This window comes from Emys orbicularis, chromosome 23 (genome assembly GCF_028017835.1).
Source record: "Emys orbicularis isolate rEmyOrb1 chromosome 23, rEmyOrb1.hap1, whole genome shotgun sequence".
In the NCBI taxonomy this organism is placed as follows: domain Eukaryota; kingdom Metazoa; phylum Chordata; order Testudines; family Emydidae; genus Emys; species Emys orbicularis.
In genome coordinates, this window is record NC_088705.1 from 10,791,473 (window position 1) to 11,061,338 (window position 269,866).

Genomic DNA, 269,866 nt, shown 5'->3' on the forward strand with positions numbered 1-269,866 from the left:
GTCACCTCAGGCTGGGATGCAGAGATAAGAGTTCAAACACCATTCAGGACTGCTTCCTGGAGCAGCTAGTCTTGGAACCCACAAGCGGGGAGGCAATTCTTGATTTAGTCTGAAGTGGCGCACAGAATCTGGTCCAAGAGGTGAATATAATGAACCGCTTGGTAATAGCAAGCGTAATGTAATTAAACTTAACATCCTTGTAGGAGGAAAATGCCAAAGAAACCCTCCACGGTAGCATGTAACTTCAAAAAATGGGAACTAGACAAAAAATAAGGAGGCTGGTTAAACAGAAATGAAAAAGGAACAGTCACAAAAGTGTAATGCCTGCAAACTGCATGGAAACTTTTTAAAAACACCATAACAGAAGGTCAAACTATATGTATGCCCCAAATAATAATAATAACCCCTCCCCCCCCACAACAGTAAGAGGACCAAAAAAATGCCACCATGGCTAAACAGAGTAAAAGAGACAGTGAGGAAACAAAGGTATATTTTAAAAACTAAAATTCAATCCTACTGAGGAAAATAGAAAGGAACATGAAGCTAGCAAGTAAAAGTATAATTAGGAAGGCCAAAAAAGAATTTGAAACGCAGCTAGCAAAAGGCACAAGAGCCAACTGCAATTTTTTTTAAAGTATATCAGAAGCAGGAAGTCTGCCAAACAGCCAGCGTGGCCACTGGACGATTGAGATGCTAATGGAGCACTCAAGGAAGACAAGGCCATTGCAGAGAAGCTAAATGAATTTTTTGCATCAGTCTTCACTGCAGAGGATGTGAGGAAGATTCTTTTTAGGTGATAAATCTGAGGAACTGTCTCCGATTGAGGAGTCAATAGAGGAGGGGTTGGAACAAATTGATAATTTGAACAGTAATAAATCATGAGGACCAGATGGTATTCACCCAAGAGTTCTGAAGAAACTCATATGAAATTGCAGAACTACTAACTGTGTATGTAACCTATTACTTAAAATAAGCTTCTGTACCAGATGACTGGAGGGTAGCTAATGAAACACGGAGTTTAAAAAAAAAAAAAAAAAAGTCTCCAAAGGCAATCCGGGCAATTACTGGCTGGTAAGACAAACTTGAGTACCAGGCAAATTGGTTGAAATTATAGTAAAAAACAGAATTATCAGACACTGAGACAAACGTGATATGTAAATAATGGGGTCCCCCACAGATCTGTATTGTGACCAGTGCTGTTCAACATATTCATAAATGATCTGAAAAAAGGGGTAAACAGTGAGGTGATGAAGTTTGCAGATGATACAAAATTACTCAAGATTGCTAAATCCAAAAGCTGACTGTGAAGAGTTACAAAGGGATCTCACAAAACTGGGTGACTGGGCAACAAAATGGCAGATGAAATTCAGTGTTGCTAAATGTGAAGTAATGCATGTTGGAAAACAATCTCAACTACACATACAAAACGATGGGATCTAAATTAGCTGTTACCACTCAAGAGAGACCTTGGAGTCATTGTGGATAGTTCTCTGAAAATATCTGCTCGGATGTACAGCAGCCGTCAAAAAAGCTAACAATGTCAGGAACCATTAGGAAAGGGATAGACAACAAGACAGAAAATATCATAATGCCACTACATAACTCCATGGTACACCCACCCCTTGAATACTGTGTGCAGTTCTGGTCACCCCATCTTACAAAAAATATTGGAATTGGAAAAAGTACAGAGAATGGCAACCAAAATGATTAGGGGTATAGAACAGCTTCCATATGATGAGAGATTAAAATGACTGGGACTATTCAGCTCAGAAAAGAGATGACTAAGGAGTAGGGTGACCAGATGTCCCGATTTTATAGGGACAGTCCTGATTTTTGGGTCTTTTTTTTAAAATATAGGCTCCTATTACCCCCCACCCCCATCCCGATTTTTCACACTTGCTGTCTGGTCACCCTACTAAGGAGGATTATGATAGAGATCTATTAAATCAAGAACGGTGTGGAGAAAACAAGGAAATGTTATTTACCCCTTCACATAACAAAAGAACCAGTTTCACCTAATGAAGTTAATAGGCAGCAGGTATAAAACAAACACGAAGTACTTCTTCACACAACGCACAATCATCCTGTGGAACTTGTTGCCAGAGGATGCTGTGAAGGCCAAAAGTATAACTGGGTTCAAAAAAGAATTGGATAAGTTCATTGATGGACCTATTCTCCATGGCTATTACTCAAGATGGTCAGCAGATCTTCTGCTCTGGGTGTCCCTAAACCTCTGACTGCCAGCAACTGGGACTGGACGAAAGGGGATGGATCATTTGATATTTGCCCTGTTCTCTTAATTCCTTCTGATGCATCCGGCAGTCGCCACTGTTGGTAGACAGGGTAGTGGGCTATGTAGACCATTGATCTGACCCAGTATGGCTGTTCTTATGTGACACCAAGATTTTAAAAAAATGAAATAAATAAAAAAATCAGGGCTCCCTGTCCATACTGCTTCAGGGTGTGAACTGGTCTCTGGAGGGGGGCCAGGGAGGAATATCCCACGCTGAAGTGTTGCAAAGTCAGATGCTTTGGGTCAGGTTCTGGGAGAGCTGGGGACATGACAGCTCCCTCCGGGACCACACCCCATGACTACTGCATTGGTTCTTTCACAACTGCTAGTCCCAGCCAGATAGAAGCGAGCTGCTGAGTCAGACCGCCCCAAGGACCGTGGGATTAGAAACCATCGAGTTTCTTACAAATCCCTCTGCAGCGTAAGCAGGGAGGATGCAGACATTACGGATTAGATCCAAGAAGGTGATGTGTTGCTGGAGTACCCATCGGGCCTGTGCTCCCAAAATGCAGGAAGGGGGGCCTTTATGACTCCAGGAATTCTTCTAGCTATTAACAAAAACCACACAACCAGCACTGATTCTCTGCCCTTCTGGCCCACGGCTCTCAAAGCCCATGAGCCTCAACACCTCAGAGACGCAGGTCGGGATCAGTGTCCCCATTTTACAGATGGGGAAATGGTGGCCGAGCAACTTGCCCCCAGGCTCTGAGTGAGTCAAAGGGAATTAGAACAGAGGGGATGCCACATGGGATCAGCCTTACCCCAGGGTTCCATCTCAGATAGTGGCCAGCGGCCCACGCTGCAGAGGAAGGCATACGAGTCTCCTTAATGGAATTCCCTGTCTGTGGGGGAAGTTACAGCCCAGCGAAGGTCAGCCAGGCATAAGCTGGGTGCAGACCCGTTTCTTCTGTGTCGAGAGCTCTCCTTATTTTGCCCTCAATAAGGGACCCACAAAGGCCTCTCTTGCTTTTCCTCTCATTCTCTCTCCTCTTCCACTTCCCCATCACTGTCTGCAGGCTTATACAGGTGTCCTCAGGGCCCTACGGTGAGTACAATGTGCCAAACGCCAGCGTCCCTGCTCCGTCACTCTTCCTCTCCTCTTCCCTGTCTCCCCCTTTCTGGTTCCTCACACCCGTCTAACCATTTCAACGCTGACAGCTCTCCTGGCCTGACAAGCGGCGCCACCAGCCAGAGCTGCAGGTCCCTGAGGGCAGCACCAGCATCCCCCGGGGGAAGAGGGTGTAGGTGGGACAGGCCACATGTCAGCCTGTGCCCAACTCAGTGACAGGTTGCCACGTATCAGGAGCCTATTTCTGCCGGTCTATCTGATCCCCACCGCCCCTCCTTCCACTTGTGTTACTGTGCTAAGCTTGGCTTGTGCTAGTTCCTCTTCCCACCTAAGCTCCTTAAGTCACTGATCCGGTTAAACCTTAGAAATCAGTTTGTTTTGTCTGAAAGTTAATGGACCTAATTCCCTGGCCTTTCTGCTCCTGGCATCCGGCCTGGTTTAACCGCTTCAGCACTCAGCGGCAACACTCAGCGGACCAGCCGCGCGACCCCTCCATGGCCCTGCAGGTGGAAGCAGAGCATTGAGCTCATGGGGTAGTTAGGTATATGGATGGTGACCCGGTTTGGGTCACATTAATGGGGCAGGCATGGAAAGTCCCCAGCCCTGTGTAACTCACACCCACTCAGTGCACCGTCCTGGCCTCTCTGTTGGTGGCTGGGCCACATATAGCAGGGTGGGTCTTTTAGCTCAGGCAGCAGAGACTCATGTGTTTAGATCCACATCTGCCAGGTTCTGGCCCTGGTGCCAGCACCCTCTGCAGGGCCATGGGGTGACAAATAGCGGCTCATACGCATGGAGTGGGTATGGTTTACACCAGCAGGGGAAATCAGTGCCAGTACCAAGACTTCAGCTGCCATGGCTCAAGTAGGAAACATCCAGAGAACCAAGGAGCATGTCCCCCAGGTCAGCCCACCTGCTCTACCCACACATCCAGCCCCTTGGCTGAGAAAGCCTTACACCTTGATTATATTAGTGTGACACACAGGCATGCGTCCCACCCAGGACTGGGTGGGTGTGGTCAGGGAATGGCTCCACCCCCCAGGCACCGGCTGGTATCCCAGAATGCATTGTTCGTGCCTCAGCCGTCTGCTATTGGCACAGTGTGCTCCCCCCCCCCCCCCCCCCTTCAGCCTGGCTGTGGCTATCAACCCTGACACAGCGTTTTGGGGAGGGGAGAAACTGGCAGAATCGGGATTTTGGCCTCCCCCATCCTGCATTGTGTTTTGAAAAAAAAAGTTTCCCCATAATTTGAACCAGTTATTTAAGGGAAATGCACTAATCCAGCCCCACATTCCTCCTGCTAAGTGGAGGTTCGAGAACTCAGATTCTTGTGGCCCTGCTTCCAAGAAGCCTGGGAAGGGGATGTTGAACTGTAAAACCCCCCCCCCCCAAAAAACGCAGAATGCAGCAGCCCCAGAGAACGTAGAAGTTGTAGGTTCTGGTCCGAATCTAGAGACTTTTCCGAGGGTTCAAAGAGGACTCACCCTTGTCCCCTGCCCTGGCTAGTTGGCTTAATGCTCCTGAGCGCATCCCTTAGAATAGCAGCTGCACAAGGCAGGCAGGAATGGGAGGCGCATCTCGTTCAATCTGGCTGCCCGAATCTGATCGCACTCCATCACTCATGTTGCGGCCAGGCAGCCCCTTCCAGCAGCTCGGAGTGGTTTACATTACGGGCATTATTAATGCCTTTTGGCAGGAACTGCTGCCTTGTCCAGAGGAAGCGTTTCTGTCAGGAGCCCTGGACAGCCTCAGAGATGGGTCTTGCGCACTACACAGAGGGAGTCCCCTGCCCCCCTCCCCTTTCGCTCCCAGGAACGTGAGGCGTGAAAGCGCTCGGGTGATGGAGAGACTGAATTGTGCAGAACTGCTCAGGCTCATGGCTAGACAGGGACCTGCGAGGGAAAGGCGCAAGAAATCCAGCAACGGCAAATGCTTTTAACTCAGCATTGAGCTTTGCATGCCAGCCTCAGAGTTTTTATTTCTATAGTGGATAATGCGTAGGAGCCCCAGTCATGGAGCAGGACCCCGTGGTGCTAGGTGCTGTATAAACACAGATCAAAGAGATGGCCCTGCCCTGATGAGACAGTTACAATCCAAGTATAAGAGGTGAGAACAGGTAGATACAACAAATAGCTGGGGAAAGAACAACGTAACAAAGAGACAATCCGATCAGCACGGTAAGCAGCTGTCCCAGCCCACTAGCTGCCTAGCCATTGCCAAGTTGGTTGTAGGCATCACAGTGCACGTCTACACTTGGCTCCTTGTGTCGGCGGTGCATGTCCTCACCCGGAGCACGTACACGGCTTGAACGGTCAGTGTGGGATGGCTTCTGAAAGCCAGCACCAGTCGATGTAAGCAACAGTGTCTACACTGACACTGCATCGACCTAAATACATCAATCTTCACTCTGTGCCGCCCGTGGAAGTGAGTTGTTAAGTTGGTGTAGAGGGCGAGTTATGTTGGCGGGAGTGAAATTTTAGTCTAGACACTTACAGAATTAGGGCGACACAGGACAGCGTGTGTTGACTTAACTCTGTAGTGTAGACCAGGGCTTGTTTTCCCACGTGACAAACAATGTCCATACAGTAAAAAAACAAAACAAAACCACCTTGTAGCCAGTCACATGCAGTATTCATAACTTATTACACAGTAGATCCACGGCCTCCACAGGGAATTAGGAAAGAGAGAGAGGGAGAAAAACAACAACCTCATCTCCTGTATTTATTAAGGGAGATCAGTTGAACTACACAAGGAAATTTGAGACCACTGGGGATTTTGGGTTGCCGTTTCTCATGCTACTTGGTGTTTTTCTTAAAGCCCCAGCTCCCAAAGCTGGGTGATTAGGTAACAATCTCAGGATATCATAAAAAAGCAAGTTTCTAGTTCTTATGGTTGTGGAGCAACCCGTGAAAACCTGATGCGAGGGCATGCTAAAGACATAGCAAGCAGAGGGCAGATACTAAAACATCCACAAAGTAATTTAAAAAAAAAAAAAAAAAATCTCATGATTTTGAAGCCGATCTCATGATGTTTTGATGTGGCCCCAACCCATGATTTTTCTGAAGGTGTGGCACAGTCGTCTCACAGCAAGATGTTGACTCTCAAAACAGCCAGCCACTCAAACAAAGATAGAAGCATGACATGGTGAGAACAAACCTCTTTGGCTGAAAATAAGCCCAAGGCACTGTTACCTAACTACCTGACCGCTCAGAGTTAATTAACCCTTTGACAGCTGTCACAAGCAGCCCAACCTCTCCACACCAGGTGGGACCAGGCTAGCCCTTGCTCATGGAAAGGATTAATAATCACCAGCATCCTGGATAAATTCCAGTTTGCGTTATTACATTCACCTCCTTATGTTTCCGTAGCAGTTTTAATCGGATACCTTATGCTTCACTTCCTGCACTAACTTGGTTTGCCATGGGCTGTTAAACTGCTACAGTATTCCACCCCAGAAGCAGCTGCATCGGGGGGTGGACGGGGGAGGAAGAGATTCCTAAACACTGCTCATGAAGCACCCTGGGGTTGGGAATCCTGCGGGTGCCATTTGTAAATGGCGGTAGTTCTCTCTCACCCAGACATGCTTCCAGTTCCCAGTTGAGAATCCCAAAGCCCATGGCATTTGGATTGGATCCTGGTTCCAAATGAGAGGCGCGCCTCATTTGTGGTGGCTGGGCCTGCTGCCTTGAGTGTCTGAGCACTTACTGCAGCTGAATTCCTTCCAGCCTACCTCAGCACCTCTGGCGTGTGTGTGGAGTGATGTTGGTGGCTATATTGGTCCGTGACAGGCAGGAATGGAATGTGCCAAGGGAGCCAAGCAGGGGGCCCCTCTCTCTTTCTCCTCTTATGGAGCACAAGGGAGGGGAGGACGAGGGGCTGCCTGGGCCCCGTCACTGTGGTGGCTCAACCGTTCCTCTTATGGAGAAGCAGGTCGGGGAAGTCCTACCCTCCGTGCGCTGTCAGCCTGTGGTGAGCTTGCCCAGTCGCCTGCCAGGCTCTCAGTCCTGTTTAAATGTGCACTGGGGAGCCGTGTGCATCAGTGGCAGAGAAGGATGTCTGCTCTGCAAATCGGACTGAAAGGCACTTCTCAAGCTAGCTGCCCCCTCCCCCTGAGCCAGGAAGCTCAGATCCAGATCCAGGCCCGTCGAAAAAACCACAACCGTGTTCAGCACCAGAACCTCTCTAGACTCGCCGTGGCTGGGACGTTACACTTACCCACGTGCCCCACGGCTGATGTGCAACTCCCTCTGAGGCGGAACACGCCAGCTGTTTAACAGCACGCACCAATGCGGTATTAAAATTTTTAGAAAGGGGGTGAATGAGATCGCAAGGGTGAATTTAGGAGTCTGACATAATTACCCAAGTTGGAGTGTAATTCAACTCAGCGTCCAAACACCTAACTCCTGCACATAGTGCCTCATAGGGAACCTTAACAACAAGCAAGGAGTGTCTTGGTTTTATGTGTCACCTGAAATACCGGCCCTCTGGCAGCACAGCCCCCCAACGTTAGCGCCCTGAATGATTCATCCAGCACCATGTTCTGCAACACCTAGGTGTTTCTGGACGGTCTCCGAGACAAGCGCTAACCAAGCCAACACTGCTTAGCTCATGAAACCTAATGAGATCACAGCTGGAGGTGCTATGGCTGAGTCCAGGAGAGTGAATGTTTCTGGCCACCAGCTCCGTTTCCATGGAACCGGATTAAATGAACTAATTGCAACAAACTATAAAGTGCACTAAAAAAAAAAAAAAAAAAAAAAGAGGAACATGAATGATACATTTCACCTGGATAAGAGCTGACCGTTCTCATTTGGATGCAGAGGGCATCACTGCTACGCCAGGCACCCTCCAAATTGTGCATTAGTGAGAGACACCCCCACACACACACCCTACCCCATCCCAGCTTGTGAAGGTGGCCCCTGGTTGCCAAAGACAGCAAGTTGCTATGGGCCAGATTTTCAAGAGGTCAGGGTCAGATTTCTGAGGGCTCAGCACCCACAGATGGGGCCAGATTTTCAGAAGAGCTCCACACCCACTGGGCTGAGCTTCTTGGAAGCTCTTCATGCTTAGCTCCATTCCACCCTCTTTCTCCCCCCATCTCAAACCTCTTCTCTCCATGGCTTTCCATTTTTACTCCTCCCTCCTTTTCTCATCCACCCCAGTCTCTTTCCTCCTCACTTCAGCCTCACCCCTCCTCTTTGTTCCCTCTCTCTGCATCTGAGTCACCCGTCGGCATGCCTGGCCTGGAGCACACAGGCGGCCAAAAGAAAAAGAACTCCTGCTGAGTGGAGTTGGCTCAAAGCATAAACTTGACATTTGGGAAGGCTTTACCTAACCAGAAGAGGTCTGCTGGGGACCATCCTGCTGACAGACAACCTGCCTCTATTGATCCACAGGAGGCCGATGACAAGAAGGAAATATCCCTTCCCTGTAAGATGCCAGGCAGCAGAACCACACAATGGCATGTCTGACCGACTTAAATTGTGTCACCATGCTTCACACCAGGGCCATTCAGCATGTCACAATTGGATCGGATCTTTGGTCCTCCTGTTCCAACAGCCTGCTGCCACTCCCATGAAAAAAAACGAGAATCTCCTGTGAGGTGTGGGCAGTATAGGGCCAATGACACACAGTTTGGATTCCAACCAGCAGAGGATAGCAATACACAGACACTGCAGCCAGCTCATGAAAATAAAGTTCCGCTTACAGCATCAAACTCTAGCCATTGTTTAGAGAGAGTCAAAAGGGATTGCTGCTATGGCAACATTATATGTAATAAACAAGCACAGTTATAAACTGTGCTGCACCCTAGCGCCAGGTTGAGGTGGGAGGGGTGGGGGTGTGAGTGCCATATAAATAGGCAGAAATGCTTTGAAATGAGAGAGGCTGGGGTGGAGGTTTTGCTGATTTAAGTTGTGCTTCAGGGCAATGAGAGAATTAACCCGACCTGACCTCATTCCTTTAGGATACCTGATCATCTCTGACCTTTCAGGTCCAAGGTCAAGAACCTCCACCGCTGAGGATCTGCTTCCAACATGAAGCCCTGGTTAGGCCAGCCACAGGAGCTTGGAATGCAAGTGGACAGTTCAGTGGACTGGGACTCCAAAGACTCCTGGCTCTACCACTCACCGGCTGCGTGACTCTGGGCAAGTCACATTGGCCTAGATGCTCAGAAGTATTTAGGTGCCAACCTCCCATTGATTTCATTGGCCCTACATACTGTGAGGATCTGGGTCTTTGTCTCTCAGTTTCCTCATCGGTAAAATGGGGACAACGGTACCCAGCTTTGTAAAGCCATTTGGGAGCTTTGGATGAAATCAACTCATCAAGGGTCACACTTTATATTACAGGGTCCAGGGGTAAATGGTTTCTATGGAGGGTTAAATGATTAACAATTGTTATAAGCATATGACAGACATGAGGAAACGTGTTCTAGTTTGTTATTAGGCACATCAGCAGATGGTACTATGGATGGTTACAAACCACTTGTGGGACTCATCTGATGAAGTGGGTTTTAGCCCACGAAAGCTTATGCCCAAATAAATGTGTTAGTCTCTACGGTGCCACAAGGACTCCTCATTGCTTTTACATTCAGTTTCCATGTATACGTGGTTTTCAAAGGGTTCATAAAATGGGACCAGTTCAATATTATGACAGGTGGTCCTAGCTGCTGGCGCCAGGCAGCACAGAATGGGGCCAGGGTTGGATGTAGGTCCAGTCCCCTCCTACATGGCTCACTCCGCTCCGGAGGGATGGCTGTCTGGTCGCTGAGTGATCTGCTCCTGCATTCCATGGCTGGTAAGGAGCTGGTTTCCTGGTATGCAGGCAAAGTTGTTCTTAGGTTGTGTTGCTGTGTTGATGCTGGGAGATGTTGCTTAACGAGTAAGTGACACGCCTTAGCGACCGAGCACTGGAGCCCAGCCCAAAGGCAGCAGTACGTAATGCAGGGCTGTAGTCAGCTTGAATCTTTGCAGGAGTTTCCATGGTTGGCACTGAACTGGCCCAGGGAAGCCACGCTGAGGCAAAGGGTAGAAGACACAGGCTGGCACGCTGCAGGCAGGTGTTTGGAGTCTCGAGACTGACTCGGCTACAAGACATCCACTCAGCAGACCAACAGGTGATGAACGCAACACACAGGGCCAAACTAAGGGCTTGTCTACACTACCCGCAGGATCGGCGGGCAGCAATCGATCCAGCGGGGATCGATTTATCGCATCTAGTCTAGACGCGATAAATCGACCGCTGAGCGCTCTCCCGTCGATTCCGGTACTCCCCAGAATGAGGAGCGCAAGCGGAGTCGAAGGGAGAGCGTCAGCTGTCGACTTACCGCAGTGAAGACACCGCGGTAAGTCGATCTAAGTACATCGACTTCAGCTACGCTATTCACGTAGGGCACAACTCACTGAGGGCTTCCCATGGCCAGAACCCTAGGTGGTACTCTCCCACCTCGCTCTGCAGACTCCGGTAGAGAATCAGTTATACCCAGGCAACATTTTCAAGATTTTCTTTGCATCCGTAAGCAAGTGTGGTTTGGGGGCAGTTTTTTTTTTTTTTATTTAAGTGAAAGCTGAGATTCTGATCTCATTGTTCGACCCTGGGTCTGGATCCCAAGCACAGGTCTGGTGTGGCTACACTTTAATCCAATCCTGCAACGCAGGCACACGCTTAAAAAAAAAAAAAAAAAAGAAAAAATCAGAGAATCAAGCAGCCACAGTTAATTGTGGAACGTTATTGTGGTTTTTAAAGACACTTATAGAAACTCTCCCTCTCCAAGGATTAAATGTAAAATAAGTTCTCACAAGTTCTGCCAAAAAGACTCAGATCATTCCTAAGGATTTACTCATTAGATACTGTTTACACAGTGCCCTGAAGCTGCAACGAGCTATAAGGAACACTATGGTGCTGCTGATGATTTTAAATTCCTTGTAAAAACTTGCTTTCCAAAACACAGGAGACAAAGGAAATCAAGGGTTACAGGTCGGACCCACGGACAGCCATGATTCACTTTGGCAAGAACAAGACAGTAAATAAATCAGGGAATAAATTGCAATCCGTTGAAGTGTCACTTACCGGCCAGGGCACCCCTTCGTGGCTGGGCATGGCACAGCAGGGTCTTCTCTCGCACCCCATCCCGATAGCCCCTCCAGTCATCCCCCTTTTCTCGTGACTCAGCCCTCCAGCCGGTCACATCTAATCCCACTCCTTGTGGGGTAACAGAGTCCAACAGCCTCACGCCACGTCTTTGAGCCAAGATCATTAGTCTCCAAGGTCCTTCCACCACTTTCCTCAGTGGAACCCAGATCATCCCTTTCCTCTGGGTTCCAGCTCAGGGACCCAGTACTGAGCAGGCAAGGTCTGTCTAGTCAGGACCCCCACATAGCTTCTTCCTACCCCAGCCTGCCGGCTCGCCTTTCTCACAACCTTTTCTTGGGCCCACTGGGTACCTGTATTCACTCTACAGCCTCTCGAAGTTCACCTGTCCTTCAGGGCTGGGGCTCACAGGACTCCCCACCCCAGCAAATCTCATATGAAAATACAAACTATTTCTGCCTTCCTCAGGCTTGAGCTCTCATCCTTCTTAAACTGCCCCCATTTCCCAGTCCTGACTCTTTCCCATGTGCATCTAATTCCTGCAATTAAGCCATCCAAGCAGGATCAGCTGGTGAATAGTTACTGTGTCATAGGCAAAGCTGAGCCCAACTCCAGGCCAGCCAACCTGTGACAACGTCTAACTGCAGTGAAAAGCTACCGGGTCACTGTTACCAATTCTCATGGGTTTATGATGAGTCTCCTGATTTTAGGGGGCTTTTCTTAAAGCCCCAGCTCCTGGAGTCAGGTGATTACATGAGACTATTGGTTTTCCTTTACAAAAAGAAGCAGGTTTCCAGCCCCGGTGGTTGCAGAGAAAAGCTTCAAGATGTAACATCTGATGGCTCAAGAACCAAAAGGCAAATAAAAAGAGCCTTAAATATACTGTTTTGAAAACCTCCTGGTTTTTAAGCCAATCTCATGTTTTTTGGGGAGGGTCCTGACTCATGTTTTGAATGCTTGGGTTTGGCATGGCAATTCATTGACCTACATTTTCAAAAGTGGCTAGTGATTTTCAGTGCCCATCATGAGACACCTTGAAGAGGCCTAGATTTGCAGAAAGGACAGAGCACCCACCTCTGGAAATTAGGCCCTTTGATGGTGTCTCAGGCGGGGCATCCAAACAACGTAGTGGTCCTGATGTGGTCCTGCCTACGGGCCTGATCTCGGGAGGCAGTGAGCATCTGCAACAGCCATTTGCTTCCACGGGGGTCACGGTTGCTCAGAACATCTTAAGGACTTTGAAGAGGGCAGCTGGGAGAAGACAGCTTGGGGGCCTGACCATTTACAGCTGGACATGGCAGCCCCAGAAGCAGATTGAACTTTCACACGTCCTGGCTGCAGGTGATGACCAAGGGAAAAGCCCAGCAAACCCACACCCAGCCACAAGGGGGCACTGGCAGGTGAGCTGTTTCCATATCTATGGGGCTTGCTCTGGGGCAGAACCCAGTAGGGCTGTCCATAAATGACGTAACACATTAGGGCGTGGATGGGTCCTTGGTTCCTTAATTTTGTATGTTTCGGTGTTACAAGAGGTGGGTGGGTCTTGAAAATCATCCAAAAATGTGTTACGTCATTTATTGACAGCCTCTGTAAGAAGGATCATAGGAGACTGAGGGGTTTCAGATTGTGTTGGGTATCACCTGAATATTTGGTGCTTAACCAAACTGGATGCAAAGACTGAACCTTTTGAGATTTGCCCATCACACCCCAAGGCCCAGGAGAAAGGAGGGGAGGATGCTGGAGTCAAGGTGAGCAATCTCTAGTGTGTCCCAGCGACCTCCGATCCATCACTGTCCATCGGAGACAGGCCTGCCAAGGGTCAGAAGCAATTAATAGAGAGGGAATGGAGGGGGCAGGGGGAGGAAGGATCAGGAGTCACCTACTAATGCCATTGAAACCTGTTGGGCTGAGTGTGCTTTGGGGAGGGCCGGAGTGTGGGAGGACTCTCTCTCCTCAGTGCTCCTCTCAGTCCCTTCCCCTCTGCCCACGTGGCTCCTGGCCCCAGCCCGGCTGTAAGCAGGCGTGAAGCCAGTGGAGTGGTAGTTGCTTGCACCCAAGCTAAATTGAGCTCTGGAAGCTGAGTCACTCTGCAGAGAGCCGGGGCTGTGAAGATGAGAGTTTTTGCATCACACCAAATATCTCTTGCAACCCTGAGCTCCCTCCTTCAGCTTATCTTCCCCCCCCCCCCCCGCCCCTTTCTGTGTGATCTGGAGAAGGTGAGGTAAAGTCCTGTGTGGCATCCCGCCAGCCATGCCTAAAGATCCCCGCGGCTTCTGTCATGGGGACTAGAGAATTCCTCCCTGCCACGCTCTCGCTCACACCCTCCACTGGACTGTCACTCCTTCTCACGTTCGCCCTTTGTCAGGGACTAAGCTGGACCGGACAAAAGGTGTGTTTCTGGAAGGACTGGCTGCCCAGGAAACCTGCAGCTAGAGGTTTCTGCCTTGGCACAGCTAGAGGGAATTGTTGTTGGGAATTACGTCCTGCTCTTAATATTACAGCCCTTCCCATCCGTTAGCCGCAGGTGGGTTGGTACCATCACCCCCATTTTACAGATGGGAAAACTAAGGGGAAGTGACTTGCCAAGGTCGTAAAGCGGGCTAGCACCAAGGCCAGAACCCAGGTCCCACGACTGCCCCTTATCCACAGAATCCCAGGCCTGTTCCCTCCCCAAAGCCACTGCCTGGGCCAGAGCCGGTCACGGAACAAAGGCTTCTGCTCCTGGGGCTGGCAAACGAGAACCTTTCGCCAATGCTAGGACTGACTCAAACCCTCCTGCCAAAGCTGCTGTTGTGCGATGCTTGGTGAGGCTGTGTCCCTTCCAGCGCTCTGCACATGGCATTCATTTCAGGGGACACGATCAGGATACGGGTGGGAAAATAAACACAGCGGGCCTGATTCTGCCCTGGCACCGGCTTTTTGCTAGCGATTCCAACAGTCGCTCCTGATCAACCTGGGCGTGCCAGGAGAATTGGGTCTGTCGGGCTGAATTTTCCTGCCCATGCTTGTACCTGCCCACTGGCTTCAAAGGGGTGTAACCCAGAGCAGAATTTGTCCCATTGATTAGGGGAACGCTGGGACCTTCTCCAAGTCTCTCAGAGCTGCTGCCCCTGCCCTAGAGCCCTGTTGATCATTCCTGTGGCTGGGATCTCCAGCCGAGAGAAGGGCTGGTGACTAAGCCACTGGGTGGTATCCCTTCTCCACCTCCACCGCCTCCTCCCCCTGCAGCAGAGTGCAGCTGCTAAGAGCACAAGGCAATCCTGCTGCTCCCTCCTGGGGCTTGGATAAACAAGTCCCAAAGGGACCCCGAGTTCTCCCAGAGGGGGTTGCTTATCCTGGGGGGCGAAACATACCTGGTCAGAGCAGAGCAAAGGGAGAGGATGGTCCTTGTCCACCATCCACAGAGGAGCCAGGAAGGAAGGGGAGACAGAGGAGGAAGAGTGCAGGCCCAGATCCCTTCCTGAGGTCAATGTAGCCAGCAAGCGAAGCTGTTCTAAGACGTACAGCCATGAAGATGGGGGATGGGTTTGTTTTGGCACCGGGAAAATACTGTAGCTGTTCTCAGTGCAAAATAAAGAAAACAAAATACGACAGCAGAGCCACTCGTACAAACAAATGTTTGTGGTTTGGCCGGGCAGTTTGGTTGCTGGGATGGTGTAGCTGGGAAAGCAAGGGGAGCTCACTCAGCAGGCTGTGCAAGCCGATACACCTCGCTCCACACGCTGGGAAAAGCAAGGGAGCGGTTGGCATGCTGTGGGGAGTCAGTGAGGTCCTGCCCTGCCGTCCAGGGGTCTGGGATTGTGCTGGTGAAGGCTGCAGGAAAGAATTCCCCAATTCCGTGTCTTGGTGTTTACTCAGGTTGTAAGTGCTGTGGGGCAGGGACTGTCTTTTCGTTCTGTGTTTGTACAGGGCCTAGCGCCACGGGTCCTGCGCCAAGCTTGGGAGTGCTAGGTGGTACCCCGATATGAATTATAAATCCCTTCAGTGCAATCACTCAGCTGCCAGCTGCCCGCCTCACAATCCTACAACGTATCCCAACACCACACTTACCTGTGACTCAGTCACAGGCACAGCCAGCGAAGCCCCTCCTTCAAACCCTGTCGCAAGCCTGGATCTGACAACACCCTCCTAAGCCCAGGGCTACAGTGAGTGGTCTTATCTGTCATTCATAAAACCCCACCCTAGCCGATCCCTGTTGCTCTAACAAGCTGACATTATTTTACCTTGGATTTACAACAATAGTGTAATGAACTGACTAGCATGTATGTGCATACCCATGCCCTCTTATGGGTGTGACCAGAGCTTCTCAACTGTGTGTCATTAGCCCTATACTGCTGGGCGGTAAGGGAGATTCTCCTTTAAGTCAAGTGACAGAGGCTTGGGCTTTGTGAGCTGGAGGATCTGAGTTCTATCCTTGCTCCTGCCACAAAGTTCTAAGTGGGCAGTGCGGTGGCAATAAAAAAGTTCTAGGTACCCATGCATTTGTCACAATACAATGACGACTTTGAGTCACTTTGCCCTTTCACGGTTTCAGTGTTTCTGATTAAATGTATCTGTGCTCAGGCCCAGCAGGATTTTCCAGGCCCTGTTAAGTTTCCTTCCTGCATTCACCACTCCATGGACCAGGCCAGTTTGACTCATGCATTCTTTGGTGTTCAACTTACAGAAAAAGTTCACAACTCAGTTAAAATGGAACCTTTGAATGCCGTTTGTGCTAACGGGTTTCTTCCAAGGAAAAAGGCCACTGACCCATTTATTGATTTATTTTGGAGGGGTCAAAGGAGGACCTGGCTAGCCATAACACGGCCATTACCCTAGCAAGGGAGAGTGAGATGCAATGGAATCAGCTCACTAGCAGAAAAGTGCCTGGCAAGCTGATCGAACTGAGCCTGGGCAGTCTAGCTAAAGGGCCTGTCTGCAATAGGGCTCTTTGTGCCAGGAAAAACCACCAGAGAGGTACCGAGGTTTGCACCACCGTAGTGTTTCTGCTCTGGGGGAGTGCCTGGGCTTGGCTTCATAGGTACAGAAACCCCCAGTATAGACAGGCCCTGTGAGAACAAGACCTCAGGGAGCCATGGGGAGATTCAGGTCTTGGCTGATGCATGGACTCCATGCTGGACCTCCCTTGGGAACTGGCTTTTGGGTTTTTCACCATCTCCAGCCCCCCCACTCCTGAGAGCTTGTTTGCTAGGAGGCTCGGCCCACGTTGAGCCAAGGGAACCAAAACTCTCCTTCCCATTCTCACACATGTGGTGGCTCTGCTCAGATGTTTGTCTTGGAAAGTGCTTTCTTACCCAGACCCCAATGGAGTCTCCAGCAGGAACGCTGCCTGCGGGCCAGGCACCAAGGATGGATCCCGTTCAAACTCAAAACTTGGTCTCATTTAAGGAAAACAACATATGGCATCGCTGTTCCTCATTAGCGCAGCCGTCCCCACTGCTTCAGACCATTGGAATCGGCTCTGCCCTGGGCTGGGGGGGCTGCCTCACTACCTCTAGACCCCAGGGCTCCCTCCAGCCCACGCAGGGCTGCAGCCAGTCAGCCAGCTCCCAAAGACCCTACAGTCGTGGGCACCTGTGTGGCCTCTTGGTGCCCGATGCCCCTGAGGTCGGCAGTGCTCTCATGGGGGCGCTGCTCTCCGCTGAGCCAGTTTGCCATGGCCAGTTGTCATTCCTGCCCCTCCCCCTGAGAGCCCACCCCCTGCCAGCCAACATACGCCTATAGCTCATCCCCTGGGTCCCCCCACCTGCTTTGCTCCCTCTCCCTGCTGCTCCTTTCACCCCTCAAAGGCCACCCTCCCCTCAGCTCCAGAGCCCGCCCCGGGAGGGGGCGGTTTCCACAGAATCCCTCCATCACACACTGGGGCTGCCCCCTTGCTCTACTCTGCAGCGTCCCCAGCCCCACACTGGGAAGGGGACAGCTTCCAGAAACACAGTCCTCAAACTGCTGGCAATCACCCAACGACCACAGGCAGCATCAGCCCCCCACAGCCCCATGCGTCATTGGACACTCACCCACTTGGGGGGGTTTCAGTTAACTGGGGCTCCCTCCCCGACTTGGCTGTGGGTTTGTGTAGGTCTCAGAAGCAGCTGAGCCAGTGGGAGATGAGAGTAGGGGCAGGGGAAAATCTCCTTCAAGGCCTTTGTCAATCCTATTTCCCCAGCCTGCCAGCCGAGAGCAGCCATTCCTCCTCCCACAGGCAAGGAGCATCACCCCTGGATTTCTTCCCTCTGGCACAAGACAAGAAGCCAGAGTCCCATTCTCCCCCTCGGGCTGTGATGGAGCCCGAGAACACACAGGAATCACTCCTCTGAGCTCTGGCCTGGCCAAGGAAGAGGAGACTGGTTTCCCGGAGGGAGCCGGCAGCGAGTGGTTCATTAATTAACACGCCGAACATCTATAGGAAGCTGTGGGAACACTGCACGGACAACATGGTCTGAAGAGCCAGCAGGGTGCAGACAACAGCCACCTCTGCAGCACCCCCCCATTTACCTCTCCTTTGACCGGCGCGCGCCGGGTCTTCCCAAAAATCAGCCCCTGGGTGGAGAGCAGCCGGTCAGAGACTGAGGCGATGCTGGGAGCAGACCTTTCACGGGAGCTGGCAATAGATTCCCCTCGCTGCTTGGCTCGTCCCCTTGTCTCTCTCACACACAGGGTACGTCTACCCCGCCAGAGAAGGGACTGTGGCCAGGGTAGCTTTCATCTAGCTAGCACGGGGAACAATAGCAGTGTAGACATTAAAAAGAACGAGGAGTCCTTGTGGCACCTTAGAGACTAACACATTTATTTGAGCATAAGCTTTCGTGGGCTACCGCCCACTTCATCGGATGCATGCAGTGGAAAATACAGTAGGAAGATATATATATATATATATATATATATATACAGAGAACATTGTAGTGTAGACATTGTGGCCGGGCTTCGGCATGGGCTAGTGACCAGCGTCCATACCCAGGGTCCCTGGGGGTCTGGCACACTGCAGCGGGGGGCGAGTCTCCCAGCCTGGGCAGACAGACCCGTGCTAGCACCTAGCAGGGCGTGAGCGGATGGGCTAAGAACAGCGGCGTGTACGTCGTGGCTCAGGCTTTCCAGCCGAGGGGGGTCGGGTGAGCTATTTTTAGCATGCTAGGGTGAGTCTGGCGACCTGGCCCGGGAGACTCACTCCCAGCTGCAGCGTGGACATCCCCTGGAGGAGCTGGGCCTGTGCCACCACATCGACGCTGCTGGTGTTTACCGGGTCTAGCTTGATGAAACCTAGAACAGGGATGCTACCCAGGCTGGCTACAATCCTACCTTCATTTGCACTAGGCAGGGTGCTCATCCGGTATGGACCAGGCCAGTCCCGCTTTTCTAGGGTTTAGCCCCTGTCCGGCACTCCGACAAAGCCAGAGGTGGTTTTGTGCAGTATCGGGTGGCCTGGGGGATGCCCTTTTTGAAGAGCGCGCTTCTCCGCCCCCGCTGGCATGACCTCGCACTCATGATGCATGCAAAGTCACGCCGGCAGGGGTGGGGCGGGGCAGCGTGCTCTTAAAAAATGGCGCCCCCCACTGCGGCATGACCTCCCATGCACCGTATGTCCAAGGTCACAGCAACAGGGGTGGGGTCACGCTGTTCCCAGAAGTACCAGCATGCCCAGGAATGCCTGAGTCCCCCCTCCCCCCCCCCCCCAATATGCACTGCAGACATCCCCACAGAATTCAGTTCTACGCACACAAAGACCCTATAAACTATTCCAACCACTTCCCCAGGCTGGGAAAGGAGAGAGACAGAAATTGCCCTTGTTCAAGTCCTGGGAGGGGCTCAGCTATCACCCAAATACCAGGATAAACAGCTGAGAGAGAATGAACGTTGCAGGTGCTGGGAGCATTCAGGTCGGACAACTACTCTCTTGGCCAGCACGGAGGATTGAACAAGGGCCCTCTCGAGCGCTGTAAGCATCAGCAGCTACACTTGAGCTAAAGAGCCAGACTGCCTGGAGCTGAGCGCTCGAACAGACCCACCTGCCCTGCAGATTGGGGCCGCCCCACAGGCTGAGCAGTGGGTTACACAGGCAGTCCTTCCATCCCATGGGCTAGGGGAGGGGGGCTCCTCAAGAAAACATTAGCCTTTTTCCCCCCAAAGGAAAGTGCTATTTCCCCACCTCTCTCTGAGTCCCTGTGGGTATCATTTGCTTCTCCCTGCTGCTGTTAGGCCAGACAGGGCTGGATGGGCCAGCCCTGGGAGTGCTTCCCTGAGGCTCAGCGCTGTTCCTCAGTCACCGGGCAGTACCTCAGCAACACCCCTCCCTGCATTCCCACCAGAGGCCGGAAGGCTGGCCCCTGCAATAGCGTTCTCGCCAGTCCCAGTGCCCTGCCAGGCTTTCCAGAGGGCAGTCCTAACACGGCAGCGCTCCCCAGCAACGACCACAAGCATTAATGCAAAGGCAAGCGCGGTGCCGCCTGGATTTCCCCCCTCAATGACACGGGGTTGCAATTCACAAGTCCCCCTGCCCAGTATGTACCTGGGGCATATTCTACCCTGAGTGACACCTGTGCAATCCCACTCACTTCCTTGGGGTTGCACAGCAGTAAGGGCCCAACTGCCCGGGGGCTGAACGGGATTTCAGCAACCGGCCCAGAGAGCAGAGGAAAGATTTTGCAGAGAGCTGCACTGGGACGCACCCCTAGGAACAAGCAGTGGCAGAGGAGTTGTATGCTAAGGTCTCACAGAGAAATCCCTGCTGGTAACACACAGTGTTTTCCTGTCCTGCCTGCCCCTAGAAACATATCCTTCGCTCCCTGGGGTGCTGGGGTGTAGGCGGGGCGGGGGGCTCCCATTGTAATCAGAGGGGGCTTCAGGGGGAGACCTGTACTGTTAACAGATGGTATTTTCTTCCCATCCCAGTGTGTTCCCCAGTCCTGGCCCCAGGACCCACTGCCAGCTGGGAGCTGGAACAGACTTCAGCGTCTGGGACACTGGGCTTTGTTTCAGAGAATAAAGTTAGAACTGTTACTCAGCCTGATGATATTCCAACAATTCCAGCCTCCACTTTCACTCTGCGATGGGGAAACATTCCTGGCCTGGTGTCCTCAGCCAGGCCAAGTCAAATCTCACTGGAAGAGCCTGGAAAATGCTGGGGCGGGAAGGGTTGGACGATACAGAATGATCTGCCCCCTCAGGATCTGCCTCATGTGCATTGTACCAGTGCTTCCCTCCCTGCACAGCCTCTGCTCATGCCACCATCTGCTGCTACTGAAATGATTTATACTGTCCGTGCAACAATGGCCTTTCATTGCCAGGCAGTTGGTGTGAGAGCCACATCTTCTATTTCAGCACTCAGGACGGCTTTCCAGCACGCCCCTGGGAAGGCAGCAGGCCCCATGCTCGTACACCACTGTAACTCCACTGACTTGAAGGGAGGTATGCCTGATTTACCCCAAAGTGGGAGGAGAAACAGCCTCGGTGTTGTCCTACCAGGAGCCATTCTACGCCAGGGGAGGCCTTTGGCTTCTCACAAGCAAAGAGCTGGGACTCCGGGCTCTACCTCATGCTCCCTGTATGACCTGGGCTAGCCACTTCCCCGTTCTGCGCCTCACTTTCCCCACCTGCGAAATGATCTCCTATGAAGGAGTGAAATTAACATACTCATTGTGACTTGTATTATGGTAGTGCCTAGAGGCTCTCCCAATATGCTGGGTGATGCGCACACACACACACACACACACACACACACAGAGTTCCTGCCCTGAAGAGCTTACCATTTAAATAGATAAGACACATAGCAGGGTGGGAGAAAGGAAGAACGATTGTCCCTATTCTGACAGGTTTCAGAGTAGCAGCCATGTTAGAGTAGCAGCCGCAAAAAGAACAGGAGTACTTGTGGCACCTTAGAGACTAACAAATTTATTTGAGCATAAGCTTTCGTGGGCTACAGCCCACTTCATCGGATGCATAGAATGGAACATATAGTAAGGAGATATATATACACATACAGAACATGAAAAGTAGAAGTAGCCATATCAACTCTAAGAGGCTAATTAATTAAGATGAGCTATTATCAGCAGGAGAAAAAAACACTTTTGTAGTGATAATCAAGATGGCCCATTCTGGGCCCTTGGTCCTAATGCCGCACCATTGTTAAGGTGTTTGTCCTCACAGCACTCCTGGGAGGCAGAACAGCGCTGTTAGCCCCATTGTGAAAATGGGGAAACTAAAGCAAACAAGAGTAAGTGATTTATCTAACATTGCTCAGGGGAGACTGGGAATCAAACCCAGATCTCCTAAGTTCAGGCCTTATCATAACACCCTCCTTCCTGCTAAGCACACTAGCGTGCCTTGGAGAGAGATTGCTGCTCTCCCCAAACACCCGGGCAAGACCCCCCACTGCTACGATCACTACATATAAAACAGGGGGGGTTGGAACGTTCACAAGCAACTAGGTTACTAAGTGGAAATATGGCAATGGAAGTGGAACTTGTAGTGCTCAGCTGTGGGATAGGAACAAAGAGGGATAGCAAGTAGTTGCCAGTCACTGGATCCAGTGTAAAACATGCCTGATTCACTAATAATTACTTCTTTAAAGTGCCCTATAGAAAGAAAAATTAAAGGTGGAAATAATGATAGATCAGGTGGCCAGCTCATGGACTAGCCGACTGGCAGGAACTCAGAGGCTCAGGCGGGCGGCAGGAAAGTCCCATCACTCTTTTTACACAAGTTCTCCATTTGTCTGGCTTAACGAGCCATGAGCCTCTGAGTGCCTGGCTGATCTGAGGGCTAGAAGCTGGGACTGGAGGACAGGGGATGGATCACTTGATAATTGCCCTGTTCTGTTCTCTCCCTCTGAAGCATCTGGCACCAGCTACTGGGCTAGATGGACCATTGGTCTGACCCAGCACGGCCAATCTTATCTCCCTGTCTCAATGTGCCTCACCAGGCAGGGTTTCCTAGTGGAATTATAATTAAAATAGTTGATTTCCCTTGGGCTCCCACAGCGCATGTCAGCGGAGATCTGGCAAAGTTCTCAGGCATTTTAAAATACCTTCTTGGACTTGGACTGAAATTTTCTTTTGTCATCTGGGGCAGTAGGGACAAAAATCCCTTTGTCTTTAAACAACCAAGGCACAGGCTTGGAGCAGCTGGACGGACCGAGGCCACAGAAAGGAGCTTCCTCGCTGCTGAATGTTTTTAACAAGTGTTTGGTGAGTCAGAGATGAACTTTATATGATACTTAAAACATCCAGGGTAAAAGGAGACCAGGCCTCTGCTCCTGCATAAGGATCCTTCACTTTCCTCTCCCCATTGCGTTGGGGGCTTGCAGGGAGGGGAGTTCTGGTTTGGCCGCCCGCCCGGGCTAAGAGCACAACGTGCTGTTCTGCTTAAAGGTTAATCTGCTCTGATCTCAGCCTAAGCAGCGTTGGGCTGAGTCACGATACGGATGGGAGACCAGCCAGGAGCACTCGCATGCTGCAGAAAGGTGGGACTGGGGACTCGCTTCCTTCTGAGTCAGTACCCCAGAGCCCTACTAGGGAGCAGCGTACGGGCCGTGCTTCCCCTCTGGGCTAGAGCCGAATCATTCCCCTCGGGGGTGTTGGCCTTTGGGCCATTAAGCATCCCTGGGCCTTTCCCCCCAGACGCAGATGCATTAGCTTGGCCAAATACCAACTCAGACAACCATGTGCTGTCCACCTACATTACCCCACCTGTCAGCTGGTTCGCTCACTGTTCATTTCCTCCCTCAAGCCATTGTATAGAGCTGCTGTTCAGAAATCTATACCACTGCTTAGCTGGGATCTCAAAGCACTTTCCAGACATTAATCCCCTCCCTCCCCCCATGCCCCTGGAAGGCAGGCGAATAGTATTATCCCCTGTTGTAGAGATGGAGAGGTTGGAGCACAGATTGAAGTGGCTTGCCCAAGGTCACTCAGTGAGTCAACGACAGAGTCAAGAATAAACCCTAGGAGCCCTGACCGCCAAGCTGTAACTACTAGACCACACTGCCTCCCCAGACTTCATTAAGTGTGTGATTCCAAATGCAGGAATAGATGCTGTGAAGCAAATTCCCATCACCTGAGTCAAGGGAGGGGGGAGATATATCACTTGGGTCTCACCTGAGTCCAGAACAGCCCCACCCCAACATGTCAGGGCGAATGGAAGCACCATTCTTCTGCACTGACTCCTCTTGAATGAGAGACTCACCTCAAAGCACAGAGCAGAAGCACTGGCTGATGCACTAATCAATGTCTCTCTTCCCGAGGGAGTGGCGTGCCCAGCTGCTATGGGGTTTCAATAGGACGCAGGCAACTAATTCCCTTTGGCGCCTTTGAAAAATCCCAACCAAGGGATTTGTGGTGATGGTGTGAAATATCCTTTATTACTGACTCTCCCCTCTGCAGTGCAGCCCGTGGCAAACAGTGAGAGACTTGGTCCTCGATGCAAGCAGCTTGCTCAATCCAGGGGCCGTATGACCACAGCCGCCAACACCAGGAGAGGGAGGATGCAGGAGAATGAAAGATGAGGCCAGGAAGGCTGGAAGGACGGGTCTGAAGGAGGGGACAGGGCACTTGGTGGATGAGGACAGAGGTTCATGTGCTAGAAGCTAAAAGAGACGAAGCACCTGCAGTCCCTCGAGAAGCCTGCGGTTGGTGGCTTTGTCGCCTCGTATGCCCGAGAGAGGTGCATTGTGATATCTGCATCAGCACCAGAGATGTAGGGCTGGAAGGGATCCCAAGAGTCCAGCCCCTGGCTCTGATGCAGGACCCAGCACACCTAAACCACGTTACCCTTTTAAGCTATGTCTACACTACGGACCTCTGTACCGCTGCAGCTGTGCCGCTGTAAGCTCTCCCACCGGCAGAATTAAATCACCGCCTAACAGGCGGCGGTAGCTATGTCGGCAGGAGAGCGTCTCCCGCCTACATAGCGCTGTCCACACTGGTGCTTTTGTCGGCGAAAGTTTTGTCAGTTGGGGTGTGTTTTTTTCACCCCCCCCCCACCAACAAAAGTTTTACCCACAAAAGAGCCAGTGCAGACAAAGCCTTAGCCAGCAGCAGCGAAGCGAGAGGTTGCGCTGCTGACGGAGGGTCCCCTTTAACAAAGCTTCCCTCCTCACACATGACGGTACCATTTTGGCCCGGGGTGCTCCCCAGGGGCTGGGTGTCCTGCCTGAGGAGTACAAGGGAAAGCCCCCACCGCTTGGTACGCAGTGGATCCCTATCACCAGAGCAGGGGGAGAGATCGGCAGATATTACAGCTGCTGCCCCCTCCTGCCAGGAACTAACCTGGAACACCTCCCAAGGGTCCTCTTGAAATTTCATTCTCACCAAGGTTAACGGCTCCCCTGCCACAGAACATTACACGGACCTCTAGCTAGAGTGCGACCAGCGTGCTGCTGCGTGAAGCAAGTGCTTCTTACTGTACCCTGGGGTGGATTTGGAGAGGAAAGCACAGGGCTGGGAGTCAGGAGATCTGGGCTCCACACCTGGCTCTGGCCTCATGCTTCCTGTGAGAACTCGGGCAAGTCATGCCACAGCTCTGTGCCTCAGTTTCCCCACATGGACATAGGGCTCTTACTCCTGCCCTACTCCATGCGTGGGCATGGGGCTCCATTCATGCGTGTCTGTAAAATGCTGCAGGATGTTCCCAGGAAGGGTGACACACAAGGGCAAAGCGTATTGCACAGTTACCGATGTCCATGGAAAATTAGCAATGCTAACAGGGCAGGGGAAGCCACTGGATCTCTAGCTTTATTTTTCATCTGCATTTTGCCTTTGTCTCCCAATGAGAAAAGCAAACAGCGTTTTTCCGGAGGGAGGGAACCTTTGTGCCCCCGATCCAGGCACGGCGGTCACTTCGCTGCCCCTGGTATCAGAAAACGGAGGCAGATCAGGGGGCATAGTTGTTTTTCCTGCTGCCTGCACCGATAAACCCTCTCCTGGAATATTAAACAATCCACTCAAACAACAGCTCTCACCCCTTGCGGCTTGCAACTCGCCAGCCCCAAGCGTCGCTCGCGGGCTGCAGCAGAGAACCGGGCCAGTCCTAGGACCCGTGGGACCGTCACTGTGCGAGGCTGCGGTTCTGGTAGGGGGCTCCCCAGGGAGCTGCTGGAAGAAGACGATGCACCTTGGAACAGGGTCACTGGCATAACTCATTATTATCCCAGGGAGGGTTACCGGGGACTGCAGGGCCCTGACTGTTCCAATCTCACCCCTCAAGGCCAACGCTTCCTCCCAGGGCCCCCCATTCCCATCCCTCTCAAGGGGGACTCAGTCTTCCTGCCTGGTTTAATTCACCCCAGTGACAGCCACTGTTGTGGCCAACACGTCGGGAACTGAACCAGGGACGTGAGCTGCTACAACTGGGTGAAAGAGCTACAGCTCCGGTCCCTACCTAGTGGCGTAGCACATTCATCCCCTCGGCGGGTCAGGCACAGACAAGGACCTTTAACACACACAGGGGTTACACCAGCAGCCCGTTTTGCTATGAAAAAAAAATCATGTGCCCCAGAGACACCAGCCTGTGCTAGGGACCGGGACAACGGCATGAAGTGTTGCAGCGTTGGTACAATACACTGACCCTCTGCCGATATCCCTGGGGCCCACCACCGGCAACAAGGCAAGTCTAGGATCCAATGAGGAAGAGTATAATTGCAGCGGTGATGGCTTTGAAGTACATAAAAACCCACAGCCTGTGTTCTGTCTAGACTGGAAGGCATTGATTTATAAGTTGCAGTCTATCTGTATCAGAGGGGTAGCCGTGTTAATCTGTATCCACAAAAACAGATGGAGTCCAGTGGCAGACCTTGGGTCGGCAGGCCAATCCTCGCTTACAGACAGCCCCCAAACCCGAAGCAAATACTCACCAGCAACTACACACCACACCGCAGAAACACGAACCCAGGAACCAATCCCTGTAACAAACCCGTTGCCTACTCTGTCCCCATATCTACTCTAGTGACACCATCAGAGGACCCAACCACATCAGCCACACCATCAGGGGCTCATTCACCTGCACATCTACTAATGTGATATATGCCATCATGTGCCAGCAATGCCCCTCTGACATGTACATTGGCCAAACTGGACAGTCTCTACATAAAAGAATAAATGGACACAAATCAGACATCAGGAATGGTAACATACAAAAGCCAGTAGGAGAACACTTCAATCTCCCTGGACATTCAATAACAGATTTAAAAGTAGCCATCCTGCAACAAAAAAACTTCAAAAACAGACTTCAAAGAGAAACTGCTGAGCTACAATTCATTTGCAAACCTAACACCATTAATTTGGGCTTGAATAGGGACTGGGAGTGGCTGGCTCACTACAAAAGCAATTTTCCTTCTCTTGGTATTGACACCTCCTCATCAATGATTGGGAGTGGACCACATCCACCCTGACTGAATTGGACTTGTCAGCACTGGTTCTCCACTTTTAAGGTAACTCCCTTCTCTTCATGTGTCCGTATATAATGCCTGCATCTGTAATTTTCACTCCATGCCTCTGAAGAAGTGGGTTTTTTACCCACGATAGCTTATGCCCAAATAAATCTGCTAGTCTATTTGTCACAGCTTTTGAGGTCAGAGTGGACTATTGTGATCATCTGGTCTGACCTTCCGCCTACACGGGCCATAGATTTCACCCAGTAATTCCTGCAGAAGCCCAGTATCTCCTGTTGAACTAGAGCATCTCTTTAGGAAGACATCCACTTTTGATTGCAAGACTTCCAGTGATGGAGATTACAATACTTTAGAAAACAAGCATTAGCTACCCCAGCACCAGATGTGGGAGCCTCCGACATCAAAGCACAAGGCACAAGACTTGGCATGAAGTTACGAAGGAAGACAGCTCCACTCCCATTTCCCATATTAGGATCATCTCCAAGATGGCAGAACCAGAGCCAACAATCTTACTAACAGAGACGGGCCCAAATTAACCGTCTTCCATCCGTGATCAAAACACCCCCAGGTCTTTGGAGAGTGTTGGGTCCAAACCTGAACTTCACAGCTGGTCTGCGTCCAGAAAGTGAAGACTGCCTTTTTCAGTGCAATGACAGGGGCCTTTTAAGGAGGCAGAATCTGAGGGTGAAATCCCAGCTCTCTTTAAGTCAATGGCGAACCTCCCATCGGGGCTACGATGTCACCCTACTTGTCCAGATGGCATGTCACCGGGACACCAGGGCTAACACCCCTACTCCTTGCATGGGGTCTTTTATTCATGGCCAAATGAGTCACCCCACACCAAGGCCAGCAGGAGCTTAGATCAGTTCTGACTCAGTGGGAAGAGCGCCCCCTTACTGAACTGCTCAAATCACCTCACAGAATCACCTCACCTCACCTCCACATGCAGGCCGAGACTTAATTCCCTTCATCTCCTTGCCATGTAGGGTTTACATTTACAGCCCGTTCATTACCACTTTGTATCACGGAGCAGCTGTTTGCAATGCATTAACTTCCAGGCCGCTATTGAACAATGAATCCCCTTCAGTGTACATGGCATTAAATAATAAAAGCCCTCCGAGTGTCAATATTTAAAAATCATTTTCTGATTGACCCTCTGGTTCGTATGAAAAAAAAAAACCAACAAAACCCACAGCATAGCGACGGGCTGAGCAGAAGTGCTGGTTTGCTCCTGAAACCACAGATTAGAACAGCAAATATGGAAAATAAGAGAGGCCCGGGAGGTGGATAGCAATGGAACGCCCCTTTCCCAATCAGATTGACATTAAACAAACCCAGAGAGTGCAAAACCCTTAGCCCGCTATCTGCCTGCAGGACCAGTTCCCATAAGGCCTGATCCAAAATGGAAAGATTCCTATTAACTTTAATGGGCTATGGATCAGCTTCTTAAGGAGGGATTTTCTTTTACACTGCTAAATTCTTATCCAGTAGGGGGAAGAAGAGGCAAACTGGAGCTGGCCACACTACATTGCAAATCTCACAATACTTTGTGGTTTTTCTTGAAGCTCCAGCTCCTGGAGTCAGTGGATCACATGAGAATCTCTGTTTTTTTTTTTTTAATTTTATTATTATTTTCCTTTTTAAAGTAAGTTGTATCTAGCTCTCATAGCGGAGAAAAGCCTGAAAATATTACCCTAACTGCTCAAAAGCCAGAAGATAAATACAAAGAAGCCAAACATTATTTTTGATTTTTTTAAAAAGTTTCATGATTTTTAAGTCAATCTCATGACTTTCCATAGCTCAGCTCATGATTTTTGAGCCCTTGTGGGTAATAGTGGGTGGGCGCACAAATTACAGCACAATTTATCTGGTCAGAGTCCCAAGATTTCAAAAAATCATCAATCAGGCCCCCCCAGAATCATGAAATCGGCTTTAACAAAATGAGACTTAAAAAAAAAAAAATTTAGATCCTTTATATTTGTCTTCTGGTTTTGGGGTCACATTTTCAAGCTTCTCAACAAACAGGTGGGCTAGAACCTAGAGCTGGGTAACGAAACTGTTTTCTCATCCTGCTAAAATTTCCAAGATTTTGAAAAATATTCCTATCCTGAATCGGGGCGAAAAGTCAAAAATTTGCAAACTGAGAATCTTAAACAAAAAAATTGGTTCAGGTTGATCAAAACATTTCATTTAGATTTCAAACGTTTTTTAAATAATCTTTTTACTCTAATTAGGTTCTATTTAAGAATGAAAAATGGATTTTTTTTCCTTCAGAAAATGTCGGAATGGGATGTTTTGACAATTTTTTTTCCCCCAAAACTTTTTTGAGTCAAGAAATTTGTTGAAACCTACCCTTTCCCACAGGACTTTCATTTCAGTGACTCAGCATTTTTCAATGACAAACAGTTCTGTTGAAAAATTTCCAACCAGTTCTACTAGAAACATACTTTAAAAAAGAAGATGACGACAGCTGAGGTTTTTGTGTAATCACAGGACTCCAGAAGCTGGAGCTTTTAAGAAAACACCAAATAGCATGAGATTTGTGATAAAATCACAAGTGTTGACACCACTAGTGAGACCAAAAGCAAACTCAGATGCAGAATCTATTTCAGGCTGCATTAGTCTCCTTGGATCTCTGTTTCAGATGAGTTAACAGAGTGAGGGCGATTGTAGTGTTCGTTGCACTAACTGCCTGCTTGCACTCGCCACCAGAGCGCCCTCTCATGCCAGGATGCAGCATTGCAGGGAATCTTCCTCTCTAGCACCCCCTTGTGCCTGGTTCCACAATGGTCTGCTGCCTCCGTGGTCTCACCCTCCCACCAGTTCTCCATCCAGACCCATTCTGGGCTTCACAGAAAACAAATGAAACCTCAACTCAAAACAACCACAGGATATGTGGCCTGCTGGGCTGCGATAGGCCTCTGCCTGCTCCGGGCCCTACTTGGTGCCAGAGGACCAACTCTCGCTGGTGCTGCCTGCAGCTAATTGTGCGTGGGAGGCCTCTCTAGGCAATCCCTGGAGGTCTGAACTATCACCTTCTCAGGGCAGGGTGTGGCCTCCGGCAGGGGGGCAGCAAATGCCAGAGTCACCTCATCTCAGAGGTATTTTGGGCACTTTCTATGGCACAGATGCCCAGATACAGGCATAACCCGCCGCCCCGCTCTGGCATGCGTGGACGCTGAAAAAGCAGCATTAACACACCCGTACAGCTGAGGCCAGCCCTAGCACAGCTCAGTTGGTCATCCACTCCCTGCTGTATGTACTGTGGGCCCGTTGCCCATGTCACACAACCATGCAGACTACACCCCAGAATGCCCTTTGCGCACAAGTGCCAGAGGGTCCCGTGGAGCCGTCTTTGTGCAAATCACAAGATGGAATTGGGTGGCCTGATTCCACCCCCACTGCTTAGCTATGGCTTTTCCAGTGCAGGGATCTGAACAGCTGGCCCCATCTGTTTAATACAGATCATTTCCCAAAACAAGCCTTTGACCCTTTCTCCAGGGACATTATTACCTCCCCCTTTGTGCACATGCACAATCAAGAAAACTTCCCTGAGAGCTCATTCAAGTGGTAGAACAGCCTCCTAAGGGAAGGGGTGGGAGGCTCATTGCTTGGGCAATTTACACCGGGCAGGGCAAAGCACCATAGAAAAATCTTGGCCAATAGGGGATGGATTCGAAGGGACTCACTTGGCCTTTTCCATCTCTAGCGTCCACCCCTTGCCCTGCTGGTCTCCCTTCAGTAAGAAATCCATCGCGGTCCAGCTGGCAGAGAAAACAGCTGGATTATTGCCCTCCCCCACCCCTAGCCAATCAAAACCAAGCAATAATACACCTGCTTTATGCACACTAACAACAATTGACTTAAAATAGGCTGCAGGGCTTTGGACTGCTGCTGGGCTACCCCAGTCAGAGGCTTTCATGGGCACAATGTTTGCACATTTTATGGCTTAAGTGCTTTAAAAACACATTCATCTCACCTTATAATTGCACTGCAGACTAATGCTATTTCCATGCTGCTCTCTCCTACCTTCGGCTTTCCTGATGACCTCTGTGTTATGTACATAAATAATGCTAAGTCGCTGTCATCGCTTAACCTGCACGGGGATACCACCGCCAGCTCAGAAAGGCTGCTGTAACCCGGAACTACTAGACGGCCAGAGCCCGGCGAGGTGAATGTATTAAGTGCTGACCAGCTGCTCCACCAGATGTGGCTGACTGCGCTCCATGTGGGACAGGGCAAAATTCAAATCAGTCATGCGGCGAGTAAATAACGTAATGGGAGGCTGTAGCTTTGCATAACAGGCATAGAAAAACCAGCCACCAGCACCTTGCACTCTTCTCCTGGGTAGAGCAGCCACACCTCACCCAGTAAGACCCAGAACAGTCAAAGGCAGGTTGTGGGTCAGTTAAATTTCAAGTCTTGGTGTTTCCTTGGGATCATTTTTTCCTCCCTCTATCTTTAAGAAGGTTAACCTCTCTTATCTAGCTAAACTACTTATCCAGCCCGCATTACCACAGCATCAGAGCACCCCACAATCTTCAGGGTATTTAGCCTCACAGGCCCGTTAGGCAGGGCAGTGCTACGATCTCCAATGTGAAAAGGGGGAACTGAGGCACACAGAGACTAAGGGGCTTTCCCAGGGTCTCGTTAGCAAAGCAGTGAATGGAACCCAGGTCTCCTAATTCCCCAACTAACTCCCCAGCCACTGGGCCATCCTTCCTCTGCGAAGGCCTTCACCCCCAATTCCCAGACACGGAGTTCAAATGCATGTGCGTCCACCCCAGCTAGACATATTAGCAATCCATCATTGTGTCTTTCCATTTGGAATGCCACTGTGACATTATTAATATGACCTGGGACTGTATAGATCATTGTTGCAACCAAGGTCCTGTAGTGGCACCAAATCTTGTATAAAAGGGGTCAAATAAGGTGTCTAAGACAAGGTTATGGTTTGCTGGTTATGATTATGCCATTTGTATGCATGTATCATTTTTGTATTTAAAGTTATAAGTATTGGCTCTCTACTGTCTGTATTTCAAACTTATGCTATGCTTCTGGGTGACACCCCAGACAAGTTGGTGTCAGCTCTGCCTAGCCTGCTTGATGGCCCATTAAGGACCATCAGCTATACAATTGACCCATTGAAAGAAGGCAGATACACCTTGTAACTCAGCAAAGTATGCAGGGACTTGTCCAAGTGACTCCAAACTCCATTTTGCTGTAATTTTCCACAGTAAGAGCAAAGAGGTGTTCTTACACCTGGAAGAGACTATAAAAGGCTGATGCCTCATCTCCATCTTGTCTTCAATCCTGTTTCATACCTCTGGAGGGACTTTGCTACAAATTGAAGCTTTGAACAAAGGACTGAATGACCCATCCCAGCTGGGGATGTTCCAGAGACTTGATTTGAACCTGCAGTTTATTTCATCACTGCTACAAGCCTGAACCAAGAACTTTGCCATCACTGTATGGAATTGATTCCATTTAACCAATTCTAGCTCTCATCTGTATCTTTTTTCTTTTATACATAAACCTTTACATTTTAGATTCTAAAGGATTGGCAACAGTGTGATTTGTGGGTAAGATCTGATTTGTATATTGACCTGGGTCTGGGGCTTGGTCCTTTGGGATCGAGAGAACCTCTTTTCTTTTACTGGGGTCTTGGTTTTCATAACCATTTGTCCCCATAACAAGTAGCACTGGTGGCGATACTGGGAAACTGGAGTGTCAAAGGGAATTGCTTGTGTGACTTATGATTAGCCAGTGGGGTAAAACCAAAGTCTTCTCTGTCTGGCTGGTTTGGTTTGCTTTGGTGTGCAAAGAAACCCAGCCTAGGGCTGTAACTGCCCTGCTCTAAGCAATTTGTCCTGAATTGGCCCTTTCAGTTGGGTCCCACCAGAACCGCATCGTTACAGCCACCAAACCCAGCAATTACCCAGGCCAGGGCTTACATACATGGCCAAGATTTTCGAAAGCAGCTAGTGAATTTCGGTGCCTGATTTGACATGCCTTAGAGGAGCCTAGAGAGACAAGGTGGATGAGATAATATCTTTTATTGGACCAACGTCTGTTGGTGAGAGAGACCAGCTTTTGAGCTTACACGAAGCTCTACTTGAGGTCTGGGAAACTTACTCGGAGTGTCACAGCTAAATACAAGGTGGAACAGATTGTTTAACCTAAGTAGTTAACACAGATGGTGAAATAGTCCATTAACACCTCTCCAGGCATTGGGAGGAAAGGAAAGGGGGCGGGGGGGAAGGAAGGCTCAGACTTTGTCATGGATCAGGTCACGGGCAATAAACAAAAATTCAGGGACGCCCGTGACCTTTACTAAAAATATCCCTGACAAAATGGGAAGGGAGGAGGGTCAAGCACCCACAGTGGCTGGGGGCTTGGGGTCCCCCCCCCCCATGGCCCGCAGGGGCCGGGAACTGCAGGATCCCCCTGCTACCCGGAAGCTAGGAGCTGCTGGGGGCTCGCCACCAGCAGCAGCTGAGAGCTGCGGGGTGGAAGGCTGCTTGCTGACAGCTCCAGCCGCGGGGCAGAAAATGTCACAGAGGTCTCTGGAAGTCACGGAGTCTGTGACTTCCATGACCTCCGATAATCGTAGCCTTAGTCATAAATTGTTGGCATAAGCCATAAATTCCCTCTCTCTCTGCTCAGTCCATGATTTTTAGTGTCAATCAAAGCGATGGATTTAAGCTCCCAGGCTCGTCCTTTGAAAGCATTATGCCGGTTTCCTTTGAGGAGGAGGACTGATGGGTCAGAAATAGAGTGATCGCTTTGTGAAAAGTGTTCACCCACCAGTGAGGTGGCGGTTTTGTCTTGTGTCATTGTCCTGTGTGAGATCATTCGAGAGCGTAGTGATGGTCTGGTTTCACCCACATAGCGGCTACTGGCATAGGTGCTGGCACTGGGGTCCTGGGGGGGGGGGGGCTGCAGCACCCCCTGGATTGAAGTGGTTGCCGTTATATACAGGGTTTACAGTTTGGTTCAACGGCTCTCAGCACCCCTGGCTACTGGGGCACGTAGTGCACTAGATGAGATGCCCCGCATGGCATGATAGGCATGTGTAGGACCCGTGGATTAGAGGAGACTGTCAGAGGGTGGATGATGGATGCTGTCTGAAAATCAGACCCTTTTAGAATGTCTTCAGCTGGGCACCCAAAATAATAAGTCATGTTGGAAAATCTCAGCCTTTGTACACCACAGCCCACTGAGGGTGGCAGATCTCCACCGGCACCGGCAAAGGTGGGGGTGCACGATGTGGACTGGGGAGGGGGGCGGGCACAGCTGAAGCAGCCATGTAATTGTTTTCCTTTTCTTCGTGTCAATTTAGTGCTGGCGAAAGGTCTCGGGTCGAGCGTCCCGCGGGGGCTGATGGCCTATTTAGCTTCGGAACAGGCAGTAGCCGTGGAACCGTCACTCTCTGTTGTCCACCACCCCTGGCCTGAAGAGCCCTCCTAGTCTGGAAGATAGAAGGGAGCTCTCTCTTCTTGGATCCTTCAGTCCCTGGCTCTGCCAGCACCAGCAAGGGGTCCAACTAGTGCTAATCCTGGGGGCCCAGCACCTTTCGCACACACCCCGTTCGCATCCAAACCGCTTGGTGACACGGATAGAAACGGATCTACCCACTAGTGCAAATCCCTCTGCGATGTTTTATTTTCCAGCTAGGGGGATTTGGCTTCTGACCTTTTACAGTAACAAGTGCTACCAACTCACCCCTTTCTAAGCACGGCAGCTTACAATGGGGGGGACACATGCTCCTCAGGCGGAGACAGCCTGCTGCACGGGCTTTGTGCTAGACAGCTGGGGCCGAGCGCACACGGACCGGCACACACCCAGGCGTGAGCTCTTGCTTACTTAACAAATATTTTATAACAGCAACACGTGGGGATAGGGCACCCTGCCCCACCCTGGGAGGGAGCTGTCTATCAGCCCCAAACTTCAGAATCATTATACTCCCTACCTCCGCCCCACACAGGAAGACGCTTGCCCCACATCCCCTCAATTGCCTCTATCTGAGAGACAAGAACTCGCTTGTCCACCTGCAGGAAGAGCAGGAAGTTGGTATCAGATACACCCATCTGATCCTACCAGCTGATTCCCACGAAGTCCCAGCTAATATTGGGGGAAATCCTTTTTAGCCTTAAATTTGCTGATCAGTTCAGCCCCAGGCATACGAGGAAGAGTCGCCATGGATAAGTATTTTTAGTGAACTGGGTAGTGTTCGTGGGTACCAGCACCTTATGCTAGGAGGAAGCCAAACATCTCAGCAGTGTATCATCAGCCCTATGCTGCTAGTGGCTAATAGAAATTCTCCTATAGCTCTAGTAGTAGCATGTATCCTTTAGGAGCAGGAAGACATGAGTTCTATCCCCGTTGTTGCTATTAAATTTTAAGGTGAGTACAGATTTGTTACAACAGCTTCGTCTCAGTTATTAGAGCCCAAGATGTCCCTGGTATTGAAATCATTGCGTTCTTCACATACCTCCAGAGTTTGGCTTACTAATCACTGCGGTGACACGGGGAGCCTGGAGGGAATTGCTTCGGCCTGGAGAACACACATCGGTTTCTCTGCAAGACGTCCTGCAAATATTGAGGCTGCTCAGTAATGGAGCGCACCAAACCCCCAGGTGCCAGCGGCGTGACAGGTGCACATGACTTGGAGGCATGTGCTCCAGCCGCCAGCCCTGGTGAGTCCCACTAGCCCTCAGACACGTGGCTAAGGGAAAGGGGATTTTACAAGGGCTAGCACAGTGGTTCTCAAACGTTTGTACTGGTGACCCCCCCTTTCACACAGAAGCCTCTGAGTGCGACCCCCCCCAATAAATTAAAAACACTTTTTTATATATTTAACACCATTATAAATGCTGGAGGCAAAGCGCGGTTTGGGGTGGAAGCTGATATCTCGCGACCCCCCCCATGTAATAACCTCACGACTCCCTGAGGGGTCCCGACCCCCAGTTTGAGAACCCCTGGGCTAGCAGGAAAGGGGAAGGTTGCAAATACCCTCAGTACAGAGGCTTAAAGAGTAACCGTTCTGAGTGACCAACAGTGGTGAATGCTCCTGGGGCAGTCCAGTCAGGGCTCTTTGGGGATGTCCTTCTCTCTCCTCCAAGCTCTAAGCAAGCAACTAGGGTTTCCAAGCCAGGCTCAGCGTCTCTCGGGACCCCTCTACACTGGCTCCCTGCCCAGCTGCTCTCCCGGAAACCCCACCCAGACCTGCCCCCAGCTGTAAGGTCTGGCAGTCAGAGCCTGTTCCCAACCCAGCTCTGCGTATGGTTCCTGGGGAGCCTGCTCTGAACTGAGCTTCTCTCCACCTCCAAGCAGAGCCTGTAGCCACTTCCCGGTTGAGGAGCATTCCCTTACCTGGCCAGGAGGAAGGGGATGTGCTATGGAGAGGGAGCTGATGGGAGTTGTCATCATCTGCTTAGCTTTCCATCCCAGTCCGTTCACAGGTCAAAGTGGAACAAGAATTTGCTGAACACAGAGGCTAGGAGATGAGCAGAGTGATTGGGTGAGTGAGGCTCAGGCAACATTTAACATAACAAATAATATATTTAGTATCTGCTGTTTCTTATCACTTTCATGGTTTTGACTTGTGGCTTTGTCATTTCCAGATGTCCAACCCCTACGTCACTGCAGCAGAACTTGTCTTTCCACGCACTGATCTCTGATTAGATTAATGTCTTAATTACACAGGCAAGAGGACTCCCTCATGGGCGATTCCTGCTGTCAAATAATCAGATACTCCCTTTATGGCAGAAACACATGGCAATAGCCATCAACTATCTTTGTGCTGGTTCACCAGGAATGGAATTACCCAGTACAGAACTATGGAAAGTGCTAACTCTGAAGTAGGAATTGGAAACTGAATTGGCGCTTGAGACAATCCATGATCAGAATTTGTCAAACCAGAATCCACAGCCTCAGGCCTTCGCAGCACCTAGCTTGTTTCCTAGGTCCCAGAACGGGAGAGATGCCCATTAACCCCAGCTGCAGAGAGAGCCCCACAATGGGTCGTGGTTAAGAATACGTGCGACCCCCCTGGGGAGTACGCGCTGCAGGTGCCACCTCTGTCGAGGATACGAGTCTGTTACAGCCCCTCAAGCTGTCGCAGCTACCGCTTTTCGGTCTGGAGGTCCCCGGTTCAGTCTCCGGTGTGTCGGCTAAAATGGTGGCCATCAGCATATGCACACACCAAGGCCCACATGCCGGCTCCCAGGTGTGTTCAGGGTTAGAGTCCCTCTCTAAATAAATTCTCTCCCGTGCTCACCCCATGCGGGGACACCAGGGTGCAAATTACACCATTCTGGTGCCTCCATTGAATCGGCGCAGGCCCTGGCCCAGGGGCATAAGTTAGAGCAATTTGGGGGCTGCTGTAATTTACTCCAACAGACAGAGGTCTCTGTGGGACCCTGTTGCCGGTTGTGAACTGACCTAGTGCCGGCTCGCTCAACCTCCCTGTCTACACCATGATGGGGAGGGGCAGGCTAGGAGCTGGCTATACTGCTGTACATCCGTTGAAAGCTTCCTACATCAGGGGATTCTCAATTGGCCAGCTAGGGCCCCCGGGGCACAAAGTGAATACTGTGGCAGCCAAAGTATGCATAGCATACTCCCTTTGGGCAGGTTGTGGGGGTCTGAGACTTTTCCACATTGTCTTCCCATTCCTTAAAACCACATTCCTGCGTCAGTCACCTCCCCTCCCTGCAACGGCCGGAGGGCTTCACTACATGGAATGAGGATGTTGGGACAGTTCAGACAAGGAAGTAAAACCACTTTACCAGGACAGGTCTCCGTCCTCCCATTTCCTCTGTGTGTTGATTAAGACTCAGTCTCCCATTGCTCTAATCTCTCCAGTTCAGGCCCTCTTGTGTGCCAGCTCCCCTCCAACAGTAGGGTCACCAGCAAATGCAGTCGGCAGCACAGAAATACTCAGCAAGAAGGAAGCCGGTGAGCAGATTTTGCTTCTCCTGCAGCGAAGAAGGGAGCTCTGGCAGACACCTTTGCTTGCAACCAATGCACCCAGAATAGAAGGTTTCCAGCAGAGAAGGGCTTATCTGATTACCAGATATAGATTTATAGAATATCAGGGTTGGAAGGGACCTCAGGAGGTCATCTAGTCCAACCCCCTGCTCAAAGCAGGACCAATCCCCAGACAGATTTTTGCCCCAGATCCCTAAATGGCCCCCTCAAGGATTAAACTCACAACCCTGGGTTTAGCAGGCCAATGCTCAAACCACTGAGCTATCCCCCATATGAACCCTCTCAAACGCTGGGGAAGTCCAGGTCTGAGCCCCATGGCTCAGGGTGGTCTCATCAGACCCTCTGGGCACCCACCACACTGACTGCAGCTTACAAGCCTCGGGGAGAGGCCAGGACTGCTGCTGAGCTGGTGTTTGTACCAGTTTGGTGCCAGAGTAGCAGCCTCCCCCTGTCACCCAAGCTGTTAGAGCCCCGCCCTGCCTGCAGAGAGACACAACCATCTCTCATTGAAGTCAGTGGGACCTGCTCACATTTTGCCCACAGGCTCCAGCTGTGAACCATTCACAGGAAAGAGCCATCTTTCCGACCCCCAAAGCTCAAGTGTCCTAAGATCCCCCCACGCAGCCTGCACGAGACAATGCGGAGACCCACACAGGAAACAGCTGAGGTGGTCACATGGCTGTAATGACCCAATGACGTTCACACGGCACCTTGGAAAGGCAGAGTGTGAGCTAAGGGCTTGTGGCGATAGATGAGACGTAGGACGGCTAAGGCCAAAAGGGAGTAACTGGGAACGGTGCCTGGGGTAAAGAGGAGTAAGTGGCTGAGATTGAACAAAGACGAAGGCTGACTATCCAGAGAAGCTTCCTAATGGCAAGATCCTTCCCAGATTTAAAGGGCCAGCCAGCAGTTGGGATGTCCAGGGTAGCCAGGCAGGGAGAGAGATGGGTTTCGTAGGGAAGGGGCCTGCGTTCCCAGTTGTTTGAGGTGAAGGAAACCCTGAGATCTTCAGAGCTGGAGCGTGTTGTGTATAGAGCCAAAGCCGAGCTTGGCTTTGCTAAGAAATCAAATGGATAGAATACAAACCCAGACTCCTTTGGGACACCAGTTTCTTCTGGTGCTTCAAATTTACCATCTCATCCACCGAGGACCCCCTTGTGGAAAATTAGACAGTTTATCAGAGAGAGTCGAAAGAATTAACTTCATTCCCTTCCCCTCCGATTCCCCTGGAGAAGGCCTTGCAATTAAGGTGCTAGCTTGGTGCTCTCGGGGTCAGGGTTATATTCCTGCCTCTGCCACATTCTCACTGGGCAAGTCATTCCATCAATCTGTGCCTCGGTTTCCCCATCTGTAAAATGGGGATAACAATTCTCCCCTAGCTGGAAAGATAAATCCTTGGATATCTGTGAGATGTTCACATACCATGCTGATAGGGACCTACATAACTAAGTAAGTGGATCACTCTCCTCTGATTCTGTGATTAACAATCTCCATACAGAAATGGTTTCCCCATCTTAGTGATAGCCCAGACAAGTACTATCTGAAATCCTCACTGAGGAGATTGAACTATTCCTTGTATAGGTCCAGATGGAGGCACGCTGGCAGAAGGCTGCAGGGGAAGCCTGGGCTGCTGGTCTGGCATTGGCACCTCTCTGCAGCACTAAACTCCCTCCTTCACATATCGGCAAAGTGTGGCTGGCAGGGCAGCAGAAGCCCTGCAGTGATGCTGGCAAAGAGTGACGGAGCTCCCTGCAAAGTTTCAGTTTCCTAATGGGAGGCTAGATTCAATTTCAGAGGAGGCCACGCAATCTGTCCCCCTGCAGCAATCGCAGCGGCATCTGCTGATGTAACAAACATGACAGGAATTCCTGCAATGGGGCGGGAAAAGGGGCCTTGGATTCCAGAAAGAGAAACAAAACTGAAGAAGAAAGGATGAAAGAAAGCAAGACAGCAGACTCTTCTCAGGTTAATTAGAGGGTGGATTTTCTCAATTATAGGATAATGTTTGTAATTCCAGCCTTCGAAGGTTTATGCAAGTGACAGCTAACCTGGGTCAGGCCTGCGTTCCTCTCGCCCACACAAACCTGGAGTGAGCCGTGCTCCTTTGGTATTGTAAGTAGAGACTAGCATGACCCAACTCACCCTATGCTCCCAACACCCCACAACACCAGGAGGTGGAAGGGAGGTTTGCAATTTGAATGCAGCTCCTGCTTTGGCAAATGTTCTCTCTTGTTATAACGGCCTGAAGTAAACTCCCGCTCCAAAGTCCCCCAAACACAGCAGCCAGCCACCACCCGGTTAGGAGGCAGCATGAACAGTTGAATTGGGCATTGGATTGGGAGACAGGACGCCCGGGCTCCATTCTTGGCTTGGTCACGTACCTGCTGTTTGACCCTGGCCCGGTCACTTCACCTCTCCATGCCTGTTTCCCAGCCCCGCCTTTGTCTGTCTTGTTTATTTAGATTGTCAGCTCTTCAGGGTAGGGACTGTCTCGCACTCTGTGCATGGGCAGCACCCAGCACAATGGGCCTCTGATCTCAGTTGGGGCCTCTACTATATCACCTGTACTAAGAGCATGCTAGACATCAGCCCAGCCTCCTGCCCTCACTACAATGGCCTGAAGTTCTTTAACATCCACATGGATCAGGAGGGTCTGCACGTTCTCTCCCCACTGTCGCTGCCCGGGGGGTGCAGGATAGCAACAGCTCTGCAGTTGGTGGCTGATGGCGGATTTGTCACAATACTTGAGCCTATTAGCTTATATGGACCATCTGGGGCTAGAAGTGACCTATTTCTATAGCCAACATTCAACTTCCAAAAGGAAAACAGAACTGCTGCTTGAAGTTTCCCGTCGGGGACAACTTGATGAAGTGGAAGAGAAAAACATTGCTTCGTTTATTTAGCAGGCTCAGGAATTTCTAAACAAAGCCTGAGTCACTCACTACATAACATCTCCCCTTCCTCCGCTGGCCTGCGCTGCACTGAATCCAGCATCCCTCCCTGGTCGTATTCTTGAGCCTGTAGCTGGCCTTGTTAGCCACGCAGAGGTAGCAACAGCCCCCTGTAACTGATAACATTTTCCCCTTACCTAGCGGACCAAGGGAAGCAGAAATCCTTGGCTGAGCGACTAATGCCGGAGCTGAGGGGTTTTGTGCTGCTTGAACTGGCCTTGGCTGCCTTAGCCCGTCAGTACTTGATAAATGGGCAGAACAGCGTGTGCAATTGACGACTGTCCCTGTAAAATACTAAGCCAGGTATGCTGGAGCTTTTCCACAAATGCAAACAAGGAGCTTGGCTAGTGACCCAGGAGGCGAACCAGAGAGGCGGCCTGACGCTAGCTTGGCTCTGCTCGTGAGTGACCCTCGGAGGGGTCAGTGCCCCGCAGTGGGGAATTTCCTTGAATTTCGGCCAGAAAGGCAGACCAGCTAAATGGCACGTTCCGGTGACCGTGACCCGACACGGAGGTGCACATGGCTTCAAGAAGCCGAGCCAGCTCTCTGCCTTCACACTTCTTGGCTTATCCCTAGAGCTGGTTTAGCAGTTGAGGGGCTCCCACCAAAGCAATGTATGAGGGCCTCCTCTCTCCCCGGCTATGCCAGAGCCTCTTCTGCCTTCAAGAACCAATAACAGTACCTGCCCGCGGCAGCAAGCTCCGTGTGCCCACTTTGTTGTAGGGCTCCGGCTCTCCAGGGCATGGAATGGGAAGCCAGGGAGCGGCGCACGGTGCAGCTTTCACCACAGAGCTGTTCTTAGGAAGGTTCGTCTCCGCCATGGCACTCTGGAGCCAGAGTTGGACAGGACTGCAGCGGCTGGGGAGCATGGGATCCGGTGCTGCAGGATTGGTCTGGGGTGGCCATTGCTTCCCCAGCTGCAGTCCGTGTGACAGGCAGCTCTGTGTTCTACAGAAACCAGGCAGAGGAGGAGATGGCTAATGATCGACCTGAACAGTTTGCTGAGGCTACAGTCAACTTAAAAAGTCAGCTCTCCCCACCCAACATGGGCCCCAGAGGTGAACACCAGAAGTTTGGCAAAAAGCCTGTTGAGCTACTTTACAAACACAGCCCCCACATATACCCAGATCCTTAACAGACCAAACTGCCTGTAATTGTTATTGTCCACAATTAGGGCCTGAGAGATACCAGTGTCACTTCCATGTCCGTTAGTGGTATTGCAAATGCCTGAGACTTGGGTATTGTCCATGTCTAATCAGTGCTGATGCTCATGTATTATCAAGGAATAAGCCAGAGTGGTTCTGTACTAGATGGCTAGTTTGTCATCCATGCACACAGATGAAATTCCTGCTTCTTATGCTAGCGCCTGCTGCATGCTCAGCTTACCCATCTGCAGCGTGTCGGGGAATCAGATCAGCAGACCTGAACCATGCATCTTTCCATGGATCCATTGTAAAGTCCTTTATTTCTGCAGCTTCTCCACACCCACAGGGCTGAGGTTCTCTAGCTACATTTGCATCTGTGGGTTACTAGACACTTCAGTGACTGGTGCAGATCAATACCTACAATGGACTAGATGGATAAAAGCTCCGGCCCAAATCAAATCCTCTCAGACCAGCTCAAAGTGCCTTATTTTCACTCGTTTAAACAGAGCCTTGAACTTCACTGGCTCTTTATTCTCCATAGCTCAAGGAGAGATGGAAGTTGGGGTTGTAGCTAAAACACCAGAGTAGGACTCAGAAGACCAGGGGTTAATTGCCTGGTCTGCGGCAGGTTCCCTGAGTGACTTGGACAAGTCAATTCATCTTGCTGTGCCTTGTGGCCCCATTTGCAAAATGGGAGCAATATTAATCCTTCTTTTCTCCCACGGCTTGTGTATTCAGATCGTAAGCTCTTGTGCATGTCTTTTACCATATGTTTGTACAGCCCCTAGCACAGCGGAGCGTTGATCTGGTTGGCTCCTTCTGTGTTACCATAATACAAATAATAAATTAACTAACTAATAGTAACAACAGGCCCGCTCCTGACAGATGTTGACTGTCTCCGTTTCCATTGATGTGAATGGATGAGGTCCCACCCTAGGACTGGGTTCTAAGTGACATTAAGGGACAGATTGAGATGTCCTTACTCATGGTAAATAGTACCTTGCACTACAAGTAGTCTGACTGGGATTACCAGTGGCGTAAGGTGCTACTCAATGTGTGCCAAGGTATCACAGTCTGGCCCCGAGTTTGTATTTCTGATTCAAAGACCAAATTCTGCAAGAAAGACTCATCAGGTACGTTACAAAGCCCTCAAGCAGGGCCGGCTCCAGGCACCAGCCCAGCAAGCAGGTGCTTGGGGCGGCCAAGGGGAAGGGGCGGCACGTCGGGCTGTTCGGCGGCAATTCAGCAGCGGGTCCCTCTCGGAGGGAAGCACCTGCCCCCGAATTCCCGCCGAAGAAGAAAGCGGTGCGGTGGAGCTGCCGCCGGAGTGCCACCGATCGCAATTGCGATCGCAGCTTTTTTTTTTTTTTTTCCGCCGCTTGGGGCAGTAAAAACCCTGGAACCGGTCCTGCCCTCAAGACTACTGCGGCAACATGGGCCCTAAGCCTTCACGGAAGCACAGACTTTCCACAACGACCGCGGACGTTAACGTAGATCCAATGCTGCAAACGACATTGCAGCTCTCTTGCTTTATGGCTGTCCAGCCACGCTGAGAATTAGGGGCTGTTTTGTCCAGGGTTGCAGCCCTGATCTAGGAGTTCAATGACTAAAAATGGACGCAGGCAGACAATTATCCTTTCACGGAGCGGAGGCTGATGCTTTCCGAAGATCTATGCTGCAGCAATGAGAAAACCCCTCTGCTAAATGTAATTATACCCTGGGTGCCCCATGCTTTGCAATTTGCCATTTCCATGCTTGTCTACCGGAGTTGCTACAGTCTGAGCCACTGACTGCTGTTTGCGGGGGGGGGGGACGGACGACTGGCTCAGCTTGTTCCACAACTGATATTTGAAAAGGGGGGGAAGGGAGGGCGGCGGGTTGGTAAGTAGCATGTTAGCCTTATGTCCAGTCTTTAAGGAATTCAGTCAGCATTCATTACGAGAGCAGTAGTTACATGAGTCATTCTGTGGCTATGTGGATTTAACAGGGACTTCAAGCAGAAGCAACCTATAATTGCACATTAGGAGAAGGATGCTTAAAGTAATCAGATGTTCCAGTCACAGTCCACCACCCTGCTAGCTTTATTGGGGGGAGGGGAGTAAGGGAAGGGGTGTAACCCATCCAACTCCTCCTCATGTTCAGAGACAAAATGTAGGCCACACAAACACCATTTGCTCCCTTTGCTACCAAGGCAGGGTGACACTGCTCTCAGTGAAACCACATTTTGACACTGGCAAGATAAGAAATGTAAATATGCAGTGGTGGCAGCACAGGACAAGGATCAACCAGAGCGCTAGGCATTGGGATGGATCCTTTGGGGTCCTGAGGGCTCCCAAACCCCACCTATTGCAATAGAAGTCAGGAGCCCGCGGACCCTCCCAGGATCGGGCCATGAGGACCGCTTGGCTGGAAACAAACACAAGTTGGACAGCGATCGTGCCAGTTCAGTGTTCTTGGATAGTGGTCCCTTTTGGCAGAAATGAGAGTGGAGCTGAAGGACAGGAGTTTCATAGGCAGTTATGATAGGTTGAGGAGGGAGTTCAGCATGCGGGGGTGAAAAATGCATTACTGCAGCAAGGGACAGCTTATCACATCTCATCTTCACCTTCCCATTGGCCCAGCTCCGTCAACATACCTGCTTCCAAAACCACGGCTCCCTCAGAACACCCAGCCCCTGTGGAGCACTTCCCCCACCTCTGTAAGGATCGTTGGCCTCATCTTCCCAACGGGGACGCTGAGGAACGGAACAGCGAATTGACTCACCCAGGGCCAGAAACCAAGACAATGGATGTATAACCCGTCTGCTGGCTAGCACGTATTGTGTAGTCGGATATGTGATACAGGAGCTAAATTGATCTAGGGCTTTTTACTTGGTTGATTTGTTTTAAATAACACTCCCGAGCGGGAGCGCTAGGTTGGCTGCGCTAACCGTTCGTGCAATCCGCTCATCTTCAGGCTCAGCCTAGAGGGAAACATCCCCATTCCCAACCCTAGCCCCCCATGCAACACAAGCCTGTAGGGTGAGTCTGGGTCCTCCTAGAGGAAGGTCTCAGGCATTGTGTCTGATCTTCAAGCACAAGGGCCCAGATAGCATTTAAGGCCAGAAAGGACCATCCAAACTGACCACCTATATCTCATAAGACACTCACAGGGGGTTAGACTAGATGACCCTTGTGATCCCTTCTAACCCTATGGTTCTATGAACACCCCCCACACCAAACCCAACAACGGAAATTAGATCCAAGTATTATAGCCCGCAGGAGACTCAACAATGATGTGCCACAGATGCAATGAGCTAATACCTGAGGCCCCTGAGATGCCAGGGAGTTGACTAAGTGAGGTGTACCCAGATAATCCCAGCAAATGACCTGCACTCCCTGCTGCAGAGGAAGGCAAAAAGCCTGCAAGGTCACCGCAAATGTGACCTGGGGGAACGTTCCTTCACAACCCCACCTATGGCGATCAGTTGGACCCTGAGCATGAGCCAGCCAGCTAAGCACAGGAGAGAGAACATCCTCGGTACCATCTCAGAGCCCTGACCTTCCCTGCGCAGCATCCCATCTCCAGTTGTGCCTATCTCTGTTGCTTCAGAGAAAGGAGATAAAAAAAAAACAACCACCAATGGGAAGTTAGGGGCCTATACACCTTTGAGTAGCAGGTGCAAAGTCCATAAGAAACAACATTCCCAGTAGAGTAAAGAAAGCAGGGCAAATAGTCTACAAGCAGAGGGCACGCGCTAGTGAACACTGCTTCTACAGCTGATCTTAATGGGAAGATACCACGGGGCCAAGCCTTCAGTTTCTCAAGTGTTCCCAAGGGCCCATGCTGGGACAAAATGAAATCCCATTTGTGGGAATTCAGCCTAATCTATAATCTCAAGTGAGCAGCCAATGGCTGGAAGCCAGAATACAAGATGTGCTCGTTCCAGTCAGTGGTAGAGCAAGTTATCGTCTGCATATGTCTTACTCCACTTTGAAACTGAGGTGGTGCTCGGCACCTCGGAGAATCAGGTCTTTGCTTGGACAGCATTCATCAGGCAAGCTGCCTACACTCTCAAGACCACAGTCAAGGGACAGACAACTTCTGTGACGTCCTCTGTCCTATCCCTGCTGCCCCGGGTCCGCTGGGAACAAACTGTCTTCCTCGTATCTGCAGATCAATGAGACATTTGTCTTGTACTTGGCATCGGGCAGGCTGCAAAGCTTCCGTGCGCTGGATCACCTAAACACAGCTATAAATGGAAAGAGAAGTCTCGCAGACAGAGGCCAGCCTCATTCTGTGCTCTCACATTTAACACACCCAGCGCCACACCAGCAAGGAGGGGACACCGTGGTTACAGGGGAAACTGCAGTGTAGTGTAAAAGATCAGCTAATTACCGCCTCTAATTACAGAGATTAGACCTGTCACAACATTCAAAACGCATCTTAATTGCAGGCATTAATATAAGTGGGTGACACCCTTTGAACTCCAAGGCTAGGGACGCAGCTGAGAGTTACAAGATTGTGTGTCTTTAAAACACGGAGCCGGCTTACCTCGCGGCAGTCCGAGACTCCCAGATTTCCCTGTTTGTTCATTTTTTGAGATGCCTGGCCCAGACCATCACCTCCTGGGACCTGTCCCCTCCAGCCGCAGAAATGGCAGCCACAGGCATTTTGATGAACATAGATTGTACAGTCCAACCCATCAGAAATACTGTAACTATTGTGACTGACCCAGACCAGTGGGGTACAGGAGTCTGGTAGAGGGCAAATATACTGGTCACTGGATGAGTAGTTTTTTGTTCCCTGAGTGACCAGAGCAGGGGCTGCACTAGAGTAATCAGGAACCTGCTAGAACCAGTTAAGGCAGGCAGGCTAGTTAGGACACCTGGAGCCAATTAAGAAGAAGCTGCTAGAATCAATTAAGGCAGGCTAATCAGGGCACCTGGGTTTTAAAAGGAGCTCACTTCAGTTTGTGGTGGGAGTGTGAGGAGCTGGGAGCAAGAGGTGCAAGGAGCTGAGAATGAGAGGGTGTGCTGCTGGAGGACTGAGGCGCACAAGCGTTATCAGACACCAGGAGGAAGGTCCTGTGGTGAGAATAAGGAAGGTGTTTGGAGGTGGCCATGGGGAAGTAGCCCAGGGAGTTGTAGCTGTCATGCAGTTGTTACAGGAGGCACTATAGACAGCTGCAGTCCACAGGGCCCTGGGCTGGAACCCGGAGTAGAGGGCGGGCCCGGGTTCCCCCCAAACCTCCCAATTGACCTGGACTGTGGGTTCTTCCAGAGGGGAAGGTCTCTGGGCTGTTCCCCAACCCACATGGTGAATCTCTGAGGCAAGAAAATCTGCCAATAAGCGCAGGACACACCAAGATAGAGGAGGAACTTTGTCACACTATTCTACTGTGGACCTGGAGTGCCAGAACAGGCCTGCCTCATAGGCAATCCTATCCCCATAGACAGATGGGGAAACAGGTTAAATGACTTAGCCAAGGCCACATAAAATCTGTGGCAGAGCTAAGAAGAGAAGCCAGATCTGACTCTCATTCTTGGGCCTCAGCTACAGTTAACCTTCTCCCTTTCATTAAATACAGTGAGTTCCCTTTAAATGGCACTGAGTAGGGGTGACAAATCTGTATTTATATTTGACACCCAGCCAATGTTACTGCAACAGCTTAGGCTGTTATGGTGGCTCATAGTTGGCCCACAACTGCCTCTGCAAAGTGGTGACACCCGAATAAGAGAAGCAACTCAGAACTTCTGGGACCTTCTTTTGAGCTCCCGTGACGCAAGCTTGGCCCATCAGATTTAGAACTTGGTCTAGAAATCTGACAGCTGTGCTGCTCCTAGAGCAATTGACAGGTAGGTGTTCACGAAAAGGGCACACAAACCCTGCACTGAGTCACAGCCACCCCACCTCCTCGAGACCTGAGAGTACACAGCCCACAGGAAACCACTGCCCCAGCCCTGCACCACCAAAAAAGAGGGATGTGAGTGCAGAGGGAACACCTACAGCCCTCTTAGCAAAGGCATTTACCATCAATTGCCCCAAATGGAGAGGTGGAGGGGTGTTTTATGGCAAACTGATGCCCCCTGCAGCATCACACTGCTGTCCTTTTCCTTAGCACCACCTACTGCTGTTGATGGAAAAGCCAGCAGCCAAGTTTGGGAGTCATGCCCTTAACAAGGGTCAGGAAGCGATACATTCTTCAGAACAAGCCTGCCACCAGGACTGCCCATGTCCCCTTGCAAACCACATGGCTCATGATGGCCAGCACCTCCTCAGCTGGCATTATGACAGTAGCATAATATGTGGTCAGCAGGAAATCGGAGTGTCTGCTGCATCCATATCCCTGCAGAACAGAGGCTCTCCCATGGCCCTGGACGCTGAGCTCCATGGTGATGCACGGTTGCATTTGCTTGAGAGTTTAGGTCTATATGCTGCATGAGGAAAGACATCTCTTTATAAATGAGAAATGAAGTCTTAAAACACCTGCTCTGGGCTTATTGGAACTGGGTGTGTCCCTCACCACCCAGCTAGGACTAAGATTTCACTAAGACACCACTGCTGGAGTTTAGGTGTGTGCACACATTGAATACAGCCCACTCAATCATCCTTCACGGGCAGCTGTAATGTGCCTCTCTCTTTGTTCAAAGCAAGAATGAGACCCCAGGTTTGGAGAAAAATATATATTTTTATTTGAGTCAACAAGAGGGACCCAAATCTCAGCTGTAAACATTGATAGCTCCTTTCTGATAACGAGTACTTTCCACCAACATCCTTTTGTAGAGTTTGATCCGCTCCAACAATGAAAGGGCAACTCTGTCAGGAGTTTCACTGCTCTACTCAGGCTCAGACCAATTCAGAGAGGCAGTTTATTCACTAGTTCATGAACAGTCATTGTGGGACCTAGTGGTAGTACAGAGAAGACAACCTAAAAAGGAACGGGAGAGAATCACTTTTAAAGTGACTTTCTATTCTCTCCCAGCCCCCGCAAGGTTAAGGCACACTTGCAGGGGGTCAAAGGAGTTTTGAACTGGATATGAAGTTTTTGTTCATGAGTTACATACCAACAAGATGCATCAGCTGTAAGCAGCAAGCAAGCATCCAAACAGGCAGGGTTAGGTGTAGGTTTCAGTCAAAGCCAACAGCTGCAGTAGAAGGGCAAGCCCCCTTCTGCTTTGGGGAGAGACAGCAATGGGCACATTCTTGCCTGGGTTAGGTTGGTGCCAGCCCCATGACAGCAACCGCATTGGACTGGTGACAAAGGGGGAGTTGGCCTCAAGGCGTTGGTCTAGAAAAGGGTGTCTGTTTCCTGCTGCTGGAGATGCCATCCTGTTCACGGCTACTGTAACGGAACCTCAGGCAGCTCTAGCTCGCTTTCCCAGAATAAGGAAGTATCACCGCTGGCTAGAGATGGCGCTTGTCAGCATTTCCAGACCAGCTCACACACCCCCGAGAGAGTTCAGTATTGAGAGCTAAACTCCTGAGTGACCATCTGGGAGCCAAGCATTTCTTGCACATATCTAAGCTGTGTACGCCCCTGTGAGACATTAAGACCATATTCACACATCTCATTGTAGCAGCTGAGCAATTTTTTTACCCACGTGAGGCTCCATCTTGTTTTACAGTCCATTGCTGCTACTTAGTAAGACTGCCACCAGCAGTGTTTAAATATTCCCCATGCAATTGGTGGGATAAGCTCATAAGCTATTCCCTACCAACTACTGCGAGCCAGTTAAACACCCTCCCACCACCGGTAATTGGACAAGCAGCTAGGGAAGGAACGGTGCACCATACTGAAGTAGAAAAATCTTCTTGGGTGCTGGCATACTTCTCTCTTCCTACCACCATGTACGCAAGCCTCTGTTTTAGGGACTAGACTGCCTGAAGTGCAAACAGGGAGCATTTAGACACCAAGATTGGAATTCAGATTCTTTGAAGGATTGTGTGTACACCTTAAATCTCATGCCAACTCAGCCAATTTGTAGATTGATCAGTCATTTTTAGTGGGGGGCAGGGCCTGAAATATTAAAGCTACCCTACCCTTGTGCCTGAAGTAAACAAGAAACCTGCTGAATTTAATACACTGTATTTATTTGTAACAGATTCTAAAGAATCTAGTGAGTCTATGTCAAGCCCATTGCATGACAAGTGATACAGAAAAAAATAATGCACATTTGAAACAAAATAAAAAGAGTGCCAGACTATAGGAATCTTCAGATTTTCTACAAGTGGTAGCATCTCACACTGCAAGGAATCAACCACTCCCATTCACAAGAGTGCCATACCCCACACACGCCACAAATCAAAAGTGCAACCTTAGTTTAAGTCCCCCTCCGCCCCAATCAAGCCTTCAGTTGTGGGGAAACTTTACATTCTGTTAAAGAGGGAGTTCTGTCACTGCCCTGGAAAGATCATAGTTTAGTGCATCTACCTTCACACATTGTGGTAAAGAGTACGAGAGAAGCCTCCCTGCCCCCCCAAAATAAAGTAAAATTAAATAAAAAGTGCAGCATGCTACAGATCAGCTGTGCTAATAGTAAGTTTAGTAAAAAGTGCAAAGCCAGGTCTCCCCTTAAAGTGAGTGAGGATTGCATGTCTAGAGATCCTAGTTAGTTTTCAAAAAAACAGCCTTTAAACCAGTTTTTCAGCACAAGGAAAAACTAATTTGAAACCCCTCTGTCAGGCGTTGCAATAGGAAGCAGGCTCTGGGCCTCAAGAAGTTAGATGTAGCAGTTTACCCCATAAGCTGTATCACGTAAATAAACATGTACCATCTGAGAGCATGAGGTCATTGTTAAACCTACAAACTATGACAGGTAGTGGCAGGGCCCTGTTCTTCACAGTTCTTACTGGATCAAGATGAAAGAAGCAAAGTTGGAGCAGATTTGTTTAAGCTGGTTAGTATTCAGAGAAATGCATTCACAAGCTCCAACCTTCCCTCCCCTGCACACTCCCCCCGCGCAAGAAGGTAAAATTCTGGTTATACATATTCCAAGTATCTAATCTTTATTAGATTGTTCAGTCTGCCCAGTCGTGGTACAGTTTTATAACAACCAGAAAACAAGTTAGTAAAAATACTCAAGTATATTAGCCTTTGAAGAAGCACCATGAAGTGACTAGTGTTGTGTCCTCCCAGAGCTGCGCACTTCTCTTTTTGAGCAGAAAATGCCTCATGTCTCAGTTGTACCAGCTTCAGAAACCCATGCATAGTTAAGTCTCAGAATGTGATGTTGCAAAAGAATGGGTAAGCAATCCAGACAACTCAGGGCAGGACTGTTTGTACTCTATACACACACACCACAACTTCAAAGGCAGAACATTTGCATAAGATACACCAAAACGCTCTCAGGCATAAAGGTTTGTTTTGATTTTTTTTTTTTTTTTTTTTTTTTTTTTTTTTTTAAAAAGACACCTTTTCCTAAAGCCAAACTTAAGTGGTTTTTTGTGGTTTTTTTTTTTTTTTGGCACAAAAGAAGTCATGTTTCATTTCTAATGAGATTACGAATCTGTTGCTCAGATGTGGAATTGTGTAGCTGAAAAAAACAGGCTGCTTTTGACAAAAGGACCAAGGACGGTTTCTTCTCTAGTCAAGGCAGGCTAGCATCAAGAGAATCTGCTAGAACTCCAAGACTGAATCGAATACTTGAGGGACGGGGCTAGAAGCATTTGCCCTAAAACTGGCCCCAGCCTACATCAAATCAACTGCTATGGTTAATGGTTTGACGAGCCAATAGTTGGTTTGTGCTTCAGGACAAGCCTGGTCTTTCCCAGATAGCCCAGCTGGCCACTGGTTGTTTGTGCATTAAAACCACACTGCATGCCAAAAAGTAGCAGCATTTCCAATTCCCTAGAAGACGTACAGCTTTCTACTAGTAGAACCTGGGGCAGACTCCCAAACACATCCCCTGCCTTACTGTTTATGTACACAAGTTAGCTGAGAATTTTGGCACTGCAGATTTTGGAGCTTTTTAGTGAATACTTGGATGGGTCTCTACTGCTTCCCATTTCCAGAAAGCTCTGCAAAGCATTCTCCACAACCCCAGTGTCCCGTGTTACATTCAATGCCAACCCCCACCTCTGTGTGACTCAGCTTTGACTACTACTATTAGGTACTATTAGCTGGTCCTTCACGAGCAGCAAGCCATGCCAAAAGCCTTAGCGATACGTAACCTGCAATCCAACATCTGTTTATGATGTTACTAGAAATGATCAAATGACCCCCTCCCATCCAAAACAAAACACATTTTCATCTGGAGACATCCCCACACAAGCACTTAGGGACCTTAGCCCCTGACAAAAACAAAAAAATAAAGGTTTACAGTACAATTGTGTTTATATTGTTACAGGCACTTAAGAACAGGATTCTTTGGTCCTTCAAAGGAATCAGCCACTCTGGCTTCTATCTTCAGAAACCATGGGTCTGCACAAACCTTAACACCTCCTGCACCCAAAGGAAATTCAGACTGATTTGCATTTCAGGGCAGTGCAGCTCTACCTTTAGTCTAACCCTACAATCCCCCTAACTCCCCCGTTGCCTACATAATTCATAAGTCTTCCTGTAAACATCTCGGATCATCTACAGTTTCCAATAACACTGCACATCCAATCTCCACAGCGTACAGCAGACACAGCTAGTTCCAAACAAACATGGGAACAAGAAACTCTCGAGAAAGAGTCCAGTATATTGCCTTTTGTCACAGTTCTTCCAGAAGGCTGCCAAGGCCAGGGAGCACCCTGGAATACAGATCCTGGAGAGTGTTGTCCATGCTCAGTTACAAGGAAGCCATGTTGGGTAGGAGTGACTGCAAGGCCGAAGGGGTTGCACATGGGTGACGTAGTAGTTGAAGTTTATTTCGCTGACGTACGGTGCTGGCTGATAGTAGCAGGTCACATTGGTTACCGTCGGGATGATGTTCTGCTCAGCCAGCACCCTCACAGCCAGCATGGCAATGAGGTTCAGAGTTTGCCTCCTTTCGTGTCCCATCAGGCACACTGTACTTTCATTCACCACCCGGTGCAGGGTCATTAGGCAGTCATACCTTTTGCTCTCCATCCCAACAAAGTGACTCTGAAGGTAACACTCGAGCTTCCGCTGCTGTTCTCCAATGTCAGAAAAGTCTATGAAAAACCTGGAGCACATGTATCTCTGTAGCGCCTTCATATCTACTTCCGACTTGGGCTTAAACCCACTCACCAGGAGATTGCAGTACTTCAGAAGCCCACCACCTCTAATTTCTTCTGGGTTCCTGGTGGCAATGATTCGGCTCCTGAGATGGTCCATTGCTTCCCCGAAGTCCCCATACATGCTTTCCCCAGTGACTGTGGGGTGGAAGTTCTCAGACATGGGGTTCTCTGAACACTCTCTGAATAGTAACAGTGAATCCAATATGATCTGGAAGGAGTCCACGCTGAACTCAAACTGCCGTCTGAGAGAGTCCACAAATTTGAGTTCCACATTTTTCCCACTGTTATTAGACAGTGATATAAGGCTCCAGCGGTCTGTTTCATTACATACTTTCACTAGTTTCTGCACATATGCCTCCTTCAGAGTCATGGGGGTGATTTTGTCTTTGTTTACGCCTTCTGGGAGGAAGTCCAGGAGACAGTCCATGACCACATCTTTAACTAGCTGGAAAGAATCCTCACTCTTCAGATCCACACAAAAAATGAGGTCCAAGTCTTTGTACCCTAGGCCACTATCTTGATGTAGGACATGGCTAGCTGCTGAGCCATTCAACCTGACATTATGGACGGCAATTCCCTTCTTTTCCAGACGGCTGCGGACCACCTGAGATACAGAGAAAGAGAGTGTCATTGTTCTATATAGTACTAAGGTAGTGTTCTTAGAATGGGATGTTAGAACTGAAATTGGGCCTGCATGTTGAAGTAGGTCATGCCAGCATAACAAAAAGGAGATGGGTTATCATTCCTATTACAAACAGGGAAGTTTGGAGGTACTCCAGAGAGAAAGGCTAGAGAGACCTATACACTTCAAAAGGCTACATGTTTGAAGCAGTCACTGGATTTAAAAGGGGCCTCAACTGCTTGTTCTTACATTAGTGTGCTCCTGGCAGAAAGTGAACATCTGTACTCCTGCTTCTGTTCTACAGCTGTTAACTGCTCCCACCCAATTATCTCCAGGCAGCAACTGTCTGAGCAGGTTCACTGCAAGATCTGTTTCCTCAAGTCTCTTGATTTTTATCAAATAAGGGTTTTAGGTAACAGTTTTGGCTCATTAATCTGAAACTGCAACTGATCCAGGGAGAAGTGCCCAAATGCAGAAACAGTGAAGTCCCAATTTTTATTTGATTGAAGTAGCTGTATTTGTACATGTTTTAGAAGTTCTCCTAACCTTGCCAAGACTCATTAAAGGCAAACTAAGAAGCTAGAGTTGCTGAAATGCACTTGCCATAAGTATGCAAGTTCATGTCTTAACTAGTAAGTGTATCCTAATAATTTCCAGTACGTCAGTGTTTTGCATTTGACATCTTGCCAGGTTTAAGAGGCAACTTTTAATCTAACAGGTGTTACCTTGAGCAATTTTAATCCTGCCTCCTCAATACTGACACACCCACAAATACACCTCTGAAGCTTTGTTCATTTAATATGAAGCTGAATCACTTTCCTGATGACTTAAACGTGCATTAGGCTGAAAGAACCCTAAGATCATAAAATATGAACTACCTATTCCAGACATCAGCTAGCAATTGAGGATGGTAACTTCTTAGCAAAACATTTGAGCTCTATATATTATTACACACAATCAGGAACTCAAACTGAGTACTTTGGCACAGATTCAATCTTCCTTTAATATCAGGATATTCAGACAAAGTTGAAAATGAAGTCTGTGAAACCAACATCAAGAAAGCCTAAGAATCCTAAAAAAGCTAGTCCTCAACTTGATTTACCTAATGTGCCCCTGAAATTATTGAAGTGTTTGGGCACAACAGGCAAGAGGTACTATTCCAGAACAAATAGTTCAGCCACAACTTTGAATGTAACTGGAACCAGTTCCAGTCTAGAAAAGTTTTCCTAGTTAAGTGGAAACTAACTATAGAGTTTCAACTAATCTTAACAATTTATGCTATGCTGCCCTGCAGTTATAGTACCTAGTTCTGACGGGGACTCTTCCTTTTCCAGCTGGACGGGGTATCCCACTAATCAATACGTGTCAGGCCCATGAACTAGACTTTAAAGAATTCCATTTTGGATCAAGCTTAATGAGAAGTTAGAGAGCCACCAATACTTACTGGAAGGTTAATGGTATCAAAACGACACTAATTTATATCAGCTAGTTTCATGAAGGCTAGTATCGCCTAGCTGCAAGTCTGAAACGGCACTTTCAAGCAAGCAGAGGGTATTCTGGTGAAACATGTGAATGTTGGAAAACATGGAATTTTACACCTTTACACACTTGTGATTTTTACAAGATGTGGTTCTTATGCTGGCACTTCCTAGTTACTCTCTGGCAGGAGCTACTGGAGCTAAGTTGGACATTCGCCTGGACTCACTGCCAAATTGTAAGATTCACATATCAAGCCACAGGGAATGAGTAAGCCATCTACTATTAGAGATGTCAAATACCCACCAGTGCATGCACCCTTACCGACATGTCAGGTAGATTAGTTTTAGGTCCAATTAAGTAGTTAGTAGTAAGCTCACACCAGATTTCGGGACAGTGCATAGTTAGGTTGCTCATTTTCACATATCGAGCAGACATTTCCATCTCCCATTCAATGGGCAAGGAATGCTTTCTATTTAGGAATTGTTTATAATCAAGTCAAATAAGTAAGAAACTTCATACCAATTATGGTCAATCACAGTGAACGCATGTTAGACCAGAGTTACAAAATTGTATCTTTTCCCCCACGTGAATATTATTTTGAATATGATGTAGGGGCTACAGTTTTGTACTGGTCAGTCTAGTATTAGATATAGGTCAAGAAGATTGATGCAGAATCAGGAACAGGGTTTGGATTAAATTAACATTAGAGTCTCAAAGCCTTTGCTGCATACAATAGGAACTCAGACCCCCGTTGGGTTAAGATTCATCCCAAGACCTAGAAGACAGATGTTTGGGATCCAGGATTCAACATCCCTGCTCTCTGAAATCCAGGGGGGGTTATGGTTGCAGTTCTCTGAATGGTTCAAATGCTCATGGCCAGAAGAGTTTAACACACTAACAGCCCATGAAGGTAGTTCACTGCCTATGTGTCCAGCTGCCTAACAATACAATCCTGCTCCAACATAAGTCAAGGAGAGATTCCAATGTATATGAATGACAACAGGATTAGGCACAAACCAAACAAGAACAGTCATATTGGGTCAGACCAAAGGTCCATCTAGCCCAGTATCCTGTCTTCTGACAGTGGCCAATGCCAGGTGCCCCAGAGGGAATGAACAGAACAGGGAATCATCAAGTGATCCATCCCCTGTCGCCCATTCACAGCTTCTGGCAAACAGAGGCTAGGAATACCTTCCCTGCCCATCCTGGCTAATAGCCATTGAGGGACCTATCCTCCATGAATTTATCTAGTTCTTTTTTGAACCAAGCCTTGTAGGATTCAAATGTCTGGAGAGTCAGTGTTCTCTCATGGACCACACCACACTGTTCCAAAGGATACCTGCCCATGCAGAAGGCTGGATACGAGTAGTAGGATCTGTTGTCCCAACTGTAGAGGGACAAGAGCATTTGAAATCTATTACTCACTGCTAACACTAGGATAACGCATACAGGAGGACAGACAAGTGTTCCTAAGAGGATTGTCAGAAGCAGGTCAGTAGTACAGAGTACCTCACTATATATGGTACAGCTGAGCAATTCTGACAATCAGGTGGCAGGCACTAACAAAACCTGCCTGCATTTTGGCCTGGTATTCTCTACCTCATTTGAGTAGCTGGTTATATATAACCAAGCATTACAAAGTGACTGCCTTTTTAGGTTACTTGTTTCAGATTACTCAGACCTAAATTCTGAGACTGCCAACGTGCCTAGTCAGAATTACTGTCCCGAGTATATACAGTAAATTGCTAGTGGCAAGATTGTAAACATCCTTTAATCCACTATTGCACAGCTAAGACTAAAGGAAGAACATTTCACTTTAGTTTAGTTACTGTTCTGGATATTAAGTTTCACAATTGGGGGAACATTTCATGCTAGATATCTGGCTTCTGCCAATGTCAGCTTTCCACTGCTCTAGACAAATCAAGCTTAGCACTCTAATAGCTTCTTATCATTTGCTTCGTTAAATCTTTCATGTCATACATATGCACTTCAACAAAATTTAGCGGTCCAATTGAGTTAGCATAACCGTAAGGGCTCTATATTAGCTGAAGTCACATTGCTTTGTATTAAAAAAGGCATTTTCAAATGCCACTTGATCAATTTCCAAACTTAAGTGAAGTACTCCAAGAGGTAGAGATCTTGAAATCTCAGATTAGTTTCTTGTGAAACTAAGTTTGGTTTGGGAATAGGCTTTTTAATTAGAAGCCAACATGCTTGATTTTACATTTGATGAGTCATTACTAAGGAATGAAGAAGCCTCCCTTCCGTGAATACACAGCAACTTATTTGAACTACCAGCAACCGTATTAGGATGTTACATGGAAGATGTGTGCACCTGATGCACAAATGGAGAATCAAGGATCCACCACAGTGCAAATGCAGAGAGACCACCAAGCCATGGGGCACTTGTTCAATCTTTCATGTCCAGGGGATATAGTACTCTGCATCTCCTGAAGCCCTCAAATGAACGGCAAGCCTTTGTACGAAGCTGTGAATTTCCATATGAAAGAAGTGCAGTATTAAAGCACTGCGGTTATTACTTTATGGTTAACCAATCCCTGTTAATTTGGGAAGATTATGAAAACCACTGCTCTATGCCATAATCTAGTTTTTTTTCTGGTGACCCAGTTGAAGAAAATTGCTGATGCCTGCGACCCAATGGAGCTGGGGATGAGGGGTTTCGGGGTGTAGGAGGGGCGGGATCAGGAATGAGGGGCTCTGGGCTGGGAGTGCAGGCTCTGGAGTGGGGCTAGGGATGAGGGGTTTGAGGTGCAGGAAGGGACCCTGGGTTTGGAGGGGCTCAGGGCTGGGGCAGGGGATTACCTCTGGCGGCTCCCAGTCAGCGGCACAGCAGGGATGCTAAGGCAGGCTTCCTGCCTGTCCTGGCACCGCAGACCACTCTATGCCCTGGAAGCGGCCAGCAGCAGGTCCGGCTCCATGTGGCTCTCGCCCAAAGGCACTGCCCAGCCGGTGCTCAGGGCAGGGGCAGCGCACAGAGCCCCGTGGCCCCTCCCACCTAGGAGCCAGACCTGCTGCTGGCTGCTTCCAGGGCACACAGCATGGTGTTAGAACAAGTAGGGACTAGCCTGCCTTAGCCGGGTAGCACTGCCGATGGGACTTTTAACAGCCCAGCTGGCGGTGTTGACCAGAGCCACCGCGACCCAGTACTGGTTCGTGAGGCACAGTTTGAAGACCACTGGCATAGAGTACGCAGTTTAAAGTCAGTTTGAGAAGAACTGAAGGACACTTAAATTTGATGCAACCTTTAAGGAAGTGTTTCCAAAATACAAGGCTGTGTTTCCAACAGGCATAATGCATTTTATGGAAATAGTTTAAATAGCCACTCCCCTTCAATCTTTGCCACCCAGATTTTGCAGCTCTGGGAAACTTCAGTTAGCACCAACTTGAATCACTGGACCAGCTGATATGCTGTTTACTCTGCCCTAAGTGAGAATAGGGTGACCAGATAGAAAGTGTGAAAAATCTGGACAGGAGGTGGGGGTGATAGGCGCCTATATAAGAAAAAGCCCCAAATATCGGGACTGTCCCTATAAAATCAGGACATCTGGTCACTCTAAGTGAGAAGTAACTTGTATTTACAATTCATTTTTAATCTAATGTTTTGGTAAAGAAGCCACTTTCCAACTTGTTTTGGCGTTAACAGTGATCCTTTCACATTAAGCATTACTTCTGTTATAGTTGCTAATGGAGCAAGTTATAGATTAAGTCCCTAGTGGTCCTAAATCCACCAATAATAAATTGGAATAGAACACATTCTCTTAAATGTCTGACACTTCAATATAAGTAGTGTAACCGTGCAAGCAATACTAACTGCATCCGTTTGTCCCTACATAGCTAAAGTTTAGCTTTCATTATTCAGACCTCAGAAGTCTGAGATGGGGTCATCGGGTCCCAGCATTAATTTACATTGACAAATCCAGACATTTAACATCCCCTTGACATTCAGACAACTGAGGCTGAACTGTACAGCTTTAAGTGTCGCAAAAAAGGCTAAGCTAATTCACAAACTAGTTGAGGTGGCCATTAGTGCATTTGCTGCCATATCTGCTGCATCTATCCTATCGTAAAGCGTCTCACAGCCCTACAGAACCTAGCCTGGGCTGATGGAGTCTGCATTTCGTTATTACAAACATCTGTTTTTAATATGTGCAGTAAAGTAGTCCCATGTTGCCCTCTACCGATGTGGCAGTTCTAAATGAACTTTGCTATTTACACAAATAAGATTAATGCAGGATGTCCTGGATCCAAGACTGAGTTTTTAGGTTAACAGGAAAATGTCAACATGAAGACAAGGGACAAGCCAAGACACAGAATGTTAATAGATACAGGGAATCTAATCCCAAGGCAATTCTGAATGACTTTGCCTGTGATGACCCCTCGGTTTCCTGTATATCATGTGCTTCAGTCTGGGCGAGGGAGCAGCAAGAACCAGAGGCCTTGCATAGTAAGAGATGGATGTAGAGTGAAAAATCTACCATCTTAGCTTCGGCTAGTAGAAGTATTTGCTTCAGCTGGAGAATTCCTGAGCCTGGGTGGCAAGATGCCAAGAGTGAGAGACTGGATATCACAGTCTCAGCAGTTTTATTTTCTGCTAGCAGATTCCAAGCCCCATATAAGCAGAAAGTGAGAGCAAGCGCAGGACCAGCCTGAGTGCAGCCTCATCAGGGAAGAGTCCAACACTTCTGCACAAACTGCGTACGAAAAATCAGTGAGTCAACAGTGGCCTCTAAAGTTTCTGGTGACCTCCTTTTCCTATGCAGTGAGCCTACCAGTTGGTTTGGAAAAACTGGATGAGTTTCAGGTAGCCCCATAGCATGCTCGACTATGGAGGAACTGCCCTTGCCCAAACACGCAGTCTGTCTCCATCAAGCAGGGGGATTTAAACACAAGTTGTTCTGGAGAGGGAGACACCCTTTGGCAGAAAATACTGGGTCTCTGCATATCACAGCTCCCTCCCATCCCCATGGCAGTTTCTCAAACAGGAGCAGGTCAGAACAGCTCCCATTGGAAGCACTGCCTTTGCCAAGTCACAATCCCCATGTATGGGGGGGACCCTTTGAACCCAGCCTTGCTAGCTGATCTGCTGGCTTCCAACAGCCCAGCGCTCAGGACTGCAGCAGATCCGCGTTAGCAGCGCTGGGCAGGAGCCACCGCACACTTCTACGGGATGGGGTGACCTTTAACAGGGAGGTGGGTTGCAGGAGGGCCTACAAGGCCCCCTCCTTTGCCAGCACCGTGCACAAGGGACCCTCCCCCCATGATGTCACACTGGGGAGCCAGTGGTCCCTCCCCACCATACCATGGAGAGTGGGGAGCCAGGCACCCCCCACCCCCTCCTCCATACATAGTGGGGAGCCAGTGGGGGGCATCAGGCACCCCTCCCCCCATGCCATGCATGGGGGGGGACACCAGGCACCCCTCCCCCCAATGTTGTGCACAGTGGGGAGCCAGGCCTCCCCCATACATAGTGGGGAGAACCAGGCACCCCCCTACCCCCTCCTCCATACATAGTAGGGAGCCAGTGGGGGGGCACCAGGCACCCCTCCCCCCAGTGTTGTGCACAGCGGGGAGCCAGGCGCCCCCCCCCACCTCCCCAGGGTCACGCACGGCAAGGGACCCCCCCCCTTGTCAGGGGCTGGCTCTAGCCAGCAGAGGACCCCCTGCCCCGCCGGGGGACTGAGGGACACGCCCCCCCTCACCTGCACGATCCTGCGGGGCCGCACGGACAGGGTAGGGAAGTTGCCCCGGCCGTGGATGGGCACAGCCTCGCCCAGGATCTGGTCCAGCCGCTGCACCTGCTCCCAGCTCAGCACGCTGAACCGGCCGCCGGGCCGCTCCGAGCCGCCAGCCCCGGGCGCCCCCGCTGACAGCATCGCAACCCGCCCCCCGCCGCTCCTGGGAAACGCCACCGGAAGCCGAGCCGAAGTCACCCGGAAGCGGGCAAGAAAACAACCGGAAGTGAGGGGCTTAAAAAACAACAACAAAACAATTCTGAGGGGAAACGTCCTGAGGGGAGGCTGAGGCGAACCCGTGTGAGCCGGCGCCGTGTCCGAACTCCCCCGTGCTGCGCGCCGGCTACGCTGAACACTGCAGTCACCTCGGTCCCCGGAGCCGCTTTATATACCCGACCCGCCGTGCCCCGATTGGTCTGGCCCAGCCACCAATCCCCGCAGCACTCCGGATCCTTCAAGCGCTCTCATTGGCCACAGGGAGTGGTGGGAGGAGGAGCTTCTTTCCAGATTCGCCAATAGGGGGATGGGGCGGGGGGGAAAGGCGGAGCCAATGAGAGGGCTAGGGAAAGCTGGCTCTGGCCCAGAGGCCAGTCTTGCCCCCCCTCGCTGTACGGGGATCCCGTCTGTGATTGGTCAGGGCAAGAAGCCTGGGATTTAAAGGGACACGCACCGCCCGAAGGAGCTAGAACTGCCTTGGAATTAGAGGGGAACTAGAGGAGGGAAGCTGGAGCTGGGGACTTGGGAGGAGGGGGCTTTGGGAAAATGGAAATGGTTGGGGGATCTGAGGGGATGAAGTTGGGACTGGGGGCATATGTGAATCTGGGGACTGGGGTGGTGCCCTCATGGGGACACCAACAGCAGCTGGGAACAACAGAGCCACCAAGGACTTTGCCGGAGTGTATCTGGCCCAGCGATGTATTTGTACAGGAGCTAGGGAGAGTCACTCTTTTCCCCACTCAAAGCACCCTGCAAGGTCCTAGTTCTGTGGTGATTTATCTGCAGAGGGGAAGTCAGTGACACCCTACTCTAAACGATCTGTCCCCTAGGTCTAGACCTTCAGCAGCTTCCCAGTCCAGGAAATATATCTTCCCCTTCCTCCTGAATTTCTGTGGTTTGCACTGTCATAATAATACCTTGCATTTTATGACATTTGCTAAATATATTGCGATGCACTGTTTACTTCAGTCCATGGCTTCAAGGCTTTTGCATAGCTTCCCTCCCTAACTAGGAATTTTGTGAATAAGCCTCAGCCTGAGCCATCTACAGTGCTGGTCATGGGGAGTTAAACATGCCTTATGGTGAGACTGAGAGATTAAAGGAGCTCAATCTATTTAGTTTATCAAAAGAAGGTTAACAGGCGACTTGATTGCAGTCTACAATTACCCACACAGGGAAAAGATATCTGATACTAGAAGGTTCTTTAATCTAGTAGACAAAGGCATAACACAATCCATTCTCAGGAAGCTGAGGTAATTGAAGTTCAAAAGGAAAATAAGGTGCACATTTTTAAAAGTGAGGTTAATTGACCATTGAACCATTCTACCAAGGGATGCGGTACATTCTCCATCGCTTGGAGTCCTGAAATCAGCACTGGGTGTCTTTCTAAAAGCCATGCTCTAGTTCACCCCCAAGTTGTTGAGTTACGTGCAGGAATCGCTGGGTACAATCTATGGCCTGTGTTACACAGGAGGTCACACTAGATGGGCATGATAATCCTTCTGGTCTTAAAATCTCTGAATCTACAAGAGTGCCGGGGTGGATCTGTGGTGTTCTTAGCGAGTGGTATAGTGATTGTCACGGGCTGGAATCCATGTTGGATTAGTCACTCGGAAGTCAACATGTGTCAGTTTTAGCAGGCTCAGCAACTTGAACTGTAAGCTCTTCAGGGCCGAGAACACTTGTGGCTCTGTCTGTACAGCGCCTAGCACAATGGCCTCAAACTTGGTTGGGACCTCTAGGCCCTGCTTTAACATAGATAATAATGTTTTTCTCTCTTTTCAGAATTGGCTCATCTCCGAACCTTTTTTTAATGTGTAAATGTTATTTCTGGATTCCAGAGGGTTCACGTTTCAAAATGACCATTTATGCAGCCCCAGAGTTACAAGTGGTGGAATTTATAGCCAACTAACAAAGGAAGATCTGTCCCAGGGATCTTACAATGGAAACTGGAGTTTCCTCAGTGAGAAGCGATAAAGGGTGGAAGAAGTGGGTATGGAAGAACGAAAGTTGCAACAGTAAAAGATCGTGATGTCCTTAGCGTTATTTCTGCAGCTTACTACAATATATTAAGGTTTGGGGGCAGCATCCAGAGCAAGGTCTGGGCTGGGGAAGGAGGGATATGAAGGAGGAGACTGTGTGGCGCACAGGACATGGGAGGCTATTCCGGCAGATGTGTCAATATGAGAAATGGCTCCTCTGCTCATGGAAGAAGATAGTCATAGATATGTAGGGCTGGAAGTGATCTCAAGAGATCACCCAGTACATCCCCCCCACACTGAGGCAAGATTAAGTATGCCTTGAGATGCCGCTGTGATACTCCAAATGCTAGTTTCTTGGGTGCAGTGGCATCCCTAAAAGTGTCAAAATATTGCTTCTCTGCCCATGACGTCTGCACAGCTCACAGCACAGATTACACCCAGCCCCAGAGAGGAGAAAGAGACTGAGGGGCCATATGTCACTCTTTAGGGAGAGAGGGAAAGAACCAGCATTGTCCTGTCCTTCATGGGGGATGGAGCAAAGGGATTGATCATTCCCTTCCAGCCAAGAGGCTCTCCTAGCACTGGGAACAGAGGGCTGCATATCAAACAGGGATGATAATTGATGCCTTTTGCTTACGAGCACAAGTAAATCCTGCCCTTAGTTACACCCAGGCAATCCATTTGACTTCAGTGGAGTTGCCGGGGTGTAAGTCAGGGCAGGATCGGGCCCTGTGACTGCCTATGTTTCATGGTGTTTTATGATAAGTCATAACCAACTGAAACGAAACGAAAGTGACGTGAGAATACGACCTTTGTACGGAGAAGCGCCTCTGTTTATACACTTCCACCCTTTCAGCTCTGCCACCAACCCAGGAGTCCTGCCCAAGAAGCAGAGCACGTAACGCTGGCCCCGGTGCTATTAAGCCATATAGTTTTCATTTAAAGCTCTGTCTAGTCTGGCATTGTCCTGCCACAGAAGCTGTTATCTTATGATAAAGTCTTGGCTGGCAGCCAACACCACTGTAGCGTTTCAGACTCTGGATTTATTAAACATGGTTTTAGTCACATTCGGAGAGAGAATTGAAGAGGGCTGGGGGAGTGGGGGAGATGTTGGGCATGGTTAAGGTTGACTGAGGAGGCATTCTAGTAGGATCTAAGAGACAAGTTGCTGTCTGAGAAAGCTATCCCAGGAAACGTTCAAAAGAGGGAAGGAAGAAGGCTGCACAATTCTGGAACAAAGCAGTTAAGCACCCACATGTCCCTGAAAGTGCCTTTGAAAATCTGAGCCTGAAAGAATAATGGGGAAGATTTTCTAAAGCACGTAAGGGATTTAGGAGCACAGATTGCATTGAAAATAATTGGAACTTGTGCTCTTAATTCTCTTTGGTGCTTTTGAAACTCCTCCTTTAATCATAATGGTTATTATTATAGCTGGTGATTTATATGCTGTGATGGCACGGCAAATGCACGCAGCATTTGATTAAACAGAAAGTCTGGCACGTTCACTAACTGGGGGAACATACAATCTAAATGTCCATCTGCCCTGCAGCTTCGGACATTCCAGGAACCTGCTCACGACGCAGGTGACACCCAAGGTGATTAAAGCGCTGGGCCATTTTACAGTGCAGATAACTGTGTCTCTGATCTGTGCTAAAGCCCTAGGCCCCCATCTTGCAATATGTTCCGTCTCGGAGTCTGGCTATGTGGAACTCGGACTTCCCAAAGCTCTACCGTGGATCAAGGACATGCCTAAGTTCCCATCTACACACCAACATTATTTGTACTCTTTGTATTGCGGTAACCCCTGCAAGGCCCAGTCAGGGTCCCTTGTGCTAGACATCGTTCACATACATAGCAAAAAGACAGTCCTTGCCCCATTTCACTTACAATCAAACTATAAGACAAGAGTCAACAGGTGGATACGATGAACAGACAGGGGTTGCTGGGGGAGGAGGGGAAGGAATACCCGCTAACAGGGAAACAGTTATGATCAGTGGAACCAACAGCAATCACAGCGCCCCCTGCCTAGCTATTGTTGCATGTTTTGTAGGCATCACAACCCAGAGGGGTTTAAGGTGGGATTTGGAGCACAACGAGATGGTCTTTCAGATTTTTACGGGGAGCTCCTCCTCCCACACATAAAAGGTGGCATGGGAGAAAGACGACAAACTAGACCACTGAGCGCTCCAAGCGGGCATTGTTGGGGGAGTGGAGGCAGAGCTGGCAGCTCAGTCATGTATATGAGATGATAGCTAAGGTGGAGATAGGCCCTAAAAAGGAAGACAAGTAGTTTGTGCTGGATGTGGTGGGAAAGGCAAGTCGGCGGAGAGATTCATTTATGGGGCTTCAGCTCCCATGAGTCCTACTGATTGGGCACTGCATTCATGCAGAGCAGAATTTGCCTCCAAGACATGATGAGATGAGACACGCTAAGATGTCGGACAGCGGCTCAGGTGACAGGGGGTTGGATTATTGATGAGAGGAAAAAAGGTGGTGCAGATTTCTGGAAGAAAGGAAATGTCCGGTTAATTACATAAGAGATGCACATTGCCACCGGCTTCTGAGAAGAGCAAGGCGCTCTGGGAACCGAGGAAAATAACACCGGCTGACTGAATGAGCAAATTAAACACAACCTGAATACACAGCTCCACAGTTAGTGTTTAGAACTGAATTATCCAAAAGAGCCAGAGAGAAAAACGAAGGAGGCAGAAAATAGGTCAGGGTTAATTTATTCTTGCTCAATAATGATTGTACTAGCCACCTATTGAGTACTAGTTGTCCCATTTTAATAAATGAACCTCAAACGTTTTGATTTTTGCCCCACGTGAAGTTAGTGGTGTCTGGTGAGCGTAGATGGAACTGGGAGCCCATCTTTGCTACTATTTATAGTAAATGCATCCAACTGGTAGAGCTGATGCTGGATGCGATGATCGGGTTGCGTGCTGGGCAGCATGCAGTAAAATTATGAAATGTCCTGTAATACTGAAACTGCCATGACCTGGCTAGTGTGTATGTGCTCAGAACAGGTGTTGACGACATAGCAGTTAAAATGCCAGTGGTTTATGGCACCTTGGTCTATCACAGGTGGATCTGTGCCATCTTTAGTGACAGTGGGTAGTTTTAGTGAGGAAAGGGTAGTGGAGACAAGGTTTATTAGTCTTACAGAGTTAAATGCTGCCTGAAAAGCGTAAGCAGCAGTCAGCTCTGTTGCCTTTAAACCTGCTCCCACCAGGAAGTGAAGAAAGCAGACACACTCGCTTCACTATTATTGGTCTTGCTGGTAACAGCCTGGGATGGAGCCAGGAACATGCCCCAGCTGGTCTAAGGTTAGGAAAACAGCCGAGAAAGGAGGAATTCCAAACTGGGTTTCCAATGGATGGGTTCACGGAGAGAAGATCCTACTCGAATGCCTCCTGCTTCTCTCCATAAGACTGGGATGTTTGACCAAACAGGCAGGAGGGATGCTGAGGTACCACTGGCATGGCAGGGGATCATCTGGATAGGCACTGGGTGGCTTTTGGGATTCCAGTGGGTGGGGTGGCAATCGGGTGGGTGGGTGACTGGGGGCCCCTCTGGGGTTTTCCTGAATGGGGCTTTGTTAGACATGGACTGGCAGAAACTGGCTTGTTCAGAGGATTAGAATGGGGTGGAAGAGGTGGTGGCCCCTTATTAGGGACGTTAAAAGGTTTAGTCAAGACTGTGGCTTTGTCCCATCTAAAAGGCTTTTCCCAAACAAGCAAACACGGACTCCTCGAGGTGTTGGAGGCAGACGGCAGCAGGGAAACCTCCAAATCAGGGGCTGGGTGATGGAGTAGAGGATGGAACTAGAGGTAGGAGGAGGAAAGTTTCTGTTGTACGAGAGGAGGATGGTGGGTCTCAGTCCAGTTCCTAGCGCACAGGTGTCTATATGGCTAAAATCGCCATTACCGATGCTTCCAGGGCTGTCACAGCAGAGATCAGAGATTGAATGGGCCGTGAAGACAACTGTGTTACCTCTCACTCTTGGAAGTGATTCCTGCAGATCAGGGACAGGGCCTAACAGCTGGGTTGCGCGTGGGAAGCTTGCACTGCTGCTACTGCCCCGTTGTATCTTCTCTGCCAATGGAAAGAGGATGTGGATATCTGAGCCGTGGTCGGGCACCTGCACCTTTCACCAGCCTCAAATTCCCTCAATGGGTCTCTTATCAAGGTACATTTGAGAGAAGAGGGGCTGAGGCTACAGTGGAGGGCAGCAGGAGATGTGCAGGGCAGCAGAAGACAAGGAGGTGGACTTGGGGCTAGCAGGCAGGGAAGGGCTGGGAGAAAATAAGATACGACCAAATCCACAAAGCGTTTGGGAGGAAAAGAAGGTCTCAGGGGCTCTCCAGCCCTAGCAGGGCATCATTAAACACCGCTGCTCCTGCTGCCAGGGCTTAGACATTAAAGACGGAGCTGCTGTTACTCAGATGGGCTGCCACAACATCCGAGAGAACCGGGGCCATGTTCTGATCGCATTTTCACCAGTGTCACTCCAGAATAAACCCATGGGATCATGTACAGCTATACTGCCATTTGGGGAGATGTCTCTTCACTCCATCCCATGATATGTGGGCCCCTGGGCCCTTCTATCACTTGACCACACTGTCCAGACCCCAGCTGGTCCTCCCCAAACACATAGTTGGGAGTGATTTCCCAAGATCTGATGCTAATGCACAGGGCACCCTCTGTATAAACACTGCTGCCTTTGAGGTGGTGGATGTGGATTTAGGAGGTGGAGTGCTCTCTCGCTTCTGTGTCAGAAACCTCCCTTCACAAACTGATCTCTTTAGATAGCTCCTGTTTATTCATAGTGAACGCGTATCATGTTTCCAAAGGCATCATGGCCTTTATGGGGGTTCCCAGACATACTGCAGATGCTAGCACAGAGTATAATGATGCAGCTCGTAAGGGGGGATAGGCAGCTATGCACACAACAGACTGTGTCACTTACGCCCCACTTCAGCACAACAGTGGGACCTCTGTCCTGGGGTGAATTTCACCTGGAGGGCAGACACAGTCGGTAAAGCCTAACCCTAACCCTAACCCTAACCCTAACATTATACACGTACCTCCCTGTTGAGTTTTGGTGCCTTGACTAAAGGCGCCAGGGACTCCTTAAATCTCACAGAGAGACACCCCAAGAACGAAGGGGCTTAAAAATCACTGGAAGAATTGGCCAACAAGCACCTGAAAATGAGCATTCGGATTCTTTTTGAATTAAGCTTCGACACGGAGATATTTTTTTAAATCACGGCCCAGAGCCCAGAGTGTGGGATCGGTGCTTAGTGCTGCTTTACCAGTCTAAACAAATTACATTACCTTGGCTCCTGAAATCTGGGCCCCATTGTGCTAGGCACGGTACAAACAGATAGCCCCTGCCGCAGAGAGCTCACAAGCTAGGACTGGGACAATCTGTGAATAAGCCGACTGAAATGGGGTAGGGATCACAGGTGTGTGAGGACAAGGGGCCAGCAGAGACAGCTGCATTGCCGTCGCCAGTCGTGCCACAAGCCTCCAAACCAATACAGCATCTGAGTTACCATTAGTCACAAACTGGGCCGGGAGATGCACAGCATGACTTAGGGAGGGAGTGTGGACTAGTGGTTAGGGCAGGGCCTAGATTCTGTTGTCAGCTCTGTCCCTGACTCACAATGTAACCTTGAGCTTCGGCTGTGAGATGAAGGATAACAACACGCAAATTCCTCACCGAGGTGTTGTGAGGTCTGGTTAATTAGTGGCTATAAAGCACTTTGGAAGGCGCTAGTATCATTAAGCTCTAAAGGTTGTTTTACAGCTAGACAGGAGGGGCCTGAGCCAAAGACCATTGAAGTCAATGGGAGGCATTCCAGTGATTTTGGTAGACTTTGGAGCAGGCCGTGGGGTCAGAATTCCCCCAAATGGTTCCAAAGGTGCTGCTGAGATGAACTGTGTCCTCCATTACGGAAACAGCCCAGAGTTTCACCCGGGCTTGGTCAGGATTTCTGTGATCCACTAGGATCAGGATACCTCGGCCTCGGAGTGGGTAAGATCTCAGTTGGGTGGAAGAAATGCGAGGAGACCTTGGAGTTCACCTCCCTGTTGTCAAAGCCAGCTACACAAGTCCGAGAGTTCCCAGAGGGAAAAACCCACCTGCGTGCGGTGCAGGGGGTCAGTACAAGTCTTATATACACTGCTTACCGCTAAGGACTTTAATGGTTTCTACGCTGTGGGCTAGCCCCTGGTACAGTGGTGGGTCTTCCTCCCATGAAGTGATGCTGACAAGGTCTTGCCACAGCAGAATGGAGAGACGTGATTTGCAAGGGGAGGACATTAAGCATGGTGTGGGCGTATCTGCATCTGAACTAAAGCTTCCCATAATTTAATGACTAGTATAGCTCAGGATTTGGGACAAAGCGCCCCCCCCCCCCCCCCCGAAAAAAATTGTCTGGACTTCTCTCCATTTGCTGCATTAGATTATTCAACCTTTGGCTCTTCATGTGCTGAGGAGGCTTGACAAGTACTCCATACCTCTCTGGACAGGCAGCCCATCTGCTTTTGCACGTGCGTTGGTCGCCAGGAGCTGTCTCTCATTCTGGTGGCTGGTAAAGATCCATCCAACCTACGTATAGTGGCCTACAGATGACATGTGAATTCCTTTGGCTGGAGAAGACTCTTGCATCGTTGTGGATAGTGGACCCCTGTTTTGCTGGTGTGAGGTCATTGATAAGCAGCACACCAAGGTTCGGCTGGCCCCTGAGCTGCTGACCTGAATTCAGCTCCTCCTAGGCATGCTGGGCTGGTCCCTTTGGGATCACGGTAACAAGCAAGCTGAAGGTCTTCTTCAGCATCTGACCCCTTCCTTCCTACCTCCTTGCAGAAGCCTTGCAAATGCATGTGCCTCGGAGGATAAGGCAAAGTCAGAATGTTGCAGCTTCCCGCAGTATTTGTGTGTTTGTTTGCTGAAGGAGCTGATTTGGGGGCAGAGTTTCTTACAACAGCCTCCGATGTGCCATCAGCTCACCTGGCCCGTGGCAGCCTTCCCACCTCTGCGATCGCTGTGGATTCGCACCAACAATCCCTGCGCCTTCCTCTCCCATTCCTGCAAGTCTCCACAATTCCCTTCTCCTTGCAGATGTTTTTTAAGGAGGCAAGAACAAAAGTGCCCCCAAGGGAAAAAACCCTTTGCTGATTTCTCACCAGGATCCTTGATTTCTCACTCTGGGGAAATGGTTTCTCCCGTTTGGTCTCGGGGGCCTAATTTCTCAAAGCTGAACTAATTAAAGACTCACAGCACTGTAAGACGGGCCAGTATTTGCCCCCATTGTAGAGGTGGGGAAACTGAGGTGCAGAGAGGGTCGGTGCCCAAGGGCAGTGAGTGTCAGATCTGAGATGAGACTCGCCCCCTGCCCCAAGTACTTGACTCCTACTCCTGTGCTCAGACGGCTAAACCTCTCCCAATCCACACCGGCTGTGCTGGGCTCGACCCCCATCATGGTCCGGTAGGAATCACACCTGCCCAAGTAGGACAAACTGAGATACCCCCTGTCAGCACTTTGGCAGAGCATCAGCAAAGTGGTTTCACATGGTCCTGCTTGAGATGGGATTGCCCAAATTGTGCCGAAAATGCTTATTTCAGCACCTTCCACCAGCCCGTGTAAGCTGCCAGCAGCTGTGCTTTGCCCCTGGCTGGGACGGCGAGACACCACCTCACCAGACTGAGCCAGCTGCTTTCACAGAGAAGGAGGATGGTCTTGTGCCTAAGGGCCTCGTCTGGCTTCGATTCTCAGCTACGCCACTGACTCCCTGTGTGAACTTGGGCAAGTCACTTGATCACTCTGGGCCTCATTTCACCATCTGTAAAATGGGGATAACAACGCACTTCCTGTGTCTGTCTCGCCTATTTTGATTGTGAGCTCTTGCAGGCAGGGACTGTCTGTCACTATATATACAGCATCCAGCACAATGGCAGCCTTGATCTTGGCTGGGGCCTCTAAATACTCCTGTCACACAGGTGCTACCAGGGGCGCTCCCCCCCAATACTGGGTGAATTCCCACTGTCGGCCATTAAAGTGCCTGCTTAGATTGCTATAGATGTAATTATCCTCGCAAATACTTTGGCAGCCCTTGGAGTTTGGAGCTAAATGATTCCTGTGGATAGCTGGGTTACACTCGTCTCCAGTGGGGGGGCTAAGATTTTGGAAGAGAGAATGTTTCAGAGCAAAAAGTGGCCTAATGTAAAACCCCAACTATGCCACACTAGAGACGGGACACTGCAGAATTTACCATGGCTAGCTCCGGTGTGCCACAAGCGCAAATAGACCATGTTGGTTTATGGTTAGCGCACACAACTTGTTCTGGGCTACAGCAGTGTGTTTACTCTGGTGGGTAGGGGTGAGACAACTTCTGAGTTCCTGAATATTACAAGCTCTGGCACCAACTTCCTCTGTGATCTTAGGCAAGGCACTTAAACCTCTCTGTTCCTCAGTTTACCTCTCTGCACAATGGAAATTATAATAATGATAATGATGCTACTACTTATAGGGCTGCTGGGAGGCTTAATGAGTGCCTGTAATGGGCTTTGAGAGCCTAAGATGAAAGGCGCTACCAACGTGCAAGGTGTTATTACAGTGACGCAGGGTCACAGAATGACACCAAACGCCTCTGGTGACTGTTTAGGAATCGGCAACCCACAGATGATGGTGGGGTCCATGTATCGATGTATATCTTGGGGATTGGCTTGTGGGCACCTGCAGGACGCTTCTGGTGGGAACGGGGATCCCCAGTTGCCCTTCGTCTTCCAGAGCCCCCTGCTGTTAAGAGAGAGCTGCTGTGAGAAGAGGCAGCGGTGTCAGGCTGTCTGTCGATCAGGGCTCATGCAAACAACAAACGAGGGATTCCTTACCCAGGCAGTAATCCCGGGGCTCTCTCTATGGCCCTGTCTTGGCCAGGGAATCACCCCCAACCTCCAGGGTTCATCCACTCACTCCACAGGAGAGAAAGTATGCCATGCTGCTGAGATGCACAGGATTAGCTGGGGGCTCCTGGCCTTACCCCCACCTGCCCTGCCCCTGCCCTCCTAGCATGCTGCAGGAGAGGGGGCCCTTGGAAGCACAGCTGTGCACCCCCCACGCCCAGGTGTCCTGACTCCCCATTCCTCTGGTGCCATGAAGTCTCTGCAATTCTGCGGTGCACAGGGCCTGCTGCAGAGGGCAGTGGATGGGCAGCCTCCATGCACCCTTCCTGTAACAAACACACCAGGCTGGCACCCGCTGGGTGTCATCACTGACCATTTGTTTCATGTTCCTTCCCTCTGCACTGGGCTGCACCATCGCCATGTTCCCAGGGCCATGTGTGTGTGTGTGGGGGGGGGGACACCAGTGGCAGTGTGTCAGCTCTGCACAGGCAAACAGCAGGGAGACAGACTGATCACGCCGCTCCTCGGCATGTCGGAGCAGCTTCAGCTGCCGCTGGCGTTCCCGGCTGAGGCTCCGGGCCTGCCCTCCCTCCTCCCAAGGGAAGCAGACAGTAGGTACTGCCTGTTCCGAGAACATGGGAGAGGGACCCACCTGCGCCGTAGGCCAGGCTGCCTGAACGCGGCTCGTACGGCTGCTGGTGGCTCCCAGACCACATTCGCTCCCCTGGCAGCCGGGCCCATAGACTGACGCGAACAAGCAGGCAGGTGGGGTAAAGTGGACCCTGTCCTGATGCACATGTACCAGCTCCGGCCATAGAGTTAGTCACTCCCAGTGCTCGCTGGTGTCCTCCCGGGCGTACCGCATTCCCTGCAACAGGCAGTTCATTTCCTGCCACCACAAACCCCGGGGCAGAGAGCTCTGGGGGAGCAAGTCTCCCAGGGGCCCCTCAGAAAGCCCCTCCCTGACTATTCCCTTGGGGGCAGCGGCACAGCCTGACCCACCCCCAGGGAAGTGAATGAAGGCGCCTGACTAGCCCCGAGCATCAGCCACCAGGAAGTCCTGCGCCTGCTGATGCCAACCCGGCCCCGCTCCTGCAAGTGTAGCCGAGCACGGCGGCGCTGACTGCAGAGGGGCTATTGGTGCGAATAAAGCCCCCGTACACACATACGCGGCTGCATGCTCAGTACTTAGTTCAAGGCTCTGCGTTGCTTTCAGGGGGAGCAGGGCTAGGCCGGAAGCCTATGAGCAAAACTTTGGGGCAGGCTGGTGCCTTCCCTGAGCTCTGCATTTCCTGCTTTTTGCTCAGGGTCCCACATGGGCTTAAGCCACGCTTGGGTCCTTGCTCTCTACGCAGCATGAAGACTAGGGGAAAGTCACGCTGGCAGATCGCTGCCGGAGAGCCACGGTCATTCCCTATGTACAGATATACGAGCCTGGCTACCGACCTACGCCGCTAACCTGGCAGCATTCTGGTGCCTCCTGCAACAGACGACAGAGAGGCCCGCTAGAGCAGTGTTCCTCAAATGCGGCCACCATGGCCACGTGTGGCCACCAGTGGCTTTTCTTGCAGCCACAGCCTCCTGGGCTGTGATTGGGGGGAGGGGGCAAAGCAGCAGCCCATCCCTCCCCTCCCCCCCATTGCTCCTGGATGCACCACCTTGTTGTTGGTTGCTGGGGCTGCAAGCAGGGGTTGGGCCCTGCCCCCCTCTGGAGGCAGCTGGGGCACAACGCTGGAGGAGCCGGCAGCTGCTGAGTTCCCCACTGTCCCAGGGGTGGTGGGGCAGCAGGCTCCGGCCACCTGGCTTCAGGCTTCATCCCCGTCCCCTGGCCACGGAGCTTTGGCCACGGGGCTTCACACTCTGGCCCCCACTGTCTCCCCTGCTCCACCCCCCAACTTGATCGCCCCAGCCCCTTCTGCCTACCCGGCCCCCCATCCAGGGCTTAATTTGTCCCCAGGCTTGCCGGGGCTGAGTAAGTCTTCTGTGAAAAGTGATACTTGTAAGTTTGTTAATATCACTTTTCACAACAGGCTTACTAGCTAGCAATACATAAATTACAATGAGTTGGACGTGTGTATGCGCATATTTATTTGTTTTTCCTAAAGTTAACTAAGTATTTTAGGAAAAAGTGTCAGAGTGGCCACCAGCAAGAGTTGGTGGCCGCACTCTGAGGCTACCAAAAAATTTGTTCTGAGAACCCCTGAACTAGAGGGCTCCTAACTCTGTGGGATAGGCCCCAATTCCTATCCTCTAAACCACAAAACCTGGATTTGATGCCAGTTTGGGATTTGGCTCTCCCCCTCCCCCCCCGAATTAAGGGGTGAGCAGCTCTGGAGGATTTGGGGCCAGGTCCATCCCGGGTCCCACCTGTAAGGTCCTTTCCACGCACACGTTGCCTGCAGCGGCTCTAGCGTCGGCAGTCGCCACGTGTACCTGCCAGCGACCGGCACCAATTCCAAACGCTGTTTCTGGAGCCGTTAATAATTCGTTTGTTTTTCAAGCATTGACCTAAGCTGAATAAATGAGCCCATTAGCTAACGAAGGCAGCAAGCGAGTGGGGTCTGCCAGGTAAATATTTGCCAGGCGTACTTAATTAGCTAACGGATACAATCTCTGCCCATTTGTCACAGTGACACTTACCAATTAGGCAGCAAACCTGGAGCTCTTTTGTGCTGGGAGCACTTGGCCTTGGCACCACCTACCAGCCTGACTTCCCCTCCGGAGCTGGCAGTGGGCCAGCGGGAGATACAGGCGCTCAGCATCTCCCAGGACGGGGCTCACGTCAGAGCTGGGCTAGCAGGGTCACTCAGGCTGATCTACGCAAATCCTGCTGCTGAAAGCCCCTTCCTCTCCCACCGGCCGGGCCCCTTCCCTGGCTCCCTCTCGCCCTCCACAGCTTCTCGTTTGCCCCTCTAAACCCTGACGCTGCCTCTCGGTCAGCTGACCCTGCCACCGCCTGCCCTGTCCACTCTGCTCACCGCTTTATCTCCCTTCTGCTACCCTCGTCTTCACACCTTCTTCCAACCCCCAACCCCACACACTGCCCTTAGCTCCCTCTTCTGTGTTAAGCAAACCCCAGAGAGCTGTGGGGGGTTTGATGGGGCTGCATCCAGGGTGAATTGTAGGGCCTGTAAATCACAGGTGGACAGGCCTTCGGGGCAACCCCCCCCCCAAAACAATCACTGCAGAGAGTGAGACCCAGGTCCATCCCTGCACCAGCGCTACAGCTGGCACGGGGCTGGCAAGGAGGGGGCAATGTGCAGCTCCCCCATGCGGGGGCCGGTTCAGCCCAAGGGCCACCGCAGGGACACAGAACAGCTGGGGCATTGACACCCTCAGCCGCTCTCCCTTCTGCCCCAATACCTCCGGTGCCTGCTCCTACGACAGCTCCTAGGGGCTGGGGGTGCAGCACTGGGCTCTGAGACCCCCCGAGATGGACTCTTGTGCCAGGAGTATTCCATGGCAGGGTGGGGCTTACAGCCCCTCTGAGCTGGCTATGGCCGCATGAAAGGGCTGCAGCTCATCAGTGACTTTCTCCCTGGGCGTTGATGCAGTGTGGGCAGGTAGACAAGCGGGGCAGTTAACCCAGGCCCAACCCTCCCTCCAGTGCTTTAAAGGGGGCTGAGTGAACCCTGGGCCCAATCCTGCCTTGCACCTTGTGTGGTCGTTTGCATGGGTGCACCAGGGAGGTCCAAAGCGCTGCCATGCTGACGGGGTAGCACGTCACACTCGCTCTGCACTGGCGTGAAATGCTGCACGTGGCGCCGGAGGGGCGGGGCCGTCTGGCTGTCACGTGCCCGTGGCTGTTTTTTCAGCTGCCTTGCACTACAGAGATGCCCCTCTGCAGTCCCGGGCGCTCTGGGCAAGCTGCCCCCAGCTTCGCCGAGACACGCTGGAAGGCGGCGGTGACTGGAGTGAAAGGTCACTGAGTGATTTGCTTCAGCGATTCATTAGCACCTGCCCTGCTTGCCAATTCAAGAGTTTGTGCTATTTGCGTCTGTCGGGCACTGTTGAGCTTGGCTGCTCAGTGGCTGGGCAGTTATTGCCCTGGGTCCCGGGTTGACACTGGCTGTGCAATGCCCGTTGGCTGGTAGCCAGCAGGATCACTGGGCCCTGAACCTGCAGCTCTGTGTTTTCTTTGCTGGTGTCCTTACTCCCTGCTTCCTCGTGCTTTACTCAGGCTAATCTCCCGCTGAGGCCACGGGTCGCTCTGCATGGGCCTGCTCTCTGCCAGAAACGTGGGGGTTGGAAGTTCGTACATCACCTGACGAGCTCCCGGTGGCACCGACAGCCCGATGACCTGCCTTGCACTGTTAACCAAGGAAACGGCCCTACGAGCTCTCACAGGGGCAGTGAAACCTCAGCGCAGTGACTATGTGCATGTCCCAGAGCCGGCTCCTCGGCTCACCAGTCCACACTCAGCTCTCCCAGGCACTGCGCTTTGCCCGGCGCTCAGAAGGGGGCTGCAGAACTTTGCGGCTACACAACGATTCCCCCGGGCTCAGATCCTGCTCAGCCTGGGCTGATAGAGCCGGCCGCGTCCTGCACCTTCCATTGCGTTGGTGCCCTGTATAGCGGGCTCAGTCAGGTGGGGTCTGTGACTGATACTGCAGCTCCGCGCAGTGTCTTTGGGGGCTGTTGTATGACATCTCTGGCTGGTTTATGTAGGGTTGGGTTCTGCTCCATGGCGGGAGGGTGACCACTGCTCCTCCAGGAACTAAACACTGAGGGGGTGGGGGGGTGATTAAGGTGAGTCACTGAGTCTAACCATTCTCCAGAGGTGCCAGGCCCTGGAGTGGTTCCCGTAGGCTGGGGCAAGCTGGGTTTTCTACAGACGAGGAGCCAAAGGCGTTTGGTATCGGGATGAGCTTGAACTGACCCAGGGCCTTCGGTCTGATCCAGCAAACGGCCAGGCCCTTCTGTCCAAGGAGCCCCATCCTGGCAGAACGATTGGAAGGACTTCGATCAGCTGGTGCCCCTCTAGATGGATGAGTGACTCCTGGTATGGTTCGTGTGTGTTCAGCTCTGTGCATCGTTTGTAATGTTTTCTCTGGGATGCTTGTGCTTGCTTAGAGAGAGCTGCAGGTACCTTGTAACTGCTGGCCATACATTGCTCCTCGCCCTCGGGCAGAAAGCAAGGCCCAGGCGCTGGCCTTGAGGCTGGGGATATCACAGCGTTGGTGCCAACTGGTAAACTGGGGTACCCAGCTCCTTTGGGGGCAGAGGATCTGGGATTCCTGGGAGTAGCCAGCGTCAGGAGGTGGGTATCACAGGCGAACGCTTCGAAGGGGACTCGGGGACTGGGGCGCTCCTATTGTTCACCTGCGAGGCGAAGACAGGCTGGCAGAGCCCAGAGGGGAGTGCTCAAGTGGCCGACAGGCTGGTGGCGTTGACACCCAGCTGCCAGAGGTAGGGGGGCTAACAAGGGGCCTCACAGTCCTGGGTACCCCGAGAGCAATCACAGAGCTGTGCAGCCTCAAACGTGACCTTCAAAGGTGGGTGGGACAGAGTCCCTGCCCAGAGGCAGGTGATGGCTGGAGACCTGCCCGGGAACTCCTGGAGTGGCCCATGGAGCGGGTAATACAGGTGCGGTTACGCTGAAATGGTGACAGGTTCTTCCACTAAGATCCCGCTGCCACCCGTCAGCTGCCACCCCGGCCTGTGACACCCTCTTCTCGACCCGTGTAAGGAAAATATCCCAGAGCCCAGCTTCCCCTCTGCACTAGGGGCTCCCACGGAACTGCAGCTGCTTTCAGGGGCTGGGGTTGTGAGCAACGAAGCACCCACCCGCTGCTTGGCCAGGCTTCAGGTGTGACAGCATCACCCACTGGTGGACGGGTGTTGCCAGGCCCCCTCGGCTGTGCCCGATCACACAGGATACGAGCCTGTGACCCCCCCTCCCCCCAGCTAGTGGGGTTTGGCTCCAGTTGTAGCCCCCACCTGCTTTTAGCTCTTGCTGGTACAGGCCCCAGCGTGGCTGCCAAGACAGCAGCTGGGAGTGACGCTTGGCATAGGGCAGCTCGGTGCCAAGTTTTGATGGTTGTTAGCACACTGCCATCCTTACGCAAAGCCCATAACCGCAGCTGGCAGAGACGGAGACCAGTGCCTTGCCCCTTGGCCGGAGCAGCAGGAACCTGGGTGGCATCCAGAAGCTTTCTCTAAGGAAGGACAAACCCTGTCCTCTTCAGAAAGGTTATTGCCCCCAAGCCGAGCTCCCATGCCCCGTGAGAGGCTGGCGTGATGGCAGCCCTCCCTCGCCCATGGCTGCAGTGACCCAAGTGCCTGGGGGGGCGGCCAAGGAACAGCCCCAGCCTGGGAGTGATTGGATGTTGGACACGGGGAAGACCCCTGCACTGACTAGGGGAAGCAGCTGGGGATTCCCTGTTCCAGTCTTGTCTCCCTGTTGGGGGTGGGGTCTGTCCCTATGCCCCCTGAGCCCCATTAGTGAAGCAGGGCTCAGTGCGTGCTCCCTGCAGCCCCCTCCCGCCTGCATCGCAGTGGGGAGAGCTTTTCTTGCTGCCGTTCCCAGCCTCCACCCTTCACCAGCCAGGCCAGCGTGACGGAGAGCCACCAACCCCTCCGTTTCCTGCCTGCGGAGACCTTTAATGTGTGTCATTGCAGCAGCCAGAGGCCCCCGCCGAGATCAACTGTGCTGGGCGCTGCACCGACCTGCAGCACGAGCCAGGCCTGGCCTCGATCGAAACAGACAAGACAGGCAAAGTGGGAGGAGTTATTTATCACCCCCATTTTACAGATGGGCAAATGGAGGCCCAGAAAGGGGAAGTGACTTGCCCGGGTCACGCAGCAGATTGAAAGGCTAACAAGTTTGTTGATAGGCAGGGACAGCTGCCGTTTTTGGAGGCAGAAAGGATGCAGCAGGTTACAGAGACACCCCCACCGGGAGACTTTAAGGGAAACAAGGAGAACAAAAGTAATCGAATAAAAGAGATTCAGGCTGAATGCGCATGTGGGCATGTGCGTGTGAAAGATGGCTCCGGGACTCAGGAGATCTCAGTTCAGTGGCCAGTCCTACCACAGACTCACTGTGCAACCTTGGCCAAGTCACTTAATCGCACCGTGACTCAGTTTCCCATCTATAAAATGGGGATAACTAGCAGTTGCCTACCTCCCCGAAGTGCTGCGAGGACCGATTTCATTCATGGTCGTGGGGTGCTCGGATATGCTGGAGATGGGGGGCCGTAGGAAGCCCCAGCTGGACAGGAAAGTACTTTAACTTCTGCAGAATCGTTGCTCTTGGCTCTCAAGGAAAAGGAACAATGTGCGGTGTATCTGGCTGGGGAGGCTGAGTGATTAGGCAACGTTTCAGCACGATCCCTTAAGAAACGCTGGCGTTTCACTCTCAACACTTATCTATAAAGACAAGTGACGCAACCGCTCTTGTCTGGGGCACCTGGCTCTGACAAGGAAAGCAGCAGGGTGGGTAGCTTAAGCAGCTTCTGGCACATAGTGCCAGCTTCGGCTTAGAGCCCTGGAAGCCACCATTAGCACAGCCCAGAGAAAGACACCATGCCATTAAAACAGAACGTACCATTGCAACATCCAGTGACCTAGTCTGGATGGCCCTCGCAAGGAATCCTCTCTCCTCCCACTCATCCCAGGGAGAAGGAGAGTGACAGTGTCCCGAGGAAAGCAAGCTAATGGCATTCACAACTCATGTGCAAAGGGAGATGCCCCATGCAAGACCCCAGGCTGGGGACACTCTCTGTGCCTTGGGATTCTTGTTTGTACATGGCCAACGTTCACGAATTAAGTTGGAGTTGCACACCCAGTACTTAGGTCCAGGGACTAGGGCCCAGGAAATGAATGTTCTACTCCTTGGTCGGGGAGGGAGTATGGTTGAAGCAGAGAATAAGGAGTCAGAAGGCCTGGCTCTGCCACTGATTTGCTGTACAACCTCGGGCAAGTCACTTCCTGTCCCAGTTACCCTGCCTGTAGACCAGGGTTAACAGCACTGACCCACCTTTGAGGGGAAAAGTCCCTCTCATTGAAGGTGTTTGCGAAGTGCAAAGTCTGATTTCAGAATGGCGGGGTTATGAACGCTGATGGCTAATCACCGGATGTTGTCTCAAGCTGCAGCCATTCACCAGCACTGGGACTAGCTGAACCAAGGAAAGGGCTCAGGGCATTTCTTTAGCCATAGAGGTGCTTTGATTGACAGCTCGTTCGGGCCGTTGGGCAGCTCTTTTAAACCAGCGAGAACTTGGGCCCATCCTTGGACGTGCCCAGGACAGTGCCTAAGACAGCAACCGAGGACACTCAACGAGCAGGCACCGGCTGTCCCGACTCCAGAGCAGAGAGCAGGCGCTGACTTTCACACCCGCCGAGCAACGCATCCGAGACCTAGTGCAGGGCTTGAGCCTGAAATCCTTACTCACCCGAGCAGGAAGCCCATTTCAGTCACCGCCGTCTTGCCAACGCTTGTGGGTTTTTTCACAGCAGCTGCTGTACTCAGGTGCCTCCGAGCTTTCATTTAAATACAAAGTTTCTGGCCCACATAGTGGCAGAGAAAAGCCTGAAACCATGAAGGAAGCGCGACCTAAAGGGGGGTGGGGAAGGAAGGCAAATAAAAGGAACCCAACTTACAGAAATCATGATTTTGAAGCCAATCTCATATTTTTCAAGTATCAGAGGGGTAGCCGTGTTAGTCTGGATCTGTAAAAGCAGCAAAGAGTCCTGTGGCACCTTACAGACTAACAGACGTATTGGAGCATGAGCTTTTGTGGGTGAATACCCACTTCGTCGGATGCACCCTTGCACCCTTGCATCGGAAGAAGTGGGGATTCACCCACGAAAACTCATGCTCCAATACGTCTGTTAGTCTATAAGTTGCCACAGGACTCTTTGCTGCTTTCTCATATTTTTGGCAGGCCAGCCTCAAGGTTTGTGAACATTTGCCCCTGGCAATATTGTCAGCGAGATGACTCGGGTAAGGAAGGGCTACAGGATCTGGCTCCAACTTACCTGCAAAGACCCGACTTCATGGGTTCCCTGATCCAGTTAATGAGATCTCCTCCCCCCCACCGACCGAGTGGGGCGTAGCTGCCACCGAAACAGAGGCTTCTGGACCTGAGCCTTGTCACGTCAGATGTTCAGAGAAATGGGGGAGAGCTAGGCAGGGAATGACTAAAATGCCAGTTAAATGGACAATCCCTTTTCAGAGGGCAAAGTGTAAAGCCATGAAATCAATGCTAAGAGCTTCATTAAATGAACAGGCAGAGGCTGCCTCTTGGAAAAGCCCAGGTCAGTGGGTGGATGGTTTGTTCCGCCCAGAGAGATCTTTGCAAAGAGGGGAAAATAGCCTGCCAGAAAATTTGCTAGGAATCTGGAGTCCTGCAGAGTATGTCAGTTATACTGTCTCTGTGTCAACTCTCCGGGGTTAAACATGCAGACAGCCAAATCACACACTAGCAACAGTCAGGCCCCAGGTCAGCCAGGTATTTAAGCATGTGTCTAATTTTAGGTATGTAATACAAATTAATAATAATAATAATAATGAACATCGACTAGTTACATGCTTCAAGTCAAGCAAGTGCTTAAGTACCTGGCTGAATCAGGGCCTTAATTGGCAACAATTAACAAGAGGATTAAAATGGTACTTTTGTAAAAAAGACATGGCCCCTGAATGTGTCACTGCTGTCCCTCTGCTGCATACCACAATTTCATGTTGACAGAAAGGGCAGAGCTCAGATCCCCCTGCTCCCAAAGCAGATGCCCCTGACATTTGAACTTTAAAGGACAATCCCCTTTAAGTGTCAGCAGTATAGGGCCTATGACACACAGCCAAGCCGTTCCAATTCCATCCAGTAAAGTGCATCAGTGCACACAAGCATGACCCAGTTCGTTATTAGATGAGTGCCCCATCACATACACAGGATGGTTTAGTGCTCTGCATGCCGGTCCTATGTTTGCTAGTTACCAATACAACCAGTTTGAGACATTGTCTCCTGTTATAAAATAATAAAGCCTCTTGGCAGAAGCATCCAAAAGCTTGGGGAGGATGGTGTCACCTTGGCTCGTGCCCACACACTTAATTGCTGGAGCCCAAACCCAGCTATTAGCAATGAAATAACAAGCTGCATGAATGGCAAAGGACAAATTCATTCAGAGATTTCAGCTGCCAAGGTGTCATTCTAGCAACCCCTAGGGAATGGGGCTCTCAGCGAGCCATTAATTCAGCATCCCGGCCCTTCTAAGAGGTAGACGTTTATGATCTCTCATTTACAGCTGGGGAAACAGACACCACTCACCCACAGAGCCAGGAATAGACTCCCACCTTAGCCACAAGACCACACTTCCACCCGGCAAGGCCCAGCTGAACCAGTTTGTGAACAGCCAGATCCAGGTCACATCTGTTCCCCTCCTGCAGACGAAGCCTCAACCCAGCCCTAGGCCTGGAGGTCCAGAGAAGTTTAATGTGGGTTTTTTTTTTTTTCATTCTTTGCCTGGCTTCTGTGCTCCCAACCAGGTCATTCCCTATGGCCTGATGGGGCCCCGGGAGCAGCGTGAGTCCAGGGGGGAGCCTGCATGTGCCAGAATTGTTGTGGGAGTCCTGGGCCAGGGCAGGGCTGGAGAAAGCTGATCACAGATTCTCCTCCTTCCTCAAAGTGCATGTGAAGGGGGGTCTCAGCCCAGGGGACCAGTGTCTCCACCAGACTGTCCCTCTAGTCGACTGTCTCAGCACGGAGCCCCAGGATGCAATGGGCCGTGGGGAGCCCAGAACACGTCCCTGAAGACGAGGGCTGAGGCACATGAGTGAGGGGGTCGGGGGGACCGTGCCTTGTAAACAGAAGGCTTCAGTCTCCAGGGCTGTTAGCTGGGTAGTGCTGGCCTAAAATAACGACTGCCCCAGGAACTGTCCTTCTCGCCGGGTGGCTAGACAGAGGCCAGGCTCCAGCCAGCGCACTGGGTCTGCTCAGCAGCGGGCAGGGAAAGGGAGGGGACTATCCCCAGCTCCGTCAACTTCTCTTCTCCGTAACTGATCTGCCCTGAAGGTGGATTGTGGCTCCCAGGAGGACCCACAGCAAGGCTGGCCCTGGAGGCTCCATCCGAGGCCTGCATGGCCGTCTCTATGCCAAAGTGGAGAGGAGGGTCTTTCCCCCTCTCTTCCATACTCAGCTTGGAGCTCATCAAGGGGAAGGCCAAGCCCATAAACCCCGCTGAGCTAATGGGCTTTTCCCGGGACCCGGAGCCTCTCTAGAGCAGCATGTTCTTTGCTCTCACGCCCCCATCACAGTCTTGGAGACCGAGCTGAAGGCAAGTCTAGTCTGTGGAGGTTCTTAGCCTGCTCTCCTCAGCGCAGTACCTGAGCACTGTGCATTAGTGACATGAGTGACCCCTCTCGCAGGTGGTTCATTTCCCCTCTCATTCTCTGCATTAGGCTGTTGTGCTGCACTTCAGAGCTGGCCTCTTTCACGCTGGGTGTTAGAATTGATTCCTGAACGCGAAGGATCTCCTGGAACTTTTTGACATCACAGCAACGCCTGGACGAATTCCAGTTGGGACAATTACCTTCCTCTTGCAATTTCGGTTGGATACAGTTGGCATTCATCATTTCCTCTCCTAAAATGTTTGATAGCCGTGCTGTACGCTGTTCAACAGCTGCTCGGTTCCACCCCAGACACGGCTGCATTTCAGTGAGTGGGGAGGCGTGCTCTGGGTATCTCTACTCAGCAAAAACAAAACCCCGCAGCAGCGCGTCTCAGAGCCTGGGTCAACTGGCTGGGGCTCGCGCTACAGGGTGAAACATGGGGGTGTAGATGTTCCCACTTGGGCTGGAGCCCGGGTTCTGAAATCCGGCGAGGGGACGGGTCTCAGAGCTCGGGCTCCACCCTGAGTGGGAACATCAGCCCTGCTGTGTGTAGCCTCATAGCATGATCCCAAGTCAGTTACCCTGGCCTCTGGGGTTTTTTACTTTGCAGTGTAGACGTACTCTCCATGTCTATAGCTACCACATTCATTTGTCATAGGGGCTGAAAAGTGTAATGGAAAGAGCTAATGCTCAGGGTGGAGTGAGATGGTCCCAGCCGTTGGTGACTGCTGCGTCTAGCACATCGGGCCTTTGGTGGGGTGTATTTTCCATAAACGAGGGGCTACTGACGCATCTTACACGCCACAGGTGCAGAGAAGTCACTAGCAGCCAGCAGGTACTTTGCAAGGCTCTCCGGTTTCCCTCGGATTCCTGGAAAGCCAGTTTCATTTTGTTCCTAAGGTAACTGCCCATGTACACACCAGTGGGTCTATGCATGGAGGTGGATGGGCAAGAGGACACACACGTATACATGGGAGGGACTGTGCAGGCCTGTGACTATACGCGGTGGACTGTGCCTGAGAAATCCAAGGGCCCAACTCTTATCCCGGGGGGGCGTAGGGAACAGGATCTGACGCCACATCTGCAGAACAAGCGACAGGGCTGCGGCCCCAGGATCAACGGTGACCTGGCCTAAGGGGCACCAGGAGACGGCTCTATCCCTCTCACCCCTGCAGCGCTCGGCCAAGGTGTACAGCCCCATCTGCGCCCTCCTTTGTGTCTGTCACCCATGGCAACTTCGCCAAGCCATGGTAAACACACCTGCTTTCTGGGACGGCACACCCCTCCGCCTGCAGGCTGTTTGCCATCAGCTTCTTGCTAAACTGAGCGTAGAGCCATAAAGCACCTGCGTCACTGCTTGCTGCTCTTCTCCTTCCCCCGCCTTCAGCGGGGGGGAAGGCCCTTGCACCAGGGAGCGGCCCTGCTCAGTCCGAGCTGGACTTTGCCAGCCGCTGAGCTAGACGCGTGTGCTGAAGTCTCCCAGCTCACTAGGGATACAGGCCCAGTCAGCGGCCGTCTCTTCTCTGGCAGTTGCTTCTCAGAGCAGGGATCCTCCTGATCTAGCCAGACCGAAGCACCTCGGAGCTTTGCCAGCGGCAAGTAGGGTTGCCAACTTTCTAATGGCACAAACCCGAACACCCCTGCCCCGCCCCCTGCCCTGAGGCCCCACCCCTGCTCGCTCCATCCCCCCTTTCCTCCGTCGCTCGCTCTCCCCCACCCTCTCTCACTTTCACCAGGCTGGGACAGGGGGTTGCGGTGTGAGGGGGGGTATGGACTCTGGGCTGGGGGTGCAGGCTCCGGGTAGGGCCAGGGATGAGAGGTTTCAGGTGCTGGAGGGGGCTCCAGCTGAGTGCGGGAAGGGGTGCAGGGTCCGGCTCAGGGGAGGGGCCGGGGATGAGGGGTTTGGGGTGAAGAAGTGGGCTGCGGGCTGAGGTGTGGGCTCCAGCTGGGGGGGTGGGCTCTGGGGTGGGGCCAGGGATGAGGGGTTTGGGGTGCAGGAGCAGGCTCAGGGCTGGGGTAGACGGTTGGGGTGTTGGGGGGGATGCAGGCTCCGGGAGGGAGTTTGGATGCGGGAGGTGACTCCGGGCTGGGGCAGGGGTGTGGGAGGGAGTGCGGGGTCCCGGTGGCACTTACTGTGGCTCCCAGGAAGCGGCTGCCAGGTCCATGCAGCCCCATGATGCATGGGCGGCCAGGGAGGCTCGGCGTGCTGCCCTTGTGCCTGCAGGCACCACCCTCGCAGCTCCCATTGGTTGCAGTTTCTGGCCAATGGGAGCTGCGGAGCCGGCACTCAGGGCGGGGGCAGCGCGCGGATCCTCCTGGCTGCCCATGTGCCAGGAGTATTGCTGGAGATTATAAAATCACATCTCTAAAAAATCCTTGCATAGATTTTTTAGATGCACAATCTGAGTATTCATCTTTAGCTTTAAATGCTTGGATCTTCAGACATAGGTTTTAAATAAATCCTTCAAAAGACCACCTTTATCTAAAATACACATGCGAGCCCGGGCTGCCGTCGGGCACAGGGGCACCAGTTTAATAATACTGCATAGGGCCCCATAAATCCTAAAGATGGCCCTGGGAAGGGGGTGTGTATCTAGAGGGGTCCCAGAGGAGTCTGTCCTGGGTCCCGTACTATTCAGTGTTTTCATTAATGACTTAGATAACGGAGTGAAGAATAAGCTTATAACAATTTGCAGATGATGCCAAGTGCTTGCAACCCCTCCCAGCTTTCAAGGACAGGATTAGGATTTAAAATGCCTTGATAAACTGGAGAATTGGTCTGTAATCAACAAGATGAAATTCAGTAAAGACAAGTACTACGCTTAGGAAGGAAAATCAAATGCACCACTACAGGATGGGGATTAACTGGCTAGGCAGGGGTGCTGCTGAAAAGGATCCGGGGGTTCTAGTGGATCACAAATTGAATAGGAGACAACAATGTGATGCAGTTGTGAAAAAGGCTAATATCAGTCTAGGGTGTATTAACAGGAGTGTCGTATATAAGACATGGAGGTAGTTGGCCCACACTGCTTGGCAGTGGTGAGGCCCCAGCTAGAGTCTTGTGTCCAATTCTGGACAAATTGGAGACAGGCCAGAAGAGAGCAACAAAAATGATAAACAAGTTTAGAATCCCTGACAAGAAGAAATTGGCTTATGCTGCAGCAAGGGAGATGTAGGTTAGATATTAGGAAAAGCTTTCTAACGATGAGGGTAGTTAAGCTCTGGAACAGGCTTCCCGGGGAGTTTGTGGAATCCCCGCGGGTTTTAGACAAACTCCTATCAGTGGTCCTGGCTCAGCACAGGGACTGGACTAGATGACCTCTCAAAGGCCCTACATTTCTATATCACTGCATTGTCCAAACAGCCAGTTACACCTCACAGCACCTACAGGCATTTTCTCCAGGCACAAGGAGGCGAAGTGACTTGGGCAAGATCACAGAGCAAGTCAGTGGCAGAGACAGGAACAGACACCCCCCCTATGGCTCCTGACTTCCAGTCTCCTGCTCTGTTAGATTCTTTACCTCTGACAGGTGAGGCTACACCTGGCCCATCGGACCTTTTAATCCAGCCCTCGAGCTCCCGCTGGGGAGTGGGGTTGGGAGCTTTCCCCACTTTGGTGCTCCAGACGGGGACCAGGGTCGGGGGCTTGCCTTGCTCCGCGTGTGCAGCAGCTCTGAGTGGCTCCCAGAAGCATGAGCAGCCAGGGGGCTCCACATGCTGCCCCTGCCACAAACGCCGGCTCTGCAGCTCCTATTGGCTGGGAACTGCAGGCAATGGAAGCTGCGGGGGTGGTGCCTGCAAACGGGGCAGTGCGCAGAGCAGTGTGGTCCCGCCTCTGGATGGGGGACGGACCACTATTTCCAGGAGCCGCTTCAGGTAAGCACCACCCTGATCCTGTACCCCTGAGCTCCCCCCCCGTGCCCCAGCCCTGATTGCCCTCCAAACCCTTTGATCCCAGCCCAGAGCACCCTCCTGCACCCCAAACCCCTCATCCCCAGCTCCACCCCAGAGTCTGCACCCCCAGCTGGAGCCCTTATCCCCCCCGTGCACCCCAATCCCCTGCCCCAGCCAGCCCTCCATACAGTTTCCATATTGAGATGTGGTCCTCAGGCCAAAAAGTTTGCCCATCCCTGATCTAGAGCTTAGAGGTACGTTTGCTAGCACAGATAGGTGATTGTTCTGAACTGGGAGCAGCAGCTTCCCCTCCTGCTGGGCTTGCATTCAGAATCCAGTGGAGATGTGTTTGCACTAGGGTGACCAGCTGTCCCGATTTTATAAGGACAGTCCCGATTTTTGGGTCTTTTTCTTATATAGGCTCCTATTACCTCCCCACCCCCGTCCCGATTTTTCACACTTGCAGTCTAGTCACCCTAGTTTGCACACAGCAGGATGTTGGCTCTGTTCGAAGCACCTTCCATAAATTCTTTCCCTTCTCAGGCCAGGCCTGGGTGCCCAGGAGAAAAGATCACTTCACATCTAGGGACACAGAGAAGTGGAGGAACTTTCTCCAAGCCCCTGACTGAGGTGGTGCTGGAAGGATTAGAAATCAGGTCTGTCCAGTTTCCAGTCCTATGCTTCCACCACTAGGGCACACTTCTATGCGGAGACAGAAGCCCAGGTGGCCATGGATTTGGGGTGCCCATCTTGAAAATCTGACCCAAACCCTCAGCGCCCCTAACTAGGCCCAGATTGTCAAGGGCTCAGCACCCTGTGGGCACCTAACTAAGCACTCAGCACCCAGCTGCTCCTTCTAGGACACCTGCAGCAAGGTGGTCGGTAGAGGTCAGCACCCAACATGCAAAGCGGTTGTGAGAATCTGGTCCCGTGGGGCTGATTTTCAGACCTCATGAGCATCCCCCTGGGAGCGGAGGGGGTTCAGCACGCCTGAAAAATACCATCCAAGCTACCACCTTGGGGACCGAAAATCACTGGCCTCTTCTGAAAACTTTGCTCCCCGTGTATTTCCTCTGTCATGCCTGTCTGAGCTGCCAGCAGATCTAGAATTCGCATCTCCTCCTCTTTTTCAGAAGGTGCTAGACCTCCCCCCCCCATTCTACACACACACTGGAGCCTTATCTAATCCATGCCCCCCTCCACTACGAGCCCCGCTGCCACGCCCCGCTAGCTGCCAAAGGAACCCGCCAATCACATGCACAGCTTTTAAAGGCACAGTGCTAAGATCAACGACATACTTTAAATCTCCTCAGCATGACTAACCCTGCTAGAACATTCAGAGAGGCTGGTTTCTAGTCCCAGCTCCGACTGACCTGCTTTGTGATCTTGAGCAAGTCACTGCCCTTCCTCTGCCTCAGTTTCCCTCCCAACCTTTCTCTGCTCTGTCTATTCAGACTGTAATTTCACTGGGGCAGGCCCCATCTCACTAGGTGTCAGTGCAGCACCCAGCACCATGGTGGCCCTGGTCTTGGCTGGAAGGTCTAGAGAGGCTACTCAACGCCAATGCTGCTAAAGTGGTTAAGCAGAAAGGATATTGAGAACTGAACGCTATCCCGTGTGGCTGCTGTCTGACTTTTTGATGTGTCCTTTTTCTGTTTACAGAGATAAGCGGTGGGTTCTCTCTCTCTCGCTGTCTGCATTAGTCAAACCCAGGGATAAAACTGGATGAAATGCGATGGTCTGTGCCCTGCAGGACGTCAGACGCCAGGAGCTAATGATCCCCGCCTGGCCTTAATCTCGATAATCAGAGCCGTCAGCATCCCTGTTGGTTTGCCGTTAAGTTTCAGCTTCTCACACCCCAGAAGAATTTTTAAACTCCCACGAACCAGTTTCTTTGCAATTAAAATTCTAGATAAGCCACTTAGGCCCGTGTGTGTGTGGCAGGGGGAATGCTGTTCTGTCTGGGCCCCGTCCCGCAGGCAGGGTCCCCTTTCAACCCCCAGTGCTCTGCCAAGCATCGGGCTCCGGCACCAGCTCCAGCCTTTCACCCTTCTGCTGGTGGCTGTGCAGGTGATGGCAGATGGGCAGAGCCCACGCCTCCTGGCCTGTATTGCTGGCATAGGGTGAAGCACTGGGCATATTTTATTGACTTGTCCTGACCCGGCCACACTCGGGCCAAGGGAAGGAGGAAACAGGCTTTCCACGCGGTGGCTCCTGCCCCCCCACATCTCAGCGGAGGGAGCAGGGGCCTGAGAACCAGGTTTGCAACGCCAGTCTTTTGAGAGCTGCACTCCCCAGGGCCGGGACCCCTCTCTCTGCAACGGGGCAGGCTGGCGTGCTAGGAGCTTGGCGTGCAATGCTATAGCTTTACCACCCTGCTCTGCCCCCTTCATTGCAACAGGGCACCCACTCCTCTCTCTTCCCCCCAGCTGGCTCAACCAGTCATAGTCACCTCTCCCAAGCACCAAGCCAGGAGCTCCCGCAGCCACCACGGGCTTCTTTTGCCTAGCGTATGAATACAGAGTTAACATACCAGACCCCTAAGGGCTACAGGGAGGATGGGGCTAAGCAACAGAACCACCTCAAGCCCCCAGTGGAAGATTTTCCTGTAGCAGGAGAGGGGTTCCCCGTAGAGCAGTGAGGTCTGATCTGCTGGGGGGTTGGGGTGTGAGACATCCCTTACAATCAATACCTGCACTATCAGCCTAGTACCCCTGGCTTGCACCACTCAGGGGGGTTGAGGGCACCACACCACGCGCTGTGCGTCTACCTCGGTTTCTGGCTGTGAGGTGGGAAAAAATCAGGCTGCGCCTTGAGTTTGAGATCCACGCCAAGCTGTCGCTGGCCCTTTAACATGCAAGGGATGGAAAATAAAGTTGAAGAGGACAGGAGATTAGACGTGAACGATCTCAGCCTGCCCCTGGCAGAGCAAACAGCCCGGGTTTGTGTGTGTTTCCATGGGCCACATGCCCACCCGGTGCTGTTCTTCCCAAGCACTGGAGGGAGGTGCTTGCACTGCACAAACCAACCCCCTCACCTTCACCCCTGGTAGCGGGGCACTGGCTCAGCCATACAGTGGGGCAGAGGCTTGTAGCGACTGGGATGGACTGCCCATCCAGCGTGCCCGCTGCCCCGCAACAGAGCGAGTCTACCTAGCACAGCGTCCCTGCCTCCTGCATCCCAGAGCTGCGGGGTCGGGGCACCCCAGGGCCCACTGTCCCAGCGGCCAACGCGCCCCCAGAACCCAGCTCGGTGGCTGCTTAGAGACTAGAACCAGAATTTTCCAAGTCTGGCCACCAATTTCGGGGGAGTCTCACATTTCCTGGTTCTCTGCTTGAGCCACCTCAGACCATGGAAGGGGCTGGGCCCCCCTGAATACAGGCCTCAGCACCACTGAGAATCAGGCCCTACGTGGCTCAGGTTGGGCCCTCAAAGGCTGAGGTAGCCCAAACTAGCAGCCACTTTAGAAAGGCTGGGCCCAAGCGCTGAATGGAGCCTCCTGGGACTGGTCTGGCCACGAGCCACCTCACCCCTGCCTTAGCCACCTGCTCCCGGGGCCCTTGAACCAGGAGCCCAGCAGGACTGGCCCGGGCCTGACAGCTGGAGCGCCCATGTTGTACTTGATGCGCAGGTCTCTGCTTCTCTGTGTCCCAGCTTCCCCAGCGGCATAGTGGGAGATATAGGTCCCCAGGAGCAGAGGAGGGAGGCCCTGACCACCATAGAGCCCTGGACCTCTGGCCATGGCAACTTCCCACCCCACAGCCCGAGCCCTTTGCTCCAAAGCCATCGTAACAAGCCTAGAGCCAGCTAGGAAACTCCTGGTTCTCTCTGCCACATGCCACGGCTGCTCCAAACTGGCCCTGCTGTTGGCATGAAAACTCACGGAGCTCACACATGTTTGGAGCAGGTGGGTCCGCCGCTTGACCCGAAGGAGAATCTCCCCAGGCAATTAGCGGTATAGGGCCTATGCCGCACAAGTGTCTTACTCAGATTGTAAGCTCTTCGGGGAAGGGACTTTTTGTGCTGTGCTTGTACAGCGCCTAGCACGGGACAGAGGTGCTATGTGGGAGGAGGGGGTAAAGGCACAGGGAAGTGGTCAGGACGCATCATGGGTCCCCGGAACAAGCCAGCCATTCCCAGGCCAGCAGCTCCTCCTCCCCGGGGACTGCTGACTCCTGTCAGAGTGGGCTCATGGCACAGAGGAGGAGATTCAATTAAAGCCATGCCAGAGACCTCCAGCAGGGAAGCTCAACATTCATCAGCGCAATTAGAGCTAATTATTTTAATAAGGCAGACCGGGTCAGCGTCCTCCTCCTGTTCAGTGTTGTATGCCTCGCCCAGGGCTTTTAGGGTTGCTAGGAGGCGAGCTGTTTGAGCTTGCAACTATGCCAACGCCTGCTGGGAGATCGTGGGCTCCATCCGCGAACCCGGGGCAGGCTGGTTTACTATTTGAATGGTAGACCACCAGCCCCACTCATGGTGGGTATATTCCTTCAGGAAGGGGGGCCCTGCTCTCGCCAAACCAGTGCTGGGGGACCTCATGCCGACAGAGGCATCTGCTTGCAAAGGCTCTGACGGCAGAGTTTAAGCAGATCCATTTCACCGCCTAGCCTAAATTGTTGGGCAGTGTTGCTGTGTGCTGTTAAACAGTTGCCCCCAGAAGTGGGTGCATTTCAGCCATATGCAACTTGATTTCCTTAGGGGGCTGCAGTGGAGCGGGAGAGCTAAGTCAGTGACAACAGCCCCCCCCCCGCTGAAAAGTGCCATGTAAATGCACGAGCACACTGACACTGCTTCTCTACACCCCCCCCACCCGTTAGTATCTATTTAAAGAGACATCAGCCCAAGAATCCTCCACTGTTTCACATATGCTCCATACAAACAAAGCCAGCGGGCGCCTGCTGGGGCCAGTATCGGGTGGCAGAGAATGCTTGACGCTCATTAGGAAGAGCTAGTTCTCATAGATCCATGCCCAGGGGAGCAGAAGGTCCTGTGCAGTTAAGCTGTGGGGGTAGGCACGATCCGTACAACAGCTGTGCAGAGATCGACCCAGAACCATGCTCCTCCATCACGCAGGTTCTGTCCAGGTTTCGTAGAAGCCACCTGCTTCTGACCCAGCACCTCCTTCTTGAATCTTAAGTGCACCAGGGCAAGTTGTTGCTCATTCTTTAGGGAGCTGGCACCCTCTTGTTTAACACTGGACTGAACGAGAGTCTGCCCTTCCCCTTCATTGTGCAAATGGGGGGAGACATGATCACACAGGCAGCTGGGTGGGGCATGAGGCTAGGGTAGTGAATATCGCCTGTCTGTCGCTGCAGAGCCTAGGGGGCAGCCGGGCCTGGAGCCAGCAAGCTGGCCAGACCCCCAGCCCTCCTGCTAAGCCCGTGAGATACAAGCAGCCTCCCCGTGAACAGCCAGGCCTGGCTGCTTGCAGATTCCAGAAGGCTCCTCACCCCTCTCCGCCCCACCCCAGCGCGTATGAGTCAGGACACCTTCCTAAAAGGGAGGCTAGGTGCAACGCCTGGGAAACCGGTGGAGTAACCAAAGCCCCAGTGCCATGACCCAAACCAAAAGGGAGACAGCAGCCAGGAGGCTGCTGGGGCACGTGGGGGAGAGAGAAGAAAGAGTCCATTGCCCAGAGCAGGGTCCCACCCGGCTTCATGCCACTCCCCGAGCACAGCCCTCAGAGCCAGAGTGATGTGAAGTCACCAGAGCCCTAGGGAAGGATCGAGGACCGGAGCAGGACTCCCCTTGACTCCACCTCTCGGTCCCTGAGTGATCAGTTGGCCCCCCTCTTTTCCTTTCAGACTCTGGCTGGCCTTGTGGCTAAGCACAGAACTAGGAGTCAGGCTGCCTGGGCTCCGTTCCCAGACACACGGGGTGAACCGGTCATTGCCCTTCTGTGCCTCAGTTTCCCCATCTATAGTTCCTATGTCACAGAGGCACCGAGAGGCTTAAATTAACATTTTAAAACAGGCTTTGAGACACAGAGCTTGAGCCACGCCCATTCCTCTCTAGTCAGCTGATACAGCCCAAGAGAGACTTGCTGCAGAAAAAGGTTATTGCTACGACTCCTCCAGCAATAGACGATGCTTTACTACAGGGCTCAGAACCCAAGGCCTGGGTACATTAGAACAAGTGCCTGCTGCCAGGCCTTGGTCTTTGTTTTTCCCTAGTACGGCAGCTGATTGATTGATGTAATTCCACTACAGCGGAGTCTGCTGCAGACAACTCCCTGTAGGCCACACCCACACTGTGGCAGAATCAGGGTCAAAACGATGTGTGGGGACAGGCTACTGGTCTCAGGAGCCCTGGGTTCTATTACTGGACAGCCAGGATTGAGCATGTCATCAGAACGACAGCCCCTGCTCGGGGGCAGAAGGCCGCTATGAACATACTGGCTCTTCCGTTTGAGGACGGTGGCATGGCTAAGGGAGGCTCGGGGCTGGGACGCAGATCTGGGCTCAGTTCTTGGCCCTGCTGCAGATTCCCTGTGTGAGTGTGGGCAAGTCACTGAACCTCACTGGACCTCAGCTCCCCACCGGTAAAGCGAGACCAACGATCCTGTTCCTCTCCCAGCCATCTTCGGTCTTGGGTGTTTGGCCTGTAAACACCTTGCCGCAGGGACTGTCTGATTCCAGATGAGTTCAGCGCCTGGCACACTGGGGCTATGTTCGCGGTTGAGGCTGGTAGATCACAAGTAATAACCCTGGGCAGCGTCTGCCCAACTCCCCACATACCCTGTAGCCAACTTTCTACAGCCAGGATGAATTCAAGCGCCAGACGATTGGAGACAGACTCCAAAGAGCTTGTTGGGTTCCTTTGGAGAGGCAGGGCTGCCTGCCGTGAAAATTAGGGATCATGCTAAAAGTAGTTCTGTCCTTCTCCTAAACCCAATTTAGGGAGGGTGCAGACGGCCCCTAGTTTCTGAGCACCAGTCTGCCCACCTAGCGTGCGAGAGAGACCACATGTGAATGTGCACTGCCATCTGCTGGCTGGAACTTCAACTACCTGATGCCTCGCCCACCTGCCATGACCCTTACAAGTGAGTCCGGCCTCCTCCATCCTTCGGGAATGTTCCTGATCTCAGGACTACCCCCTACAGACCTGACATCGGCCTCTGCAAACGCCAAGCAGAAGGGCTGAGACTGCTACTAGCTTTGGGTTTGCGCTGCCAGGTTCAGCTGCAGCATGACAAGGATGCTCTAGGTTACTGCTCATCTTCGGTGCATCCGCAGCCCTTGGTGGCGCAGCTCAGTGCTCCGATTCCAGAGGTAGGGAAGAAGCAAGATAAAAGATGCAACCCCCAGCCAGACCACCTGGTTGTGGATATTAAAGGGAAGAAGGTCTGCAGTAGCGAGAGCACAGAAGAGGAGTGAGGCGGTCCTAGCACCAGCCCTGTTGCTGACTCCCCATGTTAGCATTTGGCAAAGTGCAGCCAGTGTGACTCGGTTTCCCCATCTGCAGAAGGAGGATAGTACTTATCTACCTGCAAGGCGGTGGGTTGGGCCACTGGTAAGTGCTGCTTTGAGGTCTTTGACTGGAAGCTTCTAGAGAAGGAGGGCAGAAGGGTCCAAGGTCAATGAAAATCACTAAAAATTAAACATTAATTTATTAGAAGAGTCATGAAAAAAGATCTTCTTTACAGGTGTTTTATACAAGAGAGAATTTTCATTGCTTAATTATTCCCCCCGGAGGCAGAGCTTTGCACACGCCCCCAGAGACAGCCACGTTCCTGTGGACTCCCTGCCTCTGGGCGCTCAGAGGCCATGAGCTGCAGAGAGCCCTGCGTCAGACCGATATTGCACGTCAGAGGAAAACCACGTCGCCCGCCCGGCCCCTGGCCCCAGCCCTGAGAACGGGCTGGGCGAGCAGGCGTGAGGGAGGCTCACTAGGTGGATGGCGGAATGGATTCACATATGGAGCAGGCTGGGTTGAGGCAGGCGCCCCGGCCAGGCCCACCAAGTCACGGGACACACAGAGCATTTACTGAAGGCAGGAAGGTAGGAGGATGCCGTTTGCGCAGGCAGACACTGTGTGGCTAAAAGGCACAGCGCGGGGCACAGAGCAGGGCGCTCCGACGGGGTTGTCTAAGTGCTACTGGAGGAAGGCAGGCACCAAAGGGGCTCGCTAGGTGGCTGGTGCCCTTAAAGCCATGCTCGCAGCACGCCCTGGAGCGCCCTTGACAGGAGACGCAGCACCCATAGAGGTCTCAAGAACTGAAGGCTTTCCGCCTGCTCCAGAATGGACAGCCCAGGCCCTCATCCCCTCCCCCATGCCTGCAGCCCCGCTTCCCCTGACCCCCATTTTAAATACACAGCCCCAAAGCAGCAGCTGTTCTATGCGACAGCCCTGTGGATCGCCCCCGGCCACTAACAACCTAGGAGCCCCTCCCTGAATACAAAGGGGGGGAGCAAAGCTTTGCAGCCCAGGAGAACTAGACCCAGACACCCAGGACGGGGGGGAGCGTAGCAAGAGCCGGTTCCAGGAGATTCTCCCACCCAGCGCGGGAGGAAAGCAGCTCAGCGGCAGCCCAGGGGTGGGGACGGAACAGCCCAGGGGGTAGATGGGAGCAGGAGGCTGTACTACATGCCAGGAAGCGATCAGATGCCCCTGAATGGGTCCATCCGTGGGGGAGGGAGGAGGAGGGATACCAGCTATGGGAACAGTCTACAGACCCAACCTAGAAACACGGGCGAACCCCAACCCCTGGGACGCACTGGCCCCGTTTCCCTGGACTGGCCCCTTTGGTGGAGAGACTTCCCTGCCTGTCAGAGGCTATTAAAGCTTTACATTAAGGAATGTGCAGTATGAGACCATGGAGGCGGCATCCCCTGCCAGGCAGGGCGAGTGGCTTGGACGTCCCAAGGCCCAGCCCACGTTCATTAAGTCACCAGGTAAGAAAATATATGCAGTGTTTAAAAAAAAAAAAAAAAGAGCATTGTTCCCTATGTACAATCAACCCATCCAACCATCTTTGGTTCAGAAACGCTCCTTTTATACAGCTCTAGATCCGGGTGGGGTTTAAAACGAGACGCCTAGATCATCAAATCAGAAAATCGCCAACCAATTGGGGGGGGGGGTGTCAGGGTATTCCACACGGTGACCCTGCCCAGAATAGGGAGGGAGTGGGGGGCTGACCCTGGAGGGGATGATGGGTGGGCTGAGGCTCACCCACCCCTGCTCGGAGCCCCCCTGTGGCTCAGGTTCTGCCTCGCGGCATGCAGCAAGCTCCCCAGCAGTATATTTCTAGCGAAAGCTTTAAAGTGAGAGAATGCAGAGAGAAAGGAGACTTCCAGGGCATGGAACCACAGTGACCCCCTATGGCTATATGGAAATTTTTTTTTTTTTTTAAGTTTTACCCACCCCTTCATTGAAGAACCTAAAATGCTGCATTCACCCTAACCCTGAACAAAGACATTTAAAAATCTGGCTGCCGGGGGGCGGGGGACAGCCTGGCAGCTGGAGGCACCAGCCAACGCAAGGCGACAGCGGCCGCAGAACTGACTCTGCAGTTCTAAGCCAAGCTGGCCCCTGCTCAGCTGGGGAAGAGGGTGAGCCGAGCACCGCTGAGGCTGCTGGAAGGAGATGGGCTGTGCGGTAGCACCTGCAGCAGAGCATGTGCAGGACAGTGCGGGGTTTCCAGCTCCTCTGCTGAGGGACACCCTCTGCTTGCAACAGCCCCAGTGGCAAGGCCGGCTGCCGCACTGGCTCTGGGACAGGGACGCTAACTTACAGCAGGTAACCAAGCTGGGCAGAGGCTAAGCCTAGAGCCCTCTTCCCTCACGCAGACCGTCTGGGGAGTAACCCACAGCCACACCCATTGCAGCAGTCCCTGAGTTGGCAAGGATTAGGGTTGCGTCTGAGGCAGGGTAAACAGCACAGATCTGCCCTTGGGGGAAAGTGTCTCCAACAGCCACGAAGCGCCTGTGTAAGCCGGATCCCGTAGAGCAGGGCTCCTTTCAGACCCCCCGCATTCAGCAAGGGAAAGCCATCCAGGGCAGCGCATGAAAACTGAAGGACCAGGCTGGAATGCATGGGCTCCCCTTCTCGCTGAGAATTGCTGGGGTCTTCTCCTCCGCTTGGGCAAAGGATTCCTCATCTGCCACAGCCAACGCTCCCTCGGCAGGGCAGCCACCCCATTCCACCCTCCCAAACCCCGAGGGTAGCGCCAGGGGAACCAATGGGAAATAAAAGAATCCATGTGTGTGCAAGCAGCTCCCCCTGCAGGCCAGATCCGGCAACGCACCCGCTGCTACTTCCCCTTGGGGATGAATGGCTCGCCCTCCTCGGGTTCGGGCTGAGGCCCAGGGTCACTCAGGCACCGCATCATTCGCTGGTTGCTGGGGCTGTCGCTGGCCCCCGGGGTGAAGACGTTGTCAGTGCCCGGCGAGGAAGGCTCCATCACGTGCATCACGAGCCCTTCCTCATCCTCCTCGGGCGACGGTGGGAGGCAGCTCGTGCCCTTCAGCTCCTCGTTCACCAAGTCGACGGACTCCGGAGACTGGGGCGAGGCTGGGTCGATCGTGATGATAGGTAGGTTCCCCGAGTCCGACTTGGGCTCATACGCCAGCGGGTCTGGAGAGAGAGAGCGGGGCGAACAGTCACCATCTCAGCACCAAACGCAGCTGCCCTCAATTCACCCAGAGGGCCAGGTGGAGTTTTCTTAGACCACTCATTAAAAAATAGTGTGGGGGAAGTGGAGTCTAGTGGTTAGGGCAGGGGGGATGGGAGTCAGGACTCCTGGGTTCTATTCCCAGCGCTTGAAGAGAATATGATCTAGTAATCGGGGGGTGGGGAGCTCAGAGTACAGAATCTTGGGATCTGTTCCTACTGCTGGGAGTGGGAGCTAGTGGTTGGAGGGCAGGGTGGAGGGCTGGGGAAATTGGAGTCAGGATTCCTGGGTTCATTCATGGCTTGTCGAGACTCTGGGCAAGTCACTTAACCCATTCCTAGCCTCGGTTAACTTGTATGTAAAAAAAGCGTTCACGACACTACTGACCGACCACACAGGCAAGTCTGAGGCTTCGGTCAATGTCTGTAAAACGCTTTGAGGGGACAGTTTTATACATGGCAATAAATCGTCACGAACCTCACGCCCGGAGCGAGGACAGAGCTCACTTTCTAAAGAGTGAACGCTCAAGGCTTAAAAAAAACAACAAACGCTGACGAGAGCAGACCCTTTAAGGCAGCCCCACTCACTCGGCTGGCTAGGAAGCCCAGGAGAGAGGACACTGCTAGCTCAGCACAGATGCCGGCTACGTAAAAACAGTGCTTGAGCTGCATGCACCTTTTCAAGTGCCCCGAGAATATTTGCTTTGCCTGGGGCTCGGGACAGTGCACGGGAATCTACAGTGTACAGACCCTGCCCACAGGGCTCAGTTTGAGCTGCACGCATGACACCTTCCCCGAGCAGGAGGCTCAGCTGCAGACTCAGGGCTTCATCTCCAGAGCCTGGCCCCACTTGAACAGACGTCAGTGGGAGCTCAGCACCCCCTGGGAACTGGGCCCTGAACAGCTATGGGTCAGGTATGCAGCAGCAACTGCCCCATGCCAGGAATGGCTCACTCCAGACAGCTGGAAAGGCTGCCCCCTCGTGGCCACGGGTGGGAATTGTCAGAGCTCCTGACAATTTCCTCTATACTTCAAACTCTCGCTCCGAACGGCAACGTGGGTTTCTTTTCTATTCCCTGGGTGTTTGATTCAGGCCTTGCCAATACAGTGTTCCGCAAAGTGTTGGACATGCTTCGGGGGATGGGGAGGAAGAGGGGGAAATGACACAAAGGACTAGCTGGTGCGGGGCCTGGACCGGTGGGCGTGGCACTTTCCACAGCGCTGCCCTGCTAATGTGGCTGGGCCGAAGCTCAGCTGGATTTTAGGGGGAGTTTGTCACACTGGGAACTGAGCACGGCTGGTCTGGAAGCAAGAGGAACAGGAAACTGCAGGGGCCTGCGTCATCATGACCAGAGCTGGCCTTTAAAGGGAAGCGTGAAGAGCAGAAGGGGTTGGGTCATCATCAGCACTAGTGCAGCAGAACAGTTGCTGTAAGCAACACCCATCGCCACGTCTCCCGTGTCATCCCAGGCCACCTTTTACCCTCCCCCTCCGGCAGCCCCCACGTACCTGAGCCGATGCGTGCTCTGGACATTGTGGGAGAGTCGAGCTTGTGTGCTGGGACTGTCAAGTAATTGTTGATCTGAAATCAGAAGGCCACGCGGGCGTGAGAGCTCACATTTCTAAAGGGCCAGGACGGGGGTCTTGGTGGGGGCAGTGCCCCACTGGGGATGGGGCAAACAGAAGCAGTGAGGCTCCCAGTGGAGTCACAGGAAACAGATGCACCATCCCCAGCTCACAGACAGCTCAGCTGCTCTGGTGAGGGACACACCTTAGGACGAGCCGGTGGGGTCACTTTAAATGCCCTAAACCCCACCGTTGTCTGGAAGGAGAGCCACGGAGGGTCGCCACATTTCACTGGCTGCCACTTGGGCCCAGTCTCCTTCAGCGGGAGTGAGAAACACGCTGTGCAAACGCTCCCCTCCCCGCCCGGCACACCGCAGCCAGCCGTCAGCTCCCTCCTCCCCAGCGCACCTTCTGCTCCAGCTGCCGGGCCTTTTGCCTCCTCAGTAGCATCTGGTTCCAAGCGTCCTCGTAAGGGTCGGCCACCAGCGTGTGCCGGTTGTACGATCGCAACTGAGAAGGGACCCAAAACGGATCAGGGTAAGACACATGGGAAATATGCAAGGCACCCACTCTCGGCTCTGCCGCGCGAGAAGCCGAGCCTGTTCCCCAGCACAGGGACAGGGCTGTCGGCAGCTTTCCGAGGAACTCCCAGCATGGCATTGCCACACGTCTCCAGAGCTAGCAGCAAAAGTCCATAGATTTCATCACAAAAAACAATGGGACTTGTGCTCCTAGCTCACCGAGGAGCCCCTGAGGAATAACCCCCACTCACCCTCCTGGCTGGCTACAATAGCACAGCCATGATCAGAGCTCAACAATGCCTGTCCTACAGCAGCTTCCCTCCTCCACCCCTGCTCCGGCTGTGCAGGGCAGCACAAGAGACATTTGCCCCCTACTACAAATCCGGGGCTCTCTGGGACACCCCCCCTGACCCTTACCACCTAGAGGCCCCAGCCGAGATCAGGCCCCGCTGTGCTGCACAAAACATACAGTTCCTGCCCCCAGGAGCTCACAAGCCAAAGGCAGGATTATTTTCCCTGTTCTACAGCCGGGGAACCAAAGCACGGAGAAATGATGTGACTTGCTCCAGATCACAGACCATTTAGCAAAGCTGGGGACTTGAACCCAGATCTCCTAGGTCCCAAACCAGGGCCTTAACCACAAGGCCAGCTTTCCTCCCTACACCACATCAACCTCCAGCCCAGCTGTGTGGTTCTTCAGGCTCGGTACAGCCTAACAAGGGAAGGGGAGGAAAGGACTGGGAATTACTGGAATGGCGTCCCTAGCCTGTTTGCCTGAAGCTGGAATTGGGTGACAATGGAGCACTTGATTTCCTGTTCTGTTCATTCCCTTTGGGGCACCTGCCATTGGCCACTGTCGGAAGACAGGATACTGGGCTTGATGGACCTTTGGTCTGACCCACTATGGCCGTTCTTATGGACACAGGTAGACAATGAGGACGAGGCGGGTAAGTACACTAACATGGGTCCCAGCTGCCCTATTTGGAAATTCTCTCCTTCCTCCCCATCCCCCCCCAAGGGGATGGGCTGAGCTGCAAGGAGGCAACCTGCGGGTAGATTCGAGTCATTACCCTCTGCCTGGTTTTCTGGAGGTTGTTGCGCAGGATTTTCCGGATCTCCTCCTCTTTGTCCTTGGACAGCGCTGGCAGGATGCGCTTCACGGGCAGGGCTTTGGGATTGATGTTCCTGGACAGACAGACAGCAAAGATAAGGGAGGAAGGGAGCCTCAAAGCCGGGCTTTACGGCAGCCGAGGAGGGAGGCGCTGGGAAGAGGAAGCTGGGCAGAACGGCTGGAAGGAGGGATTTAGAGCCGGTGGGAGCCACTGACAGAAGTTAGCTACCCCTGTAAAGCAAACAGCAAGGTATACTCACTGCATGGAGACCGTGGAGATGGCAGAGGGGATCTTGCCCAACCCTCCGCTCTCCACCAGCTCGATGGCTTGTTTCATCTCCATCTTGTGGTAGAAGGCAATCAGCTGTGGCTCCTTGGACCGCTCGCCCGCGATCAGGCACTTCTTCACGTACTTCTTGTTGAAGCGATTCAGCCTGCCCGGGGTGGGGGGAGGGGAAGAGAGAAGGGGATGTATCAGGACATGACCCTAAAGTCCCTGCCCCATTTGATTAGCATCATGCCCAGCGTCCTCGTGTCTTCCCTTAGAACCAGCGAGCCCAGCAGATCGATCGAGTTCGGTTCCTCTGGGTGCGGAGGAGTCTAGGCCCAGGGGTCTGACATGCTCCCCCCGTGCCCAGGGCCCCAATATGCTTCAGAGACTGAAGAGCCGCACATGCCCATCAGCTACAGGTGACATCAAGGCCAGAGGGATATCCAGGACCGGCAAGCGCACTCCTGCAGCGTTGGCATCGGATCCACTGAGCACAGCAGAGGGCTGCTGGGTCACGCGGTGATGAGAACAAAGGCAGAGATGCATCTTGCTACCCCTCTCCATCAAGGAGCCGGTGCTGACCCTCCCCGCTCCAGCACCTGGCAAATCCCTCCCTCCCTCGGTAGCGAGTCCCCCACACTCTCTGGCAGCCCCCATACAGAGAGCAGGCAGCCAGGAGGCAGAGCCAAAGCTGAACTTCCCACGCAGAGCAAGGCAGTTATGGACTGTGCTCTGGGCTGGAATTGGCTGGGTGGAATCCGAGGGCATCCTGGCTGGTGGGGGAAGAGGACAAGGGAACACAGGCCTCTGGCACAGCATAGCTCTATGCGGCAGCAGCGCCTCCCTTTGCTTCTCACCAGGGGTTCCTGGAATGAGCTGGAGCGGAGCAGGCTTTCAGGGCATTGCAAGAACTGGGGGACCTGAGCTTGCTAGGCTGCATCGAAAATTCTTGCTCCTTGCCCCAGCTTCCCCTCCCCCCCCACACGCCTGCCTGCCCCCGGCGTCGGAAAGCCTGCACACGCGGGCGCCGCACTCACTTGTCTTTCCAGTGGTGGTGGCCGTAGTGGCCACATATATCCTCGATGCCAGTCAAGAGATGATCCAGGAACTGGAGAGGGCGCAAAGCAAAAAGCGTTTGTTCAGCCTCGGGAGCGTGCACCGGCCAGACCTCTCTCCCCACCCCTCCCAGTTAACCCGGGGCTGGTGGGCTGTCAGGCTGAGCCTCGCTCAACTACAGCATGAGGCTACTAGGCGCAGCTCCAGGAGGATCGGCCTCTGGGTGGCAGCACAGGCCTATCCTGATTGGCTGCTCCGCTACTGCTTACAACAGGAAGGTCTTGGTTAGAGAATGTGCACTAAAAATGACAGGGACCCGGCAGAGTCCTTTAACTGTCCCCTCCCGCCCCCCTTACCTTGGATACCAGCTTATAGGCAGTGCCCGGCTGCACGCCTCCCTGGGTTCCCGCCTTTGGGACAGGGGAGCAGAAACAGAAGAGGACTGAGAAGGCAGAGAAGCGCAGGAAAGCAGCGCCAGGGAGGGACCCCGGGTTGGGAGAGCCATTACCTGGGTGTGAATCTCTTCGTTGATGGAGCGTTTCGTCTCTTGCTTCTTCTTCACAGCCAGCAGGTCCACCAGGGGGCGAATGGTCATCCCCTAGGGAGGAGATCATACCCCTGTGAGAGCCCGGCTGAGAGAGCAAAGCACGGGCATCAACCCTGGTGGTGGCACCATCCTTACCCTGGAGCAAACCCTGCCCTCCTGGAGTCAGTCCTGTTACAGGACACAATGGACCCAGGCACTCCAGGTGCCTCCTACCTCCTCCAAGGCCTAGGACTGTCACAGCTGGAGAGAACAACAGGCTGTATATTTTCTAGCTGGCTCGAACCCCTCTGCCTGTGAGGTGCAAGCCGCCCTCCTGTTTCTTTGTGCCATGGGAATCCAGTGGTCGGCCCCCAGGAGGCTGACATTACAGGGGGACCCTTCCCTAGAATAGACAACAAAGCACAGAGGTGATGCCAGGCAGAGGCTGGAGCCACTCTGGACTTATCACGGCCTTTGAAAGCTGCTGAGAATCACGGAGCTCACAAAGTGACAAATCTTCGGCATTTCCCAGCCAGCGAGCCCGAAGAGCTGGACAAAGGCAGGCAAGTGTCACTACCCCATTTTAAAAAGACAGGGCAGCTGAGGCCCAGAGAGCGGAAGGGATCTGCCCACAGTCATGGAGTGAGTCAGCAGCAGAGCGAGGAACATCCAGAGTTCCTTGCCAGGGTGTGTCACTGGGCTGTCCCACAGCTCATCCTCGACAGCAGCCATGGACCCAAACATCTGCTCCTCAGCCAGAAGCGCCAGGGAAACAACATTCCTGACTGACGCCCATCGCCACATTGTCAGGGTGCCTGGCTACACACCAAGGCCAGGAAGGGGAGTTCCGCCTACCTGCACGAAGACCGTGAAGAAGATGACTGTGATGATAGCTGTGAGGAACATGTCTCTCATGTCAAAGTGCTCGTAATCCAGGAGGTAACCCAGCGAGAAAGCAATGGCCCCTCTCAGGCCACCGTAGGCGATGATGAACTGGTCCTTTGGGGTCAGTTTCACAATGCGGAATTTGTTGATGAACCAGGTGAGGCCCAGGACACCTGGAGAGCGAGCAGGGAGGACAGGACAGACCTCCTCCAGGTTACACAAGCAGAGTCACACACACACACACACACACACACACACACACACCCACACACCCCGCCCCCCGGCTAAGGTCAGCTCCTGACAGACACCAGCCATGTTATTCCATCAGCGGAACCAGCCACATGCAGCACAAACCATTGCCATTGGGGGAAGGGGTGAAACACAGAGCGCTCCAGTGAAAGCCAAAGGCTGACAATGCTAGGGTCCCCATGCTCTGTGGGGGTCCCTCTCCCCTGTCCCAAATCTTGGCTTGCAACCCCCAGCTCTAATCATCCTATCCCCGGCCTCTAAGACACAGCATAATGTCTGGTACAGCCTATGCTAGAACCTCTCCCGGGTCTGAGCCCAGCCCAGGCTGGCAGTAGCCAGATACCCCCACTTGGAGGCTGCTCAGGGGTTGGGCAGGGCAGGTCGCAGTCCAGTTCCCCATGGACAAGGGTCTACAAAGGAACATCCCAAATGTCCCTTGCCTGAGGGCTGAAAGGGGCCACACAGGCGGAGCAGCCTCCCCTGGGCCGTCTGCAGCCCAGGTCCGAGAAGGAAACGGCGATGGTGCGTGCGCTCCTGTTCTGTGGATACGCACAGGCCCCTTTGGGCTCCAGGGGAGTCAATCCAGAGCACCGGCTAATGGGGGGAAAGTGGTGTCTAGGGACCAGTCTGGCCCCTTGCCTGGTTCAGCCTGTGACCCAAGGCAGGCTGGAACCCAGCCCTCCAGAGGCCAAGTGCTGGGGCGCGAATGCCAGAAGCCCCGATAAGTGCTCCTCCCAGCCCCCCCTGCAGTGCTGCATGCTCCCTAGAAACCAGGCAACCGCAGCCTCCCAGCTCCGTGATCTACCTAGCGAGGACGAGAATAGCAACAGCCCCTATCTAGGGCTCAGAGAAGCCAGCTTCACGTGGCAGTACCGCTGCTCTCCGGCTCCAGGGGAGTCCCCGTGCTTGGTGAGGGCATGAGAGCAACCCCACCAGAAAGGGCCCCGGTGCCTCACCTAACACCCTGGCGATGAGGCAGAAGATCAGCGTGCTGATGATGAAGGTCCAGTTCCAGTAGTGCCGGCCGGCCACGGTGGAGACCCCCAGGAAGATGAAGATCAGGGTCTCGCTGACGCTGCTCCACATCTTCAGGAAGTACTTGATGGTGGTGTGGGACTTGTGGGAGATGTTCGCCTCCACGTAAGGGCGCATGACCACACCGGAGGCGATGAGCCTGCAGGGAGGAGGAGGGGAGAGGACTTAACAGCACCCAGGGAAACCAGCACCCAGCAGGATTGTCATCAGCTCCTTGCCCTGGGAGCGGCGCTGGCCTCAGCAGCACCTTAGGGCTCCTTTGGCTTTATCACAGCTCCGCCAGTCAGCAGAGACCAGATACGAGAAAGTCAGCGCTGCACAGCCCGAAGGACAAACACCAGTGCAGGTGGGGCCGGAGTCCGGGACCCACCTGCAGCTACTTGGGGCCACCAAGGAAAGCAACAGAGGAGTTCCCGGGCAGGGCACGGCTCAGGAACGTGACTGGAGGCAGGCTGGGACTGGGGCACAGGGTGCTTTGTAAGCAAAGGGCTCACCATGCTGTGTCTGGCACGCTGGCCTCTCTGGCAACAAAGCACTGCAGTGACTCACCAGGCCCACGATGCAGCTGATTCGGCTCCATTCACAGCAGGAGTGACAGGCAGGGAAGGAGGCGGCAAGGCCTCTCTCTAGCCCCAAGGGCAGGGCAGGAGAGGTTGCAGAAGCAGCCTTAGTGTGAGCTCAAGCCAGCTGCAGTGAAAGCAAACTCTCCCGGCTACGCTGCAATAAAAGACCCACACAGCTAGCCCAAGTCAGCTGACTCTGGGGGCACAGGGCTTGGGCTGCAGGGCTATAAAACTGCCCCATAGACTTTCAGGCTGGAGCCTGGGCCCTGAGACCTTCCCTGCTCACAGGATGTCATGGTCTGGGCTCCAGCCCCAGCCCAAAGGTCTACACTGCTATTTTTAGCCCTACAAGCCCGAGTCAATTGACAGGGGCTCGGACATTCGCTGCCGCGGGTTCGCAGTATACCCTAAGGGGCTCAGCACCCATCCAAGGGTGGGAATGGAGGAGCCAAACTGACCATGCCTACTGCTACGGGCCTGGCACAGAGCTAGAGTCGCTGGAGCAGGAGACTGGGTTCTATTAGCAGCTCTGATTGGTGTGAGCTTGAGAAAGCCTTCTCTTATGCCTCAGTTTCCCCATCTAATATGCCTGGAGGCCTTCTGATGATAGTGCTACCTGAGTGCAGATCAGTGTTACTGCTGAGAAGGAATTAAGTGGTCCACCCCCAAGCTCACTCTCCAGGACAGCTTCCACTTCTGGAACCAATATGATGGACATTTGAACTCCTGTCCCCATGCAATTTAAAACCCTGAAAAGGCCTCTGATCCCTGCAGGGTTTGGCTCTCGCTGGCGACCACCTTAGGCCCGGCTGACGATCAGGAAATTCGCACTCGGGTAACCACGGTGATGCAGTTCATCAATTCCAAGGCCGGAAGTGACTGCTACCGTCACTTCCTGTTTGAACTAGAGCAGGCCTTGGCAAAACCTCCAATCTTGATTTAAGAATTCCCAGGGAGGGAGGATCCGTAAGTTGCTCTAATGGTTAACTACCCTCACACCCTGTTTCCAGTTCAGTTCCTCTAGTGCGGGGCTTCTCAAACTTCACGGACAATAAAAATTACTGCACAACCCCAGGAGGGGAGACTGAAGCCTGAGTCCACCTGATTCCCACTGCCCGGGTGGGGGAGCCAAAGCCCAGACCCCCCTGCCCTGGGCGGGGAAGGGGTCAAAGCCGAAGCTCAAGGGCTTCAGCCCCAGGCAGGGGGCCTGTAACCTTAGCCCCGCCGCCCAGGGCTGAATCCCTCAGGCTTCAGCCCCGAGCCCCAGCAAGCCTTAAAATGGGGTCCCGACCCCCAGTTGGAGAACCTCTGCTCTAGTGCAAACCCCTGATGTAGGTGCACTGCACTGGCACAACACGGGCTTCCCCCAGCTCAGCAAGGCTGCGCTAGGGCCCTGCATTAGCAGAATCGATGTAATTCAACTGGGGCAAGCCCATAGCAGGTATCGTCAGGGCCAAGAACACGGCCTGATACAAAGAGGGGCCGGAGGTTTCTACGGAGAACAAGACTATCTGGCTCTATTGCAGGAAACACTAGCGCACTCCGTGAGGGATCGTACCCTGCTGTGTCAGGATCACACGAGCTCTAACAGGGGTCAGGAGGAGATTTCCCCAAGGGGAGATTATCCCATAGCTGCCCACTGCGGGGTTTCTTCCACCTTCCTGTGAAGCCACCGTCAGAGAACGGATAGTGGCCTAGATGGATCAGGGGCCTGATCCAATGTGGCCAATGTTACATCCCTAGTTATGTCACGAGGGTGTAGAGTGACCAGACAGCAAGTGTGAAAATTCGGGACGGGGGTGGAGGGTAATAGGAGCCTATATAAGAAAAAGACCCCAAAATCGGGACATCTGGTCACCCTACTAGGGTGCGTCTACACTTAAAACGCTCCAGTGGCCCAGCTATCTATGCCGGCAGGAGGGACCGAGAGGCGGTAGCTAGGTCAATGGAAGAACTGTACCGTCGACCCAGCGCTGTCCGCCAAGGGGTGGGTGGGTGTGGGTGTGTGTCCCCTGAGCGACTTAGCTATGCCGACCTAGTTTTCTAGTGCAGACCTGGCCAAACACAGCTCAACCCTGATAACTAAGCCCAGGCAGAGAGTATATTAGTGTGCTGAGTGCGACGGTCCCGCCCAGCCAGTACTCACGCCATGATGCCGGAGAGGTGGAAGAGCTCGGCCGACAGATATGCCATGTAGCTGTAGAGGAAGACGAAGAGGGGCTCAATGACGCGGATGTGGGAGGTGAAGCGGGAGGTGAAGGCGGCAATGACTCCATAGATCACACCAACGAAGACGCCGCCCAGGGACACCACGAAGAAGCTGAGGAAGCCCAGGATGATGTCAGTAACTGTCACCTGCTCGAAGTTGGCAAATTCTTCGAAGAGGTGGTAGAGCACCTGGAAAGGGAGAACATAACAATGGGCCTACTGGGTCAGACCAAAGGTCCATCTAGCCCAGGGGGCTGGTGAGAGAGAGAGGGCTGTTTCAAGCAGCCAGCCATGCTCCTGTGAAGCTCCTGACGGGAGAGCCCTGATCAGAGGCTGCCAACGGGAGATCTGCATCAAAGGGACTATGCATTAGTCTGCGACATGGCAAGGAAACACATAGCTAAGCCCCTGGTTCCATAGCCAGCACCCGCCCTGCTGCGTGCAAACCCTTTGGTAATTGCCGTCCTGGAATATTTGTTCCATCAAATCTAATGCAAAAGTAAGTGGCGCTCGGCTGCGTGCGACATGCAAACACCCCAGGGACGCAGCAGCTGGGAAAGGATGGGGGGGGGGGGAAACTAGCCCTACGAGCCACCTTCCCTTCTGGTTCACTGGTGCTTCACTTGATCTCAGCACCCTGCCTGCAGGGTGCACGGCTCTCCAAAGCAAGCCTCGCAGCTCTAATTGTTTGTATTCCAGGAGGGCCCAGAAGCACAGACTGCGACACAGGCCTCATTGTGTCTGTACAGCTCCTAGCACCGGGAGACAGAGCCCCCGCTCCCAAGAGTTTGCAGTCTAAAATGGACAAGGCACTGGTGAGACCTCATCTGGAATATTGTGCGCAGTTCTGGTCTCCCACGTTTAAGAAGGATGAATTCAAACTGGGACAGGTACAGAGAAGGGCTACTAGGATGATCCAAGGAATGGAAAACCCACCTTATGAGAGGAGACTCAAAGAGCTTGGCTTGTTTAGCCTAACCAGAAGAAGGCTGAGGGGAGATATGATTGCTCTCTATAAATATATCAGAGGGATAAATACCAGGGAGGGAGAGAAATTATTTAAGCTCAGTACCAATGTGGACACAAGAACAAATGGATATAAACTGGACATTAGGAAGTTTAGACTTGAAATTAGAGGAAGGTTTCTAACCATCAGAGGAGTGAAGGTCTGGAACAGCCTTCCAAGGGGAGTAGTGGAGGCAAAAGACATATCTGGCTTCAAGACTAAGCTTGATAAGTTTTTGGAGGGGATGGTATGATGGGACAGCCTAATTTTGGCAATTAATTGATCTTTGATTATTAGCAGGTAAATACGCCCAATGGCCTGTGATGGGATGTTAGATGAGGTGGGATCTGAGTTACCACAGAGAATTCTTTCCTGGGTGTCTGGCTGGTGAGTCTTGCCCACATGCTCAGGGTTTAGCTGATCACCATATTTGGGGTTGGGAAGGAATTTTCCTCCAGGGCAGATTGGCAGAGGCCCTGGAGGTTTTTCGCCTTCCTCTGCAGCGTGGGGCACGGGTTACTTGCTGGAGGTCTTTAAACCACGATTGGGGGACTTTAATAACTCAGACATAGGTTAGGGGTTTGTTACAGGAGTGGGTGGGTGAGATTCTGTGGCCTGCGTTGTGCAGGAGGTCAGACTAGATTATCATAATGGTCCCTTCTGACCTTAAAATCTATGAGTCTAAGATTAAGGGTGGGGTCACCCCGGGCCACGGAGATTGAAAAATCAGAAGCTCCCCTGGGCTGCACAGTGTAACAGCAAGTGGGAGACCGTTAAAATCCAAGAATCCCTGCTCAAGTTCTGCCATCTCAGCTGCAGCCCCAAGGTTGCCTGGTTAGCTCAGTGCGCACTGGGGCTGCTCCGTTAGCCAAACCCAGTGGAGCCGAGATGCCTTTCAGGGCTATGGGATTCAGCTCAAAATACCGTGTCAGCCGCAGCAGAGCAAAGGGCTAAGTACTGTCAGCCGCAGCCTTAGCCCCAGAACAGCACTTTACAACCAGGCGGCCATGAGTGCAAAGAGCTGGTGCCTTCCCCAAGGCCTAGCAAGAGCAGTTAAGAGCCTGTGGGGCAGGGAGTCGCAGACAGTGGGACAGTCACGACACCTCCCTCTTCGCTTGCGTATCAGTTTCCTGATCACCCTGGGTAGGCTACTGAGCAGCCAGGCTCCGAAGCGGACAGACGGGACGTACAATAAGAGCCATTGTACCCAAAAGAAGCACAGAAGATTAGAAGAAAGCGGGAGGTGTTCTGCTGTTTGTAGCACTAACCTCTGGACACCGAGGCAAGCCAACACCTGCACTCTCACAGCCAGCCCTTGGACCAGGATTTCCCTTGGCAACAACCAGGCCCAGAGCCCTACCCCACCTCATTCCCTGGGGCGCTGCTCTTTCTTCCCTGCCAAAGGCTCCCAATATCCGTATGGGGAAGAGGCCGCACCTCGCCAGAAGAGACCCCGAAGATTATATTAAAGGTCAGTCTCTTGCTCTTCGGAGCTAGGGTGACCAGACGTCCCGATATTTAGACGTTTGTCCCGCATCCCGACCGATCAATTAGTCCCCATATTTTTTTTTGCTCCGCCGGCAACCCCCCCCCGCCCCGCAATGTGTCCCGATATTTTCTTCCTCTCATCTGGTCACCCTATTCGGGGCTCTATCTACACAATCCCCACAGGGCCAGCGTGTAGCTTAGAAGCTTAGCCGGGACCTTAACCCTGCCCCCAAGAGCCTTCCACCGCAGTCACCCTTCTGTAGCCAACCCACTTGCTCAGTGCTCTCTAGAGCAGCCCAGGCGAATGCAGATCCCTTCTCTTTCATTTCCCACCTGGGACACGGGCGTGGGGCAATCACGCTGCTAGCCAGGGTGGGTACAGTCTCAGACAGGACGGAGACCCCAGCTTGCACTTAGCTAGAGCATCCTGATCATTCTTTCCTTTCTATTGCTCGGTGACGCTCCTGCTCCAGTTTCCATGGCACTGGGCTGCAATTTTACAGCCTCTGCTCCTGGAAGGCCGAGCTGTTTATTCAGAACTGGGATCCTAAAACAACTTTCTGGAGGAACGGCTTCTTAAGCACAGTGATTGCAGCAGCAGAACAGGTCCCCCTGGGAGGGACTGGTTCTGCCTTGCATAGTCTGGGGTGAAGGAGAGAGCCATGAACCCGCCCTCCAGTCAGCCAGCCGCACCTGGGCACCCAACAAAGGGATAAACCTGTCAGACAAGTTGCTATCTGCAGAGCTGCAGGCCCTTCCACAATACAGGGTGGGCCAGAAACCTCATACACCCAGCCTAGCCCAGGGTGGGTCAGCAAACCCCTCTCCTTTCCCATGCCTGACCAGGTGCTTGCCCCCCTGCTGCGGGGCCCCGCCGCAAGAGAACAAAGGCAACGACCAGCACTGTAAAAAACACAGCAACCCAGGCCCAGCACATAATTGGCATTTGATCCCTTTACGGCCCCAGGTCCAGACTTTGCCCAGGCTGCAGGGACGGGCTGGGCAGGTAGACTCCCTGAGTGTGTGCACATGGCAAGTGGCAGGCAGACAGCCAGAGCTATGGAAGCTCGTAAGGGGCCGTGGCACATGGCTCTGTAAAGCTAAACGTTGAAAGTGAAAGTGAAGCCTCCTTTAACAGGCCTAACCGCTGGCTCATCCTGAGACACCCCCGGAAAGGATGCAGCCAGTCACTTCTGTATTACACAGAGCCGCCGCGGCCAGGGCTCTTGCGAACGCAGAGTGAAGCGGCTCCTGCAAGCGGAAGGAGACTCACATCCCTGTTCCAAAGGCTCTGGCAGACTTCACGTTCCGACCGAACACCCAATGCACGGGCCACGGCGTCCTCCGCAGAACCGAGGGCCCCGGAAATTTTCCTTTGCACGCAACACCTAACAAGGGAGGGAGCATGCGTGGGCAGTGCATTCAGTGCTTTCCCTTGCCGAGAGCAAGAGCAGACCCAGATTTCTAGGGCTCAGCAATGCAGCACGTTCGCAGCCTATTTACAGAACCATGTCCCATGCCCAAGTAGCAGCTGAGCCCAGCTCATCCCCTGGAAGGGAACAAATTTAAGAGACACGGATTTCACTCCAAGATTAGCACCCATGTTGCCACAGACACGGGTACGCTGACCGGAGACAGATCTCCATAGCCAGGAGCGCTTACACCTGTTATCTAGGGATGGCAGGTGTCAGAACTGGCTCCGACCAGGGTGCCAGAATATCCTGTTTGAAGGGACTTGGAGATACTTAGCTCTCCAGCCTGGCTATTCCCCTGAATGATCCTCGCAGACCACGATTTAGGTGTAGACCCCACGGATGGACTGTCTGGTCCCAGAAATGCCTCGGAGCAGGATGCCAAGTCCCAGGTGAGCTTTGATGCCAACACACGCAGCAAACTGCTGAACGGTTTCCAAATATCTACCCCCTTCGGTCAGTGTTAAACATCCCCTCGCCCTTCCCTTCTCTCCTCTCCCATGAGCAATCGGCACTAAGCTCTTCCGCCACTACCCCCTCGACTGCTGGGGAGCTCCTGCTAGAAGGGTGAGACCCGAGCACATAGAATAAACCTGCGCCAGCTAAGCTGGGCCTCTGAGCCCACGCACAGCCCAGCCCTGGGAGAGGTTTTCCCACCGCTGCCTATCCAGGCGGCAGCACACAGCAAAGCAGGTCACCCCTTGCCCTTGCGGGAGAGTTTAGCCAAGCTTGCAGTTTTGCCCTTATCAGAGAGCTCAGCAGAGTTTTCTATAGACATTAAAATAAATCCGCTGGCACTGGGCAGGAGGAAGGAATTAGAGGCTTGGCTGAGCGCTCTAAACCGTGTACGTCCTCTCTCAAGTTTAAACCAATACAAAAAACCCAGTCCCAGGCAGTGCTGATCTATCCAGATGGAGAGGTGAGAGCGGGCTGCAGGATGGGGGTAGGAAAGGAGAAGAGGCCGCTGCCCTGGGCAGTGAAAGGCTCCCATCAGGCCCTGCTCAGACCGGGGTCCAGGGAGGAACTGTACAACTTTTGCAAAGAAACAGAGTTAAAAATAGTCCAGCAAACTCCATCCTGAGGAACCTTTGCGGTGGGACTGGGGGGGGAAAGTGTTGCTGGGTTGCTTCATTACCAAGTGACAGCGTGTGTATCAGAGGCTGTTTCCTGTCTGGCTCCTCTCCAGCCCCGCTGCAGCCTGCAGAGAGGGATAGATGCATCACGTCCACCAAACAGCGGGCATCAGCTGCCCACTTACCCCAACCAGAGGGCATCAGCGCTGCCAGGGATCAGTTCAGAGAGGAGTGTAATGGGAGCGGAAGTGGTGAGGGACACGACTATTAATGATTGCTATTATCACAGCACCAAGGAGCCCCAGCTGTGAGTCAGGGCCCCGCTGGGTTAGGCACCGAACACTCGCAGCCCTGCCAGCGGAGACCCAAATTCTATTCCTGCCCCTGACCTCAGGCAACTCACTTACCCAGTCTGTGCTCAGTGTCGTCGTCCCCGTCCCCAACATGCTTTACCTGAGATCTCCAGATAAGCCCTATAGAAGGGCTAACAGTATTATCACCCACATGCAACTCAGGCTACGTCTACACCGAGGCGGGGGACTGTGTGTGTGTGTGTGTGTGTGTGTGTGTGTGTCACACACAGCACATAGCAGTGAGGACCTGGTGGCACAGACTGCACAAGCTCACTTGACACCCCCCACCCGGTATGCACTCGCTTGTGCAGCCTGTGCTGAAGTTTGCACCACCACGTCCTCACCGCTCACTAGCTAGCTTCAGCACCTCAACACAAGCTGCAAGTCACACCCCAGGCTGCAGTGTAGGTGGTAACCTAACCCCCACCCCACTACCAAGTCAGAGTCTAAGGGGAGATCTAAGTCAGTGCAACTCATACGCCAGGGTTTAGCAAGCAAAGCATCTAATCCAATCACGGCGACAGGACATCATGGGCTCGTTCACCTGCACATCTACCAATGGGATATATGCCATCATGTGCCAGCAATGCCCCTCTGCCATGTACATTTGCGTAGAGACTGTCTGGTTTGGCCAAAGAATAAATGGACACAAATCAAGAATTGTAACATTCAAAAACCAGTAGGAGAGCACTTCAACCTCCATGGACGCTCACTAACAGACTTAAAAGTGGCCATTCTTCAACAAAAATACTTCAAAAACAGACTTCAACGAGAAACTGCAGAACTAGAATTAATTTGCAAACTTGACACCATCAAATTAGGCCTGACTAAAGACTGGGAGTGGCTGGGTCGCTACAAAAAATAATTTCCCCTCTGTTAATACTCTCACCTTCTTGTCAACTGTTGGGAATGGGCCACATTCACCATGATTGAATTGGCCTCGTTAGCACTGACCCCCCCCCCACCCACTTGGTAAGGCAACTCCCATCTTTTCATGTGCGGTATATTTCTACCTGCTTACTGTATTTTTCACTCCACGCATCTGATGAAGTGGGTTATAGCCCACGAAACCTTATGCCCAAATACATTTGTTAGTCTCTAAGGTGCCACAAGGACTCCTCTTTGTTTTTAATCCAATCATATCCACCCTGCCCTCCAATCTAGACTCTGCTGCCCTCAAGGGAGCTCTGCCACCAGGCCAAATACAGGGCCTTACAAGCAGCTTGACACGTGCTTCACTCACCACAGTGACGGCGTCATTCAGCAAGGACTCCCCGAACACCAGGATGTGCAGGAGCTCATTAATGTGGATCTCCTCGAAGACAGCCAGCACCGCCACCGGGTCCACCGCCGAGATGATGCTGCCGAAGAGCAGGTTGGCCAGCAGGCCGATGTGACCCAGGCCAGTGCCGCTGATCTGGCACACGGCATACATCAGCCCGCCCAGGAAAAAGGCGTTCCAGAGCGTCCCCACCACGGCAAAGATCAAGATGGTCCCCAGGTTCTCCGTGAACTGGCGCAGGGGCAGGAAGTAGCCGGCATCCAAGATGATGGGCGGGAGGAGGAAGAGGAAGAAGATGTCCGACTTCAGGATCGGGGGACTCTCCCCGACCCCCTTGATGAGTCCCCCAACCAGCAGCCCCACCACGATGAGGAGGCAGCTCTCCGGCACGATGTTGGACACAGAGGGAATCACATGGAAACCTAGGAGAGAGAAGACAGTTGCACCCACGTTACAACAGGCAGCCCCCCCGGTAGTGAGCATCAAACAACTGAGACATGCATTTGCTGATTAAAGGAAGGGTGGCCTTGTGGCTAAGGCACTGGCTTGGGACCCAGGAGACATGGAGTCTATTCCCTACTCTGCCACCGACTCAGACACCTCGGGCATGTCACTTCATCTCTGTGCCTCATCTGTAAAATGGGGATATTAGCACTGCCCTACCTTGCAGCTGCAGACAAATGCATGTGAGTGGCTCAGATAGGAGTGTGATGGACTAAGATGACCTGGCAGATCTTTGTGGTTCATTTCCAGGCCAGGGAACAGAAGAAGCTATGAACTTCCACGGACAGGAGAGGCTACCTGTTAATGGCGTAGCTCTACGGCCACCCCAGCGACGCCACCACTGCTAGTCTGAAGGGCTCAAGCCGCTGACTGCTACAGCTCTGCTCATCAGACCTACAAAGCCTATACCCAAATATGCCCCCGGTGGAGAGTACGCTGCCCACACAATGCTGCTCCAAAGGACACTAGGCCAGCACCAGCTGGCTTTTGCAACACCCCCTTAATAGCCCTGGCTGCCAGTCTCCTACCCAAGGAGCCCAGCACCTCTAGCACGGACAGCGACCACTGACTCTGAAGCAGACCCTCCGCTCTTTTGAGGCCAGTCAGAGCTGCTCCTTAGCCCTCCCTCTGCAGACGAAACTCGCTGAAACATCCAGGCACAAAGAACTGGGCAACAACGTCCTGTGGACCAGGGTCGCTCCTTTGTTTTGGAAGCTGAGTTGGGGACTTGTTTTTAACTTGCGAACTCCCACTCAGCTTGGGGCGTGGGGGAAGGAGGGCAGGATGCGAGCTCACTGTACACCTAGACCCAGCTCCCATAGCACTCCCTTCCGCTGGTGTAGGAATCGTTACACCAGATCCAGCCAGTGCTCCAGAGAGGCGTTTTATAATCCTCTTTTAAACCAACATTTCAACCAAGTTTCCGGATACTGATGCAATTCCCTGGATTTTACCCAGTGCTTTATTTTTAAGACGCGAGGCACATATGCTACCCTCCAGTTTCCTGGCACAGGGGCGGATTTTAAATGAGAGATCCCATGCTTTTGTTAGCAGCTTGGCCATTTCATTCCTCCGAGCGCATGGCTGTACCATCTGTTCTTGGTGACGTGGCAAACAGGAAGCTTTCCCCAGTGAGGGAAGGGGTCTAAGTTATCAATCATCGAACCGAAGATTTTCTACATGGATTGAAAGCTCTTTGGGATAGGGGACATCTTTTTGTGGTGTGTTTGTACAGCACCGAGGACAATGGGGTCCTGGCCCATGCACTACAAATAAACATATAAGAAGTTGCAGCCCTTACACGGCTGCAAAGAGAACTTTCCATAGGGGAACTAGCGCAATGCTTTCCTCCTGAATCTGCAGAGACGCAGCCCCAGTGCCTCTGGTGCTGCCCATGGTTTCACCTTGCGGCAGCTTGAGGAAAGCTAACAAGGCTCTGGTCAGTTCCGTTATATTCAGAGCCCAGCAGGCAGGTGCTGAAGTGATAAGAATCAGGTTTGTTTTTCTTGGTGACTGCTTGGAAAAATGAAGCAGCAGCACAGGTAGGCCCTGGGGCTTATCATGGGGGAGGATGACCCCCATCCCCCCCCCCTTCCTCTCCCCACACCTCATCATCTAAAGTTTCAAGAAAAAAATAGCGGCTCCTGCATAGCAGGGGGTTTTTGGGCTAAAGGGCCCCAGAGGGGTGGGGGAGAAAAAGAACACGTTGTCCCCTCTGGGGGCCAAAATGGGGAACCTACAGGTGGCTACAGGGAAGGACTTGAAATTTATCCATCACCTACCAGTCAGAGACAGATATGAGAGCTGGAGCCTTGGGACAGGCGGTCATGGATCTCAGGATCCTTCTCTCCAGGGGCTTAGGAGGAGTAGAGCTGCTGGAGCTCGATCCCGTGTCTCCCCCCAGCCCCCTCCCATTGGCTTCTGGCTAGCAGGTTTAGTTCTCTGGCTAGCAGACTTCTGATAGGCTTTTCAAAGTAATAATTAAGGAAGCTGAGAGAAACTAGTAACACTTTTAACACCTGACTTAGGGAGGGAAACAAAACCCAACCCGGCTTCATCTCTGCAGGTGCCTAGCTGCAAGGTAAACTAGCGAGCCAGCAAGTCAGGCGCAGGGGAGAGGACATCTGCAGCTTGTGTATCAGGCAGACGGGGCTTCCTGCCTTCCAGCCAACCGTGCGAGGCAAGCCTCTTGCAGCGTGAGCAAACGTAGATCTGGATAGCAAGTGCCTAGTTCAGCTGGGAATGCAGAGCTCAGAGACAGCCTCTGCTCCGCCATGACATCCTGCGGCTTTCACCCGATTTGAGCGCTGGGACGGCAGAGGCACGAATTCGAGTGCGTGGCTGACGGTCAAGCAGTGAGTCAGCAGTTTGCTCTGATCACTAGAGTGGATTACGTACCCCCAGGTTTATAGGATTTACAATGAACAGGCCTAAAGGACGGAAATAGACTTAAAATGACGTTAGCTTCCACCGCCTCCAAACCGCAGCCACTCCCTCACTGCGCAGCGGGAGCAGAGCTCCGATGTGGGGTAGGGGTTATTTCCATCCCCACAACGGGAAACTAGCCAGCCCGGGGTTGGGCTCTGGGCTGAACGAGGACTTTGTGACGCTGCAAAGCTCTAATAGCAGAAGGGGCATTTGCAGACCTCAGACGCAGTAACGTCTAAACGAAGGAGAGAAGTGAAAACGCTTAGTGCTCCTGCTTCATTTCTCAGGGTGCTCGGCCCAGAACGACCATCGCACCAGTGCCTACTGGCTGCTTCTAGGGGAGGGGCTCCTGCCCACCCCCACCTATTAGAGTGCCTTGCTCTGAGTAAGCAGCCCCAGAGCATTGGTGACTTTGGGGGGGGGGGGGGTGGAAGGGGTGGATGTGTGTGACCAAGGGACTTTTTTTTTTTTAAAATAGGTGAATTTTAGTGCTGGGAGAAAACGTAGGGTTGATAGCCCCAGAGAACAGAATAGCGAAGGCAAAGGTTGCAACTGTGCAAACTTCTTGCCCTGCCCATGAGCCTCAAGTCTGAAGCACATGCAAGTGTGGAACCGTCCATCTGTGAGGGGGGAGTTCGGTCTATGTGGCCCTTTGAGTCCATGACCTCTGCTGAAGCTAGCGAGGGGACCAAGGGGTGCCAGTGACAGTAAATCGGCATGAGGTGGACACTTGGCCATTGTCCAATTCATGTCACGCAGGCCAGATAGTCATCCGGTCACTGCAGCCCTGGGTTGGCTTTTAACCAGAAACCTGGAGAACAGAGGCTCTTAACCCCATTACTAGTCCCCCGATGCATGCGGTTACCTCTGGCACCAGCTGCCAAGAAGGCACATCCAGTGGAATTACTTTTAGACAGTTGCAATTAATCTCCATGTACCAGACTTGCCATTGTCACACACAATTTAAGAGTCTGAGGGGGACGGGAGGGCAGAAGGCGGCTGAGGATCTGGAGAGGAGGGAAAAGCATCCCCTGCCTTTCGCATCTGCTAGCGGGCAATAGAGGGAGGAGTGGGGGGAATCATTCAGCTCCTATATTAGGCACACTGAGGCAGGAACATACGGCAGAAATGCGACCGTGCTGTATGTTACTTCAATCTCCCGCCCTAGGAAATGGGCCCCTCCAGAGGTGATGAGCTATCGGGATTTGTCTACACGGCAGTAAAAGACCCACATGTGGCTGGCCCAGGTCGGGGGCTACCAAACTGCAGTGTAAACATTTGGGCTCAGGCTGGAGCTGGGACTCTGAGACCCCATGAGACTCCAGCATAAGCCCGAATGTCCGCACTGCTATTTTTAATGCTGCAGCCTGACTCCTGCAAGCCCAAGCTAGCTGACCCAGGCTCCGAGACTTGCAGCATAAACACACCCCCAGGGACTGACTGGAGCTGCGGATGATCAGCACCTTTGCCAACCAGCCCCTGGGGCTTCAAGGCTAAAACCAACCTGCTTTCTGCCTTGCACAAAAAGCAGGGGTGGCAGTGGAGTGTACCCGGGTCCCTGACCCTGCCAGTGACAGGACACATGGCTTTTGGTGCTGGACCACTTCCGTTGCCACTACCAGACACAGCCACGTCTCTCACTTACCCTAAGTCGCGTCTTTAATACACGTGTCTGTTTCCCAGGAGAGGCGTTAAAGCAGAGGATTGAAAAGGTTTGTACTTCCACTGCATAGGATATTCGTGTTTCTCAACCTTTTTGATACCAGGGACCGGCTTGCTGCCTTCAGGGAAATCTCAGGGTCCGGCAAGGAGGCTGCTACGGTCCAGCACCAATCCATAGACCTTTGTTGAGAAACACTGATCTAATGCACATCAGCCCTAGCCAGATCAGGGCTTAAGCTACATGCATTGCAAGAAATCGGCAGCGAGTCAGTCAGGTGTCACTTGCTAAATATGTTCAAGTATTGAATAATACCCTCTCCCCCTAACAGTTCAGTGTCCCTCACTTTGTCCCTATAGCTCTCAGGATTCCATTAATCTGGAGCATCCGTGGGCCAGTGTGAATTAAACATCTACCGCCTTTCTGTGAAGCCCTAAAAATAAACTTGCATGGGCTGCGCATTAATTATGCCTTTGATCTTGCTGAATTTCAACACGTTCACTCCCCACCTTCTTCTCTCCTTAAAGAGCGCACAAAAGCTTACTTCTACCGGGCTACTGCTGTGATCCCATGGAGACAATTACCAGCCTCAGCCCGCCAACGATAGGAAAGCAAGGAGCATGGTGGGGCGGGGAGGGGGTAAAAACAGACCGTTATGGCAGCAGTGTGGAGTGGAGAGCACACCCACCATAGTGCACCAGGCCTGATGTGAGAAAGGGAGGCAGGGCAGTGAGTGGGAGAGAATGGCCCTTGCAGTGCAGGCTTGTGACACACAAGCAAGGCCAAAGTTCTAACACCTGACTTCTAACCCCATCTCCGACACCGACTTCCCGTGAGACTCTGGGCAAGTCACGTGTCTGTGTGCCTCGGTTTCCCCATCTGTAAAGTGGGGATAGCATTTACCTCCCTGGACCTCTGAGTGAAGCTGCGAGGGTTGATTTATTCCAGAGGAACTCTGCAGAGGCAGACTGCTCCTCAAGGGCTAAGCAGCCATATCCGCTGGGGCAAGGTAGCTTTCCGGTACAGTTTACCCCAATAAGAACATGTGCCAAGCAGCAAGCTTGCCAGGGGAACTCTGCGAAGCATGCAGGGCCTTGTTCATTCAGTGAAGAGCGCCAAGGTATTTCGTGACAATTGGCCTTCTGATTATCATCCCATTGGAACAGGGATCCCAGCCTAAAAACTGCCACCCCCTGAAAGGCAGAGGCTAATCCAATATTAAAACAACTAGAGCAGGCTTTATAAAAGCTTGCAGCATCCTCACCTCCCAGCTGCGTGGGGATCGTTCAAGAGAAAATTATGTACATCTTTCTCCCATTAAGTGAAGCAGGCACAGGACACCAGAGCTAAGGTTCCCTGGCACCCATTCACATCACTTGCTCATTGCTGTTACCAAGGGAACCTTCCCCTGCCTCGTTAGAAGCTCTCATCTTCTCTCAAGCTTTCTGCGTGCTGTACGTCGCAGATGGGAGCGCGATACATCTGCGCCGTACAAAGGACAGAGGCCACCGGCGGCGCTCATTCTCCAAGCTCCTTTAAGAAGAGGCAGAGGCTCTACCTTTGAATGCAGAACCTGCCCTGCTACCAATAGCTTCAGTCCAGAACACAGCCCTGGGCTTCAATATCAGTTCTCTTCTTGCCTCCCAGGGCTGAACCACCATTTAGATCTCTGTTCCCTTCAGGGTAACATGAGCGGTCTAGCATTGCACGGAGGGCCTGGTAGTTTCCATGTGGGATATTTACAGACTGCATGGGCTTGCTCAACTGCTGAAGGTGTTGCATAAGGGTTATACAAGCTATTTGTCATCTCAGGATTGAACCCAGCATGGGTTCACTCGGGCATACAAATGTTATGTTTTGCTGCTCTCCAATCCTCCTGCGATTCCAAATGGATTGTGTGTTCTTCACTTCCTGCCCTAAACTGTTGTGTTGTGTGCTCTTCAGCCCCTGCTGTGTTCAGGAGCCTAGCAAAGCAATTCCTGTCTGTACAATGTGTGGAGAGTGCGTTGGGACCCTCTGGGATGTAAGCTATGTAAGCACAAAATAGGGTAAGAGAAAAAGACATGGAACTGGCTGTAAAATGCCACACAACAAATCAAGTCAGGGCTCTCTTTATTTTAACAATCCAAATGGAATACCTGGCCCAGGTGAATGCTGATCTCGGGCAAATCTAGATGTCTGATGCGCATGGATTGTCAGCATACAGAACTGGGCATATCTAGTTCAGGTAAAATATTAATTATTCGCTGTGCTTAATTTGTAAAGACAGACGTGCCAGGGCTCAGGCCATCTATTTTTTTTAAACTTTCGTAACAGATGCGGCAAGCCCAGCAGTGCTGGGGCTACAAACTGCCAAGCCCTGGCACAAAATTAAGCACTGATTATTTGTATTGTGGTAGCATCTAGGAGCCCCAGTCACGGACCAGGACCCCGTGATGACAGGCACTGTACAAACACACAACAGGAAGACGGCCCCAGCCCCAAAGAACCTACATCCCTATTTCAAATGAACGAAACGGACATTGGAGACCATTACTGCTCCTTGGCATCCTGATTTCAGAAGTAAATCATTTTTCGCGGCAGCACAGGGCAGAAGCCTGATTTATTTATTTATTTATTTATTTTAAGTCTCCGTAGGAAAAATCCCAGAGGGGAAGGATCTCCTCAGGCAGAGCAGAGTTATTACAAAATGACTCACACAGGATGCCTGAGAAGAGTAAACAGCCTTCCCTTGCTAATGAGCTAGGAGCAGTAACAGCAAGCCAGCTTACACAGGAGTGTATGAAGCTCGTTTAGGCAGAATGCTGCATGGGGGGGGGGGGGGAGATCTCTGGGGCTAATGACTCTTGCTATCAGACACGTCAAATGCCATAAAAACTATCAAATGCAAGAAAGCTGAGTCAACATTAGGGCTGAGAAATCAAACAATCAAGGAAAAGGAAATCCAAAAGATAGAGGTTTCTATTAAAACACTGACTTGGCCATGTCACATCCTGCATGTGTTCCGGCACATATGGGCAAACAGAAGTTAAAGATGCATTTAAAGAGGCAGACAGAGAAACTATTATCCATATGCAACGTGGTCAGGTTAGGGTTAAGGCAGACACTAATTTTTTCAAGTTCCCAACCAGAGCTCTCAACGTTCACTTCAGGGAAATTGAACGCAGCATAAGCTCCTCTTGCCCTTAAATGACTTGCACCTAAAATGTATGCTCTTTTAAGCAATTAAGGATGCCTCAGAGGCTGTACTGTCACTGCAAAAAAGGTGTGGATTTTACACTGAGATTGGTAACTCAAGATTGTTCTCAATGTAAAAACTTAGTGGAGGCAAGGGACAGGTAGTTTTTACCTGTGTGGTTAGTCAAGGTCAACCCTACATTCCCAACCTGGCACCTAGTCAAAGTAATAAACTAGCTGTGCCTTGTCTCCACTAGGACTTTGCATTGAGATAGGCGTGCTCTTACGCAGAGTTGGCTAAGTGTTGCAGTGAAGACATCGCCCACGCTGATGAGTTTCAATAGACGCCCCACATTCTAAACAGATTTACTGTCAGCCTGTCACTGAAAGGCAAACAGAAGCGGCTCGGCTGAGCAAGTCCAAGCACTCAATTTTAAAATGTTTATGATTAAGGCCTTGTACCTACATTTGATCATATGTGGGCAGACTAGCAGTGAGGGACCCTCTGCTCATGCAAAGGCCCACTGGAGAAGCCCACTTGTGTGCTACCCACTGCAGGAGTGGAGTCTAGCTGCCTGGTAAAGCACTTGGACATCTGAAGGTGGAGTGCTGTATAAATATTAATAAAAGAACTTTAGAGAGATGGATCTGCTTTTCGACAGAACGGCATGGGGCGTTTTCCCTTTGGCACTGAGAATTAGGTTCAGCAAGCCATGTCCAACGTCAGTATTATGCAGCTGCTTGATGTCAGCCAGCGCCCGCTTTCTTTACTCGCTAATGGCTCCAAAACCTGTTATGCTGATTTTCCTCAAACTTTCGAAGAAGAAGTCACATTCGGGCGGAGTCCAAACCTGGGAAGGAAACGTCCCAGGTGACACAAGAGAAGAAATAGGGGGTGAAGAATGAAAAACGGATCTCACACTTATTAGTCATGTTTGCTACCAGTGGACACCATCATAAACTGGCCCCTCACTATGGCAGGAGGTGAGTGGTGGTGATGGGAGGTGATCTTTTAACTAGAGCTAACATTTGTACCACTGCAGCTAAGAGAAAAGTGCTATCGAGGCTTGGTGGTATTTATTATTGATCAGTAGATCTCAAAGCGCTCCATAAGCTTTAACCCTCACAACGGCCTCGTGGGATACAGAGGTGCTATTATCCCCATTTTACAGATGGGGAACTTAGGCAGAGAGAGACTGAGGCCCAGATCCACAAAGGAATTTAGGTTTCCTAACTTCTGAATTCAGTGGAAGACCTTTATGGATCTAGGCCTGGGTGACTCGCCCAAGGTCACACAGGAAGTCTATGGCGGAACAGGGAATTTAACCCAGATCTCCCAAGTCCTAGGCCTAACCACTGGGCCAGGCTTCCCCTCTCTCGAGGCAATCTGGCTGTACATAGTTGCCCAGGGAGGGGCGGTCTGGAAGGTATTCTTTGTGCACTCTCCTACCCCATCCATGGACAGCGTTTGGATCATTTATTTTTTTCTCCACCCCCCACTGCTGCATGAACAGCTTGTCAGCCACAGTCAGACGCAGCATCAGGATTTTGATCTAATAGGACATATGCTGTCTCTTGGGCTGCTGACAGCGATAGCCTGGATTATAGCTAATCAAATCAAAAAAGAATCCACCCCGTGCCATGGAACAAGTCGGATTTGGCAACAGATTGAGCAGGAAGAGGTTGCAAAACAGGCTGGAAGCTAAATATTAGGGCTGGAGCAGAAAAAGTTGCCAAGTCTGAGAAATGCCGACATTTCTCCTACTTTAACTTCCAAAGCAACTCTTTTGCTGGAATCCCAGCAGACGGCTCAGTAATAGTAACTGATACTATGCCTTTAATTCCAACGTGTTTTACTGCTAGATTATCGATGGTATATCTAGGAACCAGTTCACCCACCACTGAAATGGTACCACCTCTGGGTTGGAAAATGGCAGCTGTTTAACAGCAACACTGCATATGTATTGTAGAGAAATATAGACAGTGGGTGTCTATTTACCCTCTCATAGTGCTGTACAAGAACAAGGAGTCCAATGAAACTGAAAGGCGGTAAGTTTCTAACTAATAAAAGCAAAACCTCTTTTTGTTTTACATGATGCATAATTACCCTGTGGAACTCACTGCCACAAGGTCTAATTGGGGTTAACAGCTTGGCAGGATTTAAAAGACGATTACTCACAAGTCTATTCTTAAAAATATCCACAATTATGTCAGATAGCATAAAAACACTTAGGACAGGCACTAGTCACTAACTGCCTGGGGTTCAGAAGAAATTTCCTCTCATGGCAAGTAACAGAGATTGTGCCTTCTGGCGTTTCTTGCACCTTCCTCTGAAGCATCTGGTACTGGCCACGGTCTGAGATAGGACAGTACTAGAGGGACTACAGGTCTGGTTCCTACCTACATTCCAGCCGTGAAGAGCACTGTCCCAGTGAAGATGCCCAGGCAAAATGCATATGCCAGGGCCCCCCAGTTAACACCCCTCCTATAATGGAAAAGATTAAGAAACAAGGGAGGAAAATGTACTTCACATATTCACTCTGCTTTTGTTCAATTCCAAGTCCTGTAAAACCAATGTCTTGAAACAAAGCAGAGGGATGGGAGAGGAGCCAGAGCATGCTGAGTTCCCATGATAACGTTTGCATTTACATGGGTTGCTGCCCAACTGAACCAGAACAGAGTCGGAGCCAGACTGCCTCTCTGCATTGGGAAGGATGACTGCAAACGATACAGCTTGTCCCCAGTACAGGCTGTTGCCCCAGCGCCATGAGGATCCTGCAAATCAGACAGCTTTGATGACTGCCATCCACACCACGTAACAATGGGGCTTCAGTCAGGCACATGGCTTCAGCCCTAGAGTTTTGAAGAGCTTGGAAACTCCAGCCAAGCCCAATGGAGAGTCTCAGATGTAACCTAAGTACCTTGTAAGCCTCCCTTTTCTACCTCAAGCTCCCACGTGTTCACAGACAACAATGCAGGAGGACAGTGGCATGGGTTTCACTAACAGGACAATGTGCATAATTGGATAGTGGTGCATAATAGTCCTACTATCAGCCACAGAGCAAAGGGGACATCCCCTGCAGCTAAGGGAAAGTTGCTTGAAAGCTCAAGAGCTTCCTTTGGTATCATCTGACCCTGCTCTGCCAAGGAGCATCCTCCGGCTAAGAGCAAATGTTGCGAGCAAGGGAGAAAAGGGAGAAAGATCCACCGTAAATCAGGGCTGGAGCCTGCTCCCAGTGGAGTCCGAGGGCTAGGATACTGTACGTCCGTTGCAGCAGAGCAGACCCTCACCTGAGCAGAAGGTGGATGGCCATGGGAATTTTACTTCAGTTTTCTGAATGGAGAGGAGTCTAGGACAGCGGTACTCCAGACTGGAAACCTCACTTCACCAGAGCTCTAATTGTGATCCCATGGCTGGAGATCCAGCACCTTTTCACTGTTTAATATCCTCCTCTCCTACACACAGCACCCTGTCTACATTACAGTCAGGCCAGTGGGGATACAGGGCACTGTATCAATGTCCTTAGCCAAAAACTGCAGGGCTCGAGCAGACAAAGAGCTTTTCAGCAGGGTGGATTTGATTTAAATCACTAATCAGGAAGACTCGATTTAATCACGGATTTCTACATAAAAGTGCATTCTGGTTGGTTGTTATAACCTTAATACATATTCTTCACAAGTCAGAGATAGAGGAGACCCAAACTGGGTCTCTTTTACGGCCTGCTGCCATTATAGGTTTTCCCTTCTAGTGAGAGAATGGTATGGTAGATCTCAAATCAATGAAGGCTACACTAAAAGACCTCAAGACTTCTGGAATATGCTGCTCCAATAGTTTCACTTTTGTTTCTACTGCCTATCCCTCCCTTCTCACATTTATCTCCAGACTTCTTGTCCAGATCTATTCCACCCCCAACAATCTTCTAGTCATTGAACTTTTTGAAACTTTGCACTTTGAGAGAGAGGTTAGGGATTGACTGCATGTACACAAATTTGCAGAGGGACGATAGGGTTGAGGTCTGTTATTTCTCACCTCTATACATTATTTATTTAAAAACATTTTTGCGGTTAACAAGCATGTTATCCACAGTTTGAGAACTGCAAAACTAAGCATCTCTGATGGTATATTCTAGACTGAGCACTCAGTCCCATTGGGCAGATAGAAAGATTAACCTAAATAATCTATGCAGCCAGTCACCATTAAAATTAGGTTCTCTAAACTTAGTGCTCTGAATAACAAGCCCCACTATTATTGCAGGGAACACACTTCCATCTCCATACACATCTTACGAGTTACCGTTCCTCTTTTCCAGAATGGGAGAAACTGAGGCAGTGAGAGGAGGAGGAAGTCTCTTGCCCACGGCCATGCAATGACTCAGGGTCAGAGCTGGGAATAGAACCCAGGAAATCCTGATGCTCAGCCCACCAGCCCATGCTGCTTTTCAATAGATATTTTTTTATCTATTACAGCAATAACCCTTTTTAGAGAGTGCTGAATACCCAGGGCAGGAAGATGTTGCTCTTTTGTGTGACTTCTAGGTGACACTAGGCACCCGACACAATGAAGAATAAAAATCCCCAAGTCATCAAGTTCCAGACAGGACCCCCCCCCAATTAACTGTGGTTATTCCTTTGCTGTTATAACTAGCTCTTCGACCCTGATGGGAGGGTAGTCTCGATGCAGTCTTAAAGGAGAAACATGGTTCCCTCCTACAGTCTCTACTCAGTCAGCTGATGCATACAGCGCAGAACGAAGAGCAAAAAGTTACGTCTGCAGCAAAACTGCAGTTCCCAGCACAGCTCAGCCACTGCGAAGGCAGCAAGGCTCCCAACAAAACTCTGTAGCTCCCACCTCACTGGAAATACACCATGGAACTAGACCCAGCGCTGTTCCAAACACAGCACGGGGGGGGGGGGGGGAAATCATGAACAGCTGGAAAATAGATTAACGCAGGAGGGGAGCGGAGCACGCTCAGTTGGGGCTGCCCTTCTGAAGGACACTGCAGATAGCTTGCTCCAGCAAGACAGACAGCTGCACACACACCTCAGGTCTCTGTGCAACACCAGAGTCTTCACAACAGGGCTACCTTTAACGCTTTAGGAGGCTGAAGCTGGCAGGTCAACACCATCCAAAGAGGCAGCAGTAAGAGACTGAACAAGGATGCCGCTCTTCCTAGACTCGACAGAGGGGATAAGTGCTGAAATGTATATGCATTTCAGCAACCAGCCGGAACAGCCTCCCCCAGTGTTATTTACTGCTTTCAGAGGGATTGACAGGCTCCTGCTCCCCTATACAAAAAGGATCAGCCCAACTATACTGTTGGCTGCGTTGAAGCCAGAGTCACTCTAGGAGGTGGATAAACTGTGATCCAGTCACTAGATGCCTGTGGCTGCTTAACAGGGGAGCAAGCATGACCCCCTCATAATAGTTATCCTAATCTTGGTACTTATATGGCCAGCCCCTGTTGCCACAGTAACCACGTACCTAATCCAGCTGCAGTCCTACTACACCCACCACCTACGAATCCCAGCATCCTCTCTCATATCCTTCTGCTGGCCCTTTGAAGACCACTGTATTCCATGTCCATTTAAACTCTCTTCCACTGGCCCCCTACCGCTTCTATACCAGCTTAATGAAAGGGGCCTGCTCCCCGAGGAACTAACCAGTGCACCTGTTTCCTTTTTGCCCAGCATTAGGAAAAGACAAAAATTTCCACCAGACTGAAGCTACGAACTTAAAAAGGCAGAGGACAGAGTAGGGGTGGGAAGCGGCCGCTAGATTGGTACCTTCTTTGTCTGAACTGACTAGGAGAACGCATGGTTTCGGTGCTAGGCAGGACAGACAGGCACTCTTAAGGTCTAAGCAGGGTGACGTCTCTGATGCACACACATTTCTTTACTCCTGTTGAGCAACTTGTCATACAACAGGGGAGGGAATGTTCTTTGGCAGGTGGAGTATAGGCCCGAGTCCTATTCCCAGCTCCACCACTGACTGACGGTTTCCAAGGGTACAATGACTTCACCTCCGTTTTCTCATGTATCACCATAAGAATACTGCCACCTCCCAGAGCTGCGAGGCTTAATTAGTGTTTATGAGTGCCTTGAGATCCACAGAAATGCAAGAGATTACTCTTAATTAAAATCCTGTATATCTGTGCATTTTGGAGCGAGGGTTTGTGGAATAAGCATCTGGGACTAATCGGCTAGCATCACGTGGAGGCGGGAAAGCAGAGAAATCCCATCCCCCAACTCCCCTGCCATGCGGATTCCTAGTTAGCTACTTCCCCAGCGACTTCACCTCCTCGCTAGGTGGAGAGCTGTTCCCTAACCCCTCCCTCCAGTCACTCATTTATCCAGAGACTGAGTGAGTTTCCAGTGTCCTCCTTCACTCTGGGGAGAGGATCCTGGAAAATGTCAGTTGAAAGGCATCCCCTGCCCCCTAGCTAATCTTCCCCAGACACAGGCGTGGCTATGAATTCAAAAGTGCTTCCTATGACATTACGGAATGTTATGCCCAGCTGCTTTAACAGAGTTCTACCTCAAAAATCCACATCCCTCCACTAGGCAGGGTGGCAAATGGGACCAACCGGCCCACCCATACGAAAAATAAAAGTCAAAGACAGACTTAGGGCTCATGCAACCACAGCAGCACCAGGCAGTCAGCAGTAACCTAGATGCTTTGGGGTAGAGACAGAGACTGGACTTGTCCTGAGGGAACTAAACAGCTAGTGGTTTTACACCTAACAATAGACCAAAACCAATGCTCATGTCTGCCCTGCAGTTAAGACCTTAACACTTATTATATTAGTTAAATCACAAGGTCACTCAATCACCTGCCCCATCCCCCAAACCCTTATTTAAAGAGGGATGAGCCCAAAACCACAATCCTGGGAAGCCATCACATACGCTCTTCCCCTCACCTCCAAACTTCTTGGCTTCTCCCCCCACTGCAGCTCTCCTCCCCCAGGGCGATGTATGTGAGGGCTGGTGCCAGGCTGTTTGCTCCTCCAAAAACACTGACATTAGTTGAGGGGCAAGAGAAAGTACCAATCAAGGGCTCTGGAGCCAGAATCCACCCAAAAAGCCTTGTTGAAGGAGGTGGGAGGAGGAGGAAAGGGAAAGAAAGAACAAAAAAAAAGTCCTAGGACTACCTCAGACAGAAGGATGCAAGCTCCATCCGAACTTTCCCTAATGCCCTTGGACTTTGACCTAGGCTGCTAAGCAGCAATCGTTATTTCAGACAGATTCTATCAGCTCAATGAACTGTGAACTCACTGAACCACCTCACACATGGGCCCATTCAGGAGCTAGATAAGATCTACTAGCATCAACATCCTGGTTTGTAGTTTCTAGCCATTTGCAGTCTGCAAAGGGTGGGCATTGAATACATCAACCCCATTTGCTGACATTCAGACCAACAGATGATTTGGGTGGGTGAAGGGAAAAATACATGACTCTAGCCCTGTATGCGGAATTGCTGCCTGCTGCATTAAGCAGCTCTTAATACCGGCATGGGGCACTGGACTAAAGTCTAGGAAAGACACGTTGGCCTGTGTAACTTAGATCTGCACTGAGACCTGTAGAAGACAACCTTCCTAAAATGTTCCCATTTAGCTTGTGTACAGACCTTGGGCTCTCTTTTCTCACACACAGCCAGATCCTTGGCTGATTTATACTGGCTGAGCGTTGGGCCTACAACACTGAATACAGAGTGGAAACCCACCCAAGCTAATGTTAAGTGTCCAACTGCTTTGCAGTGACCAAAGCTACCAGGCACGTCTTGCCTTTGCACTGAATTCAAAAGAATGTCTATGGAACAGGGGTGGCCAACCTGTGGCTCTTCAGAAGTTAATATGCGGCTTTCGTATAAGCACCGACTCCGGGGCTGGAGCTACAGGCGCCAACTTTCCAATGTGCCGGGGGGTGCTCACTGCTCAACCCCTGGCTCTGTCACAGGCCCTGCCCCCACTCCACCCCTTCCCCTCCCGAGCCTGCTGTGCCCTTGCTCTCCTCTCCCCCCCCCCCCCAGAGCCTCCTGCATGCCACAAAACAGCTGATCGGAACGTGTGGGGAAGGAGGGGGAGGTGCTGATTGGTGGGGCTGCTGGTGGGCAGGAGGCACTGGGAGCTGATGGGGGGCTGCTAATGTATTACTGTGGCTCTTTGGCAATGTACATTGGTAAATTCTGGCTCCTTCTCAGGCTCAGGTTGGCCACCGCTGCTCTGGAAAGTACCAACAAAGGAGGATGCAATGGTGTTTTCTGTTTAATAGCTATGAAGATTTGTTGCCAGCTCCTCAAAGTATGATCCTTCCTCTCTCTCATTGGAGTCTCTCACCACTCCTTCCAGGAATTAAAAAAACAAAACAAAACAAAAAGTCCACAAATGTGCTCACAAGGAGACCCCACCTTATAACAATACAATGATCCTTGCTTTTCACACCTTCTTTTATTACTGCAAACAAAGCCCCTAATGGATTAAAGGAGGTAGAGTTTCCCATATTAGCAGATTAACAGGTACCTGGTACAGTTTGCTGAACTTCACATGCTACAGTCTTACCGCCTACAAGAAACCAAACCCACATGAGAAAGTGACCTGCCCAGACCCAGTCACTTTGCAGATTAACAATGTTAATCATATCAGGCCAGCCCCTCATGCTATGAATGAGTCCAAGCTTTAGAGTTACCGCAGAACAGGAGAGAACTCATGACGGTTACTGTAACCCAGCCACCCACAGAAATGTACTCCCCACCCCCGAGGCATGTAAAACATCAGTCTTTTAAGGAACAGTTACTCAGAGCTTTTGATGAATTCCAGCTGCCAGGATGAGCAAAGGCCACAGGGACCAGCAATAGCTGGAACAGGCAGATTGTATCTTTAAACAGCTGAATTTCACTGGGCATTGAGGATGGTCAAGTCATCTAAACAGAGGGAAACAGGTCCAGGCTGCAGATCCTCCCCTTCCAGAGCAACACAAGCCCCCTAGGATGAGTGCCGATCTTTCCATTTTTTGAGAGTGAAAAGCCTGCAGGACCAGGGCTGAGTCAATAAGGTGAGAGTCTCTGTTCCAACACATTAAAAGCTGGCACAATAATAGCACGAGGAGTCATAGGAAGAGGTCTCTATTGCGGTAAGTCACTCCCTGCTACAGCTTCAGGGCAGGGTGCATCTGGGCCACATCTCGGTCACAAGGGCCTCGTCTTCACTAGGGAATTTTTTGCTCCGATTTCCCGCCTGTTTTTTCACTGGGCGCAGCTCCACCAATGGGAGCACTGGTGTACATGGGGCTCAAAGGCAGGTGCTGGACATTAAGCCCCATGTTGTCTACCACTGCTCAGGAGTAGTTCTATAGCATACAGCCACTGCCAGATTTGGAGTCCCGTCTATTATATCACTCCCCCCAGCAGTTGCAAAGGTGGATAATTTTTAGCAGAAAAATTCTAGCACAGAACCATGCAAAGCTTAAGAGGGTGGGAACAGCCTGGGAAACTGCACCATTTCAGCCTGCAAGCTGCAACACCGCGAGGTGCCCACAGTGGTCATAAACTCTGTCCATACGCAGCATCCCTGCTGCTCTGTATTGTGGGTACTTATCACACAGTTCCCGGCACAAGACCCCTATCCGCTGCTTTGTCCAGTTTTCTCCTTGTAAAAGGCAAACTCTCAAGTTTCACGCATATCAACTGTATATGTCTAGAAATAGATGTGTAGAATTAAGGCTTGTATTTTGCAAGTGAAATATCTACTATGTTCTGGAGCATCCAGCCATGATCAGAGGTCATGGGAGAGGCAGTCAGGAACGGTGTTGGGAGGAGCAATTGCAGCTGAACAAAATGTCCACAGTGACACTGCAATGGCTCAGCAAGCCAACAAAGAACCTTACTCAGAGCAAATGCAATGTAAACAGGGCTGAGCACAGACGTGAGAGGTGTTGCAGGTACTGCAGGTTCTTGTGACACCAATTCTCTAGTGCAGCTGAGCCTTTTGAGCTCCTGGCATCAGTTCCAAAATATCTTTATTCCCTGGAGGAACAGGCTGAAGTCTCAGCAGGGTTGAATCAGCCCGTTGTCCTTCTGAGGGAGATGAACTGAGATGTAGGCAATTTCTGTGAGCTGGTCTATTAGATGAAATCTTAGAAGTAGCATGTGCTATCTGTGGATACTAAAGATCTGCTGGTAGAGGTTTACCCATGCATCCATGACTAAAATCCCCCATCCCATTCTCAATTCAGTATGTTGCATACTGCTTGTCTGCCTGGCGGCAGCCCTCCCACCCCAAAAATAGCTAAATTTCAATGGCACTGCGTATATTTTGTACAGGACTTTGGGATCCTTTAGTATGAAAACAATGATGTAACTACAGAAAATATGTACAATGAACAAGGTACTCTGATCTCTTCCTTAAAAGGCTGTGAGATTAAGGCATTTTAAAATCCGCTAGAAGGCTGGTGACACTTTGATGCGGAACAGAATGTCTATGAGCCCAGGAATCATTCATTCAGTGTTTGGCCTCAGAGTTTGGGTGGGAGGCTCCATTTCATCTGTGGCAACAGAGTTAAGTCTCAACACGGACAGAGAACAGAGGCTGACAGAAGGAGGCTGCAGACCAGGCCAGTCAACCAGCCAAGAAAGAAATCCCAACCAGCAACAGATAGATAGATGCCCTGGAAGGCAGTCCTGTTGGGGTGGATGGAACAAAAGAAGTTAGTGTACATAAGCTTCTTTTGGTATAGGCCAGAGAGATTGCTTCCCTAGAATTCAGGCCAGAGAGGCCTTCTGCTGGATAGCCTCATGCCCAGGAGCCCCTCAAATGGAAAGCCATAAGGTGGGGGGAGGGGCAGGGGGGGAAGAGAGAATATTTCATTTGTAACTTGCCATCGGAGTCACTTTCAGCACACATGGTGGCTGTGACCTTTTCCAGCAGCAGGACGTGCTAGGACTAGAGGGCAGAGTCGACTCTGTTCCCACTCTCCATCCATCACACCTAACACCATAAACTCTGGCTTCTTACGTTTAAAGCCTCACATGCCAAGTGGATACACTTTCTTAATCTCTAGAGCTGGCCAAAATCAAACCAAGAGAGATTTGCTTTCCAGCTGTCTCCAGTAACCCCTAAGGTGCAGCTATCCCTCCAGCTGAAGTGACGGTAAAAGGCACTCAGGTACCATGGTGATGAGTGCAGGACGAGTGCCTAGATACTGTAGATAGATACTGTATTTCTGTTTTTTAAAGCTACCTAAGGATTAGCTGGCTGTTGTGCCCAGATGAGATGGAACAATACTTGGCAGCGTTCCAGGATCCAGCCACAATATACAGCAACCTTCATCCAAAGAAGCAAGATGGTCTTGTGGTTAAAGCACAGGACTCGGAGACAGGGGCTCTGGGTTCTTATTCCAGCTATGCCGCCTGGTTTGAGACGCTGTGCCTCATCGTGAAACAGGGCTAATACTTGCCCATCTCCAAGGATGTTGCAAGGCTGAAGTTTTGGATGTTTGTCAAGGACATGGAGATCCTCAGACAGAAGGTGCTGAAGAAAGGCAAAGGGCTCTCAGTGGTTAGCAAATGTTAATTAAGTCTAACACTGACTATATCCATCTAGAGCAATGGGGAAATTGAGTCACAGAGAGCATCGGTGACTTGCGCAGTGTCATGCAGGAGGTAAATGGCAAGGACAGAAACAGAATCCAAGAGTTAGGATTTCTAGTCTGCTGTTCTAGCTACTCAAATGTTAAGGGTATTGCAGAAAAGGATCTGCTATGAGAGACCAGCAAGTTCAGTGCAATAAGGGAACAGTTGAGTGTCCACGCTCCACACTTCCTTTCCTCCATCAAATCTTACATCTAGTGACTACTAATAAGTCAAAAAGCACAACACATGAACAGATTTCCTGTTTAGAAATAGTGTGAGTGAGTTCTTCTGATTGACTGCTGTCCCTGCCATTCAGCCCTCTATAAAGCATTGGCCCTGAAGTCAGATAACTACAGAGTATAGCAGACAATTAAAAACAAAAACAAACAAACCATTTCCACCCACACTGGAAACAAAGACAGCAAATCTTACTTGTGGTTTGTTCTTACAAGCCTGCACATTTCCAGGCCAGCACTAAACAGCACCTAAGTTTCCACCAATTAATTTTATTATCCTGACCTAGGCAGCTGCTCATCCAGACCAGTTAATCTTTCTAAACAGGCCAGGGACAGTTTGACCGATTCCTTGTTCCCCTTCCTCCAAAATAATGAATGAATTTGGATGGATCAGTTATTCAAACACTTCTCCGAGTGCTCCAGAGGTGAGCAGCTCACAGAACCATATCTGGTGCACCGGTCTCTTGCAGGAGACCACAAAGATCCTGACTTGTTTACTTACCAACTCAGCTACACAGTTTTTAAGAGGGTCTTGTATTATTTATCGGTGTGTAACACATTTCAGCTAACCCAAGTCCACACCGGGGGGAGACTGCACCTCTTTGCTGCAGCCTCTACTAGAGCAGTGTTTAGATCAGGCCTACGTCATGGCTCTTCTAGCCACATAAAACCATTTTAGAAGTGGCTTCAAAGAGCAAACATGCGGTTTGTCGCCTTGGCAAGGAGGAAGGCTCATTATTGGGGCCTTCCTTACTTCCTCCCAGAGAGGATGGACCTGGTCAAGGTGCAACATTAAATCCTCCCTAAATTAACCTCTTATGATTTGGCAAATAAGCAACAGTACAAACCAAGAGGACCCGCTCCTTTCAGCCCCTTGCTTACCCCTTCTTGGGGCAAGGGAACAGATGCTGGGGGGGGCTGATAAGGCAGAGGGAGGAAAGAGATAAACATAAGCAGCGTGTGTAGAGAAGATGAAACACATGACCCTGTCATCTGGCACAGAGAAGTACATTGAGGAGACAGTCAGCACTTATGCCTTGAGTCACGGGAACGGTCACTCTGACGGTAACTGAAAAACCAGGGCCCTTCTGAACTAGCCGGACAGCTGTGAGTTGGTACAGGGCTCCCATTAGCCAGGCCTACAATGCTCGAACTCCAAGAGATGCCAGTATACTACCACTGTCAGTGCAGCTGGGATATTCACCACCCCCATGTATGCAAAGCAAGCCCTGGTCACTATTTCAATAGCACCTTTGTCTCAACAGCACTGATTTAGTGAGTTCAACAAGTCAGGCTGTACACAGCGTCCAGGAGCAGCCTACAGAGGAGGAGACATTTCCATGAGTTACCCTAGGTCAACATAAAATAATCTGCAAACAGGAGAAGCCACAAGACATTTCTGTTCATTTTTCAGGGCAGGGAGAACTAAAGCAACAAGAGGCATTTACACACATCTCATCTTTGGAGCACTTGACATTAACAAATCAGTTGCGACTCCCCTGTGGAGTAGGTATTAATTCCCTTTCTGCAGCTGGGGAAATGAAACAGAGGTTAAGTGACTCACCCAGGGCCACTGAGTGAGCTGGCATTGGAGCCAGCATTAGAAATCAGCAGTTCTTGGCCCCAATCCTACTTTTACATAATGCCTCACCTTCACCCAGAAGAAAAGCCAACCTCTGGAGGGAAAAAGATACTAGGCAGTGTCCACTTGCCAATAAGGAACTAAAACCCTATCATGACAGTCTCAGTTGTCACCCAGAGACGTGCTCTCACCAGACAGCGAGAAGAACATTTCCATCTAATTTGGAGAGGATCAGAGCTGTTGGTGGGGTGGGAAATGCAGATACTTGATGCTTCAAGACATAAGCCCATTACCAACTGTCTGGTGTTCAGAAGAAACTTCTCCTATAGCCACCTTATCACAGAATGCTCCACGACGGGGTTCCTTGCACCTTCGTTTGTAGCTTCCAGTTCTGTCCACTGCTGGAGATAGGAGTCGGACCCAAGCAGACTCACGTTCCTACAGCAGATATTGTAAAGTCATAGCCCTCACTAAGTTATATTTACATTACAGACACATTCCCCCAAGCCCTCCCAACACACAAACTGAGATTAGCAAAACTGTTTAAAACCCGAAGGCATGATCTACACACAGTTTTTGCACTGGTCTAACTGTGTCAGTCGGGGGGTGGGGTTAATGATCGTTATACTGGTTAACCCCTAATGTTGACATAGTGGAACCAGTATAATGGTGCCCAACATCAATATAGCTTATTCCCCTTCCCGTATAGGAATAAGCTATCCCAGTGCAAGCATGTTTATACTGGTATAACTGCATTCACACCATGGGTGCTTTAAGCATACCAGTATAGTTAAAGCAGTACAATGTGCGCGTTCAGACAAGGCCTAATAAAAATACTCTAGTAAAGAACTGTTCATACTCTAGGGAGGAGGGCTGAATAAGTAAACCTGACTGTACAGCAGAGGTCTTAGACGTGACCTACACATTTTTCCCAGATTTCAACTGTAGCAACACATGCTGAATGCCACAAATAACCAGGCTAGGAGAGATCATTTAGCATAGTTGGCTGCAGTTGTGGGATTTTATAATAAAAATTGTGCAAGTTACCAACATTTATAGACGTACAAGGTCTCCACAATGCAGCTTTTAACACAATCATGAAACAGCTTTGGAATGCTGGATGCTTAAGGCGGATTTCTGATAATCACCATTCCATACGCAGTTACACAATAAGGTGGTCCAATTATTCCTCCTTTTAAAGGAATTATTCCACTTCCTGGCCTCCTGTCTTCTATTGCACAACACAGATTACAATCGTGTAGAAAGGCACTGCCTGCTGCACCTTAGTGAAGCCTCATAAATGGTTAATATGATCATAAGACTTGCATCAGTCATATTAATGGGCCATAAATAAACTCACCAACTAAAAGAGCACAACTGCTCTTCTCAGTTTAGAAAGGCATATTTAGCAAGTCCTGAGGGAGAGTGGGGGGGTGGACAACAAAGCTTCTAGGGAAATAGTCTGTTGGTCTCCCCACCACTCTGCACTACTACCCTCTGAGTAGGGATAGTGGGAATCACAGTGGAAATATTCCTGTAGCTTCCCAGACCAAAAAAAAAAAACCAAAAAGCACAATTGGCAATGCATGTTGGTCATTGGCTTTCTGGGAGACGTGAGCCACTTTGTAAATTCCACATCAGCATCTGACATCACTTGCCGCTTTTTGAGCCATTTACAGTAATGGTGAGAGGTGCAGTTTCACAGGCTATACCTACAGAAATGCCCGACACACGACACTCCCACTGGGGGGGGTATATGGGGCCTTGCAGTGGTCAGTCTTTAGAGCTGTATTCAGACACAGAATTAACCACTATCATGCATATGAATATTGTCTCACTGTGTCCCATCAGTCTGTCTGTACCCCTCTGTTGTTTCTTGTCTTATACTTAGATGGTCAGTTGTTTGGGTCAGGGACTGTCTTTTTGTTCTGGGTTTGTACAGTGCCTAGCATAACAGGGTTCTGGTCCATGACTGGGGGCCTCCTAGGATCTACAATACAAACAAACAAATATACTGTTTACAGAACCTGCCCTCTGGAGTCATCCCCAGCAGCACACACCGGAGGGTACGTCTATACTGCAATCACAGAGTACGACTGTAGCTCGAAGGGACATACCCGAGCTAGCCTGGGTCCTGGAACAATGAGGCTGCAGCTGCATGAGCTGTACAAACCTGCCAGGATCCCTGGATGATTTCTTGCAGGGCTCGCCCGCACTGACGCTTGCGCTGACGTGTTTCCACTGTTTTAGGACCTGAGCCAGCTAGATTAACTTGGGTATGTTGGCTCAAGGTGCATTCATTCACGCCATGATTGCAATATACACATACCCTAGGATATAGCCAGTTCAGTTTCACACACAGGTGACCTGCAGAATCACTACTGGCTCCATTCATTTACACTTTGGGTTATGGAAAGGAGAATTAAGTAAGTTTCAAACCCCAAGGAATTCCGATTGCAATGGAAAGAGGCCTCCCAAGAGAAAATTAAGGTCTTTCTCCTTAAGGGCTTATATATGCATAAGAGTATGCTAATGGGGTCTGTGCTGCTGAAACCTCATGCCTCAGGCTCAGAAACTGCCACCTCACCTGGGTCTGCCACTAAGATTTAGTATGGCAAGAAAGTGACTCCCAACCTGGGAATATTTCTGAGAATGGAAAAAAAATCCCACTGCAGATTACCAGAAAGGATTTTGCGCTAGTAAACACGTCCCTCGTGGGCTTGGTAAAGCGAGAGAAATTATTTTTTCCCCACCATTAAACGGAATATAAGAGCTGTCCCCAGGAGCTTATTGTACTGCAACTTTCACTGCCTACCTGGTGACACAGGAGACTGGATGCTGTGATGCCTATGAGTCACTCCTAGCTGAGGGAAGTGCATTTGTTTTCATCTAGTTATGAATAATACTTTGCATTTATTGGATTTTCCACCTGAGGATCTCAAAGCACTTTACGAATATCAAATGCCGCAAAGGCCCTGTAAATAATATAGCCATCTTACAGAGGGGGAAAGAGGGGCACTAACTAGATGCAGTTTCCTCCGGAGCCAGCCCAAGACTGTGGAACGAACTCCCGTAAGAACCAAGTACCATCACAAACCTTACCATCCTCTCTGCATTAAGTGCAAAGTACATTTCTTTGACCATGGCTTCTCTAACATATAGCTCTGAGTGTTTATACACATGCTAGTCACAGTGGTTACACAGTACTGAAAGGCATTCAGGTGCTAACATGAGCACAGTACAGCATGTATAGGCATGGTGGATAAGCAACATGCCTAATGTAGCACAGCAGGGCACAGACCACACTCACTGGGCTTCCAAAGTCAATCAACAGTCAAGACCTCCCTGCTCCTTTAAGGGGGTGTTTTCTTCACTTTGGTGTTACCTAAAGTGGGTTTGTTGGGAGCCTTTCCCCATCATCCCTTTGAAATCAACAGAAGCAGATTCAGGCCCTAAAAACAGGGGTGGCCAACCTGAGCTTGAGAAGGAGCCAGAATCTACCAATGTACATTGCCAAAGTTCCACAGTAATAAGTCAGCAGCCCCCCATTAGCTCCCCGCGCAGCGCCTCCTGCCCCCTGGTGGCCCCGCCGATCAGTGCCTCCCCCTCCCTTCCCACGCCTCCTGCCCACTGCGATCAGCTGTTTTGTGGTGTGCAGGAGGCTCTGGGGGAATGGAGGGAGGAACAAGGGTGCTGGAAGGAGTGGGGGCCTGGGGCAGAGCCAGGGGTTAAGCAGTGATGGCACATTGGAAAGTTGGCGCCTGTAGTTCCAGCCCCGGAGTCGGTGTCTATACAAGGAGCCGCATATTAACTTCTGAAGAGCCGCATATGGCTCCGGAGGCACAGGTTGGCCACCCCTGCCCTAAGAGATAAGAAACAAGTGCTTAAGGCCTTTTTATAGCAACGGGTGGGAGCAGGTAAGGAAAGTACTTCCTTAACTAATGCTACTTAAAGTAGGCTCAGTAAGGCTGCATTCTCACCGTATATTCCGGATGGATTTCAGTTTTTATCTGAACAAATTAAGCCTTTGGGAGTGAAAGAATCCAGTGTTTACAACACTGTTGCAGTAATTCATTCCTCATTATCGTTTGCTTCTAAAGTTTCCTCCCTCAGTACCCACAATCCATTCACTGAGCCATTGGACCATCTATGTTAAGAAGATTCACAACTTACCACATTACCGAAAGTATTTTAGGGGCAGTATTGTGTGGAGACGTCTATAGCTTCACACCGGGCAGGGATGTTTTTGAGGGGAGAATGGGTTACAGTAAGGCAAGCCTATTTTTCAACACAGTAACAAAATGCTTACTGAATTTCTGTTTTGCCTAAATGAAAAAAGTGGGTCCCCCGAAAGAAAAGGATCCAAGGTCTCTACCTACTTACAATCCAGTGAGAACAACGTTACCTCCCTCAACAGTGGTGCCAACATCTAACTCATGTTTCCCCTCTGCTCCATTCTCCACTTAATCTGGCCTTCATACCATGTTTAGAGATGTTATCTGGAGTGCATCTACTAGTACTCAACCAGTGGTTAACTTGCTAGGGAATGCTAGTTCAAGTTCCTTTGATGATCACAGTTGTGGCAGTAGGGCACAATATCTCAGATTCATATAGTTTTTAAAGGCAGAAGAAATCATTACGATCATCTTGTTTGGCCTCCTGCATAACACAAGCCAAAGAACCCCATCCAATAATTTCTGCTTCAAACCCGTCACTTCTGTTTGAGCGACAGCATAACTAAATATATCTAGTCTTGGTTTAAAGACTGCAAGTGACTGAGAATCTGCCATGTCCCAAGGTAGGTTGGTCCAACAGTTAATTATCTTCATTGAGACCCTAGTAACCACAACCCTGAACCATTTATGGCTTTATAGGTTAACACCAACACCTTGAATTCCACCCAGAAACTTACTGGGAGGGAGTGTAGATCCTTGGGCAGTTTTGGGACATGCCCTCAACCTGTTCATAAGAGGAGGCTTCAGGCCGGGACATTCCACACTAGTCTTGAGGTGTAGCCTGATACGGATTGTATTTTAGCAGACACTAGGGCTCACTGGGGAGTGCTCTCCAGGGGGGTACAGGCTGCATTTGTACACATCACATGCACACAGATGCTCATGTTCTTCCCACTCTGTAAATAACCCATATTCCATGTGAGGCATTTTTCACCACTCACGCTCTAATTACATTAGTACTTTCCTCAGTTCCCTGGAGGAAACTGTTTGGATCATTCTTCTGTTCAGGCTCCAGCAGCAGACAGACAGGCAAGAGAGAAAAGGCCACTGCCAATCTCCTTCTCAACCCTCAGTCATGCTGGCAAACTGTATGAAAAGGCAGGAAAGAAATAGCTGTGTGCATTAGGATCACTCACAGATAAGGAAGCGAGAAAGACCAACACGGCTGCTTCTGAACAGAGAGTGTTTATTATAATTAAGAATAATTTGCACTTCTATAGCACCAGCTAGACAAGAACCTCAGAATCATTTACTCATGTTCATGAATCAAGCTTCAATACCCAGGCAGAGAATGTATTATCCTGATTGTCCAGATGGGGAAAGAGGCACTGAGAGTAGGGAATCAGCCTCACTAGACAAACAGTGGGCCCTGCAAGAGTTCAGACACCTTTCCACTCTGGCAACTAGCCTAATTGCTACTCTAGAATTCCCGTGACATTCGAGCCTGCGGTGTGCTGGCTGCTTTCCACATACATCAGAGAACACAGTCCTTGCCTCGAGGAGCTTACAATCTAACAGAACAAACAAAAATGGGGGAGAGGGATAAACATACAATTAAGTAAGTATCACTGTCTCCAACTGCTTTTCTCTCAAGTCACTGCTAGTTGGCCAGTCCCTTACAGGTATCATGGCAGAAGTTGGCTTGTTGTCCACCGGTCACATTTCCTGCCTCCTTTCTGGATGCTCTTATTGGTTCAGCTAATACAACAACATGAGAGCAATGTGTGTTTCAATTCTTTTCTTGCTCATTATTCCACTGACACTCAAACCTGCTCTGCTTCCAACCTGGTCAGAAGCTTGTTGTGACATTCAGAGCAGCTCCCTAAATTCTTCTAGGAATAAGACTGGTGTCTTCTTAAAGAAACCTGCATTACTGTCACGATGAGGAGAGCTCGTGTGAAGACAGAAAACTGGTCACTCGATGCATTTCTTGGATCTTTGGTTTCAGAGTCCAGTAACAGTGAAAGCTGCCCACGCCTGCATGGCATAAGATTAGAATGCCTCGGGTCTCCTCCCACCTGTGAGTCGGTGCCTTCTCGCATGCCTGCCCTCATGCCCAGAATACCTTCCCCAATCCTACGCACTATGCAGCCTCATTCTTCTCTTGATTCACGTCTTTCAGCCAAACTTCCCCCACACTGGTTTCTATTCCAGCCTCTCATGCCATGGTAGGTATCTACCACATTCCTCACTATGGTATCTCATTGAAGTTAACTCCTCAAACCTTAGACACTTAAAAATCCTACGATACAATAAATACCAATACACACGTCTTGTTGGTTCCTCTTTTTATAATGGGTGGGCTTTTCAAAGTGCTGAAGTCCCATTTCCAGAAGTGGCTTAGGCATGTAGGAACCAAAGGGTAAAATTTTCAAGAGCGCCTATGTAACTTAGGAGCCTTAGAATCACGGACAGTGGGATTTAGGTACTTTTGAAAAGCCCATCCATTACAAATATATACCTGCTCTAACAAAAATATCCTGTGATCTTTTACCCTATCCCCCGCTAACTCCACTTGCGTTTTGTCACTTTGTTGTCCTTTTTCTAGCTCAAAATGAAAGTTTTTTGGGGGCAGGAACCTCCTTCCTTTTTATTCATTGTTATAGTGCAGGGGTGGGCAAACATTTTGGCCCGAGGGCCACATCAAGGTTGCGCAACTATATGGAGGGCTGGGTAGGGAAGGCTGTGCCTCCCCAAACACCCTGGCTGCCCCCTTCAGAATTCCCAACCCATCCAACCCCCCCTGCTCCTTGTCCCCTGACTGCCCCCTCCTGGGGCCCTGGCCCACTATCCAACCCCCCTGCTCCCTGTCCCCTATCCACACCCCCACCCCCTTACAGCCCCCCTGGGACTCCCACCCCCTATCCAACCGCCCTCTGCTCCTCATCCCCTGACCACACCCTCCCGGGACCCCCTGCCCCTAACTGACCCCCGGGATCCCACCCCCTTATCCAACCCCCCCCCCGCTCCCTGTCCTCTGACTGCCCTCCCAACCCCTATCCACATCCCCGCCCCCTGACAGGCCCCCTGGGACTCCCAACGCTCCCTGTTCCCCATCCCGACTGCCCCCGCAGAACCTCTGCCCCATCCAACCACCCCCTCCTCCCTGACTGCCCCCCAGGATCCACCGCTCCCTTACCCAACGCCCCCCCCGCTCCCCACCCCCTTACCAGCAGCAGGAGCTCGCAGCCGCGACACCCAGCCAGAGCCAGCTGCGCTCCCCACGCTGCCCAGCGGGAGCGGTGGGCCAGAGCGTGGCCCACGCAGCGGCATGGCTGCGGGGCAGAGGCCGGGGACTAGGCTCCCCGGACAGGAGCTCAGGGGTCGGGCAGGACGGTCCCGCGGGACGTAGTTTGCCCACATCTGTTATAGTGTCATAGGTGTGCGTGTGGCATTTTGAAAAGGAAGTAAAAAGAGCACTGAATGTTTGGCTGCAGGAATCAGATGCCACTGCAGGAAGCCGTCTGCTGAAGTTAGTGACATTTCTGAGAGTGTAACATAGGATTACTGAAACAGATCTTGTCCTGCATATTGTAAATGGGCCCCAAGAAGCCTAGCCTAACAGACATCAGAAACGTCTTTAACTCCACTACAGCCCACTGACTATTCTCCATAACACAGGGTCTATATGTCTACCTGGAACAGGAGGAAAAGCAAAGTGTTATTTTACCTAATAATAGATGCTCAGCTCACTTTACAGCTAATTTAACGTAGCTAACAAGGACATGGATATTTGTGACGTATTGGTTGCTGTCTGCTGCTCTGAAGAGACAGGTTGGTGTAGCGGTTGTTGTAGACCAGACAACCCTGACCCAGACATTCAGAAAGACCAAGTGCTGTGAAGAAAAACCAGCGATGACTCAGTCATTATAACAGGCTCCAACCAAACAGGAGGGCTGCATCAGCTGGTGATTTAATGTCTCACATGCTAGAGCAGGGGGTCTCAAACTGGGGGTCGGGATCCCTCAGGGGGTCACGAGGTTATTACATGGGGGGGGGGGGTCGCAAGCTGTCAACCTCCACCCCAAACTCCGCTTTGCCTCCAGCATTTATAATGGTGTTAAATATATTTTTAAAAAGTGTTTTTAATTTATAACGGGGGGTCACACTCAGAGGCTTGCTATGTGAAAGGGGTCACATCCAAAGCCTCCTTCAGTGCAATATGGAAGGCTGAGAGAGAAAGGATCAGACATGCTGCCACACCTTGAACCCAGACAATTCCCAACACAGGGCAGTAATATTTTGCACTTCTATAAAACAGACTGGGGGTCTCCAAGTGCTCGATTGACACCGTTAAACCTCAACACTCCTGCAACGTATTTTTACTGCACAGGTCGGGAAAGTGAGGCACCCAGGTGAAGTGACTTACCCAAGGCCAAACAGCAAAGCTGTGGCAGAGGAGAATCCTGACTGCCAGTCCCTGGCCTATTCTGCTATAGTCTGGCACTGAAAAGAGACACCATGATAGGTACTATTACTGCAATTTGTTATTAAGCCTTTATTTGCATTCCTTGCTCATTCTTTCCATTTCAGTGGAAATGAGAGATTTATTTATGTCTGAATTAAATGCCTGTCTCCTGGAGCATTGGCACTGAAGGTCGGCTCCCTCTCTCTAACCTTGAGTTCTGAAGTCACAGGCGATTCTAGTCCTACCAACTGATGTTGCACTGAGAGAAAATTAGCTAACACTGTACGCAGGCAGGGCGTAAAGAAAGACTTAGGAGAAACCTGAAAGAATAAAAATGAAAGGGTGAGTGGGAGAGAAGGTGACTCAACAGCACAAGAACCCAGTTTTGTCTTCAGTGAGGCCAGGTGAGAAACGGTCTTAAAATTTCTACCCCAAACGCCCTACCAAAGACTCAGTGCCAAACCCAGGGGAAATCATCTGTGCCTGCTTCACGCAGATGGAGGATTCTTTGCACTGCAGAATCACTGGTTAGAAGCTTAGCTACCACTATCTCCTCCTGAGTGGGTGGTGATCAAGGGCCCATCTACACAACTGAACTCATCACACGGCAAATAATGTTACACCACCAGTCTCCATATAACCAAGCTCCCAAATGAAGATTAGGGGTGTAACGCTTCCATTATCTATTATGGTTATACCATGGTATAGTTCCATCTAGACAAATGAAGCAAAACTGTTACAACACATTTCCTGCACGTTAGATGGGGCCTAGAAGGTGTTTCAACTTACATCCCCGTAGCCCATTCTGGTGCATTTCACTGAGCATTCCATCTTAAAATGCCTCTTAATTAATTAATAAATAAATCAGCATCAGTCCTAACCTCAGGTGCTGGGACTAGGTGAGTCAGCAACAATCCTAGTCTCCATGGCTGGTGGAGATCACGGCCACAAGTGTGTTTATGTTACACTAGCGCTCACTTCTAGTGCCGGTTACATTCTCACAAGCCGGCAGGTAACTGAAATTTGCAAGATAGCTGCTCTTTGAAGCACGTCACAAGACGACGCGCCAAGGTCAGCCAATGTGCACGTGCCTGAGATCCCAAGGAATCAGGTCCCTCAAGACTGGGCTGGTAGGCCAAGCAACTAGGACGTTGAGGCTCTTGCCGTGCTGGCTTGGCACAGATTAAACCACCATACAAAGATACCCCTAGGGATTCCTTTAAGAGAGGAAAGGAGGTTTTAAAACCAGGAAGGGGGGGTGGGGGAGGAAGATTGAGGAATATGACAAAGTATAGCTGGGGTCTGTTGACCCTGATAACGGCCCATTAATTTTTACCCCAAATTCTTCAGTTTCTTTTCCAGTTTTCAGTGTGCACCGAGCAGCCCGACTATATTGCCACCAGTCATAGGTATCCAGAACAGCACTTCCCAGGATTTTAATCCTGTCCCCCGGGTCTCTGCAATAGCCCAGGCATCATTATTCAGACTGTTCAATCATCAGCCCCTGCCTCAGTTGAGAGGCAGCCTGGGCCAGTGGACTAAACCCAGAACTAGAAAACAGAAGCTCCTGAGTTGTAATCCCAGCTCCCGGACTGTTTCCCTGTGTGGTATGGGCAAGTCACAAACTCACTGCACCGGTTTCCCTATCTGTAAGATGGCAGTAATATGTTTACCCACCACCCAGGGCTTTCACGGGTATAAGTCAAAGTTTGCAAAGGGCTTTGAAAATAAAGAGAACCACATTCAGGGCAAAACACTATTGCCATTAGTCATTCCAATCCTGCCCTCACTTCGTATTAGGCCCTGTGGGGAAAGTAAGCATGAAAGATTTGGAGGATAAATCCTTGGCCTGGTTAATCAAACCTGGAACTCCCAAGTCCGGTCATTTTAGATTCCACTGCATTGATCTGTATCAGCACCCACAATTACAGACTTGCCTATCTGTCTGAAGACTGAATTACACAGCCAGAGCACCATGAGTACAGGGGTGGGGCTAGGAGTGCAGAGTAAGCTCCTGCCAGCCCAGTGAGTTTGCTCCTCCCAGAAGCGGGGACATGTTCTCTAACACAGGGGTACTCAACCTTTTTCTTTCTGAGCCCCCCAAACATGCTATAAAAATTCCACGGCCCCCTGTGCCACAATAACTGGTTTTCTGCATATAAAAGCCAGGGCCGGCGTTAAAGGTAAGCAAGCAGGGCAAAAGCCCAGGGCCACATGCCACTGGGGGCACCTTGAAGCTAAGTTGCTCAGGGCCTCAGGCTGCAGCTCCATGCAGTGGGACTTTGGCCTTCTCCCTGGGGCCCAGCAAGTCTAACACTGGTCCTGCTTGGCGGACCCCCTGAAACCTGCTCGCAGCCCCACAGGGGGCCCCAAACGCCAGGTTGTGAACCACTGCTCTAACAGGTACAACCACAGCAATGATCTTAGCAACTCATTCATTTGGAAAACATTGGTTTATACGGTTAAATCAGTAGTTTAAGGGGTGCAGTCGGGAACTATGAGCTAAGACCCAGAAACACACTAAGACAGTTATTCTCACCCATGCTGATCTGACCCAGCATCAAATCCCTTGGAAATAAGGCCAAGGAAGAGGATGTTCCATCTTTGATCTACAGCCAGAACTCCTAACAGGAGTAAGGCAACCTAGGCTGTGGTATATGCTGTGTCCCCAACACCTCAGTTACCTGCAATGGGTTCTCAGACATCCTTGAAAAGCTGCAAGACTGGTCCTCCTAAAACATGTACCCCGAACACCCAGACTCCCACAATCCCTTCGATGTGTAAGAAGCGACAGGCTCTGCTACTGACTAAAAACAACCTTAAAACAGCACAAACAGCCCTAACCCACAATGCAGAGTTCTGCAGAAACTGCTCTGTGTCGCAGCCTCTGCATAGACGCTACAGATCACTCTGATAAATGAAGATGCTCACAAAAGAAGGCAGCCAGCAAACCAACTGTGAATTAGAAATTCCCTAACCCCATTCCCCACCCTCGGCACATCATATTTCCTTACAGGGTATTTCTGCTGCCTGTTCTGGTGCTTTTCACCTGCAAACACCAGTTTCACATCTTGCACACCAACCACAAAGCATGCCTTGAAACACACTAACAGGATTGAAACCGGGTTCTGTGTGGCTAAAGACCAGAATAAAAAGCAGCACCCCCTCTTCTACCAGAGCATAGAGGTTTCCGATTTCCCCACTGAATAGAGTATCAGAGGGGTAGCCGTGTTAGTCTGTCTCCACAAAAACAACACGGAGTTTGGTGGCACCTTAAAGACTAAGATTTATCTGGGCATAACCTTTCGTGGGTAAAAAACGCACTTCTTCGGATGCAACGGACGAAGTGGGTTTTTTACCCACGAAAGCTTATCCCCAAATAAATCTGTTAGTCTTTAAGGTGCCACCGGACTCCTCGTTGCTCCACCCAATAGAGTTAAGGAAGTTAACTGGAATCAGTTACTACAAGTTACTTAACATATGGAACACGTGCCAGCCGAGAGGGGACTATGGCTATGAAAAGAAAAGCAACAGCATTGCTTATTTGTCTGGCACCTTCTTCTAAGGATATTTAAGAGCACTTGAAAAGACTTGCCCAGCTAATGTTGGAGTTGGGGAGAGAGGGGGGACAGAACCCAGGAGTCCTGATTCAATACCTGCTCTAACCATCTTACAGACAGACAGACACACGGAAGTCTTCTGGGCCTAAATGTTAACACTTATATCCCTAGATTCAAATAAAAGGTTAAGAGGCCCTCAGAAAAGTATCGAAAGTTGTTCACATCTACACATACACTCCCCAACCACACCAACTTTGGGGGGGGGGAAACATTTCTGTAATCTGAGCCAGTGATCAGCAGTTTGCCCTGAATTACCAGTCCAGTGCTTGGGGTCTATTACACCAGAACCAGGGCAGGCAGAGCCAGCCATGAGATTTCCCAGCCAATCTTTCTGTTAGCTCTCAGAGTCTGATAGGAGCCTGGCGTAAGATTCAGCAAGTTACAGAGCACTACAGAAGAGCCTCTAGGAGTGTTACCATTAATTATTTTAAACCTAAGAGTCAGGAATGAAATAAAGGAAATGCAGATCTCCTCCCCCATGACCATCCAAAACAGGAAGCGGCAGACACATCATCTGCACTCTTGGCATTACGACAGAATATAAACCGAGATGTCACCAGTTGGAGAGCGGCCAGTTTGACCTCTACACTGAGAGTCAAAAGCCAGCTTTGAAATCTAGGCATGTGATAGGACCAAGTGTGCGCACGTCAGATTCTGGAGAATTCAACTGGTATTAATCCTGCTGCAGAAGTTCTGAGAGATTTTCTGTCAGAACCTCAGTACATCAGACCCCGTTTGGGATCGTTATCTCTCCAGGGTATCTAGGTACTTATATGCCCCAACTTTTAGAGTACCTGAGCACCTCACAATGTTTAATATATTTATCCCACAACATGCCTGAGAGAGAGGAAGTGCAATTATCCCTATCGTACAGGTGGGGAACTGAGGCACTGAGAAACAAAGTGCCTTGCTCAAGATCTCACAGGCGGTCTGTAGTAGGACAAGGGACTGAACCCAGGTCTCCCAAGTTGCAGGCTAGAGCCCTAACCACTGGACCACCCTTCCTCATTGGGGAGGGTCAGCTGTAAAAGGAAACAGAAGTGATGGTTATCTGATCCATCTGAATTTCTTTGTAACAGAATGGTCAACAGTTGCTACTTCTATACCATATTTCATCCACGGATCTTTGAGACCTTTACCAACAAATCTTACAATACCCCTGTGAAGCAAGTTTTATACCCATTTTACAGAGCGGAAAGCACAGAATGGTTGAGCACTTTCCCCAAGATCACAGGGATACTCATCAGGAAGAGAACCCAGGAGTCCCGACTCCTAAGCCTGCAAGTTTGGGCACTGTATACATACCACCCTCCACCCACACCGCCTGCAGAGAAGTGATGCCAACGTACCCAGTTTCATGAGACATGCCAGCAGTATCCAGAGGGAGATCTCAAACGGTATCCGCACATGGGTGTAGTCAATGCCCAGGACCGGGAAGGCTTTCCGGTACTTGACGTGCCGCCCAGGGCTGGTGCGGTTGGGCAGAGGGCGAATCTCCTGGGAGACATCCAGAGGGGCTGCCGTGACATCCCCAGGTTCACTTCCACTGATGACTGCTGGGTAGTGGTGGGGTGGCTCAGAGGCCAGCATCGGATTAGGCTGCAAGCCATGGCTGTGAAGAAAGGGCAGCAGCCCTAGGAGGGCTGCCACACTGAACAAAAAGGGCAAAGCGCGGAGGGAAGGGGCACGGGAGCCTTTCGCCTGCATCTTTCCCTTGCCCTCCAAGAGAGAGCCCCGCTGCCCGGCTATTTCAGAGGAAGCCTGTCCCAGGGGGCTTCATGGGGAGCGCAAAGGGGCCGCTGCAGAGGACAAGGAAGCGCGAGGGGAGGGGAGAAGGGGACAGAGCCACCAACAGACCGCTCCAGTCTTCCCCTGGAAAGTGGCTTTAATAAAATAAAATAAATAACTCCTGAGACCAGAACTGGGCCGGACGCTTCCCCGGGGAGGGGCAGAGCCTGCAGGCAGGAAAGCGAGAGTCCTGCAGAGCCAAATGCAATGCAAGACACCCTCCCCCGCTCTTCCCCGAGCTGGGGACAGCGGCGGGAGCGCAGAGCAGCAGGCCCCGGGGACAGAGGGTGCAGCAGCCCCCAGGGGAGCCCCGGGCCGGCGGGGGGAAGGGGCCGAAGCAGAGGGGGCCGCCCGCTGCAGAGGGGCGGAGGTGAAGGGTGCAGCCCGCGCCCCGGAGAAGCCGGTTCCTCTCTGCCGGAGAAGGGCTCGCCCAGGTCCCTCCCTCCGGCGGGGCGGGGGCAGGCCGGCTGCCTGGCGGCCCGCTCCGGGTAGAGGGGATCGGGGGTCCCGGGCGTCCCCGCAGCGCAGCCCCGCTCCGGCAGCTCGGCTCCTCCCGCAGCGCACGCTGAGCTCCTGCCCGCCGGCCGGCTCCCAGCTTTATAGCCGCCGAGACAAGGACGCGGAGAGAGGCAGGCAGCGGCCGGGGCGCAGCCGCATCTACAGCAGCACCCACCGGCCGGGAGCAGCAGTGCACAGGGTCCCGCTGTCACCCGAAGGAAGGGAGAGAGGGTGGGAGGGCTGGCCTGGCCCTAGTCCTACCCACGGGGCACGCAGGTTTCATGGGGCACCCCCAGCATCCAGGGCAAGTGCGCGCCCTGGCCAGCTTTCAGGGGACCCGCTCTTCCTGCAAGTGACCCTTAGGACACAGGATTCAGCCCCCTAAAGTCAGGACAATCCCAGATATAGAAATGCCGCCACCTTTGGGGAGTAGGTATCAGCCCCTTAGCAGGAACAGCCATGGAAGAGACAGGGGAGTTGGTAGCCACGGGCAGTGGGACAAAATCCAGCTCTTAAGAAAGGTGCCATGGGATCTTTAATGGAGCATGAGAAGGAGAGACGCCATGGTGATGGGCACCTCAATACAGAGAGAGAGAGAGAGAGAACAACCACCCATAAAACATGCAGGAACTTAGATAAGGTCTCATTCAAACAATTTCTGCGCCCAGCACACTCCCTGGAACTCAAGCTCCAGCATATACAGTCTATAAAATAAACACAGCAAGGAAATACATGCAACAAAGCATACCAAGGAACACTGGACATTGTGAAAGCAAACCAGCAAAGCCAACCAAGAGAACGTATAGCCTGTTTTCATTGACTTTTTATGCATGTATACAAGTAGAAAGGAGATTTACTAACAAGGATACAGCCAATGTACCAGACCTGGTCAAACCTTAAGACCTACACGGCCTCTTGGGACCAGATTTTTAAAAGGTATTTAGGTGCCTAAAGAAGAAGATAGGTGCCTCGTAGGATTTACAAAAGCACCTAACTCCCATGGGTGGTGGGTTAAGTTCCCTGTAAGCTGCGCAGCTGGGGAGAGGCACCCATCCCCCGGCCCAGCCCAGGCCCGCCAGAGCTGCCATGGCCTGGGAGAGGCGCCTCTCACCTGGCCCTGAGCTGCTGTGGTGAGAGAGGGATGGAGGGAGTTCTCTCTCCCCGCCGCAGCCCGCACCCCAAATCCTCATCCCCAGACCCCCTCAGCCAGAACCCTCACCGCCCCGCACCCCAACCTTCTACCCCAGCCCTGAACCCCCTCCTACACTCCGAACCCCTCAGCCCCACCTCCACCACACATCACCTCCATATTGGGGCACATAACAAATTTCATTCCACACATGGACGTAAAAAATTAGAGGGAACACTGGTGGCGGGTATCATAGGCTGGGGGAGGCTGAGCCTCCCCAAACAGCCAGGCATGGCCCGGCCCCGTCCACACTCCGCCCCCAGTCCCAGCTCTGCCACTTGCCTTCCCCTGTGCTGTGGCCCCCAGCTTGGGCTGGGGCTGCACCGCCCGCCTGGCGCTCCAGGGCTGGGGAGGGGGTAGGCTGGGGCAGGAGCCGGTGGCCTTGGGCAGAAGGGGCAGGGACTTGGGCGGAAGGGATGGGGCTGGGGCTAGCCTCCCCGAGCCAACCATTTACGCACCACCCATGCTGACTCCCATTGGAGTTAGATGACTAGGTGCTTTTGTAAACTCCCACTAGGCATCTATTTGTATCATTAGGCACCTAAATACCTTTAAAAATCGGATTCTTGGCTGTTAAATCCAATCAAAGAGCCACCAGAAAAGCAGACCTGTAAAATAAAACCATGGCAGTAACATGGATGGTTTTGTGGTGAAGCATATGATTTTTGGGAGTCAGCTGACACGAACTCTGCTCCTGGCTCTGCCACCCATCCCCGGGCACAACGCACAGGGCCTGCTCCATTGAAATCAATGGGAGTTTTGCATTGTTTTAGTGCAAAACTAGACACTGCCAACGTAAAATGGAGCGCATGATACGTCCCTACCTCACAGGGGTGTGGTGAGGATAAATTCATGAATGTTTGTGAGGCACTCAGATACTGCGGGGATAACGCAAACTCTCAGCTTGCAACACTCCCACTGAAGCAAACCAGAGTCCCATGCATAGCAGACTCAGGACCTTGGATTCACTTGAGTGGGTCTTTGTTTTAAACAGGCATTGTCTCCCAGGATGCTGTGCTGCAGTTTAGATAGACAGAAGAGGAGAGTTGAATACCGGGCTACAGGAACTGCAGGTTGAGTATCACTGAAGTATACATTGCTCAATAGATCCTTACTCCAGAGTAGGGGAACTAACGGTCTGGCAGTTACCCAAGAGAACCAACGAAGAATAAACCTGACTAATCTAGGACTAGAAAGAAGAGAACATTCAAATGAATCACAAGCCTGAACAGGAACAGCCAAATGTGTTAACGTCTCACTTCTGCTTGGATACGGAAAAATCCCATGCACTGCTACAGACTAGGGACCGAGCGGCTAGGCAGTTCTGCAGAAAAGGACCTAGGGGTTACAGTGGACGAGAAGCTGGATATGAGTCAACAGTGTGCCCTTGTTGGCAAGGAGGCTAACGGCATTTTGGGCTGGTTAAATAGGAGCATTGCCAGCAGATCGAGGGACATGATCATTCCCCTCTATTTGGCATTGGAGAGGCCTCATCTGGAGTACTGTGTCCAGTTATGGGCCCCACACTACAAGAAGGATGTGGACAAATTGGAAAGAGTCCAGCGAAGGGCAACAAAAATGATTAGGGGGCTGGAGCACATGACTTATGAGGAGAGGCTGAAGGAACTGGGATTATTTAGTCTACAGAAGAGAAAAATGAGGGGTAATGGTCTCAAGTTGCAGTGGGGGAGGTTTAGGTTGGATATTAGGAAAAACTTTTTCACTAGGAGGGTGGTGAAGCACTGGAATGGGTTACCTAGGGAGGTGGTGGAATCTCCTTTCTTAGGCCTGGTCTACACTAACCCCCCCACTTCGGACTAAGGTACGCAAATTCAGCTACGTTAATAACGTAGCTGAATTCGAAGTACCTTAGTCCGAAGTTACCGCGGTCCAGACGCGGCAGGAAGGCTCCCCCGTCGATGCTGCGTACTCCGCTCGCCGAGCTGGAGTACCAGCGTCGAAGGCGAGCACTTCCGGGATCGATCCGGGATCGATTTATCGCGTCTTAACCAGACGTGATAAATCGAACTCAGAAAACCGATTGCTTACATCCGGACCCGGATGTAAGTGAAGACGTACCCTTAGAGGCTTTTAAGGTCAGGCTTGACAAAGCCCTGGCTGGGATGATTTAGAAGGGGATTGGTCCTGTTTTGAGCAGAGGGTTGGACTAGATGACCTCCTGAGGTCCCTTCCAACCCTGATATTCTATGATACATACTGGACAAGCAAATTCATCTGCAAGGAAGTCCTGGACTTTACATTTACCTATAGGAAGAGCTTTGTCACATGCTCCTGAGTAGGGGCCTATTCCTGAACTATTAACCATGATGAGAGTTTTGCCATCAAACAATCCTCCTCCTGCAGAAATCAATGGCAAAACGCCCATTAACTTTAAAAGGAGTTACAATTCCTAGGAACATGCAGGTAAATAGACACTTGTCCAGGGCACTCACCTGGGCTGGTTCTCTTCCGGAAATAGTGCCCAGAGTAACTAGGTCAAATCTTTCTATCTCCACAAGGGTGCCAGACTTTATCTAGATCACTCAGTAATAGTGGTAAGTAGGTGCAAATTCCCTAGACTCTGAAAACAAGATGTTTGCCAATTAGGACATGGGCTCCAAATTAATTTTTTGCTATTTTGGTCAGACATTTCACAATTAGCTTGACTGAAAGTACCTGTAGCTGGGCAATATCTCCTGATCAGCACTGGGCTACCCCTACAGTGCAGAAACATATGGTACTCTTCCATTCATCAAGGCCCAGCAGCTGTCCCAGTGCAGATTACTAGTTAGTCATGATTCACATTTTATGGGGGGAGTCGAACTATCTACCGGAGATACCCTCTATGGATTTTAGAACATGCATTTACCTTCACGCCAGGAGGAAGCCTAATTAATTCAGTTTAAGCTTCTTGATCTGCAAGAATCAAGAAATACAACTGTATGGAGCAAGCAAACAGGCCTTTAAAAGTATCCAATGAAGCTAGGGCCTGTCATCCTTCTAATTTCCTTTTCAGAAAGTTTAAAAAAAAAAAAAAAAAAAAAAAGACCCTCCCACAGCATCCCAAACAAAGATGCCCTTAATATCCCACAGTCTAGAACTCATGGGAGCAGCCAATAGCCTTACCTTATGCAAGTTCCAAAAGCCCTTTCTCCATTATATTTGCACATTGTTCATGCAGAATTCAGCTCCACTGGAGCCATATTGGAGGAATTCGCAACATAACTTGCCCTTCTATGGCATCCTTGATCAGAGGATCTAAAAGTGCTTCACAAACATTGATTAATGAGGAGGTAAGCATTATTTATAGCCATTGCACAGATGGGGTAAATGGGAGACTACATTGTCCTAAATCACATAATGAGGCAGTGGCGGATCTGAACACAGAAACCAGAAATCCTGACTACCTAGCCCATGCACTGGCCATTAGACCACACAGCTATTAATGTTTTTGTGCCTCTACTACAGTCTATCCCTATATCTGACCCATTTATTTCTCAGTTCCTACGGCTTTTTTCATTCATGAAGAATATCCTAGCATGCCTGTCTCTCTCCTTTTAAGAGATTTTTTACATCCTCTCTCTGTTTCTCCCAGCTGATTGTAACTTATGATCAGCTGAGCAAAGTAGATGAGATGCAGCCTTCCTTCCCTGTTGGAGTCTCTGCCACATCCCCTTGTAAACCAAACCAAAAGAAGTCTGGAATGGTGTGGCTTTTCTCCTCTCTACCTTTGATGTGTGCAGCAAAAACATATGGGAAGTAAATATACTATTTAATTTTGCATTTCATTATAATTGGCGTGGGCTAATATTTAGCACCTGCGAATGCAGGTTCTAGTCCAAGCTCTGCAACCAACTTGCTAGGTGACCTTGGGCAAATCACTTTACCTCTCTCTCTCTCTCTCCACTCCAGTTTCTTCTTCTGCATGACAGAGGTGGTAATGATACTTGTCGACCTGGCAGAGCGTTGTGAGGCTTAATTAATTAACACATATAAAAGACTGAGATTCTCCAATAAAAGGTGTTGCACAGGTGCAAAGCATTATTATTTAAGTATAGAGGCGAATTTAAAAATGTAAATGAAAAATAAAGCATAATGAAAATAGAAAGCTGATCTTAGAACTTATACAGTGCATAGAAGCAGTCAGATAAGAAGATAAATCTACTTGGTTCTCTCTCATGTAAGAATACTAGATACTGGATCACATGTGACCCGTTTTCCTAATAATTCCGTAACAGAAGCCCTAATGAGATAATATGAACTAGAGGAGATTATTTCAAGCCCTTGCACATTCAGAATTTCATAAATATAAGTCTTCATATAATGCGTGTGTGCAACATCACTTACTTAACACTGCAATAGAGAATGTAGCTTTGAAATTCCCGAATTTCGTTGTTTACAGTCCCAATTCAAGTGGTGTGTTATTACCCAAAGTTTTTGGCTTTTTATTATTAAAGAAAGAGTGGGAGACAAGGAATTGGGTGTTTATTGAACATTTAAGTTAAATGATGTGATAAAGGTCTAACTATTTTCATTTGAGGGTTGTAAAATGGAAGAATTTTAGTGTTATGTTATGATAGGCATGAGTAAGCCCCATTGCAGCAGTGGAGATATGTCTATAGGTTTTGCATCTGTTGTTCTGGCAGGAACAGGTGCTGGTTTGAGTTGGTGTGGCCTGGTCTGCCGGAGCTTGCTTCTGATGATGAGCTTGGCAAGGTTGGGGGGGTTGTTTGAAGGCCAGAAGAGGGGATTTGGGAAAGATTTATTTCAGCATGTGGTCCTCATTGAGTATGGTTTATAATTGTTTAATGATATCCTGTATGGGTTCAAGTGTGGGGTGATAAGTAAAAACAAGGGGTGTGCGGTCAGGGTTCCCCCCCTGTATTGAAGCAGGTTCTCTCGGTGGCATTTGAGATCCATGAGGTGATCTTCTCTGGTGGTGTATCCTTGTTTGGTGAAGGTGGTTGTAAGTGTATTAGGGGATGTAGCCCAGACTTTCTCCTCAGGGCATATTCTGTGGTATCTGAGTGCCTGGCTGTAGATAACAAATTTCTTGGTGCGTTTGGGGTGGTTACTGGATCTGTGATGATCCATAGGTTTCTTCTATAGAGTTGTCTGTAGGGTTCCATTGTTGAAACAGATTGTGGTGTCCAGGAAGTTGATGCTGGTGTGGGAGTCTTCTAGAGCAGTGTTTCTCAACCTTTTTGATACCAGGAACTGGCTTGCTGCCTTCCTAACTGTGTCAGAGATATCTCAGGGACCTGCTCCTGTTCACAGACCTGTCGTTGAGAAACACTGTTCTACAAGGAGTTTGATGGATGGGAGGTGGTTGTTGAAGTTGTGGTGGAAATCTATGAGGGAATTTAGGTCATCTGTCCAGAGGATGAAAATATCATTGATGTATCTCAGGTATATCATTGGTTTCATGGTGAATTTGTCCAGAAATTCTTCCTCAAGGTAGCCCACAAAGAAGTTGGTACATTGGGAAGCCATCCTAGTACCCATCCAATGGTTTGGGCAAAGTGTTTGTTGTTGAATGTAAAATTATTATGGATGAGGATGAAATGGATGAGTTTAGCAATTGTTTTTGGGGTGGATATCTGAGTGTTGTCCATTGTCTTGTAGATATTTGAGGCAGGCAGCGATGCTGCCATTGTGAGGGATGTTGGGGTATAGGGAGGTGACATGGTGGCAAGGACAGTATTCTGAGAGAGGTTGTTAATCTTGCAAAGTTTCTGGAGAAAGTCAGTTGTGTCCTGTGGGACCGTCTCAAGAAAGTGGATAGATGTGATGGTGATATTATCACTATTTTCATTGAGAAATACCACAAGAGGAAGCCAAAAAAAGATAACGAGAGATTGCACAATTAGAGGTAGTAGTTGGTCATTGGTTCTCTGGGTTTCAGTGTGTATGTGGGGGGAGAGGGGGACACACACTCATGGAGCTTACATATAGAAGCTGTTTTAAGAGGCTGCTGCTCCTTCTGCAGAAGTTGGAGAAGGCAGAAGCAGTTTTCTCCTGCAATGCTGCCAGGGTTGAACCTGGAGGCATGGGATTGTGGATTTAAATGCACCTTAAACTATTAAATATTACTAAAGGGTTTAAAATATTTAATTGCAAAATAAAGGATATTTTGATTTTAAATGGAGTCTAGTGATTCTTGGAATTTTAGTAACTATAATTTTTTGCATTTTTCTAATCAGTTGATTGTGACTTAACCATGACAAGCCATAATCAGCATTGTACTTCCCGCCCCATGACTCAGATCTGAAAAGTGGGGCACAAAAAAAATCTGTTAGTTGGTAAAACAAAGAGCAATGTTTAGTTCTCGCAGAACTGCAGGGATCTGTGCTTGAATGATGAAGTGAGGGAGCATTTTTGCAAACAGTGCCACCACCTGGAAAAAATACTTTAACACAGCAAAAAGGTCCAAGCCTGGAGCTTCCTAAGATAAGACCAGGTTCCTCATTTGATTTCTAGGACAGTTTGGTATGCAGACCAGATAGTCAAGCTTAGGCATTTGGGTTTTCCGGACAAGACTTGGACATGTCCACTTACCTCACTGGACTCTAGGTGATTTGAGGTTGCTCCTTGAGGTGTTTCAGCAGAAGGTGGATATAGTGAATACTACAAGCCAGAGATTCAGAACACCCTATGCTCTAGAGTAGGCCGAAGGGAGACAGGACACAGCACTGTTGGGCTGGAACACAAGGCTGGGGCTCAGGCAGAGAATGACCCTGTAACATGTTAACAGGTGAGACTGGGCTTTCGGACACTTGGAAACCATAATGGGTTAGAGTAGGACTCTGGCTTGGGAAGAAGCCTGGGAGGCATGGCACCTGGGAGGCGGAGTTCCAAGCAGACCAGGTGCCATGGGGAACTACAGCATGAGATGGGGATTTGGAGCTCCCTGGCTGCTGTGGCACACAGCAGGACAGTAGGGCAGGGAGGGGCCTAAGGAAACATGTCTAGTGGGAGGAGGAGGCCAGGACTCAGGGAAGCCTAAGGGCCCTAGATGGGTAGGTGGGTGAAAGGGAGACAGGCTTAGCTTGGCCTGAAGACCTGGGGGGTGGATGGAGAGGCTGTTAGCTCAGCATGGCCTAGGGACCTGGCAGGCCAATGGGCTAAGAGGGTGAGGCTGGGGCTGCCCAGGAGCCTGGCTGGAGGAGAGCACACAGGAAGGGAGGCACCGGTTTGCACCGCGCCGCCCAGCGGGGCTACCACTTATCAACTCCTCTTGTAGTCTAGCATGGGCCGCCCGCCCTCCTTGAACAAACTACAACTCCCAGCAGGCGCAGCGGCGCTCCAACCCCCGCCCCTCTTGACGCATCTGCGGGCAGATTGGTTCAAACCGCCCGCCGAGCTGGGAATCTCTTTGGTCGGGGCTGTTGTCACTCCGAGCGCGGGCAGATAGACGTTATAGGCGGGGGAAGGGGGATTCTAGAAGCGAATCCGCGCTGTTTGCGTGGCGTAAGGGCTGCCGCGGGGAAGGAGTGGTGGCGCAGTTAGCGTGGCGCAGGCGCAGTGCTGGGGGAGTTTATTGAGCCCCAGACAGCTGGAGGAGATAAACAGAGGAGGGGGCTAGGGAGGGACCGAGTCCCAGCCAGCCTGGGGCTGCGGAGCATGGCGAGGGGCTAGGGTGGCCAGCCCCACCCGCCGAGGGATCCTCCTGTCCTGACCCAGGGCCGGGCTGTCCCCTGCATGGATGGAGCCTCTCAACTTCCACTCGCTGCGGAGCGTGCGCGCTGAGGAGGCCTGACAGGTAACTGCCCCCCCCCCCCCGCCACTATACCCCTGCCCCCGCCCCCCCCCGGCTAGGTAACTACCCCTCCCCTCCCTTCCCCTCCCCTCCCCCACTACACCCCCGGCCCTGTCCCGCCCGATAACTGCCCCCCCCGCCACTATACCCCTGCCCCCGCCCCCCCAGGCTAGGTAACTGCTCCTCCCCTCCCCCACTACACCCCTGCCCTGTCCCGCCCCCTCCCCCCGCCCGGTAACTGCCCCCCTCCCCCACTATACCCCTGGCCCTGCCCCCCCCCGGCTAGGTAACTGCCCCTCCCCTCCCCTCTCCCACTACACCCCCGGCCCTGTCCCGCCCGGTAACTGCCCCCCCCCGCCACTATACCCCTGGCCCTGCCCCCCCCGGCTAGGTAACTGCCCCTCCCCTCCCCCACTACACCCCTGCCCTGTCCTGCCCTGCCCCCCCACCACTATACCCCTGGCCCTGTCCCCCCTGCCAGGTAACTGCCCCCCCCCGCCACTATACCCCTGGCTCTGCACCCCCCCCGGCTAGGTAACTGCCCCTCTCCTTCCCCACTACACCCCTGCCCTGTCCTGCCCTGCCCCCCCACCACTATACCCCTGTCCCTGTCCCCCCTGCCAGGTAACTGCCCCCTGCCCGCCACTATACCACTGGCCCTGCTCCCCCCCCCGGCTAGGTAACTGCCCCTCCCCTCCCCTCCCCCACTACACTCCCGGCCCTGTCCTGCCCCCTCCCCCTGCCAGGTAACTGCCCCCCTGCTGCTATACCCCTGTCGCCCCCCCCCGCCAGGTAACTGCCCCCCTGCTGCTATACCCCTGTTGCCCCCCCTGCCAGGTAACTGACCCTCCCCCACCACTATATCCCTGTCCCCTCCCCCCTGCTAGGTAACTGCCCCTCCCCCTGCTACTATATCCCTGTCCCCTCCCCCACTACACCCCCCGATGCTGTCCCTTCCCCTCCCCGTGCCACTATACCCCTTGCCCTCCCCCCTGGCTAGGTAACTGCCCCCTCCCCTATTACACCCCGACCCAGGCCCTGTTCTCTTCTCCCCTCCTCCCTCCCCCACTAGGTAACTGTCCCTTCCCCCCCATTACACCCCTGGCCCTGTCCTGCCCCCCTCCCCCTGCCAGGTAACTTCCCCCTCCCCTATTACACCCCTGACCCAGGCTCTGTTCTCTTACCCCCCTGCCCCTTGGCTAGGTAACTGCCCCCTGCCCCACTACACTCCGACCCCTGCCAGAAAATTGCCCCCGCCCTGTCCCCCCTACAAATTACCCACCTCCCCCACTACACCCCTGGCCTTGGCCCCAGTCCTCTCCCCCACTACACCCCTGGTCCTAGCAGGTAACTGCCCCCCTGGGTGAGGTAACTGCCCCCTTTCTCTGCCACTACACCCTCTGTCCCCCAGGCCCTCCTCCCCTGGTGAGGTAACTGGCCCCCAGTCCTTCCAGGTAACAGCCCCATCCTTCTCTTGCTACAGCCCCTTGTCCTGCCATGCAATTGCCCCCTGCCCTGACAGGTGACTGTCCCCTCTTCAGATCCTCACTGCTGTATTCTCATGACAAGTAACTACCCATTCTCTTCCCTGCTACACCCCCTGCCCTACCCCTCCCAAGTAACTGCTCCTATCCCTACAGTGTCACTCCATTCTCCTCCTGCCCCCAACAGGTAACTGTCCCTCTGCCTCCCCTCCCTCTGCATGTCTGCCTGCCCTTTGCATACCTACTGCCCTTGCGTGCCCCCTGGCAGGTAATTGCTTATCCACTCCCTTAAATAACTGCTTCCCTCCCTGGCTGTGCCCCACCCCAATGCCTTCCCTGTTCTCCCCACTTTCTTCTCCATCCCTATCTGGTAACTTTCCTCTCTCCCCTTGCCCTGACATTTCTCCCATAGACACCTGCCCAGCTTCCTCTCCCTTGACAGGTGATGTGCTGCCCTCCCTCCTCCTGACTCCCAGCCCAATGACTGTCCCCTCCCTTGTTCCTCCCAGGTGTCTAGGGCTATTCCGTAGAGACACCCATCTCTGGACAGTTGGGTTTAAAGACCTAGTACAAGTCTGAGTTTGTTTAAAAACAAAACAAAGACCCTCCACAAACACTGCCCCAACCAAGCTGATCCCTCTGAGATGTCACATGCAGGATTTTAGGAGTGGGGAGTGGAGCCCTGCGACATGATCTGAACCCGATGGGACCCAACTGCAAGTGTTGGGGTCGGGTCAGGTGGGAAAAGAACAAGATCGGTTTGGGTTAGATTCGCTCTCTTCCTCCTCCCCGTAGGGTCAGTGTGATGGCAGCTCTATGCACTGGTGGCAGCCTTTCGGTTGTCCACCATCCCCAGCTGCACTGTGTGTGTTGCAGATTGAGTGGGCCAAGGAGTGGCAGTGCCTCTCACTCTGCAGTGCACACACAGCAGGCAGTGGTGGATGGGGAATAGGGCATGCAGCCACCTGCACGTATAGCTGCCCTGCTGACCCCATGGGCAAGAGGGGGTGATGGCAGCTGTGGCATTGGCTCACCTTTGGTAGGAAGGGTCAAGGTAGGGTCAAAAAACTACTCAACCTTCTCTGGCTTGGGCCTAAAAATTAGGCCCGAGCAGATTTCTAGTCGAGAGGTTATTTTTACTTCTGTGTTCGGCACTGATGGGACTGCTGCTGGAATCCTGTGTCTAAGTTCTGATGTCCACCATTCAAGAAGGATGTTGATCAGTTAGAGAGGATTCCAAGAAGAGCCCCCAACATGATTAAAGGATTGGAAAACATGCCTCGTAGTGGCGGGCTCAAGGAGCTCCATCTAGTTAACTTTCACTTTAAACTAAGAGGTGGTTAGATCTCTGTAAGTACCTGCTTGGGGGACAAATATTGATAATGGGCTCTACAGTCTATCGGACAAAGGTATATCAAGAGCCAAGGGCTGGAAGGTGAAGCTAGACAAATTCAGACAGGAAATGAGGCATACATTTTTAACAGTGAGAGTAATTGACCATTGGAGCAATTTACCGCTGGTTTTGGTGGATTCTCAGTCACTGGCAACTTTTAAACCAAGACTGGATGTTTTCTTAAGATATGTGTTCTAGCTCAAAAGAAATTACTTTGAGGGAGTTCTGTGGCCTGTGTTATGCAGGAGATCGGACCAGATGGGCGCGATGGTTTCTCCTGGCCTTGGAATTGATAAACTGTGCCTGGGGGTTGCCGGGCCTTTGTTGCTCCTGCTGTTGGACCCCTTCCTCTGCCAGGCCAATGAGCCACTTGCACCTACGGGCTGTTGTGCTGCTTCTTCTCTCCTCTCACCCCAAGAGGGTGATTATGCCAGTTCAGGGATGAGTGGCCGTGGAAGGGTACAATTTAGAGTAAGTTTGCAGTATGGCTACCCATGCTGTATCTGTTGTGTGGGTTAGTTTCATTCTGGGCACATCTCCCCTGAGGCAGAAAGCTAAGAAACCCTCTATGTTGTGAGCTGGTGCTGCCAAATCCCTAGCTGCTTTCCCACCTGCCTCAGTCCCATTCTAACCAGCCTCTTTTGCTGATGGCCCGATGGCTGAAGTGTTAGATAGCAGCTCTGTCCCCTTCTGTCTTTCCCCTTGTCCCTAGGGGTTGACTGCTGCTGACAGCACCTCGTGCTGCGTTTCTGCCCCCCACTAGCTTATTTCCCCTACCTTTCTAAGCCTCGTAAAAAGGGAATCTTATCAAGGAGCAATGACATTGTGGTAGGCATGGGGGAAAAAGGTGGGTGGAGCTAGTGCGTTGGTGAGTACTGTACCAGTTTGTGTTGGATGGGTGAAAATAGTTTGTGTGTTCAGGGGGAAGGTCGTGAAAGTTTTTCCTTGAGATAAATCATATTTCTGAAAGGACCACGGGGAGGAAGAAATAAAAAAATGTCTGTCTGTCCATCCTTGGATTTACAGTCTGAGAACCCTGAATTATGTCCAAAAGGTTTGGGACTAGATCACTCATTTAATGACAACCTCTGTAGTTTCCTAGTGGACTCCTATTCACTTGGCATTGGCAGAACTTTTTTGAAGAGTAACTGATACCAGATTTTAACTTTGAAATACAAAAACTGTCAAGCTCACAGGAAACTTTTGTATAAGAGTGGTGTGTGGGAGGGGTGATTTTGGGGGAGGAAAGCTAGTTAGTGGGTTAAACTAAATCTGCTGTTCATACAAAAATCTAGTAGGACTCTGAGATTAAAAAACAGATCAAGGACTACAGCTATCTGCATTTTGACTGTAGTGACTTCCTGCTGCTGGGAGCAGTTGGAGTTGACCAAGAAGGCACAGAGTGTTACTGAACAATTAGCAGGACCACTGGGTGAACTAGTCTGGTAAATTTTGTAACTCTTTTGTGGAGTGCTTTGGGAGTGTCTTTCCAGGAAACTGCTGCTGTCTGTGCTCCTAAAGTATTGTAACTCCACAAACATTAACTGGCAGACTGGTGAGGCCAAAGCCTGTAGGATTCTGCAGATCATTAACTTTTGGCTGCAAACTTTAAGAGATCAAACATTGCAAAGTGTCAGCTGCCTTTCTAGACCTTGTCTGTTGTGGAGCATCACTTGCGCAGGATTGTTCTGTTATGAATTATGAAAGAGTGCTACAGAGGATGGGGAAGTTGGGGTGCAGGTGGGGAAGAGTGTAAGGATGAAATCCCATCTGCAGTATTTCCAGACTTTGTGGAACGGTGAGCAGCAGGTAATTAAAGGAAAAATCTGTTCTGGATTAACTGAGTTGATCATAAGGACAACTGCATGAGGTTTGTGTGGGAAATATGTTCCAAGTGGCCTAATACCCTGGCCTGTTTCTATTGCTTTAGTTTTTTAGTAGTACAAGAGTTCAATGTTGCATGTACCCAGAGTGAAGTTTTACCCCCAGCACAGATATTGCATTGGTAGTAATAGTGTAAATTTACCCTAGAATGTGGCACAATGGTAGGGAGCAATCCTCTCTTCCCAAGAGATGCCAATGCCTGCTTGGGGGGAGTGGGTTACAAATGCATTTGCCCCTTTGTCTCTCTAAGACTACCAACAGGGAGGGGAGATTCTGATGATGATTTTGTGACATGGATACTCTACTAGGAACAGATCTGGAACACACCCACTTGTTTTGCACAAACCATAGAAAAGCCAAAGGTGACTAATTCTCTATTGTCGCTGGTTTGAATCCAGTCCAGGTCCTGAAGGTGAGAAGGCTCCGTCTCACTACTAATCCCTTGACATACCCAGTCCCCCTACCTCATAGCAGAAAAAATGTCTTCTTTTAGAGGTTAGAGGGGAGAGGTCAGGAAAACAGAGGAGATCAGACTTTCTGATCTGTCTCTGACCGAGATGCTAATATTGAACTGAACCTTAAGGTAACAAAATAATTCAGTTAGTGCTTTCTCTCTCGGTGGAGGATGCTATATGGAGTGTAGGGAAAGAAACAAAGTGAACGAAGAGATGGGAATGAAAAGCGATTCCTAGTAAAGGAAAGAAAATGGTAGAAACTAGTTGGAGTCACAGGTGGGGTGAAGAAAAATGTGGTTGTATTAAACCAAGCCTTGTAAAAGTAGATCCAATGCACCTTATAAGGTTCTTCCATAAGGTATTGGGTCCCACTGTAGTTCCTGGAGCACCTTGGTTTTTCCTGCAAAGTCTCTGTTCCATCTGAGTTTTTTAGCCTGATCTGGGTCATAGCTTGAGATGCTGTTGCTATAGACTGCGGTGGGGCATTATTATGCTGGGGACATTCAAGAAACTCCCTGACAAAATACTCCCAGCTATATGGTACAGAACTATATATAAAATTAAACCAGCTTGCGCTTAAACAGATTCCAGCTGGGGTGGTGCAAAACATGCTTTTTTGAATAACTAGGAAATATCTAAAATTGAGCCACATGGGCCGAGAGACCCGCTGCTAGAGAAACATACATTGACTGATACATTCTGTTGGGGGTAACGAATGTGCATGCCCTTTTGTGGGACATCCAGTAACCATTTGGCCAAGAATAATTAGAAGCCCTTAGATGTACTTCCCAGGAGATCCATAAGGTTTAAAAGCCTTAATCTAAACTTTATTTTGGGATCTGTTTCTAAATTAACAGGAGTACTTGTGGCACCTTGGAGATTAACAAATTTATTAGAGCATAAGCTTTCGTGGGCTACAGCCCACTTCTTCGGATGCATATAGAGTGAAACGTATATTGAGGAGATATATACATACATACATACAGAGAGCATGAACAGGTGGGAGTTGTCTTACCAATTAAAACTACAATACCCACCTGCTGAAGTGAAAAAACAGATTGACAGAGCCAGACGAGTACCCAGAAGTCACCTCCTACAAGACAGGCCCAACAAAGAAAATAACAGAACACCACTAGCTGTCACCTTCAGCCCCCAACTAAAACCTCTCCAGCGTGTGTATATATATCTCCTCAATATATGTTTCACTCTATATGCATCCGAAGAAGTGGGCTGTAGCCCACGAAAGCTTATGCTCTAATAAATTTGTTAGTCTCTAAGGTGCCACAAGTACTCCTGTTCTTTTTGCGGATACAGACTAACACGGCTGCTACTCTGAAACGTTTCTAAATTAATCAGGGACTATTATCTTTAAATCTTAAGAGTAAGATAGCATGGCTTGCAGACTGGCACTCTGGTTTATTAATAATGAGCACTTGTATAGTGCTCATTATCTGCAAAGCACTTTAAACACTAACTAGCCCATGCAACACTCTTGTGGGTTAGGTAAGCATCAAACATATGGCGAAAGTGAGGCAGAGATTGTGATTTGCGGATGATGTCAAATTGGAGGTTGTGGGGTTTCTTTTACTTGAAGGAGAGGATCAGAATTCAAAACTACCTTGACAAATTGGAGAACTGGTCTGAAATCAACAAGATGAAATGTAATAAAGACAAGTGCAAAGTACTATGCTTAGGAAGGAAAAAATCAAATACACAATTACAAAATGGGCAATAGCTGGCAAGGTAGTAGTAGTGCTGTAAAGGATCTGGGGGCTATAGTGGTTCACAAATCGAATGACTCAACAATGATGCAGTTGCGGAAAAGTCTAATATTCTGGGGTGTATTAAAAGGAGTGTTGTATGTAAGACATGGTGGGTAATTGTCCTGCTCTATTGACACTAGTGAGGGCTCAACTGGAATATTTTGTCCAGTTCTGAGCGCTGCCACCCTTTAAGAAAGATGTGGATAAATTGGAGGGAGTCCAGAAGAGAGCAACAAAAATGATAAAAGGTTTAGAGAACCTGACCTATGAAGAAAGGTTTAAAAAAAAACTAGGCATGTTTAGTCTTGAGGAAAAAATGGGGGAAGGGGGAACCTGATAAGTCTTCAAATATGTTAAGGGCTGTTACAAAGAAGATGATAGTCAATTGTTCTCCATGTCCACTGAAGGTAGGACAGGAAGTATTTGGCTTAATCTGTAGCAAGGGAAATTTAGGTAAGATGTTAAGAAAAACTTTCAAACTATAATGGTAGTTAAGCTCTGGAGTAGGCTTCCAAGGGAGGTTGTGGAATCCGCACGGTTTTTAAGAACAGGTTAGACAAACACCTTTGAGAGATGATCTAGGTGTCCTTGGTCCTGCCTCAGTATAGTACCAGGGGCTGGACTAGATGACCCCTCGAGGTCTCTTCCAGTCCTAACTTTCTTTGACTTTCCCAGAACTACAGACCATGTCTGATTTAGGATTAGAAATTGGGAGTTCCGGTTCCCAGTCCCCTTCTCAAATCAATAGGTGATCATTCAGGGCCTGCAGTCCAACTGGATAGATGTTAAGTTTAAAATAAGTTCGCTTGAAGGATTTAGGATCTTGCAGGCTTGGTTCATTGCTCAACAGGTCTTCAAAAGGGGTAGATGAAGAAAGCAAAAAGCAATTTTTAAAATTTTATCTCCAAACCACCATCACTTCCAAGACACACAGACTTACAAAATTCTTCCAGACCAGTGTTTAAAATCTTATAAAATTCAGAATCAAGACCAAATTCTTACTAGGCAAAAGTAAACTGCTTACTCTCATGCTTTCCAGCTTGACCATTTTGTCCCAAGCCATTCCCCTCTTGCTCTTGTATCAGCCAAATGTCCTTTCCGGGATAAGGGGTATGGGCGGGGGTATTTAATAGAACTGCGAATTGTTCCGTTATAGACTTGTGCAGTGGTTATAGTGACTTTAAGTTGGGACAGTCCTTAGCAAAGACACGTATCTTGTTGTAAAAGTAACTTACCCATTTCCCTTTTTTTTTTTTTTTTTTTTTTGGACGTTTAGTACTGATGATACACAGGATTGGCAGACCTGAAGGCAGAAATTCTTCATATCGCTGCAGAACAGGTACAGCATGGGAAGCAGTGGGGCTTTTATGTGCCCTGTCCCACTAATATTTCTAAATCATGCCCTGGGATGACCACCAGTACAGGCAAAAGGGTAGCTGAGCCCTGTTGACTGCTCTGAGAATCCTAACAAAAGGCTTCATTGGCGGTTATGTGGATGCTTGTCCACTGAAAGCAAAACTATGACATCCCAAATGAGCTACCGAACAGCTGGCCAGCTGAGCGTAACACCGTTCTGGTTACAGCAAATGAGTTGAGAAGCTCCATATCTCATTACTCAATCCCGAAAGTCGGCCACTCTCACAAAAATAGCAAACAACTGGCTTGTCTCTGTGCTCCTTCAGCGAACTGGTAGTTCAGGATGTTCAAAATTGTGGGAGGGTGCGGGGGAAGATTTACTCATAAATGGAACTTTCTAAGAGACTGTAAATGCCTTTCTTGGGCCACTGTTAAGTTGCAGAATTTGGGAAGTCCCCTACTCTTGGCTAAATGCCAGTTTGTGTTGGTCTATGTGGAGAAGGAGGGAAATCTGCATTTTTATGAATATTTTTGTGTACTTCAGCTTACCTGCTTGGCATTCCGACTGACCACATAGAGTGAAGGGGTTATTCGAACAATCAGGAAACAATACAATGACTAGAGATAAGATAGATTCCCAAGGCTGGAGCCAGCACTGGGCATGGAGACGTTGATACTGACCCACAGGCTGGGTTGGCCCACTGAAGTGAGTCAGGGGGTGGAGGTGGCGCTTCCTCTCTGAGCCCCACCGAACATTCCTCCACGCCCCCCATGGGGGGTATGCCTCACAGTTTGAAAACTGTTGATGTAATATGACCTCCTGTGTAACACAGGCCATAGAACTTCCCCAAAATAATTCCTAGAGCAGATCTTTTAGAAAAACATCCAGTCTTGATTTTAAAATGGTCCATGATGGAGAATCCACTATGACCCTTGGTAAGTTGTTCCAGTTCTTAATTACCCTCACTGTTAAAAATGTATGCCTTCTTTCCAGTCTGAATCAGTTCACCTTCCAGACATTGGGCTGTATTCTACCTCTCTCTGCTATCCCTTCGGGGGGGAATGCTTCAAGGATCCTTTAGAGAACTATGGGTGGGCTATTAATTTGGAAGTGCGTACATGCCTGACTCCAGCCAGGTAACAGGCTTATTTTTCCAGGTCTGGGGTCTTAAGATCAGAAGGACATGAAACCGTTAAAAATCCCTGTCTAGAGAGGAAAAGGGAAGTGCGGGGAGTGATCAGTAGCTGCTTAGGGGGAAACAGGGATCAGTCCTGGGTCCGGTTCTGTTTAATATCTTAATCAATTATTTAGATTATAAGTGTACTCTCTATACCATTAAGTTTGTGGGTGATACCAAGCTGGGAGGGGTGACAAGTGCTTTTGAGGATAGGATTAAAATTCAAAATGGTCTGAAGTAAATAGGATGAAATTCAATAAAGGCAAATGCAAAGTACTCCACTTAGGAAGGAACAATTAATTGCACACATACAAAATGGGAAATGACTGCCTAGGAAAGAATACTGCAGAAAGGGGTCTGGGGGATATAGCAGATTGCAAGCTAAATTAGTCAACAGTGTAACACTGCGAAAAAAGTGAACATCATTCTGGGATGGATTAGCAGGAGTCTTGTAAGCAAGACACAAGAAGTAATTCTTCCACTTTACTCTGTGCTGATAAGGCCTCTCCTGAAATGTGGTGTCCAAAACTGGACACAATAGTCCAGTTAAGATTGACAAATTGGAGAAAGTCCAGAGGAGAGCAACAAAAATGATTAAAGGTCTTATTTTTTTAGACCTATGAGGAAAGATTGGAAAAAAAAAATTGGGTTTGTTTTGTCTGGAGAAAAAGACTGAGGGGGGCACAACAGTTTTCAAAAAAGGTTATTACAAGGAGGAGGGAGAAAAATTGTTCTCTTTAACCTCTGAGGAGAAGACAAGAAGCAATGGACTTCTAAATTGCAGCAAGGGCAATTCAGATTGGACATTAGGAAAAACTTTCTGTCAGAGTGGTTAAACACTGGAATAAATTGCCTAGGGAGGTTGTGGAATCTCCATTATTGGAGATTTTTAAGAGCAGGTTAGACAAACACCTGTCAGGGATGGTCTAGATAATACAGGGGACTGGACTAGAAGACCTTTCGAGGTCTCTTCCAGTCAAAAACTTCTGATTATATGAAAGCCTTACATGGGGAGAGACTGAGAGGCAGAGAATGCAACAGGGGCAGTCGGTCTGAGACAGAGGCCCTGCGGCATTTCTGAGGCAGCCAGGCTCGCCTATGTTTTTGAAGAAGTGATAAGATTTAGGCAAGACCCAGGTGTGTAGACCTCTTGGGATACTAACCCTTTTATCTACGTGCTATGTACCTTGGGGTGAATGGACCATATGTTTGTTTAGAAAAAAGTGCTTCAAAACCACTCTATCTACCACTGGTCACAGGTTCATGGAGGTCAGTGTCTTGTAGATGCCAAATCCAGTTGGGCCTGTCATGTTACTGCTGTTGGAAATGAGATCTGATGTCCCGGGAAGAGTTGTAGAACCATGGGGTTCTCACCAGAGGCAGGGGAAGGTAATTAGTGAAGGGGTGCACTCGTGAGGGACTGCAAAGGGGTATAGAGTACTGACCGTACACTGGGAATAGGGGGTTTTGTAGCATGGCAAGGCAGTGTAAAGTTGAGTAAACCATGGAGATTGACTCTGGAAGAAGTGCAGGTAGAGACCCGTTGCTTGGAAAGATTGCCTGCGGAGGTACTGTGGGAAAGATCACAGGTAAAGCTTACTGCTGAAAAGTCAGTCTGTCAAAACTTGAAGCTCCCTTCCCAGAGAAGTCAGTAGAAATTCTCTTATCTTCACTCCAAGCCTAGCAGAAAAGTGACTGACTGGAAACAGTCTTTACTGGTTTCTCTGACAAAGTAGCTTGTTTTGCACATTGATGTTTTTTACCCAGGACTGGCCTTGGGCACAAGTAATGGTTTGGTGCCCTGTGCTTCTGGGGGCCCTGCAGTTCTGTGTCTGCCTCTGAGTTGCTGAGTCAGGCTGATCTCCCTTGCCCAGTGTTGGGCATAGAAGGGGAGGTAGGAGCCAACTCCCCATCCCCATTCTGCACAAAGTATCTGGAATGGAGTGTGACAATCTTATTTGTTGCCACTGGGTTTGCTGCTGGGCTAACCATAGAAGAAGATGTTAAATTCCATAAGGGAATATATCAATATTGTTGATAAACTGGCCTGGATAACCAGAGGTTAGTTAAAAAATCTGATATTTCTAACCTTGAGGTAAGATGATTAAACTATTGATGACTCGTATGCATTCACAATGCTGCCTTTTAACACTGAGTCTGGGAGGTGGGATTAATATGGGTAATGTTAAGATCACTTAAAAATGTAAGGTCTCTAAATGGGCATACACACCAGCTTTCTGGTATCACTTCATGTGTAAACAAAATCTGGATTGAGTGTGCATGTGTAGTGGCAAATTGACTGCCTCGGCCTAGGCTTAGCAAAGGCCCAGTAGCACTGGCCATACCTAGATACAGTACAGACATGTTGTCCAGACTCCCCTCTTCTCATCCTGAACTGCAGCACCTTCTGCTTTCAAGCCCTGAACTTTTGATGTGCAGAATTTACTAAATTTTGTTTTAAGATGTGTGCAAAGAGGTAAGAATAAGACAATAACATTCATTGTCTCTCCTGATCTATTCTAGGAATTGTTCCCAGGCTTCTGGGGTGACAGGCTATCCCATCTTGTTTCTTCTTCTCTCCACAACCCCACTCACCAAGACCTATTTATTTGATCAACGACTCCTACACTCTGCTAAAAAAGTTCACGTTTAGGAGTTCTAACATTCCCTGTTATACCTGAATTTCAATCTCTGCTTAGCATTTCCTGATTCTTACAGGTTTAAATAAGATCCTTAATATTGCCCTTATTTGGAGTTGTATACAGAGAGCAAGCTAGATTAGTACTCATGAACTCTCGTTAAAGAGAATGTCACCTTTAGTTCTGGTACCCTGTAACACAGAATGTATATTAAAACCTGAACTTTCAAAGCTGGGTTTAGAAATATTGAAACCGTGACAAGTACAGCATCCTTAGTAATTGAATGAGGTTACCCTCACTGGGAGCTGATGTTTTATTTATACTCCATCAGCTGAACCTCCTGTTGGGAACAGGATTGAGACACAAGAATGTATTTCACATTCCTATGCTGAGACTCAAATTTCAAAGCCTTTAGGCAAGTTATGTTAATTTACTCCCTGAAAATTAACCACCTTTATTATCTTGTTTAGTTTGTTCAAAACAGATCCCTTCTTGCATTCAAAAAGTCACCATTTGCTGATCTGGACTGTCAAGGTGGCAGTGATGTCTGATCACTAATTAGCCTTTATCATATCGAAGGAACACTTAGGCTCTTCTAGTAATTTACTGTTGTTCATAATCAAATGTAGTGATAATCGGTTGCATTCCGTTGCAATTTGTTTTCCTTTTAAAATGGAGCCTCCTGGCTAGAAGCAAAAGCCTAGAAAGCATACATATGAAAGAGCTTGTACACACTATCACTTATGTCTGTATAATGTCTGTCGCTCAGGGGTGTGAATAAGCCACCTCCCGAGTGATGTAAGTTACACTGACCTAAGTGCTGGTGAGAGCTTTTCCTGCCGACATAGCTACTGCCTTTCACAGAGGTGGTTTTATTATGCCAATGGGAGAGCTCCCTCCCGTCAGCATGGAGCGTCTTCACCAGATGCACTGCATCGGGGCAGCTGTGCCGCTGTAGCGCTTCTAGTGTAGACTAGCCCCAAAAGTCTAAGTACTCTTATTATGCTGATTGGGTTGGGGGTCGGGGGACCCAAGACTTGCATCATTGACAGCCTCAGTACTTTCAAGGTCTCTGCTGCTGACAGGGCTTCCCTAGAAACAATTGTTCTGTCCTTTTACTGTCAGCCATCTCCCTTCCGAGTCTCTGCTTCTCATTCCTGAGCTGCGTGGAGGCTCACCAGTTCTTTTTGTGAAGGGAGCTCAGCGCTGCCATTAGTTGGAGACAACACTTAATTAGCCATGTGTCTAAATGACCGGTTACGTCTTTCTTTCTCTGTTTGTAGGTAATTAAATGTCTCTACTGTGGATCTCCGCTTTGTTGGAATGCTTGGATGCACCGCAGCACCTCCTATAGCTTTCTTTTGTCGGCCTCATTGTGAGAAGATGGCAAAAGTAAACATTACTCGAGACCTCATCCACAGGCAGATCAAGGTATATGTCATCCAAGACTCTTATTTGTGGTTGGTTGGATGGGTAAGGAGAGCGTCATGTTCATGCTGGAGCAGTTTCTGTGGGAATAGTCTTCCCCCCCCCCCCCCCCCATCTTGCTGTGATTTTTTGTTAGCTCTCGGAATTCACACTTGGCTGGGAAACTTTGCTGCAGGAAGTTGTGCTGTGGTTTAGGTAGGAGGGCACTTTCCTTCAGAGCAGATATTGAACTAGTCCCCAAGCATAGTGTTGGGGATACTGTACTGATGGAGTTACCATCTTGGATGAAACGCAAGAGGTTCTGGTGACTTGTGATCAATTAAAATCCCTTTAGTAGATTAGAGGTGTTAACCTCTGAGTTCTGGCCAAGTTTCAGCTGTGACAATTCTATTCTTTAACTTCCTGAGCAGTTTCCTTTGGACACTTAAACTTTTTTCTTTCCTAAACTGTTGTGTAGTGCTGGTATTTGTATTTCTAAGGCACTCGTGACCATTGTGTCTTGGAGTTGTAGGATGGTATTTAAATTGTTTGTGTCTTAAATTTATAAATGTTTGCGAGTGAATGGGATGAAACATGCAAGATTATAATAATGCCAGCACTGCCTCCTTGCTAGGTACTGAGCAGGAGGGCAGAATATCCAATGCTCTGACTTAATTTCCTGCACTATGGCCCTGTGCCCACAGTGAGGAATGCAGTGGAACCTGATTGTTGGTGCCATATTGTAGGCCACTAAAGCAGTGGTTTTCAAACTTTTTTTTTCTGGTGACCCAGTTGAAGAAAATTGTTGATGCTCATGACCCAATGGAGCTGGGGATGAGGGCTTTGGGGGTGTGGGAGGGGCTCAGGGTTGGGATGTGGGGATGAGGGCTGCGGGGTGGGGCCAGGGATGAGGGGCTTGGGGTGCAGGAGGGGGCTCTGGGTTTGGGGGGGCAAGGGATTGGGGCATGAGGTTGGGGTGCAGGCTTACCTCAGGGATAGGTGCCAACTCTGTGGGTGCTCTGGGGCTGGAGCACCCACGGGGAAAAATTGCACCCACCGGCAGCTCCCTGACCCGCCCCAGCTCGCCTCCGCTCCACCTCCTCCCCTGAGCGGGCTGCCGCGTCCTGCTTCTCCCCCCTCCCTCCCAGCGCTTGCAAAACAGCTGTTTAGTGGCGCGCAAGCCTGGGAGGGAGGGGGGAGGAGGAGGAATGCAGCGTGCGTGGGGAAGAGGCTGGGCCAGGGCGGAGATTTGTGGAGGGATCCAATGGGGCAGGGAGGGGGCGGAGTCAGGGTGGGGCCAGGGGCAGGGGGCGTGAGCAGTCAATGGCACAGGTGGCTCCCAGTCAGTGGTAAGGCAGGCTTCCTGCCTGTCCTGGCACTGCAGGCCACGCTGCGCCCTGGAAGTGGCTAGTAGCAGGTCCAGCTCCTAAGCGGAGGCATGCAGGCGCCTCTGCGTGGTTCTTGCCCGCAGGTATTGCCCCCCCCCAAAGTCCCATTGGCCGGTTCCCAGCCAACGGGAGTGCAGAGCTGATGCTTGGGGTGGGGGCAGCGCACAGAGCCCCATGCCCCCCCCCCCCCCCACACCTAGGAGCCGGACCTGCTGCTGGCCGCTTCCAGGGCGCAGTGTGGTGTCCGAACAGGTAGGGACTAGCCTGCCTTAGTCGGGCAGCACCGCTGACGGGACGGGACTTTTAACGTTCCGGTCAGCAGTGCTGACCAGAGCCCCTGCAACCCACTGCCTTGCATTCCACGACCCAGTACTGGGTCGGGACCTGTAATTTGAAAACCACTGCACTAAAGTATACACTTGCTGCTCTTCCACACTCTCTAGACTAGAGTGTTAGGTGCCCAGTGGTTTGGCCTCAGGATACCTACAAGATTGTCTAAAGCTCCAGGCAAGGACTTCAAGTAGGATTGCACACAGTCCTGTATTCTAAGGGATGTCCCTTATTTAAATAAAATACTGTCTTGTGCTGATTTAGTAGGGGACAAACACCTTTTATCCCAAATTTCAACCAGGGTAGTGCTACTGGTTGGCAACTTGCTCTGGTGCACAGGGTCACAATGCCACTCAACTTTGGCCCAGCCACCCCTCAATCATGCCTTAGCAGCCCCTGGACCTCTGGGTTTCTGCTGTATTTTTGAATTGGTGTTGGCAACCCCTCTGCACAGTTCTGCTCTTCAAGCACAATTGAACTATGCTCAACAAGGGTAGATCCCATTTGGACATGGGGGTGGAGCTTTCTCCAGGGCCGATCCAGAGGTGTGGAATGAACTTCCACAGGAATTAACCATCAAACCCTGCAACTTTCTGCTCCAAGTGCAAGGTGCACACTCTTGAGCTTACTTTTGCAAATATAAACAGTAATACATGTATTCTATTAAATTATCTAAAAACACATTTATTCTTGTGGGGCAGAGAGAACTATACATGACTGATGTGGATCTTGTTGCTGAACATACTTCCGGAAGGGGCTCAGATACTGTTGTGACAAGGTCTATATAAGAAGCTTAATAGTATAGAGCCTCTCTGCATTTCATGAATAAAGAGTTAGGGTCATATATGGTGTAACTAGGAATATACTGCCCCTGCAGTTAGCCTCCCTTCATCCAAGCCACCTACTAACCGATCTATGATCTCATTAAGGAACACAGAGAAACAACCGTCCTGCATTTTCCTCCTCTTCATTTGTATTGGCACAGCATTGTGGTAACTGTTCTCTTCTCTGTGGAACAGCCTGTGCTAATGGTACTGCAGTTGTATGCCTCCATTCTGTTCCTCTGTCTGTGTGTCAGAGACGGCTGTCCAGTTCAATATCCCAACTATCTCCTGTCTAGCGGTTAAAGGTCTCGGGAAGACTGAGAATAGCCTTGGAACAGTGAAAACGCAAGTGTGGATTTTGTAGTAAAATGACACTTGGTTCTTCAAAACAGGGTTGTATGTGTCATGGTAGCTTTTCTGAATAGCTCTAATCTAGTGCTTGCATTTATCCTTCAGCTGTGACTTGAAGCTTCTGGCTTTCAGCCTGTTCTTGCCAAAAGTTCAGACCTCCTCCTTCAAACTCTTGGGTGTATCTTTTTGGCAAAAAATATAAAACAAGCAACCCTGGTTTTTTTTCTTTTCCTTGGGTCACCCTGATTCTTATCTCTGGTGTCGGACCTGTGCCTGGCATTTGCGGTTTTATCACTAATAGTGGTGAAATGATGGCTTCTCTCTCTTTCTGAACTGGAGAGTACAAAGTACCCTGTGCATGAGTGTTCTTCACGCTGATAAGAAAACTGTGTCCTTGCCAGAGGAAAGGCATCTGGCTGGTGCCATGGCCCATTTTGGGAGGTCGCTTGTGTGTGTTTCCAATGTTCGGGATATGGGAGCGTTCTGTGCTTGCGGTAGTAAGTGTGGTGGTTTTTCTTCACGTAGGAGAAGGGCGCCCTCCGCTTTGAGCGGCACTATCATGTCACTGACCCATTCATCCGACGCCTGGGCCTAGAAGCAGAGTTGCAGGTAAGTGAGCAGTGCAAGAAGAACTAAACTACCTACCTGTTCCACATTAAACTGCATGACACACACCTGTCTGAGCTCCATAGACTTCTACACTCTCTTCAGAGCACTGGTTTGTCTCCTCCGCGTGAGGCACTTCTAGCGCTGTGCTAGAGCCAGGAACCATGTAGTCCGTGTATATGACTCTACTAATGCACCTTGCAACATCAGCTGTCTTGTACCCAGGACAGGCACTAAGCCTGGTCATAGTTGTTTTTGACATAGGCAAACCTCTCCTAGTTAAGTCTAATGGCCTGACTTCTTCCTATGACATTTGTGACTGCAGTAAGTGCCTTAGAAACCAATAAATGAATTGTCACACTGCAGTCTGATGCTCCCGAAACAGATTACAAATCTGAGAGTTTGTCTTCCCATTGGTACAAATTCAGTTTTTTCCTCCTACACCCCTCTTCAACTCCATCTTCCTCTCCTCCCTGAATTTCCCCTCCCCCCAACCTCCCGAAATGCTGATTAGGCACTTCAGCCATTCCTTTTGTAATCCTTTGTTAGATAGGCTGGAAGTATATTGCACATTCACCCAAATGCAAGATGCTTCTCAAAGGGAGGTAATGAAAGCGCATCTTCCCTGCATCCCCCAAGGATCTGTGCACACGATTCTCAGCCTAGCCGAGAGCTTTTGAAACAAAGTCACCTTTCCTTGTGTGCAGCAGTATCTCTGCATTAGCCTTTAAGGCTGAGCTGCTGTTGTATCCAGTTGTAAATGATTATTTTTCCCAACAAGCTAGAGCATGCCTTTCTTTCCTGGAGGTGCCTATCTGAGGTGTGGGTAGGGGTGTCTGAAATGGAAAGCTGTTTATATCAGAACAAGTTGTGTGGGGTGCTTGCTGTGTCCTTGTCTCATAAGAGTCCTTGATAAGTCTGCAGTTTGTGTAACATTCTCTTCCCTTCTTTGCTCAGGGTCACTCTGGATGCGTCAACTGTCTAGAATGGAATGAGAAAGGAGAGTAAGTATGTGTCTCGATTCAGGGATGAACAAACTGATAGCCCAAGCTCCCCCATGAGTGGGCTGAGGATCGTCTCATCATAAGGGACCACTTCCTCTTCCCAGTGAAGTAAATGAGGGCTCAGGCTAAAGGTTTTGAACTATAAATCCCAGATTTTGGAAACAAGGCTTATTTTGTTGGCTACATCTGGAAATGCTCCTCTTGTGAGTTTGTAAAGGAAACTGGGACTGGATGGCAAGTGAAGGATCCTCTTCCATAGAGGGCTAGAGTACCATCCACTTAACTAGGGTTGTGGCACAGTGGATCTTTGGGATTTGTACCCTTCTATGGGACTGGGGTGGTGGATTCCCCCCCCCCTTTCCCTATGCTGTAGTCTGAGTGCTTCTCTGGTGGGGAAACAGAGTGTAGGGGTACAGGGTGGAAGAGTCCCTCTCTCCATCTAATAACCTCCTTCTCTGCACTATCATACACTAAAGCATTGGTGTTTAATAACTAGCACAAGTGAAGTAAACCATATCCACCTGGGAAATAAGTGTAAGGGAGCGTCTCTACTGTGTTTGAGCCAATTACCACAGCCTACATTCTGTCCTCTGGTCCTCACCCAAATCCATGGAGGAATTTGGCTCCAAGGAGTAGTTTTCAGGCTGAAGGTCATGGCATCTGTTGGCATCACCGTCTGGTCACCTGTTCCATGCCTCTTCCACTGAAGTAGACCAGTTCTGCCACTTGTGCCTGCTTCTCCCCACACACACGCACGCTTATGAATCACTGCATGGATTCTGGTGTGGGGCACATTTGAGGACCAGTTGTGAATGACAGGATGTGGGCTCGCAGGATGAGTGGCTGAGCAGCTAATCACAGCTGGGAATGGAGCAATGCTTATAGCTCTCCTCTCTTGTTTTTTTCAGCTTGCTGGCTTCTGGCTCCGATGACCAGCATACCATTGTCTGGGATCCCCTGCATCACAAGAAGCTTCTTTCTATGCACACAGGGCATACTGCGAATATCTTCTCTGTCAAGGTGAGTGGGGCCCCAGGTGTGTGTTTGAAAACGAGAGGTGGAAACAGGGCACAGCCAGATGGGGCTCGGTGTTTGATTTGCATGAAAATAACTTGTTTTTTAAATGTTACTGGGGAATATTTTTCCATAAGCAAGTTCTCCAAAGAGTACTAAATTTAAAGACTTCCAGTATTAGGAAAAGTTATATTAGATGTAGTATTCTGCATCTCAGTCTGTGCAGTCCTCTGAGCTTGATCACGTATCCATATAAATACTGGCAGTGGTGGCTATATCAATCCAGGTGGGGGGGGAAAAATGCAGTAGAGAGAACTGCATTATATGTCACATTGTTGGAGACTTATAGAGACTTGTACAGCAAGCATATGCAAGGAACGTATGTAATTACAGAAGGTTACTCCACATGCATAGAGAAAGGATGATCCAGTGGTTAGGGTGCTAGCCTGGGACTCAGGAGACCTATGTTCAGTTCCCTGCTCCAGCACAGACATTCTGTGGGGCCTTGGGCAAACCATTCAGTGTCTCGAGTGTGCCTCAGTTTCTCCATTTTACAGATGGGGATAACAGAATTTCCTTACCTCCGTGTGGGTGCTGTGAGGATTAAAAAGATTGAGAGGTGCTCCATTATTACATTAATGAGCACCATATAAGAACCGTACATAGATATCTGGCCACGTGGCTTTGATCGCTACTCTGCTGCCGTTGGGAGTGGCTTACATTTCACAGGGAGATGTAACAGAAGTCTTTAAATGGAGGAAGAATTTGCTGTCAAACCATCCCTCCTTACAGAAGGAAAACTGGAGACTGGTCACTCGTGTCATGCTGAGCACAAGCAGTGGTAGCCAGAGTTGGGACTGCATGCAGAGCCCTACAATCTAGACTCAGTCTTGCCTTCTCTGTAAATGCTGCAAGAAGGCAAGAGTTGCTTTGCCTGTTGCAAATAAGAATGACCTGCTATCAGACCAGCTTTGATGTCCCAGCCGGGAGCTGCTGTTCTATTGCATTGTTGCCTGTTGTGATCCAAGCTCTTTCAGGATGTAACTGTAGCTACAGCAGCTTGTCGCAAAGGGAGATGCAGCAGTGGCCAGGCTAGAACTGACTAAGGTTGGATGACTGTAAAGTGGCAGTTGAAATGTCTGAAGCTCTTCCAGGTTTGAATCTCTGTTCTTCCTTCCACAGTTCTTGCCACATTCAGGGGATCGGATCCTCATCACAGGAGCTGCAGACTCCAAGGTGCATGTTCATGACTTGACTGTCAAGGAAACCATCCACATGTTTGGTGACCACACCAACCGGGTCAAGCGTATTGCCACGGCCCCTATGTGGCCCAACACCTTCTGGAGCGCAGCAGAGGATGGGCTAATCCGGTAAAAAGCTTTGGTGCTCATTCTGGGGAGTAGCTCTTGGTGCTGTGAGAGACGTTTATCAGAGTAGTCATGCTTGAGTGGTCACTGACACCCTTAGCTCACTCAATTCCCTGCCCCTTCCTGTTGGGTTGGCACAGCTCAGTTAATAAATGAAGAGGAACTTTGGTTCGCTGGTTTGACTATTACTGACATTGTCTGTCTGCTTCTTGTGACTGTATTTATTATTTGTTTTGCCGTAACACCTAGGAGCCCTCACCACTGACCAGGACCCCATTGTGGTAGGTGCCGTACTCAGAACAAAAAGTTGGTCCTTCCCCATGGAGATTACAATCTAAGTACAAGACAGACAACAGATGGATACGGACAGGGGGTGGGTGGGGGGGTACAAGGAAGCAATGAGGCAATATTGGTGATAGGGCAGTGGTCTCAGCACACCAGCCGCCTAACGGTTGTCAAGTTTTTGGTAGGCTTCATGGCAAAGGAGAGTTTTGAGGAGGGATTTGAAGGGTGGCTAATGATGTAGCTTCTTGGATGTTTCTGGGGAGCTCCTCCCAAACGTGAGGGGCAGCATGGGAGACTGCAAAAGTTGCTTGTTTGAAAAGTTAACAACTGGGCAATGGAGGCTGGTATTGTGGGCCAATAAGTGGTGAGTGTTGACAGCTCAATGGTGAATGAGAGAGAAGTAGGGTGGGGATTGATTGCGAAGAACCTTGAAAGTGAAGATGCTTAGGCTTGTTTATACTGGCACTTTACAGCGCTCCAACTTTCTCGCTCAGGGGGGTGAAACACCCCCCTCCCCCCGAGCAATGCACGTTTCAGCGCTGTAAAGCGCCAGTATAGACCGTGCACCCGTGCTGGGAGCTATGCCCCTTGTGGAGGTGGTGTGGTTTGCTCCCAGCGCTAGGCCGTGACTACACAAGCCACATTAAAGCGGTGCTGCGGCAGTGCTTTAACGTTGCCAGTGAAGACATGCCCTTCGCTTATGTTTTGGGCAGTGGCATAGCCAGGGTCTAAGTGTAGGGGGAGCAAACAGAAAAAAGGTGCTCCCCCTTGGCTCCTCCTCTGGCCACGCCCCCCTTGGCTCCTCCCATTTCCCCCCCAGATTAACCCCGGGGCCCGGCTCAGGACTCCTGCGGGCTTCCCAGGGGTGCAGATACCCCCGTCCCACCGCGGTCCCGGGAGAGTCTCTCCTGCCCAGCCTGCTCTGCAGGTGTCCCCTGCCAGGCTGCGCCGCCTGGCCCCACCCGCGGGGTCCCGGCCCCACCCGCCCGGGGCTCCAGGCTCCTGCGCCACGCCAGGGCCCCCCGTCCAGACAGGGCGGCCTGCGCCCCTGCCCTGCGGGCCCGGCCCTGGGGAGCCCCTGGCCCGGAGGGGACCCCCCAGTGCAAGGCACCGAACCCCTGCCGCTCACGTTTTGTCCTGCGCCGCCGCCTGTCCCCGGCCGATCCCGGCCCCGGCTCGGGGCGGGGAGCGCTTGGTCCCTGAGCCCTGAGCCGCCGCAGGAGGTGGCTGCGGCAATGTTGGGGCCGCGTGGGGCGCGATGGCCGAGGAGCCGGCCCCCTCGCTTCTCCTGCCACGCCTGCTGCCCCCCGCCCCCCATGGCTCCTCTGGCCATGCTGCCCCCAGCGCCAGCCCAGCCGTCCTGTGCCGCTGCCTGTCCCCGGCTGATCCCGGCCCCGCGCCGCGGGCGGATCCTGGCTTGGGGTGGGGAGCGCGTGGCTGCCAAGCCCTGAGCCGCCGCAGGAGGTGGCTGCGCCTGTGGTGATGTTGGGGCCGCGTGGGGCGTGATGGCCGAGGAGCCGGCCCCGTCTCTCCTCCGGCCGCGCTTGCTGCCGCCCCCCCCATGGCTCCTCCAGCAGTGCTACCCCCGGCGCTGGCCCGGCAGGCGCCGCTTTTGGGAAAAGGAGTGAGGGGAAGCGGCTGCTTCCCCTGCACCCCACTAGCTACGCTACTGGTTTGGGGTTAGAGAAACGGGAGGCAGTGGAGGGATGCAGAGAGGGGTGATATGACTGGCTAGGAAAATTATCTTTGCAGCAGCATTCTGAATGGGTAGAGTTTTAGCTGTGTGGATGGATGAGAGGCCATATTTTAGATTTTTAATATTACTGTAGTGCCTAGAGGCCAACAGGTTAGGGCCCCATTGCGCTAGGAGCTGTACACATATGTAGTGAGAAAATTCCTGCCCCAAAGAGCTTGGTCTAGTCTCAGTCTCTCTCTCTCAACCCTCCTCCCCTCCCCCCCAACCCCACCCTCCAAAATCTGAATGGTTCAGCTTGAAATAAAGGGTATCCTTTCATACATAGAGGAAAAGGGGAGGACATTTCCTGTTACAGAAAATGAGGTGAGAAAAGAACAGTCCTATCTCCATCAGAAGGAGCAGAGGAAGGTAGATGCAATGTCCTGTGAGATTCTCCTCCAGAACCCTCATTAAGACTCTAGAACAGCTAAAGATACTACCCTCCAAGATTTTATTTATTCCAGGTTTAATACTGGACTCTGGGTGTGTGGTAGGTCATGACTCTGAGAGTTCTTGGTGCTAAATAAATTCCCATGTAATACAGACTTGTCAGCAGAAAATGTTGGTTATCCTGGTGTCAAGGCTTAGCTCATCAAATCAAGGAGCTCCCAGTAACCTGGGACACTAGAAGCATTCGTGTGATCGTTCTGCAGTAACAGACCTGGAGGGGAAGGGTGTCCTCTTTCCTCCTCAGACACCATCCAGTCCTCTGTAAAATCTAGGTCACTGTTTAGCAGTAATAACATGGCGATATCTGAATTCTTCCTCTGCTTTCCATGGTGATCAAGCTAAACTCCCTTCTATTGCTATGTTGGTTCTTCCTGGGCACTGGTTAACTAACTCTCCCTTCTGCCTTGTAGACAGTATGATCTGCGAGAGAACAGCAAACGCTCAGAAGTCCTGATAGACCTGACCGAATACTGTGGGCAGCTGGTGGAAGCCAAGTGCCTCACTGTCAACCCCCAGGATAACAATTACCTAGCGGTGGGAGCGAGTGGGCCCTTCGTACGGCTCTATGACATACGCATGATCCACAACCACAGGTAATGGCCACCATCACTCGTAGGACCTTCTCGACAGGGAAGTGAGTAACACGAGACCTGAAAAAGGCCTTGCATGGTGGGAGTGGGGCATCCAGAGGAGCTGGCGATCATCCTTCTCAGCTGTGCAATGGTACTAAGTTTTGCTCCCCCAGCATCCTTTTCGCACAGGTAAGTGGAACTGCCTAGCACTCTTGTGGTGGCTTGGGGCAGGTTTGCAATTGCTCAACTGTCACGCATTCTTTCTTTGCAAGTAAGAAAGTGTATCTGAGGGCAGGTTGAACTCAAGCAGTTGAGTGTTGTAATCATAAAACCACTTTCCTTTCTGGATAGAAAAAGCATGAAGCAGAGTCCCTCAGCGGGAGTCCACACGTTCTGTGACCGGCAGAAACCCCTTCCAGATGGTGCGGCGCAGTACTACGTGGCAGGTACAACTACTGTCCTGATATGACCATTATTTTTAATCTGGCAGTGCCTAGGAGCCAGGGTCAGTGGTCAGATGCAGCACCAAAAAACTGCCCAAGAGAGCTTACAATCTGGTGCATGTGCCTCCAAGCCTCACCGTCTATTATGTTATGAAAACTAGGACTGTCCTACTCTGCTATCCTGCAAGGCTATAAAATATTGATGCATTAATTAACCTGGGGAGGGACTGGATAGCTATAGATCCCCTCTCATTTCTGGGTTCGGTTCACACCTGATGTAGATTGCTAATGAACTTGGTCTACTGATGTATGTTAGCTGGCCTACATGAACAAGCTGCTGTCACCACTCTGCTACATCACAGCTGTCCCCTTTTAATCAGCTTCATTGCAGAGTCAAGAACTAAATAAACCACAGAGACGATAAACTCTCCTCTAGAGGGGGAAGCATTTGTGGTCCAATGTGAGGGGAAACTTGGCCTCATTCAGTACCTGTCTTGTGGAGAAATGAGCACCTGGTTTTTCTGTGCCCTTCACCAGCACTAATCACTCTGTGTATTTTTTTCCAAAGCCCCTAATCTAGATTAGTCTGAACCACTGCACTGAAACAGAGTGAATACTACAAGTCCGACTGGGAAACGGATACATTAAAAAGGATCAGAATTGTGCCCCTGGAAAGCCTTATTTGTAATAAGGTCCCACCATAGGGTCCCTTAATGTTCTTAATCCTTCTGTGTTGGCCATTCAATGCTTCTCCGGTCTATCTGAAGCATGAGAACCCATGTGTGGGCTGAGCAATTAATGCACAATGTGTTCAAGAAGCCCATATTCTGTTGTGCCAATGAGCCAAGACACAGAAACATTATTAGAGAGCTGAAAAATAATGAAGTTCAAATGGAGTCTTCCATGAATCAGACAGTAGCTGACTCCAGTGAATCGCTGGAGCTTCAGGTGACCAGTGTGGAGCAGAAGATATTGAGGGCTACCAGTTAAGCAAGTAAACTATGCTAGTTTCTTTCTTCTCTGCAGGGCACCTTCCAGTGAAGCTACCGGACTACAACAACCGGCTGAGAGTTCTAGTAGCCACGTACGTCACCTTCAGTCCTGATGGCACGGAGCTGTTGGTCAATATGGGAGGGGAACAGGTAGGATGCTAACTGAAGTTCAGGAATAAGGGTTTTACATAAGACTGTATTAGCTGGGTCATGATGTCTTGACTCACCCTGATATTATTCTACAGCCTTTATCATGCCTTGAGCAATTTGTGTGCGTGTCTGTAATACAGTTTGATTCAAGTGGCTGTTGTCAGGGATTTAATGGTTACCCTCTTACATCAGAGGTCAGTGTAATATTAAATTTGAGTAGCATTTTCACTCTGGTTTTGCAGTTGACATTTGCCTATCTGGAAGAGCTGCAGAAATTGTTTCATGACTGACCTGGGAATGAGTTGCTTTAGGAAACCTGCACTAATTCCTATACTGCCACCTCTAGCTCGTTCTCTAGTAGAATCTAGTGGAGGAAGAGTGTCTCTATAGGAAGAGACAAATGGCTTGCACCTGGGATGTTTGACAGTTTCATTCTAAGCATTAGATGACATTCTTGGGTCTTTGTAAAAGCCTATTGTGAGTCTCTTCCTGGTAGAAATCAACAACTGCAAATCGAGGGCTGGTTTAGATTGCAGTGAGACCAGTAAATCCTGCTGGCAGAGCTAACTTCTAAGGGTTAGGGAGGGAACTTCCCTTGTGGGCAGGTTATTCCATAGCCATTCTCTGCACCTTCCTCTGAAGCGTCTGATAATGCCACTTGGTGAGAGAGTATTGGGCTAGATAGACCTTGAGTCTGATCTGGGCTGGCAGTTCTCATGCCGATGCACTCTTGCTCAAGGGCTTTGCGGCACAGAATGCTGGGCTTCTCTAGAAGAAGGGAGTCTTCCTTTGCCTATAGATGGTTTTCCCTCCGTCTAGTGTGACCCACTTGTTTCCCATTCTCAGCTGCTAATTGTTTACAATCAGGTCATGAACCCAAGGACAAAAATGGTTCAGTAACCTGTTTGTATAGGCTGAAGTTAAATTTGTAGATTGTGTGTGTAATGTGTACTCTTTTTTTTTTTTTTTTTTTTTTTTTTTTTTTAACCCTATTAACATTGTAGCTGGAACTTTTTTGCCTTTACTAACCATTCAGTCACTGGTCAATTCTTGCTTATGTAGTATGTTTGGTATCAAGGGGGCTTTATTGCCATTAGTTTAGTAAGACAGGTGTCTCATTTCTCAGCACAGTTCTTTCTGAACCTCTTACCTTGTCCCAGTGCTGGTACTGCTGCCCTTTGTCTCCTTGCTGTATGTGTGTCTATAACATTCTACCAAACTCTGTAATAGACGGAAAGCAAAACGGCTGGCTGGGTGGTGTTCTGTCCTGCTCATCACCATGGTGTCACTGACTGTGCGTTCAGTCCTTGGTATCGCGCTCTCTCTCTCTCTCTCTCTCCCATTGCCTTGTAGGTCTACTTGTTTGACCTGACTTACAAACAGCGGCCGTACACTTTTCTCCTGCCAAAGAAGTGCCACTCTTCAGGGGGTAAGTGTGGTGCTGTATGGGAAGTGAGAGCGAAGCCAGCGTGATTCTGCTTTCCAGCGTGAAATCTGAGCTGAGCGGGAACTAGAAAAGTGAATGAGGGCAGCAAGGCTATTCTATAAACTTAAAACCTCTACTAATCTGAGGAAAATACGGGGGGTCATCGCTCGTGCCCGGGCCCAGCCTGTTGAAGGCGGTACTGAATGCCCTTCATCTTGTCTTCCATTTTCTGTGGGAATGGGGAGGCGGGAGAAGATTGGAGAAGCTCTAGGTGTATTCAGCTCTCTTGCTTGGGAGATCTGTTGTGATGGATCCTGCAGAGTATTTGTAGCTGATGTCCGAGGGGATCAGCCAATCCTGCCAAATGCTTATACTTCCATATACTTTGAGGTAGGAACCAGACTCTCTGAAGTCAGTGGAGTTGTAGCTACTTACCTCTGGTCTGAATTGGGCTCCTGCTAGCCTGACTTTTTGTTGGGGGAATAGAAATCCCAAACCCACAGAGGAGAGTCTGTGTAATCTGTAGCTGGATTGTACTCTTCTAATTATTTTTTTATTTATATATTTTTTACAAACACCCCCCCCCCCCCCCAGAAGTGCAGAATGGAAAGACATCAACCAATGGAGTGTCAAACGGCATCCATCTCCACAGCAACGGATTCAGATTGTCTGAGGGAAGAACACATATCAGGTGAGGTGACAAATTTGTTTGGATGAGGTGCCCCTGGTTCTGCTCTGTGCCCTGTGATCCCAATGAGACCCGAAGCTGCTGACTGAGGTGTGAAGTGGAATTCTTCTTCACTTACTAACGCAAAGATTACCCAGGGAGCTCTGTTCTGGTATTCACTCAGCTGCTGGTGGTAAATGGGCTGCAAACCAGAGCCAGGTTAGGCCAAGAGCATGATGGGGAAATCCTGGCTATCAGGAACTTTTTCCTTTTATGGTTGTGGTGAATTATTGCTGAATAAATCCACAACTGGCCTGTCACACGTGGAGACTGACCTCCTTTACTTCTCCACAGCACAGTCTCTCCTTCCTGTGAAATGATTTGGCAGCCTCAGTTCACAAATCCCAGAACCGCCCTCGGATGGTCATGACTCAGTCCTGATCATCTTGGCCTGGATTTGAACTGGTGACCGGGTTGAATGGCTCTTTGCCATTACCAATATCTACTCTACTCCTCTCTTTTTTTTAAAAGGACTAAGTGTAGTTGGGGAAGCAGAGGCAGACTTGAAGTTTAACATGTCTGGTTTTTTGGGGGTTCCTCTAGCTTAAGGTGCTAATTCATCAGAAATCTTTGAAATGTCAAGAGACTTAGTGCCGCCATGTGAGCTGGCTTATTTGACTCTTTAAAAAAGAATTGTGTAACTGAATGCTGACTTAAAACTGATGAAAAGAAATAGTGTTTACACAATACAACCTGTGGAACTTGCCGCTGCAAGGTATCACTGAAGCAAAGAGATTCTAGTAGAATTCAGTGAAGAGTTAAACACTTCACACAGATAACAAAAGCACCTATTGTTACATTACTTAGTGTTAAAATAAAAAAGATGGGAGTTTTCATGCTCCAGGACATAAGCCACCTCCTAGCTGACAGGGCTTCTAAGGAAACTTCCCTAAGCTCAGGTGCTTTCTTGTACCTATGTACCTTTTGTGAAGCATCTGGTATTGGCCACTGTCAGATACTGGACAAGATGAACCCTTGATGTGACTGTGGTGGGCTCTGTTCCTTTGTTTCTCAGTGTAATGGAATTCTTCTATTAGACTTTTAACTAGACCAAATTGTTGAATCTCTTCAGTGTTACCATAGTGATTGTAACCCCACACCTGTCTCTCCCTGCAGTCCCCAGATTGAGCTGCCTCCATATCTGGAAAAAATTAAGCAGCAAGCCAATGAGGCATTTGCATGCCAGCAGTGGACTCAAGCCATCCAGCTGTACAGCAGAGCAGTTCAGAAAGCACCCAACAACGCCATGCTGTACGGAAACAGAGCTGCTGCCTACATGAAGCGCAAGTGGTAAGTAAGCTGGACTCCTTTTGTGGAAGGCTAACGAAATGAGTGAGTGCTGTTAAACGTAGTGTACCACAGGGTTTGGGCATCAGTACTGCAAGGTATACAAAGTTATGGGCTCCAGACTTGGGTGTGACCCCATCGAGTTCCTTTCTCATGGGCCCCATTGCTCACAGCGGGGCTCCTAGCCACATTTGTGCAGAGTGGGGCTCATCTAATAGGATAAAACCTACTGCAGGATACTGTGAAACCTAGAATGGGTTAATCACAGAATTGTGTATGTTAGAGACTGGTTACAGATGGTGTCTGGTCATGAGATGCATTTCATTGCTCACTGGTACACTCTAGGTAGCTTGCTGTTTCTTTATAACATTATAAAAAACCCATGTGTCTCAAGCAGCATCAGTAGCTCTGTGATCTGGTATAGGGAACGTTCCAGTGGAAGGATTTGTAGACATCCATCCCTTGACAAGGTAGGGGTTATGCTGCTCATCTGGTTCAATCCTTGTTACGTTCCTGAAAGCTAAGACCCCCTGCAGGTTGGTTGTAACTGCTCCCACTGCTAGCTTAGTCCAAATCACCACCATTGGCAGATCTACCCAGAGCACATCTAACGTGAGGTGTATTAATTCACATACTACCTGGACTAGCCACGTCCTGCCATACTGGAAACTACCTGGGATCCTTTCAGTTATGGTTATACTGCAGGGTTATGGTTAATTTTTGGGCACTACCGAAGGCTGTGTCTGGCACATTGCTGAATGCGTACTGCTAGCATCTGCAACAGCGAACGTCCCTTCTGACAACAGCCAGAGCTGCTCACACAAAATATGGCAAAGCTGTTTTAGGTGCCTGTGCGCTCACTCCCTTTCTCTCCTTGAGTAGAGTAGGACCATTGGATAATGACTTACTATCAGCATATGTAAAATAGCGGTGATCTCTTACATCTACTGCTGTTTGTGAGAAACTCCCTCCTGGTAGGCGTTCTCCTACCTTCTTGCCAAGATGAAGAACTGCCAGCAATTTGATCTGAACATTGGTAGCTGGCCAGTGGTTGGTATTGCAAAGACAGGAACAAAGGTTTGGGAGCAGCCTCGGAAGGATGTAAAAGTCAAGGAGGGAGAAGACTCTAGGGTGATGCAATGGGAGGGAATTGTGAAAGGGAAAACATAGGTTGAGCATCAGGGCAAACTTCATTAGTGAGGTGTTAGGAAAAATGATTCCCTTTACTAAAGAAGTGGTGTTGGCTGGCACATCTGAAACTATACTGTGCTAGAAGGTGAACAGCAGGATATTTCTTCTGGTGAGAAGATGAACAGTTAGCGCTCCAGCAGGTTTCTTTAATATGTAATTGTGACGAGGTCCCCAACCTGGAGCCTGAACCCACCAAACCCACCAGCCTGGACTGTGTCTCGCACTATGGTGCTAATGTCAAGCTACAAGCTGCTGATCGGCACTGCAGTTGTACAGCAATCTACAGGCAGGGACACACCCAGCTGAGTTACATGAACGATCACGCAGCCACTCAGGACCCATCAATAGAGGGGCCTCAGCCAATTCCCCCCACTCCCTAGCCTTGCACCCCAGAAATATACTGTCTTGCACTGCTCAAGGTTCCCTTTGATGGCGCAAACTCTTCAATAAGTTTGCCATTTCTTCATAGGAAAGTGGACATGCACCAGAGATTCCCCAAGCAACTAAAAACACTTTGTTTTAGATAAAATATAAAACTGATTTATTAACTCCAGAAAGATAGATTTTAAGTGATTATAAGTAGCAGTCATGGAGATCAAATTTGGTTACTTAAGAAATAGAGTTTAGACTGCAAATTTATTTTTAACTGAAACTGACTAAGCAAGATTTGAATCAAATAGTCTCTTACCCTAACAGATGGTACAAACCACTTACAGTTCCTCAATACACAGATTGGACCCCCTTCCAGCCTGGGACCAATCTCCCTAGTTCAAAGTCTTTATCTTCCAGATGATTTCCCAGGTGTTCAGATTGGGCGGGGGAGGCGTAAGAGGCCAAGTGATGATGTCACTGCCTCTTTTTATAGGTTTCAGAATAGCAGCCGTGTTAGTCTGTATCCGCAAAAAGAACAGGAGTACTTGTGGCACCTTAGAGACTAACACATTTATTTGAGCATAAGCTTTTGTGGGCTACAGCTTCACTCTTTTTATACCTTCTTCTAGTTGCTAGAAAGATCCTTGCTGTGATGTGGGAGCCAGACAGTTTCCGTTGCCTACATGCATTTTCTGAGAAGCTTCTGGGAGAGTCGATTCTCTCTGATGGGCCATCAATGCCTGTCTGGCCCTCCTTTCTTGCAACGGAAAGGCTGGCTGTGGGCATCTCCCAATCTCCCACATTTCACATATAGCAATACTTGATAACTTGTATTGTTATAAGATACAATGATAGTACATACAGTCCAACAGGATATTATGGTTTAGCAGATCAAGACTTTTTAAATGATACCTCACAAGGCATGCATTGTACAAAACCTATCCTAATCATATGACTGTGAATATGGGGGTTCCCAGGTGCTACTTTGAGGCACAGAGTGTCACAGTAATCTTTGGAATTTCACTGAAGGATATATTAGTAACTTGCCAGGAGCACAAAGGATGTGGTGATTGGCTCCTTTTCTCCTGCCAAGGGCAGCTACCACCATCCCACAAATGGAGGCTGGGGTCTCACATGAGACAATGCATTGTAGCCTGGCTCCTCAGCCCATGCTGGGACATGTTAACTCCCTGGGCTATGTCCTCCATACTCAAGGTGAGGGCAGCTGCAGGCCAAGCTATAGAACTCTGTGGGCCTCACTTTGGCCTCCCTCTTAATGAACAATGGGCAGGTAGAGAAAGAGGGTCTGTCGTCCCCCGACTCAGGGCCGGCTTTAGCAGGTGCAGGGCCCCATGCCGGGATGCAAATTGTCTCGCCCCCCCTGCCCCAACTCCCTCTACCCCCTCCCTGCCCCATTGGATCCCTCCCCAAATCCCTGGCCCCGCCTCTTCCCCAAGCACGCTGCATTCCTCCTCCTCCTCCTCACCCCTCCCTCCCAGGCTTGCGCTGATCAGCTGGATGGCGGCGCAAGCGCTGGAGGGATGGGGGAGAAGCAGGATGCGGCTTTTTTTTCCCCGCTCCGCCGGCAGCCCCGGACGTTGCGGGGCCTTCTTAGGCGCAGGGCCCCATTCCGGGGAATCGGCCGAATCGGCTTAAAGCAGGCCCTGCCCCCACTCCTCCCTAAAGCTACTGTTCGTGCTCAATAGCTGGTTTTCAAACGCACGTTCTCTGCCACTTAAAATCTGAAAATGTCCCAGTTTGCACTTACAGGCAAAGTTTCCTAAGCAGTCTTCACTGGCCGTAATTAAACCACTTTATATCTAAAGCTTTTAAGATCACATGATGTCAAATCTTGTAACTCTGGGAGAAGGAAGCTGCTGCTTTAGAATAGCAAATTCTTGATACCCAATCTGTCTGGCTGTTGCCAGTTTGACAGTGAAGACTGAAGTCCTTTTTGGGTGTGTCAAAGTAGCTAACAGCAGAACTAACTCTTCAAAATACCAAGAGAGCCACATTCTGTCTCCATTTCACTTAAAGCTTTGCCTGTGGTCAAGTCTCTTCTTGGATGTCAGCTGCCTAATAGAAAATTTTGTTTCTTAAAGACCTGATTTGAGCAGGGGAGCCTGCATCCACACTGCTGGATTGATGGTCTGGTGCTTCTGAAGGTGTATAAAAGTGTTAACGCTGGTTCTGCCACTAATTTCACAGACAAACCACTTAACCTCTCGCTACCCCACCCTTCCAGCTGTAACGTAGGACCAGTATTCACCTATCTCACATGAGTTGACACTTACTGGCTAAATTCAGGCAGGTGCAACTTCATTGTTTACACAAAGTCTGAAATGAACCCAATGTTTGCAAAGTGCTTTGATTTTTCTTTGCAGTAGAAGGTGCAGGTGATGATACAGCTGGCTAAACTGTTGGTCTGCAAATATATTTCCATAAATAAAAAGCCTCTGGGCTGACGACATGCTTTCAAATTCCATTCTGTAGAGAGAAGACTGCTTTACCCCACGCAATCTTCTTGTGACTCGCTAGATTTGGATTTCCAGGCTGAATAGGACTCTTGTGGGCAATGCTATGCTGTTATAGCAGGGATGGCAAAAGACATTTCTAGGGTTGGGATCGTCCCTTAAAGCCTGGTGGCCTCATCACACACGTATCTTCCTTCAGGGGTCAAGTTGATGGGGGAGGGGGAAATAACCATGCTCTTCCAAGTTCCACCCACATGAGTCCTCAAAAACAAGACATTGCTTGCAGACTGTGCAGATGTTCAAAAAAATGTGCATGGGCTCATTGGGCGTGGCTCCATTCATTGGGGCCCAAACGGCCTGCTTGACTCATTGATAATGGAGGGAAAAACAAATGGTGGTCTCCCCCGTGGTGCCAAAATGAGGAATTGCTCAGGGCAGTTCTACACTTGAAACACTGCATTGGTGCCTCTGTAGCGCTTAAGTGAAGATGCTCTATGCCGACAGGAGAGCTGCTCCCCTCGGCATAGTTTATCCACCTCCTGGAGAGGTGGTAGCTGTATCATAGCGCTGTCTACATGGAGGGGTAGGTTGGTATAACTACATCGCTCAGGGATGTGGATTTTTCACAGCCCTGAGTGATGTAGTTATACTGATTATAGGTAGAGCTGGCCTCCGAGTTCCCCCTCTCTTTTCTTCTGTACTTTCATGAGCAGTGAAAGAGCTAACAATGTTAATGTTCTAAAATATCAAATGGGGCGCCTGAGTTACCCCGTCACTGAGATATATGGGGTTCATGCTTCTCTGAGAAATTGTTCCGGGCTCTGGCAGATCAGTTCGCTCTGTTCAGTTCTGAGATTATTTGTTGCAACCCAAAGTGTGTGTGTGTGTTTCACACCCCTGAGCGACGAAAGTGCCAGTGTAGACAAAGCCTTATGCCAGGTCTACACTACAGACCTATATTTGTAACTACATTGCTCAGGGGTGTGAAAAATCCATATTCCTGAGCTACATAGTTATATAAACCGCTGCGTAGATAAGCTGTCTGTCTGCAGGAGAGCTTCTCCCACTGACCTATCTACTGCCTCTCAGAGAGGTGGATTAACAACCAACCGGAGAAGCTCTCCCATTGGCTTAGGAGCATCTCCACTAAAGCGCTGCAGCTGTGCCGCTGTAGCGCTGTACGTGAAGAAAATCCCTTAGACTTTATTTTTAAAAATTCTGAGACTGGCACAGGAGGGCAGCTTGGGAGAGTAGCTAATACTGCTGCCCGCCAGCCCAATCAAAACCCTGGCTTCCATCCCCTCCTTCAGCCCACATCTAATATAACTAAATACCAAAGTGAAAGGTTTGTCATGTTTCTTCTGCTTCTGGGATGCATGCTGAGACAGGTTGGCATTGTCCTCCACTTTCTCCTATAACCTTGGGTATAGGGCAATTAAGCATGCTTAGCCTAAATATTTTTAAAGGTAACCAGTTGGATGTTATGATTTGGCTCAATAGGTACCAATCGGTTACAGAAGACATTTAAAAACAACAGGATGAACATGAATTGCAGGAGGAGAATGCCACTTTGGAGATAAATGTCCATCAGGAATATAAAATCCTGATGGTTTTATATCCCCCTGCTGGGCATCTAACTTGGCCCTTGGAAAGGGAAATGTGCTGCGACACCGTTTTCCCCACAAGAGGGAACACTTGAGCTACTGTGCTCGTGGAAAGGTATCTGTGCCCTAGGGCTCCTTTCTGTAGGCTTGGCCTGGGGACTTGCTCCTTCGGGGATGGGGGAGCCCCACCACGGACTAGCTTGCAGCAATGAGACTTGATCTGTAGGACTTAAAATAGTAGCACAGGAAACTATTGTGCAGCCACTCTAGGGTGGGAGGCAGAGACCTGGTCTTCAAACAGGAGGTGATCCCTCTTCTGCACGGAGACCTAGTTCTGTGAGCTGAGCCGCTGGGAGATGAAATGAGAGCTCTTGTGAGAAAGGAAGTGCTGTTGGAGATACTTGGGAAGCCCACGGGTACAGGGAGAGCTGAGAAATAGATGACAAGCTCTTGTGTTGCCTGGAAGAGGGTAGTGGATATTTAGGTCCCTTCAGGGTCTGTTCTTCTCTCTGCAGGGATGGGGATCACTATGATGCTTTAAGAGACTGCTTGAAGGCCATCTCCCTGAACCCAGGCCACCTGAAAGCCCACTTCCGCCTGGCCCGCTGTCTCTTTGAACTGAAGTATGTGGCAGAAGCACTAGAGTGTCTGGATGACTTCAAAGGGAAGTTCCCGGAACAGGCGCATAGCAGCGCTTGTGATGCACTGGATCGAGACATCAATGCAGCCCTCTTCTCTAAAAGTGATAACGGTGGGTGCCAATGCTCAGCCCTTTGGGTTGGATTCCAGTATAACTCAGGAAGAAAGTCTTGACCTAAATTACAGCCCTGCTATAAAGTGAGGCTCACTGAGCTGCAGTTTGTCCATAGATTGGTTTGATCTGGCTGAAAGCTGTCTCCATTACTGCACCAGCTATCTTGTGACTTGCAGCTGTTACTTGGTTGTTTACGGAGAACTCCAAGTTCTGTAGTATTTTATGGTCTGTCCCTTCTTGCTGAAAATTATCCCTTTCCTTTTAAAAGGGAGGTTCCTGAAGGTTGTGCTCCTGAGACTACAGGTTGCAGGGGGAGGGTCCCAAAGAATGAATTGGTGCTTATATAAAGTGTTGGATTCACAGCTCTGGAGGAAGGTCCTTGTGCCACAGAACAGGTACAGTATGGGCAGCTTCAGTGCAAGCTTCCTGCCAGTATCCTTCACCTCTTGGCCAGAAGGCACCTCAAGGGAAAATCTCCCCCAATGGTTTATTTGATCCTTGGTTTTTGGAGGCTACCCCAACCAATGGGGGTAGTTATGAGATGGACATCTGTCCTCAAAAATTGGATTGAGCTTGATCTGAAGAGTTATAATCACTTTTGGTCTTAAGCTGCACATGAGCTCTAGGGTTGGTATTGCAAGAAGAGGGTTGAGGTACAGAGGTGGGACAGCGAGAAGGAAGCGTGCACTCTAAGTACCTGTCCTCTGGATAAACTGGCCTTCGCTCTCAACTAGAGCTGTCAGCGGAGTTCCTCTCGCAAGTACTAAACTTGTTGGAGAATTCTCTGCTCCAGCATGTGATGTGTGAGGAGGAAAATATCTCTGTACTCTTTATCCTTCCAGCTGAAGACAAGAAAGGGGGCGGGCCAATTCGGCTGCGAGCAACTGGGCGCAAAGACTCCATCTCGGATGATGAGATGGTGCTGAGGGAACGCAGCTACGACTACAAATTCCGGTACTGTGGCCACTGTAACACCACCACAGACATCAAGGAGGCCAACTTCTTTGGCAGGTATGTTGACCTTGCATGGTAAAGGTGCAGGATTTCAGTTGCATGGAACAGCAGAGTGCTGCTGTCCAGTGGCTATGTCACGACGTGCAGCCCTAGCATGGGTGGCAATGAGAAGATATTGTTGCTTCTGGTCTGCGGGGATTTTTGACCACTGCAGGAACAGCAGAAGTGGCATTCCTCCATGGATCGCTGGTTAAATGGTAGGTCAGCATACAGATGACTGTTCATCACAACCTTTCAGTACTCCAGAACTTCGTCCCCAACCATTTGAGTTCTGAGGACAGAGGGAAATGACACAGAAGACTACCTTTGTTGCGATCTAGAAATGTCCCTTTCCTTTGGGCGCTGGGACAATGCTATCTGAATCTGGAGGTGCTGGAGGTCTGTCTGGTTTTGTGCGATTTCTCTGCTCGGTATAGTGCTGAGAAAGATGCTGATGAGCCTTTAAGTGCATGGTGACACCCAAGTGCTGGATCTTGTCACTAGCTGATTCCCTGAGCTAGTCTTGTGTGTAGGTGGGAATAAGGCTAACCAGGCAGTGGCTTCCCTACCTCTCAGCCTAATGGACTTACCTGCTCCCACCTTCATCCTTCAAACCCATTAGAATAGCCACCTCTTCAATGAGCGTGCAGTGTAATAGAGTACAGAGCCCTCCTCCACCCTCTCCTTCAAGGTATGACTGCTGGCTTCTCTAACTACCCTGTAATCTCAACAGAGCGCTTTGTTCTTCCCTTCCTAGCAATGCACAGTACATAGTCAGCGGCTCAGACGACGGGTCTTTCTTCATCTGGGAGAAAGAAACTACCAACCTGGTGCGGGTGCTGCAGGGGGATGAGTCTATTGTGAACTGTCTCCAGCCCCACCCGAGTTACTGCTTCCTGGCCACCAGCGGCATTGATCCAGTTGTACGGCTCTGGAATCCGAGGCCAGAGGTAAGAGCAGTAACAGAGCATCTCTAAAGAGGTAGGTCCTGGATGATGGGCTTTAGGACTCCAGGCCAGAAGCCATTGTCCTCATGCAAGCAGAAGATGAAGACTGATTACAGGGTGCTGGGATAGTTGGGTGGATTCAGAGTGAGATTTCTGGGTTTTGTTCCTGGCTTTGCCATTGGCTCACTCTGTGCCTGCCTCACTGTTCCAGTTTGCAGAAGGATGGATGACACTGGCAGCTGTCAGTATTCCTCTGAGAGTAAATGTGTGTAGCAGAGTAGTGAAAAGATGCCCAGGTAGAACAAACTTTCGACTTCTTGCCAAAGCACCTGTTTTCAAATGTCCTCCTCTGAGCTCCAGGTTAGGCTGTGGACGACCTCTTCTGAGCCAGGCCAGGTATGGCTAATCACGCAAGAGGCTGGGGAGTTGGGGAAGGCCTGGTATTGGAGGGAGGCTTGGAACAGAGGGAAGATGCCTTTGCTCATAAGTGAGGCTGAGGTCTAACTAGAACCAGGCATAGCATAATACAGGCTCTGCTCTCCAAGGGTTCCTGCCTCCTTTTTGCCAGACTTCGCCAGTGCACCTCTCCTGACGTGGGACAAGTCTTGCTTTTTCAGCACTCGTGGGATGGCTTTTTTTTATTTTATTTTATTTTTTTAAACCAAGCCTCCTTTCTTAATCCTTCCAAAGGAAGGGTGGTGTCAGGGGATTGCCCAGGAGGGGAGGGGGCACTTGCAGCATTCCCTCTAATTTTTCCCAGCCATGTGCAGAATGAATGTTATGTGCACCAATATGGAGGTGATGTGTGACACATCACCTCCATATTGGTGCACATAACAAAATTCATGTGGCAGGGGTGGGGATGAGGGGATTGGAGTATGGGAGGAGTACCGCTCCCCTGGCCACGGCAGGGCTGGAGCTGGGTTGGGGCCGGAGGAGGAGCACCGCTCCCCTGGCCACGGCAGGGCTGGAGCTGGGTTGGGGCCGGAGGAGGAGCACCGCTCCCCTGGCCACGGCAGGGCTGGAGCTGGGTTGGGGCCGGAGGAGGAGCACCTCTCCCCTGGCCACGGCAGGGCTGGAGCTGGGTTGGGGCGCCTCTCCCCCAGCCGCAGCTTGAGCGGCACTTAATAGGTGGTTGCGTGGCCGCGCAGCTTAGAGGGAACTTTGTCACAATGGGCACCTCAGCCTTTGCTTTTCTCCTCTTTCTCACCCCTTCTCAAATAAAAAAAAACCCACTGCAGCTCTGTGCTGCACAGCTGCGTGGTGCATCTTGCCTGAACTGTGAGTCTCAGATGCCCCAGCTTGCACAGCCAATTGGAGGGCCAGCAGGCAGTGCGGCAGAACTACGGGCAGGCAGCTGGGCAAAGAATTCTTTTCAAGATGGCCAGCGGCTTGGTCATTAAGCCACTGTATCCAACCCCTGCTGAAATCCTAGTTCAATCCAATCTTCCCCCAGCACAGGCCTACAGACTAGAGGATGCCTAGTAGCATCGTGCTGTTGGGCTTGTAATGTGAACATACACCCGTTAGGGAGTGGGCCAGCCCGCAAGTCTGTGGTGCCGTAGGACATGACTCTCACCCAATCTTCAGTCCAAAAAACCTGAGCTTAAGGCTCCAGAAGGGAGTGGTAGAGACGATGCGTCCCTCTCTGGTGAGCAAAAAAAATCACAGTTCTAGTGCCCCCTCGTGCGACTGCCCTCCCAAAGCGGTCTCCTTTCTTGTTTGCAGAGTGAAACCCTCAATGGGCGTGTGGTGGAAGACATGGAAGGCGCTTCCCAAGCTAACCAGAGACGAATGAACGCAGACCCCCTGGAGGTGATGTTGCTGAACATGGGCTACCGTATCACAGGACTGACCAGTGGGGGGGCTGGAGGCTCGGATGATGAAGACAGCTCAGAGGGGCAGGTCCAGTGCCGGCCCAGCTAAAGCAGAACGGCTTGTCCTTCCTGTAATTGTTGTGTTGAAGGGGAACCTGGTTTCCTTGGTTCTAAACTTTCTGACTGCACTGCTTCACACTATGCACAGAGTAGGACAAGCTGGCAGGGGCAGGAGCGGCCTTCTCATTAGACCACCGCTGCCACCTCTCCTCCTCCTCCTCGTCACACTACTGAGCAGCATGGCAATGCAGTCTGGGTTTTGCCTTTAGTGGAATTTAGTCCCTGCTGGGATTTTGAGTTGTCTGTGAGCAGTATAAACTGGTGACCTCCTCCAGCGTGAGCGGGAAGAAGGGGCATTGGCTACATTCATGCGTTTGCAGAGGATTCTTAATGTCCCAAATAAAATGTAAATCTAGGGCAGGGATTATGGAATGACTTTACTGCAGCGATATTGGTCTCTGAAGCTTGGCTTAGCTGCTCTACTGCTGGCCCTGGTCTGGGACTGTTGGTCATAATGGAAAATCTCTTTGCCCCACTGAACATCTCACTAGCGTCCATCTGGTCTCCATCTCTTACCGTATGGTCCTTGAAAGGGGCTGTTTGTGTTTAAAAATGGGTGGTGGCCAATCCTTGTCTCTGGGCATCTACCTTAGTTGATGAGTAAAAGGAGACATTGAGTACATGCAATTGGAGGGGGGGAACTGCCTTCCCAGCTTTAATATCCATTATTTTCCTCTGTGTAGCTTGTGAACCTGTAGAGTCAAGATGCAGTAATAGGAGGAGACTTGGCCTGGGGTATGAGGCTTGGATGACTAATGTGGGCAGAGCTACCAAGGAAAGTGGCTAATAATAGCACTCTTCCAAAGCTTCCATCTCTTTCACCCAAAATACTTTTTAGATCTATTTACCTTCTCCTTTCCTAGCACCCATGCCCGGGTGTTGGGAATGCTACTGCCATGCACTATTGCATCTGGAGTTTGAGCTTCTAGAAAGTGAAATTTTAGTGCAGTCAGCTACTCAGAATCTCCACTCCTGGCCTCAGCTGAGGTGATATCTCACTGCATCATCACCGTGGTGACCTCCCTCTTGTGCAGCGAGTAGAGGAGGTACTGTGGGTTAGTGATCCTCTCAGGAGCAGTCCTTGCTTTCCCCACTTTTCCCTTGCTAACTCTCTGCAAAGCCAGGACTGGTGTTTCATATCTTTAGAACATAGCACTGTATTTCCACTCTTTTCCCAGGTAACTTTCAGCCCTGTGTCCCCTCTTGCACTTGCCAAACAGTAAATATCCAATTGATCTTGCACGACTGTGCTACAGCCTAAGTAGAACTGTGTTTTTTATGACTATCAACTAAAACCAAAGAGCCCCTGGAGATCTTACTGCTTTCTTGCACTCTTTTACCTTTTGCTGCTGAGGATCTAAATATGCTAACCTTGGTCCCAGGAGTGTGGGGGTTGTGTGTATGGGCATGCTGCATTAGGGCTGTTTTCCCCACATGGCAGAATCCCTGGTCTTCCTGTACCTGTTGTGGAAGGGTGAGTGGCCCATCCTTCCTTCTCTGGCGGCTGTGCGCTGCCACACATTGAAGGGAGGATTGGCTGGGTGTTGGCTGATCAGTGTGACTGGCTTCCCTCCCACCACCACAGCCCACTCTACCTGCTGTACAACAAGGGTGAGCCAAGTATGATCGAAAGAGGTCTGTGGTGTGTCCCAGGGCCTGCTCCCTTTGTAGTACAGGATCTACACTGCAGTGTTCAGCAGACCCCTAGCAAGCAATGCTCAACCTTCCACCTGCTGCAATGCAGGTGGAGCTAGCGGAGACCATATGGTCTCTGCCGGCTGCGCCAATGTCTGCTCCATCTTACCCAGGTGAGGCTCAGCCCTGATGTGCTCTGGGTCATGTGGAGATGCACCCTGTGAAGATGGAGTGCTCCTGTGCTCTTCAGAGCCTCGGGACTAGGACAGGTGGTATTCATAGTCCAAGCAAATGTAACCTCAGCTCTTCTTCCATCCAGACAAGACTTTCCTGGGACAGGCCATCTCTTGGTGGGGGAGGGTGCTTATGCCTTTCCCATTCTTGCCAGGTTAAACTTTTAATGTACCACCAATGTGGTACATGCGACTCTTCACACAGTTGTGCCCATTTAGTTGTGTACAGGCTACTCCCCACAGCAGTGTGCCAGAATTCCCAGGTGCTCAGTGTAGTTTAAAATCCATTGGCAGCAGAAAATGGCTCACTTGTTTAGGGTTTTTTGTTTAAAGTGGCCTGGAGTTTTTTGCCTAAGGTTGTCCAATAGACACCTCTTTCTTTCTCCTCCCTCTCCTTAAACTTGGCAAGCTTTTTCTGGAATATCTTTTTTTAACTCTCAAATCTACTGAGACTAGAGACTCTGAAAAGAACAGAACCACAAGCTCTCCTGGGGTTTCTCTTTCCATTCAGCTTATGCCATGGCAGCTGTTTTTCTGAGCGCCAGTGTAGCTCTCCTACCTGCCAGCTGCAGTGTGAAAGCTACAAGACTTCCTGCCTCTGCAGTGGATAGCTTTTTTTTTTTTTTTTTTTTTTTATGGCTGCTTTTGATTAAAAAGAAGGAAATAATAGTGGGGTTGAAGGGAGGAGTCCCTCTGGCCCCACCCCCTCATTTTGGACAGATTCTGTCTGCTTTACCGCTTGTTAATGAGAAATTCCATATTTATTGGTGAAGGAAAAAGATACTGGGGAAGAGATGTTGCTTTATTTACCTCTGCTGTTTTCTTCTACCCTTCCCCTTGAAAAGAAGCCCCTCCATTTTTTGGTTAACTCTTTCTAACCGAGGATAGGCAGAGATTACTCCTTTATTTTTGTATTTTAGCAGTGGGGAATCTCCATAGAGCCTCTGAGATTCCTTTGGATGTTGCAAAGACAACTACTCATAGCTTTTTAAATATTAAAGAGGACAGTCTCCCAACCTCTGCCCCTGCAGCTGTAGAGATAACACACAAGCCTTACTGTCCTCATTAACAGGAGCAGAATATTTCTGTTTCTCTGGTCCCTGGAAGAGAAAGGGTTAAGCAATTAAACAGTTTTGTTCTAGTTCTCTTTGGTGTCATTTGTTCAGGGGATTGTGCTGTTGTGCTGCCCCTGTCTCTCTCTCTCCCTCCCCCCCCCCACTATTGACTGTGCTTGGCTGGGTGGGGGAAAGAAGCAGATGACTGGAGGGATGACTATTAATTACACTTCTTCTTAGGGTGCGCAGGCTTCTGCAAACTCAGTGCAGTGTGTGTGGGGTGTCTATAAAAGAAGCTCTTCTAAGATGACCTCCTGGTAGTGACTATTTTCATAGTCCTCCATAGATGTAGTACTGACTTTGATTTGACCCAGTAGTGGGGGAAGGGCTGTTGCTCTCATGCAGAATGGGGGATGCGTCTGACCTTGGGAACAGAAACCTCCTGCCTACACTTATCTCCAGAAGTTCTGTCAAAAATATCTTGGCTGGGGTTTGGACTAGATGGGCTGCCCAGGGGATTTAGTGGAGGAGACAAAGTGGCCTGCCAGAGCAATTGCCTTGTGTAAGGATGTGTGATTAGTTGAGTTGTCTCTTTAGAAGAGAGATCTCCAGGGAAAGGGGAGCTCACGTGCTCCATGGCCACTGGGGCTTGTGCATAATTCAAGGAGGGGAGGGAGGGCCCTACTGTGGGGCCACGGAAAGAAGACTGTGAAGGAACTGAGCTGTTACTTCCCCCTGGGGAGGAAATGGAACTCTTTCTATTAGTAAAATAGCCCCTCTTAAGCATGGAACTCTTCTTAAATGGCCGCCTGTGTCTGAAGGAGAAAACACTGCACAGCACAACTGATCCAGGTGTTATGGGTCACCTGCCTGACTCCTTCCACTGCACCTGAGCTGCCTTTGCTTTCTGGCAAGGGAAACACCCTGTAAAAGCACATTTGCCACCTTGAGAAATATTTGTACCTAGTGCATTAATGCTGGTACAGTGCCAGAAATGTGCCCTCTCCAGAGAACATTGCAAAGTTGTTTCCCTCTGAAGGCGTGCGAGACATTCTCCTACCCCCGCGTCTGCTGTGGAAGCACTGGGCCCTAAATAATGGAGTTGGCCCTATTACCAAAAGGGAGAAACAACAGCGTGTTCCAGTGGAGTCCATTAAAACTCTCTCAGGGGAGCTCACCTAGTTAAACCTGCTGCTCTCAGCACTGCCTTGCAACCGCCACCACCTCAGTGCAGTGTGGCTGAGAATGACAATGCCGGCTGAGCTTTGTGAACTGCCCTAGGCAGAGGCCTTGCCACCTTAAGGGCCCACTAGTCTCATGCTGAATCCCCCTGCTTATGTTGTGAGCAATCTGAAATGTTGTCCTCGTAATATCCACCTCTGCTGTGACAAAGCCCTGACAGCTCAGTTGCATTCCGAGTGGCAGCAACAATCCTGTTTGTTATGGATGAAAACTTTCCTGCTGCCTTCCACCACTTACCCAGCAACTGGCTTATACAGGAAAGCCACTTCATCTCCTCCTTACTACTATGGTAGCAATCCTGTCCTGCTTTCTTTCCTGGGGGAATGTCCTAGGAATGCAGCATGTAGATAGTCTCCAGGGTTGGAGAGTGCCTTCCTTCACCAGCAGACTTCTGAATCACTGACTAATGGGAGGGGTGTCTTCCTATGTACGTCTTGGTTTACAGGCTATAAATGTTCCTGTGTGGTTTAATAATTCAAACCATTTTGATGTTGCTGAGGACAAGAAGACTCTGTCACAAGGCTTTTTCCTACCATGCTCCTACAGGAAAATATGTCAAACTGTGTGAGCAAATCTACAGCTTTCTGGGGTGTGGTATCCATGACTTTCTACCAGAGTTGTGGGTGTTCAGTTCTTTGCGGCATCCGGTGCTTGGGTTGTTCAGTGACCTCAGCCCTGGTGTGAAATAGCTGTCCAACAACCTGACTTTCATTTTTTTCCTTTCACATCTTTTACCTGTTATTAAAAGATACAGCTCTTTTGTATTACTCTTAATTAGAAGTTCTTAGAGGGTCTGGCTTCCTAGCTGGCTAACCAGTTGAACCTATCAGAAATGTGCTGTTACTCAATCACCAGCCTCTACTCAATGTGAGGTTATTAAAATAACTTGAACCTTGATCTCTGGCAACCTGCTACTAGACAAAAAATCCCTTCCCTTTATCTTCAGACTAGCGCTGCTCATTCAATGCTGCTTTCTTCCCAGCTGTATAAAAGGGTAGTTTGCAATGAGGAGGGAATCAAGTGTTTACTGACTCACCTGCACAGGAAATACCCTGTGTGTTTCTGAATCAGTCACAAAGGTATATGCAGGCCTTGCTTTGTCTCTGCTATTAAGCCTCTTCTGGCAGAGTGTCTTCAGAGGTGAAAGTAACTCTGACAGAGGAGGCTTAATAGGCCTACAGTTGTTCCAGTTGATCACACCAGCAGATGCTCTCTATCAACTATCCCCTTATTAGTGTGTTTTAATAACTGCATCAGCTCTTGGGCTGAATTTGTGGGCACAGAGGTGGTGGTAAAGAGGGAAGGGGATGGTAGAGGTCAGACTAGTTGGATGAAATTAAGAAAATGGAAAGGTTAGGTTGTGTAGCTCGAAATGCTGAAGAGGTAAATTCAGGCCCTCTGTAAGCCCATGGAAGGGAAAAGTGATGAATAGCTCTTGGGCTGAATTCAGCCATGAACAAAAGTAACCCCCCCCCCCACCACCACCACCACCTGAGAAATGGTGATGCCTCATTGCTTGATTTACATTACAATCTCGTGGTTTAGCACCGTGGGGAACAAGCCTGCAGTGACACCCGGTCACTGGGTCTAAGATGTCTCTCTCATCTCTAACAGGAGGTGGGAAGAAGTACTGGAAGCACACTACAAAGAAAGCTGCTTTCTGATGAGGGAAACATCTCTTCTGAAACTAGTGCTCCTACCCTAGTCCCCTCAGGAGTAGGACAGGCCTGGCTTACAGTCCTCACTGTCACATGAAATGAGGCTGCCTCTGGACCACACCGGCGCCAGCCAAGAATGGGGATGAAGAGCCCTTTTGTGGGCTCTTCAGTGTGTGTTTGTTTGTCTCTACACACAAATCAGTGGTGGCTGTGAATGAGAGAGTTGCAGGATCCCATATCTGGCTTCCTGGGCTTGCTCCTCCATTGTGGCTCCAATGGAAACACATAGCTCTTTTCACACACATGGATTGGTGAGCACCAACTTCAGGGAGGGGAAAGTACAGCTCTGAAATGGCACTGATCCAGAGAAGCCTCATGGTTAAAGGATGGCATGAGGGAGCAGTCTGGGTTTTTGATTGTTGCTGCATGGCCCTGCTTGATATCACCGCAGCCAGAACGCCGAATCTGACATTTCTGTTCATGCTTAGAGGCTGTCAGATTGCAGAAGAGACAGGCCCCCTAAAAAAAAAAAAAAAAAAAATCCACCCACTATAGCTTTTCAGGGGGAAGGGAAGTATTTTTCAAGTGTCCTCTGTCATATTTTGCCTAATTGACATTCCAAACCATTTCCCCAGTCTCTTGCCCACAGCATCAGCTGCCCCTGTGTGGCTGCTGCTTCATTTGTCAACGTCTCTGCCTTTTTTTGCTGAGTGGTTTGTTTCTGGCAGCTCCTATAATGCTTCAGCTGTCACAACAGGCCAGGCTCAAGAGAAGGCTGCTTAATGAACAAGAGCTGGCTGCATGCCTGCTTCTTTCAAGCCTCTGGTATGAACATCTTAGCCAGTGCTTGAAAGGAAGTAAGCAAGAGATGCAATTGAATTCCTTGCAGCCGGGTCCTGTCTATTAAGAAATGCCACCTGCTTGGATGAATCCAATCTGATGCACTCCTGGGGCTCTTCCTTCCCAAAAGGGACAGGCCTGGTGTGTTCCTTTCTCTGAAAGGCCTTGGAGCCCCTGGTGAGCGATGAGCCTGCAATCAAGTGTGTAAAGATCACTTCCATGAGTAAGTTCTAGCCTAGGAGGCAGCAGAACACTTCCTAAGAACATGAGACCAGGGTCATGGGTGGTAAACCCACCAGCATAAGAACAAAGGTGGGAGGGGGGGAAATGTAATAGGATATGGTGCTGCTCTCACAATGCTTCTTGTGTATGACTGATGTTCCGTCCATATGGTGATGCATGGAGCATGCTGGCAGCTCTCTTGTGTCGCATAAAATTAGGATGGAGAAAATAGTTTGAAAGGAAGAATTCCTTGCGGCTTCTTTTTCCAACAGCAACCATTTCAGCCTGCTGACCGTTCCTATCCTATGCAGATTCGGGGGAGAGGAATGACAACAATGAAAGCTTGACCTATCTACCAATTGTCACTAGGCAAGACTTGATATCTCTGCAGCTGTCCCCTCCCTCCACTTCAAATGGATGGCTTTCTACCTGTGGGGAGGAGGGGTGCCTTCCTGTAGAGTCTAAAAAGGAAATGTGAGCTGCTGGTGTAGGTTATTTCCTGTGCATCTAGAAAGGGGGGAGGGGAATTAAGGGGACTCTAGAGTAGAAACATGTATCTCTGGGTTATCAGTTCAAATCCTGCCCCAGGACAATCAGGTTCCTACTGTTCTCTGACTGCTTGACCCACACCACTGCAAGTGAAGGCTGGTTGTTGGCATGCTCAGCAGGGAGCCAAGGGCCCAGACTATCTGACGACCAAACTCCCTATTGCTAGAAGTGGTCCTACCATTGTTCCCCATTCCCACTGAAGGCAGGACAAGAAGTGGGCTTAAGGTGCAGCAAGGGAGATTTAGGAAAAACGTTCTAACTCTAAGGATAGTTAAGTATTGGCATAGGCTTCCAAGGGGCATTGTAGAATCCCCATCACGGGAGGTTTTTAACAACAACTTGGATACCCTCCTGCTAGGGATGGTCTTGGTCCTGGCCTCAGCCCAGGGGGCTGGACTTGATGACTTCTCAAAGTCCTTTCAGCCCTACGTTAATGACACTGCAAGGGAAGCGTAGCCTGTTGATGCCACCGTGGCCGCTCCTGTTCTGTGCCTAAAGAGAGAGCCTGGCCCTCCGTACTGTGCAGCTGGAAGCCTCTATCAACACTAACAACTGAAATAAGAACAAAGCAAATAACCAACCTGTAGATTAATATGAAATGGGCATTCTAGCTCATGTGGGCAGTGGTGCCAGAGCAGAGGACAACTTGCGGATCTTAACAGCATCCCCTCATGCTCTTGCGAAGTGCTGCAGCCAATGACCATTCATCCTTTAACTGTCTAGAACAAAGCAAAGTCTTTTCACCAGACACTCAAGGGTGTTGTGTTTTATCATCCACTCCGGATGTGAAAATACAAACTTACTTGGCCTTGCTTGCTAGGAGGGGAGATTGATTAGAGCAGGAACACTCTCCCTTTGCTTTTTCTTCATGAGGTTTGGTAATAGAACATCTCAACCTTTACCTCCAGGTTATAAAATGTAAGCCTGGCATGGAAAAAGGGTGTTACAATCTGAAGGCTTCTCTGTGGTCTGGGAAATAGATTGATGGGTGTTGACCCAGTTCATACTAGATCAGTCTCCACATCAAAAATGCCATTGGGACAGTTGGCTTCCTTATGGGATACATTAGTAGAGCTGTCCAGGAGTTAATGAGCTGGATAGACTGAGTTTAGCTCTCTTACCTACGGGTAGTTGTTCTAAGGCATTGTCTAGTCCAGCATTCAAGGTAGGATGTTAGCTAATGTGCTAACTACCATGTTCTAACAGTTCAGTGTAGGTAAGGCAATGACATGCTAAGCTGGTTGAGTTGCACCCTAGGCTCCAGTGGACTGGTTAGCACAAAATGTACAGTGTCTTGTCTGCACTAAGAACAGGAGTACTTGTGGCACCTTAGAGACTAACAAATTTATTAGAGCATAAGCTTTCGTGGGCTACAACCCACTTCTTCGGATGCATATAGAGTGAAACATATATTGAGGAGATATATATACACACCCATACAGAGAGCATGTACAGGTGGGAGTTGTCTTACCAACTCTGAGAGGCCAATTAAGTAAGAGAAAAAAAACTTTTGAAGTGATAATCAAGATAGCTCAGTACAGACAGTTTGATAAGAAGCAAGTGTGAAAATACTTACAAGGGGAGATAGATTCAATGTTTGTAATGGCTCAGCCATTCCCAGTCCTTATTTAATCCTGAGTTGATTGTGTCTAGTTTGCATATCAATTCCAGCTCAGCAGTCTCTTGTTGGAGTCTGTTTTTGAAGTTTTTCTGTTGTAAGATAGCCACCCGCAGGTCTGTCATTGAATGGCCAGACAGGTTAAAGTGTTCTCCCACTGGTTTTTGAGTATTATGATTCCTGATGTCAGATTTGTGTCCATTAATTCTTTTGCGTAGAGACTGTCCGGTTTGGCCAATGTACATGGCAGAGGGGCATTGCTGGCACATGATGGCATATATCACATTGGTAGATTTGTTAGTCTCTAAGGTGCCACAAGTACTCCTGTTCTTTTTGTGGATACAGACTAACATGGCTGCTACTCTGAAACTTGTCTGCACTAGACTCTCAGAATGTGTTAGCTGACATCTTCCCACAACACATCTTTAAATCCTAGTCAAGGCAAACCCTTAATCAAGTCTGATGGAGAATGGGGGAAGCTTGCAGTGCTGGTCTTTATACTGCATATGCTCTGTGGCTAGAGGATCTCAGTTACCAAGGTTTTCAAACGGGAACCTTCCACCAGCCTGAAATGCATTAAAACATATAAACAACCCTACATTATTTTCTCTGGCTACTTCTCTCCTAAAAAATCTCTAGATAATGCAGTTAACTTTAAGGCAGGAGGGTCCTACTAATTCAGTTTAACAGTGAGACGTGTCAGCAGAAACAGAGGCATGGAGCTGAAATGGGAAAATCAGCTATAAAGGACAAGATGATCTCCTACTTGAGAATGAGCCCCATGGTCTATGAATTTATACCCTGCTAGCTATTGGGAATAACACTCTCAACCTTTCTTAATAACAAACTGCATCCCCCAAAACAGCCCTTTTATTAATGCAGTGTTTTGGATTGCACTGCAACCTCTTGGTGCATTAGAGCCCTTGTGCAGAATGAAGCCAGACATATAGGCACAGGAACTAATCCAAGACTTTTACTAGCAGAGCTCCACCAGCTGGCTTCTAACTCTGCAACACTTTAAACGTTACTCATTGCTCCCACATGCTGTGGCAGGGTGCTGGTATTACAGCTATCTTCTAACCTTGAAGGGAAATAGGCACAGATCTTGGTGTAAGGGGGAACCAAGGACTTCTAGAAACATAACAGGGATACATAGAGGAGTGTGCTGTATGTGACGCTCATCCAGGTAGTTCATCAGCTTTTGGTAGGAGCTAGGATAAAGTGTCCTGCTTTCAGGATACAGTGAGCCAACGAGAGTGGTTTGGACGAGGTAATTAACCCATTTTCTGGCTAGTACAGCACGTTATCCCTCAGTATCCTGCTGAGAACGTTGTGGGGGTGGAACTCGGGAATAAACAAATTTCTTCTTCAACTTCCTCATGTAGTTGAATTCAACTTCCTAATAAAGCAGTTATTTTTCTAATTTGATTCTGGATTTGTAACTACCACTCTAAACACAGCACCAATCCCTGCCGTACCTCACAGGAATGTGTCTGAACCTTGCTTAGTTAATATTTATAAAATGCTTTAGGATCCTTGGCTCAGATTCACAATGGAAGGGCCGGGGATGTGTTATTTCTTCCCACTGTTATTCTTGTATTTTACCTGATTTTCTGTTCTCTTCTTGATTGATGGTTACCTGTTTCCCTCCTCCCTCAGGTGTGCTGATGTTGTTCCTATACTTTCTCCCATCTGTCCTAATTTCTTTTAACTTTTGTACCCAGTATAAATGTCCTCAAGTTTGCCTTACAGATTCTCAGCCAGGACTTTGGAACAGCAAAGAAAAGACCCAGCTACCCATTCCCAGGGTTTACACTGAGCCTAGTGCATGCAAAAGAGGGTTAGGTCTGCTGGAGTTTAGCCCGTGCTGCTGAGTGATACTGACATGATCAGTAAAGGTTATGGCCATCCATCACTGTCAAGTCTCATTGCCTTGATTTAAGGGTCTCCCAGCTTCTGAGAACACAACACCCAATTTGGGGGGAACTTTCTAGGAATAAAAAGCACTATTGTGATAGTGGCATTAAAAAAAAAAAACCCCACCAAATCTCCTCCTGCAACAATGGATGAATAAATTCTCAGCATGTCCCTGGAAGGAAGGATTCCGAAACCTTGCAAAGAGAAGGCAAAGCAGAGAAATCTGTCATTCCTGCAGAGGGGACAGCTTGTACCGGCTCCAGCCAGCTCCGTGGGCCTGTCACAATGCAGATAAAACATCAGTGATGCAGCCTTTCTATCAGGAGAAAGAAAGAGATGATCCCTCAGGGGCAGCTCTAATGAACAATAAATCGCTATTCCTGCTGCTTCAGCTTGGCATCATTAGACACAAGCTGTTGTAGGTAGCGCTTTGTTAAGAAATGAAGAAATTCCCCTTTTTGGTCATCCAGCCAGGGACTTTGATGTAACTCCCAATTCGTATGAATTTGTAGCATTTCCTTTCCACAAGGAATCTAGCCTGTATAAATCAGCACTTAAATCAGTCAAAGAAATATTGCACCGCCTTGTAGGTGTAGGGGAATGATTTGCTTTTAAGAACATAAGGCTGGTTGTTGTTTTTTAGGATGGGCTCATTGCACAAGCTACTACCCCTTTAATGACACACAATCCTTATGGCTGGTTTTTCATTATTTATTCTAGACTCTCCACAGAGCTGGGGTGAAGAGAGGTATGGGAAATAGCAAAGTCCCTGTCCTTTGAAAGGCAGGTATGGTTCAGCACTGCTAGAGAAGGGCCTGGTCACAAAACTCGCATTTAAATCTGAACCGGTAGAGAGTCTAGGGAACATTTGGAGCTGGAGTTTTGGCTCAGGCTCATTGTGTGGCTGGTTCATATAAAGATCTCATCCCACCTGGCAGTGGAAACGTGACAATGAAAAGATGCAAGATTCGATGAGGACGTGGGGGAGACGCCACTAGCAGGCACCAGCTCATGGGCTGACACAACCTAGAAGAGGTGGCCTGCCAGGAGCGAGGGGCTTGAATCAGCACCCTAGACACCTGTGTGGACGAGTCTCGCTCTGGGAGGTTGCAAACCATCAATCTCCTGCTGTAGGAGGGGCTGGAGGAAACGCAAGGGCCTGACCCACATCCTCAAAAGGGTTTAGGCAGGAAGTAGGCCCAGATCTTCAAAGGTATGTAGATGACACAGTGCTCCCACACCCCAAGGTGGGGGAAATCTGCAGCCCCATGTGCACCTTGGGGCCCAGTTCTGTGGCAGGGCCCGATTGGGGAGCTGGGGGGGCAGTGTATGGGGAACTAGGGGCAGGGTGGCTTTATGGGGGGGCAGTGCTGGGGGGATGTATGGGAGGCTAGAGGAAGGGTGGCTTTGGGGGCTGGAGGGGTGTATCGGAGGTGGGGTTGGGGGGTGTATGGGAGGCTAGGGGCAGGGTAGCTCTGGGGGGATGGAGTTGGGGGTGTCTGGGAGACTAGAGGAAGGGTGGCTTTATGGGGGGCTGAGGCCAGGGGGGCAGTATATGGGGAGCTAGGGGCAGGGTGGCTTTATGGGAGGGTGGGGTTGGGGGGCTGGGGCAGGGTGGCTTTGGGCGGAGTGGGGCTGGGGGGGTGGTATGGGAGGCGGGGGGCCGGGGTGGTGGTGTATGGGGGATGGTATGGGAGGCTAGGGGCGGGGTGGGGGTGGTGTATGGGAGGCGGGGGGTGGTTTTGGGCGGAGTAGGGCCGGGGTGGTGGTATGGGAGGCTAGGGGCGGGGTTGGGGCAGTGTATGGGGGGCGGGCCCGGGGAGGGGTGTATGGGAGGCGGCGGGTGGCTTTGGGCGGAGTGGGGCCGGGGTGGTGGTATGGGAGGCTAGGGGCGGGGTGGGGGTTGTGTATGGGGGGCGGGGGTCAGGGTGGCTTTGGACGGAGGGGGGCTGGGGGGTGGTGTATGGGGGGCGGTATGGGAGGCTAGGGGCGGAGTGGGACCGGTGTATGGGAGGCTAGAGGAAGGGTGGCTTTGGGCGGAGTGGGGCCGGGGTGGTGGTATGGGAGGCTAGGGGCAGGGTTGGGGTGGTGTATGGGGGGAGGGCCCGGGGGGGTAGTATGGGAGGCTACAGGAAGGGTGGCGTGGGGGGGCCGGGGGTGGTGGTGTATAGGAGGCTAGGGGCGGGGTGGGGGTGGTGTATGGGAGGCTGGGGGTGGGGTTGGGGGGCTAGGGGCAGGTGGCTTTGGGCAGAGTGGGGCTGGGGGGGTGGTATGGGAGGCTCAAGGAAGGGTGGCGTTGGGGGGGCAGGGTGGCTTTGGGCAGAGTGGGGCCGGGGTGCCGGGGTGGTGGTATATGGGGGGCAGTATGGGAGGTTAGGGGCAGGGTGGGGGTGGTGTATGGGGGGCGGGAGTCAGGGTGGTTTGGGTGGAGTGGGGTGGGGGCGGTGTATGGGAGGCTAGAGGAAGGGTGGCGTGGGGGGGGCGGGGGGGCTTTGGGTGGAGTGGGGCCGGGGGGCCGGGATGGTGGTATATGGGGGGTGGGGGTCAGGGTGGCTTTGGGCGGAGTGGGGCCGGAGCGGTGTATGGGGGGCTAGAGGAAGGGTGATGTGGGGGGGGGGGCGGGGGTGGTGGTGTATAGGAGGCTAGGGGCGGTGTATGGGGGGCTAGAGGAAGGGTGACGTGGGGGGGGGCGGGGGTGGTGGTGTATAGGAGGCTAGGGGCGGGGTGGGGGCGGTGTCTGGGAGGCGGGGGTCAGGGTGGCTTTGGGCGGAGTGGGGCCGGGGGTGGTGGTGTATCGGAGGCTAGGGGCGGGGTGGGGGTGGTGTCTGGGGGGCTAGGAGCAGGGTGGCGTTGGGGGGGCGGGGGGGTGTATCGGAGGCTAGGGGCGGGGTGGGGGTGGTGTCTGGGGGGCTAGGGGCAGGGTGGCGTTGGGGGGGGAGGGGGGGTGTATCGGAGGCTAGGGGCGGGGTGGGGGTGGTGTCTGGGGGGCTAGGGGCAGGGTGGCGTTGGGGGGGAGGGGGGGTGTATCGGAGGCTAGGGGCGGGGTGGGGGCGGTGTCTGGGGGGCTAGAGGAAGGGTGGCGTTGGGGGGGAGGGGGGGCGGTGTCTGGGGGGCTAGAGGAAGGGTGGCGTTGGGGGGGGAGGGGGGTGGTGTATAGGAGGCTAGGGGCGGGGTGGGGGCGGTGTCTGGGGGGGTAGAGGAAGGGTGGCGTTGGGGGGGGAGGGGGGGCGGTGTCTGGGGGGCTAGAGGAAGGGTGGCGTTGGGGGGGGAGGGGGGTGGTGTATAGGAGGCTAGGGGCGGGGTGCGGGCGGTGTCTGGGGGGCTAGAGGAAGGGTGGCGTTGGGGGGGGAGGGGGGCGGTGTCTGGGGGGCTAGAGGAAGGGTGGCGTTGGGGGGGGAGGGGGGGCGGTGTCTGGGGGGCTAGAGGAAGGGTGGCGTTGGGGGGGAGGGGGGGCGGTGTCTGGGGGGCTAGAGGAAGGGTGGCGTTGGGGGGGGAGGGGGGCGGTGTCTGGGGGGCTAGAGGAAGGGTGGCGTTGGGGGGGAGAGGGGGGCGGTGTCTGGGGGGCTAGAGGAAGGGTGGCGTTGGGGGGGAGGGGGGGCGGTGTCTGGGGGGCTAGAGGAAGGGGGGCGTTGGGGGGGGAGGGGGGCGGTGTCTGGGGGGCTAGAGGAAGGGTGGCGTTGGGGGGGGGGTAGGGGCGGAGTGGGGCTGGGGGTGGTGGTGTATCGGAGGCTAGGGGCGGGGTGGGGGCGGTGTCTGGGGGGCTAGAGGAAGGGTGACGTGGGGGGGGCGGGGGTGGTGGTGCATAGGAGGCTAGGGGCGGGGTGGGTGCGGTGTCTGGGGGGCTAGAGGAAGGGTGGCGTTGGGGGGGGGCGGTGTCTGGGGGGCTAGAGGAAGGGTGGCGTTGGGGGGGAGGGGGGGGCGGTGTCTGGGGGGCTAGAGGAAGGGTGGCGTTGGGGGGGGAGGGGGGCGGTGTCTGGGGGGCTAGAGGAAGGGTGGCGTTGGGGGGGAGAGGGGGGCGGTGTCTGGGGGGCTAGAGGAAGGGTGGCTTGGGGGGGGCTAGGGGCGGAGTGGGGCTGGGGGTGGTGGTGTATCGGAGGCTAGGGGCAGGGTGGGGGCGGTGTCTGGGGGGCTAGAGGAAGGGTGACGTGGGGGGGGCGGGGGTGGTGGTGCATAGGAGGCTAGGGGCGGGGTGGGTGCGGTGTCTGGGGGGCTAGAGGAAGGGTGGCGTTGGGGGGGAGGGGGTGCGGTGTCTGGGGGGCTAGAGGAAGGGTGGCGTTGGGGGGGAGAGGGGGGCGGTGTCTGGGGGGCTAGAGGAAGGGTGGCTTTGGGGGGGGGGCTAGGGGCGGAGTGGGGCTGGGGGTGGTGGTGTATCGGAGGCTAGGGGCGGGGTGGGGGCGGTGTCTGGGGGGCTAGAGGAAGGGTGACGTGGGGGGGGCGGGGGTGGTGGTGCATAGGAGGCTAGGGGCGGGGTGGGTGCGGTGTCTGGGGGGCTAGAGGAAGGGTGGCGTTGGGGGGGAGGGGGTGCAGTGTCTGGGGGGCTAGAGGAAGGGTGGCGTTGGGGGGGAGGGGGGGCGGTGTCTGGGGGGCTAGAGGAAGGGTGGCGTTGGGGGGGGAGGGGGGCGGTGTCTGGGGGGCTAGAGGAAGGGTGGCGTTGGGGGGGGAGGGGGGTGGTGTATAGGAGGCTAGGGGCGGGGTGGGGGCGGTGTCTGGGGGGCTAGAGGAAGGGTGGCGTGGGGGGGGCGGTGTCTGGGGGGCTAGAGGAAGGGTGGCGTTGGGGGGGGAGGGGGGCAGTGTCTGGGGGGCTAGAGGAAGGGTGGCGTTGGGGGGGAGGGGGGGCGGTGTCTGGGGGGCTAGAGGAAGGGTGGCGTTGGGGGGGAGGGGGGGCGGTGTCTGGGGGGCTAGAGGAAGGGTGGCGTTGGGGGGGGAGGGGGGGCGGTGTCTGGGGGGCTAGAGGAAGGGTGGCGTTGGGGGGGGGAGGGGGGGCGGTGTCTGGGGGGCTAGAGGAGGGGTGGCGTTGGGGAGGGGGGGGCGGTGTCTGGGGGGCTAGAGGAAGGGTGGCGTTGGGGGGGGAGGGGGGGCGGTGTCTGGGGGGCTAGAGGACGGGTGGCGTTGGGGAGGGGGGGGGCGGTGTCTGGGGGGCTAGAGGAAGGGTGGCGTTGGGGGGGGAGGGGGGTGGTGTATAGGAGGCTAGGGGCGGGGTGGGGGCGGTGTCTGGGGGGCTAGAGGAAGGGTGGCGTGGGGGGGGGCGGTGTCTGGGGGGCTAGAGGAAGGGTGGCGTTGGGGGGGGAGGGGGGCAGTGTCTGGGGGGCTAGAGGAAGGGTGGCGTTGGGGGGGAGGGGGGGCGGTGTCTGGGGGGCTAGAGGAAGGGTGGCGTTGGGGGGGAGGGGGGGCGGTGTCTGGGGGGCTAGAGGAGGGGTGGCGTTGGGGAGGGGGGGGCGGTGTCTGGGGGGCTAGAGGAAGGGTGGCGTTGGGGGGGGGAGGGGGGGCGGTGTCTGGGGGGCTAGAGGAAGGGTGGCGTTGGGGGGGGAGGGGGGGCGGTGTCTGGGGGGCTAGAGGAGGGGTGGCGTTGGGGAGGGGGGGGCGGTGTCTGGGGGGCTAGAGGAAGGGTGGTGTTGGGGGGGGAGGGGGGGCGGTGTCTGGGGGGCTAGAGGAAGGGTGGCGTGGGGGGGGCGGTGTCTGGGGGGCTAGAGGAAGGGTGGCGTTGGGGGGGGAGGGGGGGCGGTGTCTGGGGGGCTAGAGGAAGGGTGGCGTTGGGGGGGGAGGGGGGCGGTGTCTGGGGGGCTAGAGGAAGGGTGGCGTTGGGGGGGAGGGGGGGCGGTGTCTGGGGGGCTAGAGGAGGGGTGGCGTTGGGGAGGGGGGGGCGGTGTCTGGGGGGCTCGAGGAAGGGTGGCGTTGGGGGGGGAGGGGGGCGGTGTCTGGGGGGCTCGAGGAAGGGTGGCGTTGGGGGGGGAGGGGGGGGCGGTGTCTGGGGGGCTCGAGGAAGGGTGGCGTTGGGGGGGGAGGGGGGGGCGGTGTCTGGGGGGCTAGAGGAAGGGTGGCGTTGGGGGGGGAGGGGGGGCGGTGTCTGGGGGGCTAGAGGAAGGGTGGCGTTGGGGGGGGAGGGGGGCGGTGTCTGGGGGGCTAGAGGAAGGGTGGCGTTGGGGGGGGAGGGGGGGCGGTGTCTGGGGGGCTAGAGGAGGGGTGGCGTTGGGGAGGGGGGGGCGGTGTCTGGGGGGCTAGAGGAAGGGTGGCGTTGGGGGGGAGGGGGGCGGTGTCTGGGGGGCTCGAGGAAGGGTGGCTTTGGGGGGGGGCTAGGGGCGGAGTGGGGCTGGGGGTGGTGGTGTATCGGAGGCTAGGGGCGGGGTGGGGGCGGTGTCTGGGGGGCTAGAGGAAGGGTGGCGTTGGGGGGGGAGGGGGGGCGGTGTCTGGGGGGCTCGAGGAGGGGTGGCGTTGGGGGGGGAGGGGGGGCGGTGTCTGGGGGGCTAGAGGAAGGGTGGCGTTGGGGGGGGAGGGGGGGCGGTGTCTGGGGGGCTAGAGGAAGGGTGGCGTTGGGGGGGAGGGGGGGCGGTGTCTGGGGGGCTAGAGGAAGGGTGGCGTTGGGGGGGGAGGGGGGCGGTGTCTGGGGGGCTAGAGGAAGGGTGGCGTTGGGGGGGAGGGGGGGCGGTGTCTGGGGGGCTAGAGGAAGGGTGGCGTTGGGGGGGGAGGGGGATGGTGTATAGGAGGCTAGGGGCGGGGTGGGGGCGGTGTCTGGGGGGCTAGAGGAAGGGTGGCGTGGGGGGGGCGGTGTCTGGGGGGCTAGAGGAAGGGTGGCGTTGGGGGGGGAGGGGGGGGCGGTGTCTGGGGGGCTAGAGGAAGGGTGGCGTTGGGGGGGGAGGGGGGGCGGTGTCTGGGGGGCTAGAGGAAGGGTGGCGTTGGGGGGGAGGGGGGGCGGTGTCTGGGGGGCTAGAGGAGGGGTGGCGTTGGGGAGGGGGGGGCGGTGTCTGGGGGGCTAGAGGAAGGGTGGCGTTGGGGGGGGAGGGGGGGCGGTGTCTGGGGGGCTAGAGGAAGGGTGGCGTTGGGGGGGGAGGGGGGGCGGTGTCTGGGGGGCTAGAGGAGGGGTGGCGTTGGGGAGGGGGGGGCGGTGTCTGGGGGGCTAGAGGAAGGGTGGCGTTGGGGGGGGAGGGGGGGCGGTGTCTGGGGGGCTAGGGGACGGGTGGCGTTGGGGGGGGAGGGGGGGCGGTGTCTGGGGGGCTAGGGGACGGGTGGCGTTGGGGAGGGGGGGGGGCGGTGTCTGGGGGGCTAGAGGAAGGGTGGCGTTGGGGGGGAAGGGGGGTGGTGTATAGGAGGCTAGGGGCGGGGTGGGGGCGGTGTCTGGGGGGCTAGAGGAAGGGTGGCGTGGGGGGGGCGGTGTCTGGGGGGCTAGAGGAAGGGTGGCGTTGGGGGGGGAGGGGGGCAGTGTCTGGGGGGCTAGAGGAAGGGTGGCGTTGGGGGGGAGGGGGGGCGGTGTCTGGGGGGCTAGAGGAAGGGTGGCGTTGGGGGGGAGGGGGGGCGGTGTCTGGGGGGCTAGAGGAGGGGTGGCGTTGGGGGGGGGCGGTGTCTGGGGGGCTAGAGGAAGGGTGGCGTTGGGGGGGGAGGGGGGGCGGTGTCTGGGGGGCTAGAGGAAGGGTGGCGTTGGGGGGGGAGGGGGGGCGGTGTCTGGGGGGCTAGAGGAGGGGTGGCGTTGGGGAGGGGGGGGCGGTGTCTGGGGGGCTAGAGGAAGGGTGGCGTTGGGGGGGGAGGGGGGGCGGTGTCTGGGGGGCTAGAGGAAGGGTGGCGTTGGGGGGGGAGGGGGGCGGTGTCTGGGGGGCTAGAGGAAGGGTGGCGTTGGGGGGGAGGGGGGGCGGTGTCTGGGGGGCTAGAGGAAGGGTGGCGTTGGGGGGGGAGGGGGATGGTGTATAGGAGGCTAGGGGCGGGGTGGGGGCGGTGTCTGGGGGGCTAGAGGAAGGGTGGCGTGGGGGGGGCGGTGTCTGGGGGGCTAGAGGAAGGGTGGCGTTGGGGGGGGAGGGGGGGGCGGTGTCTGGGGGGCTAGAGGAAGGGTGGCGTTGGGGGGGGAGGGGGGGCGGTGTCTGGGGGGCTAGAGGAAGGGTGGCGTTGGGGGGGAGGGGGGGCGGTGTCTGGGGGGCTAGAGGAGGGGTGGCGTTGGGGAGGGGGGGGCGGTGTCTGGGGGGCTAGAGGAAGGGTGGCGTTGGGGGGGGAGGGGGGGCGGTGTCTGGGGGGCTAGAGGAAGGGTGGCGTTGGGGGGGGAGGGGGGGCGGTGTCTGGGGGGCTAGAGGAGGGGTGGCGTTGGGGAGGGGGGGGGCGGTGTCTGGGGGGCTAGAGGAAGGGTGGCGTTGGGGGGGGAGGGGGGGCGGTGTCTGGGGGGCTAGGGGACGGGTGGCGTTGGGGGGGGAGGGGGGGCGGTGTCTGGGGGGCTAGGGGACGGGTGGCGTTGGGGAGGGGGGGGCGGTGTCTGGGGGGCTAGAGGAAGGGTGGCGTTGGGGGGGAAGGGGGGTGGTGTATAGGAGGCTAGGGGCGGGGTGGGGGCGGTGTCTGGGGGGCTAGAGGAAGGGTGGCGTGGGGGGGGCGGTGTCTGGGGGGCTAGAGGAAGGGTGGCGTTGGGGGGGGAGGGGGGCAGTGTCTGGGGGGCTAGAGGAAGGGTGGCGTTGGGGGGGAGGGGGGGCGGTGTCTGGGGGGCTAGAGGAAGGGTGGCGTTGGGGGGGAGGGGGGGCGGTGTCTGGGGGGCTAGAGGAGGGGTGGCGTTGGGGGGGGGGCGGTGTCTGGGGGGCTAGAGGAAGGGTGGCGTTGGGGGGGGAGGGGGGGCGGTGTCTGGGGGGCTAGAGGAAGGGTGGCGTTGGGGGGGGAGGGGGGGCGGTGTCTGGGGGGCTAGAGGAGGGGTGGCGTTGGGGAGGGGGGGGCGGTGTCTGGGGGGCTAGAGGAAGGGTGGCGTTGGGGGGGGAGGGGGGGCGGTGTCTGGGGGGCTAGAGGAAGGGTGGCGTGGGGGGGGGGCGGTGTCTGGGGGGCTAGAGGAAGGGTGGCGTTGGGGGGGGAGGGGGGGCGGTGTCTGGGGGGCTAGAGGAAGGGTGGCGTTGGGGGGGGAGGGGGGGCGGTGTCTGGGGGGCTAGAGGAAGGGTGGCGTTGGGGGGGAGGGGGGGCGGTGTCTGGGGGGCTAGAGGAAGGGTGGCGTTGGGGGGGGAGGGGGGCGGTGTCTGGGGGGCTCGAGGAAGGGTGGCGTTGGGGGGGGAGGGGGGGGGGCGGTGTCTGGGGGGCTAGAGGAAGGGTGGCGTTGGGGGGGGAGGGGGGGCGGTGTCTGGGGGGCTAGAGGAAGGGTGGCGTTGGGGGGGGAGGGGGGCGGTGTCTGGGGGGCTAGAGGAAGGGTGGCGTTGGGGGGGGAGGGGGGGCGGTGTCTGGGGGGCTAGAGGAGGGGTGGCGTTGGGGAGGGGGGGGGCGGTGTCTGGGGGGCTAGAGGAAGGGTGGCGTTGGGGGGGGAGGGGGGCGGTGTCTGGGGGGCTCGAGGAAGGGTGGCTTTGGGGGGGGGCTAGGGGCGGAGTGGGGCTGGGGGTGGTGGTGTATCGGAGGCTAGGGGCGGGGTGGGGGCGGTGTCTGGGGGGCTAGAGGAAGGGTGGCGTTGGGGGGGGAGGGGGGGCGGTGTCTGGGGGGCTCGAGGAGGGGTGGCGTTGGGGGGGGAGGGGGGGCGGTGTCTGGGGGGCTAGAGGAAGGGTGGCGTTGGGGGGGGAGGGGGGGCGGTGTCTGGGGGGCTAGAGGAAGGGTGGCGTTGGGGGGGAGGGGGGGTGGTGTCTGGGGGACTCGAGGAAGGGTGGCTTTGGGGGGGGGCTAGGGGCGGAGTGGGGCTGGGGGTGGTGGTGTATCGGAGGCTAGGGGCGGGGTGGGGGCGGTGTCTGGGGGGCTAGAGGAAGGGTGGCGTGGGGGGGGGCGGTGTCTGGGGGGCTAGAGGAAGGGTGGCGTTGGGGGGGAGGGGGGGCGGTGTCTGGGGGGCTAGAGGAAGGGTGGCGTTGGGGGGGAGGGGGGGCGGTGTCTGGGGGGCTAGAGGAGGGGTGGCGTTGGGGAGGGGGGGGGCGGTGTCTGGGGGGCTAGAGGAAGGGTGGCGTTGGGGGGGAGGGGGGGCGGTGTCTGGGGGGCTAGAGGAAGGGTGGCGTTGGGGGGGGAGGGGGGGCGGTGTCTGGGGGGCTAGAGGAAGGGTGGCGTTGGGGAGGGGGGGGGCGGTGTCTGGGGGGCTAGAGGAAGGGTGGCGTTGGGGGGGGAGGGGGGGGCGGTGTCTGGGGGGCTAGAGGAAGGGTGGCGTGGGGGGGGGGCGGTGTCTGGGGGGCTAGAGGAAGGGTGGCGTTGGGGGGGGGAGGGGGGGCGGTGTCTGGGGGGCTAGAGGAAGGGTGGCGTTGGGGGGGAGGGGGGCGGTGTCTGGGGGGCTAGAGGAAGGGTGGCGTTGGGGGGGGAGGGGGGGCGGTGTCTGGGGGGCTCGAGGAAGGGTGGCGTTGGGGGGGGAGGGGGGCGGTGTCTGGGGGGCTCGAGGAAGGGTGGCGTTGGGGGGGGAGGGGGGGGCGGTGTCTGGGGGGCTAGAGGAAGGGTGGCGTTGGGGGGGGAGGGGGGGCGGTGTCTGGGGGGCTAGAGGAAGGGTGGCGTTGGGGGGGGAGGGGGGGCGGTGTCTGGGGGGTAGAGGAAGGGTGGCGTTGGGGGGGAGGGGGGGGCGGTGTCTGGGGGGCTCGAGGAAGGGTGGCGTTGGGGGGGGAGGGGGGGGGCGGTGTCTGGGGGGCTAGAGGAAGGGTGGCGTTGGGGGGGGAGGGGGGGCGGTGTCTGGGGGGCTAGAGGAAGGGTGGCGTTGGGGGGGGAGGGGGGGCGGTGTCTGGGGGGCTAGAGGAGGGGTGGCGTTGGGGAGGGGGGGGCGGTGTCTGGGGGGCTAGAGGAAGGGTGGCGTTGGGGGGGGAGGGGGGGCGGTGTCTGGGGGGCTCGAGGAGGGGTGGCGTTGGGGGGGGAGGGGGGGCGGTGTCTGGGGGGCTCGAGGAGGGGTGGCGTTGGGGAGGGGGGGGCGGTGTCTGGGGGGCTCGAGGAAGGGTGGCGTTGGGGGGGAGGGGGGGTGGTGTCTGGGGGGCTCGAGGAAGAGTGGCTTTGGGGGGGGGCTAGGGGCGGAGTGGGGCTGGGGGTGGTGGTGTATCGGAGGCTAGGGGCGGGGGGGGGGCGGTGTCTGGGGGGCTCGAGGAAGGGTGGCTTTGGGGGGGGGCTAGGGGCGGAGTGGGGCTGGGGGTGGTGGTGTATCGGAGGCTAGGGGCGGGGGGGGGGCGGTGTCTGGGGGGCTAGAGGAAGGGTGGCGTTGGGGGGGGAGGGGGGGCGGTGTCTGGGAGGCTAGAGGAGGGGTGGCGTTGGGGGGGGCGGTGTCTGGGGGGCTAGAGGAAGGGTGGCTTTGGGGGGGGCTAGGGGCGGAGTGGGGCTGGGGGTGGTGGTGTATCGGAGGCTAGGGGCGGGGGGGGGGCGGTGTCTGGGGGGCTAGAGGAAGGGTGGCGTTGGGGGGGGAGGGGGGGCGGTGTCTGGGGGGCTAGAGGAGGGGTGGCGTTGGGGGGGGGGCGGTGTCTGGGGGGCTAGAGGAAGGGTGGCGTTGGGGGGGGAGGGGGGGCGGTGTCTGGGGGGCTAGAGGAGGGGTGGCGTTGGGGGGGGCGGTGTCTGGGGGGCTAGAGGAAGGGTGGCGTTGGGGGGGGAGGGGGGGCGGTGTCTGGGGGGCTAGAGGAGGGGTGGCGTTGGGGGGGGGGGCGGTGTCTGGGGGGCTAGAGGAAGGGTGGCGTTGGGGGGGGAGGGGGGGGCGGTGTCTGGGGGGCTAGAGGAGGGGTGGCGTTGGGGGGGGCGGTGTCTGGGGGGCTAGAGGAGGGGTGGCGTTGGGGGGGGAGGGGGGGCGGTGTCTGGGGGGCTAGAGGAAGGGTGGCGTGGGGGGGGGGCGGTGTCTGGGGGGCTAGAGGAAGGGTGGCGTTGGGGGGGGAGGGGGGCAGTGTCTGGGGGGCTAGAGGAGGGGTGGCGTTGGGGGGGGAGGGGGGGCGGTGTCTGGGGGGCTAGAGGAAGGGTGGCGTTGGGGGGGGAGGGGGGGCGGTGTCTGGGGGGCTAGAGGAGGGGTGGCGTTGGGGGGGGGCGGTGTCTGGGGGGCTAGAGGAAGGGTGGCGTTGGGGGGGGAGGGGGGGCGGTGTCTGGGGGGCTAGAGGAGGGGTGGCGTTGGGGGGGGGGCGGTGTCTGGGGGGCTAGAGGAGGGGTGGCGTTGGGGGGGGAGGGGGGGCGGTGTCTGGGGGGCTAGAGGAAGGGTGGCGTTGGGGGGGGAGGGGGGGCGGTGTCTGGGGGGCTAGAGGAAGGGTGGCGTTGGGGGGGGAGGGGGGGCGGTGTCTGGGGGGCTAGAGGAAGGGTGGCGTTGGGGGGGGAGGGGGGGCGGTGTCTGGGGGGCTAGAGGAGGGGTGGCGTTGGGGAGGGGGGGGGGCGGTGTCTGGGGGGCTAGAGGAAGGGTGGCGTTGGGGGGGGAGGGGGGGCGGTGTCTGGGGGGCTAGAGGAAGGGTGGCGTTGGGGGGGGAGGGGGGGCGGTGTCTGGGGGGCTAGAGGAAGGGTGGCGTTGGGGAGGGGGGGGCGGTGTCTGGGGGGCTAGAGGAAGGGTGGCGTTGGGGGGGGAGGGGGGGCGGTGTCTGGGGGGCTAGAGGAGGGGTGGCGTTGGGGGGGGGCGGTGTCTGGGGGGCTAGAGGAAGGGTGGCGTTGGGGGGGAGGGGGGGCGGTGTCTGGGGGGCTAGAGGAAGGGTGGCGTTGGGGGGGGGCGGTGTCTGGGGGGCTAGAGGAAGGGTGGCGTTGGGGGGGGGGCGGTGTCTGGGGGGCTAGAGGAGGGGTGGCGTTGGGGAGGGGGTGTGGTGTCTGGGGGGCTAGAGGAAGGGTGGCGTTGGGGGGGGAGGGGGGGCGGTGTCTGGGGGGCTAGAGGAAGGGTGGCGTTGGGGGGGAGGGGGGGCGGTGTCTGGGGGGCTAGAGGAAGGGTGGCGTTGGGGGGGGGGGGCTAGGGGCCGGGCTGGCTGGGGGTGAGAGGCCGGTACATGAGCCCAAAGGGAACAGCGAAGACACAGACAGAGGCTGGCGCGCAGGCCCCGCTCTCCCTAGTTACCGGACGGCCCCGGAAGCGCGCGCGGTTTCCAGGAAGTGACGCGCTTCCCGGCGATGGCGGAAGCGGAGGCCGCGGGGGGGAAGATGAAGCAGTTTAATGGCGGCGGGGGGGCCGGGCTGGAGCCCGAGCGGGGCCGCTTCCCCTACTGCGTGGTGTGGACGCCAATCCCCGTGCTGACGTGAGTGCGCCGCGCGGCGGCTCCGTGTGGCCGGGGCCCGCTCGGGGGCCTGGCTCCGTGTGGCCGGCTCTGCCCCCCCCCCGGTTAGACAGTGGGGGGCCGCTTAGCCTGGCAGTGCCCTCTGCGCCCCGACCCCCGGAGCGCGGCCATGGGGCCGGGCAGCCCCTGGGCTCGTCCCTCCTCGGCCTGCCACATGCTGCTGCGCTCCCCGTTTATCCCCCGAGCCCCGGAAAGCCCGGGCTTCCTGCGGTCCTTATCCCCGGGGGGGCTGCAACCCATTCCGCAGTGACATGAGCTGCGCTGACCAGTGGCACTTCCCGCCGGGGGAGGAGCTCTGTGGTGGGTGGCAGCGGCGTAAGGATCTCGCTTTACATCCCTGCCTTGGGTGGCACCAACCAACCACAACTAAAACCCCGTGGCCTAGCGCAGCTCTTCCCATGCTGCTGCACAGAATGTGTAGTAAGAACGAGGAGGCCTTGTAGCACCTGCGAGACGAACACATTGATTTGAGCACAAGCTTTCGTGGGCTAGAACCCACTTCATCAGCAGTGGGTCTCCAAGGTGCCACAAGGACTCTTCGATCCAGACTAACACGGCCACCGCTCTGAAACCTGTAGTAAAAATCTTCGCTGAGGTACCAGCGCGATCGTCTAAAAGCCACGGTGCACTGCACTGCTTGGGTGGAGACCTGGGTTTGAATGTTCAGGGTCTAGCGCCCTAGTCCTGCCAGAACTGAACAGTTCATACAGCCCCGGAGTCGGGGTGTGGACGGTCACAGGAGAGCCTGCTTGACAGGGAGTAGCTTGATGAGGTCGACAGAGAGTCCTGGCCAGTTATCCTAAATACAGATAGTAGCTGTGAAACCTGGCTCTGGGTCAGGGGGTAGGAATGGTGGATCCTGGGGGTACAATTAGGAACCATGAAGGTTTTTTCCCCGCCCTTGCCTCTCCTATGCTTCAAATCTAATAGAAGCTTCCCACTAAAATGAGCGTGGATGATCACTAGGACAGCCAGGAGCTGACTCACAATCACTGCTTTCTCTGTGGCTTTTCTCCTCACTAAGACCATATAACATGTACATTTGTCGGGTGCAAACCCATGACTTCTCAGGTTTTTCTATAAGAAGGCTGTTTCTGAGCCAGCTGCATGAATTTTTACAGTTGGCTCTAGCTATGCCTAGTGTAGCAGCATGTGGATTTATTAATGGTTTGAAACAGTTAGCTTACTTACTTATTAAAGAGTTTGAAACGATGTGAGAAAAAATATTTATAATTCCTTTATAATGATGGAAACAACCCAAACACAGCCCTCCCTGGTGATAACCGAACAAGTACATGCAAAATCAGCACACTAGAAAAAGGCCTTTGGAAGCAATATAACCTTTTGCTGCAATCTGACTAAAACATCCAAAGCCGTAATGAAATTATTTTGATTTGTTTGCAAGTTCTTTTAGAGGCTAGGGACTAGTTGTAGCAGAGCTGAGACAAGGGAGAAAAGAGATTTTATGCCGTTTACCAGAAATCTGAATGATAACCCTTCAACCTTTGGTGAAGAAGAAAAACCATATTACAGCTTCCATGTTAATGAATGCTCTAAGGTTGCAGACCAGCTTTCATTATAACTCCTGTTTTCACCTGCTTAAACATTCCAGGCTTCGTCTCTTCCCAAAGTACTGTTTAAAAAAGAACAGTGAGGAAAAAAAATCTTTTCAGCTCTTTAATTAGTTGATTAAGGAGCTCCTTTTAACGGCTACTGGATATCTTTGGTTTCCCCTGGATTTCCCCTCCCATGTCAGTCTTGACAACTTCCTGCAGAATCATCAGAAATGTCCTGAGATGGTTGTGATGCTGTGAAATTTCTTGTTGTTTGGCGCAATTATCAAATTTTCCTTCTCTCTTCCAAGTCCCCTGGGCCATTCAGTCCCAATATCTGAATTTAGAGTTTTAAAACTAGGTAATCTTTTTAATGTAGACATATCTTCTGCAATGTTTAGAACAGAGGTGGGCAAACTACGGCCCATGGGCCACATCTGGCCCGTGGGACTGTCCTGCCCAGCCCCTGAGCTCCTGGCCGGGCAGCTAGCCCCCGGCCCCTCCCCTGCAGCCATGCTGCTGTGCGGGCAGCACTCTGGGCGGCGTGGCTGTGCACTCATGCAGGGCAGGGAGGCAGCGTGTTTGGCTCTGGCCGGGAGGCGCAGCTCCAGACATGCTGCTTTGAGCGGCATGGTAAGGGGACTGGGGCCGGGGGGTTGGATATGGGGCAGGGAGTCCTGGGGGGCAGTCGGGACAGGGAGCAGGGGGCGGTTGGATGGGGCAGAGGTTCGGGTGGGATGGGAAACAGGGGAATTGGATAGGTAGTGGAGTCCCAGGGGACCTGTCAGTGGGCAGGGGTGTGGATAGGGGTCGGGGCAGTCAGGGGACAGGGAGCGGGGGGGTTGAATAGGGGATAGAGTCCCTGGGGGGCGGTTAGGGGCGGGGGTCCTGGGAAGGGGTGGACAGGGGATAAGGAGCAGGAGGGGTTGGATGGGTGGGGAGTTCTGGGGGGGGGCAGCCAGGGGGTGGAAAGTGGGAGGGTCGGATAGGGGGCGGGGGCCAGGCTGTTTTGGGGGCACAGCCTTCCCTACCCGGCCCTCCATACAGTTTTGCCCCCCGATGTGGCCCTTGGGCCAAAAAGTTTACCCACCCAAGGTTTAGAACTTCAGACCTATCAGCATCAGGGCCGGCTCTAGGTTTTTTGCCGCCCCAAGCTCAGGTGGGGCTGGGGCTCACAGGCGGCGCTGGAAGCAGAGGGAGTGATGTCACCTTCTCCCAGTGCCTGCGGGGGCTTTACCCCCTCCCCCGCCCCGCCGCACAGAGAAGCCCTGGTATAAGGGGTGGCACAAGGCAGCGCAGCAGCCAGTGCGCAGATGAGGCGGCGCAGCCCCGGCTCACCGGCAGGACTCGCCCTCTCGTCCCGAAAAAAAGGATGGCCAGAATGCCGCCCCTGGAAATGTGCCGCCCCAAACACGAGCCGGTCCTGAACAGCCTCATACCGGTATATGGCAATCAAAAAGTGAAACTGACTATAAAACTCCCCCTGTGTAAAAGTGAAAGTGCCTGATTTGTTTTCATTGTCCAAGTTAGTGAAATGCAAACAATAAACAGTTTAAATGGTGAAAAGTAAATAAAAGTCATTCGGGGGCTGGGGAGATTGGCTTAGCCCAGCCTATAAATATTTAGTGCTAAACAACAACTACGGCCTGGTCCAGGCTTGAAAATTAGATCAACCTAGCAACAGTCGCTCAGGACTGTGAAAACAATTGCACCCTAAAGGCTGTGGTTAGGTCAACCTAACCTCCAGCGTAGACGCAGCTAGATCTACTGCCTTGTAGAGTGGTGAATTAATTACACCTTCTGTTGATGTAGGAAGCGTCTCCGCTACAGTGGCGTAGCTGCAGCGCTTGAAGTGTAGACACAGCCTTAGGGTGGGGGACGTAACTCTGCTAGTTCCCGAAGGCTGTAAATACCAAGGAGGGAGGAGAAGATTTTAGGATAGCACAAGATAATTGGATAAAAATATAAACTGATGTCAAGAAACCTTTGGAACAACAGGACCATTTAGGCTAGGAAATAGTCTTCCTAGTAGTGGAAGCCCATTGTCTGGGGCACACACAACTAGTTTACAGTGAAAAACAGCCCTGGTGGGACCGTCTTTTTGTTCTGTGTTTGTACGGTGCCGAGCATTGTGGGGACCTGGTCCGTGACTAGGGCTCCTAGGTGGTGGTGGTGCTGAAGTATTTGTTATTGTAAGTATTGGTATAAAGATGGGTTAGATGATCTAATAATATTTTTCATTGATAACTTATGAGATTCAGTTTGTCTTCAAGGGAGCTTCCTTCTAGAGCCAGTGCGTTTACCCAGAAAAACAAAACGGGGTTGCTTCAGAAAGATTGAAGTGCTCATTCTGTCCTGGTCTCAGACGGCGTGCACAGTGGTGTATTTTGAGAGCAGCATCAGGCCCTGAGACTCCTGTCCTTGTAATAACTACAATTAATCATATTAAAAGCTTAAAGTCTTGGTGCCAATGCAAAGAAGCCTAAATTTGTGGAATTGCTTGTCAGGGGAGGTGTGGGTGTGGACATTATCTGCTTTCATATTCTCCTACCTGTGTGTATCTGTGTGACCTAGCTCTGCCAATTTGTGCTCAGCTCTGGTTTACTAGTTGTCATGTCTCTTCCCCCAACCCCACGCACCTACATCTAACTTGCTTGCTCTGTCTATTTTGTACCACACCGTTCATTGTGTAGCCATTCTAGCAGTCTCCGGACGGGGTGTGTGATCAGGGTGAGACATTTGACTCAGACATTTCATTTGTTACCTTGGTAGATGGCTCTTCCCTATCATCGGCCACATGGGTATCTGTACGTCGACTGGAGTCATTCGGGACTTTGCGGGCCCTTACTACGTCTCTGTAAGTAGATGATGATTCTGGTTGATAAATGAGGAACCTGAAGTTGGCCTGGTTCCCACCTTCCTCAAATGCTTGTGAACAGTTCTCTCGATGTTTCGCATTTCCAAAGTGAAATGAAAGCTTGAAATAATTGCTGCATAAATCCCTGAAGAGCAGAGAACTGCTGCATGTTTCATTTTTTCCACTGGCTAACTCTGTATTGGATCCAGGGCAGATCCAGCCATTTTAGTCATCTTTGTGTTGAGGGCTGGCCAGTGCAGATAAGCTGGTTACTGCGATCAAGGATGGGTTAATTTGTTTTCTTGAGCAATAAGGGAAGGGTGTCTTTTGACCTCTTGTACTTCCAGAGAAGCATTAGATTCCAGTGGCAAGGGTTAGTCTGATGTGTCCCACAACAGAGGTGAATGTTGCCATTTTTGGGTCAAAATCAGCAGGAGTCCAATATTAGTGTAACTTAGAGATTGCGGGGGCTAGGAGAAGATGCATTTTACAATAACATGACTTCATTGGACTGACTGAAAGTCATGCCCACTTACCAATATGTAAGTTGTACTCACTCTGTCAGGCTAAGTCTTAATGTGATGGATTTAGTCTGTCTGTGTAATTCACACTGGGAGACCAGTATATGTGCTTTTATCAATAGGTAAAAAAAACTCTGTTGCAATTCTGAAATGAAAGGAATCAAGAAGGAAACAATAAGGTATATGTGCCATAAAGATGGAAGATGTAGCAATGTACATAGAACCGAACTTGCATTCCAACAGCAGTAGAATCAATATTAATGAGAATCTAAACCTGTGTGCATACAAATATGATCTGTGTCTAGGTAAAATGAGACTGCTGAGAAAAGAACTTGATAATTACTGGTAACTCATACCACTAAACAAGCCTAGAGTCTGGCCTTTCAGGAAAGATGCATGTATTGAATTTTGTGTGGTGTGTGGTCTGTGTTCTGAGAGATCTTTCCCCTTTCCGTAGGAAGACAACATGGCGTTTGGGAAGCCGGTGAAGTAAGTGCCACTGTTTCTTTTTATTAAACTTTTAACAAATTCACATGGAAATGTCCTTAATTCACTGAAACCAGCATAAATATGTAGTAATATGGGTAACGTTCTCCGAGATCAAAGGCCCTAATTCAAAGGGGCAGCTAGTGTATCTGTGCTTCCCAAGAGAGAACATTACATTAAATCTTGATTAGAAGCATGACTGCAAAGTTATGGTATTAAAATAATGAGAGTCAATATTTACATGACTATTACAGCACTTAACACTTCATATTAAAGTAGAATTTGTGGCAATCAGTTGCTGAAAGTAAATGATATAAAAAATTGAGTGAGAAACAGTTCAAATTCACATCGTGGTTTTGATGTTTTTATTTGCCATGATGCAAATCAAAATATTTGTACGTCAGCTCCTGATTTTTGTACTTTATTCAAATAAGCATGTGGATGGAATTAGGGTTTTAAATTCCACATGAAAACTGGAGTTCAGAACCTAATTTGTTCCACATGTATAATAATCCCTTGCTAGTCAGGGTGTAAATGCTTTAGGTTGCAGGGGGCGGGGAGGGTTAAGCATCGGCTCCTGATGCCCTCTTATCACATGCGCTTCTCTAGAACAATGAGTTCACTGAGCCTCATTAATGAATGACTGCGGTTTGTCTGCTGACTCCTGCTTTAAATAGCCCCCTAATGGGGAAGGAAAGGAAACTGAAAGAACAGAAGGTCTAGCGTTTAAACTAGGGGTTCTGTTGTCTTCCTTGTCAGATACTGGAAACTGGATCCAACCAAAGTGTACTCCAGCAGTCCCAATGCTTGGGATACGGCTGTGCATGATGCCTCTGAGGAGTACAAGCATCGAATGGTAAGACTTGAAGCCCAGCCTGCATATAGGCTAGTCTTGATTTAACCAGGTGCAGTGGAACAGGATTTGCCTTGTATTTTTTCTTAACAAAATGCTTCTCTTCTAGAGCTTGGACAAATCTTGTAATGTTTCCTGCTCTTCTCCCATCTGTGAAGTGAAATTTCTTGATGGGCTGATCCCTTTTTATGAAGCAGTTGATAAGAGCTATGTGATCAAAGCCAGTTCTTGGCTGTTTTCTGTGTCATGCTCTATCCTCATGTCTCTGCATCTTCACACTTGCCCAGTGACAGGCTTATGTTCTTGCACTGGTCCTCCACCTCAGAGGAAATATGGAATCAGAATCCTGCTGCTTACTTACTGCTAAACGGGGAGTAAGCCCTGGGGAATATACCCTCTCAGCAGTTGGTTCTGAACTAGCATCCAAAAGCACCAGTGGGGTTGGGGTCCTGGTGAGTTCTATTAGATTGTCTCCCTGCCCCGGAGAACTTATCTGGCTAATTTTAGGGGACAATCCTGCCCCAGACAGAATCCTGCCCCGGACCTAGAGGAACCTAACGGAGACAGAAAAATTCTAACTTCATGTCCCTTTCTATTATAGCACAATCTTTGCTGTGACAACTGCCACTCCCACGTGGCTCTGGCCTTAAACCTGATGAGATATGATAACAGCAGCTCCTGGAACATGGTCAAACTTTGCTTCCTCTCCCTCCTGTATGGGAAGTATGTAAGGTGAGCTGCAGAGCAGTCCAGGTCCAGCAGACGAGGGCTAGCTTCTCAAAGTTTCTGATCCCGCAGTGTTTCTCGCTACCCCAGAGAGAAGGGGTTAAGCTTTCACCCACATGTCTTTCAATTGTGTATTGAGGGCTCAGCTGACAGCATACCTGCCCTTGGCTGGATGATTGTGGGCTCAGTGCTTATAAGGAATCCTGACACTAGCACAGAGCTACGTTGGCAGGCTTGCTGTCCTTTTTACCAAGATGTTAAGAGCAGATTCCCGTGACTGGTGAAAGCTCAAGAGGAGAAAGAGATCACCAGTGTCCTGAGCAACCCTATATCTCCGTTAAAGGCCCAGGTGTGGGGTGTGAGCTTGTGATCTCCTGAGACACTAGTGTTTAATGTTTTGCTTTGTGAAGTGCTTTGGGGGGCTTGGCCTATGAAAAGTGCAATCTAAAGCAACTCCTAGTCTATAGCTCCCCATGAAGTCTTTGGCTGCCTGACCCCTGGGTCTGGCCACCACTTGTCATGTTCATAACTGTGACCATACTTGGCAGTGGCCTATGTCAGCCAGTCACAGATTTTTTTCTCTCTCTTTTGTGTTGTAATAAAATGAGTCCCGTTTTTTTTATTAGGACTTCCACCCACTGCTCTTTGGATTTTTCTCCCAGTCCTTTACCACCAAAATTTCTTTCAGCACCATAATAGTGTTCATGTGGGCTTTAAAAACAAACAAACTTTAGTGCCAGTTTTTCAGGCCTGGAGAATGTGATCCTCTCTAGCCACAGAACAGATAGAGCAGGGCAGTAGAGTACAAGCTTCCCCAATGCTGTCCTGCCAGTGTGTTTTACCCCTGTTCGGAGGGGGCTCTAGGGCCTTGTTCAGTCCTTGGCCCTTCTACTCAGGTTGCCAACTGTAATGACATTTCATTGCATTTTTCTAACTTGGGAATTTATGACCTAGGACTGATCTGATGTCACCATCCCCTTTCATATTAGCCACCAAATAGCCAGCCAGAGCTAATTGCTGGGCTGGATTTGAACTGACAGCAGAGACCAAGCTGGAAGGGCATATCAAGTGGGGTCCCGCAGAGATGAGTTCTGGGTCCAGTTCTGTTCGTTATCTTCAATGATTTAGATCAGAGCATAGAGTGTACTCTTATGAAGTTTGTGGGCGATACCAAGCTGGGAGGGGTTGCAAATGCTTTGGAGGATCAGATTAAAATTCAAAATGACCTGGACAAACTGGAGAAATGGTCTGAAGTAAACAGGATGAAATTCAATAAGGACACATGCAAAGTACTCCACTTAGGAAGGAACAATCAGTTGCACACATACAAACTGGGAAAGGACTGCCTAGGAAAGAATGTTGCACAAAGGGATCTCGGGGTTATAGTAGTTGACAGGCTAAATATGAATCAACAGTTAGGGTGATAGTTCCTCCCTTTCCGGCCTGCAACTCTCCAATTATCCCCAACATTTCTCTCCCTCCCTACCCCCATACACACCCTCATTATCCCCTGTCAACCGGTCTCTTTTTAATCCTCTTTCTCTCTCTTGTAGCATAGGGGGATTCATGAAGACCTGGCTTCCCTTTGTCCTTTTCTTGGGGGTGATCCTGACGGTCATTCTGACCCTTCACTTGCGGTGATGGATACCGTGCTTCCCTTTCCCTTGGTGCACAAGGGATGAAACTGTGGTTGCTGGATCCAACAGGTTGGGGACACAGGACCCTGGGAGTCACTCCAAGAGAAGATGGCATCTTCACTCGATAGTAACGACTCTCATTTTTGCTTCCTGGGACTGGTGTCTGTCTTTCTGTTTTGTTCTGTCATTGGGGTCTCCCAGTGTTTGGGGGCCTGGGGCCTCTGACTGCTGCTCACCCCCCCTGCTGGTTGGTTTTGGGAATGTACTCTGTAAGCGATGATCTCAACACAGGGTAATGTTGCAAGGGCTAAACCTGCCTCCTTAGCACAAGCAAATACTCATTATAAGGTTTTCTGTGATCCCGGGCTGCCTTTACATTACTACTTATTTCCTCTCAGTAAACTTCATCATGTGCTTCTTAACTGTTACACTGCCCAGATATGGTGCAAGTTCTGAATTTCTGAGGGGGAGAGGAGGGATCCCCTTGTTGCACAAATCTCCTCCTATAGCACACATAGATTCAAGTCTATTAGTGGCCATGTTCACCTACTGCGACATGTAATGCCAGTGTGCTCGTGTACACTCTTCCTTGTAGCTGGTAGGGAAACAACAAAGGTGCTGGTGGCAAAGCATTCCTCTGATAACATTCATGAGCATTCTCCTGTGGCAGGACAGCTCTGCTCTAAACTAGCAGCCTCAGGATGAGGGGAACTGCTCTAAAGCCGTGCCTAGATGTCAGGCTGTGGAATGGCTCGTAGCAGTGTGTGCACTTCCAGTAGCATATTACTGCAGCGATCAGAATGTGCACATCTGATCCATGACGTGCACAATGTAGCTCCCTTGCTCCTGCCTTTGCCACATCTTCCTAAAATTGCCACTCCTTTCCTGCAGCAGTTTCCTTTTCTGGAGTCCCTAACCCTTGTGTACCACAGCTTAGCCACACCCTTGCAATAGACTTGGTGATGTGACAGCAGCAACAGCATACTGGTGGGACAGTATGTTTAGCTGTGGGTCTCTAAAACCTCTTTGCTCTGCTCTGGAGTGAAATACTTGAATTCCAAGCCACCTGGTGAGTATAAAATATTTATTAAAAGAAGTGTTTGAAGACACAATTTTCCTCAAGTGCAGTTAACCGCTTCCCTTAGGCCTGGGTCTATGAAAGTAGCATCTGTCCCATAGTGCCGGGTGGTGAGAGTTTTCCTACAGCTGGTCTCAGGTTAATGAACATGATCTATTCACTTCCAAAGCAGATTCATTATTACACTTTGAAAAGATGGGGGTGCTGCGTTACATTGCCATGGAAGCACTAGACTGTGCCTCCTGGGGCCCCTTATGAAAGCTAACAAATGATTATTGGTGAAGGTGCCAACTTGATAGCCCTCGAATCTGCTCACTCGCCAGAGTAGAGACATCACAGGTGTGGGCTGGGCAAGCTCCTCATAGACATTGGCCAATAAATGTGCCTCAGGCCTGAGCTGTAGGCACTTCCTGGGAAAATCCGTTTGTTCATCCTTAGCCTCTCTGCTAAGGGTGCCACCCAGGGTACCCCTTGTGGTGGCTGGCTTCTATAAGGTGGCCATTTGTCTGCTGTGACCTGGGGCAAGCACACCGCCTCCATCACAGAGCAGGGATTCATTTTTCAGCTCGGATGCTTTTAAAAGAACAATTCTGTGCCGCAGCCAATGAATTCCAGCCTAAAGTAACTGTCATCAGTTGCTCTCTAAATCCCTTGCTTAGCTGCATGCCACTTTCACTGGTTCCTATGCCTCTTGAAAGACAATTCCAAACCACACTTGTGACTTTCAGAACTCTCCGTGCGCTCTCCTCCAGCTCGGGGAGGAAAGGGGCTTCTCGTGTGCAGCTCCATCTCTCCTCGCTGGCATCTAATTCTCTTTATCACCGAGCACTTTCCTTTCTAGCCTAGGAAGGAGGCTGTGTAGACACTGCCTTGTCTTTCCCTTACACCTGGAACTGAAATCCTCTTCTCAGTGTCTCTCTAGCATTCAGTTATTTCAAGCATGAGTGGCGAGCAGGCTGCTGCTAAATAAACTCTAGGCTGATTAGATATGAAAGTTCTCACATCAAAGTGAACCTTACAGTGAGTGTGTGGTGTCTTATCACGTTACCTTGTGCTGCTTCGGTTATTACCTGGCGAAGTTACTACCGAGCCTAGCCAATTGAACAGGAAGGATTCCTACACTGCTTTCCTGTGTTACTGTTTGAAGTGACCTGCCAAGAATGGCATCAGGGAAGACCTAGAAATCTCTGTGCCCAGAGCTAGAAGCCAACCTGCTTTGTGCAGTAGCAATAGTCCTGATGCGCATTGGGTCGGCTTGTAGGAGACCCTGATGTCTTAAGTATACAAGTGTTGCCAAAGTTGAAGCTTTAACACTGTCAGTGGCTGAAGCAGGAGCAAGTCTATTGGTCCCTGTGTATTGAGAAAGCATGTTTGCTACCCCCACCATGCGCGCGCACACCCAGAATCTCCTCCCTGTCAGGAGCATTAGAAACACATTAATAGCTCCAAACTAGAGGATTGTAGGATCTGAAGTGAGGATTGTCCAATGCACCCAGTCAAGTCCTTTGACTGATTCAGGCATCAGGCTGGGAATGAATGCGTGAGCAGTTCGAGTGATGCGGCGGTGACAGAGCTGGGGTCAGTGCTTTGTACGAGTCCCAGCTGAGTGACCAGCTCCCACTCAGGCCTTGACCCTGTTTTCACAGATACTGAAGGAGTGTGCAGGGGTCATGGACAGCTGTTCAAGGCAGCCTAAGGTGGCTAAGAGTCTAGGAGGAATCCCAAAGTTTAGGTACACTGCAGCCAACGGAAATATCCTGCCCTTGAGTGTGCAAAGCTGTCCCACTCAGAAGTGCTGGCCAAAGGAAACTGGGAGCAACAGAGCTGTGCAAAGAGACATAAGCAGAAAACCAGGGCCTGTCTCTCTACTGGTAAGATTCAGACCCACCAAGCTCCAGAAGTGGCAGTGCCAATGGAAGCTATAGCGGGGATGGGGGGCAGGTGGTTTTTTATGATCATCTTGCCTAACCAGGAGCTGCCCCTCGAGGGAGCTGCACATCTGATGTTTTCCCTTGGTGTAGACAAGGCTGAACTGGGCTTGTGGGCAGTGAGTGACGGCTGCGTGCAGCTTTCCTCACGTTGCCCCTTTTAGAGTAGCTGTGTTAAATTGAACACCTAGTGGTAAGGTGGTGCCATTGTTCTGTGCACCCCTATGAAAAACACTCTCCCACTAGGGTGTAGCCCTTCCCCCCCACCCTCTCCGCTGCTTGTCTCAAGCAGCTCTGCTGCAGAGCTTCTTGGATTTGCCTCTGTTCTTTATCGGGGCCCCTATCCTTGGTGTTTGTTCTCATTGTCTCCGAGGGGTGTTGGGCTACTTTGTAAATAGTGAACTCTGCTGCTGTGGTTTCATAATTCCAGTGGTGGGGAAAATAAACTCCTTTCTGTGTATGTCTCCACGTGCCAGTTCTTCCATTGTTCTGTCTCCTTTTCTTCCTCTAGCTGTCAGCAGGAGAGGGGTGTGTATTCCCCGGGCCCAACTCACCCTGCCTTCTCCCTACCCTGCAGGTCTCAGGGCTGCCGTCTGTGTTTTAGCTGCAAGTCTGTGATTTCGCCCCACCTCAGGCGTCCTGACCCAAGGTCATTCAAATGCCATCTGCCATGGGAGAAAATGGGGTTCTTGGCAGAACTGAATAATGGCCCAAGCATTGTCCTGCCTCAAACAGGGAGGCTCTGGCTTCCTCTTCAGAACCGAGCTGTGGGCAGAGGGTCGAGCTTACCATGTGCAGGGCTCCAACTTCTGATGCTACATCAGCAGTGAGATGCTGTCTTCTGTGGCCCTGCAGCTGGCCCATCTGGTGCTCAGTCAGCACGGGTATGGTCTCTTACATGGCTTGTGCTTCAGGCTGGTGCTCTGGGGCTCTTCAGGCATGCGTCCTCTCCTCCCCCCAGCTCAGCAGCTCGCAGTCTGTCCTCATGACAGTCACACCTGAATTTGGGGAGTTAGTTACAGCCAGGTTAAAATGAGGAGTGTAAATGGGCCTTTTTCCCTGTTCTGGACTGGAGCTTCAGTGCAGTTGAGGTCCCGTCCATGCGCTGGCCCTACGCCATCCCCTCTGCCTGCTGTTACCACTCAATAGGTGGAGATCCTTGACAAACTGATAGAGCAGGCGCTGAGCCAACCTCCTGGGAGAAGAATGCTCTCGATGGAAGATAAGCCCCCTCTTGTTTGGGCAGGGTTAGCCCACTTAGCTGTGAATAGATTCCCCTTTTTCATTGTTTAATTCTTCGGCATCCCTGTTTTCCTAGAAGACGGGTGTGAGACTCTCCCCAGTTCCTTATCCCGCTGCAGAGCCATCCTCCACTCCCCTCTAGAAAGACAAAGGTCCTGGCTCTTTCATTTCACCGACAGGGCAGCACTCAGCTCCAGAAGGGGGGTTATTGCAGTTTTGCAATGGGAGCTGCGGTCTAACCACACTGTGGAGGGGCTGAATGGTAGTAGCATGCAAACAGGCCTAATATTGCCCGGCGTATCCCCCACCTAAGCCGATGGGGTTGCAGGGTTTAAAATGGGCCTTGGAATAGGATTGCTACATAACAGGCAACCAGTTGCCCACTAGTCTGCTATCCAGTGGCCAGAGCTGGATGGTAGAAGAAAGGGGGCAACCTTAAAAATCGGTCATGTCTACTCTTCCTGGGACTTTAAGCCCCATGGAGAGAGGGGAAGCATACATGGAAACTCTCGTCTCTTTCCTCCAGAGCTCAAATTATTACCAGCTGCACATTAGCCTTTGATTCCCCTCGCTCAAGGAACTTCACTGGCGAGAAGTTTCTGTGTCCCAGTGATGTCACTTAGCAGGCAGCTTTTGATGCTCTGTTCTGGGTTCTGGTAACCAATGGCTGCCCTTTACAAAGCAGCAAAACTCAGAGCATTTAAAGTGGCAGGTGAAAGACTCACCAGACATTACCATGGGCTGTTTGGCCTCGTAATGAGACAGTTTCCGTCCACTTGTGGTCCTCTTGTTTACAGCCTCGGCAGAGGGCAAGGACTGAATGGGCCATGGACGCTGCCCTCTCCTGCATCCTGAGATCTGTTTTGAGGCACATCAGCTGGGAAACTTGCCCTGCTATTGCCCTGACATACCGGTTCTGTGAATGGCAAAAGGCCTTCAGCCCCCAGAGCTGCCAATCTAGCGCCTTTCCCCAGTGCTACTCTCATTAGCTTGCAGCTTTAGGGCTGTGTCCTTGGCTGAAGAATTTTTGTGGCTAGTTCTTCTCTCAGCAGGAGCAGCTGATCCTGTGTCTGGATAGTTTCTCCTTTGTTGTTTGTCGCAGGGTGTTGTCTGCTTTATGTGGCAGAGCCCACAACAAGGTGGAGGAACCTCACAGTGGCACCAGGGCTTAGAGGTGCGTGAGTGGGCAAATGAAAAGCAACTCAGTGCTTCAGGGTCATGGGAGTGGCACCTGCCTTGATCTTCCTTTATTAAATTCTTCTAAGGTTTATTTGTTTTGGCTGGCTCCATCTCTACCACTAGTTATGATTTTCCCCCAATGACCAAGTGCGCTGCCGACTTGCTGAGCCGTGGTGAAGCCATCCTAGTTGCTGCTGCTCCCATCCCCAGCTGCTGTTTGTGCTGCTAGAAAGATGCTTCTTGCATTTCCGGGATCATCTTCTCTCTCTTTCGGATTGAACGGTCTCAATCAGACGTGTCCGGCATTTCAATCCTCAGGGAGTGGTGCAGCGTTTCCCACCGGAGTTAGTGGGCTGGTACTGGGCTTGTGGGCTGGCTAACCAATTTGGCTCACAGTTTGGATCGTAAGAGGAAGGGTTGCGGGTATTTTAAGACTTTGCTTTGAGAAATCTCCGCTCTGTCTCCTGTGTGTTTCTGGGCTGCTGTAATAGAAAATGGTGTAACAGTATGGGAATGAGCCATACCGCTCGAAGCACCTTTATACCAAAATAACTGGGTCCACGCTAGGGGATTGTACTGCTCATTCGAAATTGATTTCTAAACCAATAAAGCAGTACAACACCTGAGGGCGGATAAGCTCGAATTCTGGAGGAGTGTTAGCTCCAGTGTGGTTAAGGAGGAGACAAGCTGTATGTTTAATAGGTGCTATTTCAGTGTGTTCTAACATGCACATGCCAGAGTTATGTGCCTTAGAAACTGCTGAGCCACATCAGGGGCAGGAGGAGAGTTAGTGGAACAAATCTGGAGTCACTTGGTCACGGGACTTCTGAGATACAGACCCTCCCCCTCAAATGTACATAGCTAAAATCACAGAAGGGCTTGTCCTTGGGCAGCTAGCGTGAGCTGCCATGGCTACCCTATTGTTTTTAGTGCGCTAGCTCAATCAAAGGTAGCGCAGGTACCTCTGCCTGAGCTGGAAATTATCCCTCCAGCAGCCGTGTAGATGTACCCTCAGTGCCTGTCCTCTCTGGGGTGTCTCTGCTGAGAGTCCTATTTGTGTGATGATCACTGGGAACAAATAATAAAAAAACCAGCCTCCTATTTAGCACTTGTTCTCAGTAGACCTCAAAGTGCTTTATAAAGGAGGTCAGTATCATTTTCTCTATTTTACAGGTGGGAGACTGAGGCACAGGGAGAAGTGACTTACCCTGGGTTACCTAGCAGGTTAGTGGCTGAGCTGGGAATAGAATCCAGTTTTCCTGAGTCCCAGGCCAGTGCTCTGTCCTTTAGGACACACTGCCTTCCTAGCCTGAACTAGACTGAGAACTAGTTGGAGGAAGTATGACCTCATGAGGTCTGGGGTCTATTCCTTGCTCTGCTACAGGCTTCCTGTGGGACCCTGGGCAAGTCACTTAACTTCTCTATGTCTCAGTTTCCCATCTGTACCGGGTGATCGTAATGCTTCCCTACATCCTAGTGTTGTGAGGCTGAATATTGCTATGTGTGTGAGAGTCACAGACACGACAAAGCAGAAATCCATTTTAAAATATCCTGTAAATAAAATCTCGCTTCACAATTACCTCCAAATAACTGATCATTAATTTCAATCATTACAGCCCTGGGCTGGATTTGAACCGGCAGTTGACAATGGGAAGGCTCCAATATGCAGTTTCCAAATGAGAGTGAAAGTAATGAACGGGCTGCAGTGAAATTCAAGAAAATAAGCCCATGGAGACATTGAGATGGCATGAGAAGTCCCCAGAGCAGTGTTTGAGTGACTTATGTCATCACCGGAGACCCCACTAGGGAATTCATTATTTTTACAACTTTAATATCTGGATCTGAGCCTCTGTGCATTTCCCAACCACTCAGGCATGTACTGCAGTGTGCATCAGCCTCAATGGTAGCTATTAGTGCAGTTACCATCAGGATACAAACAAAGGGATTTAAAGTCAGTGTGAATCAGGCCATTTGGACTACATCTCCCAGGGAATGTATGGAACTGGATGTGCTAAAATAGCCGCACTCCATCACTGCAGTGTCAGGACATGGGAATGTGACTTTCTAATGCTAGGATGGTGGCAAATTACCATAGTGGTGAGCCTGGGGGAGAACAGAGGACACACATGATTGTTCTGATTTCTCTCTCGCCTTAAAGTTATCTACACCTTGTGCTCCTGATGTGGAGAGGGACTAAGGTATTTAGGCTCCTAACTCCCATTGATTTCAATGGAAGTTAGGAACCTAAATATCTTTGTGGATCTGGGCCGAAGTGCGCTCATGTCTGCTGGAGCTCAACATGAGTTGAAAGCGCCGACCAACACCATACGGGATTGGGTGCCGACCTACCAAATGCTCTTTGTCAAATCAGCAGGTGCGTTCTACCACCCTGGCGGGCTCCTCTCGCCTTGTACTTGATGGCAACATGAGAAATTCACCTCGACAACCATAAGTCGCTGAGGGATTTTCCAACACCAGACAGTGGCACTAATCAATTAGAGCTCAGTTTACAAAATGAGCATGTAGAAAGCAGTGGGTTATTTTAGGAAATCATAAGGGCCAGATTCTCACTTATCCTAAGGCTCCTTTACCCTGCCACAGTGGTGTAAAGGCACCTTAGTGAAAATGAGATGACCTCCTAAGTGGTTTAGAATACCTGTCTGTAAGTGAAGCATTTACGCCCAGATCTTCAAAGGTATTTAGGTGCCTGGCTCCCATTGATTTCAGTGAGAGTTACCTTTGAGGATCTGGGCCTTGGAGAGTAACATGTAGGCTCACCTCTTTGAGGTGTACAGGACCCCCCCCCCCAAAAGTAACTTTCAAAGGTAAGTTTATGATGCACATAGAAAACCTGGAAGGTTTATCGTTATCTGTTTTTTAAAAAAAAAAACTTGTTTCTTTTTCTGGAAGACTCTATGGATGACTGGAAAGCTAATAGAATTGTGAAATCACAAGTTGCAAGGAAGTGATTGGAAGCAGAGAGAGATTTGGTATGTGCACTTTGGGGGTTTCTTGTTTTGTTTTGTTGAACTCAACTGCCTGACAAACAGGGGCAAGATGAAAGATTTAGCACCCCAGCCCCTTCAGGAAGACATCAAGAGCTTTCACACCAGTTCTCTAGTCCCTCAAGGAGACCTCCAGCCATGCACTTGTGAAGTCACCAGCATACTAGTTCCCTAGTCATCCATAGAGTCTTCTGGGAAAACATGGTAAAAAGCAACAACCAATCCCTGAATTTCTAATATTTAAACAATAAAACCAAGCCCATTTCCCCCTTCCCCCTGTGACATTTTTTAAACAAAACCTTTAATGCTTTTTTCATCGTAGCACAATGAAAAAGGGCCCAAGTCTGATTTCTTTGTCCTTTGCAGGTCACTTTTAATTGGTGTTACGGGCATGAGCCAAAGGCATTACATACTCTTAGTCGGTCTCCTGGGATGTGTCTGCCCTGATTCCCTGGGCCTGAGCTGTGACTGTTGCTGCCTTCCTCCTCTGGTGAAATGAGGCAGACAGCGGCCTTGTTTTTTGAGTGACTTTGTGAAAGGGAGCGTTTAGACTGTGACCCCACATTACAACTCATGCACGTTTCAGCACCTTCCCTTGCATCTGTCCAGGAAAGGGAGGTTGATTGCAACCCCTCCTGGCCCTGTTTGTGTCCCCCTGGGCATCATGTTGCCCGGACTGAGAATCTACATTGCAGAACCAGATTTTGCCGGAGATGAGTGGGGATAGAGGGGCAGTTTGAGATTAGATATTGATATATCCCTGCTAGAGCTCAGAAAAACGAATTCTAAACGAACCCCTCTGATTTCCAGAAAGGAAACCATCACTTAAACAACACAGACCTCCATCACTTGCCCCGGCGTAGGTGCCTTTAACTAGAACTCCCTTGGGTTTGATTGAGCTGAGGTTGGTCTCTGCATACCAGCGAGCCAGCTGCTGCCTGTAATAGTTGACTCCAACCTGAGCTGTGGCCCTGAAATTAGAACCTGTGGCCCAGGAGTCTAATGCAAAACATACACGCACGTACATAAGGAATCCATGCATGAGTGGCCAGGATTCACCGTCCCAGGTTCTGAGTGCCGTGGAAAACACACGACACTAATGCCAGGTGCCACAGTCCCTGCACGGCAGCGCAGTAGGCACCAGCATTGGGCTTTGAACTGGTAACTTGCCACACGTGGCAGCGAGACCCAATCTGCTCAGTTCTGTAGCTGAAAGTTTCCACGGCCAGTGGGTCTCCTGTGCATCCCTCTAACCGTTCAACGCCCTGCTGCATCCCGGGGACTGTAGGTCCGATTCCTCACTGCCAGGGAGAACCCCTGACATTCCCCCGTGAATTAACATTCCTGGGCAAAAGAGAATTTCTTTCCGGTAGTTGGGGGGCGGGGGGCAGGACAAAACATACCCAGCGGGAGAGGCTGTGAACGGGAGGGAATGCAGTGTGTGCACCAGTGGCCAGGAGCCTAGCTGTGGGGTTAGCTGGAAGGCTGGCTTTGATGTGGGGTCATTTTGTCACAGCTGGACGGAGGGGGATGTCTTTCTCATCCAGTTAGCAGCCCCTGCATCAAAGGGCTCCCTGGTGAATGGTATCAAATTGCACTTAAGCATTAGCACATTAAGAGCTTTTGAAATGACAGGAGCAGTGTCTGGGCTGCCTACGGCCCTGGTGCCTCACGGGCTGCATCCCCCCTTGTCATGCAGGGCAACCAAATAATCCGTTTTGTTTTCAGGGGAGGGAGGGGGATGGAAGCCCTGGGGCAGGGAAGGCCGAGGAAGGCTGGGGTTTAGGGCTGCCAGCTGTCTGGATCTCACCAGGAAGGTTTCAGACTTCATCCCTGATCAAAAACATGGTAGAAAAGCTGAGAGATCCCGCTTGGCCATGTAGCTAAAACCCTTCAGTTCCCAGCACACGGGAGCTCAGGGCTCCAAATCCAGCGCAGAGGGAGAACTCTGTGATCGGCACATGAAAGGAGAGAAGAGGGCAGAGAGCACTGGGAATAGCTCTGGTGGGAGGAGATGAGGGGGAGGTTGGCCCAGATGGCCTTATGGAGGCTTATTCTCAATCTGCCACTTGAACTGAAGTGATGACAGTGCTGAGAACAGCCCTGGTGCCTTCCACTGGGCCGTAGGACTCGCATTAAAGACACATCACCCCCCCCCCTTGTGAGGTGGGTAAGGAGTCACTTCATCCAGCACTGAAGTGCAGCCACTTCGGGGGGGGGGGGGGGTGGGGGGGGAGACAGCAACTGTTTAACAGTGCACATCAATGCTGCATAATAATAACACTCCCTACCTCTTAGTGTGTTCCAGCCCTTGATTTCAAAGCACTTTACAAAAGAGGTCAGTATAATTATCCCCATTTTACAGATGAGGAAACTTGCCCACGGCCACCCAGCAGTAGAACTGGAATTAGATCTCCTGCATTCAAGACTAGTGCTTGATCTACTCGGGCAGGCAGTGAAGGGAAAGCCTGTATCCAGTTGAAACGGAAAGGGGGCCGAATGTTAAAGTGAGCCCGGCACCAGGCTTAATGGCCCTGTTTGTTTAATGTTTGTTTAATGGCTGCCTGCAGTTAGGACCTTGATTTTCCAACTCATCCCTGGGCACCATGTGGGACTCCGGCTCCATGTTGACCCAGCAGGAAGACTGTCACATCACCTGCAGCGACTACGTACTTCTTGGTGGTCGCCCTTCCAACTCCTTACCCAGCCGGATCAGCTTGTGAGATTTAGCAGGATCACATCTGCACAAGATGGGAGGGCAGAAAAGCTGTCAACCATTAGAGCATCCGAGAAAGGAGGCTTCATATTAATGAGATCATACTGATTTGTACCAGTCCAGGCAATACTCTGCCAAATGGTCCCACCCTCCCAACTGGCAATTTAGCACATGGGTGCAAATAGGTTTTGCAATGAATCTCTCCTGCTGGGTTCTAACCCCTTCATCTGTGTCACAAGTCGGAAGCACTGACACTGACCTGTCCCCGTCTTTGCAGAGGGTGGAGATGCCCTCTTTGATCCTGGGGGTCTGGGCACCCTGGGTAAGGGTAGAAGCTGCTCTTAGAAGACTCTCCAGTCCTGGGTGGTTGTTTTTCTGCTGGTCACAGATAACTACTGCAAGGTCCTTGGGTTGAACACCAAGGTTATAACTCAAGACCAGGTTGGCCATGTGTCAAGCTCTGCTTCGTTAGCTTGGTATGTAGCGTCAGCAGAGCTGCTGGCTGGTGACCTACAGCCCTGACTCCACTCAGGGGGCAGGCATGAATCTTGATTTTAGTGATGGGAAATCGAAGGATATGTTCAATTTTATACTAGGGGAGAGTAGTGATCACTGGTAGTAAGCAAGACTTTGAGAAAGTCTGAAATCATCGCTCTAACATCAAGAAACCCTGCTCTGCCCACTTGGTACCAGCCCGGTGCATCGGCTGCTTTCTCCGTTCCAGGTGCATTCTGGGAATTGCAGATCAAACAACCTTTATCAAACCTTTGAACTCGAGGGAGACAATAATCCCCCAAGTACAGGGGAAGGAGGTGGGTATGGGTTCACCCTCCATCCCCCTGCATGCCAGAGTGTCCAGCTCCCTGGGGAGCATTGCATCTTGGTGCATAGGTAGGCCTGGGGACAGCAGTGGGGGAGGAGGAGTGAAGGCTGAAGCATTGATTCACTGGCCCTTGCTGCCTGCGGCAGGTGTGGGGGGTGGCCACCGGTACTGCAAAGGTTACTGATTCCATTGCTGCTCTGTGAGCTGCTCAGGAGTCCACCCCCCTGCCCCCCAACTTTGAGGGATCCCTGCACCAATCCCCCTATTTGGGCTTGAGGTAGGAAATGGGATTTGCTCCACCTTTTCTAATGTTAAACTCCTGCATCCTTGGATTGCGCGTTCATGACATTCACTCCCCGTTCATTTCAAGACCCCTCACAAACTTACACTGAGGCTAATGGGACTATTCATGTGAGAAAGGGCTGCAGGATCGGGACCCTGATTTCACTCTGCTTTCTTTTCTTCACTCCTCTAGCACTGGCCTCCTTTCTGTCCCTCCCTGGGTGGTGGAAGAACATTCTCCTCTGCAGCTCTCGCCACCTGGAACAGCTTCCGTGTCGTGTCTCTCTCCACCTGATCCACTCTCCATCTGTTTTCACATCTCATCTGAGCACACAGCTTGCGTCCCTTGCTTCTGCACCTTCATTTCTCTCTCCCTCCGCTATTCTTTCTTAGCTGTGAAAGGCGCTATACAGAATGAGGTTATAGTGTATTACTATAAGGTGACCAGATGTCCCCGTTTTATAGGGACAGACCCGATATTTGGAGCTTTGTCTTATATAGGCGCCTATTACTCCCTCCCCCCGGTCCTGACGTTTCACACTTGCCTTCTGGTCCCCCTATATTACTGGCAGGTCTGATCTGTTTCATTGAGTGGGGGAATTCAGATCAGGCTCTAGGGCTAGGAAGCCAAGTCATTCTATCCCTCAGCATCCCCGCTACCAACTTGGCAGCACCTTCTGATCCGAACAGAGGTGACCTTTACCCTGATTTATAAACCTGGCAGGAAACAAAATACTTGTAAAATTGAAAATGTCATTCGTCTTTTCCATCTTCGTGGGACAGTGAGTGACCAAGGAACAGTCTGTGACTCCTACCGGCCCCTGGGCATGGGGCCTTTATTCAGAACGAGAAATCAAATGATATTCAGCCCACCCGCTAATTCATTGGGCTGAAACACCCTTTAGTGCTTTGTCATAAATCTATATAACTGAGGGTACTGACCAGCTCGGGGCATTAGTGATCCTCTCTCGGAGACCAGCCTGAGTCCATCCTGGGCTGGGAGTGATTAAAAGTCATTCCCATCAGATGGCTGTTCGGTGGCCAAATGAGTTTGGCGAGTCTGACTCCAGTTCAGCACATCTCCATCACAAAAAACACAGTTAGAATCGGCACTAACGGGTCCCCTGCTTGGCACTTGTTGCAGAAAAGCCAAGGGCTAAATGACAAATGGAAACTGAGCTCCCCTCTTGCTCCCTCCGGCATTAGGCACACTGGAGGAAGCTTGCCCTACCTTCTCCTTTGCTGTGCTTGCATGATGCATGGAAGAGAGGCCTTCAGTCTCCAGGGCTGGTAAGTAGTTCCATGCAATTCCCTGTGCGAGGGAGACTTTCTGGGTGAAGCTTTGGAACCTTCTGGCGCCCGAGGACCTGTAAAGTGCTTTTCGATCCTTCAAGAAGAAAGATGCTATGAAACAAAAATAGTTATTAGATGCTGCTGCAATGACTTACAATGAATTCTTCTACCTCTGGGGACTTTGGGTCACACCAATAAAATGTGAGAGTGGAGACCTGAATTTCTTAATGGAACTGTTTTCTCTAAAAAAAATGTTGTAATCCAGCGTTCTGTCTGTGGTGTAACTTCCTAGAGAGTGTATATAGATTCATTCATTATCAAATATTTAGCAGATTGTTTGTTTAAACAGAAGACAGATTGAATTCTATCCCACATCTAATGCCAAAGTTAGCAGTAGTTCTATCTTCATTTCATAATACAATGGGGTCCTGGTCCGTGTCTGTTACAATAATACAAATAATTTCACCTATTATCAATCAATCAGTCTCTTTCTTTCTTTCTTTCTTTCTTTCTTTCTTTCTTTCTTTCTTTCTTTCTTTCTTTCTTTCTTTGTGTGAAATTTCTCATTATGGGTTTTGTCTTTTAACCTAATCTTCAGATGATGTTGGATCTTGGAAGAGCCAAATTTGGTTCCTGGTCTAAATTATGACCATGGTCCAGGGACTAAATGTAGCAAAATGCAGGGGGAGGGAGAGGAAGTGAACATGTATTTAGGTGCATCTGGTGGTTTAAATCATTGGGATTTTTTATATGTTTACGTGTGTTGTTTCTGTGTGTTCAGCCAAGCGAGAGGAGGAGGATGGGGGAATGTAACTTCTAGCTATGGGACTTATCTAGTCTCCTTATCTATAGTATCTCAACATCTCACAATTTTTAATGTATTTATTCTCATAACACCCCTGTGACATAAGAGTTTGTTATGATCACCATTTTATTGATGAGGGACTGAGACACAGAGAAGCTAAACAATTTCCCCAGTTAAACAGGACGTCTTTCTGTGAAAGAGCAGGGAACTGAATGCAGGTTTCCAAAGTGGCAAGCTAGTACCCTAGTCATTAGGTTAGGGCAGGGGTAGTCAATTATTTTTTGTCAAGGTCCAAATTTCTTGATCAAGGTATAGTCAAGGTCCAGACTCCAGAGAAAATAATAATAAAACAACAACAACAATGAGAATAAATAAAAAATAAATAAAAAGATGTTGGGGTCAAAAGCATCTGGTGTTCCAGATTTGGTGCACAGTCTGCCTAGTGACTACCCCTGGGTTAGGGCTTTCACTAAATGACACTGTGATACAAATGCCTGCTCCGGTGATGGCCCATGATCCGCACAGCAGCTGCATTTTGCCATGTAGTAACCTGTCACTGAATCAGAAACAGGCCCAGGGGATAAAACTCCAAACCCAGGATGAAGCCATGTTCTAGGGCAGGTACATACTTGCACTGTAGCTGCTGCTGACAGATCCGGGCTCTCTGTCCCTTGGGGATCCCCTGGGTAGCTTGTCCTGCCAAGTCATGATGTGTGTGTGGATGTATGCATGGCTTGGCCTGCCTGGCTCTGCCAGACTCTCCCACGTTTAAGAAGGATGAATTCAAACTGGGACAGGTGCAGAGAAGGGCTACTAGGATGATCCGAGGAATGGATCATGTCCTATGAAAGGAGACTCAAAGAGCTTGGCTTGTTTAGCCTAACCAGAAGAAGGCTGAGGGGAGATATGATTGCTCTCTATAAATATATCAGAGGGATAAATACCAGGGAGGGAGAGGAATTATTTAAGCTCAGTACCAATGTGGACACAAGAACAAATGGATATAACAGGGGAAGGCAATCTATGGCACGCGTGCTGAAGGCGGCACGCGAGCTGATTTTCAGTGGCACTCACACTGCCCGGGGCCTGGCCACCGGTCTGGGGGGCTCTGCATTTTAATTTAATTTTAAATGAAGCTTCTTAAACATTTTAAAAACCTTATTTACTTTACATACAACAATAGTTTAGTTATATATTATAGACTTATAGAAAGAGACCTTCTAAAAACATTAAACTGTATTACTGGCACGTGAAACCTTAAATTAGAGTGAATAAATGAAGACTCGGCACATCGCTTCTGAAAGGTTGCTGACCCCTGGGATATAAACTGGCCATCAGGAAGTTTAGACTTGAAATTAGACGAAGGTTTCTAACCATGAGAGGAGTGAAGTTCTGGAACAGCCTTCCAAGGGGAGCAGTGGAGGCAAAAGACATATCTGGCTTCAAGACTAAGCTTGATAAATTTATGGAGGGGATGGTATAATGGGATAGCCTAATTTTGGCAATTAATTGATCTTTGACTATTAGCAGTAAATATGCCCAATGGTCTGTGATGGGATGTTAGATGGGGTGGGATCTGAGTTACTACAGAGAATTCTTTCTTGGGTGTCTGGCTGGTGAGTTGCCCACATGCTCAGGGTTTAGCTGATCGCCATATTTGGGGTCAGAAAGGGATTTTCCTCCAGGGCAGATTGGCAGAGGCCCTGGGAGGTTTTCGCCTTCCTCTGCAGCGTGGGGCACTGGTCACTTGCTGGAGGATTCTCTGCACCTTGATGTCTGTAAACCACAAGTTGAGGACTTCAGTAGCTCAGACATAGGTCAGGGGTTTGTTACAGGAGTGGGTGGGTGAGATTCTGTGGCCTGTGTGGTGCAGGAGGTCAGACTAGACGATCATAATGGTCCCTTCTGATCTTAAAGTCTATGGGGTGTGTGTGGATGTACTGGCTTGGCCTGCCTGGCTCTGCCAGACTCTCTGTGTGCAGACCTGGTTTGTGTGTGTCACTTGTGTCAACCTGCCTGCGATCTGCCTGTGACTGATTTGTCACTCGGTGTGGGTGTGTCTGGGTGGGGGGCTGTCTGCCTGGCGGTGTTCGCCTGTGTCTGGCGGTCCTGGCCGCCCACGCGAGGCGTTTGCCTGCCCCTGGCAGCACATGGCAGCCCCGGGGCCCCCAGACGCTGCGGGCCGGATGCAGGGGGGGGGGGGAGGACGGGTTTCAAAGGGGCCAGTCCCCGGGGCAGCAGGTACCGCGGGCCGGGCAGGGGGGACGAAGGGGGCCGGCTGGAAGGAGGCGGGGGGCGGGCAGCGGGCGAGTCCCCTCCCCGCCGGCCCCGCCCGCTGCCTTTGAATCTCGTTCAGCCCATTGTGCGCTCGCGGCGGAGCCCGGTGGGAAGGGGAGCGGACTCTGCCCGCGGCGGGGAACGGGTGAGTACCCGCGGGCCGGCCCCGGCCCAGGCTGGGGGTCCCCGGTCCCAGCCCCGGGGGAGGCTTCCTCCCACCCGGCCAGAGGGCAACTTCTGCGCCCCCCGGTCACTCGGGGGGCGAGATGCGGGGACCGGATCGGGACCGGCTGGGGGATCCCAGGACAGGGGCAAAATGCCCAGAAACTTTGGGGAGAAGAGGGGGTGAGGGGTGTGCAAAGGGGCCTGCAAAGGGCAGGGGAGCTGGGGGTGCAAAGGAGCCGGGGGTGTGTGAAAGGGGCCGGCAGAGAGAGGTTGGGGGTGCAAGGGGCGGGGAGGGGGAGCTGGGGGTGCAAAGGAGCCGGCGGGGGGAGGGGCTGCAGAAGGCAGGTGGGTGGGGGCAAGGGGACCCTAAGGGAGAGGTGGGGAGGGAATAGAGATCATGGGGGTATATGAAAGAAGGGAAGAAGGATCGTGGGGGATGGGATACTGCTTAAGGGACGGGGGGACCAGGGAGTGCTGACCAGGGTGCAGTGCCCAGCTCTGGCGGCATGTCTCTGTTAACAGCTCTCAGAGGAGGCTGGGGGGGGAGGCTGGTTTGTTTAGCATCATGCTGGACTCTAGTGGCCCCCCCTTTGTCTGCAGGCGTGTTGGAAATGTCCCTCCGGGAGCCCCCCCCTGCCAGTCTGGGGTCCTGGGGGCTCCTGCTCCTGAGCCTTCTCCTTGCCCCGCTTGCCTGCCCGGCGTGCCCAGCCCCCTGCGAGTGTTCGGAACCAGCCCGGACTGTCAAGTGTGTCCTGAAGGAGCTGAGTGTTGTTCCGGCCGAGATCCCCAGGTACACCCGCAACCTCTTCATCACCAGCAACCAGATCGCTCGCATCAGCAGCCGGGACTTCCAGGGGCTGCCCAACCTGGTCACCCTCTCCCTGGCCAACAACAGGTAACGCCCCAGACTGCTGGGTGGGAGATGGTGCTTAGGGCAGCGTAAGATTCTCTCTCCTCCATCTGAGGAAATACGCTTTATTTTTAGACTGTGGAACTCACTGCCACAAGATGCCCCTGCAGCCAGAAGCTTAGCAGGATTCCAAAAAGGATTAGATGCTTATAATCAATAATGAACATCCACATAACCCCCTTGCATAAGGAAAGGTCAGTTTATTTCAGAAGGGATCTAAATGCTCATGCTTCAGGGCATGAGTCAGCTGCTCACTGGTGGGGGTCAGGAAGAAACTTCCCCTATGGGCAGGGCATTCCATAGTTGCCCATTACGTGGTTTCTTGCACCTCCTGTGAAGCATCACTCAGAGACGGCGCAGCAGGCTAGCTGGAGCACTAATCTGGCATGGTTATTCCGGTGTCTGTAACCCATTTGTAAATGGCCATGGCTGTAGCTTCTTGGCACCATACACCCCTGCCGGTGCATATTTATACAATAGAAATGTGTATGTTGTCAATGTAAACCCCCACCCTACCTCCACGTGCATCCAGTGGGAAATCTGCAAGTGCCTTTGGGCTCGTTTTGGTTTTGCTGCATTCAGAGCCCATTGGCCCCTTGAATTAACACAAGGAGCTGACCTCTGAGTGTCTGGACGGGCTCAGCAGGCCTGAGAGGTTAAGGTGGCCTTAGCACCATAATGCAGCTGATAAAGATACTATTGCATCCGACTCAGCTAGGCGAGGGGCTTCTGCTGCCCTCCAGCTTTTCCAATGGGTCTGAGTTTTCACACCTAGAAACCTGGTGAGCTGCACCTCTCAGCAGTGAGCTGCACCCGAACCTTGAATTCTCTCCCAGGGGACTCAGCGGCTCTGATCCTCAGTCCCATGAAAATGTCTAATTTCCCCATAGTTGTAAAGATTAAAAGTGCTGCTGGATCTCACTGGGGAGCCTTCGTCTCCCGCTCTCCTGAGCCAGAGAAATGGGGCTCCCACTGGAGTGTGCCAGACCTTACAGGGCCCAGTCCTGGTGAGTGAGTCCGTAGGAAAGCGAAGCTCTCATTGGCCTTGCAGAGCGCCCACTGGCAGTGCAGCATTCTGGCAGCTGTTTGGATTTTGCACCTGCAGGGCACATTCAGGGGGCTGTTTGTGTCTAGAGATCCTACGACCAATGTAGAGGGATCTTTCAGTTTACCTTGGTGTGTACAGGAAGCCAATGCAATAAAGTATCCGGGGAGCAGGCTGGCAAGCAGTAGCGGGCGAAACATTTGGGGAAGCCCAGATCAGTGTGGTATAACTGGGAAGCCTGAGTCCCACTTCCCACCACCCGCAAGGTCTGATGAGCTCAGCGAAGCTGGCACGTGCAGAATTCAATCTGAACTTGTCCTCCGCTCAGTGTGTTGGGAGCCCTCGGTGCACAGATGGCAAGCCGGGCATGCTGCTTTCTGGAGACCCCGCCCCATGCGCTGTGACGGATTTAAGGCAGAGCATCAGCTCAGCCTTGCTGGGGATGAGTTGGCTTCTGAAGGGTACGGAGCTGCTCCAATGTGACTTTCCTGCAGGCTTCCCTCAGAAAAACTTCTTGTGAAAGTGACTTGAACGGTTAAAATCCAAAGGCAAAGGAGTGGCCTTCAAATAGTTCTCCTGGGAGCTTGGGCCGGGTACTGTAGGATGCTGAGCACGTCCTTCCACAGTTGTTGGGTCCAGGTCAGGACTTGGGGAGACCCTGTGTGGTGACTAGCAGCACAAACTGTTAGTCCAGGAGCCAGAGGGAACCACGGGTCCTGTCTGTGCCTAGCAGACTCAATAAAGAATCCTCTTTCTATCTGTTATAACAAAGGCTTCTCCCTTCCATGCTTCAGGGAAAGAACCAACCTCTAATCTAAGGGGTTAGGAAGAAATTTCCTCTATCTAGAACCGCCCACTGCAGAGTTTCTTGCACCTTTGTCCAAGGTAGCTGGTGCTGGCTGGTGTCAGAGGCAGGATACTGGGCTGGCTGGACCGTGGGTCTGAGCCTGTCTGTCCTTTCCAATTCTCTGTACTGTGAGGGACACTGCAAGTACTTTGCGGGGTCACTTAAGACTCGGGTTGGCTTGTCGGGTCTGGTCCTTTGTGCTGGTTTCACGGCGGGTTGTGAATATTTGTCCCTGGTATTTCTGAAGAGGCTGATTGAGGTGCCTTGGCAGTGCTGCCAGGGGGTCTCTCAGGCGGACGTCGAATAGGGATGCCTTGTACGGCTGTGCTCTGAGCAGCAGCGTCTGCGCGTGCTGGGACTTGGCCGTCTGCGCCAGAGAGAGCGCGTGGACCGGAGGTGGGTGGTGTCTGTAGCAGATGGACAAAAAGGAGTGAAAATCAGGTACATTCACTTCCTAGAGTGTTACCTACAGGGACAGGCCTGCGCAGTGCGAGAGAAGTGAATTTAGTGCAGCATTGACAGCCCTGGAGACTGGAGCACTCGATTTAGCCACCGAGCAGGCAGCAGCAGGAAGCCAGCTACCCTGCCAGTCTCAGGCATGGTAAAGGGTGTGCAGATTGTTCGTCACGACAGCCAGCAAGGCGCCGTTTGTACCTGTGGTTTTGTGAAGGAATTGGGCTGAGATCCACCAACTTGTGTCAGGCCGGCAGCTGAATGCTGTCAGATGTCACTACCGAGCTCGGCTGGATGCAAACCAGCATCCTAGGGGAGGAAGGCTCCTTACTGGGTCCCTGAGCCTCGGTATGGAAGGCTGAAAACAGGTGGGAAACCAGGAGCTGTTTTGCCAAGGCACTGCCAGACTGGAGCAGACTGTGGTCCACCTAAGCCCGTCTCTTGTCTGGCAGCGCTTCAGGGGAAGGTGCTAGTAACTCTGCAGTAGGCGCAGGCACTAAGGTAAGTTTTCCCCTCTGATCAGACGTCACTTGGGTCGGTATAAACCTTTCCACATACAGACCTCCTCTGCCATCCGCGCTCCAACTCCACTTCCATACGGGGTCCCAGCAAGGCACAGAGCTAGCTTTGATGATGCAGGGGGCTGGGGGGAAGGGGAGGCTTGCCTGGGTGCTTCACCTCTAATGGCACCTGCCAGATGCTGCCTGGGTGGACCAGCGTCTCGCCAGTGCAGTGGTCCCTACTGGGCTGTAAGGTCTCGTGAACAGAACCACGGCCTGCTTTTGAACTCCCACCAGGCACTGGAACCCTGCGGCACAGCTGTGTGAAAACAGGCCTGCCAGAACCGCTGGAGAGCCTGGGGCTGTTTGGTTTGGTTCAGTACATTGGGGTCAGGTCCTCCCCCAGCATGGAGGCGAAGGGACCACAGGAGAGAGCATGGCACCAGCTCCACTTCCGAGGTCTGGCGTGGAGCTCTCTAGTGCACCGGGCTTTTTGGCTGATACGTCCTGCCTGTCCTTGAGCTAGTGTTTAGAATGGTGTTGGGCAAGGCTGGCAGGGTTTAGAGCAGGGGTCTCAAACTCAAATGACGACGAGGGCCACATAAGAACTAGTACGTTGGCCCGAGGGCCGCATTACTGACACCTCCCCTCGTGCTGCCCTCGGCCCCGCCCCCACTCCACCCCTTCCATGAGGCCCCGCCCATTCCCTGCCCCCATTCCAACCCCTTCCCCAAAATCCCCACCCCAACTCCGCCCCTCCCTGCCCCCAGGGGGTACAAGATGGGTGTGGCAGGGGCTCAGGGCAGGGAGTTGGGGTGTGGGGGGCAGGAGGGGTGAGGGGTGCGGCAGGGGGTCAGGGTGCAGGAGGGGTGCGGCAGGGGGCTCAGGGCAGTGAGGGGAGCTGTGCGGGGTGTAGCAGGGGGTCAGAGTGCAAGGTGCGGCATGGGGCTCAGGGCGGGCAGGCAGGCAGGGAACCTGCCCTGCCCCCGCTGCGTGTCGGGCCCGAGCCGCTCTAGGTAAATGCGGGGGTGGGGGGCCGCGAGGAGCTCGCGGGCCGCAGAAAATAACCCCGCAGGCCGCATGCGTGTGTTTGAGACCCCTGGTTTAGAGGAGCCCACGGCTGCAGCTTTCCCTGGTTCTCATCATCCTGTGTAGGATGCGCCCGTCCCTGGGTTTGGGGGTGAGGGGCTCACGTCCTCAAGCCAGGCCTAGCTGTGGAGTTACAGGACCATGATCAGGAGCTGCCAGAGGATGGCGGGTGGGGACCAGTATATGGGGAGGAGCCAGGGAGGTACAGTGGGGAGGAAACATTTTTTGCCAACAGCTGTAGCTGGTGTAGGAGAGCGGAAGGGAAAACCCACCATTGTGCTCCTGATCTAAAGAACATCTTGGGCTCCATCTAGCAGGGATGGCTGCAGATGTTCCCTGGGAATGGTGGCCACCTCCTCTCCATGCTCCTTTCCTCTGCCTCTCCCTGTTGTTGACCCAGCCCCTCAGCTGAGTTTCCATGTTCTCACTGGCTAGGACAAAGGCTGGAGCAGCTGGGAAAGCCATCTGCAGGGAACGGAGCTGGGAGGCATGTCACTTGTGTCCTCAGTAACTTTTCAAAGCCGGCCCTTGGAGGAGAAAAGCCCATGGTTAGATCATTGAACCAGTCAGCCCCTTTTGCATGGGCCTCTTTAAAAGCTCCCCTTGGTACCCATTGCCAGATCAGGTACGTTCAGCAGGGAGAGGAAGGTTTCACTGTGACTTGGGGACCTGTCTCTGCTAGGCCAGCGCAGGCCAGGCTCCGGTCGGCCGCGTGTGCCTGGTCCCCATGTTCCATGTCACTCCCACCTGGCCGGTTCCACAGGATCGGCACTTCTCACCCCACCGCCAGGGAAAGAGAAGTGCTGACATTGCCATGGCAACAAGCTTACAGGAGATGCAGCTTGGAAACAGACCCTGGCGGGGCTGATGCTGTGGGAACCTCTCTCTCTCTCTCTCGGCTGAGACCCGCCAGTGCTCTGCGACCGGCTGGGGAGGAGGTCGGTACCACTGCCTGGGAATCGGCGCCTGGGTTTTCATTGGGACTGACTGGCTCGCGGACGAGGCAATGGGCGAGCGAGCCTGGATCTCTAACCCACAGCCAGCCGGCATTGGTGAGCGCAGGCGGTACTGTCAGGCGGCCAGTCAGTGGCTGATGCAGACAGAGTCTGAGTGATTCCTGTCCTGAGCAGGCAAGTGTTCACATCACCAAAACTACCTGCCCATTGGCACTAACAGGCCCCATTGTTGGCCAGTTCAACCCAGGGGCCCAAGGCTGGCTGGACCGTGGGCTCTGCTCTCCTCCCACTAGCGCCCCCTCTGGCGCAGAGCCAAGGCACGCTGGCAGGGCTGTGGGGAGCAGGGGGGCTGGCACTGCTGTCCATGCTGTAGCTGTTCCCCGGGATAGAAGACTTCAGCCGCCAGCACCTTTCACCAGCACGTGATCCTGAGATGCAGCTGGGGGGTGGGCTTCCACCAGTCATGAGTGACCCTGCTCCACCCCACCAAGGTGATCTTTGGAGAAGGCTAGATAGCCCCCCCTAGAATAAACCAGGCTAGGCCTGCTGCTGCCCAGTCCCGGCAGGGGGACGATACAAAGGACTTGGAATTTATTACTTTCTTTTGAGTCTGTATTCACTCTCAGTGTGGTGTGCGGGCGTTTGAGGCACTCTGGCAAACCAGAGCTAGTTAGTCCGCTTGGGGCGAGGAACTTTGAGCCAAGCTCCTGGGTCTATCGCTGGAATCACAGAGCCATGGGGTTAGAAGGGACCACCAGGGTCATCTAGTCTAATCGCCTGCCGAGATGCAGGATTCGCTGTGTCTAAACCATCCAAGCCAGGTGGCTACCCTGGGTAAGCCATTGTCCAATCAAGTCACCGAGGCCTACCATTTTTCAGAAGTAGCCTCTCATTTTGGCTTTACTCTCTGGGTCTCCGCTTCCTTCTCGCAGGATGGTGGTGAGGGGCCGATGGTACTTCCTGCTGAAGGAGGATTGTGAGGGGTAATGCATCAGCATTTGCAGAACTCCTCGAAAGGTGCTAGTAGCCTCCTTAGTAGTATCCTCTTGTGATGCAAGCCCTGTGGCGGCTGGTCGCAGAGATGTAGTTGAGTCACCGGCATTGTTCCAGCCATGGGACTCTCAGCCGGAGAACCAGGCTGGGCTGGGGACGGTGGGGGCGAGGCAGTGTGTTCCCATGATCATGTTGACGGGTGTGTGCAATGTTTAATACTGTCAAATGGTTCTGGCGTCACACACAACCTTGCAAAAAGACGACTGGGAAGCAGCATCTGTGTCCTGCTCCTGGAACGTGATCTGCAGCCCAATGAGGTCAGTGAAAAGACTTCTGTGGATTCAGTGGGGTTTGGATCAGGCCCTTAGTTGTGAGCCCTTCATAGCACGTACTGTGACTGTACAGCACCTAGCACCATGGGCCTCTGATTCTGATTTAGAGCCTTCGGGCACCACTGCAGTAGAAATAAAGCAAGTTCCATGAGCTCCAAATACCCAGCGGAGTAAGGAAGCGGAACCTGCTTCCCAGTTCCCTGTGTCTCATTTATCTACCAAAGAAATTAACACCAACTGCCAGCCCTGCGTAGTGTCTTTGCTTCTCTGCTGTGTGCAGTCAGAGTGTTGGATCTGATTGCGAAAGGAACGGAGACCTGTGCAGAGGACAGCCCCAGTAATTGTCTCTGTGGGTGTCGTGAGGCTGCAGTTTTCTCCTGGAGTATTTCTTTAGCAACTGGACTAGGCAGCTGGGTGGCTTAATGTCTAGGCAGAAACCTTGCTATAGCTTCTCCTTCCTGGGTGGGCCTGCATATGGCTACAAAACCCTGCAAAGGGGCTAAGGCTTCGGAGCTGTGTTTAGCCACAGTGGCCGTGAGCCTGGGCACAAGATGGGGAGAAGTAGCTGCCATCTTAACACAGCTTAGTATTCAAAGGGTGGCCAAACCCTGGCCTGGATGAAGTCAATGGGTGGTATGTCTACATGGCGATTAGACCCCCGCGGCTGGCTCGGGCCAGCGGACTCAGGCTTAGCGCTGTTTAATTGCAGTGTAAACGTTCACACTTGGGCTGCAGCCCAAGCTCTGGGACACTCTACTTTGCAGGGTCCTAGAACCCAGGCTCTGGCCTGAGCCCGAAGGTCTACACCACATTTAAACAGCCCCTTGGCCCCAGTCAGCTGGCACGGGCCAGCCGCAGGGGTCTAACCGCAGTGTAGACGTACCCTGTGCATCTTGCCATTGGTTTCCGTGGGAACAGGATCGGGGCCTGTCATCAAAATTCTAGGCTCTAGTTCTGTCTAAGCCAGTGCCTGAGCTCCTAGGGTGTCTTGGCTGTTTGGGGCAGAGAGACTTGAACCTGCTGCTTGTGTCCGTTTAAGTAGGAGGGGTGCTTAGCTCAGAGCTCACATTCCCCCTTGATTGAGTCTGGGTTCTGTAAAAATAGCTCCTCTTCATAATAAAAACACCACCTTCGGAGCCAGGGTGCCTGACAAACGGTAGTCAGTTAGCCTCCCGAGGCGCTGATAAGGTCACTTCATCCACCTCTGAAATCCAGCTGCCGCTTGGAAGCCCCCCAAATATTCGCCTGTAGCTAAACGGAATGGGTTGGATTCAGACCCTACGCTGGCGTCCGTCAGGAGGAAGTGAGTGGAGCTAGACAGGGTGTTGGGTCAAGTAACTTCCTAGCGAGGCGGCTCTGCCTGCAGGTGTCGGGGTAGGGCAGCAGCTGAGTTCTAAGGCGCGTTTCAAACACAGATTTAAAGGACCAGCGTGCGGCAAAGCTCCGCACGCACAAACCTCGGTTTCTGAGAAATAATTTCCAGTCGGTTGCATTCTCACCTCTGCCTTTGGCCAATAGTTAGTAGAATTTCAGGCGTTGCAATTGCAAAGTAAGTGTTAGCGCTGAAGCTGTCCTGAGCTGCTCCGGCTGGCTTATGACTTGGGAGGGTGGGACTGAGACAAACCGCTCTCGTTTCCCTCTAATAATCCCATGAGCCACGAGGAACTGGGGCTGTTACCTGTGCCTCAAGCAGCCAAAAAACGGGCCTGACTCTCCAGTGACCTGGCTAACTGCAGTGGGGTTACTCCTGATGACAAACCCAGCTGAGTGGGACGAGGATCAGCCCCTATGTTTTTATTGTATGGAACCAGAATCGTCCAAGGAACATCCCAAATCCACATGAAAGACCCCTCTGGGATCAGTATGTTCCCAGATGTCACAGGAATGTTACAGGCCTTCAGCCAACTCCTTTGTGGGGGGAACTAGGCCCTGTGCTAATAGAGAACTGAGCCCCCTCAACTCCTATTGAAGTCAGCGGGAACCGCAGATATTCAGCGGTTTGCAGGATCGGGCCCAACATTAGCCCAGCTAAGGGCAGGAATAATTCATGCTCTTGAAATTGACTTAACACTAAGTGGCATCCCCCTGCCCCCATCCCCCTTGGAAAGGAGGAGAGGAATAAACTGCATGCAAAGGCCTTTTGGCCACCCCGGGTCCCTTTGTCGCTCACATGAGGGAGGCATGAATGATGAAGAGCATCTGGAGTTAATCACCTTCTTGGAGGGTGGCTGACTCCTGCAGATCCTCAGGGATGTGTTTCCACCCACAACCATTTGCATTTTGGAGACCAGCATGTGAACATCTGACAGTGGAATTTGGTTCTGTGGGTGTGATTAAAACTCGGCTTTTCTTAAAGGGACAGTGGCAAGTTCCAGAATAACACTAAGTCCTGTGGTGATCCCACACCTCTCAAATCACTTTACAAAGGCGCCTACGCTCATTCCCATTTTACAAATGGGGAAACTGAGGCCAAGAGGAAGTGATGTGACTTGTCCAAGGCCAGACAGTGAGTCAGTGGCAAAGGTGAGAGTAGGAAACTTTTTACTGAAGAATCCAAGGGCCGGGCACACACAACCTGTTGCACTAAATCTCTCCAGAGGGAGAACCAATATCTCCTTATACAAGCAGGTTTCTTGGGATCTATATAGTTGCAACTGGAGTAATTCCCTTCGAGATCCAGGTGTGTGTGGAAGAAGAAAAAGACGCAAAGGTTCTTGTGTGTCCCTGGCAAGCAGGAGTCCCAGCATTGGTACTGAGAGCATGAAGGCTCCTCTCAGAGGAGAGACCCCAGGCGATTAATGAGATTGTCTGGGCCTCATTAAAGCATCCAAAATCAGAGCCCACTGGGCCCTGCGCTCTCGTTAAATGCGATGGGACAGTTAGGGCAGGCAGGCGGTGCTGCTTGCCATCCCTACAGGCTAAATCCTCCATTTGCTACTACATGGGCCTTGCCAACGTATCTTCAGCTTGATGCAAAGGGAGTTCTTTCTCCAGGGCCCAGTCACACCCCCTGGGAAATGGACTGAGACCCAGCAAACTCATTGCATACAGGCATTGACTAGTCATGGGTGGAAAGAGCTTTAGAGCTGGGTGAGAAGGGTGACCTAGAGGTGAAAGGCCCCAGTTCCGAGGTGCTGGGCCGTTGCCAAGGGATGGGATCGGAGCCGTTGGGTCTCCTGGGATATTTGACATGAGCATGACTATTTCTCTCTCCCACCCCAGGATCAGCGCTGTGGAGTCACAGGCCTTCTCTGCCCTCCCCAGCCTGCGTTACCTGGACTTGAGCAATAACCGCTTGGCTACCATCCACCCCGACGCTTTCAACTCCAGGAACAACTCCATCCGGGAGCTGAACCTGAGCCGCTCGCTCTACAACTCCTCCGCCATCCGGCCTGTGGCAGCTGCCATCGTCCAGGGCGGCTTCCGGAGTCTCTCCAAGCTGGAGCTGACCAACAATGAGATCGTCTACCTGCCTCTGGGCATGTTCTCTAGCCTCCGCAGCCTCCGGCACCTGGACTTGAGGAACAACTCCCTGGTGGACATCAAGAACTCCACCTTTGCTGGCCTCGACCTCGAGCACCTCGACTTGACCTTGAACGCCCTCAAGACCCTGCGGATCGAGGCACTGGCTGAGCTGGGGCGGCAGCTGCGCCTTCGCCTCTTCCTGAGGGACAATCCTTTCGTGTGCAACTGCGACATCGAGGACCTGGTGAGCTGGCTGAATCAGAGCCAGCAGGTGGCTGACGTGGAGAAACTGGCCTGCGTCTTCCCCCGGCACCTCCAGAACACATCCCTGATGGACCTGGCCGGGGCAGAGCTGGGCTGCCACTCCAGCCAGCACCGCAAAAACACTCTGCAGACCTCCTACGTCTTCCTGGGCGTTGTTCTGGGCATCATCGGCGTGGTCTTCCTCTTTGTACTCTACCTGAACCGCAGGGGCATCAAGACGTGGGTGAACAGCACGCGGGACGCCTGCCGCAACTTCATGGAGGAGTATCGCTATCGTTACGAGATCGACTCCGACCCCCGCGTCACCCAGGTCTCCACCTTGGACATATGACCACGTTCCTCTCAGGAGCTCTTTGGATGGCTTTGTGAGCTTCCAGGCGTGGCCTGGTGCTACCCATCTCCCGAACCAATTCATCTGCTTGGTGATGAGCTGTGACGCTCCTTGTGACGGAGTTAGAACTTTTTTCTTCTCCTGTTGGAGAAGGCGCAATCTTTTTTCTTCTCCTGCTGGGGGGGAAGGCGCAATCTCCCCTTGCATGGTCTGTCTCTTGCACCGTATTACCAGCCCTAGGGGAACCCCTCTGGCAGTGGGACTCAGCCTTGGGCAGATCTCTTTGTGGGCATTATAAAGCGGACACAAGACAGGGATTTCTGCCTTCCTTTGGCGTCAAGCTTCCATTCGGGTATTTTTGGGGTGGGAGGCTCTATCCAATGCAGGGAGTTGCTGCAGTGGGAACACAAGAACTGCCCCACGGGACCAACCCACTGGCTCGGTTCGCTCGGCATCCCCACTCTTCCGCAGCATCAATGCAAACCTTTGATCGAATGCAATAATAAACCTCGGGGGTATGTGGGAGATTCCTTCCTAACCCCAGCTGCCGATCAGCCTACGCCCTGGAGCAGGTGGCTCGAGAGCGCTGGCTTTGAAGCCACTGCTGCCAGTGGAGGGACTGAACTGTGAAAAGCCAGGGCGGTGTCTGGAATGCCCACTAGGGGGCCCCAGGCCGGCAGTGGCAGGACAGCTGGGATTTCATAGGTATCCTGGGATGAAAGGACTTGTGTGGTGGACTCTCCTCCTGCTTTCGGAGATGCTGGCTGGATCCTGGGGACGCCGGCAAATCCCTCCTCGCGCAGGCGCCCCACAGGAGCTGGGCCGGCAGGGAGGGGAAGTTTTACATGGGGGGGGGGTTCTTTTAGGGGTTTTATTACTGTACATATTGTAAACCTGGGGGAGGGGGGATTTTGTTTTTTCTCAATGCACTGAGCACACGGAATAACCATCCCGGCTGCTGGCAAATTCCTGTTCTGAACTAAGGCCCAGATTGTTAATGCTACGGCGGCGGTGCTGCACGCAGTGTCATGGCGCCCAACTGACTTAGGAGCCCAATCACACTTACCGAAGGGGTTTAGGCACTTAGGAGTCCCCATCCGTCGACCGCCAATGGACTTAGGCTCCAGGGCCTAACTGTCTCCGGGGATTAGGCTCCCCGGGCAGCCTGGCATTGGGCATTGAGTGCAGTAACACGATAGTGTCACTGGGCTGGGATCTTCCAGGCAAATCTTCCTCGGGTGTCGGTTCGGGGGTCGCCGCACGGGCTGACCGGTGCGCTCCAAGCGGGGCAGCGGCTGCCTTCCCCCTGAGGTGGGGGGAACATGCTCCTATTGGTTTGGTCGCCCAATTCTGACCAATAAATGATTTCTCAAACTGTGCCTTGACGTCGGTGTGAAATGAAATGTCCCCGAGGCCTGGGGGAGCTGGGGAGCAGGGAGGGTCCCTTAGCGTGGACTCTTGGCAAAGACCAGAGCAGGAGCTGTATGGCTAGACTGTGCCCCTGGTTCTGGGCTGGGGCTGACCCTCCTTGTGGCGTCTTGACATGAGCCTCTAAAAGCCAGTCGGGCTCTGTAGTGCAGTGTTCCATCCTGTTGGACGCCTAGGGAAACTGAGGCACAGACAGCCCGATTCTCCACTGCCCTGCGCTGAGTGCTCACTGCCAGCAGGGCAAAGGGGACGTGAAAGGCTGCCATCTTGCTCTGCTACCCTGTGTCTACAACAGGGGGATGGTGAATTGGAGCCGGAGAGGTTAAGGCCCATTGTGATAGCAGGGTAAGGTGCCTCAGCTCCTGGTGGCCATCTTGAGACAGCTAGGTGCTGCAGGAAGCCTGCCAGGAACCCAGCCCCTCTGAGCACCAGGCCCCAGGTGTCCTGGGATGGAGACATCCCGGGGCCAGGCCCCTCTTGAAAGTGCTGCTCTAAGACTTATTACAAGGGCTCTCAGCTGCAGAAGGGAACCCAGGAGTCCTGCGTGGCATTCCCATGTTCCAAACAACTGCCCCTTTGAGTTGGCAGCTGCTGGATGTTAAGGAGCGGGTGGGCAGTGCGTAGCCACGTCCTTTGGACAGAATTGATTCATCCTCTTCCTCAGCCTCTGGCCAAGTGTCTCAGGCTCTCCAGCGCAGCCAGCTCCAGAGGGTGACGGAGGCAGAAGCCCCAGCGATCCCCAACGCGCTCAGTCCTACTGTGACACTCCCACTGGTTTCAGAGCCTTCCTCCAGCCCACGGCCAAATGATGCGTGTTCTGGTGCCCTCGGAACTCCAGCTCCGGGGCTCCCTCCTGTCATCTCATTCACAGCGGCTGCCATGGAGGGCGGATACACCCCTGTGTGTGTCTGTGGCATCTCTTTCAGCCCTCTGGTTCTCGGGGTGTGTCTAACCTGGGGGGAAGAAGTGTGCTTTCACCACCGGGGAGCTAACACAGGGTGACGTCCTAGTGCGGACAGGGCCTGGTAGTTTCCACACCTGTTGGCTTCCCCCTTGACATAACAACAACAGGTGTGAAAATGACATCTATCCTGTCTACACTAGGGTGTTACCATGGCCTAGCTCACCTTGCTTCTTAGCCAAGACAGGGCTTTAGATTGTAATTTGCCTGGGCTGTGCTGGACTGGGATTAGCTGGAAGTTAGGTGTTGTCAGGGGCTGGGAGATGGGGCGGGGGGAGATGTTGCTACAATTGAAAAACTCCTCTTTTCGAGGCCTGACTTAGACTCTGCTGGTATAAAAAGTGGGTGTGTGGAGTGGGGGAGAATGGTTCTTAAGGGACACTGTCCCAGGGGCTTCTCGGGGGGACGGTGGGGGAGCAGAGAGCTCTGGAGGAAAGGAGCAGCCCTTTCCTGGTGACAAAGAGCGAGCAGTGGAGACTGTCTCGGGAACCAAGCTCTGGATGTCTTCCAGGAGGTGGGGAGCACCTGGGCCTCCACAGCCCAGCTCTCTGCCTTGCCATAGGGCAGCAGTGCGCCCCTGGCACCAGCTCTTGGCAGAGACTCCCAAGCCCCAGGGCGTTTTCCAGCTGTGCTGGGTGTCTGGATGCCATTAGTCACTAGAAGCAGACTGCCCGGCTCCGATACGAAGCTGCTGGGAGGGACCGTCAGTTGCTTCCTTCTTCCCCAGTGATCTCCATGTAATAGAACGACTCGCCCAGGTCAGGTGAGCGTCTCTGCTTTGGGGAACCTGCTCTCACCTGCATGCTGGCACTGTCTCCACCTCTGCTGCCAGCGCAGCGGTGGCACTGCCAGGAGAATTCTGCACAGCTCCCAGACGGCTCTGACACAGCCGGATCCCCTTGGCCTTTCTTTTAAAGGCCGGGAGTGGGGAGGGAGGTGCTTTTGTTCTGAGAGGTCCTTCCCGTGACCTTGAACAGGAAAACATCCCCGGTAGCATTTTGGAGGCGGGGGGGGGGCTCACACAGCTGGAGTCCTGAGTGATGTTGCCAGGGCACTGCTGGGAGGAAGCTCACGCCGTGGGGAGGATCTGTCATTGCGAGGGCACTGCTGGGAGGAAGCTCACACTGGGGGGGGGAATCTGTCACTGTGAGGGCACTGCAGGATGGGCTCTCCCCTTCCTGTCAGAGGCTGCTGAGAAATGGAGCCGCCCCTGGGTAGGGGGCCCCGGATGCACTGGCCCTGTCTGGCGGGAGCGGGACAGGAGACTCTCAGGTGCAGTCAGGCTGGTGGGGGCTCCACCTCACGGGCTCTGGAGCCTTCACAAGAGCTCAAGCGTGCCCCCTTGTGGCCACAGATGACTGGAGCCCAATGCCAGAGTGGCAAGGCCTTTCCTAGGCGGGGTTGGGTGGGTTTGTGCCCTCTGCTTTGTGCCCCCACAGCCTGGCCTAGTGGCAGAAAGCGACCCGGGGCCGGGGAGAGGCAGGTACCCAGGGGGAGGATGCAGGATCTGAGCAGGCCCTAGTCCGCGTCCCGCAGCCCTGTGTGGAGCGGGGAACTGTCTGGGAGACTGGTCCTTGCCCCTCACGTCTGGTGGAAGCCAGAGGAGGTGGTTAATGGCTCCCAGAAAGGCAGGGCCAGATTAACGCAGGGGTTTTAGGGGCTGCAGCCCAGAGCCTCGGGCTAAGGGGGCCCCACAACAGGACACCGAGAGGGGGAGCAAAGGGGACAATTGCCCAGGGGCCCTGCCTGCTTCCTGCCTGCCCTTGCTCCGCACCACTCCCGGAAACGGCCGGCATGTCCCTGGGGGCGGAGGGGGGTGTCTCCGCACGCTGCCCCCGCCCTGAGCGCCGCGTCCGCAGCTCCCATTGGCCAGGAACTGCGGCTAATGGGAGCTGCGGGGGCAGTGCCTGCGGGCAGCGGCACGCCACAGAGACCTCCCCTGACCCCCCTCCTAGCAGCCGCTGCCAGAGAGTGTGCCAGTCAGTTTCAGGAGCTGCCCAAGGTAAGGGCCGATCCCCCGACCCCCTTCTGCACCTCCTCCCCCTGCCGCAGCCCAGCGCCCGCACCCCCTCCTGCACCCAAACTCCCTCCCAGAGCCCGAACCCCCTCCCGCACCCAAACTCCCTCTCAGCGCCCACACTCCCTCCCGCACCCAAACTCCCTCCCAGAGCCTGAACCCCCTTGGACAGGGGCCCCACAAAATCTAATAGCCCGGGGCCCACAGGAGAGTTAATCCGGCCCTGGACAGAGGTGCTGACTGCTGGGGTCAGGGGATTCTGGATCCTGACCCCTGCCATGGGACTGGGATACTCGCCTTCCAAACAGTGAGACAGGAGCCATGGTCTTCAGTTCTGCGGCTCTCGAAGGGCCCCAAAGCCACTTGCCCCGCGTGGGCAGAACTCTCTTCCTGAAGCCCTCAACCACGGTCAGCCCCGGCGGTGTGCCAAGGGGACGAAGGACCTGGCTGCAGACACCGGTGGGGCTGTGTCCCCCTCTAGCCGGAGGGGGAGAGAGCAGCGGGCCAGGGGCACCGTGGCCGGCTGTGTGTCGAGGTGACTCACGCCAGCGACGCTACGGCGGGCATGGCCTGTGGAACGGAGCTGAGGCTGGCTCATAGCTACCCCCCACCCACACCCACACGCGGGGATGGCAAAGGCCTCCCTGGGGAAGGGGGGGGTCAGCTGTGCCCTATCCGGGGGCAGTGGAGCAGCGAGGACACAGGCTGCTGGGTTACTCCTTCCCCCGGCTTCAGGCCCAGCCAGCTACTGGGTGCACCCCCAGGGGCCTGGCCTGGAGGGGAGGATGGGCAGCGATTCAGAAGGGAAGGGATGGGGGGGTCTCTGTATGGTGCTGGCACCCAGCCCCCCGTCAGGATCAGGCCCCCTTGTGCTGGCTGCTGTGCAGAGGTGGCCATGACCCTGCCCCAATGAGCTCCTGGTCCAGCCCAGTCTCTCTGGGTTGCAGAGACTCGGCAGGGTGCATCGCTGGGCTCTCAGGCTGTGCCACCCCCGCGTGTCCCCAGTCCGGTCCGGCGGGCGGCTCTAGCTCCAGGCCCTAGTTTCCTCTCGGCTCTGTGGGTAGGTGTTTCCTCCCCTCTGCGGTTGACTCAGCCTTAGGTCTCCTGCCGAGGCAGCTGCTGAGTAGCTTTGCAAACACAGCAGGGGTGGGGGTGACGGAAGAGAGCAAACTTCTGCTCCTCCAGAGGAGGCTCAGGGCCCCTGGAGAGGTGCCTGCAAGGACCTCGCTCACCTGGCTGCCTCCTCTCCCCTCCAGCGGAGGTGCCCACCTGGACAGGTAACGCCGCCTCCTGCGCTCTCCACCTGTTGCCAAGATTGGAGGGGTTTGGGGGGGCGCAAGGAGCCTGATCCTCCAGGGGTACGATGCAGCCACCCCCTCCTGCATTGCCCTGCAGGCCTTGTACCTCCCCCCTTCCCTGCAGAGGGGGAACCCCTGGTCCCGTGGGGTGGCTGGTCGGTATAGGGAGGCAATGCTTTGAGCTGACCTCACCGTGCCAGATATTTCCTCTCCTGGGTCCTGTTCAGACACGAATGCCTGGCTCGTCTCTTGGGAAATCTGTGGGGTGTGTGTAGGGGGGAGCTGGCTCCAGGGACGGCCCCGCTGCTCTGCAACATGGCAGGGGGTCCCACCCCATCTTCCTCCTTCCTGCCTGGAGCACTGGCCGTGCCACTGCCGGGTGCCAGGTTACCTGGAGCCCCAGCACCCTGGGCTGGTCAGCAGGAGGTGTGACGCTCTCCCGGGGTGCGGATCCATAGTCACTGGGGGGTGGGAGTGCTTACTGGGCCCAAACACTCCACTTCTGTGGGAACTGGATTTGTACGGGAGTCGGCGTAGCTGCCATCTGTGGGTGCTGTCTGGCTGGGATCAGAAACCACGGTCCCACTCCTGCTATGTGGCGAGTGGTCAGGGCGGAAAACAAAGACCCAGAGAACTGGATGGAAAGCAGGGATGTGCCTATCTCTGTGCACCTAGTGGTAGTGGGTGCTGTGAAACAGCTGCCGCGTTTCACCCCAGAGGTGGCCGCATTGCAGTGCTGACGCACGGACAGAGCCTGGTGTAGGGTCCAGGGTGGTTCAAGCCTGGGAAGTGCTTTGGGTGCGGTTTGTATTTCAGCTCGCGGGGCAGCGCTCGGGAGGGATGGGAGCGGGTTTGCATGGCACTGGGGGGGCGTGCGCTGGGTTTGCCTAGGGTGTCTGTGCGTGGTGCCGGGGCCAAGGGCGTGAGTGTACGTGTGTACTGCTGGAGAGCCGGCGCTCCCTGGTTCAGCCGGTTTTATTTGGGGCACTAGACAGAGTTGCTTTCATAAACAAACAGGGCTGGCTTCCCCCACCCCCAGACCTGCTGTGTGTGTGTGCCGCCCACCGGTGTCCCAGCCGGGCACGGCAGCAGAACCGCAGCGAGAGCATCTCTTGCGGGACGGTCAGACCTCAGCCTCTATTTTGATTCCTGGTGCGGCGGGCGGCCTCTCTGGAGGAGAGACGCGTGGGCTTCGTTTGCAGCAGGCAGTAAACAGGATGCTGCCTGCGGTGGAGCCCGGCTTGCAGCCCACGGAGGCAGAGAGCAGCGTGGAATGAACAGGACAGCGGGAACCTCCTCCAGAAGGTGCTCCCAGGTGCCCTGGGCCTCCCCAGCTCCGGCCCCAACTGCTTCATTCGCTGCTGAAATGCAGCCACCTCTGGGGTGGGGGAGCAGGGCACGCTGGCCCACGCCTCCCCATCCTCTTTAGATGTGCCATGAAATCCCGGACGGCCGGAGAGCGCAGGCAAGGCCTTGGTTTGTTCAGTCTCTTCCCAGAGACCTCAACTTCTCTGTCTGGGCAGGGCTGAGCCAGCCCCTTGGGCATCCTGTCCTGCAGTGGGCTGGGCCAGGAGTCAGCCACGCTTCTCCTCTGCAGTCGCCTTTGCTTTCACCTGTCCCAGCGCGTCTGACGTGCCAGGATCTCTATGCAGGGGGCACCCACCCTCTCCCCTGACTTCTGTCTCGGACGGCAGCTCCCTGGGGCGCCACGTAACCCGGAATCCTTCGGGCTCGGAGCATCCGCCGGCGGGGAGGAGGGGCAGAGCGAGGGGCGAGGGGTAGCGGAAGGGGATGGGGAGTGGGTGCTTGTGCGTCTGGGGCCAGGGGGTGTGCGAGGGGAGGCCAGGGGCTGCGTGCTGTGAGCAGGGCCTGTGTGTGGCGAGGGGATGTGGAGACGGGCCCCTGTTCTGTGGGGGGCTCCGTGGACCATTCCCCGGGGGAGCAGCCCAGCCCCGAGGCCCGGGGGGGTGGGGACCTGTGTAGAGCTGAGGGGAGACTCCCCGCTGGGAGAGGCCCATGGAGCCCAGGGCCCCCAGCCCTCCCTGGGGCTCATCCCGGGGGCAGCGCGGGCACCAGGTCCCTACACTGTTGCTCGGAGACGGGGCAGTGACGGGTTGTGGCTTGAGGCCTCCAAAATCTGCTGCTTCTAATGCCCCCCACCCTCCGGGGGCTGGGAGGGACTCCAGGGGCTGGCTAGCCCTGGAGGGCAGGGATGCACGGCAGGGGAATCAAAGCCAGGTCTCTGCCCTGGAGCTGGGGGGATATGACCCTCTGAGAGGGAGGCCTCAGGTCTGGCCATGGGGGACCCCCGGCCTGGCAGCGGGGCTGGAGGGGGTGTTGGGCCTCTCCCCTGCCCTGCTCCTGCCCCACCACTGGAGGGAGGGTGGAGCTGGCACGCCCGCTTCCCGGTGCCATCCAGCCCGGGGCCTGCAGGGGATGGGGGTGGCAGGCTGGGACCTGCTGCTGGCTTCCTGCTTTCCTTGTCCACCCCCACGCAAGCAGTGTGGGGGCATGGGGGCAGGGAGGGCTCTGGCCGTGGGCCGCATGGACCCGCTGGCGATGCTGGGGCTGCCCAGTGGTCCCTGCTCCCCACCCCCGTGTGGGCCACACACAGCTCCTGGGGGAAATGCCAGCTCCCCAGTCCTGCCCCCTCCAGGTGAACCAGCCCAGGCTGCACCTCCCTGCCTGGCACTGGGCCCTGTGCTGCTCTCCTGGGACAGTGGAAGGCAAATCCCGCACTGGATTCCTGGTTTGGACTGGATTCCTGCCCTGCTCCTCCCTACCTACGGGCTCAGTGCCCGACCCCCACAGGCCAGAGGAGGGGAAGCTGTCCTTGCCCAGAGTACATTGTCCGGGGGCTCGCTGTGGTGCTGGCATTGGTGCATTTCAGTGCCCTGGCGGTGCCACGGGCCACCCATCCCCATGCGGGCCTGGCGCTCTCTGCGTGACAAGGGTTGCTCCTTTGACTCTGCAAATGTTTTCCTTCTGGGAGGGGTGCTGCATTGGTCCCAATCTCCCTCCCCCGCTGGCTGCCTTGTTAAATCCCGGCCTGCTCGGGACCGGGGATGGCACAGAGCCCAGTCTGACTGGTGCAATCCCCCAGAGTGGGCATTGCCAGCCTGCCATGGGCCTCACACTGCCTGCCCACAACTGGCCTCCACCTCCACTCTGGGGTCCAGGCTTACACTGCCTGGGCCAGTGCAGCCCGCCGGGGCTCGCTGCCCCCAACCCTAGACGCCAGGGGCGCTGACTGGCAGCTCCCATCAGCCAGCTGGAGTCCTCGGAGCAAGCCACCCCTCTGATTGGCCCCCGGGCCAGCTCCCCTACGCCCTGCTTAGCTCTGCCCCACCAGCTGCCAGAAGCCATTCTCGGTGCCCCTCGATTAGCTGGTTTTCTCTGGGGGCTGCAGCTCCAAGCTGCTCCCAGCACAGCTAATCCGCCCTCACGGCGACCCCCGACAGAGAGGGGGTCACACAACAAGTGGGGGATGGAGCTGGGCAAAAAACCCGGGGTTTCTGGCTCCTAGCCCCGTGCTCAGTCCACTAGGCCATGCGGGATGAGCAGAGGACGGGCCGCTGGCAAGGGCAAACTCAGAGCCTGGTTCTCTTGCAGCCCCTTTCCTGCAATCTTGTTTCCTCATCGCTCTGCTCCAGGGCACCCAGCAGACTGGGCGATGCCCCATCGCCCCCACGGGCTGCTTCTGTTGCAACCGCCCTCTATCCTGTCATGTCAGGCTCTTTCTCAATGCAGATTGCAGGGACAGGTCTGTGCCGCTCGCAGGCTGTGTGGCAAGAGCCAAGCGCGTCCGCAGCCCAGGAGATAGCGTCTCTCTGCCTGCTAGGCCAAAGTAAGGGCTTGGCTCTTGGCGCTCTGTGTGAGATGAGTTTGGGGGGTCTCAGTCAGTCCCTGCTGGCTAGTTGGCCACATCCCAGAAACCACCGTTGCACCTGGCACTGACTAGCTCCTATGTGGGTGGTCTTGGCAGAGGCGCCATGGGGACTGAATGCCCCTCTGGCCCCCAAGGGGGAAGCCCCAGCCGAACCATGCGCCCTTGCAACCGGGGAATGCACCAGCCCTTAAAGATACAACGAGACACTTTAATGCTCCAGGAAAGGTTCCCCTTCCTGCTGCCCACTGGAAAAACCTGGGGATGACTGGCACTCTCCGGGCCATCACCCCGCAGGGCGCAGCCCTGACATGGGCAGAGCTGGCTCTGAGCAAACACAGACGGCCGGCTGCGAGGGGGACTGGCCCAGAGGCAGGGACGGGAGCCCCTGGGTGGCGTCTGGCTTGTGGATTTAGTGGGGACCCAGGAGTGGGCTGATTGGGTCGCCTGGAGCTTGGATCTCTCACCTATGTGGCTAGCCAGGGCTCCAGGGTGCTACTTGGGCTGATTCTTGGTTTTACCGTTTGGGCCACATAAAACCCATGTACAAGCTGGGGCGACTCCTACTGACACGGGTGGGAATTGCAGCCCCTTCCTCCAGGCCTTAGTCCAGCCCAGTGCGCGTCAGTGCTGTGTTGAATCCTCTCTATTGCGAATGTCCGGAGAGAGCTGCGTGAAACCGGCGCTGCGGGGACCCAGTGAGTGACCCAGGAGATCTAGGTTCTGTTCTTGGCTCTGCCACTCCTGCTCTAGGGCAAACTGTTGCCCCGTTCTGTGCCTCAGTTTCCCCCCTCTGCAATAAGACCCACCGCCGGCGAGGCTCTGCTAACCGATGGCTGAGGTGCATTGAGATCTTAGCCTGGAAGGGGGAGGAGAAATTCCAAACGTTTTATTATTATTCCTCCCTTCAGATCTGACTTTGTGGCAGCCCTCGTCCTAGCCGCAGACGGCTGGACAGTCCATCCCCGCTGGGAGACCAGGGGCTGCCAAGCTCTTGCTTTGCCAGACTCCCAAAATAGCCAGCACCTCGATCCCATTCCCGACAGCGCCTCCTGCTGGAAGAGGCAGGGGCTGGAACGGTTGCACTTTCCACCTTGCGGCCGATTCGCCCGCCCCGTTGCCTCCTGCTGGGCCGCCGGAGGAGCTGGACGGTTACGACAATCCCGGATGTCTCGTTTGCTGCAGGCAGTTGAAGCTGCTGGTTTGCTGAAGCAAGCCCTGTGTGTGGGGGTGGGGGGCAGGCGGGGGAGGCGTTGCATCAGGCAGGAAGGACTCTGTTTGCTGCTGTGAGATCTGCCCTGGAGGTGACGGTTAAGAAGCTAACAGAGGCTCTTCCATCCCCAG

General features: G+C 52.0%; 4 protein-coding genes and 1 pseudogene across 7 annotated transcripts; 3 read left to right on the forward strand and 2 right to left on the reverse strand.

Moving 5' to 3' along the window:
* Window positions 1-51,366: 51,366 nt before the first annotated feature.
* On the reverse strand, window positions 51,367-61,081 carry TENT5B (terminal nucleotidyltransferase 5B). Its single transcript, XM_065421703.1, has 2 exons — window positions 60,908-61,081; window positions 51,367-53,690 (listed from the first exon to the last, which is right to left on the reverse strand). The coding sequence occupies exons 1-2, from the start codon at window positions 61,079-61,081 to the stop codon at window positions 52,671-52,673; spliced, it is 1,194 nt and encodes a 397-aa protein (XP_065277775.1). The 3' UTR covers window positions 51,367-52,670.
* A 35,421-nt stretch (window positions 61,082-96,502) lies between these two features.
* SLC9A1 (solute carrier family 9 member A1) lies at window positions 96,503-150,069 on the reverse strand. The gene is made up of 12 exons (XM_065421606.1): window positions 149,373-150,069; window positions 114,513-114,973; window positions 107,816-108,066; window positions 105,028-105,245; window positions 103,793-103,995; window positions 102,920-103,009; window positions 102,393-102,463; window positions 101,345-101,518; window positions 101,044-101,158; window positions 99,861-99,962; window positions 99,396-99,468; window positions 96,503-97,850 (listed from the first exon to the last, which is right to left on the reverse strand). The coding sequence occupies exons 1-12, from the start codon at window positions 149,728-149,730 to the stop codon at window positions 97,528-97,530; spliced, it is 2,439 nt and encodes an 812-aa protein (XP_065277678.1). The 5' UTR covers window positions 149,731-150,069; the 3' UTR covers window positions 96,503-97,527.
* Window positions 150,070-159,031: 8,962 nt separating this feature from the next.
* On the forward strand, window positions 159,032-201,048 carry WDTC1 (WD and tetratricopeptide repeats 1). 3 transcript variants are annotated; one of them, XM_065421864.1, is made up of 17 exons: window positions 159,032-159,260; window positions 167,513-167,575; window positions 172,693-172,840; window positions 176,235-176,318; window positions 177,273-177,319; window positions 178,228-178,339; window positions 179,516-179,703; window positions 182,581-182,763; window positions 183,094-183,188; window positions 184,212-184,327; window positions 185,681-185,756; window positions 186,348-186,444; window positions 187,597-187,770; window positions 193,924-194,159; window positions 195,005-195,173; window positions 195,913-196,105; window positions 197,831-201,048. In XM_065421864.1, exons 3-17 carry the CDS (start codon window positions 172,733-172,735, stop codon window positions 198,026-198,028), a joined length of 2,076 nt encoding a protein of 691 aa, XP_065277936.1. In that variant the 5' UTR covers window positions 159,032-159,260; window positions 167,513-167,575; window positions 172,693-172,732; the 3' UTR covers window positions 198,029-201,048. The 3 variants fall into 3 exon arrangements, with proteins under 3 accessions (XP_065277936.1, XP_065277938.1, XP_065277937.1); XM_065421866.1 differs by lacking the exon at window positions 167,513-167,575; XM_065421865.1 differs by lacking the exon at window positions 159,032-159,260 and having other exon boundaries at window positions 167,509-167,575.
* Window positions 201,049-222,157: 21,109 nt separating this feature from the next.
* TMEM222 (transmembrane protein 222) lies at window positions 222,158-234,437 on the forward strand. Of its 2 annotated transcripts, none has more exons than XM_065421575.1 (6): window positions 222,158-222,282; window positions 226,647-226,731; window positions 227,710-227,741; window positions 228,498-228,594; window positions 229,193-229,323; window positions 230,871-234,437. In XM_065421575.1, the coding sequence occupies exons 1-6, from the start codon at window positions 222,158-222,160 to the stop codon at window positions 230,956-230,958; spliced, it is 558 nt and encodes a 185-aa protein (XP_065277647.1). In that variant the 3' UTR covers window positions 230,959-234,437. The 2 variants fall into 2 exon arrangements, with proteins under 2 accessions (XP_065277647.1, XP_065277646.1); XM_065421574.1 differs by having other exon boundaries at window positions 222,170-222,282; window positions 230,876-234,437.
* A 13,875-nt stretch (window positions 234,438-248,312) lies between these two features.
* Window positions 248,313-258,932, forward strand: LOC135893938 (trophoblast glycoprotein-like; annotated as a pseudogene).
* Window positions 258,933-269,866: the final 10,934 nt, after the last annotated feature.

Bases quoted from the DNA above. Each gene is read 5' to 3' on its own strand.
- SLC9A1 (XM_065421606.1), bottom strand. From the start codon at position 149,730: ATGCAGGCGAAAGGCTCCCGTGCCCCTTCCCTCCGCGCTTTGCCCTTT. The intron at 108,067-114,512 runs GTGAGTGAAGCA...CTCCCTTTCCAG, and splicing joins TGAATGACGCCGTCACTGTG to GTGCTCTACCACCTCTTCGA. The intron at 101,159-101,344 runs GTGAGTATACCT...CTGTCTGTCCAG, and splicing joins ATCTCCACGGTCTCCATGCA to GAACATCAATCCCAAAGCCC.
- TENT5B (XM_065421703.1), bottom strand. From the start codon at position 61,081: ATGCTGTCAGCGGGGGCGCCCGGGGCTGGCGGCTCGGAGCGGCCCGGC. The intron at 53,691-60,907 runs GTGAGGGGGGGC...TCTGTATCTCAG, and splicing joins GGCCCCGCAGGATCGTGCAG to GTGGTCCGCAGCCGTCTGGA.
- TMEM222 (XM_065421574.1), top strand. From the start codon at position 222,188: ATGAAGCAGTTTAATGGCGGCGGGGGGGCCGGGCTGGAGCCCGAGCGG. The intron at 226,732-227,709 runs GTAAGTAGATGA...CCCTTTCCGTAG, and splicing joins CGGGCCCTTACTACGTCTCT to GAAGACAACATGGCGTTTGG. The intron at 227,742-228,497 runs GTAAGTGCCACT...CTTCCTTGTCAG, and splicing joins GCGTTTGGGAAGCCGGTGAA to ATACTGGAAACTGGATCCAA.
- WDTC1 (XM_065421864.1), top strand. From the start codon at position 172,733: ATGCTTGGATGCACCGCAGCACCTCCTATAGCTTTCTTTTGTCGGCCT. The intron at 176,319-177,272 runs GTAAGTGAGCAG...TTCTTTGCTCAG, and splicing joins GCCTAGAAGCAGAGTTGCAG to GGTCACTCTGGATGCGTCAA. The intron at 184,328-185,680 runs GTAGGATGCTAA...ATTGCCTTGTAG, and splicing joins TCAATATGGGAGGGGAACAG to GTCTACTTGTTTGACCTGAC.